The 288358-nt window shown below is 43.2% G+C and overlaps 3 long non-coding RNA genes across 4 annotated transcripts; 2 read left to right on the top strand and 1 right to left on the bottom strand.

The window, feature by feature from the left end:
- Positions 1–78744: 78744 nt before the first annotated feature.
- On the top strand, positions 78745–122083 carry LOC128328416 (uncharacterized). The gene is made up of 2 exons (XR_008309197.1): positions 78745–78845; positions 120708–122083. It is a non-coding gene; the product is annotated as an uncharacterized LOC128328416 (long non-coding RNA).
- Positions 108430–266096, bottom strand: LOC128328415 (uncharacterized). 2 transcript variants are annotated; one of them, XR_008309196.1, is made up of 3 exons: positions 265972–266096; positions 261871–261977; positions 108430–108558 (listed from the first exon to the last, which is right to left on the bottom strand). It is a non-coding gene; the product is annotated as an uncharacterized LOC128328415 (long non-coding RNA). The 2 variants fall into 2 exon arrangements; XR_008309195.1 differs by lacking the exon at positions 108430–108558 and adding an exon at positions 178301–178506.
- A 204-nt stretch (positions 266097–266300) lies between these two features.
- LOC128328312 (uncharacterized) lies at positions 266301–284864 on the top strand. The gene is made up of 3 exons (XR_008309134.1): positions 266301–266414; positions 274034–274145; positions 284243–284864. It is a non-coding gene; the product is annotated as an uncharacterized LOC128328312 (long non-coding RNA).
- Positions 284865–288358: the final 3494 nt, after the last annotated feature.

Genomic DNA, 288358 nt, shown 5'->3' with positions numbered 1-288358 from the left:
ACACAATTTACCAACACAGATTAGGTTAAATGACCCTCCTCTTTTCTTCCCCACCCCTCAGGCCACCAGTATCAGCAACACAGACACAAAGGCAAGATTCACATAGGCATCACACTTCCTCAGGCTTCTCTTTAGCTTCTTTCTTGCTGCTCACACACACATAGTTAAGAAATTAGGATTTCCCCTCCTCAGTAACCAAGCCTTAGCATTTAGCAAGCTTCTAAGATGCATGGGTTTTCCTGACACGGTTAAGGCAAGGGGTATATGTGATTTCCCACCTTAACTTTGGGGCTGCATCACAGAAGGAGAAACTATTCATCTCATCTCATCTCCCAGGAGTGGCCAGTGAGGGCAGCACCGGGGAGGGGCAGCAAGAGGCACCTTTAAGAAATAATAAGCAGGTGCTTACCTGCCGTGCTCCAGCCGCTATCCTGTGCAGGGTGGTGGCGCTCCAACCGGCATCCAGCAAAGGGGTGGCATGCCCCTGGTCTCTGCACATGTGCAGATGCTCCATTGGATGCACAGAGGCTAGGGCCACACCGCAGCCACATGGGATTGCGGGCAGAGTGTGGCAGTTCACAGTACTGCTCATGCACTGGTAAGCACTTGCTTATGCCTCTCGTCTCGCCGCCGCCACCCCGGCGCTGCCCTCACCATCCATTCCTGTAATCACCTGTTACCCCAATGTAACAATTATTGATCAAGGTTCCTGATAAATGTTCTTTCTTTGTTGTCACATCCCTGAGAGATAGGTCACTGATGAATTCCACTTTTCCTTTGTAGAACAGGAGGCAATAGCAGCATCTTCGATGTGCTGATTCAGAACATCCAATAACCACAAGCCACAAGGCAGTGGTACTCAGTCCATACTGATCTCCTGTCTACCTGTACTACATAGATAGGAAATGCCTATTTCACCCACATAATTGCTGGCAAGAGTCAGTTCTGGCAAAGATGGGTCTCTTTGTGCTTTTAGATCTTATAGATAGTGAACCCTTTCAGAGCCAATCCTAACCTAAAGTTCAGAATGCCCTCTGATGCACATACAAAGCTCACATTAATTCAGTTTTTCCCCAATGGTCGCAACAGCTCCACAGGCATAGAGTGATATAGAGATGTGCAAAATCTATCCCTTTATTTTCATAGTTATTTCCACCTTCCTGCACACTGGCACTGAGTGTTTCCAACATTTATCCATGACTATGAATATGCTGTGCTTTGTTTTGCTTTTCAGTGTACATCCAAATAATTGTTGTGCATCCCGTGTGATTAAGCAGAGGCTTAATTATACATCATGTTACCCTTAATTACATATCATCTGAATCATTATTGTGCACCTACAGTTGGTTTAATTGCACATCATCTTGTAAATCCAATCACTGGCTCACATACGGCACAGCGAGCTGCCAATCTAAACAATAGGTGTGCTCACTGCTTCTAAGTCCCTTTAAAGCCTGCCAGCATAGCTTGTAGGCCTGTGCACTAACAGTCAGGATCAGGTCCGACCTGATCTGATCCAACCCTGCAAATGTCGGTTTGGGGTCCTTTGAACCCCTCTAAATGTCAGAATCAGGTCAGGGTGGGGGGAAAATGACAGAGAGCAGGTTTACCAATTGACTTGTGTGGGGGCAGGCATAATGGTGACTCTAGACCTAGTCTCTGGAGCATTAGTGCACCCAGTGAGAAGAAGCCTGGAGCAGCTGTGTGGGCTCTCATCCTGCTGCTTCTGCCACTAGCTTAATGACATGAGCCCACACACCCACTCTAGACTTGCTCCAGACTTCCTTCTGGGCACAGCATGCTCTGGAATTCACGTCTACCAGTGCTGCTATGTCTGCTCCAACACAAGTCAACCAATAGACCTGGAGACTGTCATTTTTTCCAGCTGTACCAGGAAATCCAAAAAAAGTGGTGCCTGGGCCTTGGAGGCAGGTTGGGGTGGGGCTAGCAACAGGACAGGTTACATCAGTTCCAGCCCAGCCTAGGGCCAACATCTGGTACCCAGACAGGAAGGGGGGGGCAACATGGACATTCAAAAAGGCCCCCAAAAGGAATGCTTGTAGTGATTCCCTCAGTTCACCTCATGGGGGAGATGCCTCTGGATAGCATCTAAAACATTTCACTTCTAATAACTTACTAATACCTGGGCTGAGGAGGAAGCCAACAATAATACATACAAAAAAATGAAGGTTGTTCACATGACCCATGACCATGGGGCAGGGAGGGCTGGGGGAGTACGCTGGAACTGATCCTCCTCCCCCAGATTATCTCTCTTCTTCAGGCCACGTGGCTGGTTTGCCCACACAAGCTGCACTGCCCAGAGGTGCACAGCCATCTGGAAGCTAGGGGGGACAAAGTTCGGCCTCCAGAAATCCCTTGATGCACGATGCAAGGAGAGCGGTGCATTGTGGGATTTCCCTGCAGGCAGCCCGAGCAGACACACAAGCGGGTACTGGGGTAGAAGGGCACACTCATGCCCTTTTACCCCGGTAATAGTTTGGGGAGAAAACTCAGGCTACCCAGCATGGCAGTGCTGGGATCTGTGGGAACAGCCTAATGGTGTCATTTCATGTTTAATCTCAAAAGTAAAATACTTTCCCCTGCTACAATTCTCTCTGTTAACACAGAAAGCCATCATTTAACTCAATGTGTTTGATAGATGGTTATGATTTCGTTTGCAGTCCTTGAAGCTATTCCCACTGGCAAGCCCAGTGCTCCCAAGGCGGCTAGCCTGCCTAAACCACCCTCCCCTTAAATGAGGTTAACAGAGCAAGCGCTCCTTTAACCTCATTTCATTGCTCGTGTGTCGCCATGGTGTGCGGCGACACATGAGTAGACCCCTGGCTGGGAGGTTGCAAGCAGCCTCCGGGACTCGAGAGTCTCTCCAGGATGCCCAGCATGCTTGTGCGGGGCATCCTGAAACTTCTGGGGACCATGTGGACCCAGATCCCCGCAAGTCGTGTGGGCAGCCAATCCAGCCACCCAGCTACAAGTGGCTGCTCATCTGCAGGGAGAGTGGGCTGAGCCTGCTCTCCCCGCAGAACCCCCTCAGGCGCTTCACACGTGTTGTGTGAAGCGCCTCACTATGTATACACTTTCACATTTAATGTAAACTTGCTTAATGCACACTCAGAATATTACCTGTTAAACTAGCTTATTTAACAAATACAGAGATTTCTCATAGAACTTACTGTATCCATTTTTATCCACCTTCTTTGCTTTATCTCCATTCTTCTAAATGTCTTTTAGACATTTCCATTCCTTGTGGTGTTAACTGTGTTTGTTTGCTGCAGCTGGCAGAAAGCTGTGGGCCTCCTTTGCTATTTTTGTTCAACCTGCTCCCCCCCACCGCCCATGTATTTCCATATTCTTTGTTACCCAAATAAATACCCAAATAAAGTTAGTCTGAGATCTCATCATGCTTGTTGTATAAAACCTATACATATTTTAAAGCTGCTTCCCTCACAAACACAACATATTCTTATATAGATTTAACTAAGAGTTTATTCAAAAACAACTACATTTTCTCCTTCTCCTTTCCCTCCCTTTCCCTTTCTGCCTATACCTCTCCCCCCCCCCCCGCCTTGCCCGTCCCCCCACCACCCACACACACTACAGGATTCCCACTGGGACAAACTTCTGAACAACAAAACATGAAATATACTGGATAGTGCTTACAAATGAATTAGGATTCTGGGTGAATGGAAGTATAACATGAATTCTTTATATAGTGGTTTTCTGTTAACAGAGTACTCTGTACATCCTCAGTAACCACTGGATTTAAAAGTCATGCCTTTAAAACTGGGCTGGCTAAAAATATGTATTAGTAAATAAAGAACTTTTCATAATTGCATCTGTCTGGTTCTGTTGTTGGAGGTGATTAAGTTAAGTGTTATTTTAAATCTAGTCAGCAAAAACATCTATTATATTAATTAATATTTTAACACTTCATTCACATCTATTACATTTATTTGAATAAATTATAAACTGCTTGAATTTTAACAAGTTTACTGAAGCTCCCTAGGGGGTGTGGGACTAGGTTCACTATAAAACAGCAATGCCCTACATTTATATTTCTTCAAGTAAACCTATTTACAAGAAAAAGGGATATTCCTTGGCTCTTAGGTATCCAGAAGAGTACTTTTCTTCTGGGGACATGTAAAGATGAAACTATTTGATCTCAATTATTATAGAGTACTATCTGAAGTAGAACTGAAAGCATGTTAATCTAAAGTAGAATATGTAATAATCAAACTTACTGTCTGCCAGTCATAAGTAAATGTAAACAAGTAATGATAAATTAACAAAAAGGCTAGGCTCAATAATCCAGAGTTCAACCTTTATAAATTCTATAGACATTGACTCATTTGCCTCAGAACTCCTGAACATTTGCCCTGGAATCACAGTACATTTCAGAGGATTCTGGCACATGTTCTAAGAACATATTTAGCTCATTCACACACAGTCAAAAACTGTGTTCTACCCAGGTTTGGGAGTTGGGTGCGCTCCTAATTTTCAATTGTGTGGAAATAAGGTAGGAGGAAAACCTGGGTAGAAGTGACTGTGTAGAAGCAAGGGAGAAGGAAAGCCTGGGTAGATTTTCCTCCAACCTTGCTTCCACACAATCACTTCTACCCAGGTTTTCCTCCTACGTTGTTTACAAACAACTGAAAACTGGGAGCACACAGCTTCCAAAGCAGGGTAGAACACAGTTTTTGATTATGTGAATGACATCAGAAAGTTCACGTGCAGCACTTCACCAACTTGTTGGAGATCATAATTTCCCACTGGTTTCATTCAAATACACCCTAGAGCATGGATTCTCAACGTTGGGTCCCCAGATATTATTGGACTTCAACTCCCATAATCTCCAGCTCCAGTGGTCTTTGGTTGGGGAATACGGGAGTTGAAGTCCAACAACATCTGGGGACCCAACATTGAGAATCCCTGCCCTAGAGCACACTTAATGCTCTCCAGCAGCTGCACATACTGTAGCTGGGATCTTTCAAAGAACCTTGTCTGTTAGTTACTTAGTTAGTCTGTTAGTCTGTTAGTTAGTTAGTTAGTTAGTTAGTTAGTTAGTTAGTTAATAAATTTGTATACTACCCATTACTGTCTCTAGAGACAACTGTCTCTAGACAGTTTACAGCATAAAACAAACCAAGAATTTAACATATAAAAATTAATTAAAATATCCATAAAAACACACCAACTAACTAAAAGGCTTGGCTGAAGAGATGTGTCTTTAGTTGTTCCGCAAAAGCCAACAGGGATGCAACAGCTCTAATCCCAGTAGGAAGTGCGTTCCACTGCTCTGGGGCAACTACAGAAAAGAAAAGCCTTTGAGTCACCACCAGACAAGCCGGTTATACCCTCATACGAACCTCCCCTGAAGATCTTAATAGGTGGCAGGATTCATAACAAAGAAGGCATTCTCTTAAATACCATGGGCCCAAACTGTTGAGAGTTTTATAGGTAATAACCAGCACTTTGTATTTTGCCGAGAAACCTATTGGTAGCCAGTGCAGATCTTTCAGAACTGGAGGAATGTGGTCTTGACGTCTTGGAGACGAATCTGGCAGCAGCATTCTGCACCAATTGCAGCTTCTGGACTATGTACAAAGGCAGCCCCATGTAGAGTACATTGCAGTAGTCAAGCCTGGAGGTCACCAGCATGTGCACCACTGTCTTAAGGTCACTCACTTCCAGGAAAGGGTGCAGTTGGTAAACCAGCCGAAGCTGATAGAAAGTACTCCTGGCCACCGCCTCCACCTGTGGTATCAGAGCGCAAGTTGGGTCCAGAAGTACTCCCAAACTGTAGACCTGTTTCTTCTTGGGGGATGTAACCCCATCTAGAACAGGCAGATCTATTCCATTTCCCAAACTGAAACTTCCTACAGTGAGCACTTCTGTCTTGTTTGGATTCAGTCTCAGTTTCTTAACCCTCATCTAGCCCATTACTTCTTCAAGGCAGGCATTTAGGGAAGTTATGCCATTGCCTGATGAAGCTGACATGGAGAATTAGATTTGGGTGTCATCAGCGTACTGATAACACTCTGCACCAAATTCCCTGATGATCTCTCCCAGCAGTTTCATGAATATGTTAAAAAGCATTGGAGACAAAATGGAACCACTACAAAGCAGTGCCCCCTATACCCAGTCCCCACAGGCAATCCAGAAGGATCCCATGGTCGATGGTATCGAAAGCCATTGAGAGATCCAAAAGGACCAACAGGGTCACACTCCCTCCAGTGTTCTCTCTAACAGGAATTCCAAGATATTGTTGACTACAATCCCAGAATCCCCACACAAAGGCCATTGCAGCTGAGGATGCTGGGAGTTGTAGTGAACAACATCTGGGAATCCCTGTTAGAGGGAACACTGACTCTCTCTGTCAATTATCCTTTGGCGATCATCCACAAGGCTGACCAAAGCAGTCTCCACTAGGGATGTGCGAAACATATCGGAAACATATGTGCGAAACATATCATTTTGTACTTGAAGCGGGTCGTTTTGGATGTTTTGTATACAAAACACCCATTTTCCAAATCCGAAAATTTTGTACCCAAAGCAAAACATCCCTGTTTCGGCTACAAAACATTTTGTTGTTTTGGATCTCCGTTTTGTGGCGATCTCTGAGTCAGTCTCCATTTTGTGTTTGACATCTCTTTTAATTTCCTGCCCTTCCAGCCCTCCGATCGGTGACGTAAAGTATGGACTGATCTGCTGATGATTGCCTCCTTGTTCACCAAAAGAGGCTCTTTTGCCTCTTGCCACTCTTTACTGACCCCACATTGGCCATGCGAAGGGTCAAAGAAGGGGCAAGGGTGGGGGGAGTTCAAGGAGGGGTTTTCAATTCATTCAACAAGTTAGTTACTCATTCGCCATTCTGCCTTTCTGCCTCATTGAAGAGAGAGAGAGAGAGAGAGAGAGAGAGAGAGAGAGAGAGAGAGAGAGAGAGAGAACTAGTTTGCATTGCATGGCATGCCTCAAGTTGCCATGATGATGCCTTGCCATTGCCTATGCCTGCCTTGTTGCCAGCCTGAGCCCAGCCTGTAGATTCTCTGGTAGCATATGAGATTTTCAATGACAAACCATGAATCCACTTTCATATGCTAGCAGAGAATCTACACTCAAAACATCTCAGAAACAACAGAACCCAGTACCCTATGGGTTAGCAACCCATTGGGCTGGTTGGCACCCTATGTGCTCTACACCACCATTCGCTCTGGGCCACCCTGGTGCCCCCCAAGTGCAGTTATGGGGCTGCTGAAACCTCCACCTTTCCCTATAAGGAAGAACCTTAAAGACACATAAACTCAATTAAATCTTTAAAAATCAGCCCTTTGCCCAATTCCTTTGAAACAATTCTGGCAGCTTCCTTGCCCCCACTGGACACTACCACCCACCCTACTCTGCTCTGGGCCACCCCCTTTCCCCCCGAAGTGAAGCTATACTTTTGCTGAAACCTCAATTATTCCCTATGGGAAAAATCTTAAACTTCAAAAATTCACCAAAAATCAGCCCTTTGCCAAGTTCCTCTGAAATTTGGGTGGTAGCTTCCACCTATTGGACACTACCACCCCCACCCACTAGTTTTGCCCTGGGGCCATTTTTTAACACCCAAAATGTTTCAGATTTGGATTTTGCCATTTCAAACAAGGAACAAAATTGGGGTGTTTCAGATTGGCTGATTTTGAACAAAGAACAAAATGGGGGTGTTTTGAATTTGAGCCAAAAAGAACACAGAAAAAAACAAAATGCACAACCCTAGTCTCCACCCCATAACCAGCCCAAAAGCCAGTTTGAAATTGGTCTAGATAATCTGTTTCATCCTAAAATGACATTTCCTAAGAAGACAGAATCCTTCCTACTGGAAATAACACAAGGTTTAATCTCTACAAATAATTTAACATTCTTCATGTATGCTTCTACGGCGGCCAGAATAATATACACACAAAAATGGAAGAGTAATGAACTGCCTTCAAAAGAAGATTGGCTGATAAAAATTTTGGAATATGCGGAGATGGCAAAACTTACGACACTGATAAGAGACCAAAACTTAGAATGTTTCAAAGAAGATTGGAAACTATTTTTGGTGTATTTAAAAAACTATTTTCCTACTATGGACCTTACAGCAGGATTTGAAATTTAGAGAGAAAAGAGGGGGGAAATGCAGGTTGGGTAGACTAATTGTGTTTGTAAGGGTTTAAATTTATGTTTTGAATTATTATTATAGCAAGGGTAAATTTTATAGCTGATGTTTCACAAAGAGAGATGCGCGGGAAGTCCACTTCTGTTTATTATGTTTGTTATGAATGAATATTATTACTGTTAAAATCAATAAAAATTCGATAACCTGTTTCATCCAAGACTGCCTGAAGTTGAGAGGCCACCAACCTCTCAATCACCTTGGCCAAGCACAGGAGATTGGAGACAGGCCTATAATTGCCTGAGGGATCAAGTGTAGATGTCTTCAAAAGAGGTCTAATAATTGCCTCTTTTAAACAAAGAGGCATCCTATCTTCCTTCAAAGAAGCATTTTGATCTCAAGCAGGCCCACTCCAATAATATCCCTGCTTGATAATATGTTGGACAGGGGTCAAGAGCGCAGGTGGTAGGATGCACTGTTCCAAGCACCTTGTTCACATCCTTAGGGTCACAAACTGAAACTGATCCAATATAACCAGACAAGAGGAGTTACTGGATACCCCTGCTAAAGATTCTGCACCAACAATGGAATCCAGGTCAGCCTGAATACAAGAGATTTTGTCCACAAAAATCTCATTTAAAGCTTCACAGCGTCTAACTGATAGTTCTAAGGCCAGAGCGGAAGGGGCCTGTATACCTTCCCTCACCACCCTTGACAATTCTGCTGGACATGAGCCTGCGGATGCAATATGCACAGCAAAGAATTGCTTCTTTGCTACATGCATTTCCAGAGAATGGGTCTTCAATTATGCTATGTGCTGTAATCTGTGGGATTCGAACCAGGTCCTTCTCCACTTGCACTAGTCATCTACCTAGCCGCTTCAACCCCATTAGTTCTTCCATAAACCATGGAGCTAATTTGGAAGCGAGTTGGAGAGGACACTTAGGAGCAATCCAGTCCATCACCTAGTGAGTTCATTATTCCAATTTTCCACCAGGGTGTCAACAAGATCACCAGCAGAGCCAACATTAAAACCCTCCAAGCTTTCTTAGGATCCTATTGGATCCAATAGCCTCCTTGGGTGGACCATCCTAATAGGCCGTTCACCCCTGCAGAGGTAACTAGTGGCTGCATATTGAACCTTCACTAGGTGGTGGTCCATCCGTTACAATGGGGAAATCATCAGTGTTCCCTCTGCCATGGAACACCCCCCTGATCAGAGCAAAATACCAAATCAAGCATGTGACCAGTAACATGTGTTGGACCTGAGACCACTTGGGAAAGGCCCATAGTTGCCATGGCCGCTATGAACTCCCGAGCTGCTCCTGACAGTTCAATCCCAAAGTGAACATTGAAGTCACACCCCACCACCACCATCAACCTGGGTATGTCCCAGGGGTGTAGCTAGGGGAGAGGGGGCCCGTGTTCATCCCTCTCTCTGGTGGCCCCCCCGAATGAGGGAGAGGATGAAGAAAATAGGCAGGGATGGAGCTGGAGGGCCCTCAGGAGCTGGGGGCCTGTGTTCTTTGAACCCTTTCGCTCAATTATAGCTACGCCCCTGGTGTGTCCAATGCCAACTCCACAACCAAATCTGATAGCTCAGTTAGGGATTCTGTTGGGCAGTGGGCTGATCAGTACACCAACAGAAGTCCCAATCTATCCCTGGTCCCAAGTACACACACACAATATAGGCAGGTACTCTGACAGGGATTCTGGTAAGGGGTATACTTATAAACCACAGCCACTCCACATCCTCGCCCATGTCCTCTCACCTGCTCCACAACAGAGTATCCTGTAGGGAGAAGCTGGGACCAGACTGGGCCACTAGCCTCTCCCAACCAGGTTTCTGTAATGCATACCAGATACATTATATCTGGTATGCGCTGTATGTTTTTGCTGTTGTTTTTATTGTGAAGTCCCAAGGAATGCAAAATTTCCCAGAATGCAGTTTCAAAATGCCTTCAGTAAATGATTGTGCCTGGAAGCAACTGTTTGTGAAACTAATAAGGTGGCTCCTTCTGTATGCATGGACTGGGTCTGTCAAATGAAATCAATTAGTTGGGAATAAGCTCTGTTGAATTCAGGGACTTGCTTCTGAGGAAATATTTACAGCATTTAAAAACAATTATTGCACTTCTATATTTAATCTTTTAAAATGTATTAGAATTTTATGAAAATTACAACAAAATTAGTCAAAGATATAATAATTAATAAGAAATACATTAGGGACAATATGACATGTAAAAAGAAATATCTCAATAAAAAAAGAAACTAAGCAAGGAGAACCACAATCCAATATCCTGTTAACCCTTCCTAAACCTTTAAAATCTACCCTTCAAGTGTTCACAGTTCTGTCCTTTGTAGGCCCACAGAGTGTAGTTATCTCTTTCTCTATGTATGGGCAGGTTCAAACAACCAGTAGCACCAAAGATCCATCAAACATTCACCAAACATCCCAGCAGCATGCACAGCACCCAGGAATGCACATTTCCCCCCATACCCTTGTGAGCCTCTGCTTCCTGTCCAGGTTCTGCTATACCGAGATTGGTCATGATGTCCAAACCCACCAATCTCAGCAGAGCCCAACCTACTTCCATCAATGAACCTGACATTTGTAACTGAGATCTGAAGTAAGTTACAGACAACGGGTATCCTGATGGCAGTAGGACAGGATATGCTGAGACGGTGGGTTCAGCCATCATACCCAGTCTTGGCATGGCCTGCCCTAGTTCTATCAGTGATTCTGTTATTTCTCCTGGACCTTTCAGCATGGACCATAGTATCCTTTTGGACTGATCTTTGGAAATGGGAATTGAGAGCAGTGTGCTCCAGTTCTGTTTCATTGTGACAATTTTTTTTAAAGTTAGCAATGGACTGGATGAGACCTAATAAACTGATGCTCAGCAACAGAAGATGGAGGCCCTGCTGTTGGGGTACCTCCTTCTCCCTCTGAGGTAGAATTCATCCTGTTCTGGATGGGGCTGTACGGTCTTTAAGAAGCAGGATTACATCTTGGGGATGCTGTTACATTTGACCTTTCCTTCAGACGCCTAAGTGGCATGGAGTGCCTTTCACCAGCTTTGGTTGGTGTGCCAGCTATGGTTCCTGCTGGACAGAGATAGCCTGATCACAGTTAATCATAACCCAGTAATATCCTGATTAGACCACTGCAATTAATGGAGCTGCCTTTGATGACTACTTGGAATTTCAATTTGCACAAGATATGGTGGCTAGGTAATTTACTGGCTGCATCTAGCTCTATGGAACACATCTTACCAGTGAGAAAACAGTTGTACTTCCTGTGTATTTCCAGGCAGAATTCAAAGAGCTGATTTTTATTTTTAAAATGCTAAATGGCTTAGGAACTGGGCATCTGATGGACCGCCTGCTTCCATATTAACTTGCCCAGTTGCTGAGATAATCTATGGAAGAAACTGGCACTGATAGATAATAATATTATCTACTACTACTGAAGCAGTAATAGATCTGCTTCAGATCTATTTAGGGATCAGGCTAGCAGAGGCTGAAGACAAGACTTCTGTGGTGATGCCCCAGTTGGGACTTCTTCCCTGGTGAAGTTTGCTGGCACCTATTTATTTATTTATTTATTTATTTATTTATTGGATTTATATACCGCCCTTCCAAAATGGCTCAGGGTGGTTCACAGCATGATAAAAACAATAAAAACAAAATAACAATTAAAATCAAACTATTAAAACACAATAAAACCAATAAAACAGCTAAAAGCCCTGAAAATCAGGGTAACAATTTAAAACAGTTAATCATTTAAAACCCTGGAAGGCTAGGCCAAAAAGGTAGGTTTTAAGGGCTCTCCTGAAAAACAGCAATGATCTCAAATTACGAATTTCTGCCGGGAGTGCATTCCACAGCCCAGGAGCAGCTACAGAGAAGGCCCGCCTCTGCGTCGCCACCAGACGAACAGGAGACAACTGGAGACAGACCTCCTCAGATGACCTTAACGTGCGGTGGGGATCATGTAGAAGAAGGCGCTCTCTTAGATAACTCAGACCTAAGCCATTCAGGGCTTTAAAGGTAATAACCAGCACTTTCTATTTTGCTCGGAAACATATCGCCAGCCAGTGTAGCTGTTTCAAAACAGGCATAATATGGTCTCTCCGGGTTACACCAGAGACCAATCTGGCTACTGCATTCTGAACTAACTGAAGTTTCTTGACTATGTACAAAGGCAGCCCCACGTAGAGTGCATTGCAGTAGTCAAGCTGGGAGGTTACCAGCTGATGCACCACTGTTTTGAGGTCATCCTCTCCAAGGAATGGGCGCAGCTGTCGAATCAGCCGAAGCTGATAGAAAGCACTCCTGGCCATGGCTTCCACCTGAGATACCAGGCCTGGGTCCAGGAATACTCCCAAGCTGCACACCAACTCCTCCAGGTGATCCAGAAGGATACCATGGTTGATGGTATCGAACGCTGCCGAGAGATCCAGAAGAACCAGCAGAGTCACACTCCCTCTGTCAATTCCCCGGTAAAGGTCATCCATCAGGCCAACCAAGGCTGTCTCAACCAAGGCTGTCTCAACTGACCAAGGCTGTCCCATAGCCAGCCCTAAAGCCAGTTTCAAATGGCTCTAGATCATCAGTTTCCTCCAAGACTGCCTGGAGCTGGTTGGCCACCACCCTCTCAATCACCTTGCCCAACCAAGGGAGATTGGAGATTGGCCTGTCGCCAAACAACTTCTCTTTGTTTAGGGTACCAGGTCAGAATAATTCTGTTTACTCATACTTTGAATGAATAGTAATGATGGCGTTCTAATCGGAATGCTGAAGTTTTACTGCTGTAGACTTTCATTACTTCCATTTCACTCTGATTTTTTGCTCCTTTCTGCCATCTTTATTGTTTGTGTGTTTATTGTTTAGTATCTTGTATCTTTCTTCAGAAGGATTGTTTTACTCCTATGCAAATTATGTAGAGTTAATAAATACGTTAATAAATTCCATAAACCTATTGAGTCTGTAATGCAATTAACTACGTTTTTTTTATAATGAAGTGACTGTCTTGATATATCTATATCAGCATTGCACAACATTGGCCCTCCAGTTTTTGCTGGACTACAACTTCCATCATCCCTGACTATTGGCCACTGTGGCTGGGGATGATGGGTGATGTAGTCAAACAACAAATGGAGGGCTGAAGTTGGGCAGCCCTGATCTATATCTATCTAAAACTGCCATGTTTCAAATGTGTGTGAGAACAGCGGTATGTGAATTTTCTTCCAACCCATTTTCAGTATAGAATGTCATTATTCTACCAGTAGCACAGCAGGGAAAGCAGCTAGCCTAGAGGTCAAGAGGCTGTGAGTGCAAATCCCCACCGGTGTGCTTCCCAGACTGTGCCTAGTATCTGTAGTCACCTATACTGGGCAGCAGCGATATAGGTGCTGAAGGCATCATCTCATACTGCACAGGAGGCGGCACTGGTAAACCACTCCTGTATTCTACCAAGAAAATCACATGGAATGTGATCAGTAGGAGTCGACACTGACCCAACGGCACAATCTTTCCTATAGGACACCTAAAGCTTTTGTTATTATATAATCCAGCACTGCTGGTAGCCTCTACACTCCACAACTAATAATGACAGACCATAAGCAAAACTGGTTGTCTCTATTAGAATAAGAAAATATAAAGTTGCTGAGATGAAGGCAGAGAAATTGTACTGAAAAGGAATTCTGTAGACAGCTGACTAATGTACACCAGAAATGCATGATGACAATCCCTTCAAAAGCTTGTCATATGGTAACACTTTAGAGAGTATATACAGTAAATGACTTTAGTAGAGAACAGATGACTTTAGTAGAGAATGCTTTCCCATCCAGCATCCTATCTGTGTGTGTTCCACAAAAAGCTCCTGACAAAATGAAGCAGCTTCTCTATTCACCACAGTGGCAGGGATTGACTCTTCCACTGAAGTGAATCGTGATATTTGTGTGGACAGCAGAATTCCATGTTGGGTTACCAGGCTGAAACCCAGAGAACCTTTCTGTATCAGCACTAATACTGAAGAAGAGATTGCTGCTGTGGGGCCTCCCACCCCACTCCTCTCTAGGTCCTGTCACTCACCCTCCTACTTCCCATCTGCTCTGGGACATAGTTAAGGCCCACTAATTCCAACAGATGGAGAAGGATAGTGGGCGATAGGACTGAGAAGGAAAAGAGTGGGAGGCACAATAGAAGCAACCTTTTCCACTGCCTCAGTGTTATTAAAAGAAAAAGGAGGCCATTCAGGTTGCCATCTAGCAGCCTTACCATCATGTGGACACTGGCAATCGCACATCACAAGGGATCAATGAATTGGAGTGCATTTCTGTAGAACTTTGTCTTAGGGAGAATGATATGGAAATAAGTCAAACGCCTCCATAAATACATAAATATATTTTGCAAAATGGTAATATCAGACAGATGTCTCAACAGATTTTTTTAAAGTCCCAAATCCTGAGGCTAGCTCTGAAGTCTCTCCAGGAATTGAAGCTAGATTTGGTGCACATGTCATCATGACTGCCACGTGAAGAGCCCTTTGCATCTAATGGCAGCTGCTACCATGGCGGCAAATATATGGGCTCACCATGTGGTACATTTACATATGTCGCTCACTATGCCATCTATGTCAAACATTTTTTAAAAACTGCACTGAAAAATCATCTAGAGTGAAAAATAATCTCTTGTATATTAATAGCTCACATTTGAATTCAGCTGCAATGTGGAACAATTTAATCTGGTCTCCATGAATTGATTATAATGTGTCTATATAGCAGCGTTTCTTAACCTTGGGCCCACAGATGTTGATGGACTACTACTCCCATCATGGCTGGGGATGATGGGAGTTGTAGTCCATCAACATCTGGGGGCCCAAGGTTAAGAAACCCTGCTATTTACTATAGTCTGTATACTGTTTCTGAAAGTGCTGAAATGTAGAACTCTCCTGTATGGAGAAAATCTGAAGAAGAAAAACTGGGGGCCCAAAAATTCCAGAACTGGCCCCATGTAAGTCAATGGGAGAAGATGTTCACAGGCTTAGAGTAACAAGCAGGTAATGGTACTGAGTGGGGTGGGGAGCAAAAAGAGTGGTAAATTTCTAAGCTTGAAGAATGCTCCCTCAAGACAGTCACAATCCCTACTTCTGTGGGAGAAAGCTGTCTAATAGTCTCCACAGCTCCCTCCAGTTAGGTAACCTTGTTCTGTTTCTGAAGGGGAAGGGATGTGACACAGTTAGTCTCTTGGTATTAGGAAGTACTGTCCTCCCAGGTGAATTATATAGTGAATTTTATCACAACTCCCCAGCTCTATGAGCACACTCTGGAGTTTCAGATAACCACAAGAAGACTAGGGGTGTGCATGAACCGGTTTGGAGGCCCAACACTGGCTGGCCTGAAGGTTTGACAGCGGTGGCGGGCGGGGGGGAGGGATGGCTTTAAGGGTGGGGAAGGATGCACTCCCTCCCCCGGCCACATTTCCCCCACTGGTGCATGATTCCCTAAAAGCCTGTCAGGGCAGCAGTGTACCTCCCTGCCGGGGCCGGAAGTAGTAACTGTGACTGCGCGTGTCATGCTCATGCTTGTGCATATTGGGTGCATGCACGCAACATGCATGCACATGCAATGCATGCAGTCACAGCTACTACTTCTGCTTACATCTGGACAACATTAAAATGGGGTGACAGGGAGGTATGCTGCTGCTCAGATGGGCTTTTAGGGAATTGTGCACCGGCGGGGGAAATGCAGCAGGGGAAATGTGGTGGTGGTGGGGTAAGTGCATCCTCCCCCACCCTTAAAGCCATCTCCCCGCTCTGTCGAACTGGCCCCCGCTGGTTCCGTGCATGTCCCTAAACAAGGCTTAACAGAAGAAACCTGCCTTAGCCTGTTCTGTAGCACTTACTACAGAACGAAGAAGCCTGCTTCTTCATTAACATTAACTCTTTAGGGCTGGATGAAAAGGAATTGGGACTGAGCATCAGTGCCCCTACCCCCTCAAAACAAAAACAGAAAAAATAAAATTTGCACATGAAGTCAGAGCTGAGTTAGAGGAGGCGCTCCTATCTTTGGTACTACCTTTTGTTTTTTTCACCAGGCTCAGAAACAGGCTCAGGTAACACATATATACCAGGGATATGTTGCAACATTATGTTGCAAGTCCATAGTAGTTTTTTATATAACTAATGAACAAAATATCTTGACCTCTACTCCAAAATAGGGTTACTTTGATATGAACCCTATTCTGGAGCAAATGAACTTAACCCTATGGACCTCTAGGAAGCAAACAGGATTTCCAACTTTTTTCCCTGACAAAGCTCCCATGCTATTAACGACTCAACTGCAAAAATTCGGCAAGTGATACTGTCCCCATTTCTGAATGGGGAAGATGTGGCAATTAAAGTTACAGTATACAACTCTCTGAAAATCTATCATATACATATACCAGAGATCCAGCCAAAGGCCAATGTGCACTTTAGTTCAGTATTGACTCTAGTGATGTTGTAATTTTTAAAAACTTATTTGTTGCTGTATTTCATCATTTTTTAAACTAGTCCATGAGCCAGGCCCTCAAATTTTGGCCATACCATCTCAGGGAACAAACGCTCATGGAGGCTATTCTCACGACCAGCAAAAATAGGAGAGCCTAGCCCGATTTTTTGCCAGTCGTGTAAACCAGCAGCGAGCCCGGTAGTTTACAAGTGGGCAACCCGCTTGCGAAGCCCTCCCATTAGCCCAGGCTAGGTTTCCGGATCGTGTGTTGCTGCAGCATGGCTCTGCACCGCGGCAACTCACAAGGAGACCCCCGACTGGGAGACTAAAAAGCAGCCTCCCAGCTCGGGAGTCTCTTCAGTATGCTCTGCGCACTCACGCAGAGCATGCTGGAACTTCCGGGGGCTGCATGGCCCCCAAACTCCCAAGCCCCCACTGGCTCTGTGACAGACCCAGCAGTCATGTGGGCAGCCGATCCAGCCACCCAGGGCTGCAGCAGGGATCGTCTGTGTAGAGAGTGGGCTTAGCCCACTCTCCCTGCTAACCTCGTTATGGCAGGTCTCACCAATTCTTGAGACCCGCCTCATGGTGATTTTTGGCAATGTCTACCCCACTAGAGATGGAAAATAGATAATAGTATCATTGCACTTACAACTTCCTGAGTATCATCGCCATTTTTTATCCATACCCCCAAAACAATTACAGTAAAACTGCAATTATTTCTGCACAGAGGAAACAGGGTATGGGTTAGGGTAGAGTTCGGGTAACAATGAACAATTGATTGTACTCGATCCATGAAGTAATCTTTGGAGAGCATTCCTGCCAGTTTTCATTTCCACTCTTCTGGCAACAGCAATGCAATTTTGAAGTAGTTCCACCCCCTCCCCAACTTTTTAAAGCTTTTAAAACACCATTGCACATTTGGCCACTACAGACCCAATAGTCAAGACAATAAATGCATGATAATACACTGAAAGCTGAAAGTATTGCAATGTTATCACACATCTTCCATCCTAGGGGTGCAGACGTTGTCAAAAATCACAATGAGCATTCATCCGTCTCAGCTGGCTCAGGTACAGGGGCGTAAATATAATAGGGCAAGGGGAGACAGTTGTCTGGGGGCCCACTGCCTTGGGGCACCCCCCAGAGGCAAGTCACATGACTGACTCCCCCAGCCGTGCACTCGTCCGGGCTTCCTTCAGTTGTATTCATCCTTCGAAATTGATGTGAGTGTTAAGGCCTGGAGCTACCAGAACAGCATATCTTTCTCTAGTACCATTAAATGACTTGCATCGTCCACAATTTACAAAACCTTAAAAAAAAACAATTTAGGATGATGTTCTATTGTGGCACATAGGGGAGGTGTGTGTGTGTGTGTGTGTGTGTGTGTGTGTGTGTATGCTTTTTGTTACCACTATTCAACCTCATTTAAGATTTCTTTACTTCATGAGCTGAGCTTCAGTGTGGGGGGGTGCATTTTAAAACCTTGTCTCTGGGCCCACTCCAACCTTGCTATGCCCCTGCTCAGGTAGATAGGAACATAGAACATAGGAAAATAAAACATAGGATGCTGCCATATACTGTATCAGACCATTGGTGTATCTAGCTCAGTATTGCCTTCACAGACTGGTAACAGCTACTCCAAGGTTGCAGTCAGGAATCTCTCTCAGCCCTATCTTGGAGAAGCCAAGGAGGGACCTTGGAACCTTCTGCTCTTCCCAGAGCAGCTCCATCCCCTGAGGGGAATATCTTACAGTGCTCACACTTCTAGTCTCCCTTTCATATGCAACCAGAGTGGACCCTGCTTAGCTAAGGGGACAAGACATGCTTGCTACCACAAGACCAAAGTGATATAGCAAAACATTACTAAACCAAGGAGCTTTACTTGTTTCTAGCAAGAAAAAAACCTGCTTTAGTCTTTTAATTGCCTATATCTGTTCTTTATGAGTATTTCATAGAGCATTAGACATTCAAAGGAATCCCTGACAGCATACAGAACATTTTGTTTATTTAATTCAAAAACAAGGATGTGCTAAGTACAATGTACATTGATCAGTTATGCCATTTAATGAATCTGCCATCTTGCCTAAACACCATTCTCTAAACTAAGTCATATTTGTCACAAAAAGCCTTTTTGTGATTCAGAACATTCTTCAGAAGCAGCGGTACGATTTATTAAATCAATCTGTGCTTATTAGGAACAGATTGTTGTGGGAAAGACGTGTGAAAATCCATGCAATTATCATCACGTGGGAGGAAGAAAATACCATTCTAGCCTTCTTCAGACTTTTTCTACATGGTGAAAGAATGGGAGTGGGCTAATTTCAGACATGGGCCCACATACTACGCAGCAAGCTGCCAGTTCAAGTGAATGGCATGCTCACTACTTCCAAGCCACTCCCTGCCACATTGTTTGAGAAGGCAAGGCTGCTCTGTGGCTTCCAATGTTCTGTGCCACTTGTGATGCTACCTGCATCACTCCCCGTGGGATTGGCTTGTGATTGCTGCCCTATTTCACCTGTGCCTTCTCTCTGAGTGCTTGACTTGTCTCACCTGTCCCCAAGGACCAGAGAACTCTCGTGAGAGGAGAGATTTCTGTAGTCCCTTGGCAGCATATATTGGAGGGAGGCATGCCAGAGGACCGCCTGTAGGTGGGGGCCGGTCTTTGGTGCTTGGCCTTTGGTGTGGGACTGAGGTCTGGGTGGGGGAGTTATAAGGTGGGGTTGGAGGTCTGGGTTGTCTGTTGTTAGTTCTCCCTTTTATTGGGTTGTGCCAGGCTTTCTGTTGTCATGTGTTTGGGCTCTCTTGGGCAGAATGATGCCGGGTGTGTGTCCAGTGGCTCAGGGTCAGCTATTACTGTCGTGGTGGGGAATAGAAGAATTGGTGTTGGCAGAGCAGCTGGCTGTTACAGGGGAAGGGAAACCAGTAATTTAGTTACTGTTTCCACTTCCGGCTGCCCTGTCAGCTCTCTGGCCTTGGGGAGCAGTTCCAGCTTCCCACAGAACTTAGTCTTGCTCCTTTGCAATGCCAGGTCAGTTCAGAATAAGACCAAAATCATCCATGACTTGATCATGGATGAGGGAGCTGACCTGGCTTGTATAACTGAGACCTGGATGGGGGAAGCTAGTGGCCCAGTTTGGGCTCAGCTTCTTCCACCAGGCTTCTCTGTTGTGGAGCAGGCTAGGGAATGTGGGTGGGGTGGTGGTGGAGTGGCTGTGGTCCATAAGGATACCATTTCCCTTACCAAGTCCCCTGTGCAACAGTTGACTTATATTGAGTCTATCTTTCTAAGGCTGGCAACTAGGGATAGATTGGGGATTCTGTTGGTGTACTGTCCACCCTGCTGCCCAACCGACTCCCTAACTGAGCTGACGGAGCTAATCTCAGAGTTGGTGGTGGAGTCACCCAGACTTTTGGTTCTAGGTGACTTCAATATCCATTGTGAGGCTGACTTGTCTGGTGCGGCTCAGGAGTTCATCGTGGCTGTGACAACTATGGGCCTATCCCAACTAGTTTCAGGACCAACTCATGTTGCTGGCCACACACTTGATTTGGTCTTTTGTTCAGATCAGGGCGGTGTTCCATGGGTGGGTGATCCTGTGGTATCCCCATTGTCATGGACGGACCACTACCTGGTTAAGGTTGGTTTCACAGCCACAACCCAGCCCTGCAGGGGTGGAGGACCTATTAAGATGGACCGCCCGATAAGACTGTTGGACCCAGTAGGATTCCAAAAAGCCTTGGAGGGTTTTGATGTTGGTCCTGCCAGTGACTCTGTCGATGCCCTGGTGGGAACGTGGAATAGGGAACTCACCAGGTCAGTAGACATGATCGCTCCTAAGCATTCCTTCCGATCTGCTTTAAAAGTGGCCCCTTGGTATACAGAGGTGTTACGGGGTCTGAAGCAGCAAGGTAGGCGACTGGAGCGCAAGTGGAGGAGAACTCAGCTTGATTGTGACAGGACACAGCATAGAGCCCATTTGAAGGTTTATGCGGAGGCGATGCATGCGGCAAAAAACCAATTCTGGTCTGCGCGCATTGCTTCTGCGGGTTCGCGTCTGGCAGAGCTGTCCCGGGTTGTGAGGAGTTTGATTCAGGCTCCTTCCAGTTCAAGCCAATCCCCGGGGACTTTGTTCTGCTGTGATGCTTTCAATGGGTTCTTTGCGGACAAAATCCCCTGTATTTGGGCTGACTTGGACTCCACTGTTTCTGCAGAGTCTATTAAGGTGGTGTCCAGCAATCCCTCTTGCAGTATTAGATTGGATCAGTTTCAATCTGTGATGCCTGATGACATGGACAAGCTACTTGGGGCAGTGCGGCCTATCACTTGTTCTCTAGATCCTTGCCCGACTTGGCTGCTTTTATCTAGCAGGGAGATTGTTGGGGATGGCTTAGTTAATATCATTAACTCATCACTGAGGGAGGATAGGATGCCTCCTTGTTTGGAGGAGGCAGTTATTAGACCACTTCTCAAGAAGCCTTCCCTAGATCCCTCAGTGATGGACAGTTATAGGCCGGTCTCCAATCTCCCATGGTTGGGTAAGGTAATTGAGAGAGTGGTGGCTAACCAGCTCCAGGCGGTTTTGGAGGAAATCGACCCATTTCAAACTGGCTTTAGAGTGGGCTATGGGGTTGAGTCTGCCTTGGTCGGCCTGATGGATGACCTTTACCGGGGAATCAACAGAGGGAGTGTGACTCTGTTGGTTATTTTGGATCTCTCGGCGGCATTCGATACCATCGACCATGGTATCCTTCTGGATCGCCTGGGGGAATTGGGGGTAGGAGGCACTGCTTTGCAGTGGTTCCACTCCTATCTCTCAGGCAGATTCCAGATGGTGGAGCTTGGTGACAGTTCCTCTTTAAAACGGGAGCTACTATATGGTTCCATTTCTGAGGGACTCCTCAGGGTTCCATTTCTGAGGGACTCCTCAGGGTTCCATTTTGTCACCAATGCTTTTTAATATCTACATGAAACCGCTGGGTGAGGTCATCAGGAGATTTGGTGCAGCGTGTTATCAGTATGCTGATGACACCCAAATCTATTTCTCCTAATCATCATCTTCTTCTTCATCAGGAAATGGCATTTACTCCATAAATGCTTGCCTACAGGCAGTAATGGGCTGGATGAGAGATAAATTGAAGCTGAATCCAAGCAAGATGGAGGTGCTCATTGTGGGGGATTGGAATTTAAGGGATGAGTTAGATCTTCCTGTACTGGATGGGGTTACACTCTCCCAGAAGGAACAGGTATGCAGCTTGGGATTTCTCTTGGATCCAGGCCTCACCATGGTATCTCAGGTGGAGGCTATGGCCAGGAGCGCTTTCTATCAGCTTCGGCTGATTCGACAGCTGCATCCATTCCTTGAAGAGAACGATCTCAAAACAGTGGTGCATCAGCTGGTAACCTCCCAGCTCGACTACTGCAATGCGCTCTATGTGGGGCTGCCTTTGTACGTAGATCGGAAACTTCAGTTTGTTCAAAATGCGGCAGCCAAATTGGTCTCTGGGGTAACCCGGAGAGACCATATTATGCCTGTCTTAAAACAGCTGCACTGGCTGCCAATATGTTCCTGGGCAAAACACAAAGTGCTGGTTATTACCTTTAAAGCCCTGAACACCTTGGGTCTGGGTTACCTTAGAGAGCACCTTCTTCGGTATGATCCCCATCGCTCATTGAGGTCATCTGGCGAGGTCCGTCTCCAGTTGCCACTGGTACATCTGGTGGTGACTTGGAACTGGGCCTTTTCTGCAGCTGCTCCTGGTCTATGGAATGCACTCCTGGCAGATATCCGCAGTTTAGGCTCGCTGTCGGCCTTAAAGAGAGCCCTAAAAACCTATTTATTTGGCCTGGCCTTCCAAGGCTTATAAAGTGTAGTTGTTTGTAAACGTATTTGAATTGGTTTTAAATAGTTTTAATCATTTTTGAATTGTTTTATATTGTTTTAGCATTGTTTTAATTATGGGTTTTATGTCTTTTTAAAAGTTATTGTACAGTGCCCAGAGCCTCTGGATGGGGTGGTTTATAAATGTAATTATTTCTTGTTTACACAGTCAGACAGGTGTTATTGACTGGTTTGTTTTATCCATACATTGAGTCCTTCCCAAGGACCGGGGATGGCTGAATTTTATTGACAATTGTTATAGATATTGTCGCAGAATATAGGCTGTTCCCAGTAAAGCTGCTTTTTGTAATTGGCTGATGGTGATTTCTGTGACCCCTATGGTGTTGAGGTGCTCTTCAAGGTCTTTTGGAATTGCACCCAGAGCGCCAATTACCACTGGGATTATTTTGGTCTTTTTCTGCCACAGCCTTTCAATTTCAGTTTGTAGATCTTTGTATTTTGTGATTTCTTCTATTTCTTTTTCTTCTATTCTGCTATCCCCTGGTATTGCTATGTCGATTATTTTGACTTGTTTTTCTTTCTTTTCGACTACAGTTATATCTGGTGTATTGTGTAGCAGATGTTTGTCTGTTTGTAGTCGGAAGTCCCATAATATTTTTACATCTTCATTTTCTTCAACTTTTTCAATTTTATGGTCCCACCAATGTTTGGCTACAGGAAGCTTGTATTTTTTGCAGATGTTCCAGTGTATCATCCCTGCTACCTTGTCATGCCTTTGTTTGTAGTCAGTCTGTGCAATCTTTTGACAACAGCTGATTAGGTGGTCCACTGTTTCATCTGCTTCTTTACAAAGGCGGCACTTGCTGTTTGTTGTGGATTTTTCAACTTTTGCTCTTATTGCATTTGTTCTTAGTGCCTGTTCTTGCGCAGCCAGTATTAAACCCTCTGTTTCTTTCTTCAAGTAACCATTCTTAAGCCATTGCCAGGTCTTGGTGATGTCTGATTTTCCAGTTATATTGTGCAAATATTGACCATGCAGGGGCTTATTTTTCCATTTTTCTGCTCAGTTCTTGACTTGTTCTTTCTTGTACGCCTGCTTTGTTTCATTGGTGTTGAATAGTTTCTCATTATTGACCATTTGAAGATCATCTTCTTCACTGTCCTTGATATATTCTGCAAGGCCTCTTTTCTCCTCCTCTGCTGTTTGATGGACTTGCAGCATTCCTCTTCCACCTGAGCTGCGAGGGAGCTATAGCCTATCGACATCACTGCGGGGGTGCAGAGCATGATTGATGGTCATGATTTTCCTGGTCTTACGATCTAGTGTCTCTAGCTCTGCCTGGGTGCAGTCTATTATTCCTGCAGTGTATCTGATAACAGGTATAGCCCAGGTGTTTATGGCTGGTATGGTGTTCCCGCCATTGAGTTTGGACTTGAGGATTTTTCTATCTCTCTTGATGTATTCACTTCCAATTTTTCTTTTAACTTCAGTGTGTGCAATGTTATCAGCCTGGAGAATGCCCAAGTATTTGTAATGTTCTTTCTCTTCCAGGTTCTTGATCTTGCTTCCATTGGGCAGTTCTATTCCTTCTGTTGATATGTGATGGTTGATATCATATGATGGTTTATATGTGACAGCAATGTGACCTGATCTGTCAAGGAAGACACCTTTCTTCTGGATTCTCTTGTTGGTGTGGGAAGTGGTAATCCCTCACACTGGGAAGGTTACTGTTGTCAATATTACTGTGGTCCCCAAGCAATTTGTCTGGAAGGAGTTTTATCTGCTCCAACAGAAGAGCCCTACCCAAATGCAAAATAAAGACTTGCCCAGAGCACTTAGTGCCATCATTAATGCCATTGGAAGTTTGCTCTTATATCTTGTTGGAAGGGGACATGTCACAAACAGGGCCTTAAATAAGATTCTATGGTCATATTTTTATTTTCATCTAAGTCCAAACATCTACTCGTCGGCGGATGATTAATAAGGGAATTTTATTGTTTTAATTTAATTTATAATATCTATTTTATTGTTATTGATACATTGTATCTTAACAAATTTTAAATTTTTATTTGCTGATTTCTGGTTCTGATCAGTGACTGTAACAATAAAGAGTGACTGACTGACATCTAAAATATCAAGTCAAATCAACCATCTGCTGTACATGGACGATCTGATGTTGTATGGAAAGTCCCAGTCAGAAATCGAATCACTGCTAAACAATGTCCGTATATTCAGTAGCGATATATCAATGGAGTTTGGACTAGACAAGTGTGCTGCATTAATAATGAACAGAGGAAATATAAGAAAAACAGAAGGAATAGAACTGCCCAATGGAAACAAGATCAAGAACCTGTAAGAGAAAGAGCCTTACAAATACTTGGGCATTCTCCAGGCTGATAACATTGCACACACTGAAGTTAAAAGAAAAATTGGAAGTGAATACATCAGGAGAGTTAGAAAAATCCTCAAGTCCAAACACAATGGCGGGAACACCATACCAGCCATAAACACCTGGGCTATACCTGTTATCAGATACACTGCAGGAATAATAGACTGCACCCAGGCAGAGCTAGAGACACTAGATCGTAAGACCAGGAAAATCATGACCATCAATCATGCTCTGCACCCCTGCAGTGATGTCGATAGGCTATACCTCCCTCGCAGCTCAGGTGGAAGAGGAATGCTGCAAGTCCATCAAACAGCAGAGGAGGAGAAAAGAGGCCTTGCAGAATATATCAAGGACAGTGAAGAAGATGATCTTCAAATGGTCAATAACGAGAAACTATTCAACACCAATGAAACAAAGCAGGCGTACAAGAAAGAACAAGTCAAGAACTGAGCAGAAAAATGGAAAAATAAGCCCCTGCATGGTCAATATTTGCACAATATAACTGGAAAATCAGACATCACCAAGACCTGGCAATGGCTTAAGAATGGTTACTTGAAGAAAGAAACAGAGGGTTTAATACTGGCTGCGCAAGAACAGGCACTAAGAACAAATGCAATAAGAGCAAAAGTTGAAAAATCCACAACAAACAGCAAGTGCCGCCTTTGTAAAGAAGCAGATGAAACAGTGGACCACCTAATCAGCTGTTGTAAAAAGATTGCACAGACTGACTACAAACAAAGGCATGACAAGGTAGCAGGGATGATACACTGGAACATCTGCAAAAAATACAAGCTTCCTGTAGCCAAACATTGGTGGAACCATAAAATTGAAAAAGTTGAAGAAAATGAAGATGTAAAAATATTATGGGACTTCCGACTACAAACAGACAAACATCTGCCACACAATACACCAGATATAACTGTAGTCGAGAAGAAAGAAAAACAAGTTAAAATAATCGACATAGCAATACCAGGGGATAGCAGAATAGAAGAAAAAGAAATAGAAAAATCACCAAATACAAAGATCTACAAATTGAAATTGAAAGGCTGTGGCAGAAAAAGACCAAAATAATCCCAGTGGGAATAATTCACATGTACGTGCAAAACTGGGCTAAGGAAGCCCATCCTGGCTTTGCACATGTGTCTGTACCACCTGATCCCTGTGGCACCACAGCAGCAAACCTAACTCTAAAGTGAAGATAGGAGAGAGAGCACCCTCCTAACCCCATTTTTTCAATTGTCTGCCAGCCACGGCTGCTTGCAGCAACAGCTGGCAGACTGCAGGGCTCCAGGTCAGCCCAAGGGAGGTGAGGGGGATCCCCATAATGAACTGTGCACTCACGCAGTGCATTATGGGAGCTAAGGGGGTGGGGCTAAGTGGGGCTAAGTGTCTGGCACACTGACCCTAGGCACAATCGGCAGCAGCTGGTAATCATCTGGGTGGGTGATCCGCCTACCCAGAGGGAAGGACCTGCTCGTCTGTGGGGAGGTAAGCTTTTTGAGGCTTCCTCCCCACCAGCCCTCTTGCCCCTTCTCACTGGTCATGAGAAAGGTCTCACTGTCCATTCATTCTGCAGGGTTCTACAGACAATCATATAATAATATTATATAAGGGAGAATCTCAGAAGAGTCTCATGGCCTACTTCAGGGCTGCTCAACCGGCTCTCCTGCAAATGTTGGCCTATCCTCCCATAATCCCTGGCTATTGGTCATTGTGGCTGTGGATTATAGGAGTTGTAGTCCAAAGCCAGCTGGGGGCCTAAGTTGATCAGGCCTAGCCTACTTGCTAATCAAGTTTACACACTGAATACAAGGAGACATAGGGTGCCTTTAGCCATAATATGAATGCGACTCATTTTCCCTCTCAACATGCTTCCACATCTCATCCAAAGCATGGAGAAATGCATATTTCCTCCCATGGAAGAGAGACATTCTCCCAAGACATGGCAGATCTTCGCAGTGGAGAAATGCTCATCTCTGCTTTGAAGGAGATGAGAAGCATGGCAAAACGAATCATGAATGCCCATACTTCCGTTTAAGTCCAAAGCCACCTTTACTTCCATGTAAGCATGCTTAGGACTGCAGCCTCAAAAACAATTCCAACATATATATGTCATTCTGGATCATAGGACAAGATGGACAACATGGAAATATGAACATCAGTTCAGAGGCAAGCAATTTTATGCCCAAAATACCCAACACATAATTATTCTCTGTGCAATAGTGAAAGATGGATATTTCTAATTCAAGCCTTTCAGATTCCTGTGCTTTATCTCCAGTTCGGAAGGAACTTGCAAACCAAGAAATTAAAATGGTCATTTTTTTCCCCATTGCACATTGGATCCTTTCAAGCATTCCATTGTTAGCAATGGGCTGCCTTGAGGGAAATTATATAATTAGAATAGCATAAAGAACAGCATCATTTGCCACTTGTCTCCTCCCTACCATGATTACAATTGACTCATTGGCAATGAACTGTGAAATAGAATGAATAAAAAACATGCTATCTTAATAGGGATTCATATTATGATTGTCAGAATGGCAAGAATCAGTTGCTTATTGTAAAGTCTTCATTATACATTGTTAGACTGTGTGGCCCAAAGTATATTTAGAGATCTGATATTAGAAAAGCCATTATGAATGTGCCAAGATTTTGAAAGATGCAACCATTAAAATATTCTACATTCAGGAGGGTGTAATCTATCAGCAAAGCTGGACTGATCTAGTACTTGCAATAATTTTTTTTCTACTTATACCCCTGTTTGAGTGTTTATGCACCATTAACAATTCACAATGCCACTCATGTATTTTGGCATTTCAGCTCAGGTACTTCTTGTCCATAGCTGAATAAATGAAACATGATATCATCAGCTATTAGAGGCACTACTATTATTTCTCAACCTAATTTGCTTTACAGGCTAGTTGTCAGGCTAAAATGGTATTCCTGCTTCCTTCTCAAAGGGCTGGGATACAAATGTAACAAGCAAATAAATTCTTAGAAATTTCCAGATTAGTTTTGTGTTGTATGGAAATAATCTCTCCCATCCTTTGCCTTTAAGTTATTAAATGCTGACCTGAAAGAATCTGTAAACTGTTAACCAGAGCTCACAGTTGTTTAAAAAAATAACCCCAACCTCCACCATAAGATGTATAGATTCAGATGATCTTGAAAGCCATGTATACCTTGCTGTTCTCTCCTGAAATCGATTCTCAGCAGGCCTCATGTCTTATCTTCAGGCCTTCTTCAGTTTATAAATAAAGTGCATTTGAGAGGTTTATTTAGGAAGAATGTGGAAGGATTTTTTAAAAACGAATTGAAGAGAAATAGACATTCCCTCATCCAATTTTGCAATGGGAAATAATCAACTGCAAATTTGTGTGAAACATTTGCGGCAGCACAGGTGCACTCAGCTTTGCAATCTTATGAGGAAATTTCACTGAGGTGTCTGCACAAACACAGGAAATATAAGCACTGTGCTGGTTAAACCTTCTTATGCATTGTGAATGAGTAAAGGCAGCCCGGGACCCCATGCTCTAGCCTGAAGATCAATATGTAAGCCATGTTCCCTGATATCACAGACATCATCAAGGGCCCTCATAATCAGCAACCCTGATTGGCCAATGGTCAACAATAATCTGCAAGACTTGTATGTGTGCAGAGCCTTTCTCACCAATGGTGAGAAATGTGCAGACATTGAGGGGCATGGATAACCAGCATGCTGATGACAGAGGTGGGGCTAGAGGGCATAGTTCCACTTTCTTCTCACACATTCACTGAAGGGGAGGGGTTTCATCTGAACAGCCCTATTGAGTGGTAGAAACCAAAATATGTGTCTATTACTACGACTACGACAAGATGTATATACCACTTTTCAACAAAGGTTCCCAAAGCAGCTTACATAGATATAAATTAATAAATAAAATGGCTCCCTGTCCCCAAAGGGTTCACAATCACTAACAACAAAATGTAGGTACTTGGTAGGGTTGCAATGAAGGCCTTGGAAAGGATATTTAGATGCCATGACATCTCTATACCTACAAATATTAGAATTGTCCAGACAATGGTTTTCCCTATGAAACTCTATGGATGTTAAAGCTGGACTTTGAAGAAGCAAGATAGAAAAAGTATTGACACTTTTGAACTTTGGGGCTAGAGAAGACCTTTGAGGATACCATCGACTGCCAGGAAAACAAACAAATGGCTCATAGAACAAATCAATCCAGAATTTTCACTCGAGGCACGAATGACCAAGCTCAAACTATCATACTTTGGACACATTATGCAAAGACCAAGCTCCCTTGCAAAATCCATAATGCTGGCAAAAGTTGAAGGAAAGAGAAGAAGAGGACAACCAGCAGCAAGGTGAATGGACTCGATTGTGACAGCAATGAATGCACCACTGAGAGACCTTAAAGACCAAGTTGAATACAGATCATCGTGGAGAGAATCTATCTATGTGGTCCTAAGAGTCAACACCGACTTGATGGCACTTAATCAATCAATCAGTCATTACCACCATCATCATTGTGATAGTCAACATCTGAAGAATCTAAGAAATATTGCTAATCCTAGTGAAACTCTTTTGGCTCTCCTTGAAATTCCTTGGACCTTTTGTATCAAGAACCACCTCCAAAATAGCTTAACATTTCAGTTCAGATGAAATCTAGTTAACCTAGATCAGAGGTTCCCAACCGGTGGTACTTCAGATGTTGCTGAACTACAACTCCCATCAACCCCAGCCACAATAAAGTGTAGCTGGGTATGATGGAGTTGTAGTTTAGCAATATCTGGAGTACCACTGGTTGGGAACCCCTGATCTACACTGACCAGAAAATTACACTATGAAATTATGGGTTGTTGTTTTTTTATCATGACTCCTGTGGCTCCCTGGGAGGAGTATTGTATTCTAATTTTTTGCTCAAAAAATCTGGAGTCCTACTACTGTCATAGTGACTCAGAGCATTAAAACATACACAAGATACAATTCAAAAAGCAAAACGAATGCAGGATTCAACATATTGCAAAAAACTAGAAGTATGAAGCCAAAGAACTAGCTCATTAATTCAAATCAATACATGAAATTCAGTATACCCAGCCACAGCTTTTTGGACACTCTTGCTCCAATAAGGCTGCAAGACCGGGTCAGGTTGGTTTGAATCCAGTCCAGATTCTAACCGAACCAGCTAAGCCAGTTCTGTGCACACCCCTAGAGGTAGTACTAGAGCCGTTTCATGGCCAGTGCACAAGCATTACTAAAGTATCATAAGAAGAAACCATGGGGAAGAAGCTCTCAGGTCATGTTTCAACCCCATTCATCAATCGTTAGGATATCTAGGGAGATACAGCTTATTGGGGGTGTGGGGGGCGGGTTAAAGAGGAGTATGCCAGCTAGTCATCCTCCTGTACCAAAGTGCTCCCTGGCTTCATGTCAGTGAATGTGTTGACTTAGGGGATGTGGCTAGCCTGTGCATTTCCAGTCCCCCTCTCCCCACATACATTGGACATGGGGATAATAATGCCTTGAGAAGGCTACTGCTTCAGGTAGAAGATTCCCAGTTTGTAAATCATGGCTGTGGTTACATAATTACACGAAAGAAAAATACATGGCATGTGGTCACAGCACTTGGGCATTTAATATGTTCCAGTGCAAGCCCTGTATTGAAATAGGATTTATGACTGGGCCCTGGCTGCAATTAAGCCCGGCATTCATGGCACAAGCTGGCCTTTATTTGCTCTTAGAATCAGGTTCACATTACATATGATGGCGACAGCCTCTTTCATATAAAGTGGCAAATGGCAGCCTGATTTTAAGGGCAAAACAGCCACACAGGTGAGGAGAGCTGAATGCTCTTCCCATCCCCATGACTTACTTCCCTACAGTTCATCATTTGATCTCCTTCTTCCTTCACATTTATATTCATACTGGGTATGAGTCTGGCGGGGAGAAAAGTGCCCGGGAGTGGGTGGGGGGAGGAATGTAGAGAGGGGAAGGGTTCCACTTCCTTCTTCTGAATTCCCATATTGTTTTTAAAGTTGGGCTTTCCCATCCCTGCTTTCTGTGTGATTGGGGCAAACCTGGGTCTTTACTAACAGGGCTGTCATCATCATTCACAGTTTGGGCCTCAGTAGCTTCCTTATTTGCCTACTACTCATTTAGAGGCATTGAATTTATTTTTACAGTTCATGCCTCTTCTTTACTTGTTCATCATAAAGCTTTGTTGTCTAAATCTAAAAATGGCTGGCTAATAGGACGGCTTTCATTTAGTATTCTTATTGCCCTTACCTTTCACTCTTTAAACATCCAGCAGACCTAATGAAAAGGAATCACTGAAATGGTTCTGCATGCAAGACAAAATTGGCTTCATTAGAGTGGCAATTGTTCTGCACGTCAACTAGGAAAACTTTAAAAGAATGTTAACAGGAATAGGAAATAAGTGAATTGGACACACTTTACAAGTCTCTTGTTTTAAAGACCACAGTCAAGGCTGGCTCCAGGACCCAGAGGGTCCTTAGCAAACTGCCCTCCAAAGAGCCCCTCCTTCCTAGGTGTGGTCTTCCTAAGGTTCAAGGTAGGATCTGTCTTGACAGATGGGATGGAAACAAGGGGGTGACAACAGATAAAATTGTCATTGCCAAGAGTCACTCTGCTACCACAAAGGCTATGGGAATAGATTTGATCTTAGGGATTGCCCTTCTGAGGGCCTGTTCTCTTGGCAGCTGCCCAGCAACACGAAATCCTCCTCAAATCCAGATAACAGCCAAAATCCCATTCACTGTGCAGTGTGCATGAGATGGGCTTCTGCCATCTACAGGGTCTATTGTGAATGGGGCCCCTCACATTCATAGCACATTAGAATGTACATTTGCATCCAGGCTGTGCTCACACTTCCCACACCAACAAGAGAATCCAGAAGAAAGGTGTCTTCCTTGACAGATCAGATCACATTGCTGTCACATATAAACCCTGTCCAGATATTATATTATATAAGGGCAGATGTCTGTATATGTTTTTGTGTGAATGACCATACCGGCATTCATTTAAAAAGTGAACCCAGGTACAGGCCCTTCAAATGCATAATACAGTGTACTGTTGTACCTGTATTCAACATTACATGTGAAGAACTGTACCAATGTACAGATCTATATGTACCTGTGTGCACTGTACACTCATATGAGTGTTGAACATAACATGTGAATGTTAGCTAGAGGTTTTCAAACTTGATCACAAAGCATAAGTCACTGTTTGTGTAGCTAAGACAAAATTGATCTACTTTTCATCCAACACTCATAACTAATCGTATCAACAGGAGTCAGAGGAGCGTTTTGCTCAAACAGAGGCACTGTCCAAGGAACCATGTGAAGTGTCACTTCTGACTGCTCCCAGTACAAAATGAGGTGGTGCACCAGAGGCCTCTGTGATCAGAAGTTTCTTGTTTGTTGTTTTGGGTCAGAGCAGTGCATAGCCATTCCATAAAATTCTGAGATTTTGTTTCACCCATTCCTAGTGATTTTTAAAATGAGTGTCCTATATCACTCTCCATGAGCAAAAGTCATGAACTGAGAAGCAGTCCTAACTCATTCATATTTAGAGAAATTATTCTCATTAGATTCACAAAGAGACTGAGAGAAAAGGGAAACTTTTTTTTTAAGAAACACCTTCAAATTGTTAATCATCATGATTCTGCTTCATAGGTATGGAGAGAGAGAAATTAACCAACCTAAACAAATTATTCATTACATATTACCACAGCAGGAACTAAAGACTGTGCTGGAGTAAAAAAAAATAGATTCAGAATACAGCACAGCAGGTATAAAATGAATGAGTGAACAAAGAATAAACTGTCTACATACTGAGGATTTAATGAACCTCGTCTGAAAACTAAAAAGAAAAAAAGAAAATTATGAGGAGGAAATACTTGAAAATAAAAATATGACCATAAAATCTTATTTAAGGCCCTGTTTGTGACATGTCCCCTTCCAACAAGATATAAGAGCAAACTTCCAATGGCATTAATGATGGCACTAAGTGCTCTGGGCAAGTCTTTATTTTGCATTTGGGTAGGGCTCTTCTGTTGGAGCAGATAAAACTCCTTCCAGACAAATTGCTTGGGGACCACAGTAACATTGACCACAGTAACCTTCCCAGTGTGAGTGATTGCCCGCTTACCTTCCTTAAATGGTGCCTCTGTCTCGTATTATGCTACAGCAAGGCTGCACAAACTTTGGTCCTCCAACAGTTGTTAGACTACAGCTCCCATCATTCATCCCTGACTATTGGCCACTGTGGCTGGGGATGATGGAAGTTGAAGTCCAACAACAGCTAAAGAGCCCAAGTTGTACAGCTCTGTGCTAGAGCAATGGTACAAGTAGCTTTTCACATGGATGAAGCTCTTAAGGAACACTGACGTCACAGACTTAAAATGGTATTCATGGCCATTCCCCTATCCCCAGGGAATCTGTAATGTGAGCTGTGGGGATGTCTACACAGAATTCTCAGCATCTGCATCAAACTACAATCTCCAAGGTCAGGGTGTGCACAAACAGTATGGCACAGAACCGGTTCACCTTGAACCGGGTCGGTTCAAAGATTTGATCGTGGACCGAAATGGGGGTGGTTCGGTCTGCGATCGAAATGAACCAGGCCCGGTTCTGGCAGGCTTTGCTGGTCAAATGACCATAACAATAAAGATTTGATTTGATTTTGGTTCTGGCAGGCCAGTTCTGTGCCAAATGGGCAGCCAGTGGGGAGACGAGAAAGGCAGTTAAAAGGCCCCCTTATTTCCAAGCTTGCTACCTGCACTGCCCTCCCCCGGCTCAGCCCATAATGAAAGCATGCATGCTTCTACCTCTTTTACCAAGCCGCCCACTTGGTGGTGGCTTAGTTAAAGAGGCAGGAGTGTGCATGCTTTCATTATGGGCTGGATAGGGGAGTGAGCAGTGGCATGGGCAGCAAGCTTGGTGATAAGAAGGACTTTGAACTCTCTCTCCCCCCCACCGCTGCCACCTCTTCACAGAGACAGGGTCCCCCACCCCTATATTTAGTTCCCCCACCCCATATTATACTCACCAGATTCCCTTTACAAGTATTGACACCCAAATTGCTGAACCAGGTTGACTGAATAGACCAGACCGGCCAGTCAGTTCGATTGAACCAGTTTGGCACAACACAGTTCAGTTTAAATGGGTTAGAATGCAAACCCAACCACATTTTTCAGTTCGTGCACACCCCTACTCCAAGATTCTCTTAGGAAGCCATGACAAGTGACCTAGTATAAAATAACTGTGAATTTGTAGTGTGGGGAAGACTTTAATACCTTGCCTCTACTGAATCTAGTTTTGGTAGGTGTTTTATCTTCTTCACTAGCTCTGTTCTGTCTAGACTTGCGGGGCTTACAACCCTTTCAGCTTTCTAGGCTTCCAGAGTCTGTCTACAGTTTGCAAGCAGTAATTTCTCAAAGACTTATCAAGCTTCCTTTTGCATTTTATTTGTCGAGTGCATAATGTGCATTAGGGCATTGAGTGTTTTGCCCAAATTAAGTTAATGTAAGCAAAGACTCACTTTCTAAAAGCTGTGTCTGAGCTTACATTACCATTATTACTTTGGCAAATCTATTTAAATTGCTTACCTTCATCAAATGTGTACTCTGGCCTGAAATTAATTTTTATAAAAGATCTTAAGAATGCATTAATTTCATATCAATTCCAAGTGTGATGGATTGGGCAGACTGTCTGATAATGGATCTGATGCATTCTCTTCTAAATGGCTACTAATTCTGAAGAATGATAATGTGCTGTCCCAGTCTACCCAAGCTTTGTGCCAGCATTTAGACCTCAGTGGCTACCCATTCTTATGTCTTATGTCTTAGAGGTGGCAGGCTATACACTATATTGAGTTAAATATCAAGGATTCTAAGGTCTTCAGAATCTCTAAACACTTGTTTTGAGAAGAATGAGCAAATAATGTGAAAAGCTCCTTTGCACAAAAGAACTCTCTCTTCCTCAGATTTCAGTGGAGAGAGGCAAGAGATTTTCAAAGGTGGTTAGCATCCATTCCAACTGTCCCTATTTTCCAGGGACAGTTCCTAGTTCAATCATCTAAGAAACAGACCTTGAAAAGAATCTCTTGCCTTTGATTCCTGTTGAGCCACATTCCTGCTTCAGTTTGAAGCCTACTCTCTATATAAGAGGTGATGGCCAGCAAACTTAGCAAACAGTATTGGAGATTTGTGTGGAATTTAGTGGGAGAAAGTGTGGGGGAGCCTGATACAAGTCTTCTTGATCACAAGGAGCCCAGTAAGAAGAGAAGGTAAGTACGAATCTCTCCTTCATATTCCAGGAAAAGTTTAAACTGTTAAATAGCTGACAAATACAGCTAAGACCTAACTTTCAAATAAACAATCTCCAAATACTCTAAACAGCCAACAAAAACAGCTATGAAGATAGAAAGCCAGCAAGATGAGAAAGCCAGCACCAATGAGAAAGCCAGCAGGAGCTTTGCTATACACTTCCCAGTGTATTGCACAGAGTGACACATGTATGACTATTTGCTCCACATTGGGCAGAAGTCATGGGTATGTGCTTGTTGCAAGGAGCTCCTGGCTCTCAGGGACCACGTTCATTCCCTCAAGACCAAAGTGGCAGGGAAGCTCAGAGAGAGAAAGAGAGGTATGTGGACAAGACCTTCAGGGACATGGTAGAGGCATCCCACTTCATGGCAGGGGATACCGAGCGTATACCTGTTCCTGAACCGGGCTTCTCAGGGACAGAGGCTAAAGAACTGAGTTAGATAGAAGTGACAAGAGATGATGTTCTAAACTAACCCTTGCTAACTTGGCAAAGAGACACCTTTTAACGTGGTGATTCTCTTTATTTATCAGGTGGAGAGTAATTGGCCCTGTCCACCCCCAGCACAATACCTCCAGTGACTGTTGCTGGTGTCTAATCTTATGTTTCTTTTTAGATTGTGAGCCCTTTGGGAAAAGGGATCCATTTTATGTATTTATTATTTCTCTGTGTAAACCATCCTGGGCCATTTTTGGAAGGAATCTGGGAAATTACAGGACAGTTAGCTTAATGTCTGTCTCAGGCAAATTGATGGAAAGCATTCTCAAGGATGAAATTGTAAAGCACATAGAAAACAAGCCCTGCTGAGGGAGAATCAGCATGACTTCTGCAAGGGAAAGTCTTGTCTCACTAACCTTTTGGAGTTCTTTGAGAGTGTCAACAAGTGTGTGGATCAAGGTGATCTAGTTGACATAGTATACTTGGACTTCCAAAAAACTTTCGACAAAGTTCCTCATCAAAGATTCCTGAGAAGACTTAGCAGTCATGGGATAAGGGGACAAGTACATGTGTGGATTGGTAACTGGTTGAAGGAAAGGAAACAGAGGATAGGTATAAATGGAGAGTTTTCACAATGGAGGGAAGTAAGAATTGGTGTCCCCCAGGGATCTGTACTGGGACTGGTGCTTTTTAATTTATTCATAAATTATATAGAAGTAGGGGTAAGCAGTAAGGGGCCAGATTTGCAGATGACACAAAACTATTTAAGGTAGTGAAATCTAAAACTGATTGTGAGGTGCTCCAAAAGAATCTCTCCAAACTGGATGAGTCGGTGACAAAATGGCAAATGTGGTTCAGTGTAAGCAAGTGTAAAGCAATGCATATTGGGGCAAAAAAACCAACTTCACAAATACACTGATGAGATCTGACTGACCAGGAGAGGGATCTTGGGGTCATGGAGAACAGCTTATTGAGAGTGTTGACTCAACGAGGCTCTTCTCAAGATCAGTGAGAAGAGCCTGGATAGGGTTTGCAGGGAGAGCGGGCTTGGCTCCCTTAGCCGATTTTGCATGACCATGAGAATAGCCTCCATGTGTGGAAGTTGTGAAAAAGGCAAATTCCATGCTAGAGATCTTTAGGAAAAGGATTGAAAATAACACCGCTAGTATTATAATGCCATTATAGAAAATTATGGTGCAGCCACACTTGGAGTACTGAATACCGCTTTGGTCACCGTATCTGAAGAAGGACATAGTAGAACTGGTAAAGGTGCAGAAGAGGGCAACCAAGATAATCAGGGGCCTAGAGCACCTTCCTTCTGAGGCAAGGCTACAACACCTGGGGCTTTTTAGTTTAGAAAAAAAGACAACTGAGGAAAGTCATGATAGAGATCTATAAAATCATGCCACAAGATGTGGTAACAGCCAACAACCTGGATGGCTTTAAGAGGAGTGTAGATAACTTCATGGAGGAGAGGTTTATTCACAGCTATTAGTCTGAGGGCTATAGGCCACCTCCAGCCTCACAGGCAGGATGCCTCTGATATCCAGTTGCAGAGGGTTAACAGCAGGAGAGAGGGCATGCCCTCAGCTCCTTGTGGGCTTCCCAGTGTGGGCACTTGGTGGGCCACTGTGTGAAACAGGATGCTGGACTAGATGGGCCTTGTGCCTGATCCAGCAGGGCTGTTCTTATGTAATTTTTTCACCAAAACTCCTGAAGCGGGGGCAAGAATCCCATTTAATGGAAATGCACAAAACTTTCTGAATAATTGAAGAATACACAACTTTTTAATTTTAAAAAAATGAAATTTATTGTTTTGATCTGAGGCAGATACAGTATGAGGTATTACTCGTCAATACAAGAAATGGAGGCGAATCACTGAGAAATTCACTGGCAGATGGGGGGAAACCTCTGACAAACTAATGGTGGTGGTGAAGAGTTTCCAGCAGGTAAAAGATAGATAGATAGATAGATAGATAGATAGATAGATAGATAGATAGATAGATAGATAGATAGATAGATAGTCCCAGCTGTTCAAGGCTGAAGGCATCGAAGCTGGCATTCCTCTAGATTAGATTAGTGTGAGTGATTCATTAATTTATATCAGGACTGTATATCTTGCCTTTCCATATGACAAAAGCGGCTTTTTGAAAAGCCTGAAATGTTTGGGGCTTTTTAGTTCAGAAAAAGACAATTAAGGCTGGGGCATGGGCAAGATAGAGGTTTATAAGATTATGAATGGGAGAGAGAGATTTTGTCTCATGATCCAGAACCACATAAATTAATCTAACAAGAGGTTCAGAAAGGACAAAAAATACTATTTTATACAATACATAGTTAAACCTGGAATACATGTACAGGAATTTATTAACACAGGATATGGTAATGGCCACTAGATTTAGAAATCTTTCAAAAAAAGCTAGACTAACCTCACGGTAGATAGCCTTATTCCATGGTAGTTATTCACACTTCCACTCTTACTCCTTTCTTAGGACATCCAACCTGATTCTCATTAAAAGGTAAAGTGTGCTATCAAGCCAGTATCGACTCCTGGCACCCACAGAGCCCTGTGGTTTTCTTTTGTAGAATACAAGAGGGGTTTACCATTGCCGCCTCCCGCACTGTATAAGATGATGCCTTTCAGCATCTTCCTATATAGTTGCTGCTCAATATAGGTGTTTCCCATAGTCTGGGAAACATACCAGTGGGGATTCGAACCAGCAACCTCTGGCTTGGTAGTCAAGCCATTTCTCCACTGCTCATTAGTATTGGAAGAATTATCTTACAAGTATAGTAGCCGGCTTTGAGTAAGAGCCAGTATGGCATCAAGAATATCCTACTCTTCGTCTGTGTTTCTGTGCAGAAATTAGTGTTTGACAAGTCTCCTTTTTTCCAGATCAATATTCATCACTACCATTTTTCTTCTTTAATTTGCTTGCATGTATCCAGCCCTTTCCCCCTTGCACTTCTTCCTTCCAATATCCCTTCAGTTAGTTCTTATGCTACTTCTCAATTTCTCAAAATCCATGCTCAAGCTACAGGGAGAAAGTCGTGAACATACATAATGAAATTCACAGGTTCTACCCCTGACTCATCACGCATTCCAATGTAAACTAAATTGCACATGCAAGCGCATGTGTGTGCACACAGATAGACAGACACAGTCTTCTAAAAACAGTAGCTAACGAGGCCAGCAAAGAAGGTAGGAGAGACAATTCCCCAATCTGCCCCCTCATATAATTTAAGCACCAATTAGAATATGTCCTACCATACTTGATAACCCCTTCTTCACATTTTGCTCATTCCTCTCCAATATACTTTTCTTTATATTCTTTTGCCCTATGCTGGCTAAGTTTACGGGCTGCAGATTCATTGGTTGTAACACGTAACATGGAAGATATTCCACCAGTTCTTACAGGGAGAATCATTCTATGGGCTTCAACAAAGTTTTTTCTCAGTGCACCTGGAAAGGTTTCTCCCAGTTTAGAATTGGGGGCACCCTCATGTTTGTTCACCAATAAGCCACACTTAAGTCAGAAAGACTTACTCTTAGGCAAGCACACATAGAACCCTTTCTCAAAACTAGTGAGAAAGGGCTACCCTGTTTGCAGGGAGAAAGCCCAGAAAAGCTTACCCTCCCCACAGACAATCCTCCAGGCTTCCCTAGGTGGGTGGATCATCCGTCCAGATGAGCAACAGCTTCTGCCAGTGGCTCCAGAGGTCAAGGTGCCGGGATGCATTGCCCCACATTGCTCCCCCCCCCCGAAGTACTATGATGCACAGCCCAAGTACCATAATCCCCCTTTCCTCCCTGGGCTCCCCACAGTCTGACAGCCATGGCCGACAGACAATTTTTTAAAAGTGAGCCAGCGTGGTGTAGTGGTTAGAGTGCTGGACTAGGACCGGGGAGACTTGAGTTCAAATCCCCATTCAGTCATAATAATAGCTGGGTGACTCTGGGCCAGCCACTTCTCTCTCAGCCTAGCCTACTTCACAGGGTTGTTGTGAAAGAGAAACTCAAGTATGTAGTATACCACTCTGGGCTCCTTGGAGGAAAGGCAGAATATAAATGTAATAATAACAACAACAACAACAACAACAGTGCAATTCTGGGGGAAATTATGGAAAATCCAATAGATTATAATAAAAAAGCAGGCTGGGTGAAAGAGGTCAAAAAATGTAACCAACAAATGCAAGATCTAATAATAACACCAGAATTAATAAGTGAAAGAGCAAAGAAAATTAAAAATTGGACTGCGCCAGGTGACGATGAACTGCATGGCTTTTGGCTTAAACACCTAACAAGCCTTCATAAACAACTATCAAAACAGTTCTATCACATTTTGCAAGGAGGTGATATTGAACAATGGCTAACAACTGGGAAAACTCATCTCATCATGAGAGACCCAGCAAAAGGTGTAGTTCCAAGTAATTATAAACCGATAACCTGCCTGCCAACCATGTTCAAATTATTAACTGGAATAATAGCCGATGAAGTGATGCAACACTTATTAACTAACAAACAGCTTCCAGTTGAACAGAAAGGAAATTGCCCGAACACCAGAGGCACAAAAGACCAGCTGCTGATTGACAAAATGATTTTAGAAAATTGCAAGAGAAGAAAAACAAATCTAAGTGTTGCATGGATTGACTACAAGAAAGCCTTTGATTCATTGCCTCACACATGGATACTAAAATGTTTAGAAACAACTGGGGTCAGCAAAAACATTCAGATATTTATTTAAAAAAGCAATGAGCATGTGGAATACACAGTTAACAATCAATGGTGAGACACTTGGACAGGTTAGCATTAGAAGAGGCATTTTCCAAGGGGACTCACTATCCCCTCCGTTGTTTGTAATCGCCATGACCCCACTTTCACAAATACTCAACAAAACAGGCATCGGATACCAAACATCTAAAACATCAAGAAAAATAAACCATCTGCTGTACATGGACGATCTGAAGTTGTATGGAAAGTCCCAATCGAAATTGAATCACTGCTAAACACTGTCCGTATATTCAGTAGTGATATAGCAACGAAGTTTGGATTAGACAAGTGTGCTGCATTAATAATGAACAAAGGGAAAATAACAAAAACAGAAGGAATAGAACTGCCCAATGGAAGCAAGCTCAAGAACCTGGAAGAGAAAGAACATTACAAATACTTGGGCATTCTCCAGGCTGATAACATTGCACACACTGAAGTTCAAAGAAAAACTGGAAGTGAATACATCAGGAGAGTTAGAAAAATCCTCAAGTCCAAACTCAATGGTGGGAACACCATACAAGCCATAAACACCTGGGCTATACCTGTTATCAGATACATTGTAGGAATAATAGACTGCACCCAGGCAGAGCTAGAAACACTAGATCGCAAGACCAGGAAAATAATGGCCATCAATCATGCTCTGCACCCCCGCAGTGATGTAGATAGGCTATACCTCCCTCGCAGCTCAGGTGGAAGAGGAATGCTGCAAGTCCATCAAACAGTAGAGGAGGAGAAAAGAGGCCTTGAAGAATATATCAAGGACAGTGAAGAAGATGCACTTCAAATGGTCAATAACGCGAAACTATTCAACACCAATGAAACAAAGCAGGCCTACAAGAAAGAACAAGTCAAGAACTGAGCAGATAAATGGAGAAATAAGCCCCTGCATGGTCAATATTTGCACAATATAAGTGGAAAATCAGACATCACCAAGACCTGGCAATGGCTTAAGAATGGCAACTTGAAGAAAGAAACAGAGGGCTTAATACTGGCTGCACAAGAACAGGCACTAAGAACAGATGCAATAAGTGCAAAAGTCGAAAAGTCCACAACAAACAGCAAGTGCCGCCTTTGTAAAGAAGCAGATGAAACAGTGGACCACCTAATCAGCTGTTGTCAAAAGATTGCACAGACTGACTACAAACAAAGGCATGACAAAGTAGCAGGGATGATACACTGGAACATCTGCAAAAACTACAAGCTTCCTGTAGCCAAAAATTGGTGGGACCATAAAATTGAAAAAGTTGAAGAATATGAAGATGTAAAAATATCATGGGACTTCCGACTACAAACAGACAACATCTGCCACACCAGGGATCCTCAATGTTGGGCCCCCAGATGTTATTGGACTTCAACTCCCATGATCCCAAGCCCCAGTGGCCTTTGGTTGGGGATTATGGGAGTTGAAGTCCAATAACATCTGGGGGCCCAACATTGAGGATCCCTGTGCCACACAATACACCAGATATAACTATAGTCGAGAACAAAGAAAAACAAGTTAAAATAATCGACATAGCAATACCTGGGGATAGCAGAATAGAAGAAAAAGAAATAGAAAAAAATCACAAAATACAAAGATCTAGAAACTGAAATTGAAAGGCTGTGGCAGAAGAAGACCAAAATAATCCCAGTGGTAATTGGCGCCCTGGGTGCAGTTCCAAAAGACCTTGAAGAGCACCTCAACACCACAGGGGCCACAGAAATCACCATCAGCCAATTACAAAAAGCAGCTTTACTGGGAACAGCCTATATTCTGCGACGATATCTATAACAATTGACAATAAAATTCTGGCATCCCAGGTCCTTGGGAAGGACTCGATGTCTGGATAAAACAAACCAGTCAATAACACCTGTCTGACTGTGTAAACAAGAAATAATAATAATTTTTAAAAAGGGATTAGGAGAGCACTCACTCTCCTAACCCCGTTTTAGAGGGAGGCTTCATAGGCAGGTTTGCCGCCATGGTGTCTCCGGGACCAGTCCGATCCCGGCAGTTCACATGTACGTGCAAAACCGGGCTTGGCCCCCCTTGCCTGTTTTTGCATGTGTATGTGAATAGCCTCCTAGGATTGTAGCCGAACCTACAAATGTCAGAATTAATTACATTACATGGGGGAAATAAATAAGGAGGGGTCATAGAATGTTCTTGTGAAGGCAAAGGGCTTGTTTTATAGCTCCACTGAAGATTTAAGAATTTAAACAAATTGTTATTTTCTTCACTATGACCACATAATTTATCAAGTCAGAAGCCTTGCTCAGTTTATTACATTATTTTGCCATGCATGAAAATCCATTTGCTGTTCTGTCTCTTATTGTAAATGGTAATTTCCTGGGTGGCTGCACATCTGCTTTCCTATTGGAGTCCAGTATGATAAACTCAACTATACACCAATCTCCCTTCAATAAGCACTGGAGCAGCGAAACCAAAATATCCCTTTCCCAAGTGAAACACCAGGAACATATACCCTGTTTCCCCGAAAGTAAGACCTACCCCGAAAGTAAGACCTAGCAGTAATTGTACTCCTCCTATAGGGTGGAGCGAGCTGGATTCTGTTATTTCACATCTTTATTTACAATAAATATCCATCATCTTTCCACCTAAAAGAACAGCAATGGTGATGTACATGATCTGTATCCTAAAATATAATACACAAGGCAAAAGGCAAGTAGCAGCAACCATTTAACTACTGATAAAATGGTTACTACTGGTTTATAACAAAGTACTGAAATGGTTACTGCCATCCATGTTCTGTCTAGCTTTCTGTTTGTTTAGAAGTTGGACTGGAGGTCTAAAAAATTGTCAATCTCTACATGACGTCCACAATGCATGTCCTGGGCATTTCAGTTATTTTTTCTCCTTCCTATGGTGGTAGAAAGAAAGAAAGAAAGAAAGAAAGAAAGAAAGAAAGAAAGAAAGAAAGAAAGAAAGAAAGAAAGAAAGAGGAGGGAGGGAGGCCATAGGCTCAGCAAAAGGGAGAAATGCTTAACCATTTCTCTTCCTATCCATCTGCTCAAGATCATTCTCTACCTCCATTAATGGAACTGCTCCAGGGTGATTGGAGAACACTCCTAAAATGTGTTCTGGCTTTTGCGGGGGAATTAGCGAGCTAGAGTAGAGCAGTCCCACATCAGAATAAATTTGTGCAAAGTTCTGGTCCTGGGAAATGAACTGACAGAGAGATTGAAGTTCAAAATAAAGTAAGGTTTTATTTGAGGGTTTAGGGGAACAGTGGAACAGGAGAGTTGATTAAGGCAATATTGCTACCAAAATATGTTACAAAGATTAACCAGATACTTGCAAAAAGGCAATTTTACTTGGTGTTCGAATTAAATGACTTCCAGGCTGGCTAGAGAAAAGAAGGTTTTCAAGAAAAAGGTTTTTGGACTTAAGACAGAGCAGGGATAGGGAAAGCCCAGAGGGGCACAGTGGTTATCATACAACCTCGTCCTTCTGCTTAGTGGTGATTGGACCCTTGTGGCTCAGGCGCAACCGAAGGATCTCTTTCCTCAGGGACGGAACCAGGAGGAAGCAGAGGGGAACCGAAGGCATCTCAGGGGTTAGGCAGCAGGGGTAAATCCAAAAGGTGTTTGTTTTAATGTAGCCAGCTTCTCGTAGTAGCGAGGCATGCTGGGTAGATCAGGCCAGCGAGAAAGGCCGATCTGGAGGCTGATAGCAGGAATGGTGCAAAGAGCAAGACATGGTCCTGGTGTTATGGCTGGTGTCAGATCAGTCGCCTGACAGTGGGTGACTCCAAGGTATTAGAGACCAAATGAAGCACACTGGTTCAAGAAACTAGGGCCAGCTATAGCTCAAAATATGCCCTGAGGCAAAATACCATCTGCTTCTCCTTCCTGAGGAGGGAAATTCCAGTGGATCTCAAAAGGATCCATTGTCTAACTTGGGCACTGAGAACAAGCTCTCTACAACAGAGCTGAATGAACTAGGAGGCTCATTTGGGTGGCCACTCATGCTTTCTTCTATAAGATGGACAGTGTGGCATAGAGGCTGGCTAGCGGTTTGGAATTGGGCTGGCTGGCTGTGTTCACATTCCTACATGGCTATGAATCTCACTGAGTCAGTAGACAGCTCGCAGACAAACCAAGAGAATCAATGTGATTGTTATCACCCCGAGAGCCTTAGAGGAAGTGTGATGAAGTTTGGTCTGTGCAGTGGACCAATATGATTTATTTATTTATTTATTTATTTTATTGAATTTCTATACTGCCTGATATAGAAATCTCTAGGCGGAGTACCAATTAAAACTTAATATGAAATATAAAACATTTAAAATTCATAAAAACAGATAAAAATCAGATTAAAATTTAAAATCTAAATTTCAGTTAAAAGCCTGGGGAAACAGGTACATCTTCAAGGTCCTCCTAAAAACAAACAGAGAAGGAGATACTATTATTTCAGCAGGAAGTGTGTTCCAAAGCCCTGGGGCAGCCACAGAGAAAGCCTGGTCCCGAGTTGCCACCAAATGAGTTGGCGGCAACTGTAGCCAGACCTCTCTAGATGATCTTAATAGGCGACAGGGTTCATGGAAGAGAAGGCGCTCTCTTAAGTACCCTGGACCCAAGCCGTTAAGGGCTTTATAGGTAAGAACCAACACTGTATTGCATTTGGAAACATAGCAGCAGCCAGTGCAGTTCTTTTAGAATTGGTGTTATATGGTCCCTTCGGGTAAACCCAATCTGGCTGCCACATTCTGTACCAATTGTAGTTTCTGAACTACGTACAAAGGCAGCCCCACATAGAGTGCATTACAGTAGTCAAGCCTAGAGGTTACCAGCATATGTACCACTGTTTTAAGGTCATTTGTCTCCAGAAGTGGACATATCTGGCGTATCAGCTGAAGCTGATAAAAAGCATTTCTGGCCACTGCCTCAACTTGAGAAACCAGGAGTTTCAACCTGATCTTTTAGGGTAAAATGCCTTTTCTGAATTTAGATCTAAACCATATCTCAGATCCTGAATCCCTACAGACAATACCTCCATCTTGTTTGGATTAAACTTCAGCCTGTTATCCCTCATCCAGCCCAGTATCACCTCCAGGCAAGGCTAGGGGGTCATGCTATTTCCTGATGAAGTTGGTATGGAGAAATAGATCTGGGTGTCATCAGCATATTGATAGCATCCCAGACCAAACTTCCTAATGATCTCTCCAAGCAGTTTCATGTAGATGTTAAAAATCATTGGAGTCAGTATGGAACCTTGTGGAACCCCACACTTTAGTTCTCACTTTTCAAAACAACAGTCTCCAAGCGACACCATCTGGAATCTGCCAGAGAGGTAGGAATGGAACCACTGTAAAACAGTGCCACCCAATCCCACCTCTTTCAGGGGACCCAGCAAATACCATGGTCAATGGTAGCGAAAGCCACTGAGAGATCCAAAAGGATCAGCAGAGTCACACTCCCTCTGTCAATTTCCAAGCAGAGATCATTCATCAGTCCAACCAATGCAGACTCAACAACATAGCCCACCCGAAAGCCAGTTTGGAATGGATCGAAATAATCTGTTTCGTCCAAAACTGCCTGGAGCTGAAAAACAACCTTTGGCTCAATCACCTTGCCCAGCCAAGAGGTCTGTAATTAGCTAACTCTGAGGGATCCAATGCAGGTTCTTCAAATAAGGTCTAATAATAGCCTTCTTAAGACAAGGAGGCATCCTTCCCTCCTTCAGAGAAGCATTTATGATATTTACCAGACCCTCTCTGATAATATGACTGCCAGATGAAATAAACTAAGTTGGTCAAGGGTTAGGAGAGCAGGTGGTGGGGCGTACAGTCTGAAGCAGTTTGTCCACATCCTCAAAAGTAACAGACTGAAAGTGATCCAATTCAATCCTACCAGCGGGGTTGCTGGCACCTCTACAATAGACTCTGCAGTATTTGTGGTCTGGTTCAGCATGAATAAAAGAGATTTTCTCCACATAAGAAGTCATTAAAAATGTCACAGCGCATGACTGATGGTTCCAAGTTCCAAGATGGTTCCAAGACCTATGGTTTCAAGGGGGAGGGGATACATATTATCCCCCTCACAACCCTAGACAACTCAGCTGGATGTGAATTTCCAGAAGTAATGATGCATTGAGTTCTCCAAATGCTAAACAAGAAATCTCTTCACCCTTTTGTTTGCTAATACTCACTTCCTCCTCTCCTTAAGGTTATTAAAGGCCCATGAGAGATATTGCCCCATAGCCATCTCATGACTTTTTCTTCCCCTTGTGGCTCAGCTAATTAAAAAGTCCATCTTTTCACTCCAAGACACTAATTAATTTTCAGCCAATTCCACTTACACTTCACGGGGCAACAACATCTCTGAGTAATATGCTCATTCGCCAGTCTTTAAAAAAAAGTTACTCTTACTTATGGCCAAACTAGACTTTGGAGAGGCAAGAAAAGACACTAAATTATCATATATTAAGTTTCTGTACTGTCATATATCTGGAAGTATTTTATTGTTTTTAAAATTGTTCTGTCTTGTGAGCTGCCTTGAATGCTTTGGGAGAATGGTGGGGGTTTACATTTTAAAAAATAAATATTGAGTAGATTAGATTTCCTAAGCACAGATTAGGAATATACGAACCTGCTTTATATTGCTCAGACCATTGGTCCATTTAGCTCAGTAATGTCTATACTGACTGGCAGCAGCTTCTCCAAGGTTTCAGCCAGGAGCCTTTTTCAGCCCTAGATAGAGATATCAGGGATAGGGATATGCAAACAGGTTCGAATCTGAACTGGTTCAACTTTGAACTGGTTCAGATTGATGGCTCAATGTTGAGACAACCCCCGTCCCAAACTCCCCCTTGCCGTTTGGGGAGGAAGGGGTTAGCAAAAAAAATTAAAAAAAAAAAATTTTTTTAAAGTCATGAAATGACACCCCCCCCCCCCCCGAGCTGAACTGAACTTGGGGGGAGTTCGAGGGAGGCAAAACCAAACTGGCGTGGTCTGGTTTGAGTCCAGTTTGGATGAACCAAATTGAGCCAGCTGGTTTTGTGCACACCCCTAATCAGGGATTGAACCTGCAACCTTCTGCATGTAAAGCAAATACTATGACTTGTTATTTGTTGTAGAGCAATGACAAATTTGACAACAAACAAGTTGTTCTAGTAAGAACTAATCTGCCTACTTTCTGTTCACTGTCTCTACAACTGGACTAAATTTGGTTCAAATTGAGGTCCACAAGTTAGATCTCTTGCACCACAAATGTTCATGTGTCCACCATCTTGGATCAGGGTGGATGACATCACTACCAACTACACCATTGACATGTCCCTGTGTGTCTGTACAGCTGTAGCAAATTTGGTTGAAATCAGTTAGGAAGTACACAAGTTAGCCCACTTGCACTTCAAAAGTTTATGCGTCCACCATCTTGGATCAGGGTAGATGACATCACTACAAACTACACCACTGAGATGTCCCTGTGTGTCCATACAGCTGTAGCAAATTCAGTTGAAAGCGGTTAGGAAGTACACAAGGTAGCCCACTTGCACCTCAAAAGTTTATGCATCTACCATTTTGAACTGGAGTGGATGACATCATCACAAACTATGCCATTGAGGTGTCCCTGTGTGTCACTCACTACAACTGTATCTAATTTGGTTCAAATCGGTTAGACATTCCACAAGTTAGTGCACTTCCACCTCAAATGTTCACACGAATGCCATACTGGATCAGGGTGGATGGCATCATCACAAACTACACTGTTGGGGCATCCCTATGTGTCCCTACAGCTGTACAAAATTTGGTTCAAATCGGTTAAGTGGTTCACAAGTTAGCCCACTTGCACCTCAAAGTTTATGCATCCGCCATCTTGAATCATGGTGGATGACATAATCATGTACTGTGCCATTGAGGTGTCCCTGTGTGTCACTCACAACAACTGTAACTAATTTGGTTCAAATCGGCTAGACAGTCCACAAGTTAGCCTACTTGCACCTCTAACATTCATGCATCTGCCATCTTGGATTGGGGACATCATCACAAACTATGCCATTGAGGTTTCCTCATGTGTCCCTACAGCTGTAGCAAATGTGGTTCAAATCGGTTAGGCGTTTCACAAGTTAGCCTCAATACTTGTGCCTCAAAAGTTTACGCATCCGCCATCCTGTATCAGGGTGGATGACATCATCACAAACTACACCGTTGAGGTGTCCCTACAATTTGGTTCATATTGGTCCAGGCATTGTGAAGTTGATGGGGTGGGGGGACACACACGGGGACACACGGAATGCTCAGTGATCTCATAAGCCTACTGGAAAGTCGGCTAAAAAGTATCTGTGAGTGTGTCCATTTCAGCCGTAGCCAAGGTTTGCAGAGACTACTAGCTGAGGGCAAATGCTGTATGATGTAGTAAATATGTAATATGTAGTGCTGGATTTAAATTTTCTGAGCTACATTTTCTGGCTAGATGAGGCAAAAGGAACATAATTTTTGCAAGAAAACCTACGCCTCAAGCATATTTGCAACTTTTTAAAGCCGGTTTTTCTCCCAATATGCTGCAGGTTTAATGTGATGTGGGGAGAGAGAGAGTTGCCCAGGCAACTGAGCTGAAGCTCTCTGCCTTATTATGCTGCTCTGGCAGTTCCATTGCCCACCGGCACTACATGGCAAGATTTTTGCCCTGCCAACTCTAGATGGGCATAGTTACACAAGTCTAATTGGGGCAGAGGATGGATGGTAGTGCAGTGTCAGACTGCATATGAACAAGCACTCCTGTCCACATTCTGCCTCAAGTAATCAACTACTGCATGCAAAACTAGATCAAAGGGAGGGAGGCAGGGAAATAGGCCCAGCCTGCACTGCAATGAAAAGGCATCCCATCTCCTATACCCTGAAACTTCTTGCAAAGAGGTTTTCACAGCTTCTTCCTGAAAAGGGGGCATGTTTTGCAATATACTTCATGAGCTCCATGCCCTGACTTTGACTCAGAGTCAGCACTATTTGTATAAAGAACTGTTTGTTCATTATTTATTCTGGCTGTCGTCTTTTATGTTTTCCTAGTATAACTTGCTGATTTTTATTATTATTATTTTGTGGAGTTCATTAATGTATATGACTGCAAATCAACCTGTTCAGGCTAGTTACTGAGTAATTAAAAGAAGTGATATCCAGAACATTCTGCAGGATTTTGTAACTAGCTGCTAATGAATCTGGTGAGACTTCCAGCAGAGCAAAGAAACAAAAGGGAATGCAAGTTATTCTCAGCAATTTACACTTTCTTGATTATAATAACAGCAGGCGAAAAGTACGCTTGCTGTTCTGAGGTATCAGAAAACACTGAATCCAAGTTATTACTTGATGTTGGGTTGCCAGGTGAAATTCTTCCTAGATAAGACAACTCTGCTGTTTTGGAGGTTATTATTTACATGTCATATAATTCTCAAAAAAGGACCCACATCCAGAACTGCCTTTAGAAAATACTTTGACCTAGAGCTTCTCATTTTATGTTGCAAACATGTTTGCTATGGGCCTATTGTTGTTGCACCTGTGTTTTCTCAGCAAATGCATAAAGAATGGATAACCTACAGGCGCATACATGCATCTTTAAACTCCCATGTACCTGGAATCCCTAGCTCAATTAGAATACTCAGATGTGTGTACACAGTGCATCTATTATATCCACACTTTACACGCTTGCTGCAGTGACATTACATGAATGCCTCTACTGTCCTATCTGTCAGGAAGATCTATTACAAAACTAGAAGTGAAACACATTTGAAGTAAAATTTTTATTCAAATCATCATTTGTAATTCAATTTTCTGAGGAGTTGACATTTCTGATTCAAAGTGGGGGAAATCCCCCAAGTTAGACGTTGGAATGTTGTGCTCCATAGATCAACCAAAAATAAGCAGTTTGTCCAATATGGGTTGTGAGCTTAGGGGGCAGCTTGGCTTAACAAACTAGGAGAGCAAAGAGGGGGAACCAAAATTATACAGTGTGGAGCTCTAAAAATATTCCACTTGCACTGCTTCTATTGTTTTCTAACACATAGCAGTGGCAGCAAATTTAAGACTTTATTCACAAAAGAGCTTTCTGAAATTAATATCCTTAAATTCTGAAACAATAAAGGAAAGGAAAGACTATGCCATCGGGTTGGTGTCGACACCTGGAGACCACAGAGCCATGTGGTTTTCTTGGTAGAATACAGGAGTGATTTGCCATTGCCTTCCTCCCATGCAGTATGAGATGATGTTTTTGCCGTTGTCACTGAAGTGAGCATCCCTTCCAGCACCTTCCTATATCGCTACTGCCCAATATAGGTGACTACAAATATATATCTACTAGGCACAGTATGGGAAGCACACCAGTGGGGATTCGAACTAACAGCCTCTTGCTCCCTAGGCAAGCTGCTTCCCCAGTAAACCCCAGCAGCTGATCCCAGGCACTACCTATTTATCATATTCATGTCCATTGATGCTGCTATGCTAATTAATAATGATGAAAAATTATTTTGCTAGAAGCTTCACTTCTCCAGGGGTAGGAGGCTTATACCAACAACTCTAGTGCCTTATCCTGAAACTGACACTTGCCTTTGAAAGAACTTGCCATTTTCTGAAAAGCTACCTGATAGAACAATGTAACTCACTACGTAGAGTTAGTGATTGTGCATTAAGCGGTCTGAGCACATCTGATGGTGTATCATTGTTAAAATGTAGTGGATGGCCTGATCACTGCTTGGAGTATAGACCTCATGTAAGCTCATCTGAACTTTCTAATGGAAGGAAGAGCAGGATATAAGCAAGGCAGCACTTGTTTCAATATTTGGGTAATAACAAGCAGTTCTGTTAAGAAAATATGGGCACAAATTTCTCCCCAAAATCACTTAGATGGGATATTCACTTATACTCCGGTCTGTTCAGCATCATTGTTGCCTTGGTTGCTGTTTCGTTGGTGCTGTTGTTTCCCTGTTGTTTCCTCTTCTTCCTTCCTGGATCAGTCACATGGGCGATCCCACCCAATTAGGCACCATACCATGAATGGCACCATTTCATCCTGCTGGATGGCTGATGAGATTTAGATTGTGGGCACACGCAATGCAGAGTAAGCAAACATGTTTGCAACTGAATGCCAAAAATTAGAAGGTCGTTTTTGGCTCTATTGGGACTGTTTTTGAAAAACAGGCTAGTTTCAGTTCAGCTCTAGATTTACGTTTTTTAAAGTAGGTTAGCCACCTAATGGCGCAGTGGGGAAATGACTTGACTAGCATGCCAGAGGTTGCTGTTTCGAATCCCCGCTGGTGAAACACCTATACTGGGCAGCAGCGATATAGGAAGATGCTGAAAGGCATTGTCTCATACTGCGCGGGAGATGGCAATGGTAAACCACTCGTTGGCTCTGTGATCGCCAGGAGTCAACACCGACTCAATGGCAAACTTTACCTTTAGGTATTTGTGTAATAATGCTTTCCCCCACACCCACCCCTGGACCACATTTAGAAAGGGCAGAGATCAATCAATTCACAGGTGCCTAACAGATGACAAATAATAATACGAGCTTATTTTGTGAATATAAAAGCATTTTGCAACGAAAGACTGATATATGCAGCTGTGCTGAAATCTGGCATCCAGATTATTTTGTAATCTATCCAGCTCCAAAGCATATTTTGGCAAGGAAATTTTCAAACATGCTCCAGTACTACTCTCTCATGGGTTTGTCACATGGCCGACTGTTTGATCTCAGTGTCTGCAAATAGATGATAGTCATTTCTAATTCTGCACTACAAACACTAGTCACTATGCACCCTTCCTGCAAATCCTATGAAGAGATACTGTTATCTTCCCCTAAAATGTGTATGGCTCCAAGTGAATTATACCAGGAAAAGGAGCCATATGGTGTTTAAAAAGCATCAATTGACTACAGAAGTGCTTTGCTATTGTGCTGTTTTGTTCTTGTTTTAGAGATTCAAATGCTTGATGTTCCTGTTCTATGAGCAGGTATCCAAGCGGGGGAAATAACATTTTCAATATGCTTTAGGGAAAAAGAGCCAGATCTTTGAATATCCCAAATTGACAAGTTTAGAGATTTTCCAGTGAAGATTTATTGCAAGGGAACATTTTAAAAAAATTGCAGGATGCTTATTGATTTTACAGTGGTTAATATGATGATGACCAATCCTTGATCTTCAGCCAGGCTCAGAAAGTGCTTAAAATGATCCAGAGGTAATGGCAAGTCATGGGGCACAATCTTACAGCAAAGCCAGTGGTCTAAAATGTGGGGGGCAGTTCAAGAGCCCTCCAGGAATTCTCAGGGGGGCATTGCCAGGTAGCATCAGCTCACAGACTGGCAGTTGCAATAATCAGTCCTTGTCTTGTCTTCACACTCAGCAAATCCCTAGAAGGCATGTCTTGTGTGTTGCCTTTTTAAAAAGGTAAGTGGGGTGGGGGTGGGGAGCGGGCGCTTCAGATGGCAATCAATGTCTACAAAGCAACAATTTAGAGGTAGGAGGAAATCAAGAGGCAGGACGAGTCTGTTGTGGAGGGAAGGAAAGCTTGACAGAACTGGGCAATCCACCAAGTCCATCTTATTAGTTAGGGTGTCAGAAGGCCTGCCCTATCTGTAGGAGGAGTTCTTTTCTGCCTGGAGAAGTTGAACATAAGAATCTGAGAACATCCATACATCACAATTTAAAAGATGTATTCAGCTGTGTGGCTGAAGGCCGCCTGAACCGGGCAATTCAGCACATAATGGAGGCTGGCGGTGGGAGGGGGAACTTCTGGAGACACCCACACAAACACACACAGCTGAATCTAAGCCCCCGGGTGTCAATGTGGCCACTGCTGATGTGGTAGAGATGGTCTTTGAAATGGAGGGCAAGGGTGCTGGTTATTAGGAATGAATTCCTAATGATGTTCAGATCCTTTGCTTCAGCAGTTCCCATAAGGTCTGGACACCGATAGGTATGCAGATAAGGAAAATAAGCTTGCATAAACAATCTTATGCATGATCTACTAAAATTTAACTTCAGATATTCTCTCATGGTAATGAACTTGCTTGCAGTTTCAGATCTGGGTTAGGGATGTGCAAACAGGTTCGACATCGAACCTGTTCAGTTTGATGGTCCAATATTGAACTGAACACACACACACACACACACCTGGTTCGGTTTGGTATCGGACCAAACCCACCTGGCTGTTTGAGGGAATTTACAAGGGTTTTTTAAATTATTATTATTTAGTTAAAAATAAATAAATTTCACTCACTGGGTGGCAGTCATGTTAAGTGGTCTAAACAACTAGTTGATAAGTCTGCATCTGCTCTATCATCTCAAAGTTGTCTTCAGATTCATGCTTTGCTTATTACAAATGACCTGGAGAGCAATATTTTAGAGCATTATAGTAACCTCATTTAGGCCCTCCAACCTGTTTTAACCACATCCCATCTTAAGAAACCCACCACTCAGGTGAGCTACTCTTAGCATTGGTTCGATCAGGAATACAAAACCGCTAAACAATTACTTGTTAGGGTATATATCAACCATAGAGAGAACCCCTCATTAGCCCCTCCTCAGCATCTTTTACATTTTTTAAAAACAGTACAAATCACTACTGAAATCCAAAAAGAGCAATGCCGAGAGAGCTGCATGGTATTGACCGATAGCAGCTGCCTGGTCTAAAAATTCCTCCCCCTTTGGCACTGTGTTGCCCAAAATTCTGATCCTAACAGCAGTCCATCACGATTGGAGTGTCACATTCCAGCTAGAGCATGGGAGAATCACTTTCATATGTTCTGTGCTAAGGAAGAGGATCAAGATTTTAATCTGGAGTTAGCAGCAAACTCCCTTCCTGAATGGTCCCCTGTGACATGCTTTGAGGTGACTAATCTAGTCATGCCTCTTAAGGCCAGGAAGGCCCCTGGAAATGACTTTGTACCTCCAAAGCTCATAAAGAACAACCTTGAATGTTGGGCTCCAGTTTTAGCTTCATTATTTACACACATGGACCGGATTGCAAGTATACCTAAAGACTGGGACATAGCCATCATAATGTCTATCTATAAAAAGGGTAAGAGAGATTTACCTGAAAAGTACTGCCCCATAAGTCTTCTGAGAATTATAAGCAAGAGCTATGCAAGACATCTACATGGGAAGTTGTTACATTGGCTTGATTCTGAAAATATTCTCCCTGAGAAACAGGCAGGTTTCAGAGCTAGTCATTCCCTCTTAGCTTAGCCTCTGATCTTATAACATCTGACAGAAAAATACACCTCAAGACCCAAGATGGCCCTTTATGCAGCATTTGTAGATTTTACATTTACCTTCGACCTTATTTCGAGAAAAAAGTTATGGCGTAAACTGAAAGCTTCCTCAGTTGACTGCCATCTACTTCTTCTCATATATAGTTTGTATCAGAATACCCGCCTTAAAGTTAGGTGCACTGCAGCAGGCCACATTTCCAATGCAATTTCAACATACAGAAGTGTCAAACAAGGCTCTCTTTTGGCACCACTTTAGTTTAATTTTTATATAAATTCTATTGTCACTTATTTAACTAATTCTGATTTTCACCCACCACCACCCCCGCCAATTGCCTCTAAACCAGTTCTGCTATGCTGATGATGCTGTAATATCTCAAACACCAATTGGCCTGAGAAGGTCACTTAATTCTCTTGCTCTTTATTGTAAGAAGCATGCCCTTCAGATTAACTATACCAAGACTCAAATCATGAGGTTCACAAAGCACCTAAGGACACTGACTTGGTCTATCAACGGATGTAGGATTGAGCAAGTCAGCTCTTATAAGTATTTGGGTATAGTTTTTCAGTATTCTAGCAGTCGTAAGGCCCACTCTGAGAGTATGTGCTACAAAACACATGTAAGTCTACATCAGTCATTTTGGCCTTTTTCTACTTAAGAGAGCCTTGTTTCATTCCTGGGGCAATAAGGCTGTTTTGGCCCATATCCCAGTCTTGCAGTATTAGAAGTGGTACAGTCCAAATTTCTCAGGAAGTAATTTCAAACACCTCATGGTGTCTCCAGTGCTGTTTTTTGCCTAGAGGCCAATCTTCCCAAGGTAGAATCCAAGATCGGCTTTCTCTCTTTAAGTTCTGGCTTAAACTAAATTTTTATCCTTTGGGGCTGGCTCCGCTGATGCTTGCGGATGAATTTATTTCCAAATGGGAATGCTCATTTGAGCAGAAGCTGCTTACTTATGCCCAATCACTGCAAGTACTAATAATGATGGGCTATGACCAGGCCAAGCTGGTGGTTACCCAAAGAACCTTAGATACAGAATGGCAGATGGACCAAAGTTTCATCTCAAGGGGAACAGTGCTGGGGAATCAAATTCCGAGTACATGCCCTGCCAGATATCTTAACCAGATTACAGTGACCAAGTATTGCAGGGCATTTGCCCAAGCACGGTTTAATGTTCTGTGCACTGCAGTGCTTGAGGGCAGATTTAACAGAGTTCCATTTGCAGGAGCTATATAATCAACAGTGCATGTTCTATTATATTGTAATTTCTATAGGGACATTTGTAATATGCATATTACTCCATATTTATTAAACTTTCTGGGCTGCTCTGATTATTTCTACATATGCTATCTGTTATCAGATCATGGTGATAAGACCTCTTATGCAGTTGCCAAGTTTTGCCTAATTGCTAGCACAATAAGACCATGTTATATACCTGAACAACTAAGTATTACTATCTATTAAGGATAGCATTTATTTATTTATTTATTTATTTGAAACTTTTGATATATCGCCCACTCCGAAGACTCTGGGCAGTGTACAAAAACATGCAAAACAAGACAGCATAAAAATTACATTCTAAATAAAACTAAAGTAACTAACAAAAAAGAAAAAGAAAAAGAAAAGAAAATAGGTAAACTACAGGGTAAAAGCCTGGCAAAAAAGAAAAGTCTTCAATAGAGATTTAAAAACTAACAAGGAAGGAGCTAAACGAATCTGCAGGGGAAGGGAATTCCAGAGAAGTGGGGCAGCAACTGAGAAGGCCCTTTCACAGGTCCTAGCACCCCAAACCTCTCGGAAATCGGGGACCGACAAAAGGGCCATCTGAGCAGATCTGACCGGATGGGATGTAACTAGATGGGAGAGGTGGGTCTGTAGGTAGACAGGTGCCAAACCCTGCAAGGCTTTGAAGGTCAAAACCAGGACCTTAAATTGAACTCGGTAGCGAATAGGCAACCAGTACAATGACTGCAGGAGAGGTGTTACCCTGTCATATTTTCTGGCACCCATAAGTAAATGAGCCTCTGCATTCTGGACCTGTTGTAGCTTTCTGATCGTCCTCATAGGTAACCCTAGATAGAGGGTGTTACAATAATCTAGGCGGGAGATAACAAGGGCATGGGTCACTGTCATTAATGCTTGCCGATCAAGGTAAGGGCATAATTGACGAATCAGATGGAGCTGGGCAAAGGCACTTCTGGCTGCAGCCTCCATATATAATGAGTTGGTTTCCCCTTAATATGTTTAATGTTTTTAGGAACGTTTAGGAATTTTATGTATTTTTCTTTCTTTTCTTTCTTTTTTCTTTTCTGTATTTGTTAGTCAGTGACCAAAATAAAAACCACCACCACCACTACTACTAGAGTGCAACCTCTAATCCACCCTCCCTACTGCTCTTCTGCAAAGAGTATGTGTTAAGGATTGCACTGGCAAACAGATGGTACCATCGTTGTGGGGAGAAGAGCTGATGTTTTGCCCAGGAAATTGCCCACTAGAAGTATCTTGCCTGAGGACCCTCAAAAGACTCTTGTTGGCCCTGGGAAGTGGATCCAACTTGCAAGGCCCTTGTTTTCATGAATTATTTTGTCCATGGTGAGGGTGTCCTTAGAATTTGGAGATTTCAATAAGCATCAGCTGAAACATCAAGATTTCCATATTTCAATAGTTTTATTTTTACATCCAAGACATGCAGATAGCTTACATTGGTGGCAGACCTCCTCCGAGGTCTGCGGGTAGAGCGGGTTTGCCCAACCCTCCCTGCAGACAATCACTCACCCATCGCTGGGCAGGCAGATCACCCAGCCAGATGAGCGGCGGCTCTCCTGCGGTCCACCTGCAGCTCACCTGGCAGCTGCGAGAGTCCACTGCGGCGCCCTGCCCCACGGGAGCCCCAATAATGCACCACATGAGTGCACAGTACATTACTGGAATCCCTCCCCCCCGCCCGCAATGTGCCCACCATGGTTGCAAGCAGCCGCAGCAGACACACAATCAATTAAATGGACGTTAAGGGAGGGCTCGCTGCCTTAACCTCATTTAACAAGGAAGCTACATGGGCGGGTTTGCCGCCATGTAGCTACCAGGATCGAGCACCTTCCCAGTGGTTCAGATGAGCGTGCAGAACTGGGCTGGGCTCCCTTAGCCCAGTTTTGCATGCTCATGTGAATAGCCTCAAAGGCTTGCAAAGGGTTGGTAGTTAGGGTGGAGATCAAGTTGCAGGAGATGAATTCTTGAGGGTTTTGAATTGTGGGGGAATGATTGTTAGGCGAAAAGATCTGTGGCTTTGCTGACTATGAAACTGTTCAGTGAGAACATCTATGTCGCTCTCGTCACTAAGACCAGGAAACTAAAATAAGAGGAAACAGAGTTGCTTATTCTGGATTGGCAAAGAGGGAGGAGAACCCCTTCAGGTGAATTCCTGCTTACATAATAAGGTGTTCCTGGGTAATTCGATGGCATGTAGATTAAAAGCTCTAGACACCTACATAAGCTTGTGGCCAGACCACAACAAACAGCAATAATTCATTGCATTCTAAACTCCTGATGACTTTGTGGCAGCATAAAGGGAGAGCAAGAAAGTCTTCAGCTTAGCTTCCTCTTGTGCCCAGCACATGTATGACATACATGGGTGATATGTGAACAAACCCTCACAGTCCTCACTAATATGAAAAGGTACTTACCTACATTTGTATTGTTGGTGGCAAGAAGATGTCAGAGTGACCAGAAGCAGTTTTTTTACTGGTGCTCTCTTGAATCAATGCAATACAGAGAAGGGTGTGGATTGTTAAAGAATCATCTCATTTTGTTGGCATTTGAGGCTGCCTTCGAGCCTTTCTTTTCTCCTTTTTAGAAAATGTGTAGATACAGTTTCACTTGCTTAGCAAACTACTGTTTTCATTTTCCACATGGTTTACTTCAGTTTAACATACAATCTTCAAATATTCGTGAATTTGTACTTTTTCGTCACTTGCGGAATGGCTGAGTCACACATTTGAGATATGTGGAACAAAGTAATCTAATGAGCCTTGGATAGGGAGGTCAAAGAACCTTGGATAGGGAGGTCAAAGTTATTACTTCCAGTCCTGATTGCTCTTATCAGACAAATGCTTATAAAAGCTTTGAACCCAACGCCTTAGAATTCATTACTTCAGCTCCCACTAATGAACACCAGGGGAAATGCAGAGCATATCCTGAGATTGATTACCATAATACAATTAACCTTTTCTATTTCTTCCAGGATACTTTTGTGGAGGAGAAACCTCATAGCTTAGTCAAAACAAACAGCAGATCATATGTTAAAACTGTTCCTGGATTATACCTAGGGTTGTGCAAAGCTTCAGGGGCCTATTCAGGTTAGGCCTGCTTTGACCCCTTTGACCCAAAGTGAAACACTATCTATGGTCCCACAGGCAGATGGTCTATGGCAGGAAATGGACAGGGACAGTGTGACTGTTTCTCCTAGGGCTACCTCCAGGTTTCAGGAGGCCCTTGGCAAACTGCCCTCCATGGGCTCCATCTCACCAGATGAGCCCTCCGCTGCAACTCCAGAACTCATAATGGGGCTTACCTTGCTAGATGAGATGGAAGAGAAGAAGTGACAATGGAGCAACACTCTTGGCCAGATCACTCTACCACCATGAAAACTTTGGACACAGAGGTGGCCTCAGGGATTAGCCATGAGAACTTCTGGTTAAAGTTCCCGTGACCCCTGCTGAGCAGAGACACCTTTTAAAGTGGTGATTCTCTTATATTTAGCAGGGGGAGAGCAATTTAAAACATAAATTACCCCAAGGACATGTACACTAAAGAAGAGGACAGGTTTTCTAAAATGGCAGTCCCTGTCCCAATTGCAAACCACTTTTGGAACTGAGAGAATTTCATAGTATTTTGTAATTTGGCATGGCAGTCAATTGTTCAAAGCAGGAAGTCAGAAATTCTCTTGAGTGAATGCATACCTTCATATGAATCCAAGCAGCTTTTTGAACCTTAGCCTTCATGTATACACTCCACACACAAATGACTTAAAGTGGTGGCTGCATATGACTTCAGGCCCAGCATGGAGATCAGAGAGAGCATGACCTAATTAAAGTCATGCCAAAGGCAAGGCATCCAGGAGCAAGCAAGAGATACTGTGGATAAACATTCTAGGGATGGCTCAGTATAACAAATATTGCCTTGGCTAGATGAACTGGAATTCTTTCTTTAATATATAGATATTATTAAATATATTTTATAAATGTAAATAGATGTCTCCAAATACAGATCATAATTTGAAGAGGCCAATCAAAGCTATTCCTTAACACAGCTATATACAACAAAGTAATGCATTTATATGTCATTCATAAATTTTGTTCTATTCAATAATCTTTGTATAATGTTAAGTAATCCTTTCTTATATTTTATGGGGGTTGTATCTGTCCCAGTACTGAATAGAAGGGTGCCATTATTCCAGAAGGCTGGTCTTATACCTCTCCCATTCCATTTCTTGTCCCTGTGGCCTTCTGGTGATGAGAGGAAGGAAGGAAAGAAAGAAGGAGAAAAAGCAGAAACAACAGCCACTTTTCAACAAGTTCTCAAAATGATTTCCTGTCCCAAAAGGCCTCACAACATAAAACTAAACACAAGGGAGACACCAGCAACAGTGATGTTTGGTTGATTAGGGACAATTGCCCTCTCCATGCCAAAATATAATATAGCCACCACTTTAAAAGGTAATTCTTTGTCCAGTTAGCAAGAATTAGCAGGATTGTTTGCCTTTCATAAATGAATGTCTCCCTCCTCCTATTCATGAGATTGAAAATTTACCAGTGGCTGTAAACATCTTTTTAAAGAGTCCTCATTTTAATTAAATGTACTTTCCCCCACAGCTGCTAATGTAACACACTGGTTCTTCCAGATGAAAGTGCCACACAGACAGCAGCTGCTCCAGTCTGCCAGAAGCTTCATCAACTTTCAGAAATGACCCTAAATTTAGGTTCTCAAATGTATATTTAGTGTTGAATAAATAGCCTCATTTTCCAAAGTGTTCTTGCCATTCCAGTGAAATTGTGTAGGGTGTGAGGAGGAGGAGATTTATAAATTATTATTATTTATTTACACAATCAGACAGGTGTTATTGACTGGTTTGTTTTATCCAGACATTGAGTCCTTCCCAAGGACCTGGGATGGCTGAATTTTATTGTCAATGTTGTTGCTGTTGTTATAGATATTGTCGCAGAATATAGGCTGTTCCCAGTAATGCTGCTTTTTATAATTGGCTGATGGTGATTTCTGTGGCCCCTATGGTGTTGAGGTGCTCTTCAAGTGGTTTTGGAATTGCACCTTTTACCACTGGCGCCAATTACCACTGGTCTTCTGCTACAGCCTTTCAATTTCAATTTGTAGATCTTTTTATTTTGTGATTTTTTTTCTATTTCTTTTTCTTCTATTCTGCTATCCCCTGGTATTGCTATGTCGATTATTTTAACTTCTTTTTCTTTCTTCTCAACCACAGTTATATCTGGTGTATTGTGTGGCAGATGTTTGTCTGTTTGTAGTCGGAAGTCCCATAATATTTTTGCATCTTCATTTTCTACAACTTTTTCAATGTTATGGTCCCACCAATTTTTGGCTACAAGTAGCTTGTATTTTTTGCAGATGTTCCAGACAGTGTATCATCCCTGCTACTTTGTCATGCCTTTGTTTGTAGTCAGTCTGTGCGATCTTTTTACAACAGCTGATTAGGAGGTCCACTGTTTCATCTGCTTCTTTACAAAGGTGGCACTTGCTGTTTGTTGTTGACTTTTCGACTTTTGCTTTTATTGCATTTGTTCCTAGTGCTTGTTCTTGTGCAGCCGGTATTAAACCCTCTGTTTCTTTCTTCAAATTGCCATTCTTAAGCCATTGCCAGGTCTTGGTGATGTCTGATTTTCCAGTTATATTGTGCAAACATTGACCATGCAGGGGCTTATTTTTCCATTTATCTGCTCAGTTCTTGACTTGTTCTTTCTTGTAGGCCTGCTTTGTTTCATTGGTGTTGAATAGTTTTTCGTTATTGACCATTTTAACTGCATCTTCTTCACTGTCCTTGATATATACTTCAAGGCCTCTTTTCTCCACCTCTACTATTTGATGGACTTGCAGCATTCCTCTTCCACCTGAGCTGCGAGGGAGGTATAGCCTATCTACATCACTGCAGGGGTGCACAGCATGATTGATGGTCATGATTTTCCTGGTCTTACGATCTAGCGTCTCTAGCTCTGCCTGGGTGCAGTCTATTATTCCTGCAGTGTATCTGATAACAGGTATAGCCCAGGTGTTTATGGCTTGTATGGTGTTCCCACCATTGTGTTTGGACTTGAGGATTTTTCTAACTCTCCTGATGTATTCACTTCCAATTTTTCTTTGAACTTCAGTGTGTGCGATGTTATCAGCCTGGAGAATGCCCAGGTATTTGTAATGTTCTTTCTCTTCCAGATTCTTGATCTTGCTTCCATTGGGCAGTTCTATTCCTTCTGTTTTTGTTATTTTTCCTCTGTTCATTATTATTGCAGCACACTTGTCTAGTCCAAACTCCATTGCTATATCAATAATAATAATAATAATAATAATAATAATAATAATAATAATAAAAAATTTGATAATTTTGATAAAATAATAATAATAAGTATTATTATTATTATTATTTGATTTCTATACCACCCTTCCAAAGATGGCTCAGGGCAGTTTACACAGAGAAATAACAAACAAATAAGATGGAACCCTGTCCCCAAAGGGCTCACAACCTAAAAAGAAACATACGATAGATTCCAGCAACAGTAACTGGAAGAGAGGACATGCCCTCTGCTCTTGCCTGTGGGCTTTCCGGGGGCATCTGGTGGGCCACAATGTGAAACAGGATGCTGGACTAGATAGGCCTTGGGCTTGATCCGGCGGGGCATTTCTTATGTTCTTAAATGCTGCCTTCTCAGTTGCTGCTTCCAAACAGCTTTGGAGTTTGCTTCGAAGTTCACAACAGCCTTAGTCTGGTGATGTCTATTATGGTGATGGTGGGCTGCATACTGTATCATGTCAGGCAATATCTGCACTGTGGTGGAACTCTTGCACACAAATCATAGGGGCTGCATTGACAATCTCCATATGAAGGCACTGACTGACACAGCAGCACCTTCACACATGAGCATGGACAATGAACGTGCCAGTGAAACAGTGTGCATCCAGATTGCTCTCATGGGTGCTGTCAGCTACTGTGAACTGGTGGCCTTGAGTGTCACTGAATAGCTACAGTAGTTCAACAGCATTATTTGATAAAAGTCAAACCACATGTTATTCCCTGATGTGTTTTGCTGACTATGTAATTCTGATGGTAAAGTCTTTTTTTTATTAGCTGTGCAGTTAAGTGTCTTTTGTAGACAGGGCTGATAAGCTGTGAGAAGTTACCTTTCAAATTAAAGCAGTATTGCTTCTGAATGATGTTAACACCCTATCAGAATATTTTTCACCTTCTGTGAAGGAGACAGCATCAAGATGAGCTATGCAGAGTCTATCCTTCCTGTTCATATTATATGAAGACAAAATTTTCTGTATGAAATCATGGTTTGAATCCACACTAAAGCCTTTTGATACAGCACTTAACTTGCTTGCTCTGGAAGAGGCATATTAACCTTAATAGCTCTGTATTAAAAGGTGATGGACTCCAGTCTTTTGTTGAAGATGTGTGCTGTGTTAGAAATTTATGTTAATTCCCTATGCAGAACTATAGGAGAGGAAATGGCTATCTGCAGTCTGTATGTAGGCAAACCTCACCATACATGCCTCCGATATCCAGAGTTGGGCAATTTACTCCTGACCTCAGTTTAACAGGGGGGTTAAAAGGGTTAATTTTCACTTATCTGCAGTTTAGGGGTTGCTGGAAATGACCTCCAAGGTCATTTCCAGCTACCATTTTGTTAAATGGTGCCATGTTGTGGTTCTTTTTTGGAAATTATTTTACCATGTTTTCCCACAGAAAATTGCAGGATTTTCAGCTTCTGGGGGCTATTGCTGGACAGCCGAACACCTGTGGAGCATAGTATGGCACTTTATTGCAATTATTTTAGCTGTTTTCAGCCTTTTTGGACAATTTTTTCTTGCTGCAGGAACTTAAGCCCCAATCACCATAGACCTAATGCCCCATTATCCATGGTTTCATTTCCCATGGAAATCAGCAGGAAAAGAAGCCCCATGGATAATGGGACCCACCTGTATATACAGACTGTGAAACTCAGAGGTTACTTTTCACAGAAATTGAGGATGTATAGGGTCTATTTGTGATATTTTGTAAATACTGATAACATTTGAAAGTATTCTGGGAATGGAAGGGGTTTTATCTAGACAGAGGAGAATAAATTAGAAGCTCTCTCCTATCAGAGCGAAACATAAGGAATCCTGAGCACTCATCAAGAAAGCTGGCTATTACAGCGGTGCGTCAAACTGGAACAATAATTGTTTCTGACTTGATTCAGCCCATATAATATGGTCTTTGCATTATATTATTCCTGAAGCAAATATCTTAATAGCAAGCTCCATCAAATACAAAACTGAACAGTATTCTCCATATCATTTTGGACTGTGGGCCACTTCAACAATACTGGCCCCAACATATAGGAAGGAGGAGGCAGCATGCTGAGAGAGCACCTGCCTAGACGTTCTCCACAGACATCCCAAGACTCCTGATTTCTCCCTTGATTGCCTGTGGGGGATAATCTCATCTGAATGGCCCCTAAACATGCACTCCAAGTACTTGTTTAAACAGGTATACGGAGCATGTGTTTAGGGGCCATTTGGATGACATCCCACACACGTGATCAAGGGATGCCCTGGGATGGCGTGGAAGATATCCTGATGGGCATGCTCTTAATGCACCCCCTCCTTCATGGGTGCTAGAACCCTTATCATTGAACTGGCCTAATATTAGAAGCTTGTATCTTTTTGAATCTGGTCATGTTCCATATATGGAAAATGCTGAGGGGAGAAAGAAAGGAGTTGTCTGAATACTAATACAAATACGAAGAATTATGTACCACTTTTCAACAAAAAGTTCCAAAAGTGGTTTACATAAATACATAAGTAAAATGGCTCCCTGTCCCCAAAGGGCTCACGATCTAAAAAAGAAACATAGGATAGACACCAGCAACAGTCAGTGTAGGCATGCTGTGCTGGGGTTGGAGAGGGCCAATTCCTCTCCCCAAAGAGAACTAACACTTTTAAAAGGTGCCTTTTTGCTCAGTTAGCAATAGCAATAGCACTTACATTTATATACCGCTCTATAGCTGGAAGCTCTCTAAGCGGTTTACAATGATTTAGCATATTGCCCCCCAACATTCTGGGTAGGTACTCATTTTACCGACCTTGGAAGGATGGAAGGCTGAGTCAACCTTGAGCCCCTGGTCAGGATCGAACTTGTAACCTTCTGGTTACAGGGTGGCAGTTTTACCACTGCGCCACCAGGGGCTCGATTCAAGTGATTGACATCTGCAGCTGGCAATTGTTTAAATGTCTTTATTTTCCATGTGGACTACAATTGCCACATGGACTGATATAGGTAGAGGTGGTCCATCAGGCATGATCAGCAGCTCTCTGCCTTCCATATATGTTGCCAGTATTTATCTCTGCCTGCTTCATACGTCTTCATTGCAAGAAGTTAGATCTGTGACCATGAGAAATAGGGTGTTTATACCAGTGTCCCCTGATGACTTGCCTTAGACATGAGGAGGAGTTCATCTCTGTTGATTCCATAGGAACAACTTGAAAAAAAATGTTGGCAAGTATTTTGTTGATTGTGTAGTTTTGGTGCTATTTCTCTTTTATCATTATTATTTGCGGTTTGACTATATGATTTCATCCCAGTTTGTATTGCTTTTAATAATATATGCTGCTTTGAATGTTTGGGAAAGGATCTACAAAGAAACAAATGCATATCTTAAAGAATGGGTCAGGAGGAGGGAAGTGATTGAAGATAGGGTCTGCATATGTAATTTGAAGGGCAGGCCTTCTGTTGGTTGTGGAGCAGTTATGTGCCTTTGAACCTCTGCATCTCTCTCCCTTCCACACCTCTCTCTCATTACAAATTAAGTGCAGATCATTTTTAATCTCTTTTAGGGCCAATTCTTCTGATCAAAAGAATGCCAGTTTACCGGCAAATCCCAGGCCACCGAGCTGTGTGTGCTCCCGCGTAGCTTGTTGTGTGAAGTCAGAATATTTCCATCTATCCCAGATCCATGCCATGCCATTCAGCCAGAATTGTTAACTGACTGGAACTCGTTTGGTCAATCCTGGTTAAATGCCTCTTGGTAATGGCATGGATCTGGAATTGGCAAAAATGTATGGCTTCTTGCGACATGCTCCAGGGGAGCATTCATGGCTTCATGATCTGGTATAGTATTTATTTTCAGTCCCTTTCCTAATGATCCCTAGCATGGAATTAACCTTATTCACAGTTTCAGTACACTAGTTTTTGTTGAACCATCATTCTGCACACTAGTTTTCGTTGAACCATCCATCACCATAACTATCCAACCCAACTATCCAGTCACCAACAGCACAGACGCCATCCATGTATATGTGACATTAAGATGTTTTGCCTCAATGTGCATAACTTTACACTTATTTACATTGTGTTACATCTGCCATTTTGTTGCCCATTTACTCAGTTTGGAGGGGCCTTTTTGAAGCTCCTTACCATCTGCTTTGGTTTTCATTAAGATGAATAGTTTGGTGTCATCTAGCACATGCAGGGAATCTAATCTGGTCTGGGATCAGGGCAGAGGATAAGAGAGCTTTAACCCTTTCCACTGTCATGGTTCCATTCAAGATTGGGGCCCTCATAAGTGCAAGAGCCACCACTGAATCCAGTGGAAGCTTTCCCCCAAGATGAATAGCATGCACAGGGGAAAGTAATGCAGATTGGGACTGCAGTTGTGGTAGTAGGGTTCAGTCCCCCCTACCTCCACCATGATCCCAAACTGGATTCCTATCCCCCACAGGTGCTACTTACAAAACAAAAAGCAAGCAAGGCCATGATTATGGTCATGTCTAGTTGGTCCCTGAGCTCTCCTTTCCAAAGTCTCTTTCCTGAACAGCTCTGGTTCCCAGTTCCACCCAACCCGCTGTTCCTTCTCTATTCATAATTTCAGTGCCTTTCAGAGAGAGATCGTCCATCACAGCCTGTCTGTTGAGACTTGATTGGAGATCTCCAAAAGCCTATTTGTTGAGAGGTGAAGTCACCCAAAGTGCTTCTTCAGCCTTAGGGTATGACCTGGTGCCAGCTGAAATGCATCCTTTAAACTGGCCAAGGTCAGAAAGGGAAAGGACTGCTGGCAAAATGAAAGTTGTGCAATCTCCATTTGATTATGCTCACACTTACCTCCATCCTAACCCAGATGTTAATGAAATGAAAATGTAATTAAAATAGTTATGAGAATATTATCTGGTGGACTATCCTTTGTGCGGGCTCTCTTTTTAAAGGAACTGATGGGAACTAAAATAAATAAATCTCCCTCTGCTTTTATACTTGAATGAATTAGAAGATAAATAAGCCTGAAGTATGTTTGTTTTTTTGAATGGAATTCATAAAAATGCCTCTGGGGTGTAATAATAAATTGTGCTACTCTAGCCTCAAGTCACCAGCCCTGAGAATAATAAGAGTGGGCAAGTAAAACCTGAACACAGTGAGGAACATAAGAAGAAAGCCCTCCGTGACATGATTGCAACTGACAGTTTCTTTCATGCTATCCACGAGCTGTGATTTCAACCTGTAGTAGTGCCGTATCTCATTATGCAAAGGGAATATTGGAGCAGGCAAAAAATAGCATTCAAATAACATGAAGAAGCACTGATTTAAATAGAAATGGGCAACTATAGCTCAAGAGCTCATAGCAATATAATCCACAAATAGAATATTAAATCAAATTTGTTTAAAGACCAAGCTCATATATAACAGCAGACAAGCAATGCAGGCTTTCAGACAGCTGATGCAAGCTAGGAAATATTGTTTTTATCATCTCTGCATCTCCCTTATAATATTTAAATAGGACAGAATTGAAGCTATCTTGGAGTGTACAAAATGTCTTCTTAGATTCTAATTTTCAAAGTGCTTGGGAATTTCCCCGAGTAGCTTTCACATGAATGAGTGGTTTACAAATATATGTGTATCACTTGCTGATTGCAGCATCAGCTGTGGGCCTGCATATAAGCATAGGCTATGGCACAGCAAGGAAGCAGCCTGCCTAGGCTGTTGGTTGAAATCCCCGCTGGTGTGTTTCCCAAACTATGGGAAACTCCTATATTGGGCAGCAGTGATACAGGAAGGTACTGAAAGGCATTATCTCACGCTGCATGGGAGATGGCAATGGTAAACCCCTCCTGTATCCTACCAAGAAAACCACCGGGCTCTGTGGTTGCCAGGAGTTGACACTGACTTGACAGCACAACCTTTCCTTTCCTTTCCTTTCCTTTCCTTTCCTTTATCACAGATCAAATCCTACAGAAGACACTTTTAGGTACCTTGCATGATAATATTTTATAATGCAAGGTTACCTAAAAAAGCTCTCCCAGGTTTCTCAGGTGGAGGCAGTGGCCAGGAGTGCTTTTTATCAGCTTCAGTTGATATGTCAGCGACGTCCATTTCTGGAGATGAATGACCTTAAAACAGCGGTACGTATGCTGGTAACCTCCAGGCTTGACTACTGTAATGCGCTCTATGTGGGGCTGTCTTTGTACATAGCCCGGAAACTACAATTGGTACAGAATTCGGCAGCCAGATTGGACTCTGGGACAACACGAAGGGACCACATATAACACCAGTTCTAAAAGAACTGCACTGGCTGTCAATATGGACCCGGGTGAAATACAAAGTGCTGGTTATTACCTATAAAGCCCTTAATGGCTTGGGACCAGGCTATTTGAGAGAGTGCCTCCTTTGTCATAATCCCTGCCACCTGTTATGATCTTCTGGAGAGGTCCGATTAGGGTTGCCACCGGCTCGTTTGGTGGTGACCCAGGACCCGGATTTCTCTGTGGCTGCCCCAGGGCTTTGGAATAAGCTTCTTGCTGAAATAAGAGCATCTCCTTCTCTGTTGGTTTTCGGGAAGAACCCCTCCTGTTCTCTCAGGCTTTTAATTATAATTAATTTTAATAATTTCAAAAACTTGTTTTAATAATTTTATTGTACTGTTTTTATTGTCATGTATTTTAATTTGTGACTTTAAAATATTTTAAATTTTGTACACTGCCTAGAGATACGCATATCAGGCGGTATAAAATATGATAAATAAATAATAATAAATAATAAATAAATAAATAAATAAACAAACAAATAAAATATTTTTCAAATGGAATTAACATTCAGCTGCAAGTAATCTGTACTGATCGGGTATAGAGAAACCAAGTAGCTCATTGGTAGAGCATTTGCTTTGCATGCAGATGGACCCAGATTCAATCCCTGGCATCTCCAGGGAGGGCTGGGAAAGACTTCTGCCTGAAAATTTGGAGAGCTGCTGCCAATCCGTGAAGACAATACTGAGCTAGATGGACCAATGGTCTGGCTTGGTATAACGCAGGCTCCCATGATGTACAAGAAAAAACACATTTTGTTATTCAATTTATTTTCAACCAATCCATTCATTTAGTTATTTCATTTGTTTTTTATTATTGCTATTCGTTTTTGTTTCTGTTTATTTCCAGTGGAAGACCCAGATACTCTTCTGCTGCCTGTAACTTCTATATTTTGTATCCAAATCACATCTCTTCAGCCAATAGCATCTTCAGAATGGGTTGCTGTTTGCTCCTAACAGGTGTGTTCCCATATGCAGGGTCTGTCTCCCCTAGTGTGTTTCCATGCCGTGAAGGGACGTAGCAATTTTAAAATCTTTTCTCTGGAGTGGGCCCAGAGACAAGATTTTAAAATGCCCCCCCCCCCCGACTCACTGAAGCTCAGTTCATGAAGTAAAGAAATCTTAAATGAGGCTGAATAGTGGTAATAAAAAGCATCTATCTATCTATCTATCTATCTATCTATCTATCTATCTATCTATCTATCTATCTATCTATTTATCTCGTATGTGCAACAATTGAACATCATCCTAAATTATTTCTTAAAAGGTTTTGTAAATTGTGGACGATGCAAGTCATTTAATGGTATTAGAGAAAGACATGCTGTTCAAAGCTTAACATTCACATCAATTTCAGAGGATGAATACAACTGAAAAAAGCCCGAGTGGGTGCATGGCTGGGGGAGTCAGTCATGTGACTTGCCTGGGGGGGGGAGGACCCAAGGCAGTGGGCCCCTAGACAACTGTCTCCCCTTGCCGTATTATATTTACTCCCCTGATGCCAAGATCTCATCGACCGGCCCCGATGTGTAGAGTTTTTGGCTGTACACCTATATCATCTCCTCCTCTTCCTCTTTTGTGGGAGATTTTCTTCATCAAATTGTTTTCCACATGCTAGGAATTTCCCTTTTTGGAACAACATTTCCTTCAAGGCCTATAGTAACATCACTGAAACAGGCTTTGAGTACTGCAAGTGCAAAATGTTATTATTATTATATATACAGTCAAACAGGTGTTATTGACTGGTTTGTTTTATCCAGACATCGAGTCCTTCCCAAATACCTGGGATGCCTGAATTTTATTATCAGTGCTGTTATTATTATAAATATTGTCGCAGAATATAGGATGTTCCCAGTAATGCTGCTTTTTATAATTGGCTGATGGTGATTTCTGTGGCCCCTATGGTGTTGAGGTGCTCTTCAAGTGGTTTTGGAATTGCACCTTCTAGCACTGGCGCCAATTGCCACTGGTCTTCTTCTGCCACAGCCTTTCAATTTCAATTTGTAGATCTTTATATTTGGTGATTTTTTCTATTTCTTTTTCTTCTATTCTGCTATCCCCTGGTATTGCTATGTCAATTATTTTAACTTCTTTTTCTTTCTTCTCGACTACAGTTATATCTGGTGTATTGTGTGGCAGATGTTTGTCTGTTTGTAGTTGGAAGTCCCATAATATTTTTGCATCTTCATTTTATACAACTTTTTCAATTTTATGGTCCCACCAATTTTTGGCTACAGGTAGCTTGTATTTTTTGCAGATGTTCCAAAACAGACAGTGTATCATCCCTGCTACTTTGTCACGACTTTGTTTGTAGTCAGTCTGTGCGATCTTTTTACAACAGCTGATTAGGTGCTCCACTGTTTCATCTGCTTCTTTACAAAGGCGGCACTTGCTGTTTGTTGTTCATTTTTCAACTTTTGCTCTTATTGCATTTATTCTTAGTGCTTGTTCTTGTGCAGCCAGTATTAAACCCTCTGTTTCTTTCTTCAAATTGCCATTCGCCATTGCCAGTTCTTGGTGATGTCTGATTTTCCAGTTATATGGTGCAAATATTGACCATGCAGTGGCTTATTTTTCCTTTTATCTGCTCAGTTCTTGACTCGTTCTTTCTTGTAGGCCTGCTTTGTTTCATTGGTGTTGAATAGTTTTTCGTTACTGACCATTTGAAGTACATCTTCTTCACTGTCCTTGATATATACTTCAAGGCCTCTTTTCTCCACCTCTACTGTTTGATGGACTTGCAGCATTCCTCTTCCACCTGAGCTGCGAGGGAGGTATAGCCTATCTACATCACTGCGGAGGTGCAGAGCATGATTGATGGTCATGATTTTCCTGGTCTTACGATCTAGCATATCTAGCTCTGCCTGGGTCCAGTCTATTATTCCTGCAGTGTATCTGATAACAGGTATAGCCCAGGTGTTTATGGCTTGTATGGTGTTCCCGCCATTGTGTTTGGACTTGAGGTTTTTTCTAACTCTCCAGATGTATTCACTTCCCATTTTTCTTTTAACTTCAGTGTGTGCAATGTTATCAGCCTGGAGAATGCCCAAGTATTTGTAATGTTCTTTCTCTTCCAGGTTCTTGATCATGGGCAGTTCTATTCCTTCTATTTTTGTTATTTTTCCTCTGTTCATTGTTAATGAAGCACACTTGTCTAGTCCAAACTTCATTGCTATATCGCCACTGAATATGCAGACAGTGTTTAGCAGTGATTCAATTTCTGATTGGGACTTTACATACAACTTGAGATTGTCCATGTACAGCAGATGGTTTATTCTATTTGATGTTTTAGATGTTTGGTATCCGAGGCCTGTTTTGTTTAGTGAAAGTGGAGTCATGGTGATTACAAACAACAGAGGGGATAGTGAGTCCCCTTGGAAAATGCCTCTTCTAATGCTAACCTGTCCAAGTGTCTCGCCATTGATTGTTAACTGTGTACTCCACATACTCCTTGCTTTTTAAATAAATATCTGAATGTTTTTGCTGACCCAGTTGTTTCTAAACACTTTAGTATCCATGTGTGAGGCAATGAATCAAAGGCTTTCTTGTAGTCAATCCATGCAACACTTAGATTTGTTTTTCTTCTCTTGCAATTTTCTGAAATCATTTTGTCAATCAGCAGCTGGTCTTTTGTGCCTCTGGTGTTCGGGCAATTTCCTTTCTGTTCAACTGGAAGCTGTTTGTTAGTTAATAAGTGTTGCATCACTTCATCTGCTATTATTCCAGTTAATAATTTGAACATGGTTGGCAGGCAGGTTATCAGTTTATAATTACTTGGAACTGCACCTTTTGCTGGGTCTTTCACGATGAGATGAGTTTTCCCAGTTGTCAGCCATTGTTCAATATCACCTCCTTGTAAAATGTGATTGAACTGTTTGGATAGTTGTTTATGAAGGCTTGTTAGGTGTTTAACCCAAAAGCCATGCAGCTGACCGTCGCCTGGTGCAGTCCAATTCTTAATTTTCTTTGCTCTTTCACTTATTAATTCTGGTGTTATTATTAGATCTTGCACTTGTTGGTTACATTTTTCGACCTCTTTCACACAGCCTGCTTTTTTATTATAATCTATTGGATTGTCCCATAATTTCCCCCAGAACTGCACTGTTTCTTCTTTATTTGGTGTTTCTAAGTTTCTTGCAGTTTCTCCTTCTATGCTTTGGTAGAAACGGCTCTGATTCGACTGGAATTTGAGATTCTGCCTATGTTGTGTAATTCTTGCTTCGTATCTGCTAATCTTCTTTGACACTGCTGTTATTTGCTACTTTATTATTTCTAGGACTTCTCTAATTTTCCTTGAATCTAGATGGATCAGATACTGTTCGGTATTTTCATTCGTCAGCTTCTTGTCTTTCATATCTTTCAACTTACTAGCATCTGATCTAAGCCTGGAGATTTTATTTTCTAATCTAATCTTCCATTTAGGCGATGTACTACTTTCTTTTTTGACATGTCCACTGATCTTATATCCAAGCTCTTGTGTTGTTATTGTTGCTGCACCATACATTAGTTGGTTTGTTTCTTGCAAATTCTTGCTTGTTATTTCTGCAAGTGCAGCACTGACATCTTTTAATACCTGAGCAAGTGGTTTTTTGGCAACGGTTTTTAGAGCTGGAAGTCGAACCCTGGTGGTTGTTTGGTTCATATGCTCAGTTATTTTTTGCTTTAATTCCTGTTGCTTTTCTGTTAAATGGCATTCAGGTTTTTGAGGTGAAGGCAAAGGGGAGGTTGCCTGGTTTTGATTTTGAAACAGTTCAGCAACAGTGGTATCCTCTATTTCCAACACCTCCTCCACCTGTGCCTGAGCAACTTCTTCAGTTGGTGGTAATTCTTCTTCCATATCTTGAGCCTGTGTTAGCTCTTTGCAGTTTTTCCAGCTCAACTTCTGTGAATACTTTATTTCTTATTATGAATCTTCTCTGGTCTGCTAGCCTTTGTTCTGTTATTTCTGTATCTGGATGCTTCTCTGTCTAAATTTGGTACACTCTTTTTAAATAATCTCTTCTATTTGGACTAGACTTGTAATAGCAGATCATTATTTCCTTGTTGGCACTTTTCATATATTTTTTCCAGTTAAGCGACGATTCTTCCAGTAACCCTGCAGTCTCCAGCCTTAGTTGCTCAACTGAAGATCCTGAGCCCTGTAGCCCACTTGCCACCAGATGTCCAGGGACTCCAGCACCTGGCACGGTCCTAGTTGACCCGGGCGACGACCAATCCGATATAGATTTATTAAAGTTATGTCTCACCATATTGTTGATGGGAGAGGCACTCTTCGTCTGGCTCCTCTGGTGAGAATTGTCTGGTATGGTTGGACCTCTGGCATAGCTCTCACCTTCCTCATAGCACGCAAGTGCCACAACCACGCCAAGGTAGTGCCTCACTGGGGGTTGTTGTTGTTGTTGTTGTTGTTAATAAAATAGGCACTAACATAAGCAGTATGTTACCTTTATCACACAAAGCACATCTGCACTCTCTTCTGGAAGAAGTAGTGTTTCTCAAGACAGGTTACACACATTTGTGTCTGTGTTAAGGTGACAGACAGAATAAGAAAACACAATACATCATGACTGGACAGCAATTGTCACTGGAAAGATTGGATGACAACATAGATACAGGGAAAGAAAACAAAGCTATTTTAAAACTGGCAATACTAGCTTTCTACCTGCTTCCTTCAAAATGTCATTTTAAAATTAAATACCATTCCCTCTTTTCTGATTTTTAACACAATTTTCTTCACAGCCAATGTCATTTCCCTTCATCTACAAACATCATTCCTCCCTGGCTCTGTTTTCAAACAGTCTTTATATGTAGTGCCATAACCCAGTCGAGAGGTCAGCAAGTGTGGTGGCCCCTCCAGAACCCAAGTAGCCTTCTCCAAACGTCTGGCTGTATTTGTCTTCCTATAGCAGTAGTATCTATGTATAATTTTGAGCTTGGTAATAGGGTTGCTAACATTTTTATTGGTCTCCACTCCTGTCTCTTCAACTGCAGCGTAATCTGAAGCTATTAGCAGGGGATGATGCTTGTCTCATGCTACGGAAGCTTCCATCTGCTAATTTCTGCAAACAGGGCTGCTGTTAATGGCACAAGAGCAACTCAAGTCTGTTAGCATTCCCTCCTTGGAAGACATGCACCCAGATTCTATGCATTTTTAGTGCCAAATTCAGAAGTAAGCCTCAGTTATGTTGGGGGACTTTTTCCCAAGTAAGTCTGTTTAGGACTGCAGTCTTTATTTCATGTCATATTGGATTGTTGTGAAGATTAATGAGATAATGGCTGCAGACAGGGGCGTAGCTAGCCCGCCGGCGGCCCGTGTGCAGCCGCAGCAGGTGCCCCGATAGCCCCGCCCCTGCATCTGACGTCAGACGCAGGGGATAGCCATGCCCTCGTGCCTGATGTCAGACACGGGGGGCGTGGTCTGGCTCCCGAACGGAGCCTTGAGGCTCCGTTCAGGAGAAGCAGCTTAACTGCTGAAGGGGCCATGCAGCCCCTTCGGCAGTTAAACAAAGGCTGGTGCTGCGTTCGCAGCGCAGCCCAGGAGCGGCTTTTCCCTGCGTCTCACGTCAGATGCAGGGGGCATGTCAGGGCCGCGAATGGCAGCTCCTGATTGGGCACGGCTCAATCTTTGAACCCGTTCACCCAATTATAGCTACGCCCCTGGCTGCACAGTTAAGAACTGCATGATTAATTGAAATGGTAGCACCTTGGGTGTCTCTTGGAGCCTAAAGACACAAGATACAGGTACAGGTACACCTATGTGTCTATCTATGGCCACAGCCCACTTAGGGGGTTTTGCAAACTGAGCTTTAAAGTGTGGGGCAGGGAACAGTAAGAAAGGCTCAATTATGGTTTTGAGGAGTGTAGGGTTGCCAACATATTTCCTGATTCCTGCTCTTGTGCTTGTAGTAGAAGGGTGACAGAAATGAGCAGTATCTAAAATACATGTATTTTAAAATACGTATTTTCAATACTTTTGTATTTTGTATCTAAAATACTTTTCAGAACAGTATTTTGTATTTTGCATCTAAAATACATTTGTTCAGGTATTTTGTATTTTTAAAATACATTGCTGAAACCAAAATACATCAGCCAACCGTTGCTTTGGTTTTTGTTTGTTTTATTTTATTTTTTTGCTTCAGGAGCTGCCTTTTTATTGCAAGCAAGCATCCCATTAGCATTAGCAAGCTCGTATGCTCAAGTTCATCAGTCAGTTCAGAAACCCAGCCAGTCCTGTGTTGTCTTTGTAGCAACTCAGCAAGCAAGTTCTCAGGAGGCACATCCTTTCACTCTAGGATTCTCTGATTAGAAGTAGTATAACAAAGAGGAAAGCAAGTGATAACTGGCTTGACCAATTTGAAATGACCAGGCTAATATCTTTCAATGATCAGTGATCCACCCCACCCCCTTGGAAGGTGGGAGGGTTTGCAGACATGTGAATGTGAGCTTTTTATTTTCCTTTGTGTAGCTTCGCTGCTACTTTCTGTTAACTCACAGGGGGAGTGCTGAAGGGGGTTGTAAATCCTGTTGGGTTAGCCAAGCTAACAGATTTACGACAACATGATGAGTTAAGAGTCTAATATTCTTCCAAACTCATTGGTGGTGTTTAAGCCACCCTGACTTTTAAGCAGTGTCCAGCAGCAGAACACTTTCCCCACCGGAACAGGTTGTGGGCAGGGGTGGTGGTGGAGGATGTGACAGAATGGGCCTTTGTTTCACTTAAAAACACATTCCAGTTTCATATCAGAACTTCCCTCAATTCCAAAAGCCAATTTTGGCCTGGGCCCACACCCACTGCTTTTGTGGATTTATTGTCTCGCACTTGTTTGTCAGGAATCTTGTTCCTATTGATCGAAAGATTCTACCTTGAGGGAGAAACATTAAGCTTTTGGTTGTTTCGCCTATCTGCAAGAGGGGATAGTTAACTTCAAGTTAGGTGAGGGGAGGGACTCTTGAGGTTGCTGTTTCCAACATGCTACTTTGGTGTTAGTTCAGCTTTGTTAGCTGAGACCAGTATGCATGGCTCTTGGGAATGGAAAGTATATTCCATTTTAAAAACTCTGTGATCTATTGATGAAGAGTGATTTCTATAAATATAAATAATGAATACATATAGTTGAATACACCTGTGCCTGTCCTGGGGACTGGGTTTAGCCAAAAGAGCATAGGAAGGAACGTAGAAAACTGCCCTATACTGAGTCAAACCCTTGGTCCATCTAGCTCAGTATTTTCTACATGGACTAGCAACAGTTTGTCCAAAGTTGCAGGCAGGAGATTCTCTCCGCTCTGTTGCTGCCAGAGAGGGGAAGGCACCTGGAACATTCTGCATGCAAGCATGCAGGTGCTCTTCCCAGAGTGGTCCCATCCCTTAAGGCAGGCCTGCTCAACTTCGGCCATCCTGCAGATGTTGACCTACAACTCCTATAATACCTGGATTTTGGCTACTGTGGCTGGAGATTATGGGGGTTGTAGTCCAAAAACAGCTGAGGGGCCTGTTGAGCAGGCCTGCCCTATGAAGAATATCTTACAGTGCTCACACATGCAGTCTTCCATTGGAGTAAGGAGTGGACCCTGCTTAGCAAAAGGGAGAATTCATGCTTGTTACCACTAGACCTCTCCTCCCATGTGCCCTGTGCCCACCCCCCCAGAAATTGATAAGTCTTCACCCCTGGTTTTTGAATTATTGATCTGATTGAGTGTTAGAAATTTTTTGAGAGCAATAACGAAATATGATTATTCACATTAGCAATAGCAATTAGCAATTAGTATGTTGGATGGGTATCCCATTGTCCAATGGCTTTTTTTTAGATATAATATTAGTCGAACATCTAGTGGTCCGGTAGAATGATTGTTTCCTTTGCTGGGATGATTCACAGCCCCAAGAGGCACAACTTGAGTGAGTTTATCTTTGAAAAACTTGTATTGTTTAAAGGAAATGGGAACGTTTGGATAAGTAACGGACACCTCAAAATTGTTTCCTTTTTTCAGGCATTGTATTTTGTATTTTAAGATGTATTTTAAAATACTATTTTGTATTTGCATTGGTTGTTTACCACGTATTTTGTATTTTGTATCTAAAATACATTTTCTCAGGTATTTTGTATCTATAATAGTTTTGCAGAGTATTTTACCCATCTCTGAAGGGTGATCTTCTGTATACATTAGCAATAATATATTTTTTTACATGCTAGGAAAAGCACAGGGGCAGCATAAGCAATTTTTTGGTCAATTGGCAATCTCGGAGTCACAGTGGAAAGAAAAGGGGAGTGATCTGTAGGAGGGAGAACAAAAGTTGATTCCAGGCTCAGTCCAGAAGCAAAATGGCTGAGAGGATCCCTTGAAGGATGCTCTGAAGGAATTCTGTGAGAAGTGGCTGTGATTCTGAGTCCAGAAGGAGAAAAGGGGTGTGTATGTTTCCTGTTCCATCCTGTTCCATCATTCATCACCCCAGCTACCATCATCCCAAAGAAAGGGTTGAGCAAGGGGAGCTTACAAATGCATGGCTCTTTCTCTCCCTAGCAATAGTCGTTCCCCTTCTGCCTCCCTCATCTACAATTCTAAGTCCTTAGTTGAATCTGCATCTGAAAATGGAGCTAGACTTTCAGAGGCAAATACAGCATTCCCTATCTCATGTTTGCCTCTAATGTGCAAAGTAGGGTGACAAGGTGTTCTTAACCCTTTTGCAGCATACCACTTTTCCTTTGCAATCCCTCCTGTTGGCTGTTTCTCCTCTAGCTTGGCTCCAAGGCTGGCTTTCTGGATGACACAGGGAAAGGATTATATCACCGAAATAGTTCTGTCATGAATTTTCTGAACCAATGTGTATGTTTTCTAAGGAAAACCTTGAACTGTTTTGAACAATACAGTTCAAAAAAACTTGAATTGCTACATCACAGTTGCTACAAGTTTTGGTATATATCTTTTGATCATACCCATCTCCCTAATTATGTATTTGATATAGTATTCCAGTACAAATGGTGGAATATCCTCATGCTCAGGCGCGTAACAATGATAGGGCAAGGGGAGACAGTTGTCTGGGGGCCCCACTGCCTGGAGGGGCCCCCCAGAGGCACCTCACGTGACTCCCCATTGCCCCCTGCCCAGCCCCAAGGCCCCTCAGCCACTTGCCCTGTTCGCCGTCTCTCCTGCTTGTTCTGCTGGCCGGCAATCAAGCAGCAGACAAGCTGCAAAGAGCTCCTTTTCTGCCGCCTCTCAGCTGATCGGCGGGTGGGCGGGGCTTCCACGGAGGTCTGGTGTAGGCCTCTGTGAAGCCTGAACTCCAGTAGGGCCCAAGCCAGCCAGGAAGGAGGAGGCAGCCAGAGAGGCCTCCACTGTTCTCTGCAGCAGAAGACCCCCTGCTGCCAGGTAGAGTGTGAACTCCTTTTTGTGGTTACCTTCCCAACCCTCCCCACCCGGATATATAGGGATCTGCTTGCCATAGGGCTTTGATATGGGGGGGAGGGACTGAGAAGTCTCTATTTATTTATTTTTAAACAGCTTGGAAAATTTGCTGGCTTAAAAAAAACTATCTAAAAAGTCCTATAAGTGGCTTGTTTCATGGCAGAAAATTACAAAAACTTCTGGAAGAAACAGTATTATATTTATTTTATTCATTCATTCATATATTTATAAATGCACTTATGTTCAAGTTGTTTTGCAACCCAGAAGGTCTGAGTGAGAATTGTGAAGCATGTGTGGTGCTTTTATTTTATTTTTCTTGTGTGTGAACTGCTCCCCAATAACTTGCAGGGACTTCAGGGTAAATCTGGCCAACATGTGAATGCAGCACCTCTATTCCAGAGGAGAGGTGTGTTAAAGGGCTTTAAAAGCCTCCTGTGAAAAATCTCCTGGAATCAAACTTGACTGAATTTGTTCAGAATTCTGAGAAAACAAACATAGGCTCACCCTGCATGGTTGAAAGTCTCCTTGGCTAATCTGCAGTGAGGGGGCCATTTTAATCATTCATCTTTCTAGTGTGTTCTAGGCATTAAAAGTAAAACAAATGTATAGTACTCAATGTATATAACTATATATTGTGACGTGTGCGTGTGTGTATTCAGTGAAATGTATTTCCAGGCAGCATACTTATTTTGGAATATCAGACTTAAATCCTTGGGGGCCTGGGGTGTGCGGAGGCCCTGGACTTTGAGTGGGGGGGCCCCATTTTAAAATCTTGTCTCTGGGCCCACTCCAACCTTGCTACGCCCCTGCTCATGCTGTTTGTATTTGCTACAAGAACTGTATGTAATGAAAATCCGATGATTTTTGTTTTTAATGGATGGTGGATTATAGCAAGTGACAAGGACATCTGATTAATGGAGATCAAGTTAGCAGCATTGACTAAGGAAGGCAAAAGGGAAATCAAATTGGCCTTCTCTGCATTTTCACTAATATTATTCTACAGCACTTTCATTTTAGGTGGAAGTTGGTCTACCACAGGCAGAATTGAAGTTTCAGTTGTGAAGATTAATTGCCTTACTGAATCAGTATTTTTCTCCTGGAGCATTTCCAGATACAGCTTTTAGCTCACTTCTCTTCCGGAATGGACGGTGTGCGTTCACATAGATTGGCCAGATTAACTCTGAAGTCCCTGCAAGCTATTGGGGAGCACTCCACACACAATTCGGGCATTTCATTAGGCATTAGAACGTAGCCTGATTTATGTCTGGGGTTTAAAAAAAAGCCAATTTTTGCGAAAGGTTTTTGTTTTTCTGTTTTTTGGGGTTGGAAATTCAAACTCACAGTACAGCTCTGCAGTAAACCTTAAGAACTGTAAGCCTTGTAGTAAACCTTAAGGGATTAAGAAGAGCAGGTAAAGCCTGTTGTCCCAAAATGGTCCTGGTGACAAAAGCCTGGTTCTCACCAAGAATATAAACTTGTGTGAGGACTGTATCACTATTATATTACAGGTTTATACTACGGTACCCTTCATACAAAAGATCCCCTAGAGAAGCATCATGCCAGGGAGAAAGCTAGATTAGAACCCTTCTACCTGAAAGCCAGGCTTTTTTTGTATGGAGCAACTTTCAGTCCTGTGAGCTTGTACCAGAAGAAGGCCCAGGGACGGAGCCACCACTGAGTGAACGGGTTCGAAGAACCCAAGCCACCGCCCCTCAGGGGCCGTGATTCGTGCCCCAGCCATGGCCACTGTGTCTGACGTCAAATGGAGGGTGCGTAGCTTTGCTTGCAAATGGGGCCCCATGGCCCCATTTGTGAGCTAAACCAGCACTGCATTTGCAGCATGGCCAGGAGTGACAGCGTGGGGCCGCAGCATAGGGCTGCAGCATGGCCGCACGGCCCCATTTGCAAGCAAACCTATGCCCCTGCATCTGATGTCAGACACAGGGGGCGGGACTTAGCATCTGATGTCAGGTGCAGGGGGTGGGGCTAGGGGGCCGTGGCTGTGGGCTGGCTTCCCTCTGCCCCTGAGAAGGCCATCATTTTGTTACTCTTAGCAATCCCTGACATTTTGAAATGGTCTTGTTGAAGTTTAGAGTTCAGTAGATAATTATATTAAGGCTCATGGGCAGGCAGGCTGACCTTGTGGCTTTGCTACGCTGGCAACCTCCATGCAGGGCTAGCACTGTCACAACATAGTTGGTATCCTGTGGTCTTCAGCAAAGTCAAAAGCACATGGATTTCAATAGAAGCAACACCAAGTGTAGCAACCCTGTCAGCTATTCCCACAGCACTTCAAGCACAATTATCCACCTGTCAAAATATTGCCCACAGATGATGCTTCCACATTACTCATGCATGGATAGTACCAAGCGTCACACAATAATATATATTTTATTTTTTATTTTTACATTTTATATCCTGCTCTTCCTCCAAGGAGCCCAGAGCAGTGTACTACATACTTAGGTTTCTCCTCACAACAACCCTGTAAAGTAGGTTAGGCTGAGAGAGAAGCCCAGAGTCAGCCAGCAAGTATCATGGCTGAATGGGGATTTGAACTCGGGTCTCCCCGGTCCTAGTCCAGCACTCTAACCACTACACCACGCTGGCTAAGATGATGTCTCAGAACATTTTCTATATTCAATCGTATTCACAAAGCATAAGCAGGTTAACAGGAAAAGCTCACAATCCAATAAAGATATCAATAGTCCAGACATTGGTTGGTTTGCATATAAATAATGTAGACTACAGACTTTGTGGAAGAAAGGTTTGAGTCCTGCAGTGGGTTCCCCGTAACTCTTCCCCATTGGAGGAAGAAAAAAATCTTCAGTGGAAAAATATCCCAGGGTCAAAAGTCAAAGCAGTCCCTGTGCATTCTGTTCAGGTCTGTAGCTTGCCACAGTTGCTTTACTCCCCCACCCCCCAATAATGGGTGTAAAGTTATACTTGACTGTATGTATCATGGAATTTAGTCTTCACGCATACAGAATTTGCAAAGCATTCAAAAGAAACCAAGTCTGAAATATTCCATACACAACACTGCCCTGGGAAAAGCATGTGTGACATTTACATGACATTGAGCTTAGGTTTAGAAATTGCGTGTAAAATAAAATACGCTGTTATCACATTTTTCATAAGTGAACAGCATATAGATCCACATAAAGCCAGCTGTCTGTAGTTGAGTTTAGCCAGTGCAAAGATGGGTATCTCGTTCATCACTTATCCTTGTTGTCTTGTCCTCAGCTTTTTCCACTTTGAAACAAGCTATTTTCAGAATGCAGATGCTCATTTAGATTACTTGTAAATTATTACTTGAGGCAATAGTGACTGTCACTATTAAATCTTATTCCAGCAGCTAAGAACTGAACTTCCTTGCTATAGGGATGTGCAAACCAGTTTGGAATTGAACTGGTTCAGTTAGAAGGTTTGAACTTGGGCCAAACCGGCCATTGGAATGGCAGTGCTGGTCCGAGTCGAACTGAGTTGAGCCCGGTTTGGTTTGAAGTGAACTAGCTCAAAGAGGCTCGAAGTCTCGAGATTCCTCTTTACAAAGTGGTGGTCATTTTGTGACATATGGTCACTTTAATTGATTGAGCTGACACTTCTCTGATTGGCCAGATGTGTCTGGCCCTTTGGTTGGTTCAACAGTGTTGTCACTCATGGACAACTGTCACCCCATTGGCCAGGGGAAGGCAATTCAAGTTATATTTAAAGGCCACTCCTGGCCTAGCAAAATCACTCTGCTGAGAGACTGGAGAGAGAGAGAGAGCTGTTGGTGCTTGGCTGGCTGTGGAGTTCTCTGGTCACTCTCAGGTCTGTCTAGTCCTGCTGCCCTGCCCTGTCCTTGGTTTGGGGGGTAGGGCATACTGGGCAATAACTCCCCCTCAACCCACATGCTGGTGGGGTGCTTGATGGATTTTTAAAAGAGTTTTTAAAAAGGTTTTGGGCTTATTTGACTGTTCTCTCAAGGAATTCCTATGAATAACGTATATCACAACCATGAATCTAGTGAGGCTATTCTCATGACCGCAGGAAAGTGCACCAAGGGAGCACAGACCACTTTCCTGCAGCTGTGGGAACCGCTGGGAGCTGTGTGGCTCCTGGCGGTTAGCCCACTTAATTCTCCCCCCCCCGCCATGACGTTAGCAGAGTGAGCACTCCACTAACCCCATTTTACACAGAGGGAGACCCCTGACTGGGAGGCTACAAGCAGCTTCCCCACCTCGGGGGTCTCCCCAGAATGCCCTGCACACTCGCATGGGGCACCCCCAAGGTGAAAAATAGGGCCACCTCCAATACCCATTATTCCTTATGGCAGAAATAATAAAATCAATAAAAACGTTAAAAATCATTGATAATTGTCCAAGTGCCCAATTGTTTTGGGGGTTGGATGGTAGTTGGTAGCCATGTGTGCCTACCACCCAACCCAGTTTTGTGCCCCTAGGTGCTCACCAAAGGGAATAATGGGCTGGTTTGATTCCACATTATACCCTGAGGAGCACCTTTCAGAATTGGTTTGAGTAACATTCAAATTTGAACCATACCACTGGGTGGTTCTAATGAACCTGAACCTGGGTGCCCAGTTTGAATTTGGTTCAAATTTGGACCGAACCACTGCAGCCACTTTTTTGCACATCCCTACCTTGCTGGATCAGAATAAGATCCTTCTAGTAAAGCAGGGGCTCCTAACTTTGGGTCTCCAGATGTTGGACTACAACTCCCAGATACAAAGGCTGAACGGGTTCAGCCAAAGTGGCTAGGAAGTTGTAGTCCAACAACATCTAGGAACTCAAGGTTGGGAAGCAGAGTATTCTGGTTCCAATAGGATTTGGGAGCTGACAAGCAGGGACTGGAAGTGAAACCATGATCCTATTTGTTCCTGTTACCTGGCTTTCAGAGGTATGCTATCTTTGTACAGAGAAGCTCCACTTAGATGTCATGGCTATGATAGTTCTACCCACTGGGATAGCATAATTGTGAGGGAGACACAAGATTGCTGCTTTTACTGACTATGGGCAAAGTTAGGAAAGACATGGTTCAAAGGTTTAACTTTTGCTAGTATCATGACAATACATATTGGAGTTTTTGCCTATTGAGAGGAGCATAGGAAATTATTTTGGCAGAGGCAGACATTCTCTAACTTCATTAGTGCATGAAAACTCATGGAAATGGGCAAAGAGGCAGCTTTCAAGTGGTGGTACTCGTACATTTAGCAGAAGGAGAACAACTGAGAACCCTTGTTTGTTGAAAAGTGTTTGATTATTATTTCTTGTTTACACTGTCAGACAGGTGTTATTGACTGGTTTATTTTATCCAGACATCGAGTCCTTCCCAAGGACCTGGGATGCCAGAATTTTATTGTCAATTGTTATAGATATCGTCGCAGAATATAGGCTGTTCCCAGTAAATAATAATAATAATAATAATAATAATAATAATAATAATTATTATTATTATTATTATTATTATTCAGAAATTGAATAACTGCTAAACACTGTCCGTATATTCAGTAGCGATATAGCAATGGAGTTTGGACTAGACAAGTGTGCTGCATTAATAATGAACAGAGAAAAAATAAGAAAAACAGAAGGAATAGAACTGCCCAATGGAAGCAAGATCAAGAACCTGGAAGAGAAAGAATATTACAAATACTTGGGCATTCTCCAGGCTGATAACACTGCACACTCTGAAGTTAAAAGAAAAATTGGAAGTGAATACATCAGGAGAGTTAGAAAAATCCTCAAGTCCAAACTCAATGGTGGGAACACCATACACGGCATAAACACCTGGTCTATACCTGTTATCAGATACACTGCAGGAATAATAGACTGCACCCAGGCAGAACGAGAGACGCTAAATCGTAAGACCAGGAAAATCATGACCATCAATCATGCTCTGCACCCCCGCAGTGATGTCGATAGGCTATACCTCCCTCGCAGCTCAGGTGGAAGAGGAATGCTGCAAGTCCATCAAACAGTAGAGGAGGAGAAAAGAGGCCTTGAAGAATATATCAAGGACAGTGAAGAAGATGTACTTAAAATGGTCAAGAATGAGAAACTATTCAACACCAATGAAAGAAAGCAGGCCTACAAGAATGAACAAGTCAAGAACCGAGCAGAAAAATGGAGAAATAAGCCACTGCATGGTCAATATTTGCACAATATAACTGGAAAATCAGACATCACCAAGAACTGGCAATGGCTTAAGAATGGCAACTTGAAACAAACAGAGGGTTTAATACTGGCTGCACAAGAACAGGCAATAAGAACAAATGCAATAAGAGCAAAAGTTGAAAAATCCACCACAAACAGCAAGTGCCGCCTTTGTAAAGAAGCAGATGAAACCGTGGACCACCTAATCAGCTGTTGTAAAAAGATTGCACAGACTGACTACAAACAAAGGCATGGCAAAGTAGCAGGGATGATACACTGGAACATCTGCAAAAAATAGAAGCTACCTGTAGCGAAACATTGGTGGGACCATAAAATTGAAAAAGTTGAAGAAAATGAAGATGTAAAAATATTATGGGACTTCCGACTACAAACAGACAAACATCTGCCACACAATACACCAGATATAACTGTAGTCAAGAAGAAAGAAAAACAAATCAAAATAATCGACATAGCAATACCAGGGGATAGCAGAATAGAAGAAAAAGAAATAGAAAAAATCACCAAATACAAAGATCTACAAATTGAAATTGAAAGGCTGTGGAAGAAAAAGACCAAAATAATCCCAGTGGTAATTGGCGCCCTGGGTGCAGTTCCAAAAGACCTTGAAGAGCACCTCAACACCATAGGGGCCACGGAAATCACCATCAGCCAATTACAAAAAGCAGCTTAAGCAGCTTTACTGGGAACAGCCTATATTCTGCTACGATGTCTATAACAACAGCAACAACATTGACAATAAAATTCTGGCATCCCAGGTCCTTGGGAAGGACTCGATGTCTGCATAAAACAAACCAGTCAATAACACCTGTCTGAATGTGTAAAATAATAACAATAACAATAACAATAACAATAATAATAATAATAAACCTGCCTGCCAACCATGTTCAAATTATTAAGTGGAATAATAGCAGATGAAGTGATGCAACACTTATTAACTAACAAACAGCTTCCAGTTGAACAGAAAGGAAATTGCCCGAACACCAGAGGCACAAAAGACCAGCTGCTGATTGACAAAATGATTTTAAAAAATTGCAAGAGAAGAAAAACAAATCTAAGTGTTGCATGGATTGACTACAAGAAAGCCTTTGATTCATTGCCTCACACATGGATACTAAAATGTTTAGAAACAACTGGTGTCAGCAAAAATATTCAGATATTTATTTAAAAAAAGCAATGAGCATGTGGAGTACACAGTTAACAATCAATGGCGAGATACTTGGACAGGTTAGCTTTAGAAGAGGCATTTTCCAAGGGGACTCACTATCCCCTCTGTTGTTTGTAATCGCCATGACCCCACTTTCACAAATACTAAACAAAACAGGCCTCGGATACCAAACATCTAAAACATCAAGTCAAATCAACCATCTGCTGTACATGGACGATCTGAAGTTGTATGGAAAGTCCCAGTCAGAAATCGAATCACTGCTAAGCACTGTCTGTATATTCAGTAGCGATATAGCAATGGAGCTTGGACTAGACAAGTGTGCTGCATTAATAATGAACAGAGAAAAAATAAGAAAAACAGAAGGAATAGAACTGCCCAATGGAAGCAAGATCAAGAACCTGGAAGAGAAAGAACATTACAAATACTTGGGCATTCTCCAGGCTGATAACATTGCACACACTGAAGTTAAAAGAAAAATTGGAAGTGAATACATCAGGAGAGTTAGAAAAATCCTCAAGTCCAAACTCAATGGCGGGAACACCATACACGGCATAAACACCTGGGCTATACCTGTTATCAGATACACTGCAGGAATAATAGACTGGACCCAGGCAGAGCTAGAGACGCTAGATCGTAAGACCAGGAAAATCATGACCATCAATCATGCTCTGCACCCCCGCAGTGATGTCGATAGGCTATACCTCCCTCGCAGCTCAGGTGGAAGAGGAATGCTGCAAGTCCATCAAACAGTAGAGGAGGAGAAAAGAGGCCTTGCAGAATATATCAAGGACAGTGAAGAAGATGCACTTCAAATGGTCAATAACGCGAAACTATTCAACACCAATGAAAGAAAGCAGGCGTACAAGAAAGAACAAGTCAAGAACCGAGCAGAAAAATGGAGAAATAAGCCACTGCATGGTCAATATTTGCACAATATAACTGGAAAATCAGACATCACCAAGACCTGGCAATGGCTTAAGAATGGCATCTTGAAGAAAGAAACAGAGGGTTTAATACTGTTTCCTCATTTGTGGCAATGTGGGGCCCTGTAAAAACACTGCTTCTGCAGTTGCTGCTTCCAAACAGCATTGGGTCTGCCTTTGAAGTCCACAGCACCCCCAAGACACAACATTTTGATTCCATAACACTGTGCATCATGTCAGCCATTATAGTCCTGATTTAATATTTAATGCATTTCAAAGTACACCCGCTTACAGCTGAATGGGAAGGCATTGAAATAATCATATTACAAATTCTTGAAGATGTAGTGTACCACTAATAGCTGCTTGGATGCCTCAGCAGTGAAGTGTGTGCACAGACATTGCCTTATTGACCTGATTGATTTGCATAGAGTTTTGAATGTATATCGGAAATAGATTAGAACCCCTGGTGGTGCAGTGGTAAAACTGCCGCCCTGTAACCAGAAGGTTACAAGTTTGATCCTGACCAGGGGCTCAAGGTTGACTCAGCCTTCCATCCTTCCGAGGTCGGTAAAATGAGTACCCAGAATGTTGGGAGCAATATGCTAAATCATTGTAAACCGCTTAGAGAGCTCCGGCTATAGAGCGGTATATAAATGTAAGTGCTATTGCTATTGCTAGAACCATCAGGACCTTGGTCAGCAGGGACAGACGTGCAAGCAAATGTCGAGACTTCAGTAGCTGTAATTGGCACTATTTTCTGGCACTGCCTCAATCATTTTGCTTCAGCATCTTCTCTGTGTATAATGTGGGCCTACATTATATATAGCAAGAAGCAATCCACTAAAAACAGGGACTCCATCTTTCTGCTAACCTGGTCGGTTCTGATTATCAGTATAAAGGAAGCTAAGAATCTCCTTTTCCTGTTAAGTGTACTTAGCATTTGTTCTTCAAATACCTAATAAAATGTTGCAGAGTAATTATTTATCCTCTGTAAGTAATTAAACAAGAAGCCAATTTTAACTGAGAAACAAGAGTTTGAAATTTATTACTAACTAAACATAAGCAAGAAAACGATAAACAGACATAACAGTCTCATATGCAGAGAGAGGGAGAACCTCTCTCTTTGAATTCAGGGCAACAAGTGAGGAGCATGACTCCACCCACAAGCCAGTATAGACAAATATAGACAAGCATGTCCCATATAAAAAAAACTGAGACAATGTCCATGGCAAAATCCCAACATAAAAGAGTTCTGGAATGAAAGTATGGTATTCATCACAAGGGATTGCTCAATCAGCCCTCTTGCTATGGAGGAGAAAGCCAAAGATATTTGGCATCCCAAAAGGCATAGCTATGTATAGTTGGAGGAGATCAGCTGGTGCAGTTGTCAGACAGTCAGGAAAGAAGAGGAGTAACTGACTTGTCTCAGTTTGTGGTGATTTTTAAAAAATTGTTTTAATATTATTTTAATATCTTCACAATCCTAGACATACTGGCAGTTACAGTTACAGGTAAGTTACAGTTACAGGTAAATCTTCACAATACTAGCTGTAGGTCCTTTACAGAGATGAGCCTCCCTTTTTAAGGTCCTTTCCAAATTTCATAACTGCCAGGTGACCCTTCAAATGCAGGTCTTCAGAAAAGGGTCGATAAATTAAGCTATGAAAGAAGATGCTTTCTTAAAGTTCCATTGTTTTATCGTACCCAACACATATCAGAAAATTCCTTGATAAGGGGCACACTCAACTGGGATTTTGTTGATAAGGGGAAAGCCTTATACTGGTCAGATCTAAAATCTAAAAAAGAAACACAAAGACAATGGCAACAGACACTAAAGGAATGCTATTCTAAGCTGAACAGGGACAATTGATAATACCCTCAGCTAAATATAAAAGAACCAGCAACTATAAAAGATGTTGCTTTGCCTACTTAGCTGGGTACATTTGTGAGTTTTGTAGAGAGACAGAATAGAGATGCAGGATGTTTAAGAGAGTAGAAGTCAGGGTCTACCACAAATTATGCACTTGTGTTTCCCGCACTTGGAGAAATCACAGGGGTCAGCACACCCAAAGAGCAATGTATGAGCCTCACCATGAGAAAAATTTATTGGCAGTAGTGTTAGGACTAACAGAAAGAACTCCTCTCAGTGAATAACTAATTTCTGGAATTCATAAGCTGCAAGATTATATGATAACCACGGGTTTAGATGGACCAAAACATGAATTCATGTCTACAGCAGGGCTATCACAGCCCCATTCTCTGGCCCTTGAGTAGCTGTCATACCACCCCCATTTCAGCATTTCTTCTCTCCCCTGCTGCCGCTGCCAGATTTCTTTCCTTAGGCCCTGCCACATGCTCCCTCCCTCCCATCGCTGCCACACTCTTCCCTCAATCATTCTTCTAAGTGTGGTGCTTAAGAAGGCAACAGAGAACAGAGGAACCCTGGAGAATAAGTCCTTGCTTAGGGATTGGAGTATTTGGTGGGGATGGAATTTCTGCTGTGCATAATTGAATTTCTGCTTTTCTTGGGCATGATGCTGTTTTGGAATTATTGATCTTATTATTGAATGTTAAAAATCTGTTGAGAACAATAACAGTTAAAATGTGCATTCAGCTAATTTAAGTGGCAAGATTGTCCACGCAACATTTGGTAGCTGCAGATCAGCATGAAATTCAGAATTCTTTCCAAAAATACCCCCCCCACCACCACCACCACAAATGTTAACCTTTCCCTGAGCATATTCTGGTGTAAAAGGTAGTACATTCAGTTAGGGATGTCCGAACTGATTCTAGATAGAACCGGTTCTAGATAGAACCACCCTGGTTTGACAGTTCTAGGTAGAGTATGAACTTTAAAATAAAAATTAGAGCCAGTTCTAGGTTGAATCGGAATGAGCCCTGTTCTAATAGAACCAATTCTAAGTGACTCGAGCCTCTATTTTGTGTAAGAAAGAGACTGTCATCCATTTTGTGACACTTGTGTCACTTGTAAAGTGTGTCATTCAGGGACACCTGTCACACCATTGGCCAGGGGGGAGGGACAAGGGGGGAGGAGGGTTATTCAAAGTACATTTAAAGACCACCTTGTAGCTTGGAATCTCTCTCTGTCTCTGTTGCTTGTGTCTGCTGCTGTTCTGCCTGCTGTTTGAAAGAGACTTAGGAGCTACTACTGCCACTACTTTGGTTGCCTTGCTTTGTAGACTGGACTGGTGGTCTACAGATAGAGGTTGTTTATTATTTCTTGTTTACGCAGTCAGACAGGTGTTATTGACTGGTTTGTTTTATGCAGACATCGAGTCCTTCCCAAGGACCTGGGATGCCAGAATTTTATTGTCAATTGTTATAGATATAGTCACAGAATAAAGGCTGTTCCCAGTAAAGCTGCTTTTTGTAATTGGCTGATGGTGATTTCTGTGGCCCCTATGGTGTTGAGGTGCTCTTCAAGGTCTTTTGGAACTGCACCCAGGGCGCCATTTACCACTGGGATTATTTTGGTCTTTTTCTGCCACAGCCTTTCAATTTCAATTTGTAGATCTTTGTATTTGGTGATTTTTTCTGTTTCTTTTTCTTCTATTCTGCGATCCCCTGGTATTGCTATGTCGATTATTTTGGCTTGTTTTTCTTCCTTCTTGACTACAATTATATCTGGTGTATTGTGTGGCAGATGTTTGTCTGTTTGTAGTCGGAAGTCCCATAATATTTTTACATCTTCATTTTCTTCAACTTTTTCAATTTTATGGTCCCACCAATTTTTGGCTACAGGTAGCTTGTATTTTTTGCAGATGTTCCAGTGTATCATCCCTGCTACTTTGTCATGCCTTTGTTTGTAGTCAGTCTGTGCGATCTTTTTACAACAGCTGATTGGGTGGTCCACGGTTTCATCTGCTTCTTTACAAAGGCGGCTCTTGCTGTTTGTGGTGGATTTTTCAACTTTTGCTCTTATTGCATTTGTTCTTAGTGCCTGCTCTTGCACAGCCAGTATTAAACCCTCTGTTTCTTTCTTCAAGTTGCCATTCTTAAACCATTGCCAGTTCTTGGTGATGTCTGATTTTCCAGTTATATTGTGCAAATATTGACCATGCAGTGGCTTATTTCTCCATTTTTCTGCTCGGTTCTTGACTTGTTCTTTCTTGTACGCCTGCTTTCTTTCATTGGTGTTGAATAGTTTTGCATTATTGACCATTTTAAGTGCATCTCCTTCACTGTCCTTGATATATTCTTCAAGGCCTCTTTTCTCCTCCTCTACTGTTTGATGGACTTGCAGCATTCCTCTTCCACCTGAGCTGTGAGGGAGGTATAGCCTATCGACATCACTGCGGGGGTGCAGAGCATGATTGATGGTCATGATTTTCCTGGTCTTACGATCTAGCGTCTCTAGCTCTGCCTGGGTGCAGTCTATTATTCCTGCAGTGTATCTGATAACAGGTATAGCCCAGGTGTTTATGCCGTGTATGGTGTTCCCGCCATTGAGTTTGGACTTGAGGTTTTTTCTAACTCTCCTGATGTATTCACTTCCAATTTTTCTTTTAACTTCAGTGTGTGCAATGTTATCAGCCTGGAGAATGCCCAAGTATTTGTAATGTTCTTTCTCTTCCAGGTTCTTGATCTTGCTTCCATTGAGCAGTTCTATTCCTTTTGTTTTTCTTATTTTTCCTCTGTTCATTATTAATGCAGCACACTTGTCTAGTCCAAACTCCATTGCTATATCGCTACTGAATATATGGACAGTGTTTAGCAGTGATTCGATTTCTGACTGGGACTTTTCATACAACTTCAGATCGTCCATGTACAGCAGATGGTTGATTTGACTTGATGTTTTAGATGTTGTTGTTATTATTTTTACATTTATATCCCACTCTTCCTCCAAGGAGCCCAAAGCGGTGTACTACATACTTGAGTTTCTCTTTCACAACAACCCTGTGAAGTAGGTTAGGCTGAGAGAGAAGTGACTGGCCCAGAGTCACCCAGCTAGTTTCATGGCTGAATGGGGATTTGAACTCGGGTCTCCCCGGTCCTAGTCCAGCACTCTAGCCACTACACCATGCTGGCTCCTCAGGTTTATCTGACTCCTGCTTCCCTTCCCCCCCCCTTTTTTTAAATTTTAATGATTACAATCTTTATATATAATTTTCTAAGACATACCCATGGTTAATCCCATGCATGGCAGCTCTCACGAGAATCTGGAGAGCTGCCAGTTAGCCATGGAAGGGATGGGGGCAAGAAAATGGATGTGGCGGCAGCCGGCTGGCTGGCTAGAAAGTAGTGGCGGCAGCAGGCGGGAGAGAGAAGAAGCCGGCACCCAGCTGGCCAGAAAGGAGGGGGTGAATGGGAAGTGGTGGACGGGCAAGAAGAAGTCAGCCGGCCAGCCAGAAAGTGGCGGTGGCAGGAGGAGGCAGGAGAAGAAGCCAGAGGGCAAGACAGAGAAGAAGCCAGTGGAGCAGGGTGGCAGACAAGAGAAGAAGCCGGCGCCTGGCCAGACAGAAAGTGGCAGATGGGTAAGAAGAAGCTGGCCGGCCAGAAACAGGGGGTGGAGGTGGGTGGGCAGGAGAAGAAGTCCGGCTGGCCAGAAAGCGGTGAGGGTGGCGCAGAAATAAAAAGGTGACAAGTGGGCCAGTGGGGGAAGAAGTGGTGGGCCAGCTGGAGGCACGGATGTTCTGTGCCCAGCCCAGCTAGTATTTAAATATTTTCCTGGCTGGCTGTAGTGTGCTTAAATTTGTGTGTGTGTTTGTGTGTGTGTGTGTAGTGAGTGAGTGGTGGGGCCCTAATCCTCCCTCCTGCTTGTTGCCAAGCCAGCTAGCTGGCTTCAGGCCCCTGGTCCATTTTTATAGCCTATGTTTTCTACATTATGAATCTATGTGCCATCAGATAATCCACCACATGTGAATCCTCTGATGTCAATAGTGTTGAATTCCCTGATGGCACATAGATTCTACATAGGGATTCATTATGTAGAATCTATATGACATCAAAGAATCTAATCCCCATTATTCCCTATGGGAAAAATAATCTATATATTTAATTCTCTTGGGACTTGTGTGCCCAGGATTTGGCAGCGGAACTCTCGCAACACGCTGCGAGAGTTCCGAAGTGAGGAGGAGAGGGGGAAGAAAGTGCCGGTGGTGGCCGGCTGGCTGGCGGAGGAAGGGGGAGAGAAAAATGGCAGCAGGCAGTGGGAGAGAAAGGCAGTGGCGGGCGGCAGGCGGGGGGAGAGAAAGGCAGCGGGCAGCGGGCGGACGGAGGGGGGGAGAGAAAAGCCACAGTGGCGGCAGGCAGATGGGAGGGAGAAAAAGCGGTGGCGGAGGGGCCCTTCTTGGCCACCCGCTGCAGCTCTGTGTGGGAGAGACCAGGCCAGGAGGAAGAGGGAGGGGGAAACAGTGTCACAAAGTGGCACACAGATGCTCTGTGTGGAGTCGGCTAGTAAATATTTAAAAATCTTTTAAAAATCATTTAAAATCGCCCCTTTGACTGATTGTTTTGGGGCTTTGGTGGTAGTTGAGTGGTAATTATACTCATGTTGTACTGCATACCCCACTTTGACACTTTGACATTATACCCATAGGGCATAATGGGCCGGTCAAGCCCCATTATTTCTTATGGAGAACTTTTTAGAACCAGTTCTAGGGGGTTCTAATTTGAACCAAACCATGGCCTGGTTCTATCAATTGAGAACCTGAACTGGTAGATCTGTTCAATTTCAGTTCTAAATAGAACCGAACCACAAAAACCAGTTTTATGCACATCCCTATATTCAGTAGTGGCTGGGCAAGGGAGGGAGAGGGGAGAGAGAGGAAGAAAGGAAGAGAAAGAGGGAGGAGGAGGAGGAGGCATGGGGTATTTGTGAGAAGGTGGTGCAAGCCTATGTGTGCCCCCCCAGGTGCACTGGAATCAAATCCAGCCCATCACTCAATTAAGCTTGACACCCCCGGACTACAGGGTAAAAGCCATGATAAATATGCAAGGAACTTTCATATTCAGAATGATGCTTCCCACCCAGTGTCTGCTAGATGCAGTGATTTTGCCCCACCCAGCCTTTGATAAGGCATGAGGCTGGTGGGGTTATTTAATTGGTTGAGGGTTTGGGTGGGTGGAGCCAGAGAGCCTAAAGCGTTCTCTCCAGCCCAAACAGTCAGCATTTGCGAGGCATTAGGAAGGGATGTGTTGCTAATCTTCTTGGCTGAGCAGCAGCAGGAGCAGCAACAAGACAAGGATAAGCACTTGCACTGTTTTTTGTTGGTTGGTTGGCTTAGTTTTGCTTGGTAGGGTGGTCAGGCAACTGGGGGAAGGTTGAAGCATCCCCCTGTTGGGATCCCCCTCCTTCCAGTTTTAACAATGCGGGGAGCTTTTCTCCCCTGAGATTCCCAAGAGCTTACCTTTCTCCAAGTTTCCCAAGGGTTTACCTTCCTCATCTCATACTGTTTTAATATGGGCAATAATATTAGTGCCCCCATTGCCATGGTTGTTGCTGCCAGGAGGGTGGGTGGGGGAAGTGGCTCTGTCTGACCAAGTAGGAGAGTAGAAAAAGGGAAACATATGCATGTGCACACACACACACACACACACACACACACACACACACACACTGGAAGAAGGGGGAGATCATGATAGTGAATTGGGTATTGAGGTCACTAATTTGGTAGTTCTGAAATCACTGGGCTTCATTGCTGTTGGGAGGTCTTACCATGTACATGATAGAGGGTGTTCAGTGACACACACCCCGTGGTACACAGCACCCCCTGCAAAGGTTGCTTTATTACCTGCATCCTCCCTTTCCCCATTCTCAGGCTTCTTTTGCCCCTTTGTTCTGCTCAGAGCCAGGGCATTCACAAACTAAGCAAACTACAATTATCAGAGTTCTCTAGGGGAAACAATCACAATTAAATTATTTCTCTAGTGTACATATGGTTAGGATATGAGACTAGATTTGCATTTGGTGTGATCAAGCAATGGTGTTCTTATATTCTGTGAAGAGAAGAAAAAACATTAATGTTATCAAATGCCAATGAGTAAGATCAATGGGATTCCAGCTGTGTTTGAAGAGCCTTGTAACAGAAAAAACAACTTTCTAAATGGTTGCTTGGGGGCATTACAACAGTTGATTGAGTGCAGTTTTGTATCAGATACTTAATCTTTAAAAACTCTAAATATTAGAAAATAGTATCTGAACTCATGATGAAAGTAACAGGGGGAAAAAGCTCAATTCTTTTGAAAAGTATTATATTATACATTTGAAGCATAATGATATATTTCTGCATAAAATTTCAGAAATAGTATGGTTTAGAAATGACTTCACTGGTTCAGAAATCCTGGATCTATTACAATTCAAGCCCCCCCCCATCCACCCCATAACTACATCTAGACCCATTTCAAACTTGCTTTTGGGTGGGCTACAAGGTTGAGACTAATTTGATCAGCCTAAAGAATGATCTCCATCTGGGAATTGACGTGGAGTGTAACACTGTTAATCCTCTTGTATCTCTCAGCGGCTTTCGAAACCATCAAGCATGGTATCCTTCTGAACTGCCTGGAAGGACTGAGAGTAGGGGGCACAACTTTTTGAGGGCAGGAGAGGCTCTGTCCTAATGAAGCTGTTCATATAGTCAGAGCAGCTGCACCCAACTCTCATTAGGAATGCTTGGGTTGCATTATGTAAGCCACTGTGTTCAGTTCTGGGCCCTGCATTTCAAGGGCATTGATAAATTGGAACCAATCAGCAGAGGTATTTCTTTGACCTCATTTTCCTCAGACGTTCTCTGTTCTACCCAAAAATATATCCTGGAGGGCTGTGTAACCTTCAGGGACATATTTTTGAGTGACACAAAGGCTTCAGGTAGAAAGAGCATTCATCAAAATCCCCCTCTGTGTTGTTAGAGATGCAGCTCCTGATAACATAGACTCTTATTGCACCAGCAAGCCTACTAACCACTAGGGGTAGAGATAGTGAGCAAGGGAATCCCCTCTCTGATTATGCTTTCTCTACGTGAGAGAGAGAGAGAGAGAGATGTCCTTCTTCTCCCTGCTTCTCTTCCTGTATGCTAGCTACATACATGTAGGCCTTATCTATCTCCCTGATGGATTTCCTAAATAAACTACTTTATTTAGAACTTTAACTCCATGTCTCCAGGCAATATTAATTAGCAGTGCACTCCTTAGCTGTGCATTTCTGCTGCAGCTAGGGTAGATAAAGGAATCTCCCCTCCAAGCTCTCTAACACACATGAGTGCCAGTGCTGAGTTAGCTGGTCTCATCTGCAGCACCAGTGCACTTCACGAAATACCAGTACTTCAGTCGTCAGAATGGTTGGTCCATGTTTTTATTCAACATTTCTCCAAGGGGCTCTCAAAGAACCAGTACATTTGGAATCAAGATGGGCAAGTAGTGGCCATAATCTCTCCTTAAAATGATCTTTTCTAATAGTAGTAGTAGTGACACATTCATTCATTCATTCATTCATTCATTCATTCATTCATTTAATATGATATGATGTCATCAATGTACATAATGCTTTACAGCATAAAAACAACAACAACAACCCCAAACCAGAAACTCTGGTCCCTCTCCCAAGAAGCTTACAATCAATAATAGGAGTTGTAGTCCAACAACATCAGGGAATCCAAGGTTGGGAACCCCTAATCGATAGTTGACAGTCGTCAGAGAATAGAAGCAATGGAAATGGTAAGAGTAACAAGTGATGAATGCGAGTGTATGCAGTAACACAGACTTTGCAGCACTTAGAGCTGAAAACTAAGTTTCACAGAAGACGTAGGTTTTAGACAGCAGTTGAGAGATTTGGCTTTGGCTGGCATCCTGTTGCTGTCAGCTGAAACCATTTTCGCTTTCTAAAGGATTTACTGGGCTTGGTTGAAGCATATCTGATTTTGTTTTTTTATGTTGCTACCATTATTGATGGTTTTGAGAATTTTATTGTACATCACATTGAGCCATCAATTCCTGAGTTAGAAAGGTGTCTCACAAACATTATACATAAAATAAATGCCTGAAAGATGGCTTTGAAAGAACTTGTTTAACAATTCAGTACAATACCTGTATTGGTCGGATGTTGTAGTTTATACACTGCACAACAATAGCCTTTAATTGCTAATTAAAAATGGTACTGTTGCTGACAGCAAAAACCTTAGCTGGAATGTGGTGTTCTTTAGAGATGACTCATAGGTTTTGTGAATAAAATCAACAACCTAGTACTGCATTATGAACGGAATGTAATCACCATAATTTAAAAGGTATCTTAATTAAAACATGAATACTCTTAACAATGGAAAATATTGTTAAAACTTTGCTAGGATGGAGACAATAGAACTAAAACTTTAGTGCACTATCCTGCCATAATTAAACACTTTTAATGTGGAGACATCTAAGCATGTTCTCTTTTTATGAAGAGTATAACCAATAACTTACTTGAATATTACCTAACAGGACATGAGAAAATCTGTTATTTGTACATCATGCCCCAGAGTATTGTAAGAGGGTGAGGTCAGATTCATTCATTCATTTTTTACACTTATATCCCGTTCTTCCTCCGAGGAGCTCAGAGTGGTGTACATGGATAAGTTTATCCTCACGACAACTCTGTGGGATAGGTTAGGCTGAGAGTTAAGTGACTGGCCCAGAGTCATCTAGTTAGTTTCATAGATGAGTGGGGATTTGAACTCGGGTCTTCCCACACTCTAACCACTATACTATGCTGGCTAGACCACACTTTTAATCTAAATAAAATCCATTTATGTATGTATGTATGTATGTATGTATGTATGTATGTATGTGTAAACCACTTTGGGAACTTTTGTTGAAAAGTGGTATATAAATATTTGTCGTATTCGTATTCCTAAATTACACTGTATAAGTCCATTTGGCAGGGTCTGTCTTTTTCTGATTTGTACAGATTCTAGTTTTTGTTTAGGTCACCTGTATACAAAGAAGGTATATACACAGAAGTCATCTATATGCACAAAAGGAAGGTTGAAGTAATTGATGGGGCTGAGTTCTGCCCCAACCAGAATTTATTATTATTAATAATAATCAATCAAGAACCTGATGCTTTCCAGTAGTCTTGGGCCTGTGGGAGTAGGGCTGTCCAGGACATCTCTAATCCAGGCTACATTCATCTTCCTTATCTGAAAGTCTTCAGCATGCTGACGACCCATTTCAATCCACTGCAGGTCTTAGAGCATGAAAATGTACCAGTGTGTGTGTGTGTGTGCGGGGAGGGGGTCCTCATTCTGTGCTGGACCTCACTTTGTATGCTCCAAGGCCTTCTATTCAACACGTGGACAGTGAGATTGCCACTTCCTTGGTGCATGAGCTAACATGAACTCAGGCTGAATGTGGAACGTTCAGTGAACGTGGGAGGAGAGCTGGTCTTGTGGTAGCAAGCATGACTTGTCCCCATAGCTAAGCAAGGTCTGCCCTGGTTGCATCTGAATGGGAGACTTGATGTGTGAGCACTGCGAGATATTCCCCTCAGGGGATGAAGCCGCTCTGGGAAGAGCAGAAGGTTTCAAGTTTCCTCCCTGACTTCTCCAAGATAGGGCTGAGAGAGATTCCTGCCTACAGCCTTGGAGAAGCCACTGCCAGTCTGTGAAGACAATAGTGAGCTAGATAGACCAATGGTCTGACTCAGTATATGGCAGCTTCCTATGTTCCTATGTGGCCCAAATATTATTATTTCTTGTTTACACAGTCAGTCAGACAGGTGTTATTGACTGGTTTGTTTTATCCAGACATCGAGTCCTTCCCAAGGACCTGAGATGGCTGAATTTTATTGTCAATTGTTATAGATATCGTCGCAGAATATAGGCTGTTCCCAGTAAAGCTACTTTTTGTAATTGGCTGATGGTGATTTCTGTGACCCCTATGGTGTTGCGGTGCTCTTCAAGGTCTTTTGGAACTGCACCCAGGGCGCCAATTACCACTGGGATGATGATGATGATGATGATTTTACATTTATATCCCACTCTTCCTCCAAGGAACCCAGAGCGGTGTACTACATACTTGAGTTTCTCTTTCACAACAACCCTGTGAAGTAGGTTAGGCTGAGAGAGAAGTGACTGGCCCAGAGTCACCCAGCTAGTCTCATGGCTGAATGGGGATTTGAACTCAGGTCTCCTCGGTCCTAGTCAGCACTCTAACCACTACACCACGCTGGCTCTATCTTGAATAGATAGAATATGTGTTCTGGGGTGTGCTAGGCTCCATCTTGTGTGCCACAAGGCTTTCAGTGCACTGCAGGGGTGGTGATGTCCAATTCCTCTTTCCATTCTGCATTTCATGGGTCTTTGAACAGAAAGACCCATTTCAGAAAGACCTAGCCATGCTTCCATACGCCACAATTCATGTTGGAATTTTGGCAGAGAAGCATGTGTTCATCCTGCTCAGGGGCGTAACTATAATAGGGCAAGGGGAGACAGTTGTATGGGGGCCCACTGCTTTGCCCCCCCCAGGCAAGTCACATGACTGACTCCCCCAGCTGCACACCCACCTGGGCTTCCTTCAGTTGTATTCATCCTCTGAACTTGATGTGAGTGTTAAGACCTGGAGCTACCAGAACAGCATGTCTTTATCTGGTACCATTAAATGACTTGCATCGTCCACAATTTATAAAACCTTTTAAAAAATAATTTAGGTTGATGTTCTATTGTGGCACATAGGAGAGAGAGAGGGGTGGGGGAGAGAGAATGCTTTTTGTTACCACTATTCAGCCTCATTTAAGATTTCTTAATTTCATGAACAGTGCTTCTGGGGGGAGGGCATTTTAAAATCTTGTCTCTGGGCCCACTCCAACCTTGCTACGCCCCTGAGCCTGCTCTTCACCAAAACATCTCAGAGCAGAATTTAATGGTTCTATTCATATCTTCTTAATGTCTGGGAACAACCATAGACTCTCTAGCACAGTGCCACAACACAAATATTGCTAGAGTATTGAGCTCCAAGTGATAAAGGGGAAACATGTTTTCAGGAAAGCCAGACTTGATTTGAAGCTCATTTTTGCAAAGGGTCTGAAGAACGGTCATAAGAGATTTTCTAATTAGATGTCAGTAAGCAAGATAATACCAGATTGGACCCTTGAGGGTTAGAAAGGTTAGCAGCAAATTCAAGCCAGACTGGCTTTCTCTCTGTAGTATTTACTAGAGGGTGAGGATTGGGGGCGGGTGTGTGGAGAGACTTGAACTTGAGGGTCATACAAGGACAGGTATAAAAAGAAACAGTAAGCAAACCAGAAAAGCTTCTGCTGGAGGGAAATGTATGCAATGTACTCCAGGCTTTCTTTCAGCTTAGTCACGATATTCTGCAAGAGGTGAGGTGACCTACTGTGAAAAAGTGGGGATACACTGATTCAAAAATAAAAACTGGAGTGGAAAACAAAAAAGGTGTGTTGACATTTTAATATGTGCACAAATAATAATAGCAATATTTAGTACTTGGGTAGCACTTCACACAAAAATTCTCAGTAATTCTTATAACAACCTTAAAAGTTAGTTAGTATTGCCTTTTCTGCTCCAGTCTGTTGTGGATCATATGGGCTTAGAAGCTTCCACTAAAATACCCTACATTTTGTTTGATTGATTGATTAAGTGCCATCAAGTCGGTGTCGACACTTAGCGACCACATAGATAGATCCTCTCCAGGATGATCTGTATTCAACTTGGCCTCTAAGGTCTCTCAGTGGTGCATTCATTGCTGTCGTAATCAAGTCCATCCACCTTGCTGCTGGTTGTCCTCTTTTGTTACAACATGATAAAATTATTTTCATACAATATTGCTCAAAGTTCTTTATTACAGTCCAGAGTTCAGTGGCCTCAGGCATTTATTTTATTTTATTTTATTTTATTTTATTTTATTTTATTTTATTTTATTTTATTTTATTTTATTTTATTTTATTTTAAACATTTATACCCCACCCCTCCAGTACACTACTGCTCAGGGCGGCTCACAACAATAAAATAGATACAATGTAAAATAAAAGTAATAAAATTAATCAAATTAAGTAAACAAGTTAAAAGTCAGGCTAAAACCACAATCAGAATTAATTTCAAATTAAGTTATTTTAAAAGCTAAAAACTTAAAACTAAGGAACCTACCAGATATAACCAAAGATGGAGTATTAGGAACATAGGAAGCTGCCATATACTGAGTCAAACCATTGGTCTATCTAGCTCACTATTGTCTACCCAGCCTGGCAGTGGCTTCTCCAAGTTTGTAGGCAAGTCTCTCTCTCAGCTCTATTTTGGAGAAGCCAGGGAGGAAACTTGAAACCTTCTGCTCTTCCCAGAACAGCTCCATCCCCTGAGGGGAATATCTTACAGTGCTCACATGTGGTCTCCCATTCAAATGCAACCACAGCAGACCCTGCTTAGCTAAGGGGACAAATCATGCTTGCTACCGCAAGACCAGCTCTCCTCCCTAACACTATTAAAAAGCCACTTTTTAATAAAGATGTGTTTTTAGTTGTCTTTAAAAAAAAAAAAACACTGAGGGAGGGAGCAGGGTGAAGTTCTTCAGGGAGGAAGAGGCCTAGGCCCCAAGAAAAGCTGTTGAATGGCAACAGGCATGCTGGAGGCTTTTGTAGTGTGCAGGGACCATACCCTTTCCAGCTTTTCCTAGAGAAACTATGTTTTGAAGGAGGCCTCCAAGTTAGCTTCCTCCTCCTCCCAAGGAGACCTATCCTGGGGAAAGCCTCAAGCAGCCAAATGTGCACCTTAGAGCTTGGCCTGGGCCCTGTTCCCTTTCTTGGGAACTCAGGGGTGAGGGGGTGATTCTTGGGCAGGAATCGGCCTCCCCCTAATGGGACCTAGGTCCTCATTGCTCCATAAAGTCTCTGTGAGAGCATCAAACTCTGGTTCTTCTAGTGCCAGTGATTTTCAGGGTTCACTGCTGGGGTGGAGCCCTCTGCCAGGACCGGATCTCCCCAGTCCTTGGAGTTGTCCTCCTCCAGGTCAGTGACTGGACGAATCCTGACACTTTCAGAGACCACCCTGAATTTCAGAACACCGTTCCAAAGACGTTGTTCTGAGTGCTTTATTCAGTCTCTGTTTAGCTTGTACGGAGTTGGCCACTACAACAAATGCTAATTAATGGGAAATCAAGGCCCACTAGAAACGCAGTCACACCTACCTGTCAGAATGGGAATTATGATCAGTAGTCTGACTGAGAGTGTATGCCAAGGGGAAGAGGAATGTGCATGGAGCCAGAGGAAGAAGTTGCATTTTGGCATATGGCTGCCAAGAAGCAGTCTCCAGGACAGGCGGGGAATATTTGTGTGAGTGGCTGCAGCATCCCATCTGCTCAATGTTCATTTTTGTAAATAAACAATTTAAAGCAAGTATCTCCAATACTCCACCCTGAGTCCTCACATAGAAAGTGGTCTTATAACAGAGTGCTCTTGGAATTTCATACCACTCAGGTGTAGGTTTCCAGTCCAATCTACCCCGGATTGGACTGGAATCTCCAGAAATCAGCATCAATCTCCAGGTGACTATTGAAAGCTGTTATGGAGGTTTTAATGGCTTGATATGGTGAAAAATATTGGAAAAATATATTGTCAGGTTGTGGGAGGGGGGTACCTTCCAGGAATAGCTTCAATCAGTTGGCAGTCCTGCTCTGGGGAGTATATGTGTTTGTAAAACAATATGCTAAACATTGTGGTATAAAGGGCAGCTCCATGCTAGTGTAATGTTAGGAACATAGGAAGCAGCCATATACTGAGTCAGACCATTGGTCTATCTAGCTCAGTATTGTCTACCCAGACTGGCAGCAGCTTCTCCAAGGTTGTAGGCAGGAATATCTCTCAGTCCTACTTGGAGAAGCCAGGGAGGGAACTTGGAACCTTCTGCTCTTCCCAGAGTAGCTCCATCCCCTGAGGGGAATATCTTATAATGATCACACTTCTAGTCTCCCATTCATATGCAACCTGCTTAGCTAAGGAAACATCATGCTTGCTATCACAAGACCAGCTCTCCTCTACTCCTTCAATCTGGAAACTGTTCATTCAAATTAATTTTAATTATTTTAGTTCCAGCTTTCAATCTATTTATTTTTAAAGCACAGCACAGAAAATGGGGTGGGGTGGGGTGTTGATACTCTTACCCTGCTGTATCCCCTCCTCCACCAAGTGTTCCCTGAAATGAGACTGATAACAACCAAGAAGTGGGCCTTCTCAACTGCAGGGTCTCATTTTTTGAGCTCTCAGAAAGAAAAATACAAGTGTCAAAGTTGTCTCAGCAGATGAACCAAGGTGTGTGCTTGGACCTTTATTTGAATAAGATAAGCTTCAGATATGTTTTCACTGTGTGGCTCTTCCTTTTTCCCCATACAAGTCCTGTAGAAATGAATATTCATACAAGTGAATACCACAGCTGTATCTGAGGAAGCAATATGTGGGGGTGTCTGTTGACATTCTTTTGTTCTGGTCTTGTTGGCACACAAGGCGTATGAAACCGCTCTGAACTTCAAGATACGACTTCTATAATTTAGCCTAGTTGTCTCCTATGTTCTTCTCATTTGAATTTTCACCTGGCAAAATTCCCATTTTCTGTCAAGAACAATTTTAGTCCTGTATTAATAGTTTTCAGATGTGGTACCAAAAAAAGAAATGACATGAGAAAAATTGCAGCTGGGTTTCAAGGATGCTCTTTCCTGTAATAATTATTTTAATCTTAACATTTGATTTTACAGGAAGGACTACAGTGGGGTTTTTGTTGTTGTTGCTGGCGGTGCGCTCTCACAGCTGTGGTGTTGGCAGTTCTTGCTGAGCACTGCTATGGGAGAACAGAAATTAAGCTCATGGAGAATTTAAAACTTTGTCCAGTGTTTTGACTCATATTTAAACAACAAGTAAATTTATGAACCAGGACAGGAGGCCATGGAATAAAGGTATTTATGCTCATAGTGTGACTTGGGTGGGGCAAAAGGGACATATTTCATTTGTGAAAGCTTAGCTGCAGGGGCCGGTTCCAGGTTTCAGGGGACACTTGGCAAACTGCCTTCCCTGAGTCCTCTCCTAGATGGATAAGTCCCAAGAGGGTCACTCGGCCAGCACCACACAGAGGCTATGGGCACAAAGGTGGCCTCAGGAATTGGCAGTGGGCCCGTGGCACATGCCCAGTGATGCTGGCCCTGTCACTGGCCCTTCTCAACAGCAGTACAGAATGGGGATCCAGGGTAATGCCATCTCTTGATCGTTATTGAAATAAGATTGTTGTATTCTCCTTTCAGCATGGAATAATTACTTAGTTATGTGAAAAGTGGTAGATGAAAAGCCAGATACCAACTTGCTCAGAGACTCAGGGAGCAATCCTATGCTAAAATTACACTGGATGGACTGCCTTAGGATTCAGCATAAGTCCTCTGCATGGGTGGATCTTGAAGATACACTACCACAGGTACCCCCCCAATCCTGACAGGTATATGCCAGGGATATGCTGACGTAATGTAATGCCACTATATCCCAAACTCTGGTGGAGGTAACAAACATTGGCAGCATCAGGGGTATATTGGGGGAGGAGCAAGCTCAATCTGAATCCTAAACTCACTCCAGCACTCAGATCGTGCTGGAGGCCCCTACATAGGCATAATATTATGCCAACAAAAGAGGTGGCATAAAGCAAAACATTCTCATAGGACTCAAAGGTGACACAAAACACACTAGGGCTGCTCTCACAACCATCAGTTGCAGGGTAGGAGGAAGCAAACCCAGCAATTCAGGCTCGTGTGATGCCACAGGAATCCCCAATAAGATAGAAAATGCTGTATTATGAAATATATACAATATAAATCAATTAGATATACATCATAAAATGGTACATACCAACAATAGATTCCACAATATAAATAATCACATAAATGATAAAGTCCACGGACTGTATATCATCAGTGGAGCACATAAAGTCTATAACCAAGTTGCTAGTAAAGATGTCCACATACACTACAGTGATCCGGTGAACCTCCATTTTGAAAGAACTCTTTATCAAGTGATGATGGACATAAATCTTGTGTGTTGATAGTAATCAATGTATTCACATTTCTTGGTATTAATGGACTGGTTGTTTTGTCCATTGTGGTAGAACCATTCCTGTTTCAGTAAGATTTGCGCTGAAGAAATGCTCAGTATTGTGCTACCTTTTCTGATTATTTCTCATGAATCCCTTTGTTTAGATAGGTGCAAAGCTATACAATTCAAGGATAATCAGTTGATGTTTCATAAATGGGAGCTAATGACAAGAGGTCTAGCAGATTCTAGCTGAATCTCTCTCCAGCTTTTGGAATGCAAAACCCATCACTGGGGAAATGTGTACTAGAAGGAGGAGTACTAGAAGGAGGAGCAGAGAAAGAGTCTGGAGTTATAATTTTAATTTGCAGTTTGAAAGAGAGAGAGGCTGTTCCCACGAGCACTGGAAAGTGGGCTAAGGGAGCTTAGCCCGCTTTCCAGTGCTCGTGGGAACCACTGGGCTCGCAGGCGAGCTCGGTGCTGCCAAGGCGGCTAGCCTGCCTAAAATGCCTTCCCCCTAAATGAAGTTAATGGAGCAAGTGCTCCGTTAACCTCATTTCTTTGCTTGTGTGTCGCTGCAGTGCGTGGCGACACATGAGTAGACACTTGGCCAAGAGGCTGCAAGCACTCTTGCAGGGCATCCTGGGACTTCCGGGGGCCACACGGGCCCTGATCCCCGCAGCCCCTGCTGGCTTCATGACGGAGCCGGCAGCCATGTGGGTGGCCAATCTGGCCGTCCAGGACTCCACTGCCAATCATCTGTGGGGAGAGCGGGCTAAGCCCGCTCTCCCCGCAGACCTCATTCAGGCACTTCACTAAGAGAGAACAAATTGTGAATTGACTGAAAGACCATGGAGTGCAGTTCCTCTCCCTGTATATTTAAAAGTAAAGCAAAAACTATACTACCAAGACATCACAAGTTTCCACAATTACTGTTTCATCCAAAGGACCTTCTCACCACTCATGGAAGTGGGAAGCAAGTAACAATATGGACTAAGTCCGTTTAACGATCTTCAAAGTCATTTTGAAAAAGGGCCCTCTAGTCTCCTAGGCCCCAGTTCTATTTAGAGCACAAATTACGCTGAGAAGTCTACTCACGGCCATTTTTCTTCATTTACACAGATGTGGCACTGGGCCACATCTGAGTTAGCAGTCTTCCTATGAGTAGTCAGTAAATTAACCTTTCCAGTAAGTGATTGCACTAGTAAGTGCAAATGTGATCTAATTAGTAATGTAATAAAGCAGCAGAACAGACCTGCACCAGTTTATTTTGTATATAGCAAGTTTTTGATCATTTTAAATCAAAATGAGATGAGAAAAAAATACTTTGCAATGCCTTTCAAAGGCTATGGAAAGCCTGTTCCAATCCTACTGAGATTGTAAATAGTATCCACTTGATTAATTTTAATTAAGACTGCAATTTTAATCACCTAATCTGTATGATTGATTAACTGAATATGGTAATAATCCTATGTACTGTACATCTACCTAGAAGTAAATGCCATTTGAATAAACATGCATAGGCTTGGCTGTGGAGGTTTAATCACAAATTAAAATTTGGCACAAGGTGAGACTTGGAACTTTTGAAGGTCCTGTTCAAGGGTGCCATTTAGGGAAGGTAGGAGAGACAGCTGTCCCCCACCTGTGTTTCAGACTACATATTAAGAGTATCTATAGCCCTTTCCACATGACAGCATGTAGAGTGATTTTGTGGAGAGTGATAGTGTGTACTGAATATGGGGGATGGGGTCATGCCCACTATTCATCTAGTGGACCTTGTTAATAGATTGTATGCACAAAGTCTTTCTGCAGAGACCCAGTGGTTGTGGGTGGCAATAGCTAGCCCAACTTCCCCATGGCTCATTCCCAATTCTGGCCTCAGTTGTGGAAATGAAGAGGTTAAATCATCCTGAGTCATCGTGGCTGTCCTCCTCTTCTGCTCACTCTTGGTCTCTTTGACTTGCTAGGGAGCTCTGGGGCTGATACTCCCTAGTAGGGTTGCCAATCCTCCAGAACTGATACTTTTGTCATATTCACACTTCACCTTGTTCAGCTATATACTTCTTAGATATAGAACACAAGAACGTAATGTTTGAGAGAGCTTTTCATATTTTGTTTCCCCCCCCTCCCATTGTGCCAGATTCATGAACTACTACAAATATGCATTGTTCTTAAATATGTGAGAAGGCTCAAAATAGCAAGCAATCACAAAAACTGATATACATCTGTTGAATGTGAAGTTATGTAGTCAGAAAGAAATGATTGTCCATCACCCACTGAACCACAAGTCTTTCCCCAGCAAAAACAGACCATTGTATTCATCATTTCTAAGAACTGTGGATAGGGACTGAATGCACTTTCACTGGAATGCCAGGGGACAGCTGCATGATTAGCTGAATACAGCCAAAACACATTTATGGTCAGGAGTGCTTTTTATTGCCTTCCATTGGTAAGTGAGCTGCAACCATTCCTGGGAAGGATGACCAGGCTGCAGGTGTACATCCCCTGGGCTACTGTAACACATGTAGAGCTGTCTAAATATCATACAACTGACTGCAGTTCATTCAGAACACAGTGGCCTGCTTACTATTGTGTGTGAGTCATGGAAAGCATATTACACCTCTTCTGAGAGCATGACACTAGCCCCCAATTAGTTTCTGGGCACAATCGAAAGTGTGGATTTTGGTCCCCACTCTGTTTCAGTATAATTAACCTTTCTGTGTCTTTTAAGGAAGACACAGGAAAATGTTAGGGCTGCTATGGAATGTGGAATTACACTGTTATAATACTAATTGACTTTATGTTTTGTAATCTGCCCTGAGGGTTTTAAAAAACCATGCTGTCCCACTAAGATCTCAGAGGCTCACCCACACAACCCAAGAGGCTGCAGTCCCTTCCTTCTCCTGTATTTGGCCTTCCAGGGTTCCCTGTATCTACAGAAGCAAGAATATCTATCTAGCTTCCTTGGCTGTCAAATCTATCTAGCTTCCTTGGCTTCCTCATTTCTGCTCCCGCCCCCGCCTTGTCTTCCCTTTTATCACCAATTGATTGCTTGAAGCTTCTCCAGAGGTCTGGGCCGAGCAGGACTTAACTGGGTGATTATCCATGCCCAATGTCCTGTTTTACTGCCAAGTCAAGTTTCTCTCCTGCTCCTCCAGGGTAACTGGCAGAAATCACAATGACCCTATTAAAATCTTGATTATGGTCTTTGGCCGTAGTTCCACAATGGATAAAGTATCCCTCCAGACTTGGAGGCTCCAGTGGCTGGTTCTCCATGTCTGATCTCCTTAGCATCATGCAGTACACACCGTCTTCAGCTATCCTTGTTTCAGTCCTCTGTTGCTATGGTTGCCCCAGGTCCAGGGCATCCACTTCTGCTGCAGTCCTTAGTTGAAGTCTTCCCAGCATTCTTTCCATCCATCTGTGAGAGAAGAAAGAGGGTGATACTTAAATTCACTCCAAATGCTGTATAAAGACCAAACTGTCCACTGCTGCTGCACTAGCACTGTCACCTGAATGACTGTGGGCCTTGGGCAATAGGGTCTATCTAACTAATGGTACTTCTCTAGGAATGGCCAAAGCAGCTGATTAACAGAGCAATGTTGCCAATTTACCGAGGATGCCTAGGGGCAATAGAACAAAAAACATACCCTTCACAGGCAGTCTACAAAGAAATTCATTGATGCTGATATATGACTATAATACATCACTATTTGCTCATAGGGTTCAGGCATGACATGATATAGCCCCATAATTAGGCACAGAACTGGCAAATGATGGAACAGCCAGAGGGAGTGCAGAATTTCATTTAATGCCTCCAGAACTATGTGTCATTCATTTTAGACATGAGAGCAACAGAATAAATGCAGGACATCTTGCAGTACAAATTATACAAACACCAACGGATCAGCAAACAGCAGCACAAAAATGCTCCGATTTAGAATTCCTACTATCTCCATTCATTAAATTGTCATATTTATTAGAACTTAACTTATTAGAACTTAACTAAGAGAAAAATCTATGAGTCCAGTCTGAGTGCCAAGCGAAATTACATAGTCCTGCTCATAATCCATCAAGCAATATATAGCAATTAGGGATGTTCAAACTGATTTGTACCCAAATCAATTTGTACCCAAATCTAGTTGATTTGAGTGATTTGGAGACATAACAAATTACCCCTGTGGTCCATTGGCTAGATTCAGGTCCAAATCGAACCACGCCAGATTTGATTTGAATTGATTCAAGATTTGTATTCCTCCTGTTATTTTCCCTCAATTCCCAGCTTTCATTAAAAAAATAAGCTAAGCTCTAGCCCTTGTAGAAGTGGAGTTATGGAGGAAAATGTGTGGTCACTATTTTTAAAGTGTTTGGATTCTTAGTTGTATAATAACTTTTCCTCAATTTATCCCTATGAGGATTCATTTCATTACACACTTTCATTTTTTCTATTCATTTTGACTGTCTTTGGACAGTGCCAACTGCCAAGTGCCATGTGCCAACTACACCCCTCTCCCACCTGCAAGGCAATGAGGTACTACTCAGTTTATGTTCTAGGAATTTTTTCAAGTGTTTTTATTTATTTATTTATTTATTTATTAGATTTATATACCACCCTTCCAAAATGGCTCAGGGCGGTTTACAGCATGATAAAAACAATTAAAACAAGTTGACAGTTAAAATGTGCTTCTGTTCTGCAGTGTTGTTTTTCAAGGCACAGTTGCAAAATGTGTGCATGCTGCTTGTTTTGCCCATAGGGAACAATGGGGAACTCAAATCACCCCATTGTTCCCCATGGGTAGGTCCTAGGGACACCAACATTGGTTGGGTGGTAGGGCATGATGGGTGCTACCTACCACCAGCCCACACACAGAAAGGGCAAGTGGGCGGTTTAAAAAAATTAACCCTAACCCCCCACTGGAATTATTATTTTTAAAATTAATGATCCCCCACTTGCCCATTACTTTTGTGGGTTGGGTGGTAGGTAGCAACCATCATGTCCTACTAGGGGTGTGCACGGAACCGCGGAGCTGCGGTCCGGCACTGGGGTGGGGGGTTCCAATATGGACGGGGGGGCTTTACTTATCCCTCCTAACAATGGCGCCGTATTTCCTAGAGCTATCGGGCGGCTTCACGCGGTGAAGTCCAGCTTTATTTATTTATTTATTTTTGCATGCGGGAGGAAAGCGGAGTTTGCTGGATTCTTGCTCCTTTTAGAAATCGGGCGGCAGGAGAACTCCCGGCCGCCCTCGCACGCAAAAGGCTTCTAAGAAGCCTTTTGCAGCCGAGCAGGCAAAGGGGCGACCGGGAGTTCTCCTGCCGCCCCTTTGCAACGGGGAGTTAGCAAGAAGGGGGCGGCAGGGGTCTTGGGGGTGGCAGGGGTCTTGAAGGGGGCGGCCGCCAGCCGAGCGGGGCTTTGAAGGGGGTGGCAGGAAGGTATCCTGCCGTACGATTCTGGATACTAAAGGAGGAGCCACAAGCGGGGATTGAAGCGGGTGGCAGGGAGGTATCCTGCCGCCCGATAGCTCTAGGAAATACGGCGCCGTTGTTAGGAGGGATAAGTAAAGGCCCCCCCCCCGTCCGTATTGGAACCCCCCACCCCATCTTCCCGAACCGAACCACCCCGTGTCTGGACCGGTCCAGAGGCCTTTAGAATGGCCTCCGAACCCGTCCGTGCACATCCCTATGTCCTACCACCCAACCCAATGCACTTAAGTGTCCCTTGGGGAACAATGGGGTGATTCAAGTTGCAATTCACCCTATGGATGAATTGCAAATCTTTAATGAATTTTTGATTTGGTTTGTCGAACCAGCCAGCAATGGCCAGCCAGTTCAATAAATTGATTTGAAACTTTGCAATTCGATGTTGAATCGAATAGCAAAAATGATTTGTGCATATCTAAAAATAGATAGATGATAGATAGATAGATCTATGAGAGAGAGAGAGAGAGAGAGAGAGAGAGAGAGAGAGAGAGAGAGAGAGTTAGTTAGTTTTGCAATATGAAACAGTGAGGCCCTAGAGATTAATTTGTGTGTTGAAAATATATATATAGATATATATAGATATATATAGATATATAGATATATATAGATACAGTGATTAGATCTCAGGGCTAGAGCACTATGAAGCATGGGTTAGGATAATTAACAGGGTCACTGCCATACTCATTTTCTTTTTCAGACAGACGGAATTAAAACTCTTAACAATGACATAATTAGATGAAGGGAGTGTTTTTTTAAAAAACTTCAAAGTAATGAGACAGGAAATATAATTGAAATAGACCCCATTCAGACATTCATTATTTTATGTTATTACTCAGTCTCAGATTCAGGAGATATTTTGACCTTTTAATCAGCTTGGTAATCAGACATTTTAAATTTCATCCTTGCCCCATGAGCTGCCTCTATCAAGGTGTTAATGACTGTCAGTACTTCAGCCTTCTGCTTTTCCATTAACAATGTTGTTGAGTAAGGGGTATGCATAAGTGGGTGTTACAAAGTAACTACAGATGTGCAAGTTTATACACAGGCCCAGTGCTTCAAACTCCTACATTCAGGGTAGGAGGGTAGGGATGTGCAAAAATGGTTGAAGTCAAACCAAGTTTGACTCAAACTGGCCTGGTTCGAGTGGCTCATGTTTACCTGGAGCCCGAAAAGAGGGGGCTGGTCCTTGCTTGAACTGAACCCTGTTCGAGTCAGTTCAATAGTTTGAATGTGGCAACCACCATTACAGAGATCTGTTTAGGAGGGTGGTGCCTTCCCTGTTCTGGGCATGCAGGGAGGCTGTGTTGGGGGTGCTGGAGTCAGCAGGGTGCAACAGCAACTTGCACTTCACAACGGATGTGTGGACCCGCTGTAGTGGAGTGAAGGCTGCTTTCCTGTCCCTCACTGCACACTGGTGGGGGCCAGAGAGAGGGGGGACAACATCTGCTATTGCTGCTGCTACTGCTGCTGGCGTGGCCAGCACATCCTCTCTGGCAGCAAACTCCAGGTGGGCTCTGTTGCATGTGGAGCTTCTGGACACCGGCCACACAGCAGATGAGCTGTTGGTGGTCATTGGGCACCAGGCGAAGGAATAGCAGCCAAACCTCCACAAAGGCTTCATGGTGACCGACAATGGTGCCAACATGCTGAGGGCAGCACGCCAGCTGGAGTTTGTGTCCATGCGCTGTATGGCACACACCTGTCACCTGGCTGTGACGGATGAACTTGGAATCAAGGAGGTGAGGGCGAGGAAACATCAGTGGCTCTCCCGCAAGGGGCTGCCGCCGCCATGGCTACCCTTGTGGACAAGTGCCGCAAGATCACAGCCTATTTCCACTGCAGCGAGAAGGGTAGGCGGATGCTCTGATAGAGGCAGCATGAGCTCAGCCTACCTTCTCACATTATCCCTGGGATGTTGAGATGTGGCAGGACTTCACTCTGCTCTTGCTCTAGTGCCTGCAGGAGCAAGAGGTGGCTATCCATGCCCTGGCAAGTAACTGGGGGCTTGGGAGTGTGTGTCCTGGCCTTCACAGACTGGAAGCTCATTTTCAAGTTGGTCTTGGCACTCGAGCCATTTTCCCTTGCAATGAGTAGCTTGTGTGCTAAGACAGGAGCTCTGAACCAGGCTTTGGCCACAACTCTTTCCCTGCAGAAGATGATGGGTGAGCTCCAGACCACTCTGACCACTGGAGAGGCAGGTGCCCTGACAGGTCATCTGAGGACTGGAGTTGTGGATCGGCTCAGCAACAGATTGGGTCAATCAGCAGAGCATGTCTTGGCATGCCTGTGTGACCCAACCATGAAAGGCAATGTGGTCACTCCTGATGGACTGCCCGAGTAGATGGCCTTCTTGGTTAAAGTGGTGCATCAGGCAGAGAAGAAGAGGCTGGGTAAGAACTCTGAGTGTGCAGTCCACACCCAACATCAGCATCAGCACCGCTTCCCAGTCCAGCAGCATGATGTCCCTGGCAGCTCCAATGCAGCTGATGGTGCCATCTGTTTGTTCCACTCTGTGGTTCAAATGGCATTGCCTTGGCACCTTGCCATGGGTATGGGAGGTGCTGACCCCTCCCTGCAGTGGTGCTGAGCAGAGTGTTCTTCAGTACCTGCAGGAACCAGTGGTGGAGGACCATGAGATGGAGCTCATCCACTTTGGGGCACCAAATATGGCTGAACTTGGCAGTGGTTGCTGTACAGCTCCTCTCCTGCCCCCTGAACAGTTTCCAGAGCGAGAGGGTGTTCTCCATGGCCAGGGACGTGGCAATAACCCACCACTCACATTTGGATGCTGGCTCGGTGGAGGAACTGGTCTTCCTGAAGGCCAACCTCCCCCTGCTGGACTATCCCAAGCAACCTTGGATAGGAATGATGAATCAGGGATTAACCTGACTACATCGGGAGAAAAACTACAAAAAATGGATTTGAAGACAGGGCTCTCAATTCTGAAATTCGTCAGGCTGACATGATGGCAATGAGGAATGCCAGTTTAATAACAGGATGCAAAGTAGTACAGGATGAATGGGTTCAAATGGAGGAGCATGAAGAACTCTAAGCACCTTATAGAAATCCCAGAATCTGTGCACAGTTGTAGGTGAGGAGAGTGTGGTGCCCCTAGGGAACCGCTTGAGGTGTGGGTGCAAGTGTAGACCATGTGTTTTCAAAGGAGAGAGTAAGGTGGCAAGGCCTGCCACGTGACACTTTATCGTATTAGCCCTGAGGCCCTGATCAAGATTGTCTTGGAGGAACAGCAGGAGTTCTGGCATGTCACACTGATCGGACACAAGCTTGCGACCCCTGCACCAGTGTAGGAATACTCACCGTGTGCATTGGTGTATTCTGTTGGTGGAGTCACTTCTAGATGCTAGTATGGTGTCGAGGAGCTGTGACTCTTCAAAATGTTGCACTCAGTCAGCATGCAGCAAGCTTGAACCATGCTGGGTCAGGATGGAGTACTGGACCCTGACTGAGCAGATTGAGAGACACTGGAAGAAACCATGGGCCTGCTGTAGCTAGAAGAAGAATTTTCAGAAACCAGGGACGCTGTGGCCAATGTGGTGCCACAAGAATCACCTGAACCTTGAGCAGTAGTATCTGGCAGAGCAGTTGACTGGGTACTGGCACTGGAGGAAATGCATACAGGAGTTCTTTGGGCCATGGTGATGAGAGTGTCTACTGCCTCCACACCACACAGGGAAAGGACCTATTCACAAGGCTTGGGTCAGAAGCTCAAATGCCCATTGGTGAAGGCTCCATTCTGCCGGGTGGAAGTCTTGTCTGCTGAGCCAGTTGGCTTGCTTGTTCAGGGAGCCACTGACGTGATGTGCTATGAGTGGGGAGAGATGAGACTCTGCCCATTGTTGCAGGAGTGTCGCTTTCTCATGAAGTGATTTTGAGCAAGTTCCTCCCTGGCGGTTCACGTATGCCTTGGCCGTGACATTGTCGATGAGAATCAAGACAAGGTGGTGCATCGACAGTCGTTGGAACACTTGGAGTACTCAACTTATGGCTCTTAACTCCAGCCAGTTGATGTTGTGGCATTTCCCCCATGGTGACCCCTTCCCTTGTGTGGAGTATTGAAGGCAGTGGGCACACCAACCTGAGAGAATGGCATCAGTTGTCACTATTATCCTGCTAGGGACCAGGAATGTTTTTTTCCTGTGAAAGATGGAGGGGATGTATCCACCACCACAGTAGTTGTAGAACAGGGTGGGGAAGCTTGACTTTGGTTGGTGCTGTGCAGTCGCCTTCTGATGCAGCAGAATTGGGCAAAAGTAAAAGCTGTAGTGAGCAAAGGTAAAAGCTGGCTGAAGGTACAGCTTCCAAGGATGCCACCATCAGTCCGAGCAGCTGTAGAAGTGGCAGAAATCTGTTGAATCAGGACATGTAACATTTGTATAAGGTCCCTTGGAAGAAAGAAACTGTCTTGAAGGGTGTCATTAAGCACTCCAGGTGCTGTATATGCACAGACAGTTTCTAAAAGAGAATCTAATTGGAGCTTTCTAAGAATGGAAAGTGCCTGGAGAGCAGGGGAGGAGGCAGGGAAAGAGGTGAGAAAGCTCCAAGAGATAGCTAGAGGTGTTAGTATTACCTATCCTTCCCATGCACATTTGTGGCAATTTGGAGCTTCCTTGGGGGTAGAGAGCAGGGTGGAATGGGGAAGAGGGGTGAGGGGCAGCAGCTGCAGCTCGTCTGTATGAGAGTCCGCTTTGGAGTTGAGTACAAAGAGAGTCTGAAGCCATGTGGCTTGTGTAGGGTAGTTATACTCACAAACATGCCCTGGGGTTGTTTGTGAGTCAATCAAGCAGCTTTCCTACCCTAGAGAGTGAGTTGAATAGAAAATAACAAAAGTGTCCATTGTTGAAGTGGGCTAGATCATTGCAGGTGTGTCTTCTTGGACAAAGTTCAAGCTGTGCAAGTGATTACTGTATGTGTGTAATGGAAATGGTTCAATGTTTGCTTACCCTCCCCAAACTAGGATGTTTCTGGTACAAAGATGCAGATTTATTGTTGAGCATGAGTGTCTCATCCCTTATCTTTCCCAGTCACTTAGGCTAATAAGGAGGGAAATGGCCGTGTTTGCTCATCTTGCTGAGCATTTCAGCTGATATCTCAGGACAGGGAGTATCTCACCCATGACAATTTCCTTTTGATGGGTCTACTAGCAGACTTGCTTCCACAAAGGGGCATGTAAACAAAATAGAGTATATTCCCCAGCCCCTTTGTTGTTTTGGTACTGTTTCTATTGTGGAGATGTATACTAGGTGGCAGATTGCAAGGAGTAGATTGCAGTGCTTCGTAGGTGAATGGGACTGTGGAGTGGGTAGGAAGTAGTTGTTGGGGACAGCACTTAACTCTATTTTGTATCTATGAAGGAAAGAATTGAGTACCCACGTGTCTGAAATTTTGGTTTCCCAGACATTGTGCCATTTCCCCCAGTAGGCCTGGGTAGTGCTGGCTGTGGAGGAAGAACAGGCCCCTGTGTGTCTTCTACATCTATGGGTGTCTGATTTCCAGGCAGATTGTTGGAGGAAGGCAGCTCAGGTGAAATGACCAGGTTGGGGAGCAGCTTCTGAAGCACACGCCACCTGACAGGGCCTTGGTTTCCCACTCCACCCATGTCTGACAAATCACTCGGAGTCTTTGGGGCCTATTTGTTCACCGCTTGGGTGGCACAAATAGGAAGGAGTCACATGGCCCTGTGAAGCTTTGGTATGGCTGGCAGGAAGCACAGGCATGGTCCCAGTGCCTGGGCATGTCGCATGTGGCCAGCGCATCTGAGGCTGGCTGCACTTCTTGGTGCACATCGAATCTCAGGGTAGTGGAACTGACAATCCTCTCATGGGCTTAGTACCCCCCCCCCAACACTTCCTGTCTTTCTGGGTCTTATCAATTTAAGGTGGGAAAGCTTAACTGATGTTTTTGAAATTTGGTATCCATGGTTTGTTTTGTTCAAGATAATGGATAGCGGAATTAAGGAGATACAAAAAGTAAAGGCGACAAAGAGTCTCCTTGAAATATTCCTCTCCGGATGTTAACTTCTCCCACTTCTTCTCCATTTACTAGCAAATGAGTCTTGCTAGTAAATGGAGAAGAAGTGGGAGAAGTTAACATTCAGAGAGGAATATTTCAAGGAGACTCATTGTCATTGTTATAATTATTATTTATTATTATTAAATTAATTAATGTGCCACTTTTCAATAAAAAGTTCTGAAAGTGGTTTACATAGCAAAGAATCTTGGGGTACTGGGATGGAGCTCCCGGAGTTCACGAGCAGGGGATCTTCCAATGGTTCCACTTCCAAGTGGGAGATCAGATCTCTAATTCAGAGGTGCCAATTACTACTACTACTATGGATATTTATATACCACTTTTCAACCATAGTTCTCCAAGTGGTTTACATAGAAAAACAAACAACACATAAATAAGATGGTCCCCTGTCCCCAAAGGGCTCACAATCTAAAAAGAAACATAAGGTAAACACCAGCAACAGCCACTGGAGGGATGCTGTGCTGGGGTCGGATAAGGCCAGTTGCTCTCCCCTTGTTAAATATAAGAGAATCACCACTTTAATAAGGTGCCTTTTTGCTCAGTTAGCAGGGCTGCCCTTTCTCCCCACCCCAGATTTCAGGAGCACCTGTATTTCTTGCTAGCCAAACTACGTAGCTGACCATGGTTTGTAAGGCAGCTTCTTTCATTCTATCTTATCTTTATGTTATTGTTGTTGTTATTGTTATTGTTGTTGTTGTTCTTCTTCTTCTTATTATTATTATTATTACCTGCCTTAAAGGTTAGAAAATGTACAAATTAATCACTTTAGTTAAGACTGTTATTTAATACTCTGACTTTGACAAACAGCTAGTTTGGTTAATCTAATTCTAAGGCATGTGTTAGCTCCAATCTCCAGGAAATTTTTGAAGGAATGGAAGCCTACTGTCTGTGACTAACTATCCAATTATAGGGGCAACTAACACTCAGGCAATCAACATTTTAAAGGATAAGAGCAAGGAAGCAAAGATGAATTCAAATTTAAATAAACAAAACATCATCATCATCATCATCATCATCATCATTATTATTACATTTATATCCTGTTCTTCCTCCAAGAAGCCCAGAGCGGTGTACTACATACTTAAGTTTCTCTTTCAAAACAACCCTGTGAAGTAGGTTAGGCTGAGAGATGTGTGACTGGCCCAGATTCACCCAGCTAGTATCATGGCTGAATGGGGATTTGAACTCGGGTCTTCCTGGTCCTAGTCCAGCACTCTAACCACTACACCATGTTGGCTCACCTTAGACAACAGGGAGTTATTTATTTTATTTTTTATTATTTTATAGGTCATATTTAACTATCAATGGCAAACACAATTGCTATTAAAACAGAAGACAGATAGAGGCTATTGGCCAGCTGCTTCTGATACAAAATCACATATGTTAACATTGACCTCTTTATTTTCTCTGAGGGAATTAAAGATCATAATTTTTAACACAACTTTGTCTTTTTAACAGCCATGCCTAATCACAAGCCAACAGCATCATCTACCAAAGGGACAAAACCTAAAAAATGTTGTCTCTTGTTCAAAGCAGAGTGGCTGAATGAAACAGTAGCAACAGAATTCCATAAATCTTAAGACAAGGTTCATGTAAAGTGGAGGAAAATATTCCAGCACAATGCAGATACTATCTTGGTTTGCAAAATATGTGCTGAAGTCAAAATATCCAGGGACTTCCCTACTGGCAAAAAAATGAGGAAAGGGGTGGAAGCTGGATTACCTGAAAAGGCACTTCTCAAACAAAAATCATGAATCTGTTGTACATATCCTTAGGAGCAGGAACTTTGATACATCTAGCTTGAAAAACATGCTATCACAAACCAAGGCTGACAGCGATAAGAAATTGGAACTGATGGAAAGACAATATTCAAAGCAAGAAGAAATTAAACTTCTTCTAGATAATATTCTTGTAGTAATCAGCCACCCCTCCCTCTAAAGAGTTAACTGGAAGTGTACCCTGTCCTGACTGACAGGCTGGTGAACTCCAGAGCTCAGCCAATCAGCACACCAAGTGGGTGCGACCTAGAGAGCTGTTGGGAGGAAGGAGAGTTTCTTTGTTAGAAGAAGCAGGCTAGGGGTGGAAAGAGGACACATGCTGCCATGGAGGATGGCTACAGGAAGATGACTGCAGCTCTTGGAAGATAGAACTGAATTCCCAACCAGGGTTTGATTAGTTCAAGACAAAGGAAGCCAGGGCTTTGGCTTCGGGAAGCTTAGTCAAGGGAAAGTTTGTTTAGTCAGATTTTGTGTTAGACTTTCTGTTTCTTTGGTGTATGTTTTGTATATCCCTGATACTGTTCTATGATTGTTTACCTGTAAGCATTTAAGTGTGCTTTTGTATTTTCCTACATACCTTTTCTTTGCAACTGGGTAACCATGATTTTTTAAGTGGGCCACCCCAACATTATCTGGGGTACTTTTGAAGTATTCTTGTAACCTACTGAGTATTTTTACCTGTAACTAAAAGCTGGGAAAGCCTCACGCAGAAGCAGTCTGTAGCATATGAATAAAACTGTTTTTCTTTTTGTTCTTTTATTTTACAAGCCTCTCCAAGTGGATAACTCAGGAGAAGTGGGGGCTGAAATGGGGTTTTACTCTGGTGCAAACATGCCTCAGACATTCAGCAACTACCAGTTTTCTCACCATGTGTAGTGGTGTAGGCTTGCACGTGGAAAGTTTTTGTACTTTTCCAGTAACAAAAGAAAGAGAGTTTCCCCTGGGATTCCACCCCAAGCCCAGGGGATTGGGGTTAAGCTCTGTCAATAAGCGGGTGGTGGTGGCAGCCCTTAGCACCTACCAAAAATTACAGGATAGTTTGAGGAGATGCCTTGCCGGAAAGCTCAGTGGGGATGATTCAGAATTTTTCTTCCCCTCATGTGAGCTTGCTCTGAGACAAAGGCTTTAATCCACTACAGTTCTGCTTGCAGTACAGATTGAACAAGTCCATGAACTCTGTGCAAACTATAAAAGTTCACATTGGAAAGTATATACAGATACCAGTGAGCTGGTGCAGCAAAAACTATGCTTTTGAGTTTTTTTGAATCAATCAATGCTGTTGTATATGCAGAAGTCATGTCAGGGATTCATGGGTCTTCCTATCATACCCTTATTATTAATGAAAGCACAGATATTTCTGTCAACAAAAAGCTTATATTGTACTTCAAGTTCAAAGATGCAAATTCTGCTGCAGTATACCAGATGGTTATTGGTGGGATTGTTGACCTGACTGCTTGTAATACAGAAGCTATTACAGCTGCTGTAAAGATTTTTACACTTTGAATAGGCTGGACATGATGAAAATGGTGATGTTTACTTCTGACAGCACTTCTGTTATGCTTGGGGGAAACTATAGTGCTGCCACAAGACTGAAGCAGTGCATTCCATATTTAGCAGAACAGCATTGTGTGGCTCATCATGAAGATCTTGGATGCATAGAAAAAACTACCAATGTTGAAGGCCGACATTTCTTTAATAGAAACACTATTAAAGGCCTTTTATTCATACTACTGCAGATCCATAGTTCGAAAAGGACAGTTTGAGGAAATGGCAAAATTTGCTGAAAATGAGGATATATCATTTAAATCCCTACATGAGCTGAGGTGGCTTTTCAGACATTTTGCTGGAAATGCTTTGATGTGCAATTATGAGACTTCTCTTACATACTTTGAACATGAAGTCTCAGAAAATAACGGCCCATTTGCAAAGTACTTCCTGATCCTAATTATCATATCACTCTTGTAGCACTGAATGATGTTGTATATGAATTAGCAGAGCTGTCTATATGTTTCCAGAACAGCTCTCTAACAACAGTGGAAGCTGTACAGATAGCAAGAGCAAAAACCCATAAGATAAGAGTGCAATATCTTGGGGAAACAGTGTTGTTTTGGAGTGACACTGTTAAAAATCTTATTGCATCAAAGACAAGAGAAGAACAATTTAGTAGTGGATCTATTCTACAGTTCGTACCCCTACTGTGTGGTTTCCTGAAAATGAACTTAAAGAATGGGCAACATTTGACTTCCTCTCTCTTTCACCACAGCAAATCTGCTATGAGTTTGGAAATGAGAACATTGGCAAGCTAGTGGACAAATACAGAAACATCTTAGATCTTGGTCAAGTGCATTCCTCTGCTGAAAACACCATGATGGGAGAGAAGGAGTTCATTCTGAACCAATACCATGAATCCATGGTTGAACAGAAATGTGAATTAAAGTAGTTGAAAATTTTCCAGGACATTGTGACTTTCACTCTGCATAATTCTGAAAAATATAGTGTAATATCTCAACTGGTAGATATCTGTGCAACCTTTCAGGCTTCAAGTACAGATTGTGAGCATGGTTTCAGCCTTATAAATAACATCCAAACCAGCTCACAAAACAGACTGAAGGAAAAGTACTTGGACATGCTGATGAGGATTAAATTTCACATTTCAAGTGGTGGAAGAATAGACCTTGACAAAATATATTAATACTGGAAGAACAATAAAGACATAAGAGAGACATTTTTTGAACAGCAGGGGCAGCAAAAATCTGCAGTGTAATTAATACACTGATATTTCTGATATTTGGGGGGGGGGTTATATTTCTGTCAAACTAATTTGAATATTGAAGTATTATCTCTTCCAATAACTGTTTGTTGAAGTATAGTTTGCTGAAGTATAGTTACAAAGGAATTGTAACAAAGGATTTTGGGCTTCTTCCCTTTTATAGAGGTTAAATGAGCAAAGCATACACAGCTTGGAGAGTTATGGGGCTCTTCCTTAATAGGATGTTCCCTGGGATTTTTTTTTTAGCAAAGCTTTTGTGTGTTAATAGCTGCATTCAATCCATGGCACTGAGAAAACTGAATCCCATGATCCACTCCCTTTTCAGCCAGTATTATGCTTTTAAACAAAAGTGAAAGTTGCATTTTTAAATAGCTGTTTAAATATAGTTCAAGTTGTTGTGATGCTAAGCTAAATGATATTCTTATCTAAGTGTATAGAAATCGGAATGTATGGCATTCCTATCTGGCAAACTTTTAAAAGGCCTTGTTTTAGAGTCTGCCTTGTTTTTATTATACGTAAATATGAAGTGAAATAAAGTAAAAACCCAATTTTATGAACAGAATAGGATTTGTGACAATACTTCTCTCCAGACCTTCTTTATTGCATAGAATTAAAACATAAATAAAACTAGAACAGAGAACAAATATTATGACATAAACACATCAGTCTCAGAGTTGTAATTTTATTTAGGTTGTAAGTAAAACACTACAACCTCTCTGTTGTAGTTTTATTTATGTTTTAATTTTACGCAATAAAGAAGGTCTGGAGAGGAGTATTGTCGCAGATTGTCACAATATCATGCGTATTGCATTGCCTTTAGATCAGCTAATATAGAATAGAATTGTAAAATACACTTCTTTCTTTCCATATTTATGGGGTGTGTGTGTGTTGTATCTATAGTAGCACATAATAATACACGTCTGAACACTGCCTTGATATTGTCACCCAGAACAAAATTAATTCTGCTCACTGATGAAAAAAAATTAGAGGGAACACTGCATACTGCCCAACCCATTTTGGTGTCCCTAGGCACTATCCATGGGGAATAATGGGCTGGTTCAAATTCCCATTATTCCCTGTGGGCGAACCACTAGAACCAGTTTGACCCTGGTTCAAATGCAAGCTGAACTGGTGACTGGTTCAATGGAACTGGTATTCGAATTGGGGTCCCCAGTTCAAATCCGGTTTGAACTCAAACCAAACTGGGAAGATCAGTTTTGTGCACACCCCTAATGCAGAGTGTCCCTGTGCATGAAACAAACTCAGCTTTTAGCCATCATTTTGGGCATACAGTGAGGAGAAACATACCAGGTTAGGCCAGCTTGAGGTAGTACAAAAATTCAAAATTAAAGGAAAAGGTAATTGTAGAGATATAATATGAAGAAAGGCAAGAAGAATGCCAAGAAGAAGAAGTGGGTGTACAGGTCTGGTACTTCTCAGGGAAATGGGAAATAATGTTTTGGAGAAAGGAATGCAAGAGGAGCAAGCAATAGCCATGAGGGAAATCCTGACCAGGAGCACCAGATGTGGGGATAAAATATGAAGGAACTGGATCAGATCAGAATACCATAGAGTACAGGTGGTTTTGAGAAGGCTCAAAGAACTTCACATAAGGGGAGGTCTTGGGTAATAACTAGTATCTAGTAAGGGTCACCATATCAACATTTTTAAATGTACAGAAGAATTCAAATGCTGTCACCATCATTCAAGGTTACACAAACAGCATAGGGGGTATAACTGTCCCTATACTGTACCAGAAGAAGAAATACTTCCCTGTGTTTTTGTTGTTGTTGTTTTTAAAACTCCACACATATGAAACTACCACAGCAGGGGGAAAATTAGGCCAGATCTTTCTCCCCTGATATCTTTTATTAAAATATATATAGAAGAATATTTAATAATGCAATCCCACATTTGCATTCTAAAACAGTCCCAGAACACTTCCATCTACCTGCTCTTTGTGTGAAGTTAATCCTGAGTGGAGCCTGGCCTGGTGCAAGAATTATACCAAGAAGGAGGGAAGGTACCACCAAGTTCAGGAGGACACCAATGTGGCTAACAAGTAGAAACAGGAAAGCTATACAAGGGAAGACGAATTCCTTCAGAAAATAGAAGTCCTGCCCAAATGAAGAGAGCAGAAAGGAACATAAACTCTGGCAAAAGAAATGCAAGGAGACTATAACAGATACAAAAAGTGAGTTTGAGGAGCATATAGCTAAAAGTGTCAAGGGAAATAACAAAAACTTCTTTAAATATATCAGAAACAGAAAACATGTCAGGGAAGTGGTTGGATGCTTAGATGATAGTGACATGAATGGGATTATTAAGGAGGATAAGGAGATTGCAGAAAAGCTGAATGAGTTATTTATGTATTTATTTGTTTGTTTGTTTGTTTGTTCTATTTCTATACCGCCCTTCCAAAAATGGCTCAGGGTGGTTCACACAGAGAAATAACAAATAAATAAGATAAACAAAATGGATCCCTGTCCCCAAAGGGCTCACAATCTAAAAAGAAACGTAAGATAGACACCAGCAACAGTCACTGGAAGTACTGTGCTGGGGGTGGATAGGGCCAGTTACTCTCCCCCTGCTAAATAAAGAGAATCACCGCATTAAAAGGTGCCTCTTTGCCAAGTTAGCAGGGGTCTTTGCATTTGTCTTCACAGCAGAGGATACTGACCCATGCCAGAACTGAGCTTCTCAGGCTTGCAGGCTGAAGAACTGGGCTAATTTGGTTGATGAGAGAGGATGTTCTAAACTGTTTTGAAAAACTAAAAATTAACAAATGGCCAGGGCCAGATGGCATTTACCTAAGAGTTCTGAAAGAACTCAAATGTGAAATTGTGGATCTCCTAGCAAAAACATGTAACTTGTACCTACAATCAAGCTCTGTACCAGAGGATTGGAAAGTAGCTAATGAAACTCCAATTTTCAAAAATGGATCCAGGTGGGGACTGTGCCAGGTAGATTGATAGGGAGCATACTTAAGGACACAATTGTTAAATATATAGAAGAACAGGCCTTGCTGAAGGAGAACCAGCATGACTTCTGCAAGAAAGTCTTGTCTCACTAACCTTTTGGAGTTCTTTAAGGGTGTCAACAGGCATGTGGATAAAGGTGATCTGGATGACATAGAATACTTGGACTTCCAAAACGCTTTTGACAAGGTTCCCCACCAAAGGCTCTTGAGTAAACTTAGCAGTCATGGGATAATGAGACAGGTTCATGTGTGGATTGGTACCTTGTTGAAGGACAGGAAATGGTAGAAATAAATGGACAGTTTTCACAATGGAAGTAAGTAAGATCTGGGGTCCCCTGGGGATATGTACTGGGACCAGTTGTCTTTCACTTGTTCATAAATGATCTAGAAATTGGGATAATCTGTGAAGAGGCCAAACTTATAGATGACACTAAACTATTTAGGATAGTGAAATCCAAAGCAGATTGTGAGGAGCTCCAAACCAGGTGAGTGTGTGACAAAACGTCAAATGCGGCTCAATGTAAGCAAGTATAAAGTGATGCATATTGGGGCAAAAAAACCCAACTTCACATATACACTGATGGGGTCTGAGCTGTCAGTGACTGACCAGGAGAGAGCTCTTGGGGTTGTGGTGGACAGCTCATTGAAAGTGTCGACTCAGTGTGAGGCAGCTGTGAAAAAGATAAATTCTATGCTTAGAATCATAAGGAAGGGGCTTATATTGTAATGCCCTTAGACAAATCTATAGTGCAGCCACATCTGGAGTACTGTGTACAGTTCTGGTCACCGTATCCTAAGAAGGACATTGTAGAACTGCAAAAGGTGCAGCAGAGGGCTACCAAGATGTTCAGGGTCCTGGAGCACTTTCCTTATGAAGCAAGGCTATAGCATCTGGGGCTTTTCAGTTTGGAAAAGAGACAACTACGGGGAGACATGATCGAGGTGTACAAAATGATACATGGAGTAGAGAGTGGACAGAGAGAAATCTTTCTCCCTATCTCACAATGCTAGATCCAGGGGTCATCCCATGAAACTGAAGGCCAGGCAATTTAGGACCCTTGACCGACAAAAGGAATTACTTTTTCTTTACACGGCATGCAATTATGGAATTCTCTGCCACAGGATGTGGTGATGGCCACTAGCTTGGATGGCTTTAAATTGGGCTTAGACAAATTCATGGAGGACATGTCTATCATGGCTATTAGTCCGGTGGCTATAGGCCACCTCCAGCCTCAGAGGCAAGATGCCTCTAAACACCAATTGCAGGAAAGCAACAGCAGGAGAGAGGGCATGCCCTCATCTCTTGCCTGTGAGCTTCTCAGAGGCATCTGGTGGGCCATTGTGAGAAAAAGGATGCTGGGCTAGATCGGCCTGATCTGATCTCTGGATTGGCCTGATCCAGATGGGCTGTTCTTTTGTTCTTGTGTACGTTTGCCTCTATTTCTCATAGCCACCTATAGCTACATAAATGCCTTTTCTGGAGCCCCACCTCAGCACTTCAGAGCAGCAGAATAAGAGGTTGTAAGAGTCCTTATACCTCATGAAAGAGGCAGAAATGGCCCATGTGGCGACTGTAATTACTGTTCCACCCCCTGTGCAGATGGCATCAGTGTAATTATATCAGATTGTTCTAGGGTTCCCCAGTATGGCTCAAAGACATATTATAATGTGGATTCTCCCAGAATTGTCATCAAATTCTATGTAAAGCAAAATATTAAGGTGAATTTGAAGCTTTCTTATCAAATTTACATGCTGAGTCAAAATTACTCATGTAAATCCAATGAAATGATGCCATTTGAATTTATGTCGGAAGCTCTGGATTCAGCATGACTACCAATAACAAGTGAACACGAACAACTGAAAGCAAGAATGACATAAATGCAGCATAAGGCTGTTTTCTTTGACAACAGCTGAAAACACTCCGAATGAATACCCATAGTAAACAGACAAGGGTCACCTTATGTCCAATGCAGCCTTTGATTTGGAAGACAACGAAAACATAAAATTGTCTCTAAAAAGCAAACAAGTCAGAAGATACGTGCAAGGAAACATAACTGCTTTGTGGTTTTGCCAAAAGTTATCTGAGCAGTTCAAGAAAGTGGAACTTGAAGCAGAGAGAGGGTGCTGCAGCAAATTCACAATGGGAGGAACAAAGAAAAAATGTGTGGAACCATCACCCAGTATAGCCATCTAGACCCAATACACAGTACCTGAGGTATATGTAAAAGTGCTTTGATGGAAGTGGGTGGGGGGAATGTACACTGCTGCCCAGAGGTATGAACTTTTCTTGCATTCTCATGTAGAACATGCCACATCAGCTTTGCACCTCTGCAGGAAGGGACAGCCATTTCAGGCTCCAATGATGTGGAGGGATGGATTCCTTTTGGGGGCAGAATAAAGTTTCATTATAAGGTTCAAAGGCCTGCTCTATAAAAACATTCTCATGAATACAAGTGGACATCATTATCTGTGGGGGTTCCATTCCTGCATATCACCACAGATAATGAAACCACGAATAATGAGTCATTGAGTCTATGGGAATGTGGGGGTTAGGTTCCAGGACTTTTTTAAAAACCACAAAAACCACAAAAAACTCCCACAAAAATGAGCCAAATAAAGTGCTCTACTGTGCTCCACAGGTCTCCTGGCATCCAGCAATGCCCCCCGAATGGTCCCCAAAATCATGGATTTTTCCCACACGCACAATTTTTATTTTTGCTGAACTGAGCCACAAAATGGCTCCCACGGAAAAAATGGTGGCTGGAAATAACCTCCAAAGTCACTTCTGGCCTTCTAGTAACCATGGATATGTGGGTTTTAACCTTTGTGTATCTGTAGATAATGAAACCGGATGTCAATTAGACACCCAAGAATATGCAAAACTGCAGATATAGAATCTGCTTATAATGAGGTTCTCCTGCATATCAAAGAACAGTGTTTTTAATAGCATTGAGATGGGGAGCCTCAGAGGAGAGGAGGTCTGGAGCTCTAGAAATGGAGCCCTTCTACCAAAGAAATTGCCTTACTTCACACAATTCATCCTCTCTCATCCTCACTTTTTATATATCCCTTTAAGAATCCCTATGCAGCCTCTAGTAAATCCCTTTCCCCAGTTCCCCAGCAACTATTTGTCTCCCTTCAGTGAGTTTCATTCAACTGCCTCCTAACGCATGGTTCAAGGGGATGAGTGCTCTTCTCTTTGTCCTGTATCTTCAGCGTCTCTTTCTGGCCTTCCAGCCTTGGACACTGCTTGTGTTTCTTCCCACCAGAACACTGAGCTGCTGTTCCTGCACCACAACCACTTTTATCAGAAGCTAAGGGTGAGGTATAAAATGGCCAGCCAGCATGCCAGCTCTCACAGAACTGAAAAGCTCTACATTGCATTGCGTCAACCCCCAGCAAGTGAGGCAAGATGCCAAGACAAGACAGACATTCATTGTGGATACTTGTTTACACGTTATAACAACCAGGAATATAGATACTTCTGAGGAATAATCAGAAGTGGTCTGCAACAGAAAAGTAGGAGTGACTGCTCCACTGCTCTCCCTAAATCGCACAACAAGATATGAAGGCTGTTGATGCTAGTGTAGGAAAATTCAATATGGTGGGATATAGCAAGATAGTAAACAATATATATGATTCTGGTGTGCCCCTCCACCTATAAACCTCTCCAGATTTTGGATTTTTGGCAGTTTTCAGTACCATCAATCTGTTGTACTTTTGGCCACTTGAGAGATCTGGGACTGGATGGCACTGTTTTACTGTGGCTCCAGTCCTACCTCTCGGGTAGATTCCAGATGGTGTCACTTAGAGACTCTTGTTCTTCAAGGCATGACCTACTTTATGGAGCTGCACAAGGCTCCATACTGCCCCCAGTGTTTTTTAACATCTACATGAAACTGCTGGGAGAGATAATCAGGAAATTTGGTGCAGGGTGTTATCAATATGCCGATGGCACCCAAATCTATTTCTCCATATCAGCCTCATCAGGAAATGGCATAACTTCCCTAAATGTAGATGACATCTTCCTTTAGATCCTTATGCTGTGTTTCTATATTTTCCCAATGCAAGCAGGGGCTTGATCAATTGGATTAGATTACATACTCTGTAGAGAAGGATACCTCTAAGATAAATAAATGGATACCAGACTTAATTATCTGGGAAATATTGTGCTTGAGCTGGGCTCCTTTATTTAGCTTTCACTAATGGCTGCTTCACACACGTATGGACATTACTTGGTTCCCTCAGCACCTCTTAACTAGGGCTGTGCTAAGCTTCAGGGGATTATTAGGTCTGCTTTGGCCCTCTTTGGACCAAAGTGAAGCACCATCTGGCTGAGGCCAGAGCAAGGCTGAAGCACAGCACACCAGACCAAACCATTCCCACCAGCACCTGAAGCTTCACTGTGGCCTCTCCCACCCCACTCGACCATTGCTGCAGCCTCAGAGAATACTACAGCTCCCAAGAGCACCTACACCATTCCCTGGACACCAAGGGAATTAAAGGGGGGGGTCAGTTTAAAATACAAGACACAGAAGATCCTGCCTGCTCCATCAGTTCCAGGAGCGAATATACAGGAGAGTGGTCTGTCTCCTACCCCCTACCCAGTCCTGTAAGCACTTTTAGGAGTGAGGGGCTGATGCACCAAAGGACTGAAGGGTTCAGCCACCCAAAGTGAAGCAGGACCCACTCCAGCAGGTCCAAATCAAAATGGAGACCCCTCCAAAACACTAAGACAATCCTTGAATTGAATTGAATCCACTTTGCACAGCCTTGCTGATAACATGGAGCTCAATATGTGAACTGTCAACATATACATCAGTGGGACTAAGCCATAACTAACTTAGTCCGGATCTTGCCCAAAAATTATGTGTCCTTCGACTGTATTCCAGAACAAAGCAAATTGAGGTAGTATCTCTAAAAGTGGAGGGACAGAACAAACTGAGTAGGAACAGGCAATTCCCCCCATCAGAGCTAAGCCAAGTAAGTGGGAAATATACAGGGGCTTCATCCTGAAGTTTTTGAAGTGATCTCAAGTAATGTGAACATATTGTCCTTAGTGTTTGATCTATGATAATTTTATGAAAGGCGGTACATAAATCTAATAATCAATCAAATCAATGTGATGGCACATGTTTCAGTCATTGAATGATAAACATACATGTGTGAACCATACCTACACTACTAAGCTATTTAATAATCTGACATAATACTCGCCATTTTCACAGCAGTTGAGAAATTTAGATATCAAAAAACCTTTGGTTCAAGATGAAAATTAAAGTGCTTAATATTTTCACTCATGCTCCCAAAGCATGGAAATAGCAAGTTAAGATGGTCACCTTCATTGTACTGTTTTAAATGAGGCTTACTCTATAGCAAGTGTGTTTAGGCACACTTACTTGGGAGTAAGTCCCATTAAAGCCTGTAGACTTACTTCTGAGTAAGTATGCATAGGGAGATTGTGATGTAAGTCATGACCCCTTAGCTGGATTCAAGTCAAAATTGTATCCCCATTTTTCTTAAAATTGCATTATATTATCACATTAATTCCCTTGGCGTAACCTTTTAAAAAGATTTTAGTGGATGACTAATTTGTTCATAGTCTTTAAATAAATGTGTTAATTAGAAAAGTTCTATGTACGTATAATATAACTATTGCATTTGACATTTTCATGACTTAAAATTAGGATGTTCCATGCACAGATTGATTTCCTCACTTCATTCTGCCCACATTATGTATGTAAATAGAGAATAAACACCTTTATAAAATCAACATTACACATCCTCTTCAAATCTGTTCATTTTGTATATATAGTTCAAGAAGATGTTCCATTACAAAGGAAATTCTGGGTATAATCCAATAAAGTTGAGCACTTCTAGATCCCGTTCATTTCCACAAGAAAAACAATTCAACACATTATTAACAGTATTCAGTAAACATTTAAAAGGCTTATCTTAGGCTGGATTATATCCATTATTTTGAAATTAATATATGGGAGGTATATGATTTCCCTAATCATATGGCAAAAGGGGTGGGGGGGGGGGCTGATTTGCAAAATGAAATTATTTGGCATCTCTAACTGAATAAAATCTCATAGGGAAAATTGCATATACAACTAGCTCAACCAATTCAAACTTTGGGCATGTTCATACATAATGTAGAACCAACCTGTAAAATCAGTAACTGATTTGTTTGTGATAGTCTGAACCTAGGTGGCCAGATTTGGCTTTTTTAAGCCAAATTCTGGAGTACAGCCCATTTGAGCCACGAGTATACCCCTTAGGTTCTGGCCATCCTGGTCTGAACTCACACCCAAGTAGGAACCTGAGGTTCATGAGGGGCCTCCAACTGAGATGCATTACCAAGGTTTGAAGTTGGCTTCACAAACCAAGTGCTGTTCCCACTGAGGTGTGTGTTATTCCTGAACCCACACTCTTCATAAACCTCTGGTTCACTCTAGGCTAGCCCACCCCTTTGGCCATTGGTACTAGTGGCTGCGAGATGGCACAAGGCAGGCTGGGATCCAGGGCCTCACTTGGATAGTACACCTGGATAGCATCCAGGTGCCTCTGGTCAACTTAACTTCTCCCACCAAACCAAGACACGTGATAGTTTGCAGCACCAGCTTCAGGTTCTCTCCAGTCTGGCGAATCCTCAGGTTCTGCATTATTTGTGAATTCGCCCTGTATGTAATGCAGCAACCCCACTACATGCATTGGAGAAGCAGGGGAAACAATTAAAAGTAATTCTAAAGACTGGAAGGAATCAATGATCAGGGAGTCCCAGGCAAAGCTAGCAGAATAGTAGCCATACGTGGGGATGAGAAGCAAGAAATTATGCAGAGACAAATAATGGGAAGAGCACATAACAGGGACTGTGATGAAAGTATTAAAGCAGCCAGGAGCAAGGCCAAAGATAAGGCAACCCACTTCTCTTGTTAGAAAAGGTAGACGTCAAGGAGGTCAGCAGGGTACAGTGTGCAGCACACCTAAATTGCTGCTGAAGCATATCTTGTTATTCAGGCTGCTGTTTGTCCTGAAAGTCTGGCGTGCCACTACCCTAGTATGAGCCCTTACTCATTTATGTTTGTGTGTTCCCCTCCCCAGGGGGCCATGCCAGATGGACATAGCTGTGGAGGATATAGACTCCTGGAGTAAGGTGGGCCAGGGAATGACTGCACATATAACAATTTCCTAATCCAGTGTGGCCAAGTCCTCGCTAGTTCTGCAAACAAATCATCTCAGTCACTGCCCAACACAAATGTTCAGCAAGTTGAATGCAACGGCCAACACACAGAGGGTCAGGTAAAGAGACCACTACTGCATTTTTAAAAAATCACCAGTAAGGCTTTGTTTTTGTTGCAGTAAGTGATTGTGCATTGAATATTTCATGGCACAAACATGGTTTCAAAAGTAAATTAAACATGAAATATTTATTAATGCGGGGAAATTGCCTCATGTCAGGAGGGATTTCATAAGAATCTGTCATAAGAAAGTGTGATGGAACCCAAAGCGGGCACTTCAGAGCAAGCTCAAGCTCTGCCTACATGTTCCTAGAATAGATGAAAGAAAAAGCATGTCTGGGTGGTTTGCTTGGGAGTTGTTCAACTGATTCACCAAGGTCTCAATGGAAGTTGCAGCACTGAGCTCAGGCTAGGCCCCTCAGGTAGTGAGAGGAGCAAAGGCCCCTAAGAATGAGACTCAGGATGCAAAATAGTTTTAACACGTGCCTATTATCCGGTTTCTTCTTGACATACAACAACCAACAGATTGCTATACTTCCTTCTAAAACTGCCCAGTCTTTTCAGGCTACAATTCAAAACACACTTAGGAGTGAATTCATCCCACTGAACAACAGGGTATTTCTGAGAAAACATGTATAGGATTGCACTGATGATCTAGCAAAAATCATGGGATATGGTAGCCTATAATTAACCCAGGGTGTTCTGAAATAGTGGCCTGGATCAAAGGAATGTATTTGTCACAAACATCACAGCCCCTATCTGGATCTCAGTGGATCCAGAGCTAGACTTGTAAAAGAATATTCTCCAATGCATTTAACAGAAGAAGTAGAATAATTCCCTGGCAACATAATCAGGGCACCCCATTAGAGTTCTGGGGGGGGGGGGCGCGGGTTTTGAATGCCTCAGGCCTATTTTTTATACAATTCCAGAAACAGTGTGAGCAATAGTTTCCAGAATGGTTTTCTTGTAATGCCCTCTTTGGATAGTAATGGATAGCTTCTGCCTTTTAGGATCGACCATCAACAGTAAAGGATCCAGCAGCCAAGAAATACGCCATAGACTAGCACTTGGTAGGGTTGCAATGAAGGCCTTGGAAAGGATATTTCAATGCTGTGACGTGTCTATACCTACAAAGATTAGAATCGTTCGGACAATGGTTTTTCCCGTGACACTCTATGGATGCGAAAGCTGGATTTTGACGGAGCAAGATAGAAGAAGTATTGATGCTTTTGAACTTTGGTGGTGGAGAAGACTTTTTGGCACAAATGACCAGGCTCAAACTATCATACTTCAGACACATTATGGGAAGAGCCAGGTCCCTTGAGAAGTCCATAATGCTGGGAAATGTGGAAGGAAAGTGAAGAAGAGGATGACCAGCAGCAAGGTGGTCAGCAATGAATGCACCACTGAGAGACCTTAAAGGCCAAGTTGAAGATAGATCATCCTGGAGAGAATCTATCTATGTGGCACATGTGGTTTCTTGATGAATGTGTGAACTGACTCAGTTGAAAAGCATTGTGTCAAAGAAAGCAGGAGGTGAAGTGTAAATTATATCTGTAATGTTTACTATGCAGTGGCTCCTTCATTCATTGATTTATTGAAGTTGCAGTCATCAAGTGATAAAATGTAAAGACTGTGGCATTAGTAATCCATAGGAGCAGCAAGTATATGGGAAAGTTGATGGGCATGGGGCAGCAGTTCAGAAATGCAGCTGCAATGATGGAAGAATTAATTGAATAAAACTGACTTACAGTCCAATCCTTAATCTCAAGTCTGAGAAAGTCTGACTTATCTGAGTGGGACTTAATACCAAATAAGTTTGTTTAGAACAATCGCCTTATGCTGATTGTGTGGGGTGTTTTTTTTAAAGCCTTTAAATATTCCCTTGACAAAATTGAAATTTCTTGCCACCAAGTTCAAAGACCAGCTACTCTAGTATAGCCTTCGATGTAGTGTGAGTAAACTCTGAGTAATCTCATTAGCAGTACTTGTATCCCATGTTTTCTCCAAGGCTAAGGCCAGTTTCCCTGGAGCCATTCCATTTTAACTTCATTAGCAACAAATGCATGCACTTCTTAGGTAACTGGTGTGCTTTACTGCTATCAGGAATATGGCTGCACTGCTCTGGCTCTCCTAATGGTGGTGATGATGTTGCAATGAAGTGAGGGGGAAATGCAGGCTATGAAACAAAAATAAGATAAAACGTTGGCTAAGCCATCATACTCCAAAGGTTTTGATTGGAAAATAAAGTTCTACAAAAGGACATGCTGAGAGGGCAGCTGGCAAGGAGCCCAAGCAATTATCTGCAGAACCACTGCAGGTTCAAATCTGCAAAAAATCAACTGCTGGGCAAGCCTGTTTCTGGAAATGACAACATATTTTAGTCCTGACTTGCTGATCATCTGATGGATTCATTTGACTGCTGCTCCCATGATAAAGTATCACCACATAGAGGAAGACCAAAAAACAAAACAAAACAAAACAAAACACCCTTAAAGAATGGCTTCAAAAACACAGCCTTTTGTCTTCTTGTTTTCTGCTGTGTAAATGTGTGAATGAACTCTGTGGTCTGGCTTCGTCTCCCCATCCTCCTTACAATCCACTTATGAATGAGTGCCTTTTGCAAACAAAGCCCCATCATTCACAGAATGGCAATCCGAGTTTTTAGTCATGCAAGGGGAAAAAAATTACTGAAATGTTGCCATCGTGCTGCTTCCACAAATCTTCTGCTACAGTGTTGACAGTCCTCTTCTCTTTCAGCTGCCATGACATGGCAGCTTGCAGATTCCCAGAAGCTATTGTTCTGTGAAACAATTGCTACTGAAAAATGGCAACCTGCATTTGGCCTGCGGGAAGGAAGGAATTTATGCTATAAAAGCCAAGAGAATCTCTCTCTCTGCCTCTCAGAATTGGGAGTTCCATGACTGGAACTCCTGTTGTCTCCTTTCCAAAACGCAACTGCACGTGGGAGCAATTTGGATTGGATTCAGTGTAGGAAAAGGGGGTCTATTTCCTTTCCCTTTGTGTCATGGCCCCTGTCCAAATTGCCCACCCATCCCCAAATCTGCTAAAGCCACAAAGAGGGAAACATGGGTAAACAATTGATGTGCCTGTGTGTTTTCCACTCTATGGCTAATAGTAGCTTCAGGAGTCAGTGTAAACTGGGACTATGACTCAGAGAAAAGGTTAGTTCCTCCTCTCCTTCACCATGGTTCTTATTTTAAATTGCCCCCAGCTGCTGCTTTTTGAAATGGAAAAAGACATTGGAAGTTCCAGTCACAGAATTCTCACATCACTTCTAGTTGGCCCTGTTTTAAGGAAGGAAGGAATCCATGCATGCAACAGTAATAGAAATATATCTCTTTGCCTCTCAGTGATACTTAGCTTTTTAAAATGCCTTTTAAAAGGCATGCAATATATTTAACAGCTTTAGCGGACTCTCTGATTCTGCAGAACAAAGGGAACATGTATAGGACCAGGAATGTAACTATAATAGGGCAAGGGGAGACAGTTGTCTAGGGCCCACTGCCTTGCCCCCCCCCCAGGCAAGTCACATGACTGATTCCCACAGCTGCGCACCTGCCTGGGCTTCCTACAGTTGTATTAATCCTCCGAAACTGATGTGAGCTGGAGCTACCAGAACAGTATGTCTTTCTCTAGTACCATTAAATGACTTGCATCGTCCACAATTTACAAAAACTTTTAAAAAATAATTTAGAATGATGTTGCACATAGGATATTATATATTAAAAACTTTGGTGAGGGGGGCGCCATTTTAAAATCTTGTCTCTGGGCCCAATCCAACCTTGCTACGCCCCTGTATAAGACTTCATTCCAAAAGTAATTGGTGCTACATCCAAACAAAGAGTGCAAACCGGCCAACATGTCCCTATATCACCATTCAGGTGGATGAGAAAATAGGGACAAGTTGCCAGGTATGAGAGTGGACTCCACAACTATCAGGGAAGAAGAAGAGAAACTGTGACACTAATAACAGACCAGCTTTTTCCTTCTAGATCCCAACAACTGAGTACCATTTTCAGAAGGTGAGTGGTTCATCTTCAATTTCCTGTGGTACAGCAGAAAATCCAGATGGCACCTCCCATGACGGAACATATAAAACAGTAAATGACATTATTGATAATTTGCTGTCCTTTACTTTTCAGTCCAGGTGGCTCCCTCATCCAGGTGGCTCCCTCATCATATACAATTGAAGGAACAGTAATGGAAACACCACTGAAAAGTGTGGGATTCCACAAAGAGAAAAGGTGTAAATAGCTTAGGAAAGAAGGTAGGTCGACAACACTCTCATCTCCTCTTGACATCCACTGTTCCCACAAAGAAGCTAGTATCTCAACAAATCACTCCTTAGCCACTCTTTGCACCAACTCCTCTCTCTCTCTGTAACCCTGTCTCTTTGGTGGTGTGTGTTTCACCCTTCCTTTATCCTTGTACATATTAGCAGATCCAGCCTGGTTTTCTTCTAGCAGAGCTTCGATTATGTCTCAATTTCCTGGCTGTTTCCCTAAACCACACCCAGTTTTTCTTGCTCAGCAGCAATCCATCTATTTATCTCACTTTGCTGCTCTCCATGTATGGTGGCATGATTGCAGCACAGAACTCTACAAAGATTCATCCATCTCTCTACTATGCTACTTGTTAAGATTTGTAAATAAAAATTAGGGCATAGTCTCACAAATTCCTTCTGTGGCCTGCCAAAAAAAATAAAAATGGTTACAGTAAAATTCAGTCCTAAATCTTCAAGAGCATTCACCATTTATTTGAAGAGATGTTTGCAAAGTATTTGTCTTTCCAAGTGTTCAGAAAGTTGGTTTTCTTTTGTTAAATCATTGGCTATTTCTTCCTTTAGCCTGAGAACATCTATCATTCCTTCTTTAATGGCCCATCACTTCCAAATGAGTCATGGTTCTTTCACAGCAGCACTAAGCCAGCAGGGGCCAACTTTTAAGGACATATTTCATCTTTATTGTTTTGACATTTTCATGCAATGTTTGAAACGAATTGGAAAGTGTGCAGTGTTATAGCAGGAGAGAAGATATGTGCCTAGCATTGGTTATCCTAAATTGCTCTTGATTCCACAGTGCTGAAGAATTGATACCCCGAGGTCAAGCAGTCTCTCACTTGATACAGAACCATTACGGTTATTTGTGGTATTTAGCTGAGCATCACTATCCAAAGGATGCCAGTGGGTGCAATCCAGTTCCATTCAAATCAATGGGAACTTTTGCCATTGACTTCATGAAATGCGAAGAAAAATAAATAATAAATAAGATGATGTAGAAGTATAGTCAACATCCTGTTCTTGTTCAGCTGGTGTAAACTAAAAATAGGACTGCATTTGCACTGTTGGGACTAAAGAACAGCAGTTCCTGAAACACAAGGAAGTAACATGGGTGCTCATAACTAACTTCTTTCAATGGATGGATTATCTCCTGATGTAATGCATACAAGCAGGCAGAAGGCTAAGTTTCTTCTTTGCAGATGATGATGATGATAACCTATGTTAGCCACTCCATAACAAATTGTTCTCTGGTATGCCGACATCTGTAATGTTAATGTAATTCTGCTGAAGCAAGGGCCAAAAATGGATGGGGGTGGCAGGAAGGAGTGGAAACACAAATAGCCACAGTCAGAGTTCCGCCATAACTCCCTATATTGAGTTTTGTCTCAGGGATGAAACTGTCTTATACCAAATATGGGCCTTGTCAGCCCTATACTTTATTTACTCACTTACTTACTTACTTACTTACTTACTTACTTATTTTACTTCTAAACTGCCCAAACTTTCATCTCTGGGCAGTTAACATAAAACAAATCACATATAAAAAGTTAAAACAATGCAACAATTTAAAACCATTGGCAGCCAGCAAAGCTCCATCAGTAAAGGAGTAATGTCGTCTCTCTGAGATGTCCCAGAGACCAGCCTGGCTGCCACATTCTGAACCAACTGAAGTTTCCGGACTACATATAAAGGCACCCCCACGTAGAGCGCATTACAAAAGTCAAGTCTGGAGGTTACCAACAAGTGTACCACTGTTTTGAGGTCATTGATCTCGAGAAACAAGTGCAGCTAGTGTATCTGCCGAAGCTGATAGAAAGTACCTCTGGCCACCGCCTCAACCTGAGAAACCAAGGAGAAGTGTGGATCCAGAAGTACTCCCTGGCTGCGAACCTGCTCCTTTGGGGAAAATGTCACTCCATCTAGAACAGGTAGATCAAGATCGTCTCTGGAGTTCTGACTCTGCACAATAAGTACCTCCGTTTTATCTGGATTCAGCTTCAGTTTATTCTCCCTCATCCAGTCCAGGCATTCATTGATTGATTGATTGTTGAATTTATATACCGCCTTTCATTAAAACAATCCCAAGGTGGTTTACAGCAAAATTTAAAAACAAGATTGTAAAAAAGACACAATTAAAATATTAAGCTAAAAATATAAAACAAATCTGATTAAAAATTTAAAAAGCATAAAAGCAATACAGAGTACAAAGAGCAGCAGCAGAGACAATCAAATAAAAGCCTAGGTAAAAAGCCACGATTTAACATGCTGCCCTCCCTCAGAGAAGCATTTATGGTTTCCACCAGGCTGTCTACAACAGCCTCCCTGCTAGATAGAACAAGCCATGTTGGACAAGGGTCAAGAGAACAAGTGGTAGGCCTCACAGCTCCAAGCAGCTTGTCCACATCCTCAGGAGTCACAAACTGGAATTGATCCAGTCAAATCACATAAGAGGAGTTGTTGGACACCTCCATTTCAGACATCAAATTAATTGTGGAGTCTCCATCTAGATCGGCCCGAATCTGAAAGATTTTATCTGTGAAAAACTCTTTAAACACGTCACAGTGGGTAACTGATGACTCCAAATTCTAGTTCAAGGGAAGTGGGGCATATACCAGTCCCCTCACAATCCTGAACAACTCTACTGGGTGTGAACTCACAGAGGCAATACGGGCAAAAAAGAACCATTTCTTTGCCGCATGTATTGCCTGAGCATAGATCAATACAGTGCTCTATGTTGAACTTTTTATTGTAGAGTAGATTGGTGTCACCAGATCTTGATTTTTATACACTTGCCAAATTTATGGTTTATTAAAATTAGAAAGATCAGGAATAAAAACATGAAGTTTATACAGAAGTGTCACAAGAACAGAGCATCTTATTTATTTATTATTTCTCTGTGTAAACCGCCCTGAGCCATTTTTGGAAGGGCGGTATAGAAATCGAATAAATAATAAATAATTATAATAATCTGAGATTATGATGTATTGTAAGGTAAAGTGTGCCAACAAGTCAATTTCGACTCCTGGCACTCGCAGAGCCTTGTGGTTTTCTTTTGGTAGAATACAGGAGGGGTTTTATCATTGCCTCCTCCTGTGCAGTATGAGATGATGCCTTTCAGCATCTTCCTATAAGACTGCTGTCTGCTATAGTACCAGCAGGGATTCAAACCGGCAACCTTCTGCTTTTTAGTCAAGCATTTCCCCTCTGTGCCATTACACGTCTATGATGTATTGTAAGAGGAATCTATTACAAGATCTTGGAAATAACCCATGTATAAGTAACACAAGCATATGTAGTGAAATATGAACTGACAGAATGAACAGTGAGGGAATATTTATTAAGTGAGTGAGTGAGTGTACTCACAAAAGTATCTGCATGTGTGGGAAGTGTGTAATGTTATTTGTATGAGAACAAGAAAAACTGAGTGCCACTGAGCATCAGTCAGCCAGCCACAAGGAGAGGAGCAAAGAGATAAGCTGCCTGATGTTCCTCCTCTGATGCTCCTCCTCCTCCCCTCCTGGGGAGGATTCTTCTTGCTTGAAGCTGACCACCAGTCCTCTGATCAGGAGCCAACTGCATGCTAATGAGTTGGGGGGGTGGGAGGAGCAAAGAGCCAGCTTTTAACCAGCCAGCAGCCTTCCCTTCCTCAGGGGCCCAGAGTAATTTGTATGTCCCTGATAGTAGTATCTTTTACCCATATTTCTGTCTTCCTAAATGTGAATGACATCCAAAATCCACCATGGAAAGGGCAGGTTTCCTACCTGTAACCGTAGTTCTTCAAGTGGTCTTCTGTGCATTCACACTTGGGTTATGCGCCTGCGCAGAGCCAAGTTCCGGAACCTTCCAAAGCTTCACCCCCCAAAAGGAAAAAAGAACGGGAAGACCCACTCCCTCTGTAGGTTAATCCCCACACTATCTCAGTCAAAGAGACCACCGCTAAACTAAAGAGACCGGCTGCTGTGGGGAGGTAGGGTGGGAGTGTGAATGCATAGAAGACCACTCGAAGAACTACAGTTACAGGTAGGAAACCTGCCCTTTTTCTTCATGGTCTCTGTGCATCACACTTGGGATCATAGCGAGCTAACTTACCTGGCTGGTGGGAGCAGCCTAATGAGAGACTGAGTGAAGTACTATCATCCCAAAGCATGCCTGATCTCTGGAACGGACATCCAGCGCATAGTGTCGTATGAAGGTAGACAGGTTAGCCCAGGTAGCTGCCCTGCAAATCTCCTCCAACGCGATTCCCTGCCAGAAGGCTGCCTCTCATATGCTCAGCACCCTGTGTGGGGCAAGGTATGTACTGCTCTCTCTGGAATCCAACAGCGTGCCAAGAAACTCCACACGTTGCGACGGTCAGAGTTTCGATTTCTTGAAGTTGACCTCTAGACCCAGAGACCGAAGCAGCTGAAAGGTGATTCGCACATGTTCTCTGAGGCCTTTGCAGGAGTTTGCCACCGATAACCAATCGTCTATGTACGGGAAGACTATCAGCCCTTGCAGCTGGAGGTGTGCCACTACCACCACCATACATTTCATAAAGACACGAAGAGCAGAGGCCAAACCAAACGGGAGTACCTTGTACTGGTAGGTATAACCTCCCAACCGAAATCTCAAATATTGACGGTGATAATGTATGATGGAGAGGTGAAAATATGCATCTTTTAGGTCGGTGGAGGCAAACCATACATTCCTGGACAGGAGGCGAAGAATAGTCGGGATAGTGATCATGTGGAATCTCTGATACTGGACAAAAAGGTTGACTCCCCTCAGGTCCATTATAGGCCTGAGACCACCATCTCGCTTGGGGATGGTGAAGTACCTCGAGTAAAACCCCTTGTCCAGGTCTGAATGGATCTCCTCGATGGCCCCTTTCTCTAGCAAGGCATTGACCTCCTCCAGTAACGGAGGGGATGGCCTGGTGGTCTTGACTTCCGAAAAAGGTGGTAATGAAAGGAAATTTATATGGTAACCATTGCAAATAATGGCCAGTACCCAAGCGTCAGACGTAATGTCTGCCCAAGCGTTGTAGTGGCTGGACAGTCTCATGGTACCCAAGTCATTGTCTCTTGGAGTATGTTTGTTTCGCCTTGGAAAAGTGCGACTTGTAAATCTGCGCCCCAGTGCCCTTGCGCTGTTGGTACTTGCTGTTGTTGCTGTAGTTCGAAAAGGAATCATTGGACTGGTAGCCAGAGGGGTAGGCCGGGGACCTATATTGGTTCTGGCGCTGCCAAGGACAAAGTCTTGTCGAAGCTACAGAGGAGGAGGAGGCCAAATAGGACATGCCCATTGAACGTGCCGTCGTTCTCAGTTTTTGCACACGCTCCAGTGTATCGTCAGTTTGTTGACCAAAGAGGGCATCCCCATCAAATGGGAAGTCCTCAATCCATGATCGGGCTTCCTGCGAGAATGAGGAAGCTCTGAGTCAAGCATGCCGTCTGAGGGAGACCGCTGTCGCCATGATTCTGGATCCCCCATCTGCACAGTGGCGAGCCGAGTGGAGCTGTTGTTTAGCCACTCTCGAGCCCTCCTGGAGGAGAGTGGTGGCAGCCTCTCTCTGGTCCCTTTGAAGGTGAGCAATGAAGGGGGCAAGCTTTTCCAATATAAAGTGTTGATACCTTGCCCAGTAGGCTTGATGATTAGCCACCTGGAGCAGTAAGCTGGATGCAGAGTATAGTCTCTTGCCTACAGCATCCAGCTTCCTGCCCTCCCTGTCTGAAGGAGCTGTCAAAAGCAGTTGTTTGGACTTCGATTGGGCCGACTCAACTACAACAGAATTTGGTGTGGGGTGTCTGTTGAGGTACTGTGTATCTTGCATTTTCACCCTGTACGTGCCCTCCAGGTGTTTGGACGTAAAGGCAAGTGAGGCAGGTTTCTCCCAGGCTGCTTTAATTATCTGGGCAATGTTTGGTATCAGGGGAAGGGCTACTATTCCTGTAGCCTGCGGTTGGATCAGCTCAAAGATGGAATCCTGCGCAGTCTGATGTAACTCCGAGATATCCAACCCGAGGGAGGTCGCCATGCGCAGGAGCTGCTCTGCGTAACGTTTCCGTTCCGCCGAGGAGGAACCCTCTGGTTGCTCCACTTCCAGCTGCTCCATTGCATTCTCTGTTCCATCCATGTCCGGAGTGCCTGGTGGATCCAGCGGTTGCAACCCCAGGTCCTAGACAGGAGTGTCAATCACCACCACCGGTCCTGGCAACGGAAGCGTTGGATCTACAGGCTCTGCTGGCGGAGCCCTAGGAGCTGGCAGCATAGGGTCCACAGGCTGGGAAGGGGCTGGTATCACAGGATCCACAGGCATTGGAAGTGGGAATGGGACCTCGAGTGGAGTGCTCGGGACCAAAGGAGATCGAGGAGCTGTTGGTCTTGCTTTCTTTGGCTTCTTCCCTTGCTTCTTGCTACACCTCTTAGGGCTACAGGAGGAATCCAATCCCGATATAGAACAGGAGCGTGACCGCTTATGTCCTCTCCCCTTCCGTCTGGATAAGCCCTTCGTCTGTCCTTGTAGAATGGGCGTGACAGAAATCCAAAATAGCTCACCGGCTCCACATCAGTGCAAGGAGCCATCATCCAGCGCAAAGGGTGCCTGTCGCTCTCAAAGTGTGGGGGATAACCCCACCTAGAGAGAAATGGGTCGTAAACCTGACGATAATGTTTCCCCTGATGTTTAGATTTGCGGGACGTCTCACTCAAGAAGGATGAGGGGGAACCCAGGTAGTAGGGGTCCAAACCACTCTCAGAAGATGTATCGGGGTCTGGCTGAGGTTGCAGTGGTGACTCAGATCCTGAGGAGACACCTGATCGCGAGCGGATCGGAGACAGATAAATTGGGCTTGGAGAAGGGGAGCGCAGCATATGCTTCTTCTTAGTTTTGCATTTCTTTGGAGTGGGTTCAGCCTCCCGTCTCTCTTTAGGAAGCTTTTCTCCCCCGTGCCACCAGGGAGCTTCCTTTCCTTTTTCTTAACTTTTTCTCGAGGCTCCTGAACAGTATTCGAGCCCAAGCTAGCTGTCGCCGGGACGGAAGCTGAAGCTTTATTGTGCTCCTTCCGTCCCGAGTCCCCACCTCCTACGCAATCCGCCTGAGTAGGTGGGGCTGGCCCCGGGCACAGCGGAGTCTGCTTTGCTTTGATCGAGCTCTTGCCCAGTTTCGAGGACGGAAGCTGTGCCTTCTCGCCCTGCACCATAACAGGAGGTAAGCCCAGCAGAGGCGGTGGTAATTCCGGTGGCAGTAGCTGCAGATCGAGCACAACTACATGCGCCAGTGCGGTGACCTCAGCAGTAGCAGCTGCAGTGATTTGTTGTTCAACAACAGGCTCAGGGTGGGGCTGTCCTTCCATCTGATTTTGAGGTCCCGACCTCGGGCGACCTCCTGTTGCCGCCGAACTCACTTGAAGAGCCCTTTCCCACATTAATGCACCTAAGTGGGAAGCTCTGTTGCAGCGAGCCTGCTTGATGAAGCCTTTACAAATTGTACAGGTATCCACCCTATGGGTCTCCCCCAGGCAAGGAAGACACTTCACGTGCCTGTCCAAGGTGGGGATTTTTGCTGCACAAGCCGAACAATGTTTAAAAGTTACTTTCAGGGCTGCTGCCATAAGGGGCAATGCCCCGCTGGCCGCTGAAGCGTGGGAAGGGGGGGGGCTGAAAGAAATCAAAACGCAAATTGGACGGTCAGATATACTTAGAGAAGAGAGAGAGAAACTGATAGAATAAAAAGAGGTTAAAGGAAGCAATTGTATAGGAGATACGTTCTGAGGTGAAGGCAGAAGAAAGCTCAAACGTCTTGCCCTAGTGGTGGTAGATGAAAGAATGAGGTAGTGTGGGTATATTAACCTGCAGAGGGAGTGGGTCTTCCCGCTCTTTTTTCCTTTTGGGGGATGAAGCTTTGGAAGGTTCCAGAACTTGGCTCTGCACAGGCGCATAACCCAAGCGTGATGCACAGAGACCATGAAGAACATAATAAGCTTACAGTTCACCTTCTCATGACAGGAAAGAAAGTAACAGCATAACAGTGGGCGGAAAGGCCTCAGATATCAACTGAACATCAGAAGTTTTTGAGTATGGAATATTGCTCTTATAGGAAAACACATTCATCAGCTTAAAGCAGGCCTGCTCAACTTCAGCCCTACTGCAGATGTTGGCCTGCAACTCCCATAATCCCTGGCTATTGGTCACTATGGCTGGGGATTATGGGAGTTATAGTCCAAAAACAGCTGGGAGGGGCAAAGTTGAGCAGGCCTTTGACACTCTTTAAAGTGTCAAATGGGTCTCCCAAATGTCTCAGGGGTTTTTTTTAATTACTTGGACACCATTTATATGCTATATAGAATATAAAAGAGGATAGATGGATTAGCCAATGAATATACTGTAGATAGGATATGAGGGGAAAAACAGTCAGAACAACTGTTGGAGAGTAATGCGAATAGTGAAGGAAAGGAATTTATATTTCATAGGATTCACAATTATTCTGTAATGTTTTTAATGTGTGTAATGTTGTGGCTGGAACTGTTTAATATATCTACTGTAATGATTTCATATATCTATTGCAACTTTCTCATCTATTTGTACAGCTCATTTAGTTTATTTATCCAAGTTGTAAGATAAAAGCTCACAACAAAAAAATAACAGTTTGAGTCATTTTAAAAAGCATTCAAAATGAGACAGAGAACTTTGCTTCCAAACCAATGCTATAAATGGTTATCCAATTACTCAGTTGGTAGTGGGAGAAACTTCCCAATTTCTGTACCCTTTTCTTGCTGTCACGGAAGTTCATTTTTTAAGAGATAAATGAAGCCATTTGATACAATCCTAACAAGAACCAATAGCAGTAGCCCAAGTGGATTTCAGAACAATATAACAAATGGTAATTTGGCTGGATCTTGCCAGCATCTGCTTCACAGTACTCCACCAGGGACTCCCAGCTGCAATTCTGCTCTGCAGCTGTTGGAGACTCCATTGGTATAATTACTGGGCTGCTGCTGCTATAAATGGGAAATCATGTCCTCTGCCAAAGAATGCCTTCAAGGGCCAATTTTTGCCCCTTCTAAAGAGGAGAGTCTTCAAAATAGATTTGACTTCTCCATATAATTTCAACACATTTTTTACATCTGCCTTTGCTGTCTCACTTTTAAGCAAACATTTCAGTAATACAAAATGAATTGATGTAATGTTGAGCAGGCTCCCCTATGTACAATTCATTAGCGGCACTAATTAACTGAACATGGGCTGTAGTTCAGTGCCTGAGCATCTGCTGGGCATGCAGAAGGTCCAGGTTTCATCCACAGCATCTCCAGATAGAATTGAGAAAGACTCCTTACTGAGACCTTGGAGAGCTGCTACTGGTCATTGTAGACAATCCTGAACAAGAACCATCTTATTTATTATTTATTTATTTCTCTGTGTAAACTGCTTTGCAAACTTTGTTGAAAAGCAGTATATAAATATTAGTAGTATAGTACAGTATAGATGTATCAATGGTCTGGGTCACCATGAGGCAATTTCCTTCCTATGATACCTGAAATAACCTGTTTTAAAACAGATATCATAGGAAGTGCAATGATGCCTAGAGAATACCTTGCAGCCTGGTGAACACTCCCCCGCACCCGACACATCCCACATACTTCACATTCCTTGCCCGAAGTACAGGGTGGCAGAGGATATGGGCCAGGATAGGAAGGAGTTAGCCAAGTACACTATGAGGCTCTTCTCATGATCAAGTAAGCCAGCAGACGATCAGTAAGCCCTCCCTGGGTGGCCACAGCAACCGCTCACACAACTGCTGGCTCCATCACGGAGCTGGCGGGGGCTTGGGAGTTCAGGGGCCGTGCAGCCCCCAGAAGTTCAAGCATGCCCTACACGAGCATGCAGGGCATGCTGGAGAGACCCCCGGGCCGGGAAACTGCTTTTTAGCCTCCCGGTCGGGGGTCTTCTCGTGAGTTGCCAAAGTGCGGAGCCACAGTGCAGCAACACATGATTTTAAAAACCGGGTTTGCAGGGTGATCACTCTGCAAATCCAGTTTAAGGGCTGGGGCAATTCAGCAAGTTACACGCTTGTAAACCACTGGGCTCACCTGCGAGCCCGGTGGTTTACACAACCAGCGAAAATCGGGCTAGGCTCTCCTAGCCCAATTTTCGCTGGTTGTGAGAATAGCCTCACTATGTTGTCCACACTATTCTTGCCACTGTAAGCTAGGAACTCCATCTTGATTTTAAGTAGACATTTCATAGGAGCAAGAAGATCATGTGAAGACCATTCTCAAGGCTTGGAATGTCCTTGCAGCTAATACTCCAGGCCAAAAATATAGATAAAAGAGAAGATCACATGTACTTCCTTTCTGTTCCAAACCAAACCTGCTTATGTCCAGACTGGTATGAAACCTTTATTTGGAATGACTGCTGTTGAAAAGACATCAACAGTTATTGATACATCATCAAAACCAGTTTGACAGATTACAAAAGTAGGTATTTGTTTGTTTGTTTTGTTATTTGTCTGTCTGTCTGTTTGTTTAATTTATATACCACCTGACTCCAAATGTTCTAGGTGGTTCACAAAAACAAATATATGAAAAACAAAACAAAACAAATTATTAAAAACAGCAATTTTAAAAATCTAAAACATACAAAGACTACTAAAAGCCTGGCTGAAAAAATGTATCTTAAGGGCTCTTTTGAAGGCTTGCAAAGATGTTAAACCATGAAAATCTATAGGGAGCACAATCCATAGCCCAGGAGAGATTACGAAGGTCCGCCCCTGAGTCACCGCCAGGCAAGCTGGCAGAATAAAGAGATGGACCTCTCTCGATTATCTCAATGTGCAGTGGGGATCATGCAGAAGAAGGCACTCTCCTAGGTAACCTAGGTTACCTAGGTATTGATGATGGAATGTTCCATAGTCAAGGTATGAACAAGAGAATTAATTATTCTTTTTAGTTCATCAAAGTAATTTTGCTTATGGTCCTAATCTGATCAGCCTCCTCTTCCCCACAGCTGCTATTTCCCTCAGGTGAAAGCTGTTGGCAGGTCAGGATCAAAGAGTGAAAGTGCTCCTGCCCCACATGTGGTTCGAATCCAGAGCATGCCTTCTTCCACAGCTGCTATTTTATTTTACTCAATAAAAATATAAGGTCATCAGCTCCAATAACAAGCTTAACCAGGGGTGTAGCCCCCCTCCCCCCCCAAGACCAGGGCTTCCGCACACCCCAGGCCCCCAAGGATTTAAGTCTGATATTTCAAAATAAGTATGCTGCCTGGAAATACATTTCACTGAATACACACAAGCACACTTCACAATATATAGTGATATACATTGAATACTATATATTTGTGCTTCTTTTAATGCCTAGAACACACTAGAAGCACTAATTATTAATATGGGCCCCTCGCTGCAGATTAGCAAAGGAGACTTTCACTCATGCAGTGTGAGCCTGTGTATCTTTTCCCAGAATTCTGAACAAATTCAATAAAGTTTGATGCCAGGAGGTTTTTTACATGGGGCTTTTAAAGTCCTTTAACACAATCTCTTCTGGAATGAGGTGCTGCATTCACATGTTGGCCAGATTTACCTTGAAATCCCTGTGAGTTATTGGGGAGCAGTTCACATGCAATTCAAGTTTTTTACTGCTCATTAGAATGTAGCCTGATTTATATCTGGCGTTTTAAAAAACACACTATTTTGCGTTGGTTCTTTGGGACAATTTTAATTTCGCAGTAAAGCCTCCCAGTAAATTTGCAGTAAAGCCTGCTGTGTGTAAAAGTCCCAGGTAAATGTGTGAAGAATTGCAGCCTCAGGTAGCAAATCTAACCACATTTAGCTGGAAGTACACTTCATTGAAACCTAAAAGACTTACTAGCAAGGAAAGCATGTCTACTTAAAAATAAACTCCATTGCATTCAACTGTCTGAGATCCTTCGCTGGCAAGTGCATATAAGATTGAACATGCTCAAGGATGTAAATCAAACCAAACGAATTTGTGCTCCCAGCATATTTTGCTCCCTATAGGAGACCAGTAGGTTCCACTGAAGCAAGGAAGATAGGTGGGGAGAAATAGAGAAAAGAGCAAGAATTAGCACCATTCCTCAGGAGAAAAAGAGGAGGGGGGAGAGAGAATGAGGAATCTGCCTCTTCGTAAAATTTTAAGATAGATGAGGCATGCTAGGGCTCAAGGAGCTCCTGAAGTTACACCCTCTCTCCTAAACGTCATTCTCCCTGCTCCCCAATGTGGAAGTAGGGCTGGTTGTGGTCTCTCACTGTATTGAGATAAAAACCACCCTCTGCAGGGTCATCCCTAGTGGGATGAGGGGCTGGGGGGCAAATCAGCATGTGCAGGGCCTCTTTAACATTTCATATCATTACAGAATCATAGTGACTGATGACACAGCATAAATAGTGTGAGTGAGGTTTTTGGACAAGGTTTAGCATTTCTAAAGAAAAATAAAATAAAATAAAAGCACCACACATGCTTCACAGTTCTCACTCAGACCTTCAGGGTTGCAAAACAACTGGAACATAAGTGCATTTATGAATGAATTAAAATAAAATAAAATAAAATAATATTGTTTGTTCCAGAAGTTTTTGTAATTTTCTGCCATGAAACAAGCCACTTATAGGACTTTTTAGATAGTGTTTTTTTCAAGCCAGCAAATTTCCCAGTCTGTTTCAAACTAAATATTCAGAGACTTCTCAGTCTTCCCCCACCATATCAAAGCCCTATGGCAAGCAGATATGGCAAGCATATATATTGGGGTGGGGGAACACCACAAAAAGGAATTCACATTCTACCTCCATTCCTGGCAAAGGCTGGGCTGGGCTGGGCTGGGCTGGGCAGAGTGCCTGCAGAGAACTGTGGTGGGTAACAGCAGCCAGTGCTGGCCACTCTGCCTGCCTCCTTCCTTCCTTTGGTACTTGAGTTCAGGCTTCAGGGAAGCCTGCAGGGAGGCCTCTATGGAAGCCCCGCCCACCCGCCGATCAGCTGAGAGGCAGAGAGAGAAGGAGCTCTAGCAGCTTGCAGGCTGCTTAGATTGCAAGCCAGGAGAGCAAGTAGGAGAGAGGGTGAACAGGGCAAGGGAGACTGGCTGAGCGAGGGGCCTTGGGGCTGGGCAGGTGGGCAATGGGGAGTCATGAGGCATGTCTCGGGCGGGGCCCTCCAGGTAGTGGGGCCCCCAGACAACCGTCTCCCCTTGCCCGATCGTAATTACACCCATGTGCTTAACATAACGTAGTTTGGACTTCATATGGGTCAAGATATGCCAGATCCATTCCCAAGCCGTCTCTTATCCTAGTAAACAGATTAAGACAGTGGCCCAGAGGGTGTGCAGCATTATGCTTCCACAAGGCTGCGCCCCAGGCAGAGGCGTAACTAGGGGAAATGGTGCCCGGGGCAAGCACTGAAATGGCGCCCCCCCGCGCCCCCCCCCCAACATACTACATTATACTTAGGTTTTTCCTCACAAGCGCCCGCCGCCGCCAAGCCAGGCCACTGACTGGCCGCCAGGTGCCAGCAAAGCAATGGGGGGGGCGCAGGTGGCGCGGAAGGGACCGCTCGTGGGGAAGGGGGCACCGACGCGCTCCCTTGACTGCTGCAGCGCTGCTGCACTGAGCAGGAAACATTTGTATTAACAAAAATTTTTTAAAAAATTTAAAAATTTGGTCATGGCGGCGCCCCCCACGTGACCAGAAAAGATGGCGCCCGGGGCACGTGCCCCCCCTGCCCCCCCTATAGTTACGCCTCTGGCCCCAGGGCTGTTGCACACTCCTAAGGAGCCCAAAGGCTGCTCTGAACACGTGGTTGCACAAGCAGCACTGCCAGAGTTTTCCCCATTGTGACAAATGAGGAAAATTACAGTAACCCTGCTTGTGCAAGTACTCATTCAGAGCAGCATCGGGGCTGCTTAGGAGTCCATGGCAGCCCTGCTTGATTTAGAAGAGTAAATGTAGATTTGTATAAAGGAAATTGGAGGGGAGATAAGAAAAATATCAAATAAACTTTAATTAGTCCAAGCTGAACCTTGCTTTAATATCTTTATTAATGTGTACAAATCTGACAATGTCTATATTAATGAGTATTTCATAATCTGGTGTAAACCGGTGTCGTTTTTGTTTTTATATTGGCTTTTACAATGTTTCCTAACTTAACTCACTCAACTAATAAAATTGTTCACCTTTTTTTCTTTTCTATGTACTATTTTTGTATCTTTTATCAAATTTTGTGCGGTATTCCTGTATCTTATTTAGGGGCAACCAACAAGAGGATAACCACAACCACAAGAGGTAAAGAGCTGAGCAATGGTTACATACACACAACTTCTTATAAGTTCCAGCCCACTTCATTATTATTTGTTGTAACTGCTCAGGGCTACTAAATGGTATACACTTACAATAAATAAATAAGACATTAAGGAGCAGCACAGGGGCTTTGCCTCTCCCACACTAGAAGAAAGAAGACATGGTATCAAAGAAGAAAACATTAGATTTGAACAAGCTTTCTAATGCAAAAAGGTGCCAAGTGGAGAGAAACGCCCCCCCCCAAAGGAGCATCTGTTGCCACCTAACAGTGCTCAAGATCAAAGGGAAAGTGATGTTAGAAGGACCAGAATGGTTTGGAGGGAAGCAAGGAGATGCAATTAAAACTCCCCATTTGATTATATGCACACACATCCTTACCTCTAAAAGCTATAGTGATGTCTCTTAGCACTATCCCGTTTTGACTCATTCACTGTATGGAGGGGTAGGGGGTGTGTGCACATGGGGCTTTGTTCCTTTCATGCAGCATCACTCTGGCTCCTGAATGAGCACAAAGGCACTTTTTTTTTTAACCAAAGCTTAGTTGTATTCCTATTCTGACAGAAGTGCTAAAAGCAGCTATGATTCATGGGCCAGTTAATGTTTACGAACACATAGAGTATGACTTTTTTTCCCTGTGTGATATTGTGACAGCAAAGTCATTAATTAATCATAACAAAGCTGCCATGAACATTGGCCTGTAAACGAACACTTTTGTTGGAGGTGGGAGGGGGAGTGAAGTGTTTGATGACAAGAGTGTGGTAACACAAAGGTCTTGAAGTAGCATACGTTCCAACTCACACACATTTCCAGTGTGAGCCCTTAGGCCTACAGCAAGCACATCACATTTGACCTTTTCTACATCAGTCGCTTCACTTTAAACATAGGCCAAGATGTAAATCTACTGTACAGGTATATGTCACACAGCCGCTTTCAGTGTCTCATCTAGTTAAGATTAAGCATCTTCAGTCTGCAAGTCTGAGCTCTTTAAGGTCAGAGACACTGCACAAAAGACATACTAATTTTGTGCTAGCAAGTCACAATGAAGTCTCTGTGCCTGTCTGAAGTTAACAGGTTCCAGGGGCGTAGCTATAATTGAGCAAAAGGGTTCAAAGAACACGGGCCCCCAGCTCCTGAGGGCCCTCCAGCTCCACCCCTCCCTATTACCTTCATTATGTCCCTCACTCTGGGGGGGGCGCCAGAGAGAGGGATGAACAAGGGCCCCCTTTCCCCTAGCTACGCCCCTGACAGGTTCAGTAAGGAAACTGATGTATGTTTTGAGAAACATATTGAAAATGCTTTTAAAGAAACAAAATCAATCAATCTTTATTACAGTCAATGACCAGCAAACTCAACTACATTCAACAGTTGAACTAACAAGCAGTGGGATAACAATACAACTAAGATGAATTGACCGACTCTTGACATATTTTACAGACTAAATAATAAAATTTTGCAACATTTAAGGAAATTAAATCATCTGGCTGGACAGTAAATATTGAAGGTAAAATAAACCCAAGTGCCCTGGAAAAAGTAAAAAGGGAGAAACAAAATGAGAACAAATATATTTATCAAAATTACAGTAAAGGAGGACATGAGCCATAGATTCAGTGGCACCCACACCACAAGGGCAGAGCTGGACTACATAAAAGATTTATTTATACAGTACTTTCCTTCTATAACAGCCATAGGAAGCAGATTAAAATGCATTAGAGTTAAAGCTCTTCTGAATTTTGAGACCATTATGTGATTTAGATATCTTGCTGGCCTTGAAATAAAAAGTTGATTACTCAAAAATTCATCTCTTGGAAGGGAAGGTTGCTAATTGCCCTTCTGTATCATCACCTGTTGTTCAAGTGATAACTTAGCTTGTTCAAAGCCCATCACCATAACAGCATCCTGAGAGAAGCCATAATAATAATAATAATTTAGAGGAGGAATATTTTCTTCTTTGTGTTAAAATTATCAACTAGTTTCAATGGGACTAATCCAACAGGATAAAAAGATATCCTTAACCAAAAAGCAAAGATATTTAACCATAATCCCATCTCCACCATGGTCACACCAGCTTCCTGGTGGAGAACCACATTTGTTACACAGTGTGCTACTTGGAAGATGTTTCTTAAACGAGGAAGCTTTAAAGATCAAATTACACCAAGACTAAGATCCGCACCTTTGCTTTCACCTTCAGAGCACTGACGGGGACTTTGCCTGCTGTACAAGTGTTGGAGGCGCAGGAAGATTTAGGAGATCTGGACCAAGTAACCAAAGTCTGCAACTGATTTTTGCTGGTCAACTTTGCTGATAAGAGTTCAATGCAGGCTCCAAAGACTACATGGCAGGCTAGGTTTGTCACTACAAATGCTTGTTATCTGTAGGAGAAAGGCACCTGCTGTTCTCTAGCATATATGGGCAAGAATGAACTATGAGTGTTGGCATATTGATTGTAAAGACTAGTAAAAGCTTCAATGTAATGCTGCCCCCAATAAGTTTTTAAATGGTACATATCTCACCATGTGGCTTAGCACATAGACTGAATTGTGAAAGGAAAGTAGGTTACATAAGGACTTCTTAATGGGAAGACAGCCCCTTGCTTTTTGAAAGATAGTTTTTAATGATCTGTGCTAATGAGCAGAATGAGAAGTCTCAAAGCTGCTTTGTTCAGGTTATTTGTGTAAGTTTCCTGTTACTGAGAACTTGAGTGGTTTTTGAAAGATATAATTTTTTATTTTTAACCTTATTCACAATTGTCAAGATGTCTCAGATGTAGAACTTCCCAGAAATGACAAGGGGGAAATAAATGTGAAGAAAACAGTTCTCCAAATGGACACCTTGCAGGCATTTTCAGTTAACCTGTAAGGGTGTGAATTAGAAATAATCCAGCTATGGAAGTTTAAGGTTTTTGACTTATTAGTGACTTGCAGAGCAATCCTATCTGCTGCTGATCCCAGCAGCAGCTAACACTAGCATAATGTAATTGGAATCCAAGGCCCTTTAAGCAGCAATACCACTTTACACATGAACTGTGTGTAAACACTGGCAGACAGTACATGGCAACACTGCTGCCACCCACCAATCATGCCAGTGACATACCCCAAGAAGGAACCAATCAACTTATGATGATGGCACAATGGTTCCATGGCATCACCCAATTGAGCACAATGACAAAAATAATGGCAGGCATAGCATACTTACTAGTGTGTACATTGGCACAGTGAGAAAGAGCCTACCCATATACTGCATGGCTGAATGAAGATAGACAATGGTATTCCGTGGCAACACAAAACTTGAAAGCAATCACTCTTTTGATAAACACTGGATGGACATTCCTATCATATCACCCAGCCAGCTCCATGGCCCCAAAAGCAGGAGTAACACATGGAAACACACTCCTCATGAGACAGGTTCAGGTCCTGCAGGAGGAACAATTTCTATGTGAGAAGAAGGAGCTTTTTTAAAGAGAAGAGAAGCACTAGACTGCAAGCAAATATAGCAGTAGATGCAAAATATGAACAGAACCCACAATTCCCATGCCATTTCATGTTACCACAACTCTCTAGCCATAGGAAAAGACACATGATGGTGTTTTTTCTAATCCCTCAGCAGCCCAACCCATTGACCCAGCCATATAGACCATGACTGAAGGCACTGTATATAGATCCATAGCTCTGTGCAACAGCAAAGGTATAGCACATGTGAGGTCCTATGTTTTGAACCCTGGATGTGGTTGACCATTAAAAAAGCTTAGGAAGACTCGTACCACTCACACACAGGCACACTTGATACAGTGTAGTGGGAAGGAAGCAGTACATAGACCAGTCCTCCTACCGCCTGGCTTTTAGATGCTTCAGAATGCCTGTCATTTTACCCAGCCCCATTCATCTCATCTGGTCACACCTCCCCAGTGTTCATTTGGTTGACTGCTAGTGTCTGCTGATTATTATTACAGCTGATCTTGTTATGCATCTATCACATCCCACTTCATGCTCAACTGCTTGGTTTCTCACTCAAGCAGCAAACAGGACAGATATGGACTGCAGGAGTCTACAAAACACAGAACTTTTGCATGTTCTTCATTGATACTGGATGATCCTTTTAAAACAAAGATCTATGATTAGTTTATGATTAGACACCCAGATCTATTATTAGTTTAAGCAGTTCTTGGAAACTTGCATTACACAACCTGCTATAATAAAACAACAACTTTGTTAGCCATCCCATAACAAATTGTTCTCTGGGTGGCTCACAACAGAAATGTTAAAAACAAACCCGCATCCAATAAAAAACATATAAAGCACAACAAATTACAACACAGATTTTTAAAAATACAAAATACAATACAAAACATTTTTTTAAAACTTAAAAAAAAAACTTTACAGCTTTACAGCTATAGTATGGTCTGACAGAGACTGATAAGCTTCCTGGTTTTGATGGCTCCCCGGGTCAGTACAAATGGGGACAGGCCAAACATGCATAGACGTCTGCAGGAGACCCAAAACCTCCTTCTTTACTGCCTGCCTGGAACTCCAAAAATGGGGAGTTGCCAAACACAATGTATGTTGATGGACTGCAGTCAGCTTGCTGTGTCACAAGCTTTATTTATTTATTTATTTATGATTTGATTTGATTTGATTTGATTTGATTTGATTTGATTTGATTTATATACTGCCAAAAAATAAGTCAAGTGAGTGAACTGTGCAACACTGGTGGGCAGGTAGTGGGGGTGGAAGTGGATTCCTTTATTTATTTAGCTGGCTGGTTTTTGGCTCGGGCACTGTGGCAGCTGTCCAAACCAGAAAAAAACATTTCCTCAAATAAACACATTGGAAAGTATTAGAATTGCTACATCTTATGTCACTAGAGAAACATTAGGGTAATACAGATTTGGAGGAATGAATGCTTTTTTTAAAAAGGAATTTGAAAAATAAAGTTTTTTCGATTGTCAGAAATCACATGCTTTTGATGAAATCTGTTTCCATGCTGTGGACAACATATATTTTCCTATAATCAGAGTTTAAATCCTGTACAAAAGCATCAAAAGAATGTAAAAATGATGCTTCTCAGAGCTGGCTTTCAGATATTTCAAGGAGGAATAGACTTGGCTTTCATAGAGTCTGGTGGTCTGAGATTGGGACCACCTTCAGACATCATGCAAAACTGGAGGTAAACGTGGCAGAGGTTTGAGTCTGTGGTTGTGTGAATGAGTGAAGCCGCAGTCTTGTCACCCAACTGCAGCTCAGTTTTTGCCTCCAAACCTGAATTTAAACCTTCAGATTGTAGTGAGTTTTGCCGCAAAAACCTAGGGTTCCAAAGGGCCATTGGAACTGCCATAACCTGGGTTTTGTGCTGTGGCTCCTCCTGAAACCATTGAGAGAGCGGCTCAGAGCAGTCTAGACAGGGGTCAGCTCTATACTGACTGCGTTTCTCACTAGTCATAAGTAGTCATTTGGAGAGGTAGACTCAGGTTTTGCCCCCTTTTTAATAAATAGATTGCACTACAATCCCCTGGTTCAAAGGGATTGGGGCATAGACATAATAATCCCTATTTACAAAAAAGGCAAAAGAGATATTCCTGCCAATTAATTGTCCCATCAGTCTTTTGAGTATAATCACTAAATTGTACGCTAAACACTTAAATGAAAAATTCTTGAATTGGCTTGAGTCTGTGTTGGGATTTTGCCATGAACATTGTCTCAGTTCTTTGTGTGGGGCATGCTTGTATATATTTGAAAGTGTCTGTGTACTGCCTTGGGGGTAGAGTCACTGTGTTTGTATCCTCCTCGCTTGCCATCTTGAATTTCAAACTGAGAGGTTCTCCCTCACTGCATAAGAGACAGTTGGGCCACATTTGCACATAATATGGAACCGAGGGTTCAGTGAGCCCACTGTTCTGCTCTTCCCACCCCCGCTGCCATGCACATACCTATCCGCATTTGGATGTGGATACTCAGACCTGAACTGCAGTCAGGGAGATTGCAGAGAGGAGGGGGAACTGGCTGTGCAGGTGGGGGAACTGGCAGGTAACTGTGCAAGTAGGGGAACTGGCGGGCGGGGGAACTGTAACTCTTCCAGTTCTTCTCTCTGTAGTCTCCATGATGCTACTTTAAATGCTGCTTTATGCGGATGATGCAGTTATGCTATCTCAGACCTCGGTTGGCCTAAAACAAACATTATGCTCTCTTGCTTCATTTTGCAAGCCTCTGGTCAGTGGAGTGCCCATTTGGATTATGTTTCACAAAATGCACAGAAATCAGTGTCAGCCACACAATCTTTGTATTACACTAGAGGTATATTATTTATTCCAGCAGCAATAAAGTTATTTTTAGCTAAAGGCTGAGTATCGCTTCGTCCATATGGCAATTTTGCTTCATTGGAGGCTGTGCAATCAAAATCTTTATATAGCTCCAGCCCTTTCTTCAGTTTACCTTCCCCTCCCCTTTGATTCAATATATTTGTGGGGGTTTCTTCTAAGAAAGCTGTATCCTAGGTAAACTGAGAAAGAAAGGGTGATAAATAAGAGCTCTGCAACTCCATTTAGCAGAGTTTATTTCACAGTTTTGTGGTGGAATCACTATGCCAAATTAGAACCCAGTCTTACTTGTCTTAATTCTGGGCATCTTTCAGAAATGTTTCTCAACTAACACATCTGATATTCCCCCCATCACGACTCACACACACTATACACTCCCTCAACCCTTGACATCTCATCCACACTACTCAATTCCCAGAGGGAGAAGCAGCAGATGCACCAGAAGACTTTCCAGGTGTTGCTGAACAGCACACCACAGATCCAGGGGCAAGATACTAATTATATTGTCAACCTTAAGCAGCCCAGTGACCTTGATCCAGCTCTGTACTGTGTTAAGAGAACAGCCTGTTCGGGGGCTACAAGAAGCACCCCACGCTGTACTTTAGATCTGTAGGCTTGAAGACTCCATCTTGGTTGGAACCGGGAGCATGACTTCCCTTCAACTGTATATTTATTTTATTTTATTTATTCGATTTCTATCCCACCCTTCTAAAAATGGCTCAAAGCCTCTTGCTCCCTTCCCTCCTTGCTCTCTTGAAAGTCTAAAGCTGCTTTCTAAGACCTTTTCTCTGGCCAACATTAGGGTGTGCATGGAACTGACTGGTCAGGTTTGGTTTGAGTCTGAACCCAACCTGAACCAGACTGGGCCAGTTTGGTCTGGCACCCCCTGGAAGCCCCCTGCCTGCACACTTCGGTTTGGTCACTGGGGGGTGGGGTTTGCAAACGTTGTTAGATTAGAATTTTTTATTTTTTTAAAAAACTTACCCCCTCCAGAGGTGTTCTCTGAGGCAGCAGGAGGGTCCATGGAGGCTTCCCCTACCCCCACCGGCCTCCTTGCATTCTCAAACCAGCCCGTTCAGCTGTTCTTTGGGCCTTTTCCCCAGCATGGCGGCCTTTTTGAATGCTGCCATGCCTGTGCAATGGGCTCCAAAATGGCCACCATGCCAGGGGAATCGCCAAACGGGCTGGTTTTGAAAGGCAGGGAGGGGGAGCCTCTGCGGACCCCACCATCACCTCAGAGAACCCCATCGCTGCCTCAAAGAACCCCCCTTGGAGGGACTAAATTTTGAAAAAGCAGTAAAAAGAAATTTTTAACCAAAAAAAGTTTGTGGACCCCCGCGAATGGGTTCAGTCTGGGGTCGAGTCGAATCAGGGGTGGTTCAGCTTGACCTCAAGCCTTTGAACCGAACTGATTTGACTTTGAACCAGTTTGGTTCTGAACCTGTTTGCACATCCCTAGTAAGCATGTAGTTGATTTTAATTTGGACCTCAAGCTAAAATGCCTCTTTGTGAGATTCAAATTAGTGATCTCAGTCTAATGTTAATATTGTATTGCTTATTTTGAATTATTCAATCTTTCTGCATTCCTGTACCTTTATTACCCTTAATAAATTTGATTGCATTCTATCCCAATCTCTGACATTATTTCCAGACCAAAGCTTTGCACAAATTGAACACTGTAATGAGCTGCTCCCTATAGATTCACTGATCTAGAGGGAGCCTTAGCCCAAAAGGTTAGGAGTGCACAACCAACACTCCAGAGCAGTTTCGTTAACAACTGCTGCACGCTTGGAGAGTTATCATTTTCCACTTGCACCATTTCCCCTCTGCAAACCCACCAAAAGCTATTTTTGCAGCATACAGATACTCTGAAGACAAATGGCCCCTTCAGACTACCTTCAATAAAGAAATAGCCCTGTGCACCACAGTTCTGAGCTGGATTGGGGTTCCTGGATTGGCTGCTTTTTTACATCAAAGGGGTACTTCTGACTTTTGGTGTTAACTCATCAATTAATGATGGACTTAACATGTAGTTTGCGCCCCCTCCCCGAAAATGTTATCACTTTAACTGGGAGTTGTTCTCCAAGCAGGTGAGGCCAAGACCATACACCTCACTACAGAGGTATTTCAGTCCTCAGTTGGCTCCTGACATTTCTGAAACAGTCAGTTATCTGAATGAGGATCATCCATCTGCTAGGGTTGTACACTGACAAAAAAAAAACTGCTTCAGATTGGGTGTGATCCGATCGATTATGTGCACCGTCAACCTGATGCATAAGAAGTTAGATGCATTGGTTGGGCACGGTTCTTAGCTGATAGGTGAATAGCAAGTTTCCTTCCTTTCTTTTTATAAGAAATCTTTAGCTTTGCTGGCTGTAACACACAGTGCCATTTTAAAATACTGTTTTCCTTCCTGACAATTGGTCCACAATGCCCAATAAAGGATGCAACATCTGAATGTTGTGTCCTTTCCCCAATTTGTTTTTCCCCATTCTGAAAACAAATGACCACACACTAATTTTTGGGGGATGGCCATTTCCCCCCCTGTAGTTTACCATGGAAATGCAATAGTGTGACACTGCTTCTTTTCCCAGGACATTGTGGGTCAATTGCTGGGAGGAAAAGCAGTGTTTGAAACCCTGTTTATATGAAGAAAGTAAAAGAGTCTGCTGCTCATCTATTAGGTAGTTTCTCCTCACTTATGGATATTGTCCAATACAATACAAGCGTGTATTCAGTATCCTTGTATTGGATCAAATTGGATCAGTGTATTGGACAAATTAGTCATTGAATTGTATCCAATGAAAAATTATCCAATAGAGCTTGCACAACATAAATTCAGATTATCCGCCCAATATGATGCACAGCTGTACCAGCTCGCCTGTGATCTATCCTTGGTAGGGATTTATGTTTTGTTTCAAGCTTGAACCAAGACACAGATGGTCAAAATGTTTCATCAAAACAGCAGTCGAAATGGTTGTTTCAATGAAACAAAATTCAAAATGTTTCAAGTGTTCTGGGCATAGGGAACAAGGGGGAAACTTGAAACACCCCATTGTTCCCCATGAGTAGCTCCTAGGGACACCCAAGTGGGTTGGGTGGTAAAGCATTATGGGTACTACCCAACCCACAAAAGAAATGGGCAAGTAGACTATTTTTAGCAAGTTTTTAACCTTCCCCGGTGGATCCTAGGGGGTTTGGGGGAAATGAAAGGCTTTTAGTTTACTATGTTTTAAAGTTTTGATGGTAATTTAAATTTGTCTTTATATGATTTTCCAGTTTTAGTTGCTTGGTAAATTGTAAACCGCCACGAGATTGTATAGAGGGCAGAATAGAAATAAGATTAAATAAATAAGGACAGTGTTCTAGTGTCAGGGGTAGAGGACAGGCTTTATTACATTATCCCATGAGAAGAATGGTAATCCTGTAGATACAGAGATGTGCATTTAAAGGATCGCTGCACCTAACAGTGTCTGTTAGGTACAGAATGGAAATATATCATTTCTAAAGAGAAGAAATAATGTTGTGGTTAACTACAACTGAGCCAGAATGCTCTTCATTAGGGCTGCAGTGGAGATGGAAGGCAGCCCTGATGCAGGAGAGAACTGGTAATCACTCAACCAGTGTTGCCACTGCTCATCCAATTGTCGCAAATGGGCGAAACAGCAGTAATGCTGATTGCACGGCCGCTGGTTCTCTCCAGTGGAGAGGCTGCCTTCCAGCTCCGCTGCATCCCACACACAGAACATTCTGGCCCCATTATAGTGCTATCAAGTCAGCCACCATAGATACAAATCTATTAAGGAAATACATTAGCAGCAGCAGCACTATCCTATGCCTGCTATTCAAAACCAAGTCCTACTGAATTCAATAGTACTTACTCCCAGGTAAGCATGCATAGGATTGTGGCCTGGATTGCCCCCTCTTGCATGCTAGTTGAAATTAATTAGTCTTAAAATGTCATGATTTCTCTGAAGGTGCCCAGTGATGTGTTATCTGTTGCGTAATTTATTATTTTTTCTGACCACTGGATGAATTAGCAAGATTTTTTTGCTGTGCATCTGACAATGTTGGTTACGGCTATCAAGCAAGGGCCCTGACAGGAAGGGTTTGTGATTCTTGTTCATCCTTCAAATTCAGCTGAGACCATGACAGTTCATCCAACACTTAAAAATATTGTGGTGACTTGCATTAATGATCTCCATTCAAAACAGTTCACAGAGAGGAAACATGACTTGCTTGAGGGCTTCAGCTCTTGACAGATGTTTCCTAGTACTAAAACTAATGTGAGCCACACCATCTCCTGCTAAAAACATCCTCCCCAACATCTCCACCAGATGGGTCTGTACTAGAGCTGCAAACTCTTAATCTGGCAAATTATGGACAGTCCTGCCATTTACCATCTCATTATCTCTCCAAACCACTTAGCCTTGTCTGTTTTTATGTTCCAACTACTGCTCTTTTCTTTCCCCCTTCCAAAAACCCCTTTTCTCTTCTCCTCAAACACACTGTGGAAAAATGAAGCCTAGACCTCCTGGGTTTAGGTAAATAAGCCCATGTATTGTAAAGTGTATTAATATTTGTCTTTTTGAAAATAGCCCTTGTATTATGAATGAATTATATATTGCATTAATATTTCTAAAACCTCTGCATTATTGTGAATATGATTTCTGTGCTTGCAAATTCCTATGCATGGAGAAGGTGCAGGGTCAAAAGTTCATAATGGTTTTTCTGTAGTTTCACATTTGGTTTAGCAATTTGACAGTTGATTTTTGTGGGGAAAGAGATTTTTTTTAATGGAGGGAATGTTTGTTTGTTCTGATTGACTGGGCTGAGAAACTGTTGGGGCAAAAGGAAAGATTGTGCCGAGTTGGTATCGACTCCTGGCAACCACAGAGCCATGTGGTTTTCTTGGTAGAATACAGGAGGGCTTTACTATTGCCTTCTCCCTCGCAGTATGAGATGATGCCTTTCAGCACCTTCCTATATCACTGCTACCTAATATAGGTGTTTCCCATTGTCTGGGTAAAATACCAGCAGGGATTCAAACTGACAGCCTCTAGCTCCCTAGGCAAGTTGCTTCCCTGCTGGAGAGAGTTTGAGAAAGTAGAGAGTCTGCTGGAGAGAAGCAGGACTGGAGGTTGCAGAAGAAGTTTACTCAAGAGCCTTTGGTGGGGAACTTGTCGAAAGCTTTTTGAAGTCCAAGTATACTATGTCAACCAGATCACCTTTATCCACATGCCTACTGACACTCTCAAAGAAGGTTAGTGAGGCAGGACTTGCCCTTGCAGAAGCCATGCTGGTTCTCCTTCAGCAAGGCCTGTTCTGTATGTTTGTCCCTTAAGTATGCTTTCCATCAAATTACCCAGCACAGAAGTTAAACTAACCAGCCTGTGTCTTCCTGGAGCCACTCTGGATCCCTTTTTGAAAACTGGAGTTACATTAGCTACTCTCCAGTCCTCTGGTACAGAGCCCTATCAAGGGACAAGTTACATATTTTTGCTAAGAGATCAGCAATTTCACATTTGAGTTCCCTCAGAACTCTTGGGTGGGTGCCATCTGACCCTGGCCATTTGTTAATTTTTAGTTTCTCAAGACAGTTTAGAACATCTTCTCATCACCTGAAATTGGCCCAGTTCTTCAGCCTCCAAGCCTGAATAGCTCAGTTCTAGCATGAGTATATGCTCAGTATCCTCCATGAAGACAGACATAAAGAACCATTCAGCTTCTCTGCAATCTCCTTATCCTCAATAATTCCTTTCATGCTCTCATCATCTAAGGGTCCAACTGCCTCTCTGGCAGGTTTTCTGTTTCTAATATATTTAAAGAGGTTTTTGTTATTCCCCTTGACACTTCTAGCTCTATGCTCCTCAAACTCACTTTTTGTATCCCTTACTAGAGCTCTTCTCATAATCAGTCAGGATCAGAAATAAGATGAAGGAGAGGTTCCAGAGGCATGGGGTTACCCTAGTTCTGGAGCGGGGGACCCTCACATCCCACTTCTTCAGCCAGGTCTTCAGAGTCTTGTTGGAGATGAACTTCTAGTGCATCGACCTTTTGCACCAACTGTCCTAATGACCACTAGGGGCATTGGGAGTGGAGACAGTGAGTAAGGGTCTCCCTAACTGTCCCTATTCTATGACCCCTGAACTGACTCTGCAGCATTTCCTGTGCTGAGTCACAATCCTTCCTTTCCCCCTAGAGAGCAGATGGAAACATCTCTCTCTCTCTCTCTCTCTCCTTACCTATCCATTATGTAGTCCTTTAGATTAGATATAGGACTTTCCTATCTAAGTGTATTTAACCAATAAATATTTAGTGTTTAGTCATACAAGGATCTCCACGGCTTTTCTCTAAATAGCTGCAATATCCAAACCATCCTCTGCTACCTACTCTGTAACTGGAGTGTGTGCTCATTCCTTAGTGCTCTGCTGTTTTACCTATTGTGGGTAAAAATCAACAACCTCTAACAAGTGTATCCCAGGCTTGGGGTTGTCTTGGCTAAAATGGGGTCAGGCTTGGGGCTGGAATCATCATGTGATAGAATCTGATACTAGAAAGAAGAGCTATATTTATCAGAATACATGGCAAAAAGCTTTTGTCCCCTTCTCATACCAAATATTTTCTGGAGAACATTTGATTCAGAAATCACCATAGTCTCTTCACCCATGTTCTGGGCTTCCTCCCAGCTTTACAGTTTTGCATGATATATGGACATATCAGCAGTGAATCACTCCTTCCCTCCCCACTATTCAAGTGGCTGCTCACTTTTTTTTTTTTTAATTACCACTTGTCTATACACTCAGCTTTCATATCTTATAAAAATAATAGTAACATTTGTGAAACAGAAGCAAAACATCTCAGGAAATTTGGAAGGGGGTATAGTAGTAGTGACACACTTGCAATGGCTCCCTGCAACTGCTGCTCCCAGGTAACTTTTGCTACACACTTGCAAAACCTACGGGGGGCGGTGGAGGCGGGGAGAGCGTTAGTTTAAACCTGGAGTTTAAATTATGGCTGGATTAACACAGTATAGGTGCTTCCAAACCAGCCCAAATGCTCTATAAATAAATGCTACATACATCATCACCTTTAGAATCTCAAAGGGCTTTTTTGAAATAATTAAAAATGGCACTGCATGCTTCTACTTTTATCTGTGATTCTTTTGCTTTCTTTGCCTGAATAAATTGCTCAGATGAGACGAAGATGTTAAGAAAGAAAATCAGGTAATTATGGTGTATTAATGTCACTGCTTGGAACTCTTCATGAAGCCAAAGAGATCCTTCAAAAATCTAAACCCTTTTTTATTATAATTATCTTTTCTGTAGCTAGAAACTGATCATTTCAAAGTCTTTCAAATGTAATATGTTTTGTTATTAACTTGATCAGGTCAGTACTGACTTCTATGTTGAAGCTGCATGTCCAGGGATGCCATTAGAGATTTCATATGGAGAGAAAGAAATGTCACTGGAAGGAGACACACACGATTCTTAGGAAAGTTTAAAACCTGCTCTTCCATACATACAAGATTAAATGTCAGGAAAGCAATATATGTTGAGAATCTGTTATGATTATATCTGTATGCCTCATAATACCTTTTGCTATAGCAATTTTACTAAACATAAGTCAGACATGCACATTCATCTTTTTTTAAAAAAAAGAAAGAAAGAAATTTGGTGCCTTTAGCAAACATAACCAGTGCACAGGCCTTTTTAATAGGACTGTGCAAGGTTGGGTGAGTAATGTTGGACATGGCCTGATATGGGCCATGATGGAGGGTGTTGGTGATAAGCCAGGGGCATATTTAGGGTAGGGCAGGCAGGGCACGTGCCCTGGGCGCCACTTGAAGGGGGGGGTGCCATTTCTTAAAATTATTTTTTTAAATGGCCGCCAAAAACAAAATGGTGACCGTGCATGCTCAGATGGCCTCTGTGAGGCCCTAGGCCTTGCCAGGCCTCACAGAGGCCATTTGAGCATGCACAATGGCCATTTTGTTTTCAGAGGCCATATATATATATATATATATATATATATATATATATATAGCCACCAGACATGCTCAAATGGTCCCTGCGAGGCCCTAGAGGCCAGAGGGGGGCCTTTGCAGACCCCCCCATGGCCTTTAGGAAGCCCCCCAAAGGGGCTACAGGTAAAACATTTTTAAAAAAAAATTAATATAATATAAGTCACTGTACACATATTCAGATTGGCACTATGTACAGAGAATCAGGGCTTGTGAATACTGAGCTGAAGCTTATGAGCTAGGATTATATTCATTTGCTCTTACTTCACTTCTTGTGATAAGTGAGTTAAATGTGATGTCTTAAGAATATGGCTATTAATGGTGAGTTTGTCTTTGAATCAGTGTGAAATCCTTAGTATTAAGGCCCACTGGGAGTTTCTTGCTCGCTCTCTCTCATTTTAACTGTCTTTCTGAAATACTAGAATATATTCCAAGCAGTGACACAGTTTACTCTGCATATCCTTTAATAATTTTCAGAGTATCTGGGAAAAGTCAAATTTAAAATTTATGTAATAGTGATGCTACAACGCATAGTACAGAATTAGACAAGCACTTCTATTTAGTTTCCCAAGTACATCTCCACATAGTATTTGGGTATTTCATGAGCCCCAGCATACTGAAATTTGTAGTTTTCCAGCACTTTTTGGTCTGGCTACATCCACTGCTAAATAGTTTTTGAAATATTAAAAGATTAATGAGCTTGACTTGTATTTTTGAGCTGATATTATGGTAAAGTTATCTGAAAGATGGGTGGCAGATGTTTGGACAGGGGGCGCAATTTCAATGCTTGCCCTAGGTGCTATTTTCCCTAGATATGCCTCTGGGATAAGCTAACCTCAATGTAGGGATGCCTATGTTGGGTCGGAGTTCCCTGACACTGTCTAGGCATTTGTGATTCATTTCAGAGCTCCAAATGGTGGTGGGAGCCAATCCCCCGCCCCCACTGCCAATTGCAGATGGGAGGTGGAGGGAAATCTACTGATATCTGTCTGTCCACCCACCCACCTGTCTCCCTGCCCGTGCATTTATTTCTTAATTTTTAAAACATTTGTTGCCTTTTATTTTACTCACAATTTGAAAAGGAAAGCAGAAAATTACCCAGGCTTTACATCACTTCCCATGAGGTTATCTAATGTTACAGCACCTTCCCTGAAATTCTTGGACATTACATCACTTTCTTCTGTATTCTCTATGCGAGTACAATTTCTGGATTACTTAAATTAATTTTAAAACAACAGATGGTTGGATCCAGTTTTAATTAAATTCGCAGAGTCCAACCATCCATACCTACTTGAGTGCCATTACCAGAGCTCCCTGACTAGCCATTTCTCCACCCAGCAATTTTTTTCTTTTCCGATAGACTTCTATGGGGATTTTGCTGATTAAAAAACCAGTGGTTTTTCCAACCCCAACCTTCTGAAGTGTCTAAAAGGACGCAAATTGACATCAGGGGTTCTGGATCTGACCTGATCCAATCTGATCCAACCCGATATTTGTAGTTGTACACAGCCCTACTATTGAACTCTTTACAATAAGAGCCACAAATTGTGTAGAACCAGTGAGCTGGTCAGATATTGATTGGCCAGAAAGAAGGAATAATTATACATAGTCTGAAATGCAGGCAGGGTAACCATGTCCTTCCCAAATTATGCTGCTGATAACATGTATATTATATACCTGTATAACTAGCTGTACACAGTTAAAATAGAAAATATATCAGCTAGAAACCAGCTTTTTTCAAATATTGGCTTTACATTGCTCCTTTCATTGGGCAACATCCAGACTAACAAAGTGATGGTGCAACAACACTGTACGCATGCTATAGAGGAGGGGTGATATTCATCAATTTCCCCTTAACTCTGAAACTGACTGTGACTCCTGAGAATATGTCCCCAAGGGTTATGCAGCTCTCCGGAACATATTTTCAGAAGCACAATGGATTTCAGAGCAAAGAAAAGATTGAAGAAAATTGTTCCTCCCCCCCAGGACCAGCACAGCATTAGCAGCTTGCTCTGGATGTCAGCTGCTGCTTTTTCCTTGTGCATCTAATGACTTCAGCTTTGTGATTATAGGAATATAGGAAGCTGCCATATACTGAGACAGACCATAGGTCCGTCTAGCTCAGTATTGTCTACCCAGACTGGCAGCGGCTTCTCCAAGGTTGCAGGCAGGAATCTCTCTCAGCTCTTTCTTGGAGATGCCAGGAAACAAACTTGGAAACTTCTGTACTTCCCAGAGTGGCTCCACCCCCTAAGGGGAATATCTTACAGTGCTCACACATCAAGACTCCAATTCATATGCAACCAAGGTGAACCCTGCTTAGCTAAGGGGACAAGTCATGCTTGCTACCACAAGACCAGCTCTCCTCATGCTACCTCATGGTAGCAATGATGGTTCATTGCATGCAGAGAAAAACACAGAAGAAGTGAGAACTGATGAAACTAGCTCTGACAAAAGATGAAAAAAAAACAACAGATAATGGAACAACTTGGTGATTCTGAGGTAAATCTGTTGGCAGGTGTTGAGAGCCTGCAGGGAAATGCTAATTTGGCAGGGCCAGCTGCCCTCAACTCACCTCTGTGCAAGACACACAGAAATAGCCTTTGTCTGGTCAAAATGAATCCAGCAGGGGCCTAGATTATGGAAACATAGGCAAAAGATATAAAAGGAATGCTTGGGCTTGTCTCTGCTTGTTCTAGTTCAGTTCATACAGTCCGCTATTGTGATATATATTTATACATGTAGCAAGAAATTTTCTTCTGTGCACAATCTCATATAACCAAGATCACATCTGCAAAGCTTGTGATATATCAAGTCAAATCCAGGTCATCAACAATTTACTGAGGCATGCCATGTACTTACCACCAACACACACACTCCCCACAACACACACACATAAGGTTTTAGAAACTGCACACTGGCAGTAGGAAGAGGAGGTGTATTGTTCAGCTTGGAGGGTCATAAGCTGCGAAAACCTGACCAAGAATCATGACACACTGTCCCACAAACATTATTTCTGCTTCCCTGAGAACAACCACTGCTGCTTCCCCCTTCCCAAAAGGAACTCACTTCCGTAACCACCATGACTTCTTTCTTGCTTCCGCAACACTCTCAAGCACTTCTCTTCATGGTGTGGAAGAATGGAGAAGAAGTGTAATATAATTATAATATAAAAAATTGAATAGCAGAATGCAAACACATTTGCTCGATCTGAGGAGAAGCCACACATTAAGAGGAATTCCACACATCACACAGCATCAGGTTCTTGGCTGATCAACAGATATTTGTGTGATGCAAAACATGCCCACACATATTGGTAGTGCCCTTAGTTCTGAAGCACAGGTGCTTATGCAGCCCTCAGAGACATAACTTAGCATTGCTGAGAGTCTTTCTTGGGGAAGAGGAGATCAACGAGACTACCCTCCCATGCACACACATTTTTTTGGATGCATGCACACAGTTTTAGTAAGAATGTTGACCCATAACTTTACAGGTGAAACTCGGAAAATTAGAATATCGTGCAAAAGTCCATTAATTTCAGTAATGCAAATTAAAAGGTGAAACTGATATATGAGACAGACGCATTACATGCAAAGCGAGATAAGTCAAGCCTTAATTAGTTATAATTGTGATGATCATGGCGTACAGCTCATGAAAACCCCAAATCCACAATCCCAGAAAATTAGAATATTACATGAAACCAAGAAGGCAAGGATTGTAAAATAGAACAATATCGGACCTCTGAAAAGTATAAGCATGCATATGTATTCAGTACTTGGTTTGGGCCCCTTTTGCAGCAATTACTGCCTCAGTGCGGCGTGGCATGGATGCTATCAGCCTGTGGCACTGATGAGGTGTTATGGAAGACCAGGATGCTTCATTAGCGGCCTTTAGCTCTTCTGCATTGTTTGGTCTCATGTCTCTCATCCTTCTCTTGGCAATGCCCCATAGATTCTCTATGGGGTCAGGTCAGGCGAGTTTGCTGGCCAATCAAGCACAGTACACTGTATACTTTTCAGAGGTCCGATATTGTTCTATTCTTCAATCCTTGTCTTCTTGGTTCCATGTAATATTCTAATTTTCTGAGATTGGAGATTTGGGGTTTTCATGAGCTGTACGCCATGATCATCACAATTATAACAAATTGAGGCTTGACTTATCTCGCTTTGCATGTAATGCATTTGTCTCATATATCAGTTTCACTTTTTAATTTGCATTACTGAAATTAATGGACTTTTGCACGATATTCTAATTTTCCGAGTTTCACCTGTATTTTGAAATTGTACAGTTTACTACCTCTGTGAGAACTAGGCTTCCATGTCCAATATTTTTGGTTACTGCACCATTTCAAGAAAGAACTAATGCAAAGTGTGTGGCTACTTGAGAGAGGGACTGAATTATGAACATATACCAAGCCCATCCAGCCCAGTATTATCTACCCATAAGAACATAAGAACAGCCCTGCTGGATCAGGCCCAAGGCCCATCTAGTCCAGCATCCTGTTTCACACAGTGGCCCACCAGATGCCGCTGGAAGCCACAGACAGGAGTTGAGGGCGTGCTCTCTCACCTGCCATTCCTCCCCTGCAACTGGTACTCAGAGGCATCCTGCCTTTGAGGCTGGAGGTGGCCCACAGCCCTCCGACTAGTAGCCATTGATAGACCTCTCCTCCATGAAGTCATCCAAACCCCTCTTAAAGCCATCCAGGTTGTTGGCTGTCACCACATCCTGTGGCAGAGAGTTCCACAAGTGAAGCTGCTTTATACCCAGACTGATAGCAGTTCTCCATGGACCCAGGTGGAGGTTATTCCCTATCCTTGACCCTCAAAATCATTTTTACTTGAAAATGTCAGGGATATGGTTCCTTCCATGCAGGGACACCTGGGGATATGGGCTCATATCCAAGCAAATTGGCTCAAGTCCACCATTCAGCAACTAAAATAACAGAGGGCTGTGATTCTTTAGCTGCTGCTGTGGAAACGTGTTGTTCCATATAATCAGTACATAATTCCAGGCTTAATATGAATGCCTACAAGCAATTGTAACAGGAAACGAATAAGGTCACAGTCCATCAGCAACTGAGGAAGTTCGCTCAAGCACTCCTTTCAACAAATGAAGGAACAGGAAACTGGCTCTTCAGCTGCTGCCGTGGAAATGTGTGTCGCTTCCAGATAACTGACACATAATTACAGGCTTAATTTGAACACATACAAGCGTTTATCGCAAGAATGGAAGAAGGTCACAGAGCATCAGCCTCCGCAGTCACAAAGCAATATTTTAACACTGAGATAGCTCTGTAACACATGTAGCCAAAACAGTTCTTGCCGCAGAAATGTAGTTATTAAAAAGGACATACACATACAGCAGAAAACTGCACACTCGACAAGACATGGATGGCTATGCAAACAGGCAGATGGAAGCCTCTAATGACTGTGTTGTTGGCAGCCTGCCATGTGTAGAATTGTGACTAATAATGAAAAAAATAACTTTGGAAAGGCTGGAGACCAATCAGAGCTAATACTACAATTATCTACAGCAGTTTCTGAACCAGATCATCCTTGTGTTGGCTGCGGCAACTTTCTAACTTGACACTCCATTTAAAAAAAATAAAACTAAATAATTCTAATGCTTCTACAGGAGATCTCCTTGCCTAAAAGGCTCAGTGCTTTTGTTGGCAGATGTGCAGCAAAAAGGCTGGTCCATTTAGCCCAATGCTGTGCTGTGTCTACTTGGTCTGGCTGTGGGTCAAACAGAGGCTGGTCCAGAGGCTTAGCTATATTTGAACAGGGGAGGGAAATGTTCCTGGGCCCCTGGCAGAGGGTCCCACCAACTGAGCAACAGCTTGCTCTCCTCCTCCTGCCTCTTTAAAGAAGAAGTCTGGGAAAGCTGTAGGCGGGGGGCAGGGGGCCCAGTCCTGCTACTTACGATCCTTTAATTGGACATGCTAGGTATTCACCCTGGAACTTGCTGCATGCAAAGCATGCATTCTACCACTGACCAATGGCCCCTCCCATGGGGGTCCAGTGATTACACTGGTATGCCTCTCCCTCCTAGACTGACTGAAGAACGTGGGAAGCTGCTTTATACCAAGTCTGACCCTTGGGCCATCTAGTTTAGTATGATATACACTGACTTGTATCAGCTCGCCAGGGTTTCAGGCAGGAGTCTTTCCCAGCCCTACTTAGAGATGCCAGGATTGAGCCTGGAATTTTCTGCATGCAAAACAGATGCTCTTTCACTGAGCTACAGCCCTTCCCCTAAAGACATATGCCCAGAAAACATTGTTGGGACTCTCCTCCCAAGTGCAACAGGTTTCCTAGCAAAATACCACCTTTTTATTCATTATCCAGCCCTGCAATTTGACACCACATCAGAGAAGGCTGCTTCTCTGATAGATCTTATAGCTGGGCCATGTGAGGCTTCTGTATTATTGTTTTCCTAAAGGGATCCTTTACCCAGCAGTGGTCCCTATGTGGAAGTCAACAATCAAGATGTATAAAGGCCTTTCAAAGACATTCTTCTCTTTTTTGCTTCAATGTGCAAAGATGTATCCAGAAAGCAACAAGGGTACAATTGTACACCCACGACTGTTGGATCTTTAATTGGCAATAGAGCCCACAGGAAGGAAGGAGGCAATAGTTTGCTTATAGTACACCTTTTGTTCACCATTTTCTGTAACCAACTCAAAAAAAAGTCACTGGAGGGTATAGAAAGAAGCTTCCCCCCCAAAAAAACATTAAAAGCTTGGCACTTCAAAAGTGCAGAAACCAAAACTTAGAAGATAATTTTGTTGTCATTGAGAAACTATAGGCCAACCTTTTCAAAAGGCATTCAGCCTTTTCAACAGGAGAGGGGGGGAAAGATGAAATGGGAAGAAAAGAAGATGGGTGTTTGGACAAAATGTATCAAGTATAAAGACAATGCTTTGGCACACAAAAAGTGCTACACGAAATCCATATCTCAATGAAAAGGTTTTTCTTTTGCCATATTTCCTTTAACATGGCTGCACATCCTGAATTGAGAGATAGGGAAGAGCCCTTGTGCAAGGGGGAGTCAATCAATAAGATAAATTTAAGGATATCAACAAAACTGCTTGGCACAGAAACATGGACATACACTACTTTTCAGTGTGACCACATCCTATCTCAACACAAAGTTTCCAAGGACTGACAAGCTTTTAGATTTAATCAAAGAGAAAAATTGGGATGCTAGAGCAGCCTTTTCAACAGAAGGCCCCAAACTTATTGCAGCCGTCTCCTTGACTATTTGCAGACCCTTTGAGGAAATGCCAAATACCCCTTGTTCGTCACCTTTTCCCATTCCTTTGTGGGAACACCTTTTCATGTTTGATTGGATGCTTGGAAAGAAGTATAATATAAATCACATTTGTGTTTGTGGAAACTTTAAAAACCTATCCACAGCCATCGCAAGTAGAGTACGAATGGGGAAAGACCCAGATCACTTGAGCCCTTTGCAGATATTGTCTCCAACTGTAGGCTTAATGGTTTGAAGGGGACCTAGGCAAAGTGGCCCCTCCTAAATTGGTGGGTGATCCTTCTGTGGTGGACTTACCAGGATTATCAGGTGGTGGGAGCAGAAGTGGGAAGCAGCAGTTGCACTCCTGTCAGTGCCATGTTTAGGTCCAGTGGATTTACAAGGTGGGCACTGATATCTGTCTGTCCACCCACCCTCTTATTCCCTCTTAAAGATTAAGAGGGAATACCTTTTACAGGTGACAAAAATGTTTGCACACTTCCCCGAATTTGCTTAGCAGTATTTACATTATCAGTGGACAAAACAGAAGTGTTTTACTAGATTGTAATGTGTTTCCATTTTTAATGTATGCTGCAGTAAACAGAAACAGGAGTCTCATCTTTGTGGAAAATCACTACATCTGTATAATAGCCCATCTTCTTAGCATAATGCATTTGTGATGAATGAATATTTAATCTGAGGCCTACATTTACTTCTGTTTGGTGGCTACGCCCATGCATTACCATCAGATTGTGTACTGAATGAGAAGCATAACATGGAAATAAATGTTCTCTGTATTTTTCCAATCAACATTGTGCGTATTTAGCAAAATACAGAAAAAGGCTGCAATTCGGACTGTCACTGCTTTGACTAGCTATAATGCAAAGAATGTTATTTGGTAGCGTCCATCACACTACAAATTGCAGTGCACACTAGATACATTTATCACAGGCATGCTCAACTAACTAATCAGTTTTCTACATATGTGTTATGTGCTTAACAAGCTGCTTTTAAGTAGGCAGAGGACTGGCTCACACATACATGTTCATCACTTGATGATTGTAGGATCAAATGATAACTTGCCTGTGTGAAAGGTTTAACAGAAAGGCACACCAAGCAAGTGTGGGGAAGCCAAGGGATAAAATGTATACAAGTAACATGTAATGTTCTCAGTCCTAATTTTACATCCCTCTGTCAAACTGCCTGCCCATTTTACTCAACGTCTGAGGCCATACTCTGTGTTGAGTAAGAGGTCCAACAACTGGTGGGGATGCATGGCAGGGTCTTTTCAGTCATGGCATCTTGTCTTTGGAACTCCCTGGCTTATGAGGCCTCTCTGGCTTTCTCACTGTGGGCATTTCACCAACTGATGAAAACCTTCTTCATTTTGCTAAGCCTTCAGAGTGCGGTAATGTATGCTTGCCAGTCCCTGCTTCTGTGGTTGTATTGCTCCACTATCTGGGTTATTGTTATTATGTGATTGATCATTGCTTTGTTGTGTTTTATTGTATGGTGGTTTTGTTGGCCCACATGCTGTGCAGCAATAGGTGGCTGGAAGAAGGACTGGGTGCTCACAGGAAGCTTTCAGCATACCTGCAGTGAAGGCTTCTGCAACTGAGCCCATGCAGAGGGGAAGGGGAACAATTTTCACATCAATCCCCTTGCTGTAAAATTCATTTGCGATTGCAGGAACTGCTGAGGGTCTCATATAATTTTAGATTAAAGACATGATTCATCAACTAACATTTCTTTCATAAATTGTCCCTAACTGAAATAAACTGTGAGGGGGGGAAATCAAAGGGCAGCAAACTAATCAGCATCTGTGAATAATCTCTTTACTATTATTATTCTAGTAAATCAGTGGGGCATTTTTATAGATCTTGGGGTTTCTAGTAGGTAAGAACTAGGAGAATTACCACCTTTTTATGTATCCAGTTGGAAAACATTGATTCTGTTGCTCCTACTTAGAGGTCTGGAAATCGGCACTTTCCACAACTCTCTGCGAATTAAAATGTCATGTTCACACTGGGCAAGAAAGGAGTCCTCAGGTGCTCATTATAGTAGTCAGAATAGAAAATGCCCCCAAACCCTATGCTCTCTCTACATGATCAGCTCTTAAAGGTTAATTAAAAATGGGAAGTGATAAAAATTAATAACCTAGCACTTATAATTTTTTAATGGCTGTGATTTCTGACTTTTTAGCACTGAGTAGCCTGGGGTGGTTGTTTTTTTGACCCAGCTCCCAGCTGTTTACAGCTGAGGAACCCCTTGGACAAAAATACATATTTAATATCTTAAAGCTTATGCCCCATACTGGGAATGTGGTATTTTTACTCTTTCCAGCCTTCAACATCAGGGCCTCTAAACAAGTCAGAAATATATATCATGTAAAAATTTTAAAAGTTACTCACAAATGCTAGTTAGTTAACCTGATGATTTAGATACAGTTCACAGCAATAAATAAATGAATAGCCATTTGTTTGACCTATAGATTCTATAGTTTGTTTTTAAAAAGCCTCCTTAATATAGTTAGTTTTCTGCTGACACATGTGGGGACCACAAACACTCGTACCAGGTAGAGGAAGAAGAACCTCCTTCTCCCCTTCCCATTATCCCTCCATCTTCTCCTATCTCTGCCATTTCCTTCTCACTACTTGCAACCTCAAAATCTCCCGCTCAACATCACCCACACCCACTTCTAAGGAGTGAAAGAAAGTGTGTTCAAAAAAGGCTCCTTTTGCTACAGCAACAGTTGTTCTAACAAGGAACCCTACTGAAGGCACTTCCTACCAGCCCCTGACAGAGGTGACTAAAAGAGGAAAGGAGGAAATGACCAAAGGAGGAAGCACTTGAGTGGCCTTGGGGAAGCATGGCTAGGTGGCAAGCGGCACAGAGTGGTGAGCAAGCGACCACATCCCACCCAACTATAGGATGCCTCAGGTGTCATACACATGGTAGCCACACACATTTGGGAAACAAGCTAGGGGGGATGATTCCCCCAGAAACTTTTCTCAAGCCCTGAGGATCTCTAATTTTCATAGAATGTCAGCATCGTAGAGTTGGAAGGGACCTTCGAGGACTTCTAGCTAATCTCCTGCTCAGTCAAAGAGCCAGAGATTCTCTCATACTTTTGGCGAAAATCTGTGTACTATGTGCATTTTTCAGGAAGCTTCTCTTTTGAATCTAGGATGGTTAGAATAAAATGAAATAACCAATACCAGGGTTATTTGTCCATCAAAATGAAATGCTTCATGGAGATTTAGCATTTATATTGCTTTCAAGGGAGGAGTATTTCCTTGGCAGTTTTTCTGTTATACAGTTCTCTAGTCTCTTGCAAACAGCAGTGGTTATTCTTTTCCAATATGCTATTTGCTCAGTGATTTAAGATGCTGCTTCCACCACAGTTGACTCAAGCACTGATTGCCACATTCTTCTGTCCCAACACAATTTGCTTTGTGCTATTTAAAACATGGTATTTATTTATTCATCATCATCATCATTATTCTGTAAATTATTTTAGAAAAATATATACTGCTTTTTAACAAAAGTTTTCAAAGCAAAGGGAGAACATTATTTGTTATATATTAGATAGATAGATAGATAGATAGATAGATAGATAGATAGATAGATAGATAGATAAGGGTTGCCACATTGCAACCTAATGAACCCAGCAGTTTCTAGAGGGGAGAGCTGGTCTTGTGGTAGCAAGCACAACTTGTCCCATTAGCTAAGCAGGGTCTGCCCTGGTTGCATATGAATGGGAGACTAGAAGTTTGAGCACTGTAAGATATTCCCCTTAAGGGATGGAGCCACTATGAGAAGAGCAGAAGGTTCCAAGCTCCCTCCCTGGCTTCTCCAAGATAGGGCTGAGAGAGATTCCTCCCTACAACCTTGGAGAAGCTGCTGCCAGCCTGTGAATACATTACTGAGCTAGATAGACCAATGGTCTGACTCAGTATATGGCAGTTTCCTATTTTCCTATATTCTTTAATCGCTCTGGAGCCACCAGACAATCTTATAGTTGGGTTGCTAACCACTGTCTAGAGCATTAGCCCATCTCTAGAACAGCCCTGCAGCCACAAAAGAGAATGCAGCCATGTTATGCTCTGCTTCTCTTTTTGGTCCTATTACCTGCTTATCCTCTTCCTGCTGGACCAAACTGGGCTCTTGTTTTGGCACAGTAAGATAATGAAGTCATTTTCACAACCAGCCCTATCCAGGTAAGACACTGCTAGCCCAGATAGGCCTAGTCATGAGAAGTGTTGTGATTGCTCCCGATCCCAGAGCTCCACCTCCGCCTAGCTCAGCTTTGAAACCCGGGTAAAAGAGAGGTAGCACAGGCATACACCTCCTACCTCTCTGCCCAGTCGTGTGGGTGCTCATGCTGCTGGCAGCTCATCCCAGGCTGCCAGCAGCCATTCTGGCCCTAGAGGGGCTTGAGCAGTAATCCTTAGCAGGAGAATGAGTAGAGTGTATCCCTATTTTCATCTATTTCCATGTTGGAGGGTATGCATGTTATTACCTGCTTTCCAATTGTGGTATGCTTGTAGTCGGAATTGTACACCATGCCTCCAAAGCTTCTTGGCTGCAACCTCTACACATTCACACAGGCAAATTACTATTTCCATTGGTGAAATGTTGGAGGGTGTGTGAGCATATTTAACAACCCACTGCCAATGCCAGATAATGATTGCACTAATACATTTTATTTCTAGTTTATTTCTAGGTCAATTTCTGTTCCCCTTTCATATAGAGGCTGTTCTCACATGCAGGCAAAACCAGACTAACAAAGGCAAGCCCAGTCTTCCCCGCGCATGAGAACTGGCAGGATCATGCCTGATCCCAGCAGTGCCTTGGCGGCCAACCCACCAAGCCAGTCACCCTCTTAAATGTGCTCTCTTAACCCCATTTTTCTGATTGTCTGCCAGCCTCCTGGCTGGCATCAGGGGAATCCCCATAATGCAATGTGCACTCGTGCTGTGCATTATGAGAGTTCCAGGGCGACACCTCCTAGCACTGCCAGTGAATCTCCATGCCCATACCAACAGACAGGATCACCTGCAGAGGAGGTAAGCCTTTTGCGGCTTTCTCCCCCGCCCCGTCAAACCCTTTCTCATGGATTGTGAGAAAGGGCTCATAGTGTATCCCAAGATGGTTCCCTGGCTTCATGCAAGGGCGCAGCCACTATGGAGACTAAGGGGAGTTAGTGCCTAGGGGTTGTGGTGACTGCCTCTGCCACTCTGTGTGGTAGGCTGCTGCTTGGGAAGCCAAAGGTCAGGAGTTCAATTCCCTTGAAGTTGAAAAAAATATTTATTTTTAGGGAGGACAGCTGGTCTTGTGGTAGCAAGCGTGACTTGTCTCCTTAGCTAAGCAGGGTCCACCCTGGTTGCAAATGAAAGGGAGACTAGAAGTGTGAGCACTGTAAGATATTCCGCTCAAGGTATGGAGCCACTCTGGGAAGAACAGAAGGTTCCAAGTTTCCTCCCTGGAATCTCCAGGATAGAGCTGAGAGAGATTCCTGCTTGCAACCTTGGAGAAGCCATTGCCAGTCTGTGAAGACTATACTGAGCTAGATGGACCAATGGTCTGACTCAGTAAATGGCAGCTTCCTATGTTCCTATGTTCACTGAGTCAACATTATCCCAAGGAAAACAAGTGGCCCTTTTAAGACAGCCTGTTCTCATGCATCGGAGCAGGCCTGTGTCACCAAACTGATGTGTCTGTACCAGCTCAGTGACATCATCAGACCCATCGGCATAGTTGCTCTCCAGCTCGGTTACAGAAGGCACTGTGTAGCAAAGGCCAGGGCATGGTGAAGGCAGGTGGTGAGCAACAAAGACTGGGGGTGGGGAGGAGCCCGCCCTCCAATCTTGCCCCAGGGCCACCTCCAATCTTGCTATGTCACTGGTTCCATGATTAAAGGATTCAGGAAGAATCTGGGCATTTATGGCCAACACATTAGGGTTGCACTCTTGCTTAGTCTAGTAGTGCCCAGTGACTGCTTTATTGCCTTTGCTACCTAATTATCTCCTCTCCCTCGTGTTGTGTTTTAATTACCTTTCCCCTTTTTAGTTTTGTTTTTTCATCCTATTAGAGTGGAAGCCTTAAGCAGGGTGTGTCTTATATTTTTGATTTGTATACACCACCTAGATTTGGGAAGGAAGGGCCATAATTTAGTGGAAGAGCACATTCTTTGCATGCACTGGAATTTACAGGCAGGGTTGAAAGAACATGCCCCCTGCCAAATCCAAATCAGTTGTAGAATGGAAGATCTATACATATATTTCTCCAGGAATATCTATACGTAATAATAATACATGCAGCTATTGCTCTAGGATAGCAGCCTATTATGGAGACAGTGTGTGCCATAGCGACACTATTATGGGCTTGAAAGGCAGTGAGAATGTTGCTGCTTGAGCAAGCAGCATCTCCGCAGTTTCTCCCATTTGCCACAGTGAGAGAAACTGGGGGGCGAGGGCATGGCTTGTGCATGCAGCAGCATCCTTGCTGCCTTCCCTCTTTGCAGTTGTGTCGCTGCAGTGCATTCTGTCTCCGTAACAGTGAGCAGAATGTCAACCAGTGGGTTTTTAGACCAAAGCACCTTGTTTTTTATAGATGGTATTACAAAAAGTTTTTATCAAAATAAAATAAACACGTTCTACCAGAATTTATAAATGGCTTTCATTATGAAAATGTGTAATGGATTCCGAAGCGGAGAAAAGGACACAGATGGTGTGTCAGATGACAGAATTTCTAATTCTGAAGAATTAAAACTTGGACCTTTGCAGTTCCTTATGTTGGTGATGAAAAGGGCAATTCATTATCTTGGATTTCATCGGCTCTCCTGTTGGTGTGACCTTTTTCCTTCAGTTTTCTGTGTGCAAACAATTTTAATTAGTGCTGAAATAAAAAATTGCAAAGATTCAAAAGTTACACATCTGAAGTATCAATTAGGAATTTACACAAATAGCTTCTGAACAATTGATGCTCAAGATACAGAGTTCTTGTTCCGGGTTACAATAATCTGGTTTTGAGCTACATGAATTGAGATTCAGAAGACAACTCTCATTGTCTCTGTTTTTCTGTTTGTTCATTTCTGTGTTCTAGTTTTTTTCAGAGTGGCAATCAAACTTGAATTGTGCATCTTGCTTTTTAAAACTCAAGTGGAAATTAATGTGATCATCAATATATCCAATGCGACAAGGAAATAATGTGGCCCAATACATAGCATACTTCACCTAGATTATGAGGCCCTGCTATTTTTGAAAGGCCTAATCATAACAATTCATACAGCCCAACTCTAACCATGTCCGTCATACATTTCAACAGCATTCCCTTCCAAGTAAGTTTGTGTAGGTCTACTCTGCAATCAGAGAGAGATTTAAGATCAGATTAGTGTTTCACAAAACTGAGCAAAGTTAGCATGCATTAGGGAAGTTGGATGGCAGCTTCCTTACCTCACCTCCATGCTTGTTGTATAATATGTGTATGGCATATATGCTAAACAATGTGTGATCCCTATTCCTACCCTCAAATAAGAGTAATGAATGTTCATGGAGGATTTAACATGTATAGTGCATGTGCAAGTTCTGCAAATATATGGCGTCTAGCCTAGGAGTAAACTAAAAAAGCTGGGTGCAGCTGTGATCCCACTCTTGATGGTACCCGAGGCACATCTGCCAGAACTGCCAGAACCCTGGAGTCCAAATCAGCATGGATATGAACAACCTTATCTGCAAAGTGAAATGCAGACTGATCACAAGATGGTTCCTCATTACCTGGGGGGATGTGTGGAGCAGTGTCTTTGCTACATGGAATAGCTCCTCTGGTCTGCACTGATCAGATGCAATGGAGGCAAAGAAAAAGCATTTCTTCACCACCCCCACTGCCATGGAGTAGAACCTAAAATGGGCTCCAGCCCATGTTCGTTCGGATTCATCCCAACTCTTCCTCCAGTGTCATTCCAGCCATCTGAGTTTTTTCATTGCCCTAAGCTCTGAGGAAAACCAAGGAGCAGAATGGGCTCTACCAAGCCGGAGAGGGCATTTAGAAACAACCATGTCAATAGCCCGAGCTGTCTCCATGTTCCAGAGATTCACCAGGGCCTCAACAGAGTCACCAACTCTGGACACTAGCAACTCCCCAAGGGCTGTCTGGAAACTGAATGGATCCACAAGCCTCCAGGGTTGGGCCATTCTAATTGGCCCACCACCCCTGCAGAGGGTAGACGGAGCAGTCAAACTAAACCCTACCAGATGATTTGTCCATGACATGGGAGTTACCTCAGATTCCCCAACCTCCAGATCATTTATTCCCTGGTCAGCAAAATCTAGATCCAGAGTATGTCCTGCCACATGGGAAGGGCCTGATGCCAACTTAGATAGGCCCATGGTTTTATTATTTATTTATTTATTAGAAACATTTAATATACCTCCCACTCTGAAGACCCTTTCACAGGTCCATGGATGCCATGGAGGCCATGAAATCCTGAGCTGCTCCTACAAGAGGGCCTCAGCATGGACACTGAAATCCTTTGGGGGAACCCAAAGCCACCTCTGAGACTAGGGGTGTGCATTTTGGAATTTTCTTGTTTCGATTTGTATCCGAATCGAAACACCCCCGTTTTGTTTTGTACCCAAATTTTCTGAATCCGAATCAGCCCTGTTTTGTTTTGTAGCCGAATTTTCCGAATCTGAATCTATCTGGATTTTTAAAAAGGGTCCCAGGGGAAAAAAGGGTGGGTGGTGGTAGCATCCAATGGGTGGAAGCTAGCAGCCAAACTTCAAAGGAATTAGGCAAAGGGCTGATTTTTTGTGAATTTTTTAAGTTTACACATCTTTAAGAATTTTCCCATAGGGAATAATGGAGATTCCAGCAAATGTATTGCTTCAAATCAAGGGGAAAGGGATGACCCAGAGCAGAGTGTGGTGGGTGGTAGTGCCCAATGGGGGCAAGGAAACTTCCAGAATTATTTCAAAGAAATTGGGCAAAGGGCTGATCTTTTGTGATTTGATGAAGTTTACATGTCTAAGATTTCTCCCATAGGGAATAATGGAGGTTTAGGTTTCAGCAGCCCCATAATTCCACTTGGGGGGCACAGGGGTTTCCCAGAGTGAGGGGTTGTGTAGTGCACATAGGGTGCCAACCACCGCCATACCCACAAGCCCGTGGGGTACTGGGTTTTGTTGTTTCTGAGGTGTTCATTGTAGATTCTCTGGTAGCATATGAGATTTTCAGTGAAAAACAAGAATCCACTCTCATATGCTACCAGAAAATCTACACTCAGAACACCACAGAATCAACAGAACCCAGCACCCCATGGGTTAGCAATCCTTCCCCTGGCCAATGTAGGATCAGTAAAGAGTGGCAAGAAGCAAAAGAGCCAATGCAGAACAAGGAGGGAATTGTCAGTAGGTCAGCCCATGATTTAGGTCATCGATCAGAAGGCTGGAAGGGTGGGAAATTCAAAGAGATGTCAAACAGAAAATGGAGACTGACTCAGAGATCACCACAAAATGGAGGTCCGAAACAACAAAACGTTTTGTAGCCGAAACAGGGACGTTTTGTTTTGTATACAAAACTTTTGGATCTGGAAAATGGGCGTTTTGTTTTGTCTACAAAACACCCGAAACAGGCTGTTTAACTTTTTGTATCCGAAACGTTTTGCACATCCCTATCTGAGACCACCCCTGCCAGCTCTGATAGTGAGACTGAAGTGCAGTGAGGTGGCCAGTACACCAATAGAATCCCCAGTCTTTTTGAAATTCTGAGATTGCCTAACCGGACACCTGGAAAGGGGAAGGCCTCACAATAGAGGACTACAATGCACCTTCCCCAACCCTCAAGGTGGGGCTGCTGCAGGATCAGAAAACCTGGAGGACAGAGCTGAGAGAGACCAACCCCACTCAGCTCATTCAAACAGGTCTCCATCACACATACCAGATCAGCATGCTCATCCACAATCATATCGTAGCCGAGAGATGTTTTAGCATTTCCCAACCTGGCATTCAACAGCAGCACCCTAATCCTAGAGGGAGTGTTTCCAGAACTCCCTAGGGCTGCAGGGTTGGGAGAAGACCCAGAAAAAGGAGCAAGCCTCAACAGCCTGACCTGCCCATTTCCTACCACCACCTTCCCTCTGCCGTGAAATCACCTCCCCTAGACCAGGGGTCCCCAACCTGTGGCCCTCCAGATGTTGCTGAACTACAATTCCCATCACCCCCAGCTTTAACTTATTGTGGCTGGAATGATGAGAATTGTAGTTCAGCAACATCTGGAGGGCTGCAGGTTGGGGACCCCTGCCCTGGACCATCCCCACTCTTTTGCTCTTCCGGACATATCTTCCCAGCTCAACTCTCTTCCCTATAATATGAATGTCATAGGGCAAACTATACATGATGCTGGCATGATGGTTTTAAACATCTGCATTGAAAGAAAAGGAAGATGATCCATTTTTAAAAGACAAAGAAGCACATGGTGAGGGGAGCTGAATTCTACCCCAGTTTGCAACATTCCTCCCTACAGCCCTTCTCCTCTAGCATTTTTCTCTCAGCTAAGGAAAAATAATCTAGTATTGGCGGCGGGGGGCGGGGGGGAATGTCCTGCGAGAAAGGCTGGAGAGGAGGTGAGCCACAGGAAGGGAGGAGGTGAAACCTATGCACCCGTTTCACCTTTAAAATTAAACCAACCACTAGGTGTGTGCACAAATGGGTTCGAGTCTAGCCAGTCCACTCAAAACAGGCCAGTTTGACAGTTTGATCACGAACTGAATTGGAGGTGATTCGGACCTCGATTGAACCATACCAGGTCCGTTCAAAGGCAAACCTATTCTAAAGGCCCTTACTGTTCTTAAGGCTTCTAAAGGGCCTTACCGGTCAGGCTACAGCTATACCACTGCTCCTAGAAGGCCGCCAGCACTCCCCAGCAGCTCACCCGGCTGCGTAGCATGGCTCTGATACCAATATTGAGTGGCCTCTGCACATGCGCTGAACCAGTCAGTTTTGATATCAGAGCTGTGCTACACGTCCTGCCAGCTGCTGGGCAGCACCAGAGGCCTTCTAGGATCACCGGTACAGCCACTGACAGCCCTGTAAGGGCCTTTTGAAGCCTTTAGAAGGATCTCCACACACCTGTGCTTGGAAGGGGCATCCTTACCAGATTCCTTTTTATAAGTATAGCCCCCTTGGACTTCTGAACCGGTTTGACCAGTTGAACTGAACTTGCAGACACCTCAACCCACATTGGGTCACGAACTAGTGGTTTGGTTCAAATTTGGCTCAAATTTTAACTGAACTGCCCTAGATGGTTCTGTGCATGCGCCTACCACCCACTCGCTCTTTTTGTATGGTATGGAGAAAGTGAAGAAACTGTAATTTTTCTCTCTTCTTCATAAAACTCAGGGTAACCCAATAAGACAGAAGAGCAGTACATTCAGGACCAGTGAAAGAAAGTATTTCTTCACACAGTACACAACTAAGTAATGAAATCCACTACTACGGATAAGATGGTGATGATGACTAGCTTAGATGATTTCAAAAGGGGATAAAACAAATCCACAGTGAACAGGTCTATCAGCCACAATGCCTAAATAATTTGATCCTCTGTGTTCAGAGGCAATACGTCTCTGAATCTCAGTTGCTGGGAGTCAACATAGGAGGACCAGCACCTTCATGCTGTACTTGGGGCTTCCTGGAGGCATCTCGTTGGCCACTGTGAGAAACAGAATACCAGACTAGGCAGAATATTGGTCAGACCTAGCAGGGCACAGCATGATTCAACACAGAACTGTCTCAAATGCACAGTGGCTGTTATTTTACCTTATCAAAGCCATCAAAAGCTGCTCAAACCATTTACCCTCAACTTGATCAAGACTTTACATTCACTTTTATCATTTACATCCTTTGATTCTCTACAAGCTTTGTGTCTTTCCCTTCTATGAGCAAGGAATTCTGGGGAAAAAATACATTAAATCAATACCCGCCAAAGTTGCTCGTATCGCTAAAAGCACTGCATAATGCATTACGTTTTTCACATGATAATCTCAGCTCTTGTGCCTTCAGGGAGTAGTAAAGTAAATGTTAGCTTTACTCTCTGTACTGGGAAATGATATACATGTTTCATTAAGGACGCTTTCTTGCGGGTAATTGAAATAAGAGAATTGTTCCCTTAGTTAAAGGAGAGTCAGAAATCAATTCATTTTCCTTATTAGTCAAACTAAAAAATTAGTGTAACCCCCCATTTCCCCCCACCTCCATCACTGGCAAGAATTTGAATAATAAAACACTTCTTCGCTTGGGTAAAGTACAGTAATAAATTAAATAAATGCATAAAGTAGAGTAATTCAAATATTTTAGATGTATAGACATTTAGAAGTACAGAGTCTACCATCACCACCCTTGCTATTCTAAATGATTCCTCATATTTGGAACTAAGCTCACAGCTAATGAGGACAGTGTGTTCTTTGCAGATTTAAAAATATGCAATCAGAATGTGTGTCTGCCTATCTGTTTCATTTTATTTAAAAGGGCTCTGGGCAGGTAGACAAAACTATTATTCAAAGCTCTGGGCACAGTGACAACACTGAATTGATAACACATAAATTGAGTTCACTGACCAGAAAAATAAAAGAGAACTCCCAGTCCAAACGGAGGCTCCTCACTTCCACTCTTATCCAGTCCAACAAACCTGACCACTGTCCCCAAATAAACTATGTGTGTGTGAAAGAGAGAAGGGGGAGCTATTCACACAACCGTTCGGGAGGGCGAGAGGAAGGGTGGTGAGGAAGGCTGTGAAACCTTACCTTCAGACAATCCTTCAGACATTGCTGGGAGTGCAAACTGCGCTCCCAGATGGGTAGTACTGCACAGCACAGCGCGGAGCTCTGGAGGTCGGTATGAGGCATCCTGGCCTCCAGGTATCCCACAATGCACTGACTGATAATCCAGAAGCCAGATCGACTATAGAGATAGAGATAGAGATAGAGATAGAGATAGAGATGCCTGTGCACAGCCCAGAATGTTGGATTCCAACTAGATAAGATGCAACAGGACAATGACATGATCGGGAGGGGCCATGTTGGCTCTCCCAACTGTTATGTCGTACATGTCATCTCCTCCTTTTCCACCTTATCTTCTACTGGATAGGGGCAGGGGAACAGGGCTCCATGTTGCTTGAGCTTCCCTCTCTGGAGGAGCACACATAGGCAGCTGTCTTATACCGAGTCAGACTATTGGTCATCTAGCTCAGTAATGTCTACACCAGGACTGCACAACTCCAGTCTTCCAACGGTTTTTTGACTATAACTTCCAGCCCCAGTGGCCAACAGTTAGGGATTATGGGAGTTGTACTACGACATCTGTAGGAGGGACAAAATTTTGTAGCCCTGGTCTACACTGACGGGCAGTGGCTCTCCAAGGTTTCAGGCAGGAGTCTGTCTTAGCCCTCCCTGGAGATGCCAGAGATTTAAACTGGGATCTCTCTCTGGATACAAAGCAGATTATCTACCACTGAGTTACAGCCCCATCCCTACACACACTCTTTCTGAGGCTTGAGTTCTGCAAGAACAGCAGAGAGCTTCCCAACAGTACTGAATGTGTCAGAGGCTCCCTACTATCATTGTGGAATTGCTTCCAACAATAGCCAACAGAGGGCATGTTAGGTCCAACTTATGTGTCAAACCCACATGTGTCAGACACACAGCCCTGTTACACACACACACACACACACACACACACACACACACACACACAGCTGCAAGCTCCCAAATATTAGAATTATGTTCAGTTGTTAAATCTGCAGCATCTCTTTCTCTCCAATGAACAAAGAATAAATAACTTTTCTCCATATAGCTCACTCTTTATGGCCGAGTGGCCTTTCCTCCTAATGAATAGAGGAAATGCTTTAGCTTGCCAGTGTCCCTATGAATTTGAGACAGTGAATTGGCCTATTGTACAGGGCAGCACATTTTTATATCAGTCCTTCGATATCTGAAAATGTTCTAGAAGCTCTAGGCATTGAGTGAACAGCTGTAGCTTCACGACTGCTGAAGGAGGTTGATGTAGGGTGGGGGAATTGCAAGAATTTCAGTAGTGGAGCTCTGGCAGTGAAGGTGGCCTACTGAAAATCAATGGAATTCAACACAGAGACAAATAGAAACTGTACCAGAATAATCCCACTGTTTTCCATCTGCATACTGTCAAAAGATGTTCCTTCTTTGTTTTTACCATTTGACTCATTAAGAAGAGAGGTGTATCTAGGGTGGGGCAGGCAGGGCACATGCCCCGGGCACCACTTGAAGGGGGCACCATTTTTAAAAATTAAAAAGAAATTTAAAAATGGCCACGGAAAACAAAATGGCCACTGTGCATGCTTGAATGGCCTCTGTGAGGCCCTAGGCCAGGCCAGGCCTCACAGAGGCCATTTGAGCATGCGCGGTGGCCATTTTGTTTTCATCGGCCATTTTAAAAATATATATATATTTAAAAATGGCCACCTCACATGCTCAAATGGTCCCTGCGAGGGCCTAGAGGCCAGCAGGGGAAGGGAAACCTTTGCAGACACACCCCCATGGTCTTTAGGAAGCCCTCCAAAGGGGTTACAGGTAAAAGATTTTTTTTTTTAAAAAAATGGCACTATGTACAGAGAATCAGGGCTTGTGAATACTGAGCTGAAGCTTATGAGCTAGGATTGTATTAATTTGCTCTTACTTTGCTTGTTGTGATAAGTGAGTTAAATGTGATGTCTTAAGAATATGGCTATTAATGGTGAGTTTGTCTTTGAATCAATGTGAAATCCTTAGTATTAAGGCCCACGGGGAATTTCTTGCTCTCTTTCTCTCATTTTAACTGTCTTTCTGAAATACTAGAATATATTCCAAGCAGTGACACAGTTTACTCTGCATATCCTTTAATTATTTTCAGAGTATCTTGTATTTTTGAGCTGATATTATGGTAAAGATGGGTGTCAGATGTTTGTTCTGGGGGCACAATTTCAGTGCTTGCCCTAGGCGCTATTTTCCCTAGATACGCCTTTGATTAAGAAGAGGAATTTTAGGGATGATGCTAAGCAGGAGGGTGTCAAAACAGCTCTCCACCTGCCTGAAAGCATCAAAACAAACTTCAGGAGCTACTACATGGTGTTCAGTCCTTTAGGAATTAGAACAACAATGTCAGCCAGAATCAGTTTAGTGAATCAATCAAATAACGACATCTTATAGATCAATAAGTACAGTAACTCTGCAAGACAGGGACAAAAGGCAGTGGCTGACATTCAGATTAATTACTCCTGAGTAGCCCTTGTGAAATTAAGTGTTCCTTTAGATTACTTCCTGAGTAATACTATTCAGTACATCAATCTAGATATTAAATCATCATCTCACCAAACATCTTGCACCTTGCAACAAATGGACACCATTCCTTCAAAGCTGAGCAAACTATCCAACAGCCTTACCAATAGATTGGGTGCAGCAGCCTGCCTCAAGTGACAGATTTTAGGGTATGGGGCAGCAAATAATCATTTCCCCCCCCAAGACTGTTTCCATTTGGATTTTCTGCCTCAGGCACCAAGCCATCTTGGACTGTCTTTGCTCAGCACACACCCACATGCACAACTTTTTAAAATACTCCCATAGTTTTCTTAATGAGAAATTATTTGTAATATTAGATAACTAGCCGACCCCGCACAGAGCATCTGTGTGCTCTTTGGGGCAGGCGGTTACCCCACCACCACCACCTTCTGCCCCAGTCTCCATTTCCTAACCACGGACAGCCCATGCCAGGCCCAGCCGCCACTTCTGCACCCCCTACACTTTCTTTCCCTCCTCCTGGGCCTTGCCTCCATGGCTGGGCTGGGCCTGCCGCCGCCGCTGGCCTCCACAGCCGGCTGCTGCCACCACGGCAACCAATCCTCCTGGGTGCGCATCAGCCAATCAGGCGCATCTGTGCACTCTTTGGGGTTGGGTGTTCCCCCCCTCCCTCCTGCCCCACTCTCCCTCCCCCTCCCTCCCTTCTGCCCCACACTCTTGCCCCTCTTCCCCTCCCTCCTGCCCCACTCTCTCTTGCCCTTCCTCCCCTCCCACCCCTCTCTCTCACCCTCCCTCTCACCCTCCTGCCCCAGTCTCTCCTGCCCTCCCTCCCCTCCTCTCCTCTCTCCTGCCCTCCCCTTCTCCCCCGTGCCCCACCCTCTCCTGCCCTCCCTCTGCTCCTCTCTTGCCCTTCTCCTCTCTTCCCTGCCCCACTCTCTGTTGCCCTCCCTCCTGCCCCACTCTCTGTTGCCCTCCCCCTCTCTTGCCCTTCCCCCTCACCCACACTCTCTCACCCTCCCCCCTCTCTCTTGCCCTCCCCCCTGCTCCACTCTCTCCTCCCCCTCCTTTTTAAACTCTTCTTACCGGGCGGCCAAGAAGGGCCTCGGCACCGCTCCTATAATATAAATAGTATATTTATATTATTGTTTTATTCCATTTGCTTGTCTTTTGTTTTGCTCTAAAATCTTATTTGCTACTTTGGATGCTTTTTCAAAACAGAGATTACTTGGAGATTACTTAATAATCAACAATACTCTATATTCCCTTTTGTATATGTACATTGCAAATAAAGAATGATTCCCTATCCTGACATTGATTTTGTTTAAAACAAGTAGTTCTGGTATGAACTAATCTGTCTACTTTCCTTTCAAAGTCTCTCTCTTTACTCAATTCCAACACCTCTCCAACACTCCAACGCCTCCAAAATGCTGTGAAGACACAGCAGCCATTACTGTACAGCCCCCCAACAGAGCACAAGCAGCAGTTAAGACCCAGCAGCCATGCAGCCCCCTGACCCATGCAGGCTCCCCACAGCCCCCAACATCTACAGCCCCCAATTCCCACAACTCTCACCTCGGCCTCTCCCACTCCAGTGCCTCGAAACACCTCTACAAAATCTCAGAAACACCTCAAAAACAGTTCTCGGACACATTTCCAACTCTCCCCAACGCTCCTCCAACTCTCCACAAATTTCCCACCTCTTGCATCAACAAAAACCCGCAAGATTAACAGAGACTTAAATTGCGGTTTGTGAGGGCAGTCTCGGTTTTCCAATCGCAGATACTCAAAACCGCGACTGGGAAAACCACAACTGATGAGGGACAACTGTATCACCCTCTTTAATGTGGATGAAATTCCTCTTCAGTAAATGAACTGAACAATTCCTTTTTAACATTTTAATTAATGTGTATACTCATTATAGAATTGAACCATAGTCTAGACAAGTTCCAAACAAGCAATTATTGCCATTTGGCTGAACTGGTTGATTTAAATTAATGTATGGCAGAGGGGGTGTTTCCTAATTATATATTTACCTGAGATTTTGGCATCTTAAATAAGCTATGCAAACTATAAATTACTGCTTTCCTAGCTTTTATATAATCATTTCTCAAATGGCCAGAGCATTGTGGCCGCCCTGAGCCATTTTTGGAAGGGCGGTATAGAAATTGAATGAATGAATGAATGAATTTTTAATTTGGAAAGAAAGGGAGAAGAGAGAATGTGTGTGTGTTTGAACTAGGACAGATAAAAATAAGGGTTTTGGGAAATGCCCCCACAACATGTGGGAGCATTTTATAAAAAGTGTATTTTTATACAGAGTAACTGTCTTGATTATAATTGTTTCTCTGATCCTGATATCTCACCCTATTATTTCATAGTGAGAGTCAGTGTGGTGTAATGGTTAGAATGTTGAACTAGGAGCAGGGAGACCCAGGTTTGAATTCCCACTCAGCCATTAGCCTTGCTGGGAAAACCTGAGCTTGACACTGTCTCACCGAACCTACCTTTGTAGGATTGTTCTGGGAGTAAAATGGGAATGGGGTACACCACTTTGTACATCACCTTGGGCTTGTTAAAGGACGGGTGGAATAGAAACAAACAAATACAAATACACTCAAAGAAAATCCTACGTGAGATAATTATTTGCAAGCATTTCATCCTTTTCAATCTAATTCTTCCTTGCAGTTCCTAAGCCCTGCCTTGTGGCAATGACATCATAGTTTTGGCATCTGCAGTCTTACAAACACATGAACTGCTTAAATCCCAATTAGATGATTAGCCCTTTTCACAGAATAGGAAATAATGCAAGTTCTACTTTGCAAGTGCAGGCACATTGTTTTAAATAGTTGCACAACTGCACTCATGCACAGCACTGTTGGGGTTGACTTCCATGTGCACAGCATCACAGGCCGATCAGGAATGCCAGCATTGCTTTGCACATCATGTGTACCAATTAATTAATTAGTTAGTTAGTTAGTTAGTTCCTTAGGGTGGACACAGTTAGTATTGCAATAATTACCTTACAGCAATCACAACTACAGTTGTAGACAGGCCATTATTATTGTTATAAGAAGACATTATGCCTGTTCTAAACAGTTGCACTGGCTGCCAAAATGTTTCCAGGCAAAATACAAAGTGCTGGTTATTACCTTTAAAGCCCTAAATGGCTTAGGTCCGGACTACCTTAGAGAACACCTTCTTCTGTATGATCCCCATCGCACATTGAAGTCATCTGGAGAGGTCCGTCTCCAGTTACCACTGGCACGTCTGGTGGCGACTCGGAACCAGGCCTTCTCTGTAACTGCTCCTGGCCTATGGAATGCACTCCCAGCAGATATCTGCAGTTGTCCTCCCAGGCTGCTTGGCCATGAAGCAGGGGAGGCTGCTTGTCCTCCCAGGCTGTTGGCCTTAAGAGAGCCCTAAAGACTTCCATGTTTGGTCTGGCCTTCCAAGGTTTTTTAATTGCTTTTAAGTGTTTTTAATTGGTTTTAAATGGCTCTGAACTGTTTTACATTTGTTTTTACATTGTTTTAACCTGTTTGTTTTAAATACTGTTTGTTGTAATATTTTACCTGTTACGCGATGCCCAGAGCCTTAAAATGGGGCCGTATAGAAATGTAATAAATAAATAAATACAAATGAAACTGTAAACCATATAGCACACACAAAGGGCTGGATTAACTGCCCAAAGCCTGGGTAATTCATCCATACCTGTATTGGGGTGCGAGGACAGAGCTTCAACAACCAGTGAGGGACAAGGGGTTCATGAGCTATAAGAATGCTTTCACAAAACAGTCATGTGCTCGGAGTGGAGCTTAACCAAGTTGTAGGCACCCACAAGTGGCGAGACCCAAGATGGCAGTGAGGCCCTTAATAGCTCAGGGTTCCATTAACTACCTGAGCCTTCAGACTTCCTGTGCCCAGCCAGGGCGGTATTACACACAGTGGCTGCAATATCATACACACTTGAGCAGCTGTCAAAGATGCAGAAGTCTGCCTTGGATTGTCATTGGTGTCTGCAAAAGTCTGTCTCGACAGAGCTACGTGAACCAGCCCTAATAGTAAGTAGGCCGAAAAATGTGAATTCAGCAGAAATAGAGCCCATGCACGTTGCTCCTGCAAATAAACATGCACACATAGAATATGTCACAGAGTAAATGATGTCTTGCTAAAATATTAACGAAATATAATTGCACAAAGAGCTTGTACAAACCAGTCTATTTCAGGAGCTGCATAGAAGCACATTCTGAAAAGAATAATTAAGGAGGCAATGTTGGTCGGAAAATGATGATGGATAATGAAATCTACCAGCAAAGTAGAAAAGAAACAAAAACTCCACGACAACTGCAATCATGTTTCACCTGGCAACCAAACTGAACACATTCTAGACACTTTAAATTTTTTATGAGTTATAATAGCAATCCTGCATTTTAATCTTGCATTGCAGGCTCTTTTGGATGTTGTCTTGGTGGACCAGCCATCAGTCATCTGCGATGTGGCCAAAATGGAACCTTCATTTATACAGTATCTATCTATCTATCTATCTATCACACTTTCCCATTCCAACACAGAATTCCCAAAGCTGATAACAGCTTAATGAATAACCATTAAAAGGTGGTGGTGGTTGTGGTGGTGGTTGATATGCCTGTGACTGTGTAAAGTGGTCATGGCCAAGCAGCCTGGGAGGCATGGCACAGAGTTCTGACAACAAACATGCCACAAATGGAAAACAGGTTAACAAGTGCATGCAGAGCACATTTTTCTAATTTAGCAAAGCAGATATGTCAAGCCCAGGCCTGTCTACATTCTGCAGCTGAAAACAGGATACACTTGCAACAACTAATGCTCATACCAAGCATTACTGCTCAAGCCCCTGTTGGATTCTACCTAGTAATATTTTATGGTGTGTTGCTGAGAAGCTTGTCCCAGTGAGGATCTTGTAGAGAGTGTGGGGTGGCCGGGGTGGAGTCAGAAAGGGAAAGGAGACGGAGAAAATGCAGTTGTTGCTCAATAAATATTTAGTTAAATCTACTTAAGCTAACCAAGATGATCAGGGGCCTAGGGCACCTTCCTTATGAGGCAAGGCTACAACACCTGGGACTTCCTACCTTAGAAAAAAGACGACTAAGGGGAGACATGATAGAGGTCTATAAAATTATGCATGGCATGGAGAGAGTGGAGAGATAAATTTTTCTCCCTGTCGTAACACTGTCATCCTATTAGACTGATGGCCAAGAGATGTGGGACTGACAAAAGGAAGTACTTTTTTCTCACAGCACATAACTAGTCTGTGGAACTCTTTGCTACAAGATGTGACAGCTACCAACCTGGATGGCTTTAAGAAGGACTCAGATAAATTCATGACTGAATAGGGAATGCAAGTAAATCCTAGTCTTAACACTCTAATCACTACACCGCACTGATTCTCAACTGTGTGAGTATTGATTGCAGGAGAAAAAGGAGATTCATTAGTAGGGAGGAGAGAATGGATACCTTTAGAGTTTAATTATCAAAATGTGGGGAGGCTGTAGGCCTCAGCCAGTCCTCTGTGGCACAGGCACTGGTTCCTTTAAGTACCTAGTGTTAGAAGAGTGATTACTCCCTGTATCACGTTCATCTCTTGGTTAGGTATTTCACCAGACACCAGTATCAAGTTTCAAACAAAGCTTTATTTCAGTGCTAGCAAAAGCTTTGGGGTGTGGCCGCCTGCCTAGTCTGGCAGGGCATTCCCCTTTCTGTACCCTTGACTAAACAACTTTCACACCTGCACATCACATACAAGCTAAAGTGTTACTTTAACTTGTTAACTTCCGACTTGCCCACAAGTGTTATATTTCTCATTTACACTCTTAAGACATCTGGCTTGTGGCCTTGGTTTTCCCTCCCTGTTGAGACATTCCTTTAAGCAGTGCCATCATAAAACATCCTCAAGGCATGGGGTTAACTGCCAACAGCTGCAAGCTTCATTGATAAGGCATGTATCATAGCTAGCTAAGTGCTGTGCAAACCAACCGTGCTTTTTGGCTGTTGAGAGCTATTGTGAATAATATTCCAACACTAGCAACACCTCTGCAAGGGAGAGAGGAAATGGGGAGAGAGTATCAGGCTTGTCCATGTAAAATCTGGTATTAGCAGGTATGCTGTTCAGAATTTCTTGTAAGAATACTAAAAAGATACAAGGTTCTTGTAAGAATACAAAAAATAAATCTTCCCATGAGTGTATTTTGGTGTTAAAAGTAGAGCGTTCAACTAATTTACATGGCAGGACAAGAGATGGAGGAAGAAAGGGAACGAGAGAAATAGAGGAGAGGAGAAGGAGGAAGATATAAGCCGGTTTGCTGCCGGTTTGTTTCCGGGTCCAATTCAAGGTGCTGGTTTTGACCTTTAAAGCCCTAAACGGTTTGGGCCCGGGGTATTTGAGGGACCGCCTGCTCCCAAGGGTTGCTGCCCGCTTGACTAGGACATCTGAGGGGGCCCTGCTCCGGGTGCCGACAATGAGGGAGGCCCGGCTGTCGTGCACTCAGGACAGGGCCTTCTCTGTTGCTGCCCCTAGACTCTGGAATGCTCTCCCGGTGGCCATTCGTTCCTCGGACTCCATCACAGCTTTTAGAAAGCTTGTAAAGACTTGGCTTTTTACCCAGGCTTTTACATAATCGTCTTTTACTGCTGTTCTTGTGTGTTTTTATCTGTTGTCTTGTTTTTATGCTTGTTTTTAGCTTGACGTTTTTACTGCTTTTTGCTGTATGTTTTTAATTTTTGTAAACCGCCTTGGGGTTTTCTTTTAACGAAAGGCAGTATAAAAATGTAAAAATAAATAAAATAAGGTGGTGTGAGGTGGGCGTGAGGTGGCAGAAGGCGGCAAAAGACTGTGTGACCCCCCCACCAAAGGTGCATCAAAATTCAACCCAAGTCAGCAAAAGATCTGAGTTTGACACCCTGGCATAGGAAATCCAAGCCCCAATATCTTTATAAATTATAAATTTTTATAAATCCAGCAGGGCTCTTATGTTCTTTCATGCAGCTGCACTAGGGACATGATGCACCCAATCATCCATTTGGAGGTTTAATTTCTAGAGACCCTGAGGTGTGAGCTGTATCCCAAATAATGATAACTCTACTAACTCACATGGGAGGCAGGACTGAACAAGGCATTCCCAAGAGGTAAAAACAGTGACAAAACAGAGACAGTGATTTACCAGGGACAGATTCCAGAAAATAGGCCTGATTCCAGAAAATAGGCAAAGGTTCTTTGCTTTAATTGAATATCTAATATGATGTGGTACCCCATATATGCCTATGCACATAAAGACTATATTGCACAATTCCTCCCTTCTTCCCATTTTTTACTTTTCCTTTTTTAGCTGTATATTTGAGAGAGGGGTGTGTGACCACCTCCTGATCTCATGAAAGGGTCAACTGCCAAGATAAAGGGTTATTTATAATAAGACAAGTACATGCATGGTTACCAGCAGCAACCAGCATCACATCTGTGATTCAGAACCTATTCCTTTGCTGCCATGAAACATGCTATACCTTTCTGCATTGAGACATACTGTGCCCGCAGTAACGTTTTTTTAAAAAACTGATTTGCAGTGTACCAGATAGATTTCCATCCCTGCTTTAAAGTTGCTGCATATGGCGCATTGCATAGTTTTGGTACTTTGATGTTAATAGCTCTGCAGTTTCCCTCTGTTTCTCTGTCCATTTAGCAGGCACATTAACATCTTGCTGTGAATTGCACAATTAATATTAATTAGAAGTTTCTTTCTTGTGTTCAATCCCAGCTAGAATAATCAGAGTTGCAAAGAATTTTATTTGCCTACCAGCTTTTGAGAAATAGACAGAAAGGGTTGCCCTGTCAGCTCATCATCTATTCCTCCCCACACAGGACACCTGTTGAGGAAGGATGAAGAAGAGTTTAATCTAGGAACAGGGTTCAAAGGAAGGGATGTATGAAATTTTCATCATAGGCCAATCTGAGAATGTTTGGTTTGGCTCAACTTTTCAGTTTAATTCTGATGGAAGGTAAATGTTAATAGCCCATCACCTCTAGCTTTTAGAGCCAGACAGCTGCTGAGATGCTATTTAAGATCTCAGCAGGAGCTCTTCTCTGAATTGCTTGAGATTTTAAAGCTGAGAGAGAGAGAGAGAGAGAGAGAGAGAGAGAGAGAGAGAGACTCCTAGAAATGGACAGGATATGAAATACACTGTGACTCACTTCTCTTCTCAGGAGGAACCTGCAAATCTTTTAGCAAGCTTCTGACAGGAAAAAAGACATAGAAGTTATGAATAGCTATAATTCTTTGGTTGGATGTTGTCAGGTCAGATGTATCCATTCAGGCATGCACAACTTGAAACTTGCCAAGACAACACGGTCCACCAGCCATGAATGGTGGCCTACCACTAAACTTCCTGCTTTAGGGGTGGAGCCAACATGGTAACAGCACTGTCAAAGAGCTCTTGGCCTCTATTTATATTTTTAATGGACAAAACCTAATTGAAAATATTTTTAAAATGTGTGTGCCACATAGATTATATTGAAATTTAATTTCTTAGTTGTCTGCGTCACCAAGAGCGCTGGGATTGTTATAGACTGTTTATATTTTCACTCCTGCTGAGACAAGTAAACCTACGGCAACAGGGTTGTGGACAGAAGACTAACTCAGAGAGGAAGCAATGGCGAATAAGAATAAGAAACACAGGCGAATAAGCCCAAAACATCATTCTCCAGGGAAAGGTTTGAAACAGTGCAGGATTGATGAATATTGTCACTGGAAGATACTGAGAGTTTATTCGTTTATACTCCCTTCCTACTGGAAACAGCTTTGCAGCCTTGGATGCGGAAGTTCCTCTCTTGTTACTGATATACCGGATTTGAGTGAATATGTCTCTAATAATGATGAGGAGAGTTGGGGGAGGGTTTTATCCAAAAATTCAATACTGTTCCTACCTTGCCTCAATTGGAGCACCCTGACCTCATTTCAGAACAGTGTTTCTTAATCATTAAAACCATCATTTTATTACTAAAAAAACCCACGCAAAATGGTTTCTTTAAAAGTGGACAATCTTAAAGAGACTTTTGACAAACTGGCGGAAAGTCTTCTCTCGTTAGAAACTAATAAAGACAAGTTGAATGAAACACGTTGCAATAAGCCCTTAGTAAATAGACTTCAATGACACCTGGGCCCACACCCTGGGCTTCAAGGCCCACTGCAGCGGCATTGTGGCATAGCCACACACTACTCATTGTGGCACAGCCACACATTCTCGAGGCACACATTGCTGGTGACAGCCAGGTTTGGGCCAGATGCTCCAGTACCATCCATTTTGAGGGCTAATTGATTCGGCAGTTGAGATGGTAAAAGGGCACAAAAGCCTGACTCACCCTTGGATGCAGAGGGCCGGGATGGGGAACCTTGGCCCTCCAGCTGTTATTGAACTACTCATCAGCCACAATTGGTGGGAGTTGTAGTTCAAAAACAGCTGGAGGGCCAAGGTTCCCTACCCCTGGCCTATGGGCAACAAAAAGCTTAGTCTGCTCCAATTGCATTGCCACATGTGTTTTGTTGATCTTATTGTCATAGAATGGTTGCCTGATAATTTGTCATGAAAAGGTTTCTTTTAACTTTTTTATGACATACCATCCCTCTTATGCTGATGAAACTGAAATCTGTTCTCTCGAGTTTTGAAATCTATCCATCACGAATCTTCCACAATAGAGTACTTCATCCCTTAATATGCAGAAGGGTTAATAACTCAAGGAAAGATGTTCCAGACAGCCCAATTGACTTGAGTGATAAAGTTCCTTAGACAACATCCTTGGATGAACAGCAAAAAGTAAACACTCATAATTTAAATGATAAGCAAAGGAAGCTCCTGTCTGAGTTAAAAATATGGTGGAACTTTTATCTGTTAATCTTCAACATGGAGGAGAAATAGTAAAATCATCTACATTAGGTGCAGGATTTATACAGCCAGATAAAAGAAGGGAATTGGATACTCAACAAGCTACTCTGAGTCCCTTTAACTACAGCATGTCTAAGAGGCCAATTTTTCCACAAGTGGTGTCTGATGATACAGGACGGAGTGCAGAAAAATTAGAGGTCATGGAGGAACTAGCTTCCCTTAGTTTGAGGAACAGGAATTGAACATGACCCCTTGAGCCTATCACATTAAGGATGACATCAGAAGAAATCCGGCTAGTGGGTTCAGCCTGGCAAAGTGATTTAGATTGTACCACAGAGAACACTCAGGCCTTAAAGGATATTACTGGCAACATGGCCCAGTTAGAGTCACAGAACATAGAAGAAATTCCCTTGATTAACCTTCAGATTTTTGAGCAGACTAAGAGACAAGTCGCAGTAATAGACATACAGAATAATGCTGAGAGTGCTACACAGTCTGAGATGTCATGGTTGTGCAGGTTCATTAGCTGATCCCCTTGAATGACAGACATTGGGGCAAAAAAGTATCTCCCTAATTTTGTGGAATATCCCTAGATGGAAGGCCAAGTGTTCTGACATCTCATTTGTGAAATATATAACCAACTTTGCTTTACCTTTTTACAGGAAACTTGGAGCCTAGAAGAGGTGGCCCTCAATGGGTTTCTTTCATATTCATTAGATGCTGTGCCTAGTGAGAGAAAGGGGAGACCCCAGGGTGGAATAGCTATCTTAAATTCCACAAGATTGAAAGCTGAAATCAAGAAGTACTCGTAGATTAAGGCTCTTTGGCATAAAATTGAAAATTATATTGGTAAATTGATAAGTCTTCTGCCAACAGCACAGGTAATTGTAGGTGGTGATCTGAATGCCAGGATAGGTTTGAATGATTCTGAATTGTATGCCCATTATCACTGCTATCCCCCACAGTGGGAGGGTGATGACTGTTTATTAACCTGACAATCTAAGGATAGGGTAAGTAATATGACAGGGTTTTGTTTAGTCCAAATGGTAAACCATTTGGATTTATACATCCTGAATGGTGCATTGGAGAGTGATTGGCCCGGAGAATATACTTTCTAGTCCAGAAGAAGAATGTCTACAGTCAATTACATAGTGGCTTCCCGGAACTTATTAAATTATGTGGAGTGGATGGAAGTAGAGTGTCGACCTGACAGTGATCACTTCCCAGTAGCACCATTTTTAAAACCTCTTGAGAGACACAAATATGCTGAAATGTCACCAAGTCTAACACGAAAGCCACATTGCAGGTCAATTAGGTTGAAACAGACAGAGCAATTAAATTGGGATATTGGGATAATGTTTAAATCTGAACTGATTATATGACAAAATAGTATCTTACAGGGTGATTCAGCCATTTCCCCAACAGAACATTACAGCTCCCTAATTCAGATACTGCAGACTTGTCTTTTGGTTAAAAGAAGTGGTAGTCCACATTCTCAGCCCTTTTATCCTAGATTGAAGAAATGGTTCGATCAAGATTGTGTTAAAGTTTAAAAGTTGCTCATTGCTTGTTTTAAGAGCTATAGGTCTAACCCAATGCTAGTTCCTTCATCTGAGATATTGCTCATGAAGAAACAGTATAAGGCTTTACTTAGGATTATAAAGAATCCTAGCATTAAAGGAAACTTGGCAACAAATTATCAATATGTTAGAAACAAGGACTATGTTACCTTTTGGTGTATGGACACCGATTACCCGGAAAAGGGCATTAAAAGAGCTGATAATTATATCCCTCTGATAGATCACTTTTAAAAGCTATATGTAAACTGGGCCAGGAAAATCAAACCATATGGATCAAAGTAATGAACCTATGTCTGATTGGCCAGCAATTTCAGTAGGAGAGTACACCAAATTGATATTAAGTCATCTGAAATGTTGTAAGGCCCCGGGTTGTGATAACATCTCTGTTGAATAAATTAAGGCCAGCCTTGACTGGTGGGCTCCTATACTGGCATCCCTTTTTACGTAAATTCATAAAACAAGAAATATTCATAATAACTGGGGACTTGCCATCATCATTCCTATTTTTTAAAAAGGGATAAATGACAACTCAGAAAATTACTGGCCAATCAGTCTTTTGAGTATCATTAGCAAACTTTATTCTAGACATTTACTCTGGAAGTTCCAAGACTGGGTGAAGCAGGAATCAATTCTTGCTGAGGAGCAGGCAGGCTTTAGAACTGGATGCTCTGTGATAGATCAAAGCCTTGTATTGCAACACTTGGTTGGAAAATATAGTCATAAAGCAGGGGTCTTCATTATATTCAGTTTTTATTGATTTTAAGTGTGCATTTGACTTCATAGCAAGGGAAATCCTGTGGAGAAAGCTTGAGGCTACCTCAACTGATAAACGTTTATTATTTCTCATTATAAACTATATAGTAACACATTACTTCAGGTGATATGCATTTGATCTTTACAAGAAATGGTGTCAAACAAAGGTATCCTCCAGCTCCACTTTTATTTAATTTTTATATTAACTTGCTGGTTAAGCATTTAGACGGTGTAGACATGCATCCCCCTAAAGGCGGATAGCTGAAAGGCTCATGTCAGTCATTCTTTATGTGGTTGATGTGGTGATTTTATCATTAACCCCAATTGGATTAAGAAGAGCATTGAATGTTCCCGTTCAATTTTGCTCAGAAGACCATCTTATAATAAATTACCAAAGAACTAAGGTGATGGTCTTTGCCAAAAGACCAAAGTTATTTAACTGGTCTATCAATGGTCACAAAATTGAACTAGTTAAACGTTTTAAGCATGTAGGAGTTGTTTCTTATTCTTCCAGAAATAGAAGGGCTCATTTAGAATACATTGCACAAACTGTACAAAGAAGTGCCATTCTAAATGCTATTCTAAGATTGTATCAGACTAAAGGGGGATATTTGCTCCATTAAGTTGTTTGTGGCCAAATCTGTGGCTCAATTACTATATGGAGCTCAGCTGGAACCTTACTTAAATTGGACCCTGCTAGAAGTCATACAAACTAATTTTTTTAAAGCAGTTTTTCGAGCACCAAGGTATGTTTTGTATTTAAGCGAGTGTGCAAAAAGTGGAAACCCAGGTGTGGATGGCTATATTTAATCAGTGGCTGAAATTAAAATGTTATCCTAATTATTTAGCACCATTGGTATTAATTGATAAGTTTCAATCAAAGTAGGCCAGTCAATAACAGAAAAATTACTCTTCTATGGGTTTTTCCCTGTGTTTTTATTCTCTTAGGGCTTTGAAGGGGTCAAAATGATGCTCGAACAGAGAGTTTTTGATATGGAATTTCAGAATGAGACAGGTAAGCTCTCCAATTCTATTATGAATTGATGGATATCACCTGCCTTAAAAGCAGCTGATTACTTATCCACTCTGACAATCCCAAAATGACAAAGAGTATTCACCTTAGCTTGATTTAATGCCTTTCCATCAGTGTGGCTGGAGGGCAAATATAAAATAACTGTAGACTATTTACTTAAACGCCCATGTGGTTCAGGGGGAGTAGAAGCTATAGGGCATATTAAATGTGTGTTTTATTGCAATTCATATGTAAATTTGGCCCCTTTTAAAATCTTATATACTGGGCAGGTGACCGAAATAAAGTTTTACTTACTTACTTACTTACTTACTTACTGGGCAGGTCAGAGGAATTTTATGTTCTTATCTTCTCTCCAACAAACATAACTTTCTCTCCACCACGTAACTTCATGCATTGATAAATTTTGTGTCATTTCACACCACATGCATCAAGAAATTATGAAGGCTTCCCCATTCTAGCAGATAGTGATAGTTAAGTAAATTAAATGTTTATGTTATATAGGCTATATAGGTTTCTTTGTTTCAGATTGATTTATTAGACTGATAGTTTCCGATCGATGGTGGATGGATGGTGATAGGTTTCATTCTGATGTACTGGTCAATGACTGTAATAAAGATCTGATTCTAATTCCGAACCTCCTGCTTTGCTGCCTGGGACTGCAAAAATGAGGTTCTGAAGCACACAAAAATGTCAGGTTCATGAGTTGTGTTCAGCTTCATGGATCACAGGTTACAATGGCCTATAGTAGGGGGAAAAACCAAGTAAAGAAGGCAGTAGTTGCCCAAGCACCCGAGGCACTTAAGGCAGGGGAGCACTATGCTGCCTTCTCCCTCAGCTTACAGCCAAAGTTCCACCCCTGCCAATTTCTCTCACCTTTCACATTCCATTTCTCTATGCCCAGTCTCTTGTGCCCTTTCAAACAAGGTCAGAGAAGGCCAGCTGGGAAAGGTAGGTGTTAGTCAGCTGACAAAACACTCCCAGTGAGGGAGCCAGTATACTCTCTCAGGTAGGGAGTTCAGCAAGGTGGTGGTAACCACTGAGAAGATCATCTCTCACATGAACTTCAAATGAGCCTCCACCTGCAAATATGCACACGAAAGGGCATGTTTGAATGTTATCATGGGTGGGGGGCAGATTCATATGCAGGGAGTCTGTCCTTCAAGCACCTTGGCCACAAAGAATTGAGGGTTTTCAAGATTCAGCACTTTGACTCACACGTCGAAACACTGGCTTCCAAGGCAGTTGAAATTCTGGACTAGCTGAAGTTTCTAAAGGGTTACAGAAATCAAGCCATTATGTAGTGAGTGCATGGATAGCCATTTCTGACTGACACAGAAATGGATACAACTGGTACACCAGCCAAAGCGGGGCAAAAGCCTTCAGATCACAGCAGCCACCTGTACATTCATTTGTACTCCTAAGTAGTACTCCTACTTAGTACTACCTGCTGGGTCAGGTAGTACTCCTAAACTGCAGATGTGTTCCTTCAGGGGGAGTACAACCCCATCAATAACTGGTTGATAGACAGTCATCAAATCAGCAGTTTTTTCTGACCAGAAGAGCCTCCATCTTGCACAGATTTAATTTCAGCTTGTTAGCCAACATCCTTCCCTCCATTGCCTCCAAACGCCAGTTTAGGACATCAACCACTTCTCCAACTGGAGTTGGTAGAGATATATAAAACTGAGTCTCTTCTGCATATTGGTGACACCCAGCACCTCAGATGACTTCCCCCAGCAGAAGTCCACCAGCACCACCTTCTGGAAATGATGCTTCAGGAACAGGGCCATTTTTTAGGGTGGAAGCAAGGGGGCAATTGCCCTAGGACCTACACATGGAAAGGACCCCATCCAAAGCATGGTTCAGTATCTGAAATGATCATTCGAGGCAGTAAAACTAATCAGTTAAAATATCATCCCAGTATCAAGAATTATTTCAGCATTTGGGGTTATTACTTTGACAAAGGATTCAGTGACTGTTATAATGCACAATGTTACGCACTTGGTGGAACATATGTTTGCACAGATGCGTAAGTGCACATATAAGCACAAAAAGTGCACAAATGGAGTTGCGTGACAATGCAGTCATTCTCTATAATAACCTGTCACACAACTCCATTTGTGCAATTTTTGTATTTGAGCAACTACGCAAATGTTGCATTCCACCACATGCATACAGAATGTCAGCTAGAGAAGAGAAGCAGGGCTGAAATGAATATTCTGCCCCTCAGGGTCTTAAAAAGTCCTGTTCAGAAAGGAGCAGGACCACTGCAAAATAGTGCCTCCTGGTCCCATCTCTGCAAGGCGCTCTCAGAAGGATACGATGGTCACTGGTACTGAATGCCTCTGAGAGGTCCTGCAGAATCAATAAACATGCTCCCCCCCGACATCCAGTTCCCAGCATAAGTCTTCCACTAGAGTGACCAAGGCAGTTTCTGTCCATAAACCAGGGTAGAAGCTTGATTGAAAGGATCAGGTCGGCTGTAGCCACCCTTGGGTGACCGGGTTCAAAGAACCCGGGCTGCTGCCCCTCGGGACCGTACCTTGTGGCCCAGACACACACCTGGGGGGGTTGTTTAGCTGCCAAGAGGGGCCCCATTCGGGAGTTAAATGGCCAGCACTGCATTTGCAGCATGGCCAGGAGAGGCTAAAGGCAGAGAGAGCTGCTTCTGGTGGCGCTGTGAATGCTGCGCTGGCCTAGATCTGACTCCTGAACAGGGCCACGCAGCCCTGTTCAAGAGCCAGACCACACACCCCACGTCTGACATCAGATACGGGGGTGTGGCTAACCCCCGCATCTGACATCAGACGTAGGGGGCGGGGTGAGCGGGGCCATGGCTGTGGCCAGACACGGGCCGCTGCTGGCCTGGCTCTGCTACTGGATCAAGATAAGAAGTTTCATTCAGGTATTAGGAACATAGGAACATAGGAAGCTGCCATATACTGCGTCAGACCACTAGTCTATCTAGCTCAGTATTGTCTTCACAGACTGGCAGTGGCTTCTCCAAGGTTGCAGGCAGGAATCTCTCTCAGCCCTAACTTGGAGGAGCCAGGGAGGGAACTTGAAACCTTCTGCTCTTCCCAGAACGGCTTCATCCCCTGAGGGGAATACCTTACAGTGCTCACACATCAAATCTCCCATTCATATGTAACCAGGGCAGACCCTGCTTAGCTATGGGGACAAGTCATGCTTGCTACTACAAGACCAGCTCTCCTCTCCAAGGAGGAGACAGAAATGCAGGAGCTGAGTCTCTGCCACACAATCCAGCCCCTTGCCCAAGAACAACAGATTAAGGACTAGTCAATAGTCTCAAAAATCTCAGCATCTAGGGAGGCCTTCTTCAGCAGGGATTAGACCAACAGCTGTTTAAGGCCTGATAGAACAATGTCCCCTGCCAAGGACGTATTCAGCACTACCAAGACCCTATCAGCCAGATCCCCCCAGCTGCCTTAAGCAGTCAAGCAAGGCAAGTGTCAAGTAATTATAGTGAGGCCCTACACTTCCAAGGATCATGTCATTGTCCATATCCCCATGCTGTACAAGCTTAAAAGAATCCAAAATTACAGGGCGGGTGGGTGCAATTGAATCATCATGTTGAAGTCACCAATATGTTGTACAAATCATGACCAATGTGGGCAGTGCTTTGCAGGCCACTGAGATGTTTTCTGATTAAATGGAAGGGCCAAGACATAGCAAGGCTCACCCCACCAGCTCCGATGGATGGCTTTCTGTGGATGCAATGGTGACAGAAGTAATATCTCCTTGCTGCCAACATCACCATGTGGTAGTTCCCCTAATGGGGAACTTCCCAGAGATGAAAGTTTGGTGTGGTGAACAAATTTGAATGAATGAATGAAGAGTTATAGCCATGTTCAGCTGAATTTTTTGTGAATTATCTTCACCATTGGTCCAGCTGATACAGACTGATAGATTTTGGATTAAATTAGACAATTAAATTTGCTCTGTGGACAGATACCTGTATGTTTTCCCCTGCTGAAATAATTGAAACGTTGAGGTGGGATTGACCCTAAGATTATTAGTCTATACCAATTATATATGCTACAATGAAATCAACAATAGCTTGGAAATGGAAGTGGAACCAAACAAAGCTTCAAATTAAAGATGTGTAAATCGATTCAAGTTAAATCTATTCGATTCAGGGTTATTCGAACTCAAATTGAATCACCCCTGAGTTGAGTTTGAATCAAATTGACCCTGATTTGGGCTCAAATTGATGCAAGTAATTTGAGTGTCATTTTGAATCCTGTTTTGTTTTTAACCCTTGCTGATTGGTTTTCTGGCACTGGCTTCTCATTGGCTTGAGATCTCCTTGCCGCTTGGTTGAGTTCTTAATCAAATCAAGTGTTATCATGGACAACTGTATCGCCATTGGCTGAGGTGTGGGGGATGGAACTTAGAAGGGATAGGCCAAAAGGAGGGATTGTCAAGATGTATTTAAGGGGCTGCTTGAAGTCAGAGAGACAGATCAATTTTGTGCCTCAGGGGAGAAGGATCAGAAAGAGACTGCAGCAGCACTTAGAGCAGAGATTGGTGGTGGTCATTGTCTGGGCCTGCCTGCCTGCCTGGCCCAGTGAGTGAAAAGAGAAAGACAGAGAGCCAGGTCTCACAATCCGTGAGACGTGGTTTTGCAGGGTGAGTGGGGAGAGTGAGCTAAGCCTGCTCTCCCTGCTCACAAGCAGAGAGGGAGCCCTAGGCAGCTGGATCGGCCGCCCACACGATTGCCAGCTCCATGACGGAGCTGGAGGGGGCTGGGGAGCTCGGGGGCCCCGTGGCCCCCAGAAGCCCCAGTATGCCCTGCGTGAGCATGCAGGGCATACTGGGGAGACCCCCGGAGCCAGGAGGCAGCTTTTCGCCTCCCCTCCGGGGGTCTACTCACAAGTAGCCGTGCCGCGGAGCCACGCTGCGGCTACTTACGACCAAATAGCCCGGGCTTGCAGAGCACTCGCTCCACAAACCCAGGCTATGAGGAGTGCTACAGGAGCGGGTTGCCCGCTCAAGAACCACCGGGCTCGCAGCTGAGCCCAGTGGTTCTCACAATTAGCAAAAATTGGGCTAGGCTCTCCTAGCCCAATTTTTGCTAATCGTGAGAATAGCCCCAGAGACTGCCTGCTGGGCTTATCAGTCTATTTTTCTTCTTCTTTAAGAATGGGCTGTTTCAAGTTCCCCATTGTTCCCTATGGCTTAAACAAGCAGAGTGCACAAATTTTGAAACCCTACCTTGAAAAACGCTGCAAAACAGAAGCACCTCCCAACACAGAACACCACATTTAGCCAAATACACAGTCCAGAAATGGCTAAAAAAAGAATCACTGACACAGAATCCACTGCTAGCCACAGTGCATGTGTTGCAGTAACATCATTGGCACAAGTTGCTCTCTCACACACATTTATGACTCCTTACTTCAACTTTGCAACAGTTGCCACTGCAGCACCCTTAGCAGCCAGCAAGCATAGTCATAAGCTCAACTAGAACAACACCTTCAGCCACATTTTAACTGAGTTCACCTTGCAATGCAAAATCCAAATTGCAGATCAGATCAGAGCAGTGAGTGAAGCACAGTTAGTCTCAAGGCCAAACATGGAGCTCATTACAGCAATCAGCAAGAAATATTAAACAGAGAGCTGCCACTGCCCATTTCTCACTACAACACCACCTCATGAACCAACCAAACCATAACTCAAGGAAGGCAGGCTCTGCCCAGGTTCTGCCTTTATCAATCCGAGATCCAGCAAAACCAGATAGTTATAGCAGCAAGCAATAGCACAGCAAGCATATATTTACTCAGTGGTGAAAAAACCTCAAAATCAAACCTTCCTTCCTTCCATCTTGCCTGCCACAGAGAGACAGGAGGACAGAGCAGTCATGGCCCAATGGACCAATGGTCTGACAAGAAGCAAAGCTTCTAGATGGGCCCTGGCTGACAGCCTGACACATGGGCACCAGTACATATCATCGGCCATGGCAGTGGTGTGCTTGCATGTCGTGCGTGTCAGCAGCACTAATGGGCAAACTGTGACATATCTGGGTTTGGGGTTGGATAGGGTGGGGCGGGCTGCCAGTGTGTTGCAGTGGAAGGGGGTGACCAAGAGTCACTCACCTTCCACGGCCAGCTCAGGGTAGCCCAGCAGGGGGAGGATAGCCTTCAGGAAGACAAGCCGCTCCACCATGTCAGCATCCGTGCTTGAGTGATGGGGTGTCACCATGCCCCTGACCATGAAGAACACCCTCTCACTCTGGTCGCTGGTTGGCAGGCATGAGAGGAACCATCTGGCAACTGCCACCAAGTCCAGCCAGACTTGGCAACATGTTGCCTCAAACTGAATTGGCTCTATCTCCCTTCCTGCCACCAGCTCCTGCAGGTACTGCAGCACAGACTGCTCAGTACTACTGCAGGGTTCGGTGGGCTCCTCCTGTAACCCTGGCAAAGCACCAAGGAAGCCTTTCATGAACCACCAGGTGGAACACGGAGGTGGAACCACTGGCATACTTAGCCCTACCAGGGACAACACACTGTTGGACTGGGAAGCGGTGGTGCTGCTGCTGCTGCTGGAGGTGGGCTGCGTACTAGCAGTAAGTGCTCCAGCACCCTCCTCCTGGTTGTGCCCCAGCCTCCTCTCCTGGGCTTGCCTAACCTCTGCAACCAGGAGCTCCCTAACCAGAAGTCTGAAGAGGCCTTATAATCAGCAGCTAGTTCACTGTAGTTTCCCAGCACTGCCAATCATCTGATCTTTTCAAAGCTATCTTCATTATGTTTTCTAAAATATAATAAACAGGGCTTTATACTGAGTCAGACCACTGATCCATCTAGCTCAGTATTGTCTACACTGACTGGCAGAGTTTTCTCCAAGGTTGCAGACAGGAGTTTCTCTCAGCCCTATCCTGGGGATGTGAGGGAAGGAACTTGGAACCTTCTGCATGCAAGCATGCAGATGCTCTTCCCAGAGCGGCCCCAACCTTTAAAGCGAATATCTTACAGTGCTCACACATGTCTTCCATTTAAATGCAAACTATAGTATATTCTGCTTAGCAAAGGGGACAATTCATGCTTGCTCCCACAAGACCAGCTCTCCTCCCCTTCACATGTGGCACCCCTGATCCTTGAGCCAGCCATAATAATAACAGTGCTCTTTACTATGTTGCTACAGGACAGTGCAAGCTGGTTAATTGTGTGCTCTATTATCATTGTTACCAAATGTGATAAGAACAAGGCTATAGAAAAATTAGAAACACTGGTTCTGCAACCCCACATTTGTGTCTTTGTTCTCAGCCCAAATGAATTAACTGTCCAAAACTTTTGGTTTCTGGGATCTTCACTGCTCTTCTTGCTTATCAGCTATCCTTCCCCTCATCTTCTCCATCTAACAGCCCCCCCCACACACACACACACATTGAACAGGAGCAGGCTGCTGTTTTAGGCTGTGGCAAAAACTTGTTGTTAACCCTCCTCGGCTTTTAATTCTGGCTCCTTTCTCAGAAATTAGTCTCTCAACTGAATTCTGCTTTTGACACAGCATTTGACCCTGAAAATCAATGATGAAATTTAGTTTTCAAGACTAGAAGCTTTCCTTCACTTCGAAATTCTGTTCCAAACACAAGGAAATTCACTTTCACCCTAAAGGCCTCTTTGTTCCTGAAAGTGATTCTCCATCTCCATTCCTTTATTTAACAAGAGCAGCCATTTTGTGATTTGATTTTTTTAAAGCAAAATTTAAAACTCAATTTTAGTTTTCTAACTTCATTCCAACTGGAAGACAGCTTTTCATCATCATTTAACATTATCAAACTAGCTGCTACAACTAGAATCACCTTCCATTTTCTTCTCCAATTCCATATTTTGAAAGCTTAAAGTTGTCAGGAATTGCTCCCCAGTCCTGACATTGAATGCCAGCGCCAACTCATTTGAGGCTACCTGAGCTTCTCTGCTTTCTTTAGCACCAGCCTTCCATAAAAGAAAGTAGGAAAGTACTGTTACGTAGGGGTGTATGAATCAATTTGGGTACAAAACTATTTGTACCGAATCAACCTGTTTTGGGCAATTTGTATACAAAACAAGTCACCCCTTTGCTAACCCGACCAGATTTGGGTCCAAAACAAATCACCCAAATTTCAGAGCCAGTGGTTTTGTAGATTCGGACTTCCATTTTGTGGCAATCTTAGTGCTGTCTCCATTTTGTACAGTGATGTCATTTTGAATTTCCCACCCTCCCAAGCTTCAGATTGGTGAATGACTGTATGAACTGATTTGCTGGCAATTCCACCCTGGTTCCAGATTGGCTCTTTTTGGTCAAAGCATATGTTGCCACTGCTGACTGACCCCGCATTGGGGTCAGAGGAAGAGTCAAAGAAGGGACAAGGGTGGGGAGACTTCAGGGAGGGATTTTTCAATGTACTTAAGGAGGCACAGCCACCATTCTGCCTTTCTGCCTCGTGGGAGAAGAAAGAGCAGCACCCCAGCTGCGTGCCAGCCTGGAGTGGGTTCTCTGCAGTGCTTTTGTTTTGTTCCTGCTGATTGAGGCATAGAAAAGAAAAGAGAATTCTTTTCACCCCTTTCCTGCTGCTGAGAGAATCACTGCCTGCCTGCACCTGCTGTCTGTGCCAGCCAGGCCCTCTGGCCACTGGCCACCTGGCCAGCCACCCCTTCTTTAAAAAAATTCCCAGGCTTTTGCCCCTGCCCCTACCCCCCCATCTGAAGAATGAACAAGGAGAAGAAGATTGAAGAAGAAAAGATTCAGCAGAGACCAGACCAGACAGAAGTGGACAACTGGACACAATGTGGGCGAAGTCCTACACTGAGTGAGTAGCCTTTTTCACACACACACACACACACACACACTGAATGGTATACTTTTTAGTTGGGGTTTTTTCCCTGGTTGGAGGGAGGTTTGACTTGGCTTGGGTTTGCAATTGCATTTTTTAAAGTTGTGGGTTTTGTTTAAAAGAAGTTTAATCCACTTTCATTTCCAACCAGAGAATCAACTCTCAGAACACCTCAGACATTGAAAACAACAACGCTCAGTGCCCCATGGGCTTGTGGGTTTGTTGGCACCCTATGTGCACTACACCACAACCCGCTCTGGGCCAACCTGGTGCCCCCCACATAGACTTATGGGGCTGCTGAAATCCACATTATTTCCTATGGGGGAAAGCTTAAAGATGCACAAACTTCAGAAAAATATTAAAAATCACCCCTTTGCCCAATTCCTTTGAAATCTGGGTGGTAGCTTCCTTGCACCCATTGGGCACTACCACCCACCACAATCCACTCTGGGCCACCCTGGTGCCCCCCACATGAATTTAAAAGGCTGCTGAAATTCTTCATTATTCCCTATGGGAAACCCCTTTAAAAAATCTAAATCAATTCAGATTCGGATTCAGAAAATTGGGATAAAAATCAAATCTGGGGTGATTCGGGGGGCAGATTTGGACCCCACAAAAATTGGGGCCACATCCTAGCAAGCTCCATAGTGCTTGTGTCACCAGACTGTGGACAAGATGTCAGCACGTCTGCAGGCCAGCAGCCATTGGTCTTGATCTCCACGTGGACGTGCTGTGTGTGATCGTTCCCTTTTGGAATGGTCCCTCCTGCCCTTGGCAGAGAGATGGCATTCAAGTCTCTTTAAATGCCATGACATACAGGCCCTTCTTCTGACAGTGATTGCACCACTGCCCTAATAAGAGTCCTGCAACAAAACAGTCTCACACAAGCACATTTTCTGGCAGGGGGAAGGTGCTGTGGGGCACTACTTTTCTGTTACACTGAGAAGGTAACATGATGACTTCCTAGGAGTGGATATGCATATGAGGGAGGGTACAGGATCCTAGGGTCTTGCCCACTGTGACAAACATCTGCCACACAATACACCAGATATAACTGTAGTCGAGAAGAAAGAAAAACAAGTCAAAATAATCAACATAGCAATACCAGGGGATAGCAGAATAGAAGAAAAAGAAATAGGAAAAAATAACAAAATACAAAGATCTACAAACTGAAATTGAAAGGCTGTGGCAGAAAAAAACCAAAATAATCCCAGTGGTAATTGGCGCCCTGGGTGCAGTTCCAAAACAACTTGAAGAGCACCTCAACACCATAGGGGCCACAGAAATCACCACCAGCCAATTACAAAAAGCAACTTTACTGGGAACAGCCTATATTCTGCGACGATATCTATAATAACAGCAACAACATTGATAATAAAATTCAGCCATCCCAGGTCTTGGGAAGGACTCGATGTCTGCATAAAACAAACCAGTCAATAACACCTGTCTGACTGTGTAAATAAATAATAAATAATAAGCTGTTATAACCAGCACTTTGTATTTTGCCCAGAAACCTATTGACAGCCAGTGTAGTTCTATCGGTAAAGGAGTGATCTGGTCTCTTCGAGATGACCCAGAGACCAACCTGGCTGCTGCATTCTGTACCTACTCAAGTTTCCAGACTACATACATAGAGCGCATTACAGAAGTCAAGTCTGGAGATTACCAGCATATGTACCACTGTTTTGAGGTCGTCCATCTCGAGAAACAGGCACACCTAGCACATCAACTGAAGTTGATAAAAAGCGCCTCTGGCCACCACCTCAACCTGAGATACCAGGGAGAGGTGTGGATCCAGAAGTACTCCCAGACTGCATACTGGTTCTTTTTGGTGTGACCCCATCTAGAACAGGTAGATCAAAATAGTCTCTGGAGTTCTGACCCCACACAATAACCCCACACCTCTGTCTTATCTAGATCCAACCTCAGTTTATTCTTCCTCATCGAGCCCATCACTGCTTCCAGGCAGGCATTTAGGGGGTTATGCCATCTCCTCATCTATCTATCTATCTATCTATCTATCTATCTATCTATCTATCTATCACATTTTTATACCACCCAAAACGCGAGTCCTCATGATGTTGACATGGAGAAGTAGATCTGGGTATCATCAGCATACTGATAATACCCTGAACCAAATCCCCTGATGATCTCTCCTAGCAGTTTCATGTAGATATTAAAAAACATTGGAGACAGTATGGAGCCCTGAGGGATGCCATACATAAGCTTTTGAAGAACAACAGTCTCCAATCAACACCATCTGAAACCTGTCTGAGAGGTAGGAGCGGAACCACTATAAGAAAGTGCCCCCCGATCCCTAACACTCTCAGGCATTCCAGAAGGATACTATGGTCTATAGTATGGAAAGCCGCTGAGCGATCCAAAAGGACCAACAGAGTCACACTCCCTCTGTCAATTCCCAATTGGAGATCATCCATCAGGCCGACCAAGGCAGTCTCCACTCCATAGCCTGCCCGAAAACCAGTTTGAAATGGGTCTAGATAATCAGTTTCCTCCAAGCCCATCTGGAGCTAAGAGGCCACCACCCTCTCAGTTACCTTGCCCAGCAATGGGAAGTTGGAGACAGGCCTAAAGTTGCTCAACTCTGAGGGATCTAATTCAGGCTTCTTTAGAAGAGGTCTAATAATTGCTTCCTTAAGACAAGGAGGCATCCTGCCCTCCCTCAGAGATGCATTTATGATTTCTACCAGGCCTCCTACAACAGCCTCCCTGCTAGACAGAACAAGCCATGTTAGACAAGGGTCAAGCGAACTAGTGGTAGGCCTCATCGCAGTCATGCCCCCACCTGAAAACATTGGAGCGGAGTGAGGGGCAGGGGACTTATTAGAAAGTGGGGAGGCGCCTGAGGAAGATCAGGCCTGTGATTTGAATGGGGAGTTAGTTGAGACAGGCCAGGGCGAGTGTTTGTCAGAGGAGGGGCCCGCAGGGCTGGGTGACCTTTGGAGAGAAGGATCTGGAGAGATTGAGTGGCCACTATCGCCTAGAGGACGCAGGTGGGGAAAATGGCAAAAGCAAGTGAGGGAATTACAGAGAAATAGTCGACTGATAAGAAGACCGAAGGAGCCGGTTTGAATCTATGGCAGCTGGCGGGGTGGAGTGTTGATTAAGTGCACGTGGTTGCTGACAAAAATCTGGCAGCCTGAGCTTTGAACAAAGTGCTGGAAACAACACATCTAATCTGCTTTGAGCTTTTGTCAGAGAGTTTGTGACTCTGGAGTGGGTGTCTGAAGTTTTACTGGAAAGCCTGGGTTATCAGATATGTACTGGGTCTATGGTGCTTTCACTCCTCGTTTCTGTATTCATGGTAAGACTGTTAAAACTTACCATTTATCAGTAAAGCTGAAACTTAAGCTATACATTCAACTGGCTATCTATTATATTAATTCTCCTGGGTGTGCCTTGGAATGTGTGTCCCAGAGCCCAGCTGATTGGCTGGGCGGCGGAGGCACCTGATTGGCTGAAGCGCACCCAGGAGGATTGGCCGCCGGGCGGCCATGGAGGCAAGGCAGCGGGCCCAGCCGTGGAGGAGGCGCACCCAGGAGGATTGTTTGGCCTGGTCGGCCACGGAGGCAAGAAAGTGGCGACGGCGTGCCCAGCCAAGAAAGTGAGATGGCAGCGGCGCACCCGGCCAAGGAAGTGAGGCGGCAGCGTGCCCGGCCGCGGAGGCCAGGTGGCGGCACGCCTGGCAGAGGAAGCGAGGTGGTGACGGCGGCGTGCCCGGCTACGGAGCCCAATTGTCAGCAGCATGGCCAGCTATGGAGGCTTGGCAGCAGCGGCACACCCACCCACCGAGGCCAGATGGTGGCACTTACCGGCCGGAGGAGAGGCCGGACCACAACAAATGGACCCAGCAGCCAGAGGTGCTGGAGCCGAGCTGCTGGACCCCTTAGCTACGGCCACAGCAAGGAAAGGGTGCCCGGGCCAGGCCAAGGAATAGCCCATGGGAAGAGCACAGGGGGTAAGGCTTCTTAGGGGCCATGTGCAAAAAGGATCAAGAGAGGGAGCCAGTAGGGAGACACGTGACACAGTTACAGGTGCACAACTAAAGGGGACAGTTAACCAACGGTTGGCCACCCACTGTATCTGCCACAGTAGAGATGGAGACTTAGGGACTTGATGAACAGATTGATGAAGAAAGAATGACCATGGTAGAGGGGGGTGAAGGCGGGGGGGAGTGAAGGGCTGGGGTGGGGACAAAGCTAAGGAGAGCCAGACTGTGAGGAGGAACAATCACCAGACTCCCCCACACCCCCTTGAAAGTACTTAGTAAAAAGGGGGGGCAACAGTAGCCACACACAACACTCAAGTACTGTGTGAATCTAAAGCAGCTGACCTGCCCACCCATCCCCCCAAAATAAATTTAAAAAGGGGGGCTTTTAGGGACAACACTGGGGCAAGAGGGAGGGGGGAAAGCGAGACAATGGGGTAAGAGGGAGGCGGGAAGTACTGTGTGATTCCACAGCAGCTTACCTGCCCACCAAAAAAAAATTAATTAAAAAACACTGGGGCAAGAGGTGGGGGGATGGAAGGCAAGATACTGGCGCAAGAGGTGGAGGGGATGGAAACCAAAACACTGGACTATGAAGGACAATAATAGCCAGTCTGACAACCAAAAAACCAACCACCTAATAAATAAAAAACTAGCTGACCTGCACAGAGCATTTGTGCACTCTTTGAGGTGAGAGTGGGGTGAGGTAAAATGCTCGGGGGGAGAGGGGAGGGGGAGGGAGGGCAAGAGTGAGTGGGGCAGGAGAGAGGGGGAGGGATGGCAGGAGGAAGAAGGAGGGATGGTGGGAGGGGGAAGGAGGGCAGGAGAGAGTGGGGCAGGAGAGGGAGGGCAAGAGAGGGTGGGGCAGGAGGGGAGAAGGAAGGTGAGAGAGTAGGGCAGGAAGGAGGGGAAGGGGGCAAGAGAGAGTGGGGCAGGAGGGAGGGGAGGGGTCTAGGGAGTGGGGCAGGAGGGAGGGAGGAACAGCCAACCCCAAAGAGTGCACAGATGCGGCAGCAGGCCTGGTTGCGGAGGCCAGAGGCGGTGGCAGGCCCAGCCCGCCCATGGAGGCAAGGCCCAGGAGGGGGGAAAGAAAGTGCGGGGGCAGAAGTAGCAGTGGGGAGGAGAGGCTGCTGGGCCCGGAAGCGGAGACTGGGGCAGAAGGTGGGGGGGGGGAGGTAACCGCCGGCCCCAAAGAGTGCACAGATGGTCTGTGCGGGGTTGGCTAGTAGTGTCATAAATCTCTGGTCAGCTTCTTCAGTAGAATTAACTCATGACAATCACTCCAAGCAGCTTGTCTACATCCTCAGGAGTCACAAACTGAAACTGATCCAGTCAAACCACAAAAAAAGAGGAGCTGTTTGATACCTCCAATTCAGACACCGCAGTAATTCTCCATCTAAGTCAGCCTAAATATGAGATATTTTGTCTTCAAATAAAAAAAGATATTTTGTCTTCAAATAAAAACATCACAGTGGGTAACTGATGGCTCCAAATTCTGATTCAAGGGTGTGGGGAGGAGTACTGGGCCCCTCACAACCCTGAACAACTCCACTGGATGTGAGCTCGCAGATGCAATACGGGCAGAAAAGAACTGCTTATTTGCTGCACATATTGCCTGAGCATAGATCTTTAAATGTGCTTTTTTTGTAATCTGTTGGATTCAAGTCGAGTCTTTCTCCACTTGCACTCCAGTTGCCTACTCTGCCGCTTCTGCCCCCATAGATCTTCCGTATACCAAGGGGCCAATTTTGAAGAGGGTCGGAGGGGACACTTAGGAGCAATCGCGTCTACTGCCTGGTGAGCATGTTGTTTCAATTCTCCACCAGGGCATCAACAGGATCATCGGCAGTACCAAATTTTGAGCCATTTTTGGAAGGGCGGTATATAAATAAAATAAAATAAAATAAACATTAAATCCCTCCAAGGCTTTTTGGAATTCTATTGGATCCAATCATCTCTCCGGGCAGACCATTCTAATAGGCCCCACGCCCCTGCAGAGATGTGAAGTGGTTGTAAGCCAGATGGTGCATCTGTCCATGACAATGGGGAAATCACAGGAGTCCCCATCCACAGAACACCACCCTGATCAGAGTAAAATACCAAATTAAGCATGTTATCTGCACCATGCATTGATCCAGAGACCACTTGGGATAGAACCATAGTTTTCATGGCCACTATGAACTCCTAAGCTGCCCTGGACAAGTTGGTCCCAAAATGAACATTGAAGTCCCCCAGCACCAAATGTCTGGGAGACTCCAATGTGAGTTGCGCTACCAAGTCCATGAGCTCAGTAAGGGATTCTGTTGGGCAGCGGGGTGATTGGTACACCAACAGAAGTCCCAATCTATCCCTAGTTCCCAAACTTAAGTACACAAATTCAATATGGTTAGATACCCCAACAGGGACCGTGGTAAGGGAGAGGTTATCCTTGTAGACCACAGCCACTCCACCTCCCCGCCCATGTCCCCTCACCTCCTCCTCTATAGAATACCCTGGAGGGAGAAGCTGGGACTAGACTGGCCCACTAGCCTCCCCCAACCAAGTCTCTGTGATGCACACCAGGTCAGCCCCTTCATCCACAATCAAATCATGAATAAGTTCAGGTTTATTCTGGACCGAACTGGCATTACAAAAGAGCATGGCAAGGCTATGTGGATTGTTGGCAATGCTCCCCAAGGTCAAAAAGCTGGCAGGACAACCAGATGGGAAGACAGCTATTAAATTTCTGACTTCCCTTCCCCTGTATGGGCTTCTGACATGCCAACATTACTTCTTTTATTCCCCACTACCGCCAGAATAGCTGCCCCGCAGTCAACAAAGGTTTCCTTATCTCTAGACAAACCCAAACACATTACAAACAAACTTCAACTTTATTGAACAGTATCATGACAAGTCACCTTTTTGGTAACCCTTTCTTGCGTCAATTTGGTTTTGGTTTCTTTAAACCACCAAAGCTAGTAGTAGCATCACCATAGGTTGTAGGTGGTAGAGAATGCCAAAAGTTATTCTGAATGCCACATTAATAAATTAAATAAATCTTTCCAATGTGGCATTTGCTGCCTCTAGCATCCATTGTCAATGTGTTTGCTGTAGCAGCTGAAGGTTGAACAAATACCTTGAGCATATCAACATAAAATCCAGAATAACAGCTTCAGAACTGGAGGATAAAGTCTAGTGACTGAAAGCTACCTAGAAAGGAAAACCTCAGTAACCATTTAAAAACAGGCAACAAATCTGGAGACTTGTTGTCACTGTTGTGGATCACATTGTTTAAAGAACAGACAGACCCCCTGCAACAATGCTTCTGGCAATGGAGACTGTAGAAGCTCTGTCACATGCCTGCAGTCACATCTTATAACCAACATCATAGGATTTTGAAAAGAGAAAGAGAAAGAGGCAGAAATAAGGAAGTCAGACAATTCCTGCCCTACTTCACAAAACACAAGCACCAATGCTGCCTGATGTCAGGCTGAATCTCTTTAACGTAGAGAAAAGGAGAATTAACAAACACTACTGTGTTAGCAGAAATTGCTTTGATCAATATGCCACTGTTAGCCAACCTCATTCAAAGCCCATTAGATAAAGTTAATGGCCTCTGAGCTGAGCACGTTCTTAAAACGTTCTGTGTGGCTTGCTGGAAAAGCCAAAAAGAACAGGAGCACTAAGAAGCAGGAGGTCCCCTGATGCAGGGTCCCCAGGAGGATGAGAACAGATGAGTTCCCCCTACTCACCAGAATCCATATGTTCTCCTTTCTCCATATGAATTGTGACAATATTATTGAGTCCACCAGCCCTCTCAACCATGTGGGGGATGAGCATGGGTGTGCATGTCTCCCCCGATTCTGGTGTGAAGTTGAACATAAGAACTGCCCTGCTGCATCAAGGCCAAGGCTTATCTAGTCCAGCATCCTGTTTCCCACAGTGGCCCACCAGAAGTCTTTGAGAAGACCCCAGGCAAGAGATGAGGGCCTAATTACACAGGACACCATCACCTAATTGCACAGAATGGCAGATCATCTGAACTGCCCTTAGCACACAGATGAAACAATGCATTATTTCTACTACTTTTTAATACTTCTTTTTAGAACTACGTCAGACAAACTAGGGGATGGAATATTACTTTATTAAAGTAACTTTAAGTTATCTGTGTGTTGAAGGGCAATTTAGATGAATTTGCCCTCCACAATGCAATTGTTGCAGATGCAGCTCCTAATGGCATCAACTCTTAGCACCAGCAACTCTATTGACCACTAGGGGCACTGGGGTAGAGATAGTGAACAAGGCAATTCCTTCTCTGACTACACTTTCTCTACTTTACTTCCCCTTTATTAGACTGATACTCTCAGGTTTCATTCTCTCACCTGACAGTCTGACTTCCCCTCCCACCCTCCCGTCCTGATGTAGCAAGCAGCTAGGCATGTAGGCCTTTCCTATCTCCCTGATGTATTTCCTAAATAAACTACTTTACTTAGAGCTTTAACTCCATGTCTCTAGACAATATTAATTAGCAGTGCTCTCCTTACTTGTGCACTTTCACTGTGAGTGGGGCAGATAAATGGTCTCCCCTCCAAATCTCTAACAGCAATTAAATGGCAGAAGGACTTAAAGAACTGTTTTTTCCAATATGGACCTTTCAGCAGGGTTTGAAGTTTAGTAACAACAGCAGGTTGGGTGGGGTAAAATCGAGTTTGCAATGTGGAGTATATGTGTTTTGAATTATTATAGCAATGGTAGATTTGTATAGCTAATATGAACGGTGCAGACTGGTAAGCGGGAAGTCAATATTTACTTAATTAAATGTAATTGGACTGTTAAGTTATTGTAAAAACCAATAAAAAATTTAAAATGCAAAAAATGGCAGCAGGACAGTGTGGGGAGGGGAGATGTGCATGCTAACGCTCCTCCCTCATGTGATTAGAATGGGCCAGAGTATTGTCCCAAACAGCCCAAAGTAGTATTTAGCTGACACGCTGCAAGGTAGTTCAGGCAATGAATAGGACAGCATGCGAGATGCGGGGGACATGTGCCCCCCACACACACACTTCTCCCCTGCGTGGCTGAGAAGGCTGGCAGACATACCATCCAAACCAGCTCATTGACTTGTACAGAAAAGGCGGCGGTGGGGGTGGGGGGAATCTGTATCAAGAGGATTGTTGATAGAAGCACCACCAGCACTCACTCTTCATGTGATCTATGCATCTATTTATTTAGAGCTGCTTCTTGAAAATATAATAATAAAATAAATCAAGCATCCGCAGCTAGTTGTTAAAAATGGCATTAAAATACTAAAACCAGCAATATGAAGAGCCATTAGAACACATAAAAGCACAGTTTAACTAGCCGATAAAAACAACTGATAAAACAGCATGCAACCAGAAATTCAAACAGTATGTCTCAGCATCCACATATTTATTACAATGCTATGGAGCAGGGAATGTAGAAACAAGAATAATACCCTATATATTTTCTCCTAATAGCAGTTTCAGATTAGGCCCCCCTCCTCCCACCACACTGTCTTGATTCCAATTGCCTCCCTGTAGCTGCTTTTTGGAAAAGAAAAAGATGCAAGGATTTCCCACATAACTCAGAACTCCCACATAATATACAGTTTGGCCCAAAAATGTCAGGAGGACCATTTGGGAGAGGGCACTCCATAAGTGGGTGGCAGTTATGCCTAACAGCCAGTTTGAGAACCAATGTGCACAGTATAGTACAAAGTTGGAGCACATCTTCATTGTGGAAAACTGTAATTATTTGTTATGTTTCTATCCCATTCTCCTCCAGGGAGCTTAGGTCGATATCCTGTTTTATTTCCACAACAGCTCTGTGAAGTGGGTAAGTTCGGATATTATTGACTGGCCTAGAGTCACTCAGTGAGCTAAGTGGAGACTTGAAGCTGTGCCTCCCTGTTCCCAGTGCGAAACCCTAACCACGACACCATATTAGCTACCATGAAGGTGTCCAGGTCAGAAAGCATTATCTTGCTGCAAAGAACTTTCCCTGTTTCCTCCAACACCCTCCACAGTCAGATGGCAGTCTCCTCTCTGCTTAGTATCCACACTCTGACTCCATGACATATATCCGGTTTTTAGATTAAACACACAGACATGTGACATCAAGCACCATCTTGGGAAAAGGATTATGTCCTGTGTGAGAGAGAAGGGAGAATGCCTTTTCTGAAATGGCAGCAGTTGCCAACATTTTCTACAAGTGCTTGTAATTTAAAATGAGACTTTTTAAATGTTGCCAAGTTAATTGGGAGCAATTTTAGTTGATTTTTAAAATGTTTCTAATGTATTAAGCTAACAAATTCACAGATTAAATGTTGCAGTCCTTGTTCTAGCCTATAATCCTTAGGAACATATGGAAAAGAATATTCACCAATGCATTAAGTAGCATTAAAGAGCATATTTTGGATCATTATTCTATCCATTCTATTAAACACATTGGAGAATATTCTTTTGACAGGAGACCACAAAATCTTCCCTCATTTTGTTACATCAGCAAGAAATTTTTCATTGAGGGAGCGGAGACAAATACTGGGAGGGCAGAAGGATTGGGCATAGATCACCATAAAAGAGGTCCTGGTATAAGAGGTTCTTGATAAGCAGTGATGACAAAAATAAATCCCAATTTATATTATAATACATTTTAATTAGGAACTATGAATTGTGCAAGTACCATCTAATGGTGCAGCGGGGAAATGACTTGATTAACAAGCCAGAGGTCACCAGTTCGAATCCCCGCTGATATGTTTCCCAGACTATGGGAAACACCTATATTGAGCAACAGCGATATAGGAAAGATGCTGAAAGGCATCATCTTATATTGTGCAGGAAATGGCAATGGTAAACCCCTCCTGTATTCTACCAAAGAAAACTACAGGGCTCTGTGGTCGCCAAGAGTCGACACCAACTCGAAGGCACACTTTACCTTTACCTATGAACTTGTTTAGTTTAAAAGAAAGCAAGTCAATTTAAAAAACATTATTTTCTCCATACAAAATAGCTGTATACACTAAACTAGCTTGGCCAGGCACAGAGTATCTGCGCTTCTAGTCCCGTTCCCCCCCCCCCCGCCCATTACTTTCCCAGCCTGCCCATCGCCACTGATAACTTTCCCTGCCTACCCACCCCTGCTGCTTTCTTGCCTGCCAACCACCATCATTTTCTCCCCCGCCCACTGCCATCTCCTGCCCGCCGCAGCTGCCTTCCCCCACCTACCCCCTGCCACCACCCCCTGCAGTTTGTCCCCCCCCCCCACACACACCATTTTGTCACCCCTCCACCACCATTTTGTTTCCTGCCTCACCTCTGGTGGCGCCACTTTCCTCTTCCCTTGCCAGCAGCTTGCTCACAAACTCTCACGAGAGCTGCCACACATGGGATTTTATTTATTTATTTATTTATTTATTTATTTATTTATTTATTTATTTATTTATTTCTATGTAAACTGCTTTGTGAACTTTTGTTGAAAAGCGGTATATAAATAGTCATCCTATTTGTAACTGTTAAAAATGCACTGTGATTTATTGGCAGACTTGTGGAGGAACTGTTCACCTGAAACTCTGTCAAAGATGTTACTTTCAAAAGACAGGATTACCAAGCTTACTTTTCAGTGATGAAGCACTGAACACCTATACACTGTCAGAACATGTGTCAAAGTTGGGAATGAGTTTTCATATGCGGCTGTAGATGCACCAGAGGTGAGTCTTGCAGCATATAAAGTATACGTTCTTGGGAAAGCATCTTTGTACAGGTACAATGTTTAGTAAGGTCATGAAGTATTGTGGTTTTGTGGAATCTCCTTGCACTTCATTAGTAGAAATCTTTTCCATATTTGAAGTTCTTCAATTTTTGAAGTGCAGTAGTTTACATTATGGGGTAAGCTTTGAGTCAAGAAGTTATCTTTGTGTTTTTTAGAGCTCACAGGTCAGCTGAAATGTGCATAGTTTTCTCACAGAATTGAGCTACCATTTCACCTTTCATTGTATCACTTGCACTGAAATGTAGTCTTTTGAAAGTCTGACAATCTGTAGAATGATTCTTATTCACAGCCAAGACAGAATTGCCTTCATACATCACTGTGGTGTTTTTGGTTAATCCATTCCTTGACCCAGGTCAGCTTTTGAATGGTGCTTTAGTTACTTTTAGTCCAGTCCTGGAGTAGAGGTGGGGCTAACAAACAATCAGCAGCAAGAGCATTGAAAGTAGTCTGCACTTGCCTCTCTGTAAATAAGATCTATTTCATTAAACCTTTAATATTCCTGATTCTACTCCACTGCCTTGTCATTGCATGCTACAGCTTTTTCCTCTGGATTCTACAGTCACCACATTTTATAGTCAGGAGCTAAGCTTACATATTCACTTTGGCATCAGTCTTATTTCATTTGTATGATCTGATTGGTGTCCTTCAATTATAGTCTTCCATCCAGCTTCTTCAAGAATGCTTTGAAAGCTGTCATCATGTTGCAGTGATGCAATTTCTTCTGAAATTGCTGCAATGTCTCCAAGAGCATGGGAAATATCTATCGAAAATGACGTCAGAATAGAATTAGTTGGCTGTATCAATGTTAACAGTTTTTTCATGAAGTGTGGCTTAAATTTACAATTTTAGGGTAAGCAATTTTTGGCAGAAGTCCCATGGCTTCAGTGATTTTAGTTGTGTCACATTCAAGGTCACTGACAAAGAATTAGAAAAATGGTGCTAGTTCCCTATAGGCCATGCATGCTGAAAAAAAGATTTGACCTCTTCTGACCTGATAGAGAAATTGTTGAGAAGGCCCCCCCAAACTGTCAGGTTGGAACTAACATTTTCCTGACATTCTCTTTCAGACCCCCCTGCCCGCACTTCCCCCACCCTCTCCATCCCCCTCCTTTAGCTGGGACCAGTAGCAGCTCAAGACCTTCACGCATCTGTAGTAGGGTGCCAAATGCTACTCACCTGTGCACACCTTCTCCCCCCCATTCCCTTTTTTTAAGGCGAGGACAGAAGGGCATCTTACTGTCTTGCTGGCACCCCAATAATCTCCTGCCTGAGGCAGCTGCCTCACCTTGTCTCATGGAAAGGCTGCCCCGTTTGGGACCATGTAGGAGGCAGGATACGTCTAGCACAATGTCCTCTTCATTCATAGAGCACACGAGCCAGCCAGCAAGTACAGCTTGGGATTTAAAGAGGGGAAACCCCTTTCCCCTTCAAATTCCAAGCCATGACAAAAGGTAAGCAGCTTGCCAGCTAGCTCTTGGGTTCAGGAGCAAAAATGACATCATGTTTGCCCTCTCTTGCCTCCCATGTGCTCGGTCTACCCAGCCACCCCCATCCACTCCATGTCTCTCTTCCTTAGCTGGGACTGTGTAGGAAGCATGAAAGGGCAGGTAGAATGTCCTCTGCACTCCTGGAGCATAAGAGCCAGCCTTTCAGCTTGACTTTGGATTTAAAGAGGAAAAGGACACTTTTTGGAAGAAGCTGTAACTGGAGGCTTATGGCACTGTCATAATATTGTATTTACAAATATACAAGCTGAGCATTAGAGAGGGATCAAATAGCAAAAGCAAAGCACTCCGGCAAGCAGCAGCAGGTTATATCACTTCCCCCAAAGTGGTCCAGCATCCCAAGGTTCATGCCAACTTCTCCATTCCAGCCTCTCCAAAATTCAGTCTGCACCTCTTTCTTTCTCTCTCATAACAGCCCGTCTGTTTTCCAAGCTGTTGCTTTTTGTTCCTTTCCATGTTCACAGGCAGGGTGGGGGGTAGGCATGAGTCACCTTTCACTTTCACACCAAGCCCTTCAATCAGGTGGATCTGGGTCTGTGCCATTTCACTAGCCTTTTATAGCACCCTGATCTAGGATTCTTCAGAGCCATTAACACTTCATTCAGAAATATTCTCGGGCCTCCTGAACTATTAGCCAGAGTTCTGCCAAACAAAGAGATGGCCAAGTTGCCATTACCTAATTTGTAACAATATTTAGGAAGCTCAATAAAGGATGTAAGATCTAAAAGGTATGTTCCAGTATTTCATAGAAATTCAATATACATCAGCAACCAATAGACAAAATGAGCAAAATGAAAAAAGTACTAAAAAGGAACAGTTGGAGGGGTATCTGTTGAAGCATACACTAATTCCTAGTCACAAATTACTCCTTTTAAAGAACCTTCTCATTTTCTATTACCTACTTTTATTCAATCCATTCAAAATGTTCCCTCGAAACATTTCTGGGGCTAAGGATCCAATTTGACACTCAGTTGAAAACAGGAGCAAATATTGTTCGACCTAATTCTTTTGCCAAAGGTATTGAGCTTCACAGATAATTTATCAAGGCTGTGAATCTACAAATCAAGATCCAGACAAAGGATTGCAGGCATAGCCAGCCAATTCATCATACATCTAGGTGAGGGTTCACCTTCACAATGGAAACTGATGGACAAAGATATTGGTCTGGTGATTCTGAATTGACAAGAAGACATATAGAAGGAGAAACATGAACTATGCTCTATGGTCACAGTTTGGGAGAGGGCATGGAGAGAGACAAAGACCCACCCACTCTGGGAAACCCACTATCTTTAGGTAGGGAGAAAAGGTTTTAGGGGTGTGTTGGGATCCTGCTGTAACTCTTTGGAGTGGGGCACTGAGCTTCACTGTTATGAGTATCAAATGCTCTCTTCTTTCCTTCCTTCCTCTTTTTTTTTCCTATTAAAAAAATCACACCCAAAATTTCTTCCTTCTTTCAGATCTTTTTTTAAAATCAACTTTATTACAGTCCAAGACCAGCATAAGAGAGCATGAGGCAGTAATTATCAGGAGTACATACATTAGGATAGGACAGATTATGAAGCAATAAAACCATACATTATTAAAATTACTACATTAAAATTACTGTAAACTATAATTACTATAAAATGATTACTATAAACTTACTAATAATTACTAGTAGTTATAAACTAATTACTATAAAATGCTACTCTGTTGTGAAGAGGACTGTAAAACTACTACCACAGCTCAGCTTAAATACAGTAAAATGTATTAAAATAGGGAAAGAGCAGAGGCAAAAGTACAGTACAAGATAACTATATTTATATTCAAAGTTATATCTATCTATCTATCTATCTATCTATCTATCTATCTATCTATCTATCTATCTATCTATTTTTTTATTTCTACATATATATCCTGCTCTTCCTCCAAGGAGCCCAGAGCGGTGATTCATCTATGAAAGGATAAAACTTAAGATATTTAACCTATAGGAAGGGGTGACTAAAATATGTAGGACAGGATAACTAGCTGAGAGCACAGCTGGCAAGTAAAATAGACAGTGGCTAACATCAGTACAAGACTAATGCATGGTTATGGACTGGCAGTCAGGGCTCGGTGGATCTTGTATGCTGCTGCACAGAACTTGGCAAGCAGTGTTATACGTGAAGGCCTGATCTTCATCCGAAAGCAGCATCCTGGTGTAAGCTTGACTAGGGGAGCCAGGGTACTTGAGGAGCAGTGGAAGTATAAGCTTGTCACAACTGTCCTTCTAAAAAGGGCAAGAGAGGAGTCCGTGCTCTGTGGTTTCTACCTCCCCAGTGTCACAGGGGCAAAGTCTTTCCATGATTGGTAGCTTTGTGTATTTGCCTTCCAGCACTGTGGAGGGAAGGACATGACAACAGGCAAGGGAAGTGCCCCGCTGAGGTCAACCTTTCACTCAGTGTCGAGCTCTCACAGGTCTCCAGGCATAGCTGTTCAACAAAGGGCACCAATTGGAGGGAGAGCAGGAAATGATTGCTATCAAGATAGGGAAGGATCTTAAAGTTCACAACAAAAGGGAGCAAGTTCCTGGTGACAGTGATAGAATCGATGGTGCTTGTTTTGGAGCTAGATATATATATAAATTCCCCATAGTAATCGCTCACAAGTGAACCATTTAGAATTAGTAGGTTAAGTCTGGCAGTCGTTTGAGCTAGACAGAGACCTGCATAATTTGATCTCAGATACTTTGAAGAGCAGATAAGGGATAGGAGCTCCGTCTCCAAGATTGGGGTAGGAAACTGATGTCGAGAGAATAAGGTGTAATCATCAGGCCCCATCCTAGCACTGAAGTCACCACCCCCATCACCAACAGTGCTTCAGGGTTGGTCAGAAGAAAGTCATTGATGTAATGCTCAAGCTCAGCCCATACAGAGCAGATTTTGAGTTTCCATTGCTGTGGTAGTGGATATGCATTGATTATTAATAGTGACCTGCGACCAAAGTGAATGAACATTGCCATAGCATAGAGTTTGAGCGAGGTGAGGGGTGTCAATGCTATCTGCAGGGAGGTGGAGACTAATATTGCCAGTCCTCCTTTGAGCCTTCTGTCCCAGGGACTGCCCCCAATGAGAATGAGTGTTATCCGTTGAGTGCAATATTGCCCTCTGTCCAGGTTTCCTGGGCCAGAATTATGTTGAATTGAGAAAGAAAGCTGTTAGAATCTGTATCCATGTGACGGCGCCACCCAGCCAAATTCCAGGACATGACCTTGATCCTGTGCTGGTCAGGGGGTGTCATAATGTCAAGGCGAGAGAAGGATTTAGATGCTCATCAGCAGGCTTGCTGGAGGGCTGCAGCTCTTGCCGAGATAGAGAGGGCAAAGCAGCATCAGTTAGCACCCGCTCTGGTGGCCTGAGGGGCATTGGTGTGACAGTCGGGGAGTCAACACTTCCTTCAAAGGTGCCACCTGTCTTAGCTCCAGTCCTGAGAATTCAGCAGGGGAGTCACGGGTGCTCGCTGTTTCAGAGCAGTTGCCTAATGCACTTAGTACGCTGTCAGACTCAGACTGGGTATCACATTTCAGGGGTGTGCCAGAGCGGCAAACCTGCAAGGAGGGGGGTGCTTCCTCTAGTTCTTGTCCCTGGGTGGGGCTGTCATCGCTATGCTCCGAGGGACGTTGCTGAATGGTGTGGTGGGTTGGCAGGTCCCTCTTCATAGACAGACTGCCTGGGGCGATCAGCACCATGATGTTGTTGAAGTGGGGGTCACTGTCAAACGGCAGCCCTGGGCTGACTGCCGGCAGGGCGTTGCTCTTCAAGGGCGAAGGGCATTCCAAGGAGAGCCCAGTCTCCTTCAGGACATGGCACATGGGGTGGGGCTAGAACAAGGAGAGCTCATCAGGAGCGACCTGCTTTTGCTGTATGTTGCTGGAATGTGCCGGAATCAATACATGTGTGCCCTCCCTGGGAGTAGGAATGTCCACATCTAGAGGGTGAGGGGGCTGACAGAGAGAGATCCAACCCAGGTGCAGGATGGCATGGACACATGGCGGGGGTTGGGATAGTGGAGCCAGGGATCTCAGTCTTGGAATCCGTACTCTGAAGGTCTTCGAAGTGCACTGACAATTTCTTTTTAGGCTTTCTGGGTGGGTTTGCAACCCTCTGCGCTGGCTGAATTTCCATATCACTCTTGGAGTCAGATCTCTTGGAGCCGGGAACAGAGACTTCTGTGAGGGCCAATAAATCAGTGAGAGGCTTTGTTTTTTGTTTAACCTCAGTCAATGTTCTTTGCTATTCTTCTAGATCCTTGTGAATTGCTTTTACTTTTGGGCTCTCCATGAATGGGATCTTCTGCTTTTCTTTCAAATCTCTTCCCTGCCTCTTCCTTTCTTTTCTGTAGGAAGGGAAATGAAAAGTAATAGTGCCATTCCTTCCTTCCTCTGTAGACCCCATGAAGAGTGGTACTGGGTGGGCTGCCATGCCACTCCAAAAACTGGCCCACAATCCAACATCTGAATCAGCCTGTTTCACCTTACCTTGCTTCATGGTAGCCCCAGCCCTGATCTGATGTAACAGTAAAATTGCTATACCATTTTTGATGGTGTAGGATCCTTCCCCAAGTCCACCAAGACTAGTTTGTACTTGTTAACATTCCCCATACGGAACAGTACTATGCTTGCAGATGCTTGGAGGAAATAGATCATGAGGCAAGTGGTCCACTGAGATTCCCAGTAGTATATGTGAAACTATGGGAAGGAAACGACACAGATCATTGCTTGGGAACTGCAGTGTGTCATTGCCTTATATGTCACATCAACCACATGTCAGTGGCCACAGGATTGTTCATGAGTTGTGTTGAAATATATGACACTGTTTTGTCATAAAGACCAAGATGGATGATCCAGATGTTCTGGCTCCCCATGTAAGCATGACCAGAAGCTTCATCTGCATGGTGGCATGTCCACTTAAAAGCATCTGAGACCTGCCCAGCCTTACAACCCCTCATGATCTGGTTCTGCCCTGTCACCAGCTAAAATGGTTAAATTCTCAACATCTTAATCAATTTCTTATCTGACATATTCATTGCCTCTCTCACACTCACTCTTTAACTACTGAAAGTGGCAGAATTAATACAAAGCATAAGCCAGTATAACCTTTCAGGTCAGCCACCGCCCTACCTCCCTGCTCATCATTATTTATCATGTGCATACTAATTAAGAGATGGCAGAGACTTTTAACTCCTTTCACGCCTTCTGCTTCTGACATCCATCACCCTGAATATAATTTCTAGATCCAAAGCTGTGCAAGACAACAAGAAGAAAATGGACAAATTGATCTAAGAGTGGAAAAGCAGCATGGACTTCAGCTGGAACTGAGCTAAAGAATCAGGCAACTGGCTTACATAATCTGTAGCCACCCACCCGTGGAAGCAGGTGGTGTGTGCACGGCCTCTGTCTGTCCTGAAAGCACAGCAATAGAGTAGGAGGCTTTGTCCATGTGCCACACACCATGACAGAACAGCTCTGTCTGACTCCCAGCATTCCATGGGAGAAAATGCTCCCATTTGTGCAATGAAAGGTTTTCTTCTGGGGCAAATAGCAGCTACTGGGGGGACTGATCCAAATTTGGAGCATGGTGGGGGCAAAGAGTTAGTCTTTGCAGTCTTGATCTGGGCTGGGCCCCCCATGGCTGCTTGAGTTTCCCCCATTTGGAAGCATGCAGACTCTAATCATGCATTAGGCATGATTATGATGTAAAAATGAGAAACACCTGTCCTCAGAACGCATCTCCTATCCTTATGCCTGAATTGTAGCTCTGAGTTGTAGCTCTGGGCGAGCCTCTTGATTGGAAAGGGGTCAGCTCAGAGCAGTGAGATACAACACAGAGATACAAGAGGCACCCTCCCATTCTGAAAACAAGAGGTTATGTATCAGGAGTGTCTGAACGCTCTCCAATCATGTGCAATTCAGAGACAGGTCAGAACATTCACTCTCCTTGATAGCTGACTAGAAAGAAGAAAAGCTAGAGCAATCAGTCATGCACAGATACAGTAGACAGCCTCCTCTGTGGGCCTACAGAAGGCTTTAATAATTTCATGTATTTATTGTGCATGATTCACCATAATTTCTCTAATGGTCCACCGCTGTGCCCCACCTATAGATACAAGAAAATCTCTAAACATAATAACCAGATTGAGTGTTGCAGATGGCTCATAACAATCTCTAATCAGTCTGGCACAGACACTACACCCTCCTCAATTCGTTGTTTGGTTTTTGTTGTTTTGTTGGGACTGGGATAGAAGAGTGTAAGCACAAGGCAAGATGGTGATGAAATGGTCAGTGGGTAGCAATGTTCAGCTATAACTTTCCAGCACTATTCAATTGCCATTTTTCTCTGCACTGGGCAACTGTTTAACGATGCATGAAAATATAGGAAGGAGTAACTGTTGAACTGAACCCATAATTTCACAAAACAATCAAGCAGGGTTAGTAACATCTAAAGCATTCTAAACATCTCCATGTTTAGTAACATCTAAAGCAGGGTTAGTAACATTCTAAAAGGAGTATCAGTGCTCTAGTTTAGAGACTCTTATTTCTTTTCAAAAGATCTACACAGTTATTTCTATCATCCAGACTGGAGGACAGAAAAGCGGAATAAGAGAAACAAAGAAGCAGATAATCACACACACCAAAAAAAGACAAATTATATAAACTGAATGATCTGAAAGAGAGGAGCAGTGAAATTATTCCAAACTGCAATGAAGACATAAAATGCATATGAATATTATGCCAGATGCAATGAAACCCGTGCAGAGTTGCAAAATGCAGCAGGGAATTCTGCTGCATGTCTGTGTTGGGACTGACTGAATGCTCCGGACAGATGTAGTTCAGGGCCAAGCAACACAGGTTAAACCCATCTTTAGACTATGACGCTATTCACACGTGCACTGAAAACCGGGCTAAGGAAGCCCAGCCCTGTTTTCGGTGCACATGTGTACTGCTGGGATTGGGCCCGATCCCAGTGGCACCTCAGCAGCAAACCCACCAGGCATCCACCCTCCAAAATGAGCAAACCCACCTAGGCATCCACCCTCCAAAATTTCTCTGATCATCTGCCAGCCGTGGCTGCTTGCAGCCACAGCTGGCAGACTGAGATCTTGGGCAGCTTTGGGGAGGGGGGATCCCCATAATGAACTGTGCATTCACATGGTACATTATTGGAACTCCGGGGGGGCAGGGTGATGTGGGGTGATGCATCCCAGCACCCTTCCCCCCCGAGCTACTGGTAGCAGCTAGTAGTCATCTGGGCCGGCAATCCACTCACCAAATAAGACACCGTAGAGCGTCTGCGAGGTGGTAAGCTCTTTATGGCTTCCTCCCCACTAACCCTCTTACCCTCTCTCACGGATCGTGAGAAAGGGCTCTATGGGTTTAACATGGCAGTGGATCAGAAATGGTCCACTACTCCTCTTAAAAATTAATTGCAGAGCCATTCGATTCAGGCTGGGAGTGTGGTATGGTGGTGGTGGTGGTGTGTGTGTGTGGGGGGGTGTTTTTGGCATTTTCCCACCATGCCATTTTTGTGCTGAAAATCCACCCCCAAAGAGCAATTTGTCACAAAGTAGTAATTAGCAGCAAATTGCTGCTTTAGGGGCAAATTGGCACTTGGGGGGGATTTGACATGAAAATGGTACAGGGGGGAAGTGTTAACCTCTGCTCACCACATTCCAGAGTCCCAGCCTAGACTGGAGAGCCCTGCAGCTATTTTTTTTTTTTTTTAAGATAAAAAGACCAGTTCCAGTTCCCTTCTGCATTAAGCCCATTTTAAAAATATGAGCTTAATGTCCTGTGTAATTTGAAGCAATGTGTGTCTGTGTCTGTGTCTGTGTGCTGGAAAGGAAAGGAACAAGGAATCTGATGATTGCTTAACATCTATATCAGGCAGCAGCGATACAGGAATATGATGAAAGGCATCATCTCATACTGCGCAAGAGACGGCAATGGTAAACCCCTCCTGTATTCTACCAAAGACAACCACAGGGCTCTATGGTCATCAGGAGTCAACACCGACTTGATGGCACAACTACAACCAGGAACTTAGAGGCAAAGGGTTGAAGGGAAATCTGGCAGTAGCTGCATTATTTAGCCACCTAATGGCACAGGAGGGAAATGACTTGACTAGCAAGCCAGATATCTGGTTCGAATCCCCACTGGAATGTTTCCCAGACTATGGAAACACCTATATTGGGCAGCAGCGATATAAGAAGATGCTGGAAGGCATCATCTCATACTGCATGGGAGGAGGGAATGGTAAACGCCTCTTGTATTCTACCAAAGACAACCACAGGGTTCTCTGTTCGCCAGAAGTTGACACCGACTTGATGGCACACTTTATCTTTACGTTAATTTCCCTCATCCTTTAGTATTTATTTGAAATTTAACCCCCCAAAATTATTTAAGGCCCTTCATAGGGCTACCATATGGAAAGGGGGGTAGGTCTCATGTACCTTTAAGAGGTGCCCAGGAGGGGTAATTTCTGCAGGTGTAGCTTTTCCTCCCCCCACCCCCAGCATGATAAACTGCACCTGCTGAAATTGCCCCTTCTGTGCATCTCTTAAAGGTACAGGAGACCTGCCCTCCTTTCCAAATGCTAGCTCTGTTTCTTCATAAAATTCCTAGCAGCATTTTATGAACAGATAGTTGATTGCTAACAGTATGCTGGTCTAATTAATATTGGTTTCAGAACTTATATAAGAGAGCTGATGAGAATAGGATTTTTGCCTGGCCACTGAATGAAAGCCTTACATTGTGATGATTGATGTGTAACATTCTCATACTTTCTATAGTTGGTAAAGTCAAGAAGACCTGTCTTTCCCTGAATAAAAAGAGGAGGCTTTCTTAGCATGCTAATGTGCATTTTAACATTCTAAAAAAGATCCCAATCTGGGCTGTTTATGAGTCTGTCAGCAATGGGCACATTTAAGACAACAAAATGACTGACAACCGTATTACTATGCCCATCTTTATAATCTTCTTTGGCAGAAAATAAGTGACAGCTTACCTAATATCTGTCACCGTTCACCAATTACTTATAAACCATTCAGATACAAAGGTTCAAATTAGATCAATGCAGACACAGTTCATGAGTCTTGGACATTTTGTACAATTTTAATATTCAAATGTATTTTGCAAGTGAACCCCTCCACCTTATTTATTGCTTATTTTGCATATATCACATTTTGTTCTGGTCTTTCTCTAAGGAACTCCAAGGAGTTGTCAACCATGGGTTTTTCCAAGTCACCAAATAAGCTCCATGATTGCGTAAGGAAAGGGACTAGATAGACAGACTTCCTTATATAAAATATTGGACAAATAGGATGGCAGCACAGGTGTTCTTGCTGATTATTTGTATACATACAGCTGTATATATACATAATAGCATATGCCTCCCAAGACGACACCTTGGAAAACTGGGGGCAAGATGCCCTAAAAGACAGGCAAAGGGAGCATGCAGGAATGTTTCACAGCATAAATACCATTGTCTGCTTCTTGATGATTTCTTGTTTGTGAGCCCTGGGGAGGGAGTTAGGGTCCTGGCTGCAGTGCTTGGGGTACCATAGCATTGAGTAAGCAGATGGTCTTACTTTTCTTGGGATCAAACTAGAGTAAGCACACCAGACAAGAAGGCGTGCAGACTCCTGGGGACTTTGTGTGATTTGTTTGGGGTTCAAGGGTGCATTATGACCAAAAGAAGGTTAGCCTTCAGCGGGGGGAGCGGGGGTTTGACAAACATTGATCCAGGGGAGCGGATGTCCAGGGCCACCAGTATTCAGGGGCATTATGGATCCTTTTCTCTCTCATGCATTCTTTCACAGGCTGAGCTGCCTGTCATCAACTAGGCCCAGCATTTCAGTTTGTAGCACAGAAAGCAATGGATGCTTTGGGCACATCTGTCACCGCTTCCCTATAGGTGCCTGGCAAATGACCCATATCCTCAAATCTTGGTCATCCATTTAGGTGAGAACAACTGGGACAAAAGACAGATATGTCCTTGAACTTTCAGGACCTAGAGGATCTGGAACTATTGAGGAATGGCCTCTGGTGATGCTTCTACTCTGATCTGTCAGTGTATGTTGCATGGTTCAGAGGGACAGGTACAAGTTCAGCTGTACAAACAAGGTTAGACATAAAGCCAGCCAGTCAGGTCTAAGGGACAACTGTGATATCAGCTGCAGAGGCTTTCATCCCCCACCCTGACATTGCTTTCTTTCTACCTCATTTATTCAGGGGAAATGGAGTTCACCTCTTGCAGGAGGCTTGTGATCTGTTTTTGTTTGTTGTTGTTGTTTGGGCGGGGGATCTGCAATGGGATCTGTGGAACTCTTTGGCTGGCAAATTAGAGGAGAAATGCTAAGCAAGACTAGCTCCATCCTCTGGTAGGCACATTGTGTTTGGGAGAAGGAATGGATGTGCAGGACACATTGGTGGCATCTTGGTTGTGAAAGGAGGCTTACCCAAGCTCATTGGCTTGGGTGAAACTGGGGAGGAAGCCATCTTGGACACTCGAGACCTCACTTTTCCCAAAGGCTTGAGACTGACTGACTATACCAACTGGAGCTTCCCCGGCTCCACAAAGGGATGATAATAAAGAACAAGTGACAGACTTAGGACTAACTGAAGCTCTGAGCCAGGATAGGGGCACCTGAAAGAGATAGATAATGGGAGTTGTCACCTTAGACGCTGGCACCCACATTGTTATTGGGGGGGGGGATTGGATTAGACCTTTTTCAATGCGGATCAGTTACTGATTAAATAAAGTTGTGGTCCTTTGTCCGAATCAGTGTTCCCTCTAAGGCAGGCCTGCTCAACTTAGGCCCCCCAGCTGTTTTTGGACTCCCATAATCCCCAGCCACAGTGGCCAATAGCCAGGGATTATGGGAGTTGTAGGCCAACATCTGCAGGAGGGCCAAAGTTGAGCAGCCCTGCTCTAAGGCATGCACATGTGCACATGCTCACATGTTTTTTGAGGTCTGCTCAGTTAATTTTAGATCCCACTCAGGTTGAATTAAGAAGGCACCATCTGATCACATTGCACACACTGCCTTGATATTGCCACCCAGGGGCGGGGGACTCATTCTGTACATAAATGTGGGGGGGGGGGAAGAGGGAACACTGTTCTGGATCCACTTTTTGGTGTCTTGTGTCATCAGTCCTGGTGAGAGAGGAAGGGCAACATCAATAATCTTCAGAACTAATCACTGCAAGATTCAGTTGCAGCAAAACTGTTGAACAGGAAAGCCTCTTGATTTAGCTAATCTGAATGAACTATCTGGTGAGTGACAGAGCTGTTAGGAATTTGTCAGTCACTGGAGAAGTGTGTGTTTATGGTCTTTCATTCTGCAGCGGAGAGTTTTCAAGCTTCTGCTAAGCCATGTGGACTGAAGTGCAAGATTTTTAAATGTAAGAAATGGGGTGGGAAGGAACAATTGGCATTTAAAGAACAGCCATGAGATGAGGCAGCAGGAACAAAAAATAAACCCAGACAACATAATGATCACCCCTAAGCAATGTGCTATAGACGTGTGGTTATGTATATCAGCACTTTGGGAACATATGGTTAGATAATACAGTACTTCTAATCAAATATCTCCCTGCAGGGACTGCGTTCTCTCATTTGCTATGAATTGTCCACTAACTACTTGCCAGCTTTGTACGCTAAATCGGTTCTATTATTATATGCATGGTATTTCTGAAATCTCAGTGTGAAGTCGTTTAGACTGCAGATTGATTTAGATGTTGTACTCATTGGATCTTTTCACTCTTTTGAATTTTGATGTTGAAAACAATTGCCGCAGACACAAACGCTCCTGACATTTGTGTGGTTCAAAGTCTGTGAGGAGTAGGCTACAAGAAAGGAGTTCAAAACTGCTTTAACTTGGAGTGCAGCCAGCAGACAGTATAGATGGAAGGTAGAGTGTGTGTAGCACCAGCTAATGGCACCAGCCTTTACATTGTCTGCCTGCCTTAGTGCAGGATTTTAGACTAGACAAATAATGATCTTCAGGAGCCCTTTTGTTTGGGTATCTGATTGGCAATTCATTTTATGAGAGGGTCACTGTGAGGACAAGAGATAGAAAGGTGGCCCAGGGCTTGTCCCAGCTTCCAAAGCAGACTGCTAGCAAGTTCTGTTCTACAGCCACTTCTCCTCCACACACTTATTTTGCTTCTAGGTCAACAGTTGATGAGCCACTTGGTTTTTCTCAGGAGGCCACCATTCACTAATCCTTAATCCTGAGCTAGTGAATATCAGATTGTGTCTGTTTTCTCTGTGTTCTTTAATTGGAAAAAGAACTGCATAACTGTTTTTAGAACCAGTGGTACATTTGCAATCAGAACTTAGCTAGTTTGGAAAATATTATACAGGTACAGAATCATCCATATAAAGGTGAGGGGTAAAACCAAATAGGAACATAGGAAACTGCCTTATACCAAGTCAGACTATTGTACATCTAGTGCAGAATTGTCTACACAGACTGGGAGTGACTTCTCCAAGGTTGCAGGCAGGAGTCTCTCTCATCTTGGAGATGCCAGGGAGTGAACTTGGAACCTTCTGTTCTTCCAAGAGCAGCCCCATCCCCTATGGGGAAGATCTTGCAGTGCTCATATGTTTAGTCTCCCATTCAAATGCAACCAGGGTGGATCCTGCTTAGCAAAGGGGACAATTCATGCTTGCTACCAAAAACACCAGCGCTTATCTCCTTAGTAATGTTCCACCATGTCAAGCATTTAATATCTCATCCTAAAATCCAAATCATTTTTCCACTCTATGTGAACTTTGAGACAGAACTTTGAGACAATTAATTAGGTGTCAAGCTCCACCCACTGCCAAATTTGGCCAAGATCTGCTAAGAAATTACTGAGATACAACAGTTTGAAAACCTACCCTGAATACACTGATTTCACATGCTTGTGACCTGTTCTAGGCAAGTACAAGCTGTCTTCTGATTGTTTTTATGTCCAATTAAGTGTGTTCAAAAATGTGCCTGGAGGAGGGCATGTACATTTGCTGGGGGTTTTTTTTGGGGGGGGGGGTGTCATTTGATTTTTTTGAAGTTATTAGAGTTGGAAATTCCATTATCTCTAATGTGAGATTAACTTCAGGCACACTTCACAGCATGGCAAAAGCAGGACTTGATTATTCTGTTTTAGAACACCTGCCCACTAACTAATTAACTAACTAAATAAATAAATAAATAGATATCTGCCTGCCTAGCAGAGAAGGCAGATTGAGCAGGAGCATCCAAGAGTGGTGAGCTGGAGGTGAAGGCCTTAGCAAGTGTTGAATGTTAGACAAAGTGGAGGTAGCAAAGTGGGAGGTGCTTGCATCTCCCTTCACCTGCTTAACCCTGAAAGGGTGGAATCTTGCATTATTCCAGAGTTAAAAGGCTATGCATAAACAGCCAATCTGTTTGTCCCTGATCCACTTTGTAACCTTGAGGGTGAAATTCGGCCACCCTTTCAGGGTTAAAATGAAAATTGCAGGGCAGGGGGAGAGAAAAACAGTGTAGCTGCTTATCTTTCCATTTCCCTTTTCAGCATTGAAAAAGTGGGATCTAGACACCCTTCCAGGATTAAAAGGATGAACAAAGAGAACTAAGCAGACATAGGACTACCATGTGGAAAGGAAGACAATCTCCTGTGCCTTTAAGAGATGCACAAAGGGCAAATTAGGCAGGTGCAGCTTGTCATGCAGGGGAAAGAAAAGCTGTGTTGGAGAGCTTGGAGGGGAGATGTCTTCATCTCTTCCAGCTGTAGTATCAGCACACAGGTAAGGAGAGCACTGCTAATTGCTATTGTCTGGTGACATGGAGTTAAAGTTCCAAATAAAGTAGTTTATTCAGGAAATGCATCAGGGAGATGGATAAGCCTAGCTGCTTGCTACATACAGGAAGTGGGGGATGGGAGAAGATGGAAGTCTCTCTCTCCAGCTGAGAGGGAAACCTGAGACTATCAGTCTAACAAAGGGGGATCAGAGTAGAGAAAGCACAGTCAGAGAGGGAATGCCTTCACTGGTTGTCTCTACCCCTAATGCCTCTAGTGGTCAATAGGGTTGCTGGTACTAAGATGCCATCAGGAGCTGCATCTCAAACAAGCTGCACCTGCTGAAATTGCCTCTTCTGTGCAAGCACAGGAGAACTGTTCCCCTTCTCCCTTAGGTAGCCCTAAGCAAACTGGTTGCTTTTCTCCCCTACCAATCACTCATAAACCTGAAAGGGCAGGATTCAGTCATTTTTGGGGGGTTAATAGGGTGATAGAAGACTGAGAAGCCTCTGAATATTTAATTTAAAACAGAATGGAAAATTTGCTGGCTTTAAAAACAAAAACTATCTAAAAAGGCCTATAAGTGGTTTGTTTCTTGGCAGAAAATTACAAAAACTTCTGGAACAATATTATATTCATTCATTCATTCATTTATAAATGCACTTATGTTCAAGTTGTTTTGCAACTCAGAAATTCTGAGTGAGAACTGTGAAGCATGTGTTGTACTATTTTATTTCATTTCATTTTCGTGTGAACTGCTCCCCAATAACTCGCAGGGACTTCAGGGTAAATCTGTCCAGCATGTGAATGCAGCATCTCCATTCCAGAGGAGATGTGTGTTAAAGGGCTTTAAAAGCCTCGTGTGAAAAACCTCCTGGAATCAAACTTTACTGAATTGGTTCAGAATTCTGAGAAAACAAACATAGGCTCACCCTGCATGGTTGAAAGTCTCCTTTGCTAATCTGCAGCGAGGGGGCCATTTTAATAATTAGCGTTGCTAGTGTGTTCTAGGCATTAAAAGTTATATATATATAACTCAATGTATATCACTATATATTGTGACGTGTGCATGTGTGTATTCAGTGAAATGTATTTCCAGGCAGCATACTTATTTTGAAATATCAGACTTAAATCCTTGGGGGCCTGGGATGTGTGGAGTCCCTGGACTTTGAGGGGCTGGGGGCCCATTTTAAAATCTCATCTTGGCCCATTCCAACCTTGCTATGCCCCTGGTGGTCACTACACATGGGTTTCTGCACAACACCTGCACAGAAGAAACTTCCATGTAGAAAATGTGTCTCTTGTAAATTGACCCTGAATTTTCCATCCATGACTGGGATATTTGAGAGTTAGAGTCAATAATAAAAGAACAGCACACTGCTTGTGACAGGAAGGGGCAAATTACAATGATTTCTTAGTCTGGCAGGGGCTTGTTTTGGCCCTGGCAGAACTTGGCTGTCTGCTCCTGTGGCAAATTCCTCTGTCTAGTGTGGCAAACTAATGTATCCTCCTCCCTCTTGGTGTCAAAGTAAGCACTAGTGTGGTGAATGCACATATACCCCATCATGAGCCAACAGTCATTACAAGACAAAGGCTGGCAGGAATAATTCACTGGTTTATAGACTCCCCCCACCCCCGCCACCTTCTTCTCGCCCTATTTTGCTAGTGGATATTTGGGCAGGTGATCCTCTAGGACAAATTCATGTTTTTTTTAAAAGCATGAGATGAGACAGAGAAAATGACACTTGGAATCCTCACATAACTCCTGACTGTTGTTCTAAGTCTTTTACAGAGATGGCTCATGTTTTTAGGTTTTGATCAACAACCATGTCTAGATGGTACAGTGTTCCTTTTAACAGGGATTTCCAGATATTGTTGGCTGCAAGTCCCATCATCCCTGTTTGGATAGGGGCGCGATTTCATTGCTTGCCCTAGGTGCTATTTTCCCTAGATACGCCTCTGCCACCTGGTCATCTTTTTGACCCTGAAAGGGACTCACTGCCTCCATGTATTTCTGTGGGGGTATTTAGCAAGGGGTGTATGTGAAGCTGGTGGACACAAACCACTCCTTCCATGTGGATCAATTTCTCCAATGCACTCATGCTTTGGTCTTTTGGCTTTCATTTCTGCATAAAAACTACTCTCTGCTACATCAAATTGTATGGTCATATGGACCAGGGCTGATGTCTTTATGCTTTCTAAATGTTTCAAGATTAGAAAACTCTGGATTCTTATTGTTTAAGGTACTGCTGCCAAAAAAAATCAATTAAAAAAACAGAGCTCAATGACACTGAAGGCTGTATATCTTGCAACTAACTACACTACAATATTCCCACATGTGTACTAACAACAATTGTCAAAAAGAATGAGGCTTAGGTATCATGTTTTCCTTGCCTGCCTTTGTTGTCCAGCTGGGCTTTCATATTGCACATCAATGCGACCTAAGGAGACTATCATCTTACAACCCTATCAACAGCTCCTGCTGGCTATAAATCTCCCCATCAACTTTGAGTCTGCATTTTGTTTTATTACTGGAATGACTACTGAGGATGCTTTCAGTCCCATAGTGTTCCCATATCCTCAATAATAGGTATTTTAGCATTATGTACAGTTCATTTGCCGATACATCTGCTTCATGGAGGAGCTAGGATTAAAATTAATATTGTTCCAAAATTCAGAGAAAGTTTTCATACCCAGACAGAATCCATGGATAGTGTGTGTGACTTGTTCTGGCCAACTGGGTCCCCAAGGCACTCATCGTACGTTCTCACGTTCCTTCAATTATTTATTTATTTATTTAAAATGTTCATAGTGTGCCAACTGGATGTCAAATTTGCTGATTATTTTTTTAAGTGGCATGCAATATTTGTAAACACCACAATAAAGTAACATCATAAAGCAAGAGCAAAGAAAAATTATGAAACTAACACAAAAATGACTAATCAATTAACAGTTAACCAAGTAATAACCAAGTCTTACAGCCTGTATACAGTGCTAGATTTAGGCACAAGTAAGCTACAGCTTAGGGCCTCGCATTATCTGGGGCCTCTGTCTGAATACATAAAAATGACTAAATTTCAAGTTTTATATAATTGATTGATTGAAAAATAAAGGGGAAATGGGGGGAAAGACGTGATATACATAGTTCAAGTTGGATTGCTTCTTCAGTTTAATGATGCTAAACTGTGAAACTGCTCTTGTGTGCATTAAAATTTTTCACAAATGCTAAGTAATAAATCACAATGTATTCTCATTTAAAGGTGTCTTTAAATGTAAATAGTTGAAGGGATCATTAACCTTTTAAAGAAGCATCTGCTTCTAAAAACATAGAAGCTTGGTCATAGATCTTATTTGTTTGTTTCTCTGTGTGAACCTCTCTGAGCCATTTTTGGAAGGGTGGTATAAAAATCGAATGAATGGAGCATTCTGGGACTCTAACCTGATCAGATGATGATTCCAGTGTGTGTCAGAGGTAAATCAGACCCTCCAAGATCTAACTTCTGCACCATCATTGTCTCCATCTAATTCTGGATTAACTTTTAACTGGATTTTAACTTTTGTCCTCAGCTGTGGCTTCCAAACACTGTCCAAATACTAAGAGACAACAGCTTTGGAGTGATTAGATAATGAAATAAAAGCTGGCTGTCACAAGTATATTGTTCACATCCAACCTTAAAGCTCCAGGTGATTTCACTTAGTGACTTAATATTGACACTGATTTGATGGCACTTAATCAATCAATCAATCAATTAGAAAAACCTTCAGTTTAAGAGGAGGTACTTTAAATTTTCACATGTGTTCTAAAAAGCATGGAAATTCCAAGTCAAGGCTCCCATCTTAACTTTCACAGCATATAACCTATAAAAACTTTGTACAGTAATATATTATGTACAGTCATATATTCAAGGTTTTGACCTTCAAAGCCTTGCAGGGTTTGGTGCCTGTCTACCTACAGACCCGCCTCTCTCCTCCAGTTACATCCCGTCCGGTCAGATCATCTCAGATGGCCCTTTTGTCGGTCCCTGATTTCCGAGAGGTTCGGGGTGCTAGGACCCGTGAAGGGGCCTTCTCGGTTGCTGCCCCACTTCTTTGTAACTCCCTTCCCCTTCAGATTCGTTTAGCCCCTTCCTTACTGATTTTTAAATCGCTATTGAAGACTTTTCTGTTTCGCCAGGCTTTTGCCCTATAGTTTACCTATTTGGTTTTTTTTCCCCTTTTTTTGTTAGTTAGTTTAGTTTTTAATTTAGAATGTAACTTTAATGTTGTCTTGCTTTGCATGTTTTTGTACACTGCCCAGAGTCTTCGGAGTGGGCGGTATATTAAATGTTTCTAATAAATATTATGCTGGGCTGCAAAAGAGGCTTTGCCTTGATCTTTCTACTCAACATTAGGCTGGGGAGAGATGCATCCAGCTGGGCATACAACTGGTGCAGCTTCCCCAATCACTTAATACAGGCACTCCTGATGAATTTCTGCCTGGTACATCTCTACAAGGCATATTGCTTCCCCAAAATACAGCTATTCCACATGCCCTCACAGGAAATTTGGCAACCTGCCATCACCTTGCATGTCCTCGCATATCCACTTGCCACCTTGTCATTGCATCACATTCCCTCACAGGTCTGTTCAACATCATGCCACTTTATCACATGCTTTCACAAATCCATTCACCAACCTGCCACATTGTGTGCTATCACAAGACCTCTGACACCTTGCCGAGACCTTGTAAATCCATTCACCTCCTTACCACCATTTCATGTGTGTTTACAGGCTTACTCACCTCTATGTTGCCACCTCACTTGCCCTCACAAATTCATTTACTACCCCGCCACCACCTTGCATGTCTTCACAAGTCCATTTCCTATCCCCCACTGACTCACATGCCATCAAAGGCCCACCAGCACCACGCTGCTGCCAGCTCATAAATCTGTTCACCACCCTGTCACCACCTTGCAGGCCCTCACAAGTATATTCAGCACTTCAACAGGGGAGGAAGGAGAAAAGTCATCATGTTAGGAAACCATCTGGAGACCAGCATGTAACAATTGCTGTAAACCTTAAAATTTTAAATATGAAGACAATTTCTTCCAGCTTAGCATTGTCTGGTCAGTGGAGAGCAGGTAAGAACCTGTTCTCCTCTTTCATAAAACTCCCGAACAGAGCTCAAACCATGGTCCGTGCACAGCCCTATTCTCTCTAAGCAAACTCCTGGCTTTCACCTTGCCAATCTGCCACTCCCTCATATGCCCTTTCAAGTCCATTTATTTTATTTTATTTTATTATTTATTTATTTAACATATTTTTATACTGCCCAAAACGTACGTCTCTGGGTGGTTTACAACAAAATAAAAACAGAAAATAAAACATTAGTTTAAAAAAAAAACATAGAAAGTTTAAAACATTACAACAATTTTAAAATTTAAAAACTATTTTAATGCTATTTTTAAAACAGCATTAAAACCATTAAAACAATATTAATTAAAAGCCTAGGTGAACAGATGCGTCTTTAAAGACTTTTAAAAAGCTGTCGGAGATGGGAAGGATTTTATTTCACTAGGGAGCGCATTCCAAGGCCTCGAGGCAGCAGTGGAGAAGGCCCGTCCCTGAGTGGTCACCAGACAAACCGGTGGCAAATGCGGATGGACCTCTTCATATGATCTCAGTGGGCGGTGGAGTTCATGACGAAGAAGATGTTCTCTTAAATACCCAGGGCCCAAGCTGTTTAGGGTTTTATAGGTTATAACCAACACCTTGTATTTTGCCCAGAAACATATCAGCAGCCAGTTTAGCTCCTTCAATACAGGAGTTATATGATCTCTCCGAGATGACCCAGAGACCAACCTGGCTGCCGCATTTTGGACCAACTGTAGTTTCTGGACTACATACAAGGGCAGCCTCACATAGAGCGCATTGAAGTTCATTGCATTTGCCACCCTACTGCCAGATTGAATGCCCTTACAAGGTTCCCCTGCCAACCTGCCATCTCAGGTGCCCCCACAGAACCGTTTGCCACACCACCAACCATGTATGTCCTCACAAGGACTCCCACTACCTTGCCACCACCTCATATATCCAGTCACACCTTGCCACTGCCTCATGTGCCCTCTGCAAGTGTATTCACCATGCCACCACCATGTTGCATGCCCTCACAAATTCATTTGCTGCAATTCTGCCACTTTGTATGCCCTCACAAGATCTTGTACCATTGTGCCATCTCTCATGTGCTCCCAAATCCAGTGACCACCTCACTGCAACTTTGCATGCCATTTCCAAGTCCATTTTCTACACTACCAACTCTCATGCCCCATAAGGTTCCCTTATACCTGTCAACTCCGTGTTTGGCCTTCTAAAGACACCTGCCACCTCACTGCCACTTTGGTAGAGGGAGAGAACAAAAGTTCATAAAAGGAGAAGGGAGGGAAAGGACATTTTATTTAACTATATGAGTATATGCTTCAGCATATACCTGAATTTTAAAAAACATTTGTAGAGACATTAAAAGTATAAAATAGGTTATCTGATGCCAAGGACAAAAGCCAAAACTTGTTTTCTAAAGTTTAAGGGTCCTTTTTTTTAACTACTGTGCCCTCGCAGACATTTTATATCAGATTTGAACAGATTTGGTGGTTTGGTGGCACCACTCACCTAGTTGATGTCTACAAACATTCAGGCAGATTGTACACATTAGTTAGATTGTATAACCAATACAATCTTCAGGGCTTATAATGGTAGAAACTTCTTTTAACTGTACTGACACTACTGTCCCATTAAAATGTTAAGTAACTTTGGTGACAATGCTGAGCCCTTGGGAACCACACAAAGCCATTCCCACATGTCTGAACTAACATTCCCAAATGACATCCTTTGCATACATTCAGACTTAAAGAGATCAAATCCCTGGAAAGTTAAACTTGATGGATCAGGCTGTTCCAATCAGCACTGGAAAATGGTGTCATTTTGCTAAACTCAGTTAGTTAAATAGCTTGGGATAAATCAACTAAAATTTATTTAATTAACTAACAGCTCTAATAGAGGATAGACATCACCCTTCTCTCTTGTCTATCTCCCTTTCTCTGACTTCAAACATCTGAAGAAAGTAAAAACAAAAAAACAAAAAACAAATTCTTCATTCTATGCCTCATTAAAACATGTTTCCCATTTTAAAAACTATTTCCTCTGAAAATGAGATGGAGAATGAAAACTTCATCTGGAATCATTTTTTAACCTGATGTCTTAATGGATCTATGTCAATGCATAAATTTTTTGTAGCTGCTTTAATTTTATATCCTATGTCCTCAGCAGTTGGAAAGGTAGAGAAAATAGATAGAAAAATCTGTAAAGTATAATTGAAATTTAAAGTGCATTTTTTTCTTTTAAAAAAATCCAAAGCTTGTAATGGATAAAAACAATATAGTAATAAGTTCTCTAAATGAGTTTACATACAGGTTTACTTGCAAGCATCTTTAAGACAAATTGGTTTAAGCGAGCACTCAGGACAAACTCCCATTTAGAAACGGATGCACTGGCTTGCTGTTATGCAGATACATTGTACACTTTCTGTAAAGTGTGCTGTCGAATCGACTTAAACTCCTCGTGCCCACAGAGCCCTGTGGTTTTCTTTGGTAGAATACAGGAGGGGTTTACCACTGCCTTCTCCCGCGCAGTATGAGATGATGCCTTTCAGCATCTTTCTATTTTGCTGCTGCCCGATATAGTACCAGCAGGGATTCAAACCGGCAACCTTCTGCTTGTTAGTAGAGCATTTCCCTGCTGTGCCACTTAAGGTGGCTTTCTGTACTTGTCACAAAATGCTTTTTGAGCTTCCCGCATGGTATATCCTTTATGCTCCCCATTTTCATGCTCCTCCACTTTGTAACAGTGGACTTCACAGATCTTATCAGGCTGGTGAGCTGAGGGAAAATATCAGTTTGTTTTGAGGGCAGCTGCAAGTGAGATGGAACTGGACAAACCTGGAGAAGGGACATTACCTAATCCCCAATGGCATCACGAAGCAGGTGGCATCCGGCCTGATCTGGATGGGGTTGCATTCCCCTTCAAATAGTTGTTAGAGAAGGCTATAGTTCTAGCCTTATCTTTAGAGGCTCACAGCACTTTTCTCAGCTGAAGCTGATGTATCAGCTATGGCCTCTCCTCTACAGAGATTGCCTATCGGGCTATTGCAATTGTGGACTATTGCATTATACATGCACTGAGAACATCTCTTTGGATTTATCTCAATGCATTGGATGTGGAGCTGTCTTGAAGACTGCTTGGAAACTACAGTTGGTGCAAAACACAAAGCCTGTTCAGACATTACACTGTACACAGGTACATGGTTTTGTGTGAATGACTACACATGGCTTCATTTTAAAAGTGAACTTGGGTACAGGCCCTCTCAAATGCAGACTACAGATAGTAAATATACTACTGTACATGTGCTGGGCATAGCATGTGAATAACTGTACATGTGTACAGACTGTGTGAATCAGGCTATGCGTATTTATAAACTGAAATATATGGAACATATCCTGCCCATTTTAAAACAGTCTTTCTGATTTGTTTCTGAGCACAATTGCAAATGCTGATTTTAACCATTAAAGTCTAAATGGCACCTCAACTTTGCAATCCCTCCCAAAGAAGTTCAGCTGGAGACATCTTTCTCTGCTTTTTAGTGCCAAGCTAAAATACTTTTTATCGGCCCAGGCCTTTTAGATCATATGGGATTGTATCTGCTTCTCTGCCTTGTTTTTATATTTGAGATTTATTGTTTGTATTTTTAATTGTATTTTACTGTATCCTGCTCTGAGAGATTCAACTGAAAGAAAGCTAATAAACAAAGAAATAACCACTCCTCTGGTGCAGGTGGAATGACAATGCTACAGTGAGTTAATGTTCGAAAGGCCTGCACTGTAATTACAGTTAAAAATCTGCACTGGGGGTGGTAAATGAGATGACAACAAGGAAGAACAGGAACATAATGGTTTTGGATGAAAGTTGGGATGGATGTTTAGGAATAAATGAGTGAGCGAATAGTGTCAAATCCACAGAAAATAGCAAGCTTGGAAGCACCCTCTGGGTGTGCAAAGAGCCTTGGCTAACATTCTCTGCAGCAGAACATCAGCATTAGAGACCCACCAGGCTGGCTGTGCAACTTTCAAGGCCGCTCCAATGATGCAGCACGGCAGGACAGCTGCAGAATGACTTAAAGATGCTTCTGGGCACAGCACTGCCTCCACTGTTTCCAATAGAAGTTGTGCTGCAGGACTACCCAGAAGCAGCTTGAAGGCATTCCACACCTTTCAAGTTGCACAACAGCCCTGGCCAGTGGCAAACACCAGTGCTCTGCACAACAAAATGTTGCTCCTTTCCCATAAGACTATGAGACCTGCCAGTTCAGACCAAAAGTCCATCTGATCCAGGGCTGGACAATGTCGGTCCTTCTGCTAATATGAGCCTACGACTCCCATCAACCTGACTATTGGGCAGTTTTGTTTACAATAGCAGTCAGTCATATGCCAATCTCTGCTAAAGTTTGGATTCTGGTGCCAAATCTTCTTCCAATAAAGTTGTATAAGTTCATTTAAGTCAGTGAAATTATTCTAGATTTTACACGGCAACCCTCAAGTTGGAAAATGTAGTCCTTTGATTAGTATGATGAACCTTTTTCCTCTTGTCACACCTCATTTCATAGGTACACCCTTAAGTTTCAAACACTGCATTCCAGGAGGTAATACAACACTCTTTTTTCATTTTTTGCCAATAGCAAAGCTAGATTTAAAGCTGCCTTTTTGTCTCCTGAAGCTATTTTTTTAAATGTCCAGATGTATACATTATTCAGAATCAGTATGACTCCCCACAAGGCATTATGCTAAAATGAGATTTTATTCTATATTAAATTATTGTTATCTTGTGTGAAATACATTCCAGTTAACCAAAATATGTTTTGCAGTTCTGGGCTGAATATGTCATTCAGGAGCGACACTGGAAGTATTTGTTTGACATTAATAAGCATATTTCTCTGGAAATGCACTTGTATGAAGCAGCCACAGTCTAGAAGGATAAAAGGTCAGATCTGATGTGCTGGAAACAAAAGCCTCATGGCTCTTCATCAGAAATGAGTTTGCACTTTCTTCAAAGTTCAAGGTCATCCTGATTTATTTCTCCTTTCACTTTCAATAAATCTCAGGCTTACTTGGAGATATCTCCAAGCAGTTGGAGGAACTCCTCTGATCAGCATAACTACATCTGTTAGTAGATTATTTAATTATATCGTGCCATTGGGGCATTTTACTTCCTGCTTTACTCATAGGCAGTCCCCTTTGTCAGCCATATTGCCTAGTTATGTGCTCACTGTTTTAATTAATAGTAATTAATTTCTCTGCCAAAAAGTCATACCTCCTAGCATAGGTGCACCTAGGTAATTTTGGAGCCTGGACATAAAGGTCTTTGGAGTCCTCCCCCTCCCCCCAACCACAGCCTGCAAATTAAGCATCATCATGCCCCGCCACCAGGCAACTATACCACCCAGGACAGACTAAAGAGGATTTGGGGGCCCCCAGGGGCTATGGAGACCCTGGACTTCGGGCCCCGAAGTCCAGGCATAAGAGCACCTCTGCCTCCTAGTTCAGACCAAAGAGATGCTGGAGGATGATCAGCAGTCACAGATCAGTTTTCAGCAAGTTCCAAAACGTCCGCGCAGGTGGAACTCAGTTTCTTGATTCCTATAAGAGCACCATGTTCAATACACATGCACTCAGTATGCATTCTGGATTGTATGCATGCACAGTTATTCACACATTATGTTCAGTACATGTACAGTAGCACATTATTAGCTGTACCTTGCATTTGAGGGGAGCTGGACCTAGGTTCGCTTTTAAAATGAATGCAAGTACAGTCATTCATACAAAAACATGTATGTATATACATACATGTACAATGAAATGTCTGAATAGGCCTAGTATATTCAATGGAATCTGTGCCTGGAAGCTGTACCCCAGACCCAGATTTAGCCTCTAGTCAGAGTGAACATCTACTGAAGATTAGGCAGAGTTGAAAGCCTGTCAAACCCATTGTTGGGGGTCAGAAGAGCATAGTCTTGGCTCATTTGGCAAGAAACATATTTTAAAATAATATTATCAGAGGGAATTAGTGCTCAGTCAGTTTTGGCATGCCTACTGCTCATGTCTCATGGCTCAATCTCAAAAATCTAGTGTATGCAGGAGAGGGTTTCTTTGCACTGAATCCTCCATTACCAAGCATATCCTTGGTTTTAACATCTGAAAGTTCCTTTAGAGACATAAAGGAGAAGGAAAAGAAACAGGGCCTTCTCAGCAGTGGCACCAGTGATGTGAAACTGGCTGCTTAGAGATGCATACTAGGTAAGCTGCCTTGCAACACTTCTAAGGCCATCAAAGACCTTCTTCTTAATGAAGGTGCTTGACAATTAATCCTGGCTTTGCAGATGTATTCTATTATATATTTTGAAGAGTGTGTTTGTTTGTGCAACATTCTGACATACTTCCCGATGACCCATAGATACCAAATTTTTCTGAACAATCCTTCCACTTAAATAGTCTGTACTACTTTTACATCTGAATATGCTCAAGGAAAGGTTTAATTTATTATTATTACTATTATGTATGTATGTATGTATGTATGTATTTATAAAAAGAAGAAATTCTGAATATAATCTTGCTATTGTTCTCAACAGACTTTTAACACTCAATAATCAGATCAATAATTCCAAAATGACATCATGCCCCCCCAAAGCAGAAGATCTTTCTCAGATTCAAATTTACTATGATTTAAATGTACCATATATGGTCATCATTCAATAAAATGAATAAATTTTGAAGTTGAAATCCTACAAATTTCAAACGGTTGTACTTCATTTTTGCACATGCAAATAATATTAATAAAAGTTAATAAAAACATTAATAAAAATTCTATTACATGTTGTCCGTGTTTAGGGAGGAGGAATTCTCTAATTAACCTTCCCACCTTCCAAGTTATAGGCACGGGCATTGCCTCAGAGTTGGGGGAGGAGGGAAGTATAGTCACTCCACTCTTTCACCTATCAGCAGGAGCAAAGGTCTGAGCTCCTCTCTGGGAGTCCACCAGACCAACAAATCCCATCCCTGCTGATCGTCTCATCTTTGGCAGCCCCTGCCTTAAATAAAGCCCACATTTAGGACACTCCTCCCCGTTTTCAGCTTGTTCCTTCTTCCCTGGCTAGGCAAGTGGCCTTTTCCTCCAACTCCACCCCCCTTCACTAGCATTTCCATACAAGGCTGCAGCTGTGGAGCTGATATCATCACTATTCATCATCTCCACCATTCTGCTGCCTCTTGGGCTGCACCCGCCCATCCCCCAGGAACTATTGTCCACCTCTCTGAGCCCTTCCTGACTTCTGAAAGGTAATTACTGGGGTTGTCCTGGAGCCCTCTGCTTCTCTCAACACACTGCCGTTTGACTGGGTAAACAACCCTGTCTCACGGAGGAGGGTAGGAAATCCCGACAAATGCATTTAATTTCTTGAACTTTCCTATAAGTGCAAATTGTGCAAAATAACTTTGTTTGGTCAATGACAGGTCTCTCACCTACTAGTGCTATATATTTGATTCTCTGTATATTTTCAGTGGCCTGGTTCAGATGTGATGGGAAACCATGGTTTCTTGCTGTGTGAATGAGTCTCTGCAAGCCACAGGTTAATGTGTTCCTCCTCCTTCTTCCTCTTTTCTCTTTTCTTTCACACACACAAGAGGAAGAACAGCAAAGTTTGTCCTTTCACTTTGAAAAAAACACCAGTTCTACATTACATCCAAACTTGGAAACTTTGGTTTACCTTGGACCCATTAAGGGGGAAAGCAGAATCTGAAACCACAGCATGTAACATGGAATCTACAGCTTGCAGAGTCCCAATTCCATAATGGCAAAACATGGTTTCCTGTTAAATCTGAACCAAGCCAGTGTGTGTTGTGATACTTTGAGGGCATGTACATGACCAAACTCAGGTCAGTTGGGGGTGGAGGCAAGATCCTACCTTCCCTCACCCAGATGATCCAAGCCTGCTTCTGCCGCTTCCACTCATGTGCCCACACAAGTGGCGCAGCAGCAATGCCCTGAGCAAGGATTTGGAGGAGGAAGTAGTCCAGTATCCCACAATGCATTGCAGGGCTGTCCCTAGGAGGGTGCAGCATTGAGGATGAGCAGCTCTTCCCTTCAGCCACACTCCTCCTTCGCTGCCGCTCCTCACCCCCTGCCCTGCTGAGTATCCAGTAGCGCAGCGCTAAGGAGTTTGATTGCCTCCTTCCTAATTCCAGTGAGGAGAGCAGCAGCCAAACTTTCTAGCGCTGCACAAGCTGGATACTAACTGAAAAGCCTGTGTGAGCTCTGATGCCGAATCAGGGAACACATGGGCCTCTCATTTAGTATCCAGCATGTGTGGCATGGGGAAGTTCGCCTCTTTCCTGCAAGGAGAGAGGCAAACTTCCCAGCACTGCATGAGCTGGATATGAAATGAGAGGTATGTGTGTGCTCTAATGCTTTATCAGAGCGCATGCGGGCCTCTCGTTTAGTATCCAGCTTGCGTGATGCTGGAAAATTCAATCACCTCTCTCTTTGCTCGAACAAGGAGGGAGGCAATTGAACTCTTTAGTGCTACGCATGTTAGATACTGAACAGGGAGGAGGGTGAGGAACAGCGACTGACAGGGAGTACAGAAGTGGTTGGGCCTGGAAGAGCGTGGGGCTGGGGGTGATTATGCTGATCGCCCTTCCCAAAGGACAGGCCTGATGCACTGCATGGGCAGCAGAGAGGCTGCCTGCATCAATGCAGCTACTCCCGGGTTCCTGGCCACTCTGTATGTAGCACTCCCTGGAGGAAATCAAGCTGGGCTGCCAGGACCTGATGTGAAGAGCCCTGATCATGCACATGATTGAGGCTGTGCGGTAGAATGGGGCTTATTACCACTAACCTTGGTAATGAACAAGGTATAAATCTCAGGTAGCCCTGCTCTGGGGCAGCAGGGTAGGCAGCAGTCCTGTGGCTCCACAGAGTCCAGTGGCTCTTGCTGCTACCCACCCTGGAACTGCTGGTTGTGAGAACAACCTTTTGTGTGTGGCTTTAATTGCAAGTCTTTATTGGGTTGTTTTTAGATACTGTTTTTGTTTTGTTTTTAATTGTGAGCTCTTCTGAATTCCTATGTGCATAGAGTGGAATATAATTTAATCATAAATGAAATTGAGAATTTACAACAGTTGCTTTAAGTATTAAAATGTGGCACAGTGCGACAAGGACCTACAGTATAGACTGATTTTCCGCCTTTCAATATGCTTTGAAAAAATGAAAAGAATGAGCTGGCCAACTCACAGTTGCCAGCGGCAGCAGAAGCAACCCAGTGAGTCACAATGTCCTGGCTGCTGGCTCTATTATCAGATGACTTTAGAATCCAGATTTTTTTTTTTTTTAATACATCTCCTGGGATATTTATGCTACACTATCAAAGGTCAGGCATCTGCAGGCTTCTCATAGCTGTAAGTCCCTTTCCCTGCAGTATGACAAAATGCTGAAACTTTCTATCAGAATTTAAAGTTTCTACTGGTTTTGCCTAGGGAGCAAGAGGTTATTGGTTCGAATACCCACTGGTATGTTTCGGGCAGAAGCAATATAGGAAGATGCTGAAAGGCATCTTCTCTTATTGCGTGGGATATGGCAGTTGTAAACTCCTCCTATATTCTACCAAAGACAACCACAGGGCTCTGTGGTTACCAGGAATTGACCCTGACTCGATGGCACAACTTTACCTTTATATGTTAGGTACATATGTGTGTGAGTTACAAGGTGCACACATGGGATTTGCGTCAAGTCCATCAATTAAGTTCTTTGTAATTAAGCATCCAGCTCTGAACTGCTTGATGAGTTCAGTAGCTAAAGTAAATACTGCCACATTTCTAAACAGGAGGTTTTACAGACAGGGCTTTCCCCCTGAATCGAATCCTGATTGGAGTGTGCCAGTCCACATATTAGCTGGATTTAATCTGACCTCCCTGCAGGCTATCAGGGACCAGGACAGACAGGACTTGGATTCTCCCCGAATGGAGGCTGCGAATTCTGGTTTAGCCTGCGTTATGTCTGGGGTTTTAAAAAATCCTCTATTTCCAGCAGCTTGGGGGGGGGACGACTCTAGGTCTTCTGCTTTATCCAAAGGTGTTGATGAAGGTGCTGTGGCTATGCGAAGAAGGTGCTGGTGGGTATAGACATGCACATCTGCACTCCTCCACAAATTTGAAAGAATCAGTGGATGTAATTGTCCAAACTGGGCCAATATCAATTCTCTTTGCAGGAGAGAGAGACTGAAGCACACAAACAGAAGACTTGTATTGATTTTGTAAAGCACTGTGTATTTATTCAAAGCACATAGAGATGCATTATTCACACATGCACACAAGGTACTCTCAGCTTTCATCCTGTGCTTCTGGTGTGTATACTTCTACAGGAAAGTAGGAATTGCATGGTGGCATAGAGATGCAGACTATTTTCTTGCATGTGTCACTTCATGTGTCACTCCCAATGCACTCCTTTCATACCAAACAGTTGTGCACACACTGAGCCCACAGTCAGCAGGTGGTTCACACCAGGCTTTTATGGGGGCAAAGGCAGGGGATTCTTCTACTTTTTCTTTTAATTTACAAGACATGTATTTCTGTGTACCTTGGTACACATTACAGAAACCACTGTCTTATTTGTGGATGGTCCATTTTGCTTCCAGTCTGATAGACATTGAGCCTAAGCCTGATAGAGCCTGAGTTTTTGCATAATAATATCACTCTGGATCAGGGCTGCTCAACTTCACCCCTCCAGCTGTTTTTCGACTGCAGTTCCCATCATTGCCACCCACAGTGGCAAGAAATGAGGGATGCTGGGAGTTGTAGTCCAACATCTGCACGAGGGCCAAAGTTGAACAGTCCTCCTTTGGAGCCTTGGACACTTCTCTCCCACCTGATGTCAGACTCTCTTCTTTCCCAAAAAAGAAAAGAGTTCCATGATGGCCCTTTACAACTTCTGGAGCCCAACAGGCTGGCCTTTCTTGCACCAACAACTTGAATGCAGAATATTATTGGCCCCATAATGCATTCTGATTCCTGGAGTTCACTCTCTTGGATAGACAGAGTCTCCCTTCCATTTGACTTCATGGTTTTACATATTAAACATTGTGCTTGAAACCCCGCTATAATCATACATATCCCAAACCAAAGACAGAAGTCTATGTTTTACACAGAGAAAAGCAGAATGACAAAGAGAGCCTCTCTTTCGTTGCACTCCTGCAGGCTGAAGCATATGACACATCCTGCCTCTTTAAACCTAAACGTTGAGCGTGGTAACAGAATATGACAGATCAAACCCTTATGATGTTTCAGAAAAGAGGGATAAATGATGTGGTTTTTGAAGAATAAAAATGTCATTTTAAAACATTATCATACAATCAGGTGTCAAAAGAAACCAACACTGCAGGAAGCTAGCATCTCTGAATGAAGGCTTGAGATATTGAGACTTACTTAGGAATCCCAATCAGAGTATTCTTTTTCAATTTCTGTCCATGACACTTGCTGTAGCTGGTCACCATTCACTGTGTAAGGACGTGCACCAATTATTTTATTTATAAATTGCTGCGTGGGCAGCAAGAAAATCTCATTCGCTTGAGTGAAGAGTCTTTACTGACATGAACCAAACCCATTTATAATTCAGCTTATAAATTCAACAAAACCAGCACCTTGAATTGGACCCAGAAACAAACTGGTAGCCAGTGCAGCTCTTTCAAAATGGTTGTGCTGTGATCCCAACAGGCAGCTCCAGATAAAATCCTAGCTGCTGCATTTTGCACTAGCTGAAATCTATATATTTATTTCTCCTAGGCATATCCGTTGCTAATCCCATGTGTGGCAGCTCTCGCAAGAGTTCCCAAGCAGCTGCCAATTAGCGACAGGGACAGGGGAGAAAATAGGGATGCCGGATGCTACCGGTGGGCCACCGGCGGGAGCAGGTGACAGTGGACCACCCGGCCAGCTGGAGCAGCAGCAAGTGGCAGCGGCAGGCCAGGCTGGCCGCCGGGAGCAGCAGGAGGCAGCAGGCTGGCCGGCCACCGGGAGCAGGCGACAGCAGGCTGGCCTGGCTGTTGGAAGTTAAAGGACTTTGTGCTGTCTCTTTGTCTCAGACAGTGGAGGACAGACTAGTAAGTCAGAGGGCTAGAGGGTCAAGACATTGGTCATCCCTTCTCCACTGCTCTGACACTATCCCTTTGAAATGTAGATTGCTACTCTTAGGGATCAACTTCCTCTCTTCTCTCTCTTCCCTACCTACCTGCCCTTCTACCTTGCAACATGGCAAGCCTCTCTCCCTGCACCATGTGTGCAGAGAAGATGCAGAATCCATCCGCATCCAGCTAGATAGATAGATTAGAGAGCCTAACTCCTCACTTTCCTATCTAGAATGGAGTTCCTTAATAAATGCCTTTTATATTGATTTGAAACTATGAACTGGCTCCAAGTTACTTTACTCTCAGCATACACGCATGCCTAACTAAATCCGCTGTGTTGTGCCTCTGTGCACTCTGCTATAATGAGAAAGGGATTCTTTCACCACAGAGAATTTCCAACACTGGCTGCCGGGAGCAGTAGGCTGTGGCGGCAGGCTACCCAGCCGGCGGGAGCAGGGGGCAGCAGGCTGCCCGGCCGGCGGGAACAGACTTTACGTCAATGGCTGTGTTCTGCTGCTGTTATTCTGTTGTTATTAGCAATAAGTGAGCTATAAAGGGAGACAAGAATCTCTTTTCTTCATTTTGTCACTTGTCTGGACAATCCTTGGCCTAGCTACAGCCTAGGACCAGAGTCATTCACTTTGTTTGCCGAGAGGCCTAACTGGGATAAAGCATACGTTCCCGGCTGGCACACTCCTCTCCCCCTCAGGGGTGTCATACACATGACAATTCCACAGCTCAAAGAAAAATGTTATAACCCCACTGGATATATCCAAAAAAGGGGTGCCACATTTGTTGGAGAGAATTCCTGGACATGACTGTCAAAGGTGGGTTGCAGGTGCAAATTTTAAAATCCTACCTTTTGGCCCATGATTGGAAAGAATGCTCAATAGTGGAGCTTGGTGGCCATTTCATGTATAGTCATCCCTCACCAACCATGAGGGTTCCATTCCTGGGAAACCTTGCAGTTGGTGAATTCACAGTTGGAGAGCCATTGAAAGCAATGGCAAACTGGGGATTAGGGGAACTGTGGTCACAAAAAGACCACAAAAAACCAGTTTAAATAATAGATGAAATCGCCCCCTGACCCCCCAAAATCACCCCCTGACCACCGGAAATGACCCTTGACCCCCAGAATTGCCCCCTGGCCTCTGGGAATGATCCCTGACCCCCAGAAATGACCCCTAACCCCAGGAAATGACCCCCCCAAACCCTTTTTTAAAAACTCACCAAACCGTGGCTACCCGGATCACGATTGGCGAGGGCAGTCACAATTTCTCAGTCACAGATACTCAAATCCGCAATTGGGAAAACCGCGATTAATGAGGGACAACTGTATTTTCCCCTATACTGTTCTTTGCATGGGGAAGAGTTAGAAGCTCCTATAGTATTGGGAGCAGTAGTTGAGGGTGGAGCTTCTGCAGATCTTTGTCTTTCAAGCTGAAACAATAAAGGATAGTTGTGAGGACTGTTCCTCTTTGTATTTCTTCCTGCTATTCCGCAGAGGAGGTACTTCCTGTTGGCTAAGAGGGGCCCTCATGGGGCTGCAGGGGCTGCAATAGGCAATGGGTGTTCAAAAGAGAAGTGGGACCCCAACAATGCCACTAGAGAAAAGGGGGCTTTTCCTGTTTATATACATCATTGCTAAACTCAGAGGCCCACTACCACCTTTGCTAATTCTAGAGATGATCCAGAAAGGAGGGTAAAGGTTTACTGAACCAAATAAAGAGAGACCATCTTGCCAGTCAGCAGAACTGTTGCCAGAGAAAGGGTAAGAAATAAGAATTGTACCATTTAACATATGGACCATGCCTGGAGAGGAGAACAATGAAAAACTTTACCTACATCCTGAACAGGATGTCTAATTCCTGGACTGTCCAGGCCAATCCTAGACATGAGGCAAACCTAATCCAAGCTCTTGAACATGCCAAACATTCCCCTAAAAGTTACAACTTAAAAGAATTAAAACATGGCAGAATGAAAAGGTTACAGATCAATTAGGTATACATGAAGAGAGGAGAGACAGAGTTCTAATACAAAGTAGAAGTCAGAATTAGCAGGATCCAGATACACTGAATTCAGGAAGAAACCGTTCAGTGCACAAACCCTAGCTGTATTTTTCTCCTCTGAAGAATAATCCAGAGTGAAGAGCTGGTACACAGTAATAAATCTTTCCCGGACTGTCAGAGCACAATTAGCACAGTGCTCAAAAAGGAGAAGACAGGAAGATTACTGTTATTCCCCATGTAATTAAATAATTATATGGGTTACATAGTTAGCATTTATAAAACAATTTCAGAGTAGGCCGTAGTGGGCCAGTTTGGACAATACATTCAACCAGCCTTCCCCACACCACACAATTAGGAATATGAATGTGCATAACCCACTTCCCCTCTCACGTGCCATTCCTGTTTTACCCTTGTGATTCATCCAGTTTTTGGTTTGGTCATTCCAGTCTGCAGAAGCATGTGGGCTTTGTCAAACTACCCCTTCATAGCCTGATTCAGACATTATGCTGTATGCATCCTTACATTTGTACATGTGTTTGTGTAAATGACTTTACTTGTGTTTATTTTAAAAGTCAACCTGGATACAGGGCCTTCAAAGGCATTGTACAGATAAGAAGAGTACCTCTGTACCTGCGTTCACATAATATGTGGATGACTGTGCCTATGTACAGATCTGTACCTGTGTACAATGTACACTCATCGTATGAGTGTTGAACATAATATGTGAATGGGCCTTGAGTGATTATAAAAACTGGAATGGCACACAGGGAGGAGAGGGATGGGTATATTCACATCCCTCATCGGGCAGTGGGTGGGGCCAGTCAGATGTATTGAGGCTATTCACACGAGCATACAAAACCAGGCTAAGGGAGCCCAGCCCAGTTTTGCATGCTCATGTGAACCACCAGGATCAGGCCTGATCCTGGTGGCTAAATGGTGGCAAACCCGCCTATGAAGTCTCCTGCTAAAATGAGGAAAGGGTGTGAGCATTCCTTTAACTTCATTTTTTGAATCGGGTGTCAGCCGTGGCTGGCACACTCTGGGGAGGATGGGGGGATCCCAGTAATGCACTGTGTACTTGCATGGTGCATATGGGAGCCAGTGTGGTGTAGTGGCTAGAGTGCCAGACTAGGACCAGGGAGACCTGAGTTCAAATCCCCACTCAGCCATGAAACTAGCTGGGTGACTCTGGGCTCTCGATCTCTCTCAGCCTAACCTACTTCACAGGGTTGTTGTTGTTGTAAAGAGAAATCTAAGTATGTAGTACACCACTCTGGGCTCCTTGGAGGAAGAGCGGGATATAAAATGTAATAAAATAAAATAAAATAAAATAAAATAAATTATTGGGGCTCCGGGGGCAGGGCGACGTGCAGCGGCACATCCTGGCACCCCAACCCCCGGAGCTGCTGGGAGCACAGCTGGTCTTCTAGGCGGGCAATCTGCCCACCCAGCAACACACAGGAGATCGTCTGCAGGGAGGGTAAGTGAAACCCGCTCTCCCCACAGACCTCCACAGAGCTCTTTTCCCTGATGGTGAGAAGAGCTCCATTGTCTGAAGTGGCCCAATCATATATGTGGCTGAAATATCATTGTGAGTCATACTGAACAAAGTAGAGAGATGGAGCTTGACATGAGCTGGCCATAATTATTTATTTATTACACTTGTATACCATCCTTCCTCCAAGGCGCTCAGTTCAGTGTGTATCAGGACTGCTCAACTTTGGTCCCCGTGCAGATGTTGGCCTACAGTTCCCATAATCCTTGACTATTGGCCACTGTGGATGGGGATTATGGGAGTTGTAGTCCAAAAACATCTGGGGGGCCTAAGTTGAGCAGGCCTGGTGTATATGGTTCTTCCTTTTCCCACTCTTATCCTCACAACTAGCCTTTAAGCGTTCCTTGAAGGCAGTCCACAAGTTAGCCCACTTATTTCCCAACCATTCATGCATCTGCCATCTTGAACTCGACTGGATGGCATCATTACAAACTACGCCACTGAGGCATCCCTATGTGTCCCTACAACTGTACCCAATGTGGTTCATATTGGTCCAGACAATGCAAAGTTGATGGGACACACACACACACACACACACACACACACACACACTAACTATGCTGGGTGATCTCATAAGTTTATTTTCCTTTAGGGATGTGCACAGAACCATTTGGCGCTCCATTCTAGGAGTGCCAAACTGGTTCCATTGACCTGCATTTGAGCCGCTTCAGAGGGCGGGGGTTTCTTTAAAGGGCAGGAGAGGTGCTGCCTACCTGCCAGCCTCCGCCCCACTGCTTTCCCTCTGCCAGCACTGTCATAAAAAGCGGGTGCGCTGGACTGCAGCATCCCTCCCTGTGCTCTGGTCAGCTTCGTCACGGAAGTGGCCGACGCGCATGTGAGTGTTGTGTGTTCATGCATAGGCCACTTCTGTGGCAGGGACACTGCAGGGAGGGGCGCTGCAGCTGTGAAAAAGGCCAATTCCATGCTAGGGATCATTAGGAAGGGGATTGAAAATAAAACGCCTAATTTTATAATGCCCTTATACAAAACTATGGTACAGCCATAACTGGAGTACTGTGTACAATTCTGGTCACCACATCTAAAAAGGGACATTGTAGAACTGGAAAAGGTGCAGAAGAGGGCAATGAAGATGATCGAGGCCTAGAGCACCTTTCTTATGAGGCAAGCTACAACACATGGGGTTATTTAGTTTAGGGGAAAAACAATTGCAGGGAGACATGTTAGAGGTCTATAAAATCATGCATGGTGTGGAGAAAGTGGACAGAGAGAAACTCTCTCCCTCTCACATAACACTAGAACCAGGGGTCATCCCATGAAATTGATTGCCAGGAAATCTAGGACCAACAAATGGAAGTACTTTTTCACACAATGCATGATTTTTAGATTGTGAGCCCTTTGGGGACAGGGATCCATCTTATTTATGTATTATTTCTCTGTGTAAACCACACTGAGCCATATTTGGAAGGGCGGTATAGAAATTGAATAAATAATAATAACAATAATAATCAACTTGTGGAATTCTCTGCCACAAGATGTGGTGACAGCCAGCAACCTGGATGGCTTTAGGAGGGGTTTGGATAACTTCATGGAGGAGAGGTCTATCAACGGCTACTAGTCAGAGGGCTATGGGCCAACTCCAGCCTCAAAGGCAGGCTGCCTCTGAGTACCAGTTGCAGGAGAGTAACAGGAGGAGAGAGGGCATGCCCTCAACTCCTGCCTGTAGGGTTCCAGTGGCATCTGGTGGGCCACTGTGTGAAACAGCATGCTGGACTAGATGGACCTTGGGCCTGATCCAGCAGGGCTGTTCTTATGTTCTTAATCCCACTTGCCCACTTTTTATGAGAGAGCCAGTGGGGGGAATAAGGCGGGGTGAGGGCTGGCAGGTAGGCAGCACCTCCCCTGCCCCTTAAAGGGGGGGAAAACCCACCCTTTTGGGAGTGCACGGAGCCAGTTCCATGCACATCCCTACTTTCCTTATAGAAAGGAGGCTAAAAATGCTGCCACAGGGTTAGAAAAAGGTATTGTGTTTTAATCATGCATTAAGTGCCTATCACAAAAAAACAGCAAGCAAGCTTTTTTAGCCTACTTTCGTTAAGAAAAATATCGAGATCACCTGGCATTCAGTGTTTGTCCATGTGTGTCCCCCTATCAACTTTTGAGTCACTCATGGGCTAACTTGTGAACCGCCTAACTGATTTGTACTAACTTTGGTACACTTGTAGAGACACATAGGGACACCTAAATGGCATAGTTTGTGATGATGTCATCACTTGAATTCAAGATGGCAGACATGTGAACCTTTGAAGTGAAGTGGAAACCGATCTGGACCAAATTTGATACAGCTGTAGTGACACATAGGGACACCTCAATGGTGTAGTTTGTAACGATATCTTCCACCCCAGTTCAAGATGGAGGACGTGTGAACATTTGAGGTGCAAGTGGTCTAACTTGTGAACTGCCTAACCTATTTGGACCAAATTTGGTTCAATTATAGTGAGTGACACAAAGGGACACCTCAATAGCGTAGTTTGTGATGATGTCATCCACTCCAATTCAAGATGGCAGACACATGAACATTTGAGGTGCAAGAGGGCTAACTTGTGAACTGTCTAACCGATTTGGACCAAATTTGGTTCAATTATAGTGAGTGACACAAAGGGACACCTCAATAACGTAGTTTGTGATAATATCATCCACTCCAATTCAAGATGGTGGACACATGAACATTAGAGGTGCAAGAGGGCTAACGTGTGAGGATGCTAATTATCAATTAAGATTATAGTGAAAGAAAAGTAGGCAGATTAGTTCTTACCAGAACAATTTGTTTACAAATGCGAGAGAAACAAACATCTGTCTCCTGCCTAGCCACTGACATTTACAGTATCGAATTTGAAACTGCCTTACCAATCTTTCACCACATGGCCTTTCTGCAGTGTAGTCTTCTGAATTGAAAGACAGAATTTGAAATGGCATTAATAGGTCTGATTCAGAGTAGTTGAATTACCATTTCATGACAGGAATTAGTCAAGATACTACAAGGATTATCTGCATTTGTGAGCCAGACCACCTATTACAGGCAAACATGTGTATTTAAGTCCCCATACCTGTTTTTCCAAGGGAAAAGCAGCTTCTAGAAGTGACAGTTCTTAGCTGAGGAGCACTTGGCATTGCTTAACCCTTTCTTTGCCTACTTAATAAACTTGCTTTTGCCCTGAAATCAAAATACACTTCAGGATGACAATTTTCTGTTTGAAGAAGAGACTTCGTTTTTCTGTTGTAAGCTACTGGTAAAGTGACCTTGAAGTAACAAATATGTAACTGTTAAAGTATTCAGTGTGTGGCAGGCATCCTCTTAATCTCTTACAAAATTTAACCACAATCATAATGTAAACAAACCAAATGTTAGTAGGAGCAAATGTAAAATCAACAGACACAGGCCACTGTGGCAATCCAGAACTTAATTAATAAACTTGACATCAATTCACATTGCATGCAGCAATAAAAAATTCTAGTATGCAAAGATATTACAGCAGCAAGCAACACAAAGTATGAAGCACAACAGAACAAGACAAATTAAAGCCCTTCTTCGCACAATGCAGTGAACATATAGAATCTGAAGATGTGTAGTGACTATTAATTTAGATGGCCGTAGTAAAAGTTTAAATAAATTCAAGGAGGATAAGACTGCATTATTAGTCTCACTATTTTACGCTACATGAAAATTGTTCTCTGTTTTGTTCTGTAAAGTGTCTTGCCTTCAAGCAAAATATCAAGGAAGAAATTTTTAACAGTTTATTTCTTTCTTTCCTTTTTTGTATTGCTCCCTTCCACCAAAGAGATCAAGCTCAGTGTTCCCTGTAAAAAGGAATCCCAGATTTTGTTGACTACAGCTCCCAGAATCCCTAGCTGCAGTGGGCTTTGGCTGAGGATGCAGGGAGTTGTAGTCAAAAACATCTGGGATTTTCTGTTAGAGTGAACACTGGTCAGGCTGTTGCTTCATGTTGTCCTCACAACAATCCTGAGAAATAGACTTGGCTGAGAGATTGTAATCTTCAGAGCAGATCTGGGATTCAAACCTAAGTTTTTCTGTTTGAAGTCCACAATCCTATCCCCTACATTACACTGGCTCCAATAAATGATAAAGAGATACATGTGGGGAGGCCCTTGGTCCCAGTGTTGTATTTAATGATATCCTTCCCCATCTTGCCTCAGCCCTCTGTATGTACAGCCTGAGGAAAGTGTAGCAGGTCACATGCAGTCCAGGACATGGATCAAGCTTGGAAATTGAGGATGGTGCAGGAGCTAAGTTGAGAGTCAGGAGCAAGAAACTGATTACCATTTTGGAACTGGAGGGCAGGATGGGTGCAATGGGAAGCAAAAGCAGAAAAACAAAGTCACAGATTTAGGGGCAGTCTCTAGAAGAGCTCTTGGTGAAGAGCTGTTGCACCAGCAAGTGTCTGGATGATACTGAGGAGCTTGCAAAGAGAATTGGAAGCCCAACCTTTTATTTTTATTTTTATTTAGTTGGGTTCTAATCCAGGGCCTGCACTGAGGCTTGCTCCCTCCTCCTTCTCCCAAGTAGGCCCATGGGAAGCGATGCTTTGGGCCTCCGCCAGTGCTAGACATCAGCCCTGACCCAGCGTTGCTGCTCTTATGGTCCTGGAGATAATGAAAAAAGGCCTAGAGTAGGACCAGGGATCCAAATGGGGGGGATGAGATTCCCCAAGATCTCAGGTTCATTGAGAGGAACGTCCATGGGAAGAGTAAGCTCCAACTATCCCTCAAGGCTTGTGATTGCTGCAGGATCCTGATTAGTGCTAGAAGCTCCTGTAGGGGCTGGATCCTCATCCTCTCCCTGGTAGAAGCTCCTTGGGGTTTGGGCACAGCTGGGTTTTGACACTGCCACACTGACTTCCACCTATAATGTCCTAGAACAACTGCACTATCCCTAAGTTACTACATAAGTGTAAGCATCCTGTATTTTGCAGCACCACTACAAAACAATGACTTACTGTAGTACTAGGTGCAACAGAACACTTTCTGCCTTGGCAAGCCAATCTTCTATTGTCGGTAAGTCTTCAGCAAATGTGGTAGTTCGTTTCCATAGTTTTCTCTGTAACTGTTAGTGATAAACATGCATTTATGCAGGGATTGTCATAAAATTTTCATACCTTGCCTCTAGCTTTAGACTGTTAGCCATTCCTTTAAACATACTAAATGTCTTCTGTTGCAGATAATAAGGAATGACACAAGACAAAATCTAGAATTAACTGAAAGGTTAATTTTTTTAAAAAAGATTTATGAAATTTCTGAGTTCATAAATGAGCAAAGCAGAAATAATACAGTAAAAATTGACAAAAAGAGCAAATCAAGAGTAAGCTCAAAGCATGATCAACTTGCCATAAACAGAATTTGCAGAAGTTAGGGGAACAGAAGACACTGGCTGACGTAAAGAGCAAGCCCTCAGGGACATATTTTCAGGTGTCAAAGAGGACTTCCTGGGAAAGGGGAAGGCATAAAAAATTACTGCTTCTCCACTGCACTGGTGCAGTAAGTTGGGTAGTTCTGTTAGGTTGCTCTCTCATGGCACAGGTGCATCCTTGCTCTGAATGTCAGCTACTTGCAACATCTTCACAATCTTTGCCTATGGTTATGCCGTGAACCAGTTCAGTCATGCTAACTACCCAATTTATCTACTGCTTCAGCCATGACTTGTGTGATCTTGCTGCTTAAAACACACTTTTGGTATTGTCGTGAGCGGGGTTTCTAGCATGCACTCGTATGAATTATGATTTTTCTTCCTCTCAGAATTCCTTTATTTCACTGCCACCATTTAAAGTCTCTGTATAAATATTACATATCTAAGAATGTAAAGGACTTCTGCTGAGGCAACATGGTGTCATAGGAGTGGAGGTACTACAAACTAAGTCACTCAAAGTCACTTTAAGGATGGATAAAATAGAAGTTTATTATACTGGCAAGATTGTGCCAGTATAATTAAGCTGGAGAGTGTTTTCAACGTTCCACGATTATAAGCCTTGAACATTTTATTTCTTATAAAATCAAAACTATTTGTCCAGTCTGGGTGACGAGAGATGCCTCCCCTGCAAACTTGGTGAAGATCCATTGGGAAATTTATGTGTTTGTTTATTAGTTTGTTTGTTTATCAAATTTATATACTGCCCAAACCTTTGTCTCTGGGTGGTTAACATAAAACAATTAAAACACGTATAAAAAGTTAAAACAATTCAACAATTTAAAATCAACTACAAAATTAAAACCGACAAATTTTTAAAAGCTGAGGAAGTTTGGGTGAAAGGATGGGTTTTCAGATTATTATTTTTTAATTGCCAGAGATGGGGGGGGGGGTTTGTATCTTAGTGGGGAGTGCATTCCACAATCTCGGGGCAGCGACCAAGAAGGTCCGTCTCTGTGTAGCCACCAGAGGTGTTGGCAGGACCTCCTCCAATGACCTCAATAGGCGGTTGGGCTGATAGTGGAGAAGACGCTCTCTTAAATACCCAGGGCCTAAACCATTTAGGGCTTTATAAGTTATAACTAGCACTTTGTATTTTGCCTGGGAACCTATTGGCAGCCAGTATAGCTCCATCAGCAAAGGAATAATGTGGCCTCTCCGAGATGACCCACACACCAACCTGGCTGCAGCATTCTGAACCAACTGAAGTTTCCAGACTACGTACAAAGGCAGCCCCACATAGAGCACATTACAGAAGTCAAGTCTGGAGATTACCAACAAATGTACCACTGTTTTGAGGTCATTGATCTCAAGAAGCAGGCACAACTGGTGTATCAGCCAAAGCTGATAGAAAGCACCCATGGCCTCAACCTGAGAAACCAGGGAGAGGTGTGAATCCAGAAGTACTCCCAGACTGGAGTACTCCAGTACTCGAGTACTCCCAGACTGGGGAAGTGTGACCCCATCTAGAACGGATAGATCTGTTCTGGAGTTCTGACCCCACACAATAAGTACCTCTGTCTTATCTGGATTCAGCTTCATTTTATTCTCCCTCATCCAGCCCTATCTAAAACGACCTGTCTAAAAAGGCTTAGATAGAGCAGTTTAAAGTTTTTCTCTTTTGAACGGGTTTAAAGGATTGGCAACATTTTTTTAACAGAGAAAGTGCTGTTTCAATGCTTTTGTAGTCCATTTGCATGGTTTCAGCCTTTAGACTGCATGCCAGAAAAGTGCCTTTTTATCTGCCTGGGACCCAACTGATTGTTATTCTACAACTGATCATCAGAGTTGGGTTTTAAGCAGCAGAAAAATGCATTTTTAGTGCTAACAGAGTCTGTGCAGTCGCACGTTTGAGATTAGTGCCTACAGCACTGCCCACCAAAAACATGGTGGCTGGCTTACCACTCTGCGTCTCCAACTGCCCTGGTCCTGCTGCCCACTGCTGCTGCTCCAGCCCACCACTCCAGCCCACTGCTTATTCTGGCATGTACCTCACCCTAGAAAGCCAGCATTCCCTGCCAGTTGCCCCAACCTCCAGCCAAGGTGGAGGCCATCTGAGCCCTGGGGGCAGAAGCCATCTAAGCCCTGGGGGCAGGGCAGCGGGCAGGGAACACCAGATTTCCAAGGCTGGGATGAGAAGGAGCGCGCTGGAATGGGTGGTGGAGTGTATGTGTGTGTGTGCCTGCGTATGTGTAGACCTGTGTGTCTGTGTGTACACCTGTGTCTGTGGGTGTGAATGGCTACCTATGTACAACCTTTACATTATTTTGCTGATAACACAATCCTGAAAGACATTAAGTCAAGCAAGAGAATTGTGAGGTTTATGGGAAATTTCTGGTAAGTTAATCTGTAGTTTTAGCCACATAATGTGGCTGAGAAATGACTTGACTAGCTGAAAAATGGCTTGACTACTAAGCCAGAGGTTACCAGTTCAAATCCCCACTGGTATGTTTCTCAGACTATGGGAAACACCTATATTGAGCAGCAGCTATATAGGAAGATGCTGAAAGGCATCATCTTATACTGCGTGAGAGGAGGCAATGGTAAACCCCTCCTGTATTCTGCCAAAGGAAACCACAGGGCTCTGTGGTCCCCAGGAGTCGACACTGACTCGACCGCACACTTTACCTTTAATCTGTAGTTTGGGACATGATTGTTAAAGCATTTGTTGTGTCCTTATTCACTGCTGGATAATCATAAGGTGGGATCATATTGTCACTATTACTTAATCCACTAATTTAATTTACTTGTGTTTTTTCAGGCAGGCAGAGTATGATTTAGTTAAAAGTTTTACAAAGTTTTTGATGTTCAACATAAGGAAGTTTTACCTTATGGTTTGGGTAAGCTCTTCCCCATAGTTTCTAATTACATTTTCCTTTTTAAAATGCCTGGAAAATGAATAATCCAAAAGACTTCAGTTTAAAATGAGAGTTAAGCTGCTTTACGTTTTCACTTGTGCTCTAAAAAGAATGGAAATTGCAAGTTAATGTCCCCGTCTTAACTTCTGTGCCATATAAGCTGTAAGGACTTAGTACAGCCTGGTACATGGTGATGGATTTAGAAATGATGAGGCTCCATGCACCCACACTTTGCCTTGATGCATCAGGCAGAAATTCATCAGGGGCATCTCTAGAAATTATTAGGGAAACTGCACCTGTTAAATGTCTGCCTGGATGCATCCCTCCCCACCCCAATGTCCAACTGAAAGACCAAGGCAAAGTGTGGGCTCATGGAGCCTCATTTCTAAAGCCATCATCATATACCAAACTGTAAAAAAGTATTTACAGCTTATACAGCGCGGAAATTAAGATGGGCACCTTGACTTGCAATTTCCATTCTTTTTAGAGCACCAGTGAAAATGTAAAGAAGCTTAACATTTTAAACCAAAGATTTTTGGATTACTGATTAATTATACGTTCTGCTGTTAGCTGAGTTCTCTACTTAGAAAGTAGGGTAGTTTACTTGCTTGGTTACAGAACTGTTATTTTGACTGTTAAATAAGCTTTTAAAACTGTTTCTCTTCCCATCTTTTACAGCTGGTCTACTTTAAACATATTTTACACAGGATATTATTTCCCCTCCAGCCTTTTATACAGTGGACGAACACACATACACACAGCTCCCTCATACAACTGACCTATTCTAGATCATGGCCACCATAAGATCTGAAGAAAGCATGGGCGTAACTTAACTATGATAAGGCAAGGGGAGACAGTCGTCTGGGGGCCCACTGCCTCGAAGGGCTCCCCGGAGACATGTCACATGACTCCCCATTGCCCACTCACTGAGCCCCAAGGCTCCTCAGCCAGCCCTCCTGGCTGGCAATCTAAGCAGCCAGTCTGCAAGCTGCTAGAGAGGGCCTTCTCTCCCCGCCTCTCAGCTGATTGGCGGGTGGGCAGGGCTTCCAGAGAGGCCTCTGTGCAGGCGTCCCTGAAGCCTGAACCTGAGTGCCCGGCAGGCAGGCAGCAAAGAAGGAAGGAGGCAGGCAGAGTGGCCATCGCTGGCTGCCTTCTACCCACCACAGTTCTCTGCAGACCCTCTGCACACCACAGACCAGCCTTTGCCTGCTTAGTAATGGAGGTATGATTCCTTTTGCTGCCCCCCCCCCATAAGGATCTGCTTGCCATAGGGCTTTGATATGGGCGGGGTGGGGAGAGACTGAGAAGTCTCTGAATATTTAAAACAGATTGGAAAATTTGCTGGCTTTTTTTTTTAAACTATCTAAAAAGCCCTATAAATAGCTTGTTTCATGGCAGAAAATTACAAAAACTTCTGGAACAAACAATATTTTATTTATTTATTTATCTATCTATTCATTCATTCATTCATTCATTCATGCACTTATTTTCAAGTTGTTTTGCAATCCAGAAGGTCTGAGTGAGAACTGTGAAGCATGTGTTGTACTTTTATTTTTCTTTAGAAATGCCAAGCTGGTTGGGCATGTCCAAAAACCTCACTCACACTATTTACACTGTATGTCATCAGTCAGTATGATTCTGTAATGATATGAAATGTTAAGGAGGTCCAGCACATGCTGATTTGCCCCCCAGCCCCTCATCCCACAAGGGATGACCCTGCTTCTTAGCACCTGCAGAGAGTGGTTTTTATCACAGTACAGTGAGAGATCACAACCAGCTCTACTTCCACATTGGGGAGCAGGGAGAATGACTTTTAGGACAGAGGGAGTAACTTCAGGAGCTCCTTGAGCCCTGGCATGTATCATCTATCTTAAAATTTTACCAAGAAGAGGCAGATTCCTCATTCTCTCTCCCCCCACCTCTTTTTCTCCTGAGGAATGGTGCTAATTCTTGCTCTTTTCTCTATTTCTCTCCACCTATCTTCCTTGCTTCAGTGGGACCTACTGGTCTCCTATAGGGAGCAAAATATGCTGGGAGCACAAATTAGTTTGGTTTGATTTACATCCTTGAGCATGTGCAATCCTATATGCACTTACCAGCGAAGGATCTCAGACAGTTGAATGCAATGGAGTTTATTTTTAAGTAGACATGCTTTCCTTGCTAGTAAGTCCCTTAGGTTTCAATGAAATGTACTTCCAGCTAAATGTGGTTAGATTTGCTACCTGAGGCTGCAATTCTCCACACATTTACCTGGGACTTTTACACACAGCAGGCTTTACTGCAAATTTACTGGGAGGCTTTACTGTGAAATTGAAGTTGTCCCAAAGAACCAACCCAAAATAGTGGGTTCATTTTTTTTTACTCTGCATATAAATCAGGCTACACTCTAATGAGCAGTAAAAAACCTGAATTGTGTGTGAACTGCTCGCAGGGATTTCAGGGTAAATCTGGCCAACATGTGAATGCAGCACCTCCATTTCAGAGGAGATGTGTGTTAAAGGGCTTTAAAAGCCCCATGCGAAAAACCTCCTAATTAGTGTTTCTAGTGTGTTCTAGGCATTAAAAGTAGCACAAATATATAGTACTTAATGTATATCACTATATATTGTGAAGTGTGCGTGTGTGTGTATTCAGTGAAATGTATTTCCAGGCAGCGTACTTATCAGACTTAAATCCTTGGGGGCCTGGGGTGTGCAGAGGTCCTGGATTTTGAGGGAGGTCACTTTAAAATCTCGTTTCTGGGCCCAATCCAACCTTGCGACACCCCTGGAAGAAATTCAGATTTATTAACTCATAGAGTTATTTTATTTCAGATTTGGCCTGTTACTATTTATTTTTATTTAAAAGCCTTTGCATGCTACATTTCTTAAGGCAAGACTTCAGACATTCATGAAAATAATAATAATAGAAAATATTAACCACCAAAATGTAAAAACCTTCAGTGTTATCTGCTTTCATCTAGTATAACATAGAAGATTTGGATATATTTCCATGATTGACATCCTGACTAATGAAGTGCAGCATGTGGTAGGAGGATCTGTGGATCATTTGGAAGTATTTCCCTCTTGTGCACCAATGTGAGTGCAGGAGGACGAGGGCAGTTGAGCAAGGGCTCCCAGCCCATCTCTACAGAATCTCCTAATGTGCATGATTTGTTAGTCAAGATGTTAGCCCTTAATATCAAACAGACCTGAGACTCCATGGAGAGGAATGTGCTTTTTATGAACATAGCTCAGACTCAGACATTCTTTCTAAATTATCTGAAATTTAACTTTAGAAGAAGATCGTTGGCCCTCAATCCAGCCAAAGATTCGTTCCAGCAAAGATGTAATTAAGCAATCCCCATTGTTAATCACAATTAATTTTAGATGGATTTGGCTCTCACTTTTTAAAGATAGCTGCACTACCTCAAGACAATTAAATAAGATCTTAATAACTGAAACAGGTCACTTAGTACCTGCTTTGTTTTTTCAAAGCAAACTGAGTTTTAATGTCATGAAAACCTAATGTAACATTCAATTATGGTGGGGGGGGATGTTACCAACATAGAGCAATCCATGGCCATTCAGAGTGTCTTCAATTCATCTTATCAAGCCAATCTGGCCCCCAAAAGATCACTCAGAAGATTACCTGAAATAACTATAATTTAGTACAAAACAGAAAAATGGCTGTAAACATAGCTACCTATACCTTTTGGTGTCCAATATTTTATTTTATTTATTTATATTTAATAAATTGACCATCAAAGCAAAAACAGATGGATAGCTGACAGGCAGATGTTCAGTATAACACTTATTTAGAGACAAACTATGTACAACAGAATTATGAAATGTGTCACTGTAGCCCGAAGGTAGCATCTGTTGAAATTATTGGGTGTCTCATTTATAATTCATATGGAACAGACTCTCATTGTTCTTGATGTACACAAACTGCAGTCCACATAGTCATTATATATTTATTTGCTACTGGGGATTTAAAAGAATATTTCCATGACAAAACTTGACCTGACTAAAGTGCCAGAGTTAGTTGCCAATTCCTCGTGGAAACATTTCTCTGTTATCTTCTTAGCCATTCAATACAAGCTCCCAGAATGAAAATAAGGGATGGACAAATGTCTTCAGTAATGGCCCAGAAGTCTGGTAGTCTCATTTCTGGATCAGAGTTCACTCCGTAGGCTCAGGACTAGGCCTGATGTACCAATTCACAATCATGTCATTGGTACATATCTGTATGGTAGGGTTCAGCTCAGATCTAGTAAGGCCTGCCAAGTGTCCCTCTTAAATGGAGGAAGGAGGAATTCCTTTTATTAGTATCAGATCCCAAAGAGATTAATAGGAATCATCATCATGGAGTTTGGACTAGACAAGTGTACTGCATTATTAATGAATAGAAGAAAAATAACAAAAACAGGAATAGAACTGCCCAATGGAAGCAACATCAAGAACCTGGAAGAGAAAGAACATTACAAATACTTGGCCATTCCCCAGGCTGATAACATCGCACACACTGAAGTTCAAAGAAAAATTGGAAGTGATTACATCAGGCGAGTTAGAAAAATTATAGGGTCCAAACTCAATGGCGGGAACACCATACAAGCCATAAACACCTGGGCTATACCAGATACACTGGTATATATATATCAGATACACTGCAGGAATAATAGACTGGACCCAGGCAGAGCTAGAGATGCTAGATTGTAAGACCAGGAAAATAATGACCATCAATCATGCTCTGCACCCCCACAGTGATGTAGATAGGCTATACCCCCCTCACAGCTCAAGTGGAAGAGGAATGCTACAAGTCCAACAAACAGCAGAGGAGGAGAAAAGAGGCCTCGAAGAATATATCAAGGACAGTGAAGAAGATGCACTTCAAATGGTCAATAATGCGAAACTATTCAACACCAATGAAACAAAGCAGGCCTACAAGAAAGAACAAGTCAAGAACTGAGCAGAAAAATGGAAAAATAAGCCACTACATGGTCAATATTTGCACAATATAAGTGGAAAATCAAACATCATCAAGACCTGGCAGTGGCTTAAGAATAGCAACCTGAAGAAGGAACCAGAGGGTTTAATACTTGCTGCACAAGAACAGGCACTAAGAACAAATGCAATAAGATCAAAAGTAGAAAAATCAACAACAAACAGCAAGTGCCACCTTTGTAAAGAAGCAGATGAAACAGTGGACCACCTACAGGGGCATAGCAAGGTTGGAGTGGGCCCAGAGAAAAGATTTTAAAATGTCCCCCCCTCACTGAAGCTCAGCTCATGAAGTAAAGAAATCTTAAATGAGGCTGAATAGAGCTAACAAAAAGCATATATATATATATATATATATATATATATATATATATATATCAATCAATCACAATAGAACATCATCCTAAATTTTTTTAAGGTTTTGTAAATTGTGGATGATGCAAGTCATTTAATGGTACTAGAGAAAGATATGCTGTTCTGGTAGTTCCAGGTCTTAACACTCATATCAATTTTGGAGGATGAGTACAACTGAAGGAAGCCTGGGCAGGTGCACAGCTGGAGGAGTCAGTCATGTGACTTGCCTCTGCCCCCCCCCCCAAGGCAGGGGGCCCCTAGACAACTGTCTCCCCTTGCCCTATTATAGTTATGCTCCTGACCACCTCATCAGCTGTTGTAAAAGATCGCACAGATTGACTACAAACAAAGGAATGACAACGTAGCAGGGATGATACACTGGAACATCTGCAAAAAATACAAGCTACCTGTAGTCAGATTGGTGGGACCATAAAATTGAAAAAGTTGTAGAAAATGAAGATGCAAAAATATTATGGGACTTCCAACTACAAACAGACAAACATCTGCCACACAATACACCAGATATAACTGTAGTCAAGAATAAAGAAAAACAAGTTAAAATAATCAACATAGCAATATCAGGTGATAGCAGAATAGAAGAAAAATAAATAGAAAAAAATCACAAAATACAAAGAGCTACAAATAGAAATTGAAAGGCTGTGGCAGAAGAAGACCAAAATAATCCCAGTAGTAATTGGTGCCCTAGGTGCAATTCCAAAACAACTTGAAGAGCACCTCAACACCATAGGGACCACAGAAATCACCACCAGCCAATTGCAAAAAACAACTTTACTGGGAACAGCCTATATTTTGCGATGATATATATAATAATAACAACAATATTGATAATAAAACTCAGCCATCCCAGGTCCTTGGGAAGGACCCGATGTCTGGATAAAACAAATCAGTCAATAACACCTGTCTGACTGTGTAAACAAGAAATAATAATATACCAATATTGACCATCAAAATAAGTTGACTAAAGTAAATGGAAGGTTTCTAAATTTTGTCTAAATATCAGCAATGGCAAATGGACCTTAAACTCTCTGAGGTGTCCAGAAGTCTAAGAAAATAACAGAAAAGCTTCTGCCTTTTTGCCACTGCACATGACAGTTCTTCTGTTATTGGGTAATCAAGATCTCAGAAGGCATGTGGGTTCATGAGGTTAAAACCACTCAAACTATTAACTTTGTGCCACTAGTTGATTATAACAAGAAGGGTTGCTCAGTCCTCCAGAGGTTTCTGTGAGGGTTAAAACAACTGAGCTAACTTGTCTTCCATAGCCCATTGACCTTAATGGTTGTGATCTGCAGGTTGCGATCTGACCTAAGGTCGATCACAATCAAACAGCCTCCAATCCTGTGGAATAAATGAGAACTTCATATTAAATTAATTCTCGTGATAATATGTGGGTATTTTCAGAATCACATCTCTTATTATAATACATATTTACTGTAGGACTGTGACTGTGATTTAGTTAAAAGTACTGTTATGTAAGGTTGGCAAACTTTGTTAGTTTCAACAGGTTATTCTGCATGAAGCATCTTTTCTTCATCATCAGTTCCTCATGTTCACAAGCTTCTTTTAAAACTCTTTGAGATTGACAAATCAGTATGAAGGTTGAGTGGGGGTAATCAATTCACCTCCTTCTGAATCTTGCAGTCCTGGTACCTACAAGTCACCTCTTATATAAGGGTGTTTTTTTCCATAATGCATTGGCAGGTCTTGTGTTCAAAATTTTGAATCTACACCATATTTTTGATGACAAATAGGATGTGGGGTACATATGCCAAGAGCCTGAAGACTTGGTCCATGGAATAGGAGTGATATTATTAACTCTGTGAAATTACAGTGGCATGAAGCCCATTGGGATCTCAACTGTCATGGCAGGTGGACAAGATCTTTACAGGGTTCCTTGGTGAAAAACAGCCTCTGCTGTTTCATAGATGGAGGGAAAGAAAGAAGCACAAATGTGCAGGAAGAAAAGTAGTTCACTGCAAGTGCAACTAAAACAAGACGTTAGTTCATCACTGGGCAGTCTGTCTTCTCTCTCTGCACACCTGGGCTTGGAGCTGGTGCTTGGCTCTTCAAACTGCAGTTCCTTCCTGCACACTGTAGAGGTACTCATGAGCTCCAAGGAAAGGTTGAGCCTCGATCTTGTTGCCTCCTGTCATCTCAGATGACTTCCACTGTGGCTGTCATATCAGATTCTCTAGTGGTAAGAAGGCTGGCTGGGAAACTTCTCATTAAAATGTGGGGACTGTTAGCAAAAGGAAGAAGCCCCTCTGCTTCTTCGGTGGTTTAGCCCATCTGGCCTCCATGAGCAAATCCTTATGACAGAGAACAAAGACAATGGACGAGACACAACCCATTGCTTTCAATGGAAGAATTAAGCACATATTTATCTCTCCCACTAAAATCTGTTGGATTTGGAAGAGTCTAACTTTGGGTGGATCATGCCCACAGTAAAAACATGACACACACTATATGATCAAAGATAAAAACATTTAGATTCTATTAATTTCACTGGGAGAAAATAAGCAGGAGCTTAAATCTTTCCCATTCAGTTAAATGAAATGTGCTGAACTTTGCCTGGATCATATTCACCAATAAGCAAACATAATGGATAAAGAGAGCAAGAATTATAAACACCCATCACTAGTTCAAGCCCCATCCCAGAGCTCAATTTGTAATGGTCTTGAATAAGATGACAGGGACTTCATGGGACAACATTTCCAATAGTTCCTGGTAGCCCTGGATATTGCTGAACCAGCATATCAGAATGGAGGCCCCACCACAAGCCTTCGATACCACTGCTAGGTAAGTTAAGGGGAGAGAAATGGGTGGTAGTGAAGGCCCATATATGTCCTTGTTGACCTAGACCCAAACACTGAAGGGGTCTAGGCTCGATTTAACATGTGCTTGGGGAGGGGTTGGAGTCAACATACAAAAAACTGTATTTCAACGTCTGCAACATCACTAGACAAAACAGAATTATAAACTGCTGAGGCTATTAGCCGGTTATAATTATGCAACTTAACTAGCTTTTCCTGCTACCACTGGTGATCTGCTGCGTTTTAACATGCTAAGCTCTGAACTTCATTGCCCCTGTGTAGCTAGAACATTAGTGTGTAGATTTTTGCATTGAAATAAATAGTCTTTTAAAGTGTGTTGCAGCATATCATAGCATTCATGAAGACACAACTGTACAGATGGTAAAGCTGCCCTTTCAACAGGGCAGCCTGCCCAACCAGAAAGCCTCCCTTATCAGCTATAACTAATGGCTGCCTCTCTCACCTCTCCCCTTCAATTATTTAGGTGTCTCCCACACTAAGATTGGCTTCCTGCTGACAGTATTATGGACTGTATCTATTAATCATTAACTGTCATGGTGTCTTTCTTGCTTTTCTTTTTCTTCTTTTTGTTGGGAAAAAAGGGACCAAAAATAGAACAGATGAACAAGTGACAGATGTGTGCTATAATTCTCCACCCCTTCTCCAAACAGGTGATCCATGAATGTTCTGACAGGCGGTCTTGCATCATATACTACAGGACTGAACCTAAGCAAAGAGACATGAGGTACCCCTGGTAGTAGCCATGGATAAGGATGCAAAGAAGTGAGCAAAAGAGTTCTTACATTTTTACTCATTAAGGTGCATGAACTGATTACACAGTTGAGATATAACCCTTGCACCGCTTCGCAAACATCTACTTCCTATCTAGGTTATAAGAAGTCACAACTAGTTGAATCATCTGAACCCACCAGTCTTGGCTTATTCTAATCTACCAACCGAAGGTCTGTATCATGGTGTTGTCAAGTGAGTTACAGATCATGGATTAGCTGAAGCAAGTAGGTTAGAACAAGCTGAGATGGGTGAGATCAGACAACACAACCAATCTTGGTTTATTTTAACCTGGATATAAATTAGATGCTTTTGCAGGGATTGGAGAGTGAAGCATGGTGGTGGTGGTAGTGCACAATCCCAAATACTAAAAGAAATCCAAAAAGGAATTCAAGTTGATACAAAAATATCTTCAGTTAACAAGTAAATTTGCCAAGCAGTGTCCAACTACTGCTGTTGCTACAGCTACTGTCTCAAATAAATATATTTTGGAATCAAAAGAACAGAGTAATAGGCCTTTAGAAAGAAGGGAAAACATTTTTCAAAATGATGATAAACCACTCTCAAGATATATGGAAAACTGACCAGGAGGATGCAAAAAAAGAAAAAGAAAGAAAAAGGAATTACTTCTGTAGATATAAAGCAAGATGTGAGGGGTCTTTAGACAAAAATCAGTTGATACTGTTGAGAATGGGGAATCATATATGTGCATTGCCTGTAAACTGTGCCAAGCATATAGAGGAAGCAAAAAAGTACTTAAAGAACAGGACCATTCCAATGGTGAGTGATCTGCAAGCTGATGGAGAGGAGATCATTTAAAAAGAAATGCGAATCACCTTTAATCTGAATAGGAAACAATGTCACCCTTATAGAAACTGATGCTCAGTAGGATTTTGTGGGGAGGAAGGGACTTTTCAGAAAACTAATCCTTTTTAAGTATCTAAAAACATCCAGTTTCTAAAAGTGTTTTTACAAAATCCCACCAGGCATGAATTACTGCCACATTTCTTTAAATTACAAACATTTAATGCTCAAATACATGTATCACATTGCTTTATTACATAATTTTCTGTTTTTAAGTGTCCTTTGCATTATTTTAAAGTGCTCTTTTGGGTTTACTTTCTCAGTTAGTTCTCCCCCAATGGGTGCTTTTCAAAAGAACATTCTTTTCAATAAGTTACCTCTAGCTGCTACTTGTACAGCTAGCACTGGAGATCAACATACCAACTGCCTTTGACACAGAAGCCAAAGAATAAAAGGGAGCAAAAAGGTAAAGAGTAAAATGCAATTCCTCTCCACCTCCCACCCCACAAATCCATAAACTTGCAGATACAAGGAATCATGAACCTCTAATGAACCTCTAATCAGGAATCATTAACCTCTCCCCAAAAGAAGAACAGTGAAGGGGAAAATATGTTTCCAGCATGACCAAGGGATGGGTGGAGTTATGCAGATAAAGTTCGTCTGGCCCTCTCCACCCCTTCCATTCTTTTTTGGTCTTGTCTGCCACAGCAGCAGACAGAGTTGGTACTTGCGACAGCAACCTGGCTCCCATGGCAAGCACAAGGGAGAAGGGGAGAGGTGACAGCCATGGTAGTGATGGGCTGACACTTTACTACTTGCTGACCACTTCTTAGAAGTGTTGGTGTTGATTTCATAATAGTCAGTCTGCACTGAAAACCTTGGACTTGGGTGTGTATTTCATAAGATGTTCTAACTGTACCTGCATTCTCCCAACCAACATTTTAGTCCATTCTTATGGTAGTATGAATCCATCCAGAAAGGCAGAAAATTATGAGTCTAGGAGGCAAAGCAGATTATACTATTGTGTGATTGGGTCTTTATGTTTGGGGCACTGATCCTGATTGAGACTGCTGCAGCCTTTAAATCTTTGCCACCATCTCACTGATGAGACTTCTCCCATCACCAGCAGCAGCTGCAGTTTGCATCAGAAATGCACTGGGTGCTTTCCTTCTGGGGTAAAAAAAAAGTTGCAGAGGCTTCAATCTGGATTGCAGGAGCAAAGGGTTAAAGCCAGTGTAGGACTGGGGAGATCCATTTCAGCCATGAAAAATTCACTGGGTGAATCTGGGCCTGTCACTTATCTCTCAGTCAGACCCACCTCACAGGGTTGTTGTGAGAATAAATATTACCTTGTACACCACTCTGGGCTCCTTGTAAGAAATGTGGATCAGGGCCCTGCATAGCTACCATGTGGTTTGTTTGCTTTTAATGCAAACACATAGATCCTAATCATACAATAGGCATATTGCCTAGTTTGAGCCTAAAACACAGTAATTGTATGCACATTTGAAATTGTTCTGATTCCATCTTGTGGCATCATTAGCTCACATAGCTATAGTGTGGAAGTCATCAGGTTTCTGAATACAGGTGCTACCGTGCCCCAGACATTTCTACAAAAGCATCCATTATAACTAAAACAACACTGAGTGAAATTGCCAAAAAAAAAAAATGAACTGCTTGCAGAGATTAACATTTCATTTACAAAAATACATTTGGATTTTGTACTCCCCTGCAGTTTTCAGCCATTTTGTAGCAATGATTTCTGCTCACAGTACAACATCTTAACCTTGCAATGACAGCCGTGCAACCTTAGCTATTTGCTCAATGGATTATCTGGCAGAGAGCACTGTCTGAGCAGTTTAGCTGGCCTCCTTCCCTGAAGATTAAGCAAACAACCTTTGTGACATCCATATTCTCCAACATTTCACAGATGAAACAGGGGTGCTTGCATATTTGTAACACCTATTCTCACATGAAGTCTCACCAACCGAGGACCCTGCCCTCAGTTAAAAAATGAGACCCTTCCTCCAACTGCTGTACCCTTCATGTCTTCGTTATTTGGTTTGCAGTAGCCTGTTCTGCAGGTTTTGTTACAGAACTGACCATAGCAGTTTCCTAAGAATAGTTAATAAAATTTAATCTCACAATGGACCTGGTTGTCCTTAGAACTGAATAAGCTAAAACTAATTCAGCAGTATTTATTCTATCAATAAGTGATTATTTGGGAGATTGAAGGAAAGCAGTGTTCTGCTCTATATCTTAAGCACATGTGCTTATACTATGATGCATCTGCATTTCAGTGGGATGCATCTGTCCACTCTACTCAAGTATTAAATGTCTTGAGTCTCAGGTGATGGGACTAGCAGCTCCCACTAAGATGGTTAAAAAAGCATCCTAACATCTCACCAAAAGGAAACATGAAGACAGTGTTTCACCATGGACTGACACCAGAAAGTAGGGAAGATCCATAGTTAAAAGGGACCATTTGAGCATCTGGATGTCTTTGGCTCAAGTTATGCTTGGATTTATTTCTGTTCCAAACACCAGCTTACTGTGGTCAAGGCACAGACTTGCTATAACTGGGTCACCACAATAAATCAAATTCTGTCCCAAAATATTAAGAAACTTGAGGGGGGTGTTTTTTTTATTACAAGACAGCTTTGTAAATCATTCCAGAGAAGTTACTGGTCATCATGCCCACACAGATCTATCCTGAAACACAATCCTCATCCTTTTTATGCAGAAGTCCCACTGATTTTGATTCAATTTACTTACAACAAGTACACAGAAGTGCAACTTTAATCATCTGTGGTCCATTATTGTCCATTAAGGAAACTTAAAGTAAAATGGCCCCTCTTCCAATTTCTGAAACCTTCCCCATCTGGTCATTTGGAGATAATCCTTACTCACCTCAGATGACTAGCTGTCCGTGTGATAAGATTTGTTTTAAAACTTTGTATGCTTCCTTTCTAGTTGTTTGTCTAAGATGCTTCACAATAATAAATTTATAATAAATAATAAGAATGTAGACAGCAATATAATAATACTGAACCAATGAACAGTCATACACAAGTCAGGATCCAGATTTAAAGCCAGATCTATAAAGAAAGCTAAGGGCCTGAAGGCTAGAAATTTTCACCTTTGAGAGCTAGTGTAGTGTAGTGTAGTGTGTAGTGACTGAGCTGTCAACCAGGAGCTCTCAGTTTCAAGTTTAACTTCTGGCCTAAACTCACTAAGGGAGCATCTAGATTTCATAGGTTGATCTGTGATTATCTGGTAGTTGCAGCTATGGAACAATCTCTTGTATGTAGACCATCCGACAACTTACGTTATCCTCTTGTGTGTTTCTTAATTCAGTGAGCCTGTGATAATGGCATTCATCTGAATGCCTTCAAGACATCTATTCATTTAGAGAGGGACAGGCAGAGTCAAGGTAACAATGGAGACCTGGCAAATGGATATCCCTGTGTCACTGATACCACTGATTGGAGAAGGGATCTGCAGGCATATCCAGCTAGGATACCAAGGGCCAAACTGAAAACTATTTGGAACCCCTGGGAGAATGAGTTAGACATGACATCACCATTTGTAGTTGCAGTGGTGGTGGTGATGTGCTTAAAGTAATGTGTAGTTTGACCTAACACCACAAAACAGAATCTTTATGGTCTGGGGAATCATGTGGTACCCAGTGCTCACTGCCTGCTTTTTAGTAGGCCTGTGTACATTCAGAAAATTCAGATTCAGATCCATCCTGACCCAACTTCAGCAATGTCAGATTCCAATTCTGTGGGCTCTAGCAATGTCGGCTATCAGATTGGATTTGGAATATGAATCCAAATTCTGACTTAAATTAGGAATTTTCCCTCATAGTGGTCAATTGAAAGATTGAAAAAAGTCACAAAAAATCACTGGTTGGTTTTAGAGCCTTGAAACTTATCAAACACGTGGAGAAGAAGGTCAAGGCCCCTTGTAGTGAATCAATTTCCTGATTTTTGGTTAATTTTTGTTTTTAAATGGCTAAAAATGGTGAAATCTGGCTTGTTTCAAGCCAGAACTTTAGAAAAAAATCCAATACTGAAAACCCTCCCTGGGTCATTATTCCACCAGCATGTAGAGGAATCTGGCCTTTGCCTTCATGAAAAGGGCTAACAACATGCCCATTCCAACACCACCCCTTTATATTTCCAGAATGGATAGGCATAGAGTTATGAAATCTGTCACACATGAAGTCCACATCAGCAGGACTCTGTGTTGTTGTTTTCAAAGCTATGGGTCACTCCTCTGATTGTTGGTGGATTTTTTAGCGGGGAAATAAAAATGGCTAGTAATGGTGAAATATGGCTTGTTTCAAGCCAGAACTTTACAAAATATTCTGGATTTGATGCCCCTCTTTGAACCATCATTCTACCCCATGTGGAGGGAACAGGACATTCTTTTGATTTTATATTAACTTTTTCTTCCACAGGGATTAGAAAGACTTTATACCTTATAATTCCTTAATGGCTGGAAGGGAAAGTGAGAAATTCTTTCTAACCACAAAAACAGAAACCTTCAAAGTACTTTCACTTTTACTAGCTGTGTGCTTCTGCAATGGGAAAAACAAAAATTAATATACAATCAAAGGAATATTCCTTTTCATCCACATGTGGGTGGAATGGTGGACCTAGGGAGTTCTTCAGATCCAGACCGAGAACGTTTTGTAAATTATGGCTTGAAACAAACCAGATTTCACCATTTTTAGCCGTTAAAACAAAAATTAAAAAACACACAAGCTAAAAGCATTTAATTTTTTAATGTTTGCATTTTTCTCAATCTTTCCCCCCACCACACACACACACTAAAAAAAATCCCCATGAAAAATAAACTAAGGAACATTATTTTAGCCACTTAATTGAACCATGGGTGACAATTCCACCAACACGTGTCACAGGCCCCATTTTGCAACTTCTGGATGTTTAAGTATTCCTGAAATGTTGGAATTAGTTCTGACTTTGCCAATCCGATTGTTGGCGGGGGGGGCGTGTCTATGGATTTGGATTTTACAGATTTTTACCTATTTTGCGTAAAAATTCATTTGAATCTGAATTTGCACAGGCCTACTTTTTAGCACTAAGGTTAGCTCCTTCTTGCAGTGCCTTCCTTGAACTATTTTCTTGTTTTCCTGGCACTACTTCTTGCTTCAGGTTCTGGACACATTTCTAGATCTTGAGAGCTTGACTTTGCCAGCAAGAATGAGCACCTGACATATCCAGGCATAAGTCCACTGGCTTGGGTGCCTGGGTGCTCAGAAAGTAGAAGCACTAGTTTAGAAACCATTCTGATACAGCCAAAAAGGAGAAAAGGTTTATCTGAGAGATGAATCATTTTGTATTCAAGAACATTCTGGTTTAGTCTGTAAAACTGATATAAGAGAAAGGAAGCAGGAGAACAAATTCATTAATCTCTTTGAAGGACCAAGACGACCACCACAGAAAGGGCTATAAATAATAAGAGCAAGAGGTCCTGATCAACAAATAGCTGAATTCAGGAAGGAAGGCAGTGTAAAAAATTTATTTCCCTCATAGATGGTTGGACTCTTCCCAACTGTGCCTAGAATAGCTGATGAGGAGCTCCAAGTTAGCCCAATAAAAAGTATCACTTTGCATACACTGGCTGACATCCTAACAAAACACTGGTGTGATGGGAGAAGCAGCAGAGCTTCTGACAAGTTCAGTTAACTCAGCATTTCCAGTGTCCAGAGCTGGTGACCCTGTTGAGGCCCTGGTTGATCTCTGGAATAGGAGCCCGGGCTGTTGACACGGTTGCTCCTAAACGACCTCTCCAGCTTGGTGGAGCCCGATCTGCTCCTTGGTTTTCCTTGGAGCTTAGGGCAATGAAACAACTTGGGCGATGGCTGGAACTATGCTGGAGGAAGAGTCATGATGAATCTGACCCGTCACCAAACATGGGTTAGAGCCCATTTTAGGGACTACTCCGTGGCAGTGCGGGCAGCAAAGAAATGCTTTTTCTCCACCTCCATTGCATCTGCTCAGTGCAGACATCCCCCCAGGTAATGGGGGAGGAATTATCTACAGCCCGCTGTGATCAGTTTGTGTGTCACTTTGTGGATAAAGTCACTCGCATCCGTACCGATTTGGACTCCAGAGTTTTGGCAGTTCCGGCAGACGTGCCTCTGGGACCATCTGATCCTGTTGTGTTGGATTCTTTTCAGTTGGTGCGGGCTGAGGATGTGGACAAGATCCTGAACAGTGTGCGGGCGACAGCGTGTGCTCTTGACCCTTGCCCTTCATGGCTAATAAAAGCTGCCACGGAGGGTACAGGTAGATGGTTGGAGGTGATTATTAATGCCTCATTAAGGGAGGGCAGGATGCCATTGTGCCTCAAGGAGGCGGTGGTAAGACCATTATTCAAAAAGTTCTCCCTTGATCCCTCCAACCCAGACAACTATAGACTCTAATCTGCCCTTTTGGGGCAAGGTGATAGAGCATGTGGTGGCATCCCAGCTGCAGAGGGTCTTGGATGATACGGATTATCTGGACCCTTTTCAATCTGGCTTCTGCCCCAGCTATGGGACTGAGACTGCCTTGGTCGCTCTAGTGGATAACCTACGTCGGGAAATAGACTGGGGGAGTGCGTCCCTGTTGGTTCTACTGGACCTCTCGGTGGCGTTCAATACCATTGACCTTGGTATCCTTCTGGGCTGCCTCTCAGGTATGGGAATCGGAGGTACTGCATTGCAGTGGTTCCGGTCCTTTCTTGAGGGGAGGGTCCAGAAGGTGGTGCTGGGGGACTACTGCTCGGCTCCATGGCCATTGGCTTGTGGGGTCCCACAGGGTTCGGTCTTGTCCCCCATGCTGTTTAACATCTACATGAAACCACTGAGAGAGGTCATCCGGAGACTTGGACTGAGTTGTCGGCAATATGCGGATGACACTCAGCTCTATCTCTCCTTGTCACCTGATCCTAGGGAGGCGGTGGATGTCCTGAATTGGGGGCTGGAGGCTGTGATGGGTTGGAAGTGGGCCAATAAACTGAAATTGAATTCAGACAAGACGGAGGTACTGTTGGTCAGTAGGAGAGCCAATCGTGATGAGGAGATTTTACCGGTTCTGGATGGGGTTGCGTTCCCCTTGAAAGATCAAGTACGCAGCTTGGGGGTACTACTGGACCCAGCTCTGCTTTTGGAAGCTCAGATGTAGGTGGTGGCCAGGAGTACCTTTGCACGGCTTCAGCTAGTGCACCAGCTGCGTCCCTTTCTCGAGAAGGCATATCTGGCCACCATTACCCATGCCTTAGTCACGTCACGGCTGGATTACTGTAACGCGCTCTACATGGGGCTGCCCTTGAAGAATATCCGGAAACTACAACTAGTGAAAAACGTGGCTGCTAGGGTTTTATCTGGAGCTGCCCGGTGGGAGCACATCACACCCATTCTGAAAGAGCTGCACTGGCTGCCAGTTCGTTTCCAGGTCCAATTCAAGGTGCTGGTTTTGACCTTTAAAGCCCTTAATGGTTTGGGACCAGGATATTTGAGGGACCGCCTGCTCCCAAGGTTTGCTGCCCACTTGACGAGGTCATCTGAGGGGGCTCTGCTTTGGGTGCCGACAATGAGGGAGGCTAGGTTGTCGTGCACTCGGGACAGGGCCTTCTCTGTTGCTGCCCCCAGACTCTGGAATGCTCTCTCAGTGGGTTTCCGCTCCTCAGTCTCCATCACAGTTTTTAGAAAGCATGTCAAATTGTGGCTTTTTACCCAGGCTTTTATATGATTGTCTCCACTGCTGCTTCTTGTATTTTGTACTATTTTTATGCTTGTGTTTAAATTTATTATTCTTTTTAAAAATCAGATTTGTTTTTTATACTTTTTAGCTCAATATTCTAATGTGTCTTTTTTATAATTTGTGTTTTTAAATTTTATTGTTAGCCGCCTTGAGATTCTCTTAATGAAAGCCAGTATACAAATTTAATAATAAATAAATTAAATTAAATTAAAAAGCTGTTCTTGCATAGAACTGAGCTGCTGAAAGTGAGTGTGGAAGTCCCACCTCAGCTCTTTCCCCTCAGTCTTCCTCCTGCTCTGTTCACAGTTATGGTATTTGAAGAGGAAACTGCTGTGTGATAGTGAGTGCTTCTGTGATCGGCAGCCTGGTGCATCTCAGGCTGCTGATCATGGAAGCACCCGCCTTCACTCTTATGATGTCACCTCTTCATATGACCACTGTAACTGTGATGGGAGAGGGAGTGAAGGGGAATTATTGACACACTGGAGGTGGGACTTCTGCACTCACTTCTGGCAACTTATTGACACACTGGAGGTGGGACTTCTGCACTCACTTTTGGCAGCTCAGCTGTATGTGAGTACAACTTTATCCCTCCATGTCTGTCTGTATGGGACTATAGTCTTGGAAGCCAATTAGATACTTTGGTGCTCTGTCACTCTGTAACCTAGGAGCAGTGACCACAGTTTCCTATCCTAAATGAAATGTTTCAGTTGCTGGTAGTCTTTTTCCATGCAATGCTGATTTGCCAAGTCTACTATCTGGTGAACTTTTTCCACTTCTATTAAAAAATAGATAGACATGTGGGTCCATTGGCGAGGGTGGGGGGAGAAACAATAGTGTAATGCCTTTTATTAGGATCAGTAAAAATGTCACAAGAAGGAGGTAGATGTGAATTATTGCTGCTGTTTATATTTTCAAAGAAAAGTATCCACATTGCTTTCCTGGTAGCCCTTTGTAAAAAGAAATCTGTTTTTGTCTAACTTGGTCTAACCTAACTAAGCTTGTATTAACACTTCATGTCCTTTTTTTCAAGTCCTTTTTTTTCTGACACAGTCAATCAAAATTACAGTACAACTCCCATAACTGAATGATAAGTCTAGTATATTAGAATAAGCAGGGATTCAGATAGATGAGTGTTTATATATCGGACAAGCTCACAAAAGTAGATCTAGCTAAGTTAATAAGGATGCTGTTGTATAGTAGTAAATCAAAATACAATGGAAGATATAAAGGTTCCTAAAATGCATGTGTATACTTTTAGCTTTTCTAGTTCGTAATTTCTGGCAGTCTTGATTGTGTCAAGTAGTTCCTCAACCTGAAAATAGTCCTGTTCATTTCAGAGCATTAATTATTTCCATGGAGTCTGGGAATTTGCATGTCTGCTCTTACAACATAGAGTATGGAACATGGTCTCCAGTGCAATAATTTGAGCAGAACTATTTAGCAGAGCAGAATTTGGAGAATCTCAGGTTTCCTTTTAAAAGTAAGCTTCTTGGCTTCATGTTACAGATACAATCCAGAACGTACATAGGTTGATGGATATTGTTGAAGAAGGAAGTCTCTTGAGCAAGCAAACCAAACCACGTGCTGTGCTAGAAGGCAAATTGTTGATTCAATGTTTTTTCCTGTTCCAGTTCTTCCTTGACAATATTTCAGAGCGCAATTCTGGCATCGTCACAATTGCAGAACAGATCCATGATGGCATGTAGTAAGGCTGTACAGCATGCTCCATCAGCTTAGAGAAATCTCTATTAAGCACAGTAGACTTGAGCCAGAAATCCTACTGCTTATCATATCTGCCACAGGAAAAAAAACCTGGAATCACACAGTGAAATTTCTAGTTGATCTCAATGCTTTCTCCCCCCCCCTTTTTTTTTTTTTGAGATTAAGTACTTTGTTCTAGATTTGTAACAGGTGAAGAGCCTTTTTGGCATAGTTGCAGCAGCAAGTCATGAGCTAGGCAATGAAACATGATCACCTAAACTACAACTAAATAAGTGTTTAAAAAATATTGACAGCTGTTTCTTTGGAATCTCCTGCAGATGACACAAAACTTAGCAGATTCCTAGCACTGAGTAGACAAATGATGGTTTCTATTACATTCCCACACTTCTGGACTTCCTTGAATTGTACTCAGGCATGTTCTTTTTCTTTATTTTTTTCTTTTTTTCCAAACCCTTTCATGGGATATCTCCCATGAAAGGGTTTGGGGGAAAAGAAGAAGAAGAAATTAATGTCACCTACCTCTGAATATTAAAAGCATGTTAACTTGAAATTTTAGTCCATAAATTTCTACTGAATTCATGAACTTAAGTCTGGGTTAATGTACAGTATATGACAATTGCAGCCTCACATAAACCATGGAACAGTTTTGATTTTTTAGTGGCAAACGTATTTTTTTTAACTTGCACATTTTAAGTAAGTTTCAGCAGTGGAATACTGACTGTTCTGTTTCAGATGTACACTCCAATCCTAACCATCATTACTTGTAAGTAAGTCCCATTTGTTGCAAAAGAGCCTATTTTCAAGCAGTACATCTAGGGCTGCAGCCCTAATTACCAAATGTTCAGGAGGTGTTGCACAGTTAACTTGGGGAAAATGCTGATGATATTCTCCATAACAGATGGTCTTCTCTTAGCTTGACTGCAGGCATATTATGTGCTCCCTAAATCTAGCATATTTCTAATTGCCATTTCAAATTCTGTTCTAAGATTACTTGAGATAACAATTTTATTCAATAGCAGGGACCCTGAAAGCTTGGAAGAAGTACATGATAAAATTTCAAGAGCTTCCTTTCTCTAATTTTCCTGATCTCGGGAAACTTTGCTTTCCTCTGAGGCATTGTAAGAGAACCAGTGAGGTAATGATAGATATTACAGATAGGCTTGATTGGGCCAGCCTCAGTTTAAGCCATTTTGTGGACTCACTGTGTGACTCTGTCCAAAGTCACTTTCTTTCAGTCTCAGTTTGCCCATCTGTAAAATGTCCCAGGAGCAGAGGCACTCTTACCCTGGATTTGGGGGCTAAAATCCAGGGCCTCCGCAGCCCCAGGGGGGCCCCCAAATGCTGTTTACTCTATGGTGTCTATATGGTGTTTAGTCTATGGTGTCTTTAGTCTATCCTGTTTAGATGGTGTGGTTGCCCGGCCGAGCATGAGCATGATGATGCTTAATTTGCAGTAGGGGAGGGGCTCCAAAGGCCTCTAAATCCAGGCTCCAAAATTACCTAGGCCCACCTCTGCCCTGGAGAGAAAACAACAAAGGTTGTATATTTTTTTGCAAATGTTAAGTGCTACATAAACAGTACTGCTTGAAATTCTAAATATTTCTTCTTAATATTGACGCATTACATTATATTATGTATTAACGCATAAAGGGACTTTAAAGCAAGAAGAAAATGAACATAAAATATTAATAAAAAATAATGTTATGACATCGGATAAAATGTAACAGAAAAGACAGGTCCCTGTTCCAAAGAGTTTATAATCAAGGCCACGATTCAGCCAAAGTTAAGTGCTTTGAAGTTCCATTTATTTAAATGGAAATATTTAAGCTTATGTGTAAATCTCCAGTTGAAATCACTGGGGCTATTCACATGGCCATATGCGAGGGCCATCAGGAGCGGGAGTGGGGAGGCAAAGTTCAACCTACCTTTCCCCAGACAACTGCTCTGAGCCTGGAAGGCGTGCAAGCCACATGCCCACATGACCAGCACTGCTAGGAGCAGCGCAGATGACTTTCTGCACAGCTCCCAGCAATGCAGGTATACAGAGGCCAGGGCTCCTTGTCCCAGCTTCCAAGAATCCCACAGTGCACAACTGAGCACAGTGCACTGGGGGATTCAGCCAGGGGATGGGCACTCTAGGCACCTGTCTCTGTGTCAGCGTGGACTGCAAGCAGCTTGCTCCAACACACAATCCAGGAGCCGAGGTTATGGGTGAATTTGCACCCGTAACCTCAGCTATGAGCCGAGGTTCAGTGCTTGGTTTGGTGCTGCAGCACTGTCAGGATCCCGGCAGTTCTCACAAGCAGACAAGCCCAGGCTTGGCTGTTTCAGCCTGGTCTTGGCTGCTCATAAGAACAACCTCACTGAATGCTTAACTTTGGCTAGACCATGTGCTAAATTTTGACAAATTTAGCGAGGAAGACAATAAAGGGAGGGGAGGAAAGAGAGAAGTTTGGTAATCTATTATATTAATTCTCATAGACGTGCCTCTGTGGGGATGCGTCCCGGCAACCCAGCGGATTGGCTGGGCAGCGGAGGCGCCAGATTGGCTGGGCAGCGGTTGGCCACGTAGGGAAGTGGCCGCCTAGGGAGGAAAGGAAAAGAAGGAAAGCGGGCAAACAGAGAGGAGAACTGAACGGACTGGGGCAGAAGGGAGGGAGGAAGCTGCGGGGAGAGAAAGCGGTGGAGCCTGGCTGGGCACAGAAATGGCTGACTGCTTTGGAAGACGCTCGCTAGAGGGAGGGCCATGCAGGAAGGAGCCGGCTGAATGCTTGGCCACCCGACACTAGGGACTGGAGGAAGGAGGAGGCAGCAACGGCCAGCGGGGAAAACACAAGCAGGCTAAAAAGCGGGGGGGGGCACAAATGAGAGAGAGAAAATGAGAGAGAAAGAGGGGGAAATGGAGGAGGGAGCAAGCTGGGGCAGAAGGCTTGGGGGGAGAGCGGACTGGGGCAGAAGGCTTGGGGGGAGAGCGGACTGGGGCAGAAGGCTTGGGGGGAGAGCGGACTGGGGCAGAAGGCTGGAGGGGAGTGGACTGCAGAGGCATGTGGCGGGCCGCGGAGCCGGTACTTGGCCCAGTGGCGGGCCTGCCAGGCGGCGGACCTGGCCCGCCCGCAGAGGCCAGATGGCGGCGGGCCAGCTTGCCCACGGAAGCCAGGCGGCGGCAGGCCACAGAGGCCAGGCAGCAGGGGTGGGCCTGGCTCCCCTGTTGAGGCAAGGCGCCCATGGGAGGCCGGGGTGGGAGGGAACCGGGTGGCAAAACTTCCTTGTTCACCGCCCAGGAGGAGTAGCAGCGGCGGAGGGGCCCTTTTCGGCCGCCCGCAGCCCAGTAAGGCCTGTGGCAGCAGAGGTAAAGAACTCAGTGCAGGGAGGGGGGAGGAAAGAGAGAGAGGGGGAGGGGGAGGGCAGGAGAGAGTGGGGCAGGAGGGGGAGGGAGGGCAGGAGAGAGTGGGGCAGGAGGGAGGGGAGGAAAGCCAGCCCCAAAGAGCGCACAGATGCTCTGTGCTGGAGGAAAAGTGGAGACAGTGCCTAATAGGAGATGGATGCATGTGAGCAATAATGACATAAATGATATGGTTTAACTACCTGTGCTTAGACTTTGAGGACATATGGCTAGGTTTTCCTTATTTAGCTTTTAAGGGAATTGAGCATTTTTAGACAGCCACATTTTTTTAAAAGAAGAAACAACTCAGTTTGACATTTTACCAAGACTACTGCCGTTACAGAAGATAAGGCAGATTTTTTCTAAGCTGAAGATGAAATAACATTGCTTGTACCAGTGCCAGCTGGCAGATCATACTGGAACAGAAATGAAAGGGTAATATTTCTGCATTTGCATTTCAGCAGCAAGAGTTAAGAGCAGAAGTGCTATTATACGTCTTCTCGATTTGGTAAGTTTCC

This window comes from Hemicordylus capensis, chromosome 5 (genome assembly GCF_027244095.1).
Source record: "Hemicordylus capensis ecotype Gifberg chromosome 5, rHemCap1.1.pri, whole genome shotgun sequence".
Classification (NCBI taxonomy): domain Eukaryota; kingdom Metazoa; phylum Chordata; class Lepidosauria; order Squamata; family Cordylidae; genus Hemicordylus; species Hemicordylus capensis.
The sequence above is the reverse complement of the archived record's forward strand: the minus strand, read 5'-3'. Positions and strand labels throughout refer to the sequence as shown.